General features: G+C 39.4%; 5 protein-coding genes, 1 long non-coding RNA gene, 1 other non-coding gene and 1 pseudogene across 12 annotated transcripts, besides 6 other annotated features; 6 read left to right on the top strand and 2 right to left on the bottom strand.

Annotated features, from left to right (window-relative positions):
* Positions 1–668: 668 nt before the first annotated feature.
* On the top strand, positions 669–7724 carry GPR75 (G protein-coupled receptor 75). Its single transcript, NM_006794.4, has 2 exons — positions 669–808; positions 5771–7724. Exon 2 carries the CDS (start codon positions 5880–5882, stop codon positions 7500–7502), a length of 1623 nt encoding a protein of 540 aa, NP_006785.1. The 5' UTR covers positions 669–808; positions 5771–5879; the 3' UTR covers positions 7503–7724.
* Positions 669–190343, top strand: GPR75-ASB3 (GPR75-ASB3 readthrough). Its single transcript, NM_001164165.2, has 10 exons — positions 669–808; positions 95051–95259; positions 109695–109853; positions 131066–131178; positions 131789–131924; positions 143893–144070; positions 146055–146252; positions 160108–160365; positions 166622–166752; positions 189946–190343. The coding sequence occupies exons 1-10, from the start codon at positions 708–710 to the stop codon at positions 190131–190133; spliced, it is 1671 nt and encodes a 556-aa protein (NP_001157637.1). The 5' UTR covers positions 669–707; the 3' UTR covers positions 190134–190343.
* On the top strand, positions 11431–11514 carry MIR3682 (microRNA 3682). Its single transcript, NR_037453.1, has one exon. It is a non-coding gene; the product is annotated as a microRNA 3682 (primary transcript).
* Positions 20807–20903, top strand: LOC124906183 (uncharacterized; annotated as a pseudogene).
* On the top strand, positions 22290–41902 carry LOC112268415 (uncharacterized). Its single transcript, XR_002959386.2, has 2 exons — positions 22290–22403; positions 40392–41902. It is a non-coding gene; the product is annotated as an uncharacterized LOC112268415 (long non-coding RNA).
* Positions 33710–34004: a silencer, noted in NCBI's record as "tiled region #2358; HepG2 Repressive DNase matched - State 5:Enh, and K562 Repressive non-DNase unmatched - State 23:Low". NCBI's record gives its function as "represses a minimal TATA promoter and a strong SV40 promoter by Sharpr-MPRA in HepG2 and K562 cells {active_cell/tissue: HepG2 | K562}" and the evidence as "EXISTENCE:reporter gene assay evidence [ECO:0000049][PMID:27701403]".
* Positions 41840–73592, bottom strand: ERLEC1 (endoplasmic reticulum lectin 1). Of its 3 annotated transcripts, NM_015701.5 has the most exons (14): positions 73264–73592; positions 66187–66291; positions 64623–64703; positions 63044–63121; positions 62841–62904; positions 61555–61589; positions 59016–59239; positions 58794–58923; positions 52176–52337; positions 51363–51422; positions 47563–47687; positions 46016–46093; positions 45701–45776; positions 41840–42738 (listed from the first exon to the last, which is right to left on the bottom strand). In NM_015701.5, exons 1-14 carry the CDS (start codon positions 73423–73425, stop codon positions 42667–42669), a joined length of 1452 nt encoding a protein of 483 aa, NP_056516.2. In that variant the 5' UTR covers positions 73426–73592; the 3' UTR covers positions 41840–42666. The 3 variants fall into 3 exon arrangements, with proteins under 3 accessions (NP_056516.2, NP_001120869.1, NP_001120870.1); NM_001127397.3 differs by lacking the exon at positions 46016–46093; NM_001127398.3 differs by lacking the exon at positions 52176–52337.
* Positions 68251–68465: a silencer, noted in NCBI's record as "fragment chr2:54019308-54019522 (GRCh37/hg19 assembly coordinates)". NCBI's record gives its function as "represses an EF-1alpha promoter that drives an FKBP-Casp9 reporter gene in an ReSE screen in K562 erythroleukemia cells {active_cell/tissue: K562}" and the evidence as "EXISTENCE:reporter gene assay evidence [ECO:0000049][PMID:32094911]".
* Positions 73535–74193: an enhancer, noted in NCBI's record as "NANOG-H3K27ac-H3K4me1 hESC enhancer chr2:54013580-54014238 (GRCh37/hg19 assembly coordinates)". NCBI's record gives its function as "activates a minimal SCP1, AML or CMV promoter by ChIP-STARR-seq in primed H9 embryonic stem cells {active_cell/tissue: H9 hESC(primed)}" and the evidence as "EXISTENCE:reporter gene assay evidence [ECO:0000049][PMID:30033119]".
* Positions 73600–74019: an enhancer, noted in NCBI's record as "active region_15755". NCBI's record gives its function as "activates an Ori minimal core promoter by ATAC-STARR-seq in GM12878 lymphoblastoid cells {active_cell/tissue: GM12878}" and the evidence as "EXISTENCE:reporter gene assay evidence [ECO:0000049][PMID:35858748]".
* ASB3 (ankyrin repeat and SOCS box containing 3) lies at positions 73683–190656 on the top strand. 3 transcript variants are annotated; one of them, NM_016115.5, is made up of 10 exons: positions 73683–73815; positions 95051–95259; positions 109695–109853; positions 131066–131178; positions 131789–131924; positions 143893–144070; positions 146055–146252; positions 160108–160365; positions 166622–166752; positions 189946–190656. In NM_016115.5, exons 2-10 carry the CDS (start codon positions 95064–95066, stop codon positions 190131–190133), a joined length of 1557 nt encoding a protein of 518 aa, NP_057199.1. In that variant the 5' UTR covers positions 73683–73815; positions 95051–95063; the 3' UTR covers positions 190134–190656. The 3 variants fall into 3 exon arrangements, with proteins under 3 accessions (NP_057199.1, NP_665862.1, NP_001188894.1); NM_145863.3 differs by lacking the exon at positions 95051–95259; NM_001201965.2 differs by lacking the exon at positions 95051–95259 and having other exon boundaries at positions 73683–74351.
* On the bottom strand, positions 85440–92853 carry CHAC2 (ChaC glutathione specific gamma-glutamylcyclotransferase 2). Of its 2 annotated transcripts, none has more exons than NM_001346127.1 (3): positions 92615–92853; positions 88689–88729; positions 85440–86494 (listed from the first exon to the last, which is right to left on the bottom strand). In NM_001346127.1, exons 2-3 carry the CDS (start codon positions 88689–88691, stop codon positions 86111–86113), a joined length of 387 nt encoding a protein of 128 aa, NP_001333056.1. In that variant the 5' UTR covers positions 88692–88729; positions 92615–92853; the 3' UTR covers positions 85440–86110. The 2 variants fall into 2 exon arrangements, with proteins under 2 accessions (NP_001333056.1, NP_001008708.1); NM_001008708.4 differs by having other exon boundaries at positions 88694–88729; positions 92615–92832.
* Positions 92301–92490: an enhancer, noted in NCBI's record as "active region_15754". NCBI's record gives its function as "activates an Ori minimal core promoter by ATAC-STARR-seq in GM12878 lymphoblastoid cells {active_cell/tissue: GM12878}" and the evidence as "EXISTENCE:reporter gene assay evidence [ECO:0000049][PMID:35858748]".
* Positions 92511–92860: an enhancer, noted in NCBI's record as "active region_15753". NCBI's record gives its function as "activates an Ori minimal core promoter by ATAC-STARR-seq in GM12878 lymphoblastoid cells {active_cell/tissue: GM12878}" and the evidence as "EXISTENCE:reporter gene assay evidence [ECO:0000049][PMID:35858748]".
* Positions 190657–243793: the final 53137 nt, after the last annotated feature.

Genomic DNA, 243793 nt, shown 5'->3' with positions numbered 1-243793 from the left:
ACATCAATATCCATGATTCCTGGGCTTGGTCGTTTTATTTGCATGGGTAGTTTCTTTATGCTTTGCATGTTTCCTGCCAATTAGTCCCCTTGCTGAGTTCCCTCAGTGAATTCACTAATACCTTAAGAGAGCTTAGGTAAGTTCAAATAGGTTTAATTTAAATTCTATTACAATGACTTGATTTGTAAATTCTAGGTCTCAAAGTTCCAAACTGGAAGCCGCCGCCAATTTAATTCATGAGGAAAAATATTAGCCGCAGCCTAAGTGAGGAGCTAGTTAGGACGTCTTAAAAGCGCGGGGAACGAGGAGGAGGTGGGCTGCGGGCAGGGTAAGCAGCCTAGGGAGGCCCGCAAAGACCTCCCTGGGTCCCTGCGTGCCATCAGTACCCCTATCTTTCCCTTCCTTCCTTACCACTCCACCTTGCTCTGCGTTTCAGGTTTTGGCTATTTCAGGGAGCTTGAGTTCCCCAAACAGCAAAACTGCGAGCCTGAAAAACCTGGCTCAAGCGCCCCTCGTGAGGCGGGCAGCGGGAGTGGCCGGGCTCTGGGCCCCAGGAGGCAGGCGACGGAGGCGCGGAGGGTGCGGGGCGCAGGCGGGACGCCAGGCCCGGGTGTCCGGCGGAGGGGGCGGTGCCCTCGGCGTCTCCGTGACTGCGCCTCTGCGCCCGCGTCTTGCCGCGGCTCCCGGGATGCGCGGAGGCGGTGGCGATGGCGATGATGCCTCTAGTCCTGCATCATCCAGAGCGGCAGGCGGAGCTGGGGTCCGGACTGCGAGATGGAGGAGGGGCGGCGCTGCGGCCACCCGGCAGGTGAGAGGCCGCGGGCCCCTGGAGGAGGACAACCCCACGATGCCGGAGACGGCTCCCGGAGGCTGGCGGGATAGCGAGGAGCGCGGCTGCGCTGGGCCAGGCCCGGCTCCGCGTACCTGTCTTCCTGGTGCGGCCTGCAGGGTAGCCTTCTCGCCCGTCCCTGCCGGTTCCCAGGCTCTGCTCGGCCGTGGAACCCCCCCCACCCACCCACCCACCGCCCCTACCCTGGCTGAGCCCTCCTAACCCACCACCCCTCTGCGGCATTCTTTTGCAAGCTTACCTGGCCCGGCCTAGGCCCTCCTTACCGTCACCTCACCCTTCTCCGGGAAGCCCCTACCCACCGCCAGCCCCTCACGGGGGGGTCGACCTTCCCTGCCCGCAGTTTCCCACTCTGTCCTCAGGCTGGGGGCTCCCTGGCCTCTTCATCCCTCCCATCAAATGACTCAGGTCTTCCCATCCCATTAGCTGCTCCGGGTTCAATGTAGTTCTACTGGATAGAAAGAGCAAGGGCTTTGAAATCAGATAATGACCTTGGGGAAGTTATCTAACCTCCCTGAGGTTTTCCTGATCGATAGAAATACAATGGGAATCACAATAATACAGAACCTTGCTCTCTGTGAGGATTAGGCTTTGAAAATGCTAACCTAAGACATTTTGGGGCGCGCGGGGAATGGGGTTGGAAGAATTCAGGTCGTGAGTTGATTTATGAAAGCCCCTATAGCATGTTTTAATGTTCACTAAAAATTTAAAACAGCACACTAGATATATCAGAGGCTGTTCACATATCTTAATGAAAAATCATTGCCACTCAAATTATACAATAAATTTTCATCCATATTCTTTGCTTGCTAGTTACTTCAGGATGTCTCATTTGTAAGAATATGCATGTGAATTCATTCTTACTGCAGCTAATATGCATGCTTAAGACTGGTGTTCCAGCTTAAAATCTTTCTGATTTTGTGACTTTAATCACATCTTCTATAACCTATTCTCCGTCCCAGAGATGAAGAGTAGCTTGTATGTTTGCATTGCAAATAACATGGGTAATCTTTATTGAATATTTATGAGTAGCAAAGCAGTATTAATTTATTCCCCTTCCAAAACCACTTTTATTTTCTGCCGTCATCATGTCATTCCAAATTATGGTCACAGCCTCCTTTTTCTTAAAGTCTCAGGAGTTACTACTAAGACCTGAGTTTACTTTCCCTCCATTTTCTTGATTTCTGTTATACTAAAGTTTTTCTGCAAACCTTTTCGTCTTTTCTGTCCTCTGCTTTTTCTCCCTTTTCTCTTCCCAGCCCATGATTCCTTTTTTTCTAATTATCTCAATAGGAGTGATTTATGATTACTTTATATGTGAACTACAGTTAGATACATAGAAGAATGTGTGTGTGTGTGTGTGTGTGTGTGTGTGTGTGTGTGTGTCTATCTGTATCTACATAGATGTAGATATAGCTATATAGGTGTATCAGAATTTCGGATTCCAGAAAGTTTCAGTGGGGAAGGGATTGCAATACCTATTCATAGGATTATTGTGAGAATGAAATAAAGCTTGATAATTTATGTAAAGCCTCTAGAATAGGTGCCTGGTGTGTAATAACCACTTAATACTTCTGACCTGGGGATGCCTCCCAAAAAGGTTTTTTTGTTGTTCGGGTTAGCATGGTGGTGAAGAGTGTGGAAGAGCAACTGCTTAGATTCAAATCCATGTTCCACCACTTTAGATAACCTCTCTTTGACTTGGTTTCCTCATCTGCAAAATGGAGATGTTATATCAAGTATTTCAGGGTTGTTATGAGGACTCAATAAGCTAATAGTGTGGAACATTGAGAAAAGTACCTGGCACATCATAAGCACTTGATAAAATTAATATACTAATAATGATGCTGATAATTATACTGCCATTGTTATTTCCTGACCTGGAATTCTTATTTTTTTTAATTTACTGAAGGCTGGGTACAGTGGCTCACACCTGTAATCTCAGCACTTTGGGAGGCCAAAGCAGGCAGATTGCTTGAGCCCAGAAGTTGGAGACCAGTGAGGGCAACATAGTGAGACTCCATCTCTATTAAAAATATATATATTGAAAAATTTAAAATTTGTTGAAAAAATGTAACTGTACAAAACGTGAAAGTTGCCTCTCCTCTACCCCAAATCACCTTTTTTCCTCCTGCCTCCTATTCTTGACTAATGTTAGTGCTTCATCATCTCATTTTTCTCCTAATCCCTTTTTCCAAATATCTCTTAGCCTGAGGTCTTCATAACTTCCATCATCCCGCTTCATTATTACCTAGTTACTTTTCATTTGTCTTAGCATCCTAATTCCAGACTCCTCATTCTTCTAATTTCCCCAGGCCAAATTCCTGCATCCCTCTTCACCCCTCTTCATCTCTCTACCTCCAAAGAGGAAACCCTTGGAGATAAGGGGGTTAGAGACACCAGTATCACCTCCCTGCTCTTCCTGCCTCCTCAAATTGTTTTCTCTTCTACTTCCCTTTTCATAAATTAGCTGTAATACTCCTGTTAGCAACTTTTAAAAACAGTAAAAAATTGTCTTTCTCGGCCGGGCGCGGTGGCTCACGCCTGTAATCCCAGCACTTTGGGAGGCCGAGGCGGGTGGATCATGAGGTCAGGAGATCGAGACCATCCTGGCTAACAAGGTGAAACCCCGTCTCTACTAAAAATACAAAAAAAAAATTAGCCGGGCACGGTGGCGGGCGCCTGTAGTCCCAGCTACTCGGGAGGCTGAGGCAGGAGAATGGCGTGAACCCGGGAAGCGGAGCTTGCAGTGAGCCGAGATTGCGCCACTGCAGTCCGCAGTCCCGCCTGGGCGACAGAGCGAGACTCCGTCTCAAAAAAAAAAAAAAAAAAAAAAAAAAAATTGTCTTTCTCATTATATAGGTATCAAAAGTGTTCAGAAACAAATATACAGCCTTTAAGTGGAAATAGAGCTATCTGGTACTATTTTTAAAAAATTCTAACCATCAAGAAACAAAAGTTCAGGATTTTCTTCTCTTATGGAACTTTTATTTGAAAGGAAAGTATAGAAAAGTTGGTCTCACTTTCCAGTGGACAAATTCACCATATCGTCCTGATCTGTACCATATGAATGTTAAGAATATAGATTAAGTTATCTTTTTCCTTGATTAAGGACACCAGTCAATTATATGGATTTCCCAGGACTGGTATATGTCTGATAGTCACTGGCATGGCTGTATCTGTTGTTAAATGTGGAGAGACTTCTGTATTGGGTAGTCCATAGCTGCTAATTGGAGCCCCAGGTAATCCCTGACTGACCTGGTTCATTCCGCTGTACCCCCTTGATCTGGCAACTAAAGGGTTAACAGCTGGAGGCTTCTGGGATCCAGCTTGAGCTGGTGGTTAAGTACACTGAACATCAGCCCTGGACCTCTGCAGTGCCACTTATTGTTCCTAAAATTCTAGATTAAGGCAAACCCTTTTTGGTTGTCAAGAACATAGTGCTGTCTCCAAGGAACAGCTTAGTCGGTCCCACCAGAAGCATCTGTTGGGAGCAGGTTGGGCACCAACCCTTGCAGGACTTTGGGATTTGGGACAATGTAGATTTGTGTGAGTGCACATTAAGTCTCATTGCAAAATAGAAAAAAAAAAGTTAGGAAAAAGGAGCAAGAAGTTATTCTTTTAAAGTAGAGACTGCCTTACTCATCGTAGCACCTAGCACCTGGCGTAATGCTGGCATATGGTATGCACATAATTAATATAAATTGAGCGAACGAATGCAGGAATGGGTGCATGCCTCCTGCTTCACCATCAGGATATTCTTGTTGGGATAATGGTAACTCACATTTATATAGCAGTTTAGACTTTACAATGTGGTGCTTTGCACCTTGTAAATTTCTAATATAATTCCAACATCCTTGGTTACTTCCAGTTTTCCGTCTCACATGTAGTCCTACACAAGGTTTTTTTCCAAAGGAGAATATGTAGTTAATTGGCCAAGAAATTGCAAGCTGGGGGAAAAATTATAAATACTGGGAAATAAAGGATTCTTCATAGGGAACGAAACAGGGTTTGTTAATGATTTATGGGAATTATGTGAAGGGCCACATTATGCATCAACAATACCCTCCAGCCTATATTTCAAGCACATGCAGTTTTTTGCCGCAGTGCTTCTGCTGCAAAGACCTACCCCCACTTCTCTTAGCCTGTCTGTCCCCACTCCATACCCCCGACCTTTCATCCAGCTGGCCTGTGCTTGCTAAAGCTCCCTTTATCCTTTCCCAGCTCCCTTTCCATGTTGGAGTAGGTTCCCCCCTTCCATGCTCTCATAGCACCCTGCAACCTTATTAGGCTGTAATTATTACATAGTTAGATTGATCTCCAACTAGATTGTCATCTCTTTGGTGGAGAGATTACGTTCTTGTGTATCTTCAGTGCCTGACACAGAAGTGTTTCTAAAAGTAACATCTGCACACCCCTCAAACAGAATCACAAGGGGCGAGGCCAAGAAATCTGCTCTCCAAGTGATAACTTAAACTTTTTAACATGCTCTTCAGGTGACACTTAAACTTGTTTGAAAACCTCTGTGTCATAAAACTAAATATTAGCTGGATGAATGTATTTGTATCTTTTTCTGTGTTGGCCTTTGTGAGGAGAAATGCTGTCTATGCACCAAATCAGAGCTGAAAAATTCTAGTGTTTTGTTAAAAAAAAAAAAGAGAGAGAGAGAGCTGGGTTTGGTGGTGCATGCCTGTAGTCCCAGCTACTTGGGAAGCTAAGCCAGGAGGACTGCTTGAGCACAGGAGTTCAAGTCCAGCCTGGGCAACATGGTAAGACCCCATTGCTAATAAATGAATAAATTTTTCTCTCAAGGTGAGAGATACTAGTACTAATACTACTACTAATAATGAGATCACTGTATGAATTCCTTTCTGTTTCTACATTAATCCCTTTCTGTTTCTGGGTGTGCATTTTTGTGTGTAGGCTTATCTGTCTTGGGCCTCTTTTGTCACATATTGCTCATCTGTGAGCTGAGGCCCTGACTCACTGAGTATTTTTGGGGAGCAGAAGAAGGAGACATTTCTCTCCGAAAATGAACTCAACAGGCCACCTTCAGGATGCCCCCAATGCCACCTCGCTCCATGTGCCTCACTCACAGGAAGGAAACAGCACCTCTCTCCAGGAGGGTCTTCAGGATCTCATCCACACAGCCACCTTGGTGACCTGTACTTTTCTACTGGCGGTCATCTTCTGCCTGGGTTCCTATGGCAACTTCATTGTCTTCTTGTCCTTCTTCGATCCAGCCTTCAGGAAATTCAGAACCAACTTTGATTTCATGATCCTGAACCTGTCCTTCTGTGACCTCTTCATTTGTGGAGTGACAGCCCCCATGTTCACCTTTGTGTTATTCTTCAGCTCAGCCAGTAGTATCCCGGATGCTTTCTGCTTCACTTTCCATCTCACCAGTTCAGGCTTCATCATCATGTCTCTGAAGACAGTGGCAGTGATCGCCCTGCACCGGCTCCGGATGGTGTTGGGGAAACAGCCTAATCGCACGGCCTCCTTTCCCTGCACCGTACTCCTCACCCTGCTTCTCTGGGCCACCAGTTTCACCCTTGCCACCTTGGCTACCTTGAAAACCAGCAAGTCCCACCTCTGTCTTCCCATGTCCAGTCTGATTGCTGGAAAAGGGAAAGCCATTTTGTCTCTCTATGTGGTCGACTTCACCTTCTGTGTTGCTGTGGTCTCTGTCTCTTACATCATGATTGCTCAGACCCTGCGGAAGAACGCTCAAGTCAGAAAGTGCCCCCCTGTAATCACAGTCGATGCTTCCAGACCACAGCCTTTCATGGGGGTCCCTGTGCAGGGAGGTGGAGATCCCATCCAGTGTGCCATGCCGGCTCTGTATAGGAACCAGAATTACAACAAACTGCAGCACGTTCAGACCCGTGGATATACCAAGAGTCCCAACCAACTGGTCACCCCTGCAGCAAGCCGACTCCAGCTCGTATCAGCCATCAACCTCTCCACTGCCAAGGATTCCAAAGCCGTGGTCACCTGTGTGATCATTGTGCTGTCAGTCCTGGTGTGCTGTCTTCCACTGGGGATTTCCTTGGTACAGGTGGTTCTCTCCAGCAATGGGAGCTTCATTCTTTACCAGTTTGAATTGTTTGGATTTACTCTTATATTTTTCAAGTCAGGATTAAACCCTTTTATATATTCTCGGAACAGTGCAGGGCTGAGAAGGAAAGTGCTCTGGTGCCTCCAATACATAGGCCTGGGTTTTTTCTGCTGCAAACAAAAGACTCGACTTCGAGCCATGGGAAAAGGGAACCTCGAAGTCAACAGAAACAAATCCTCCCATCATGAAACAAACTCTGCCTACATGTTATCTCCAAAGCCACAGAAGAAATTTGTGGACCAGGCTTGTGGCCCAAGTCATTCAAAAGAAAGTATGGTGAGTCCCAAGATCTCTGCTGGACATCAACACTGTGGTCAGAGCAGCTCGACCCCCATCAACACTCGGATTGAACCTTACTACAGCATCTATAACAGCAGCCCTTCCCAGGAGGAGAGCAGCCCATGTAACTTACAGCCAGTAAACTCTTTTGGATTTGCCAATTCATATATTGCCATGCATTATCACACCACTAATGACTTAGTGCAGGAATATGACAGCACTTCAGCCAAGCAGATTCCAGTCCCCTCCGTTTAAAGTCATGGAGGCTATAGGATCTTATGTAAACAGTTTTTGTTTCTGATAGTAATGGACTTTATTCTAACTTGAGATCAGTGGCGGATCAAAACCTACAAGATTCAACTGAAAAGTTGGCAGTTATGGTTTTCTTTCATCTGATGTGTCAGTATCTGTTGATTTGCTTTGTAGTTTGTTGACATCTTAAGATTTGATGTGAAAGTTTTAGATTTTTTACCCTGCTCTTTGCCTCAGTCTTTTGTACCGAGCCTTTAAATAGATGCCAGGAATGAAGCTACTGTGTTAAAGTAGAAAGTCAACCGATTATCATGATTTGAGTCAGTGTTATGTGACTTCAAAATAAGGTATTGACTGGATTTTTTTTAAAGAATGTGAAAATATGATTTTTGCTGAGGTGTTATTTTTATTAATTGAATTGTAAATTTTGATTTTTTGAAGTGTTGAAATCGGGAACACTACACCTTGTTGGTAGCAGGTTGATTTGAATAAATAATATATTGTTAGCTGGGTGCAGTGGCATGCACCTGTAGTCCTAGCTACTTGGGAGGCTGAGGCAGGAGGATCACTTGAGCCCGGGATTATGAGTCCAGCCTGGGCAACACAGCAAGACCCTGTCTCTAAAGGAAATGTATATATTCTTTTTTTTTTTTTTTTTTTTTTTTTTTTTTTGAGACGGAGTTTCACTCTTGTTGCCCAGGCTGGAGTGCAATGGCATGACCTCGGCTCACCGCAACCTCCACCTCCCGGGTTCAAGTGATTCTCCTGTCTCAGCCTCCCAAGTAGCTGGGATTACAGGCGCATGCCACCATGCCCGGCTAATTTTTGTATTTTTATTAGAGACAGGGTTTCTCTGTGTTGGTCAGGCTGGTCTTCAACTCCTGACCTTAGGTGATCCGCCTGCCTCGGCCTCCCAAAGTGCTGGGATTACAGGCATGAGCCACTGTGCTTAGCCAGAAATATATATATTCTTAAGGCAGAAAAGGTGATAACTCTGTCTTTACCAAAAACACTCACACAGGTATTAGGTACTTTTCTTTCATAGGACAGTCAACTAAGAATATAGTATTATGATTATTGCCATTTCTTATTATAGACATGTTTTATGTCAGTTGAGTAGGTTTACAATTCTTTTGAAAAGAAATATATTTGGGCCGGGCATGGTGGCTCACACCTGTAATCCCAGCACTTTGGGAGGCTGAGGCGGGTGGATCACCTGAGGGTCAGGAGTTCGAGACCAGCCTGGCCAACATGATGAAACCCCGTCTCTACTAAAAACACAAAAATTAGCAAGGCATGGTGGCAAGCACCTGTAATCCCAGCTACTCGGGAGGTTGAGGCAAGAGAATCGCTTGAACCTGGGAGACAGGTTGCAGTGAGCTGAGATCGTGCCATTGCACTCCAGCCTGGGTGACAAGAGCGAGATGTCATCTCAAAAAAATGAAAAAAAGAGAAAGAAAGAAAGAAAAGAAATATATTTTTGCTTGTTAAAAGTGAATTATTTATTTATTTATTTTTTTCCTGAGAGGGAGTCTTGCTCTGTTGCCCAGGCTGGAGTGCAGTGGCATGATCTCTGCTCACTGCAACCTGCGCCTCCCGGGCTCAAGTGATTCTCCTGCCTCAGCCTCCTGAGTAGCTGGGATTACAGGCGTGTGCCACCATGCCCAGCTCATTTTTGTATTTTTTAGTAGAGACAGGTCTTGAACTTGTCTTGAACTCCTGACCTCAGGTGATCTGCCTGCCTCGGCCTCCCGAAGTGCTGGGATTACAGGCATGAGCCACCCCAACTGGCCCAAAAGTGAATTGTTTCTGAATGATCTTATTCAAGAAGCCTAGTGAAGAGGACTGCATCTATGGTAGAGGTGCACTGTTCCCAGGAGAGAAGGCACTGCGGTAATCATCTCGGTGTTCTGTGGAAAACAGTGTGGACTCCTGTCATGCATTGGGCAATATTTATTATTGCTTAACAAGGTTTACAGATAAGACTGGGAATGTTTTGATTTATGTTTTCCTTCTGTGTGAGAAGAGTTTACTAACCACCTGACAGTATTCAAGTAACTATTTAGAAATGACTTCTTTTTTGTCTTTATTTATTATTATGGTAGAAAAATTCTCAAGATAATCTATTTTCAAACTAATCATTTTATTTCTCTCCCATTAATCTTAAAGTGGAAATGGGCAGAAAGAAAAAATAGATTTAAGTATTTCTATACCTGAAACTAATTTTACTATATGCTCTGAGATTCCTAGCATAACAACTGTGAACTCATATTTTATTGTAAAAATATTTTCAGTATACAGTTAGTATTTGAACTCACTAGGTTTTTAAATGTTAGACACACAAGATGAGCATCAATATACAACACCTATCTTTATAAATTGTTATATTCAAGAGTTATTATTGCAGATTGGAAGGTACTTTGTTCCTTTGCGTAAAAGTCTTTTTTTTTTTTTGTAGAAACAGAGTCTTACTCTGTCACCCAGGCTAAAGTGCAGTGGCATGATCTCAGATCGCTGCAACCTCCGCTTCCCGGGTTCAAGCGATTGTCTTGCCTCAGCCTCCAGAGTAGCTGGGATTACAGGTGCCCGCCACCACTCCTGGCTAATTTTTGTATTTTTGGTAGAGACAGGGTTTCACCATGATAGCCAGGCTGGTCTTGAATTCCTGGCCTCAAGTAATCCACCCACCTCGGCCTCCCAAAGTGCTAGGATTACAGGCATGAGAAACCACATCCAGCTGAAAGGCATTTAATTTATAGTTTCCTCCCTCAGCTCTCCCCAAATACAGGGGTCATGAGAGGTATAGAGAAGACAGAATAGATATTCAATTAGAACTCTGCTCAACCTTATCTTATAACTGTTACCTTTCAGTATTGATCAGTTATTTCTATTTTTGAGATTTAAATAGGCATAGATTTTCTTTTGTTTTCTTTTTCTTCTAAATTTTTTTCTTGCCACACCCAGGGGCAGCCTCGAATTATTTTGTTTTTAAGTTCACCTTTTAGACTGATTTGCCTACCTACTCCCTCCTTCTTTCCCTTTCTCCCTCCCTCCTTCCCTTTTTCCCTTTTCTTTTTTTTAAGATGGAGTCTCATGCTTGTTGCCCAGGATGGAGTGCGGTGGCACAATCTCGGCTCACTGCAACCTCCGCCTCCCAGGTTCAAGCGATTCTCCTGTGTCAGCCTCCCGAGTAGCTGGGACTACAGGCACGCACCACCACTCCCAGCTAATTTTTGTATTTTTAATAGAGACAAGGTTTCACCAAGTTAGCCAGGCTGGTCTCAAACTTCTGACCTTGTGATCCACCCACCTCGGCCTACCTAAGTACTGGGATTACAGGCGTGAGCCAGTGCACTGGCCTATTATCTCTTTTTAACAAAGAATTAAGAAATCTAATATTCTTTCCCAAGATCGTACAAAGAATTGTGGCAAATTAGGAATTAGATTTTTGTCTTAATTCAAAACCTGGTATTTACCCCAGTGTGCCAAACAGCTTTATAATGAAGACAACATTAATCAAGCATCACATTTTTAAAGGCATATATCTATTTTTTTGGCTATGCAAAAAACCTTGTCTCTATTAAAAATACAAAAATTGGCTAGGCATTTCAAATGTGATACAATAAAATATTAACACAAAAGTAATTTCTATTTATAAAATTTAAAATGGCAGGTTTTCTGTGTGACGTTTGAGTTTGAGATGATTTGACTGGCATGAGGCCCATCATTGGGAGGTAAAAATTACAGCACAAAGAAAACTAAGCAGGTGCATATGAGGTATTGTCTCTTTATGCTCATCAAAAAATAATCTCCAAAAGAAAAGTTAAAAAAATTATTGTTATAAATTGCATGAAATACATAGTGGGCTCGATTCATAGCCCCCGTCCGTATCTATATCTCTATATCTATAGAGACATAACTTCTTTCTTCGTAAGTTATATATGTCTACTTCTACCTGTGTTATCATAATAAAGGTGTCATGATGATACAGGTGGAGGTAGAAATATATAACTTATCTCTTCATAAGGGCTAAAATGAGAACTAAAAGTAATGAGAATTCAGTTGAATATGATTAATTATCAGGATATGTTAATTAGTTCTCTTGATGCTTACTGTGATGCAAAGTATGTGACGTATTTTAAACATTTTATAATAATTGTTCGTATGTTAACCATTAGGCAAGATTTGTATTTCTAATGCTTTTAATGTTCTTTTAAAATAATGTTTGGAAAATAAAAATACTGAAAATCCTAACATTTCTGAACACCAGTTTGCAATATAATGAATTTCCTGTCTGATCATTTTAAAACTATCAGAGCATGGCAATGATCATTTTTGCCCAATGGATAACAATGTGTTGAACCACAGACAGAGAGCTCTTTGCCTTAAGAGATGAAATAACTTGTTTGACTATATATAAATTTTTTTTTTTTTTTGTAGAGACGGGGTCTCCCTATGTTGCCCAGGTTGGTCTCCAACTCATGGGCTCAAGCGATCCTCCCGCCTCAGCCTTCCAAAGTGCTGGGAATAGAGGCGTTACATTTTGTATCATATATGCTCAGACTAATCAAGGATAGTTAATGCCAAAGACTATTTACAAAACTAAGTTTCTTACTCAGTGAAAAGAGGCTAAATGAACATTTGAGCAACTCATTTAAATGAAATTTAGCTGGAAAAAGAAAAATTTTGAATTTTTGGTTTATCGATCAGGGTCTGGATTTAAGAATCAAAAAACATTAACATAAGCAGGAAAGCATTTAATATAGGAAACTAGATGTCTACAGAATGGTTAGATAGGGCTCTATGATGAGTCTCCAGGAAAGATTGCACCATAAACATGACCAGCCGGACCAGCCATAAATGCTACTACTTCTGCTCCAACCAAGAAGAGAGGAAGTCAGGAAGCCTACCTTGGACTTTTGACTTCAAGAACACACTGTTAAAGTTGTTGTCCACCAGTGAGGAAGTTGCTGCCACTACTATTTCCACAAAAAACTCTCTTGACACCTACAAAGCAAGTGGCTGAACAACAAGACACTGCTATAGAAAAAATCTGGCACCATGCAGTTAGATGGAGAAACTAAGTTTGCATCTAGAACCCTAGCTTCAGGGAAATCTGGAAAGTGTACTAACACAAAAGTATACTCAAAGGAGATGCAGAGTTCTAATCTGTTCTGTCCACAGAGGTTCACCTTGGTAGTCAACATTTGTTTTTTTTTTTGAGATGGGTTCTCACTCTGTTGCCCAAGCTGGAGTGTAGTGGTGCAATCTCGGCTCACTGCAACCTCCACCTCCTGGGTTCAAGCGATTTTCCTGCCTCAGCCTCCTGAGTAGCTGGGATTACAGGCATGCGCCAACACGCCCAGCTAATTTTTGTAGCAGAGACGGGGTTTCACCATGTTGGCCAGGCTGGTCTTGAACTCCTGACCTCAGGTGATCCACCCACCTCACCCTCCCAAAGTGCTGTGATTATAGGCGTGAGCCACTGCATCCGGCCAGTAGTCAACATTTTTTATACATACCTCTAGCCATACTCCCAAACAACAGCAGTAGCTATACCACCATTCTCCCTCTTGAAATAATGCAGCTTCTCTCATTTAAACAAAAATATGTACTTTGCTAGGCGCTGCATAGCAATCTCAGCACTTTGGGAGGCTGAAGTGGGAGGATCGCTTGAGCCCAGGAGTTTGAGACCCACCTGGGCAACGTGACAAAACCCCGTTTCTACAGAAAAGTTACTTGGGCATGGTGGCAGGTACCTGTAGTCCCAGCTACTGGGGAGGCTGAGGTGGGAAGATCGCCTGAGTGAGTCCAGGAGGCCTAGGCTGCAGTGAGCCAAGATCACACCAGTGCAATCCAGCCTGCAGTGAGATCCTGTCACAAAACAAAACAAAATAAAAAATGCATACTCTCCTCCAGAGGGAAGATGCTAAGTCTGATCAATCTCTGGGTTTCTCAGTGATGTTCATTATTCTTCTAGTTCAGTCAAAAATCTCAACGTGATATTCTGTAACCTAAGGACCAAATTATAAAATTTACCACCAACAAACAAATTTAATCATCAAGAGTAAAAAGAAGAAATTGGTTGAAAATGTTTCATAGACACACACACACACACACCAGGATAAAGAATAAATGGGGATTAGTACAGACTTTGCTTGCTTCCGTTGGTCAAGAAGCTGTGATTGGTATTTTATAATGTCCTCCACTTCCCATTTCCTATCCCTTTGCCATTAGCTAGCATGTCATGTAGTCTGAGAAAGTAAGTTTTATCAAATAGCAGAGGGAATGAAATACTAAGAAAACAAAATTTATAAAACATAATGTAGGATTACAGAAATAACTGGATAAATGGAAATGCTTAATATCATATATAAAAGAATTTATATATATGCTTAATATCATATATAATATCATATATAAAAGACAATTCGAATTAAAAAACAACATGAAGGCCAGGCGCGGTGGCTTGCGCCTGTAATCCCAGCACTTTGGGAGGCCGAGGTGAGCGGATCATTTGAGGTCAGGAGTTCAAGGCAAGTCTGGCCAACATGGTGAAACCCCATCTCTACCACAAATAAAAAAATTATCTGGGCATGGTGGCAGGTGCCTGTAATCCCAGCTACTCAGGAAGCTGAAGCAGAAGAATTGCTTGAACCAGGGAGGCGGAGGTTGCAGTGAGCTGAGATCACGCCACTGCCCTCCAGCCTGGGTGACAGAGCGAGACTCCGTCTCAAAAAAAATAAAAAATAAATAAAAACAACATGAAAATATATGCAACATTTGCTGCTTGGAATAGAGAAACACAAACTGAGAGTAAAAATTAAGATACAGGCAAAAGTAGACAAGCCTTCATGAACAAAAAATGATGGTGACAGTATTAATATCAAAGTAGAACTGAAAGCAAAACCACATTCTAGAAGATAACTAATATTGATAAGAGGAACAACCAAATAATAAAGCAATACGTTTCATTCATTCAGCAGATATTTGTTGAATACTGTGTACCAGCTTGAGATACATTGGTGAACACAACAATGAAGTTTCTACCCCCATAACACATTATACTGAAGATAATAAATACGTAATTTTCAAGCACAGGATCCCACAGTAATCCATGGGGAATATGTTCCAAGACCCCCAGTGGATATCTGAAACCCGGGATAGTGCCAAACCCGATATATTCCATGCTTTTTCCTTTACACACATACCTGTGATAAAGCCTAATTTATAAGGCACGGTAAGAGATTAACAATAATGAATATTGTAATAAAAGTTATGTGAATGTGGTCTCTCTCAAAATATGCCACAGGAAGCTGAAACCAAGGATAAGGGGGGACTATGGCAGTGATACATTGAATGAAGATGATAAAATAGTAAAAGCAGAGAAAGTATGGGGGGTGGTGGGGATGTGATTTTGACACAGGGAGACTAGAGATAGTCTTTCTTAGGAGATATTTGAGCAGCATCTTGAATGAAGTCTTAGGGATTGAGCCAGGAAAATAGTTGGGACAAGAGCTTTCCAGGCTCCAGGAGTAGCCACTAAAGGCCCAAAATAGGCATGTGTTTGGCATGTTTAAGAAAATTGGAGGTGGGGCGCAGTGGCTCATACCTGTAATCCCAGGACTTTGGGAGGCCAAGGCGGGCAGATCACTTGAGGTCAGGAGTTTAAGACCAGCCTGGCCAACATGGCGAAACCCCATCTCTACTGAAAATACACAAATTAGCCAGGCATTGTGGCGTACGCTTGTAGTCCCAGCTCCTTGGGAGGCTGAGGCAGGAGAGTCGCTTGAACCCAGGAGGTGAAGATGGCAGTGAGCCAAGATCATGCCACTGCACTCCAGCCTGGGCGACAGGGTGAGACTGTCTCAACAAAAATAAATAAATAAATTGGCAGAAAGAATGGCAGGAAATGAGGTAGCCAGGAACCAGATCATATAGGCTTTTTGTAGGACTTGACAAGTGTTTTAGATTTTTATTCCACATATAATGGAAAATCATTGCAAGATTGAGAGCAGAGGCTTAATAAAACCAGATTTGTCAAAAACAACAAAGTGCACAAAGCAAAATCTGTTAGAATACAAGAAGAAATGGACAGAAACATGAACAAAGTAGGAGATTTTAATACTTCACTAAGTCTAGGATGGACCAAGAAGACAAGAATGGTAAGAACATAGAACAGTTTACAAATATATAATTAGAAAATAGAATTAATATTGAGGTGTACACACATAATTTTATATACCTCACAGCAAATAAGCTTTCTTTTACATGTTAGCAGAAATAAACAACTGATTAATAGACCAAAAGAAAACGCTCAATGAAATAGAAATGCTGAGTCCCAGTGTCATAAACTAACAGTGCTACACACAATTTAAGTTCTATTTAGCTCCATTCAACTTTTGTTATTTTTGCCATTTTTAATTCTCATCTGTTTTTATTTTGAACCTGACGACATTACAGTTATAATGTGGTCAATTTTTTTTTTTTTGAGACAGAGTCTCTCACTCTGGAGTGCAGTGGCATGATCTCTGCTCACTGCAACGTCCACCTCCACCTCCCCGAATTAAGCAATCCTCCCACCTCAGGCTCCTGAGTAGCTGGAACTAGCAGCACAGGCCACCATGTCCAGCAAATTTTTGTTGTTTTTGTTTTTGTTTTTGTAGAGGCAAGGTTTCACCATGTTGCCCAGGGCTCAATTCCTGGGCTCAAGTGGTCCTCCCACCTCAGCCTCCCAAAGTGCTGAGATTATATGTGTGAGCCATCACACTTGGCCTATTCATTGATATTTACCATATATTATCACATTACTTAAAATTTTTTTTTTTTTAGACAGGTCACTCTGTCGCCCAGGTTGGAGTGCTGTGGCACGATGATGGCTCACTGCAGCCTCATCCTCCTGGGCTGAAGCGATTTTCCTGCCTCAGCCTCCCAAGTAGCTGGGACTATAGGCATGCCCCACCATGCCTTGGCTAATTTTTTTTTTTTTTTTTTTTTTTTTTTTTTTTTTGTAGAGATGGGGTCTCCCTGTGTTGCCCAGGTTTGTCTCAAACTCCTGGTCTCAAGCAATCCCATCTTGGCCTCACAAATGCAGAGATTACAGCCATGAGCCATCATGCTCGGCCCTTAAAATTTTTAAATAAATTTTTAATTAATTGTTTTGATTCAGCAGATAAGTTTTACATACTCCTTAGTGGATTCTGACTTCTGACTTCCACGACCCCCATCTAGCTTATTTATCTCCCTCTCTTCCTTCCTTCCTTCCTTCCTTCCTTCCTTCCTCTCTTTCTCTCTTTCTTCTTTTCAAAGAGATAAGGTCTTGCTCTGTCACCAGACTGGGGTGCTGTGGCACAATCTTGGCTCACTGCAGCCTCCACCTCCTGGGCTCAAGTGATCCTCCCTCCTGAGTAGCAGGGACTACAGGAGTATACCACCATGCTTGGCTAATCTTTGTAGAGACATAGTTTCTCTATGTTGCCCAGGCTGATCTCGAACTCCTAGGCTCAAGCAGTCCTCCCACCTCAGCCTCCCAAAATGCTGGCATTATAGGCATTAGCCAAAGTGCCTGACTTATCATATTTCTTCCTCACTATTCCTTCTTGCGTCTCAGACCTTTCATTTGATTCTATTTCCTTCTGCCTTAATGTATCATTTAGAATTTCCTTTAATGTTTCTTTTCTGTTAGTGAATGATCTCTGTTTGTTTTCTGGAAACATTTTTATTTTGCCATCATTCTTTATTTTTTATTTTTTTTGAGACAGGGTCTTGCTCTGGCATCCTGGAGTGCAGGGGTGCAATCACAGCTCACTGCAGCCTCAACCTCCCATTGCCTTCATTCTTACAAGAATTTTTTTCTGAGTAAAGACTTTGTATTTTATCTTTTAGTGTAGTAGTGTATTCCCTGCTTCTTGGTTAGTGCTTTGTAAAAAACAAAACAAAACAAAACAAAAAAGGAAAGTATTATTCCTTTGTCTTCTGACTTCCACTGTTGCTATTAAAAACTCAGCTGTTTGGCTGGGCACGGTGGCTCATGCCTGTAATCCCAGCACTTTGGGAAGCCAAGGCAGGTGAATCATCTGAGGTCAGGTGTTTGAGACTAGCCTTGCCAACATGGAGAAACCCCGTCTCTTCTAAAAATAAAAAAAATTAGCCAGGCATGGTGACGAGTGCCTGTAATCCCAGCTACTTAGGAGGCTGAGGCAGGAGAATTGCTTGAACCCAGGAGGCAGAGGTTGCAGTGAGCCAAGATCGCGCCACTGCACCCCAGCCTGGGTGATAGAGTAAGACTCCGTCTCAAAAAAAAAAAAAAAAATTAGCTGTTTGCACGCTGCTTATTTGAATATATTCTCCCTACTCCATTCCATATCCCACCTCCTGGCTGCTTTTATTATATTTATGTCTTTGGTGTTCTGCAGTTTTAATAGATGTGTATTTTTAAATTTATCTTGGGATTTGTTGGACTTCTCAAATTTATGGCTTGGTGTCTTTCATCAGCTGTGGACAATTCTCAGCCATTAATCTCTTCAAATATTGCATCTGTCCCATTCTCTCTACCCTCTCCTTAACGTGGCTTTCATTTTTTTCATCTCTTGCTTTTTTTTTTTTTTTTTTTTTTTTGATGGAGTCTCACTCTGTTGCCCAGGCTGGAGTGCAGTGGCGCTATTTCAACTCACTGCAAGCTCCGCCTCCGGGGTTCACGCCATTCTCCTGCCTCAGCCTCCCGAGTAGCTGTGTCTACAGGCGCCTGCCACCACGCCCGGCTAATTTTTTGTATTTTTAGTAGAGACGGGGATTCACCGTGTTAGCCAGGATGGTCTTGATCTCCTGACTTTGTGATCCACCTGCCTTGGCCTCCCAAAGTGCTGGGATTACAGGCGTGAGCCACCGTGCCCAGCACGTCTCTTGCTTTCTTTGTTGTAGTTTGAATAACTTCGTCCACCCTATCTTCTAGTTCATTAATTCTCTCTTCTTCTGAATCTATTCTGTTAAAATTGATTATCAAATTATCAACTTTAATTATGATTACTGTATTTTTCATTTTGAGAAATTTTCTAATGTTAAAAAAAAACCTGTTGGCCAGGTGCAGTGGCTCACACCTATAATTCCAACACTTTGGGAAGCCAAGGCTGACTAACATGGTGAAACCCCATCTTTACTAAAAATGCTACATTAGCCAAGCATGGTGGCGCATGCCTGTAATCCCAGCTACTTGGAACGCTGAGGCAGAAGAATCACTTGATCTTGGGAGGCGGAGGTTGCAGTAAGCCAGGATTGCGCCACTGCACTCCAGACTGGGCAACAGAGTGAGACTCTGTCTCAAAAAAAAAAGAAAAAGAAGAAACACCTGTTAGCTTACATTTTTAGAGTTTCCAGTTTCTACATATAATTAAAAGTGCATCGCTGGGCGCAGTGGCTCATGCCTATAATCCCAGCACTTTGGGAGGCTGAGGCGGGTGGGTCACCTGATGTCAGGAGTTTGACACCAGCCTGACCAACATGGAGAGAAACCCCATCTCTACTAAAAATACAAAATTAGCCGGGCATGGTGCCGAATGCCTGTAATCCCAGCTACTCGGGAGGCTGAGGCAGGAGAAATCACTTGAACCCCAGAGGCGGAGGTTGCAGTGAGCCGAGATTGCGCCATTGCACTCCAGCCTGGGTAAAAGGAGCAAAGCTCCATCTCAAAAAAAAAAAAAAAAAGAAAAGAAAAGAAAAAAATGGATCATTTATTTCTCAGTGTAAGGATAGTTTTCTAAAATGACTGATAATCCTATTATAATATTTGATTTTCAAAAAATAGGTCTTTTGTCAATTATTTTTGCTGATACTCCTTCATTGTGCCTTGTTTCCTTCACTCTGTATTTACTTTTACTGTGAGTTGCTAATTTTCCTTGAAATTTTTTGGTGAAAATTTTCACCCTGGTTGATAGCACTGCCTTAGGTGAAGGTACATTCCTCCAGAAAGAACTTGCATTTGCTTCTTCTAGGTGCCTAAATGTATTACCAGTTCAGGACCACTTTAAGCTGAACTTGAAGTTTTTTTGAACTACTTAGGTGATGTGGGTATATAGGTTACAATCTATAAGGCACTAAGTTTGCAATTATAACCTCGAAGAGATAATTTTTTCCGTTTCTCTGTTTATATCAAGGACAACTTTTCTTGAGGTTCCCTGGACATGAGGTAGAGTGGAGTGGGATGGATTTATTTCTTCTTTACCATTACCTTGAGGATGTAGCACTTTAGAGTCTTAGTTTTAAGGAAAGTGGGTTTCCTTTTAAGAAGCTTCAGTCATCTAAACTGAAGCACAATTTCTCTAAGGTTGGCAAATGCCTTCAGGGCAAAGGTGTCTATCGTCCTTCACTTACCTCTTAGAGTCCTCTCCTCTCCTCTCCTCTCCTCTCCTCTCCTCTCCTCTCCTCTCCTCTCCTCTCCTCTCCTCCCCTCCCCTCCCCCTCCCCTCCCCCTCCCCTCCCCTCCCCCCTCCACTCCCCTCCCCTCCCCTCCCCCCTCCACTCCCTCCCCTCCCCCTCCCCTCCCCTCCCCCCTCCCCTCTCCCCTCCCCTCCCCTCCTCCCTCCCCTCCCCTCCCCTCTTCTCTCTCCTTTCCTTTCTCCTTCTCCTTTTCTTTCCTTTTTCCTTTCTTCTCCTTTCCTTTCTTCCCCTTTCTTTTCCTTTCCTTTCCTTTCTTCCCCCTCCCCTCCCCTTCCCTCCCCTCCCCTCCCCTCCCCTTCCCTTTCCTTCCTTTCCCCTTTCCCTTTTGTTTGAGACAGAGTCTCACTCTGTCACCCAGGCTGGAGTGCAGTGGTGTGATCCTGGCTCAAGTGATCCTCCCACCTCGGCCTCTCAAGTAGTTGTTACCACAGATGTGCGCCACCATGGCCAGCTAATTTTTCATATGTTTTGTAGAGACGGGGTTTCACCATGTTGCCCAGGCTTATATTTTTGTCTTGTAATTTTTCACTCTTTTATCAGCTCTTTGATGTTTTTAAGACGTTTTATGTATTGGAGTATATTGTGAAGTTGAAATATTTATTGTTAACCAAATGAGAGCATTGTTATTATCATCAACATCTCACCCAAACGGCTCAATTTAATAATAATAATATCATCTACATTGTGAACACTTCTTGCTTATGTTTCCAAACCTACTCTATGTATGTGCCCATGTATATGTAGAGAAACCCAACAAAATAATGCAAGGTATAAAGTAAATGCTATAGGCTGCTACTGGAGTGCAAAGCAGGGAACAGTTTATTCAGAGTGAGAAAAAGGTAAGGCTTGATTAAGAAGATAAGGGAGATGGGGAGATCCTTTTGTAGTTCGTAAGTGTGATGATTGGGTTTGCACACGCATGTTTGAGATGTGCCTCCCTCAAACCTGTATTAGTCCATTTTCACACAGCTATAAAGAACTACCTGGATAATTTATGAAGACAAGTGGTTTAATTGACTCACAGTTCTGCAGGCTTAACAGGAGAATGACTGGGAGGCCTCAGGAAGCTTACCATCATGGCAGAAGGGGAAGGGGAAGAAGCACCTTCTTCACGTGGTGGCAGGAGAGAGAGAGACAGGAAGCAAGGAGGGAAGTGCCACACACTTTTAAACCATCAGATCTCACAAGAACTCACTCATTATCACGAGAACAGAATGGGGAAATTGCCCCCATAATCCAATCACCTCCCACCGGGTTCCTCCGCCAACACTGGGAATTATGATTCAACATGAGATTTCGGTGGGGACACAGAGCCAAACCGCATCAAACCTTGTTACAACGTGGGCACATTACCCATCTGACATGAATAAATAAGTAATAAAAATTAAGAGGGGGAAAAGGGAATTGATGGATGGAACACACACAAAATGCCTGCACAGCATTGAGGTTAAGAATGACAGCCCACAGACTGCATTTCCGGAGTTTGAATGTTAGCTTGGGTGACTCTGGACAAATTTAACTGCTATAAGTTTCAGATTCTTATACATAAAATTGAAATAATAATTGTATCTTATATAATCTCTTTGCAATTTACTGAAGAAATACTTCTCACCACAAAACCTAAGTAAGTGAAGTGATGGATATATTAATTAGCCTGATTAATCATTCCATATTTTGTATGTATATCAAAACATCCCACTGTACCCAATAAGTGTATACAATTATGATTTGCCCTTCAAAAATAATTTAAACAGAAATGCTTCTCTCTCGAGCTCACTAAAATGTCCCCCCTTTTTTTTTTTTTTTGAGACGGAGTTTTGCTTTGTCATCCAGGCTGGACTCCAGTGGCACCATCATTGCTCACTGCAACCTCTGCCTCCCAGGTTCAAGCGATTCTCTTGCCTCAGCCTCCCAAGTAGCTAGGATTACAGGTGTGTACCACCACACCTGGCTAATTTTGTATTTTTACTAGGGACGGGGTTTCGCCATGTTGGCCAGGCTGGTCTCGAACACCTGACCGCAAGTGATCTGCCCACCTCAGCTTTCCAAAGTGCTGGGATTACAGGTGAGCCACTGTGCCCTGCCAATTATTTCTTTTCTTAAGTTATTGTTTGTTTTTTGATGAGGCATAGAAGTGCAATAATTTATGTAAATCAATTTTATATCTAGCCACTTGACTAAACTCTCTTATTTTTAATAATTTATCTAACACATATTTTGGGGTTATTATGTAGATAAAAATGTTATCTACTTGACAGAGGAAACTGTTTTGTAAAATTTTCTAAAAATGTCATCTACAAATAATAATGTTTTGGTTTTGGTTGTTTTTTGTTTTTGTTTTTGTTTTTGTTTTTTGAGACAGAGTCTTGCTTCGTTGCCCAGGCTGGAGTGCAGTGATGCAATCTCGGCTCCCTACAACCTAAGCCTCAAGTGATCCTTCCATCTCAGCCTCCTGAGTAGCTGGGACTACAGGTGGGCACCTCCACACCCTCCTAATTTTTGTATTTTTTGTAGAGACGGGGTTTCACCACATTGTCCAGGCTGGTCTCTAACTCCTAAACTCAAAGGATCCGCCCACCTTGGCATCCCAGTGTTGGGATTACAGGTGTGAGGCACTGCATTTGGCAATAATGGTTTTGTTTCTTCCATTCTAAGCCTTACACCTTCACCTTTTCTTGTCTTACATGGTTAGCTAGAAATTCAGTACAAGGTTGAACAGAAGTGTTAATAGTAGGCATCCATTCTGGTTGTCCATTTGAAATTTTCATCAACTCTGAGAGTGTTGTAGGTTTTTGTTAGATACCCTTTATCAGTTTAAAAAGTTTCTCTTCTGTTCCTCGTTTATTAAGAGTTTTTATTATAGAAGAGGGTTCAATTTTATTGAGTGACTTTTCTTTTTCTTTTTTTGAGACGGAGTCTTGCTCTTTTGCTCAGACTGGAGTGCAGTGGCGCGATCTCGGCTCACTGCAAGCTCTATCTCCCGGGTTCACGCCATTGTCCTGCCTCAGCTTCCCGAGTAGCTGGGACTACAGGCGCACGCCACCACGCCCGGCTAATTTTTTCTATTTTTTAGTAGAGCCGGGGTTTCACCGTGTTAGGAAGGATGATCTCGATCTCCTGACCTCGTGATCCACCCGCCTCAGCTTCCCAAAGTGCTGGGATTACAGGCGTGAGCCACAGCGCCCAGCCTTGAGTGACTTTTCTGAATCTGTTGAGATAATCATATGATTTGTCTCATTTTGGCCATGATGGTTTTTTTTAAACACTACTAAATCAGGACTGGGCACGGTGGCTCACTCCTGTAATCCCAGCATTTTGGGAGCCTGAAGTGGGAACATGGTTTAAGCCTGAGTTTGTGGCACCCCGTCTCTTAAAAAAAAAAAACAGGCATGGTGGCACACATATGTAGTCCTAGTTGCTCAGGAGGCTGAGGTGGGAGGATTGCTGAGCCCCAGAAGTCAAGGCTGTAGTGAGCTGTGACTGCACCACTGCACTCTTAGCTTGAGTGACAAAGTGAGACCCTGTCAAAAAAAAAAATACTAGGTCAATTTGCTAATATTCTAAGATTTTTGCATCTGTTCATAAAGAAATAACCCTGCAATTTTCACTTCTCATAATTCTCTTGTCTGTTTATCCTGGTTTCATATAATGGGTGAGCAATGTAACTTCCTTTTCTATGTTATGGAGTAGTTTGCTTAAAATTGGAATTTATTTTTCCCTTTAATGTTTGATAGAACGCTCCTGTGAAACAATCTGTGCTGCTGTTTACTTGGAGGAAAGTTTTTATCTCTTGATTCAATTACTATAATGGTTGTACAATTTATCTAGTTTTTAAATTATTATAATAGTATTAGTATTATTATATGCAATGTAATACAGTAATATTTTCTAAGAATTTTTCCCCATTTTGTATATATTTCAAACTTCTTGGCATAAAGTTATTCACAATAATCTATAATATCTGTTAATTCTGTGCAGAATCTGAGTTTTGTCACCTTTTTCATTCTTTTTATTATCTTTGTATGCCTTCTCTTTTTTATTTATTATTTATTTATTTATTTATTTTTTGAGACGGAGTCTCGCTCAGTTGCCCAAGCTGGAGTGCAGTGGCACGATCTTGGCTCACTGCAACCTCCACCTCCTAGGTTCAAGCAATTCTCCTGCCTTGGCCTCCCGAGTAGCTAAGATTACAGGTGCATGCCACCACACCCGGCTATTTTTTGTATTTTTAGTAGAGATGGAGTTTCACCATGTTGGCCAAGCTGGTCTTGAACTCCTGACCTCAGGCGACCCACCCACCTCAGCCTCCCAATATGCTGGGATTACAGGTGTAAGCCACCGTGCCCAGCCCTCTTTTTTCTTTTCTTGGCCCACCTTACCAAATATATTTATGGTATATGTATTAGTCCATTCTTGCATTGCTATACAAAATACCTGAGGCTGGGTAATTTATAAGGAAAATAGGTTTAATTGGCTCACGGTTCTGCAGGCTGTACAGGAAGAATGGCACTGGCATCTGCTCTGCTTCTGGTGAGGCCCAAGGAAGTTTCAATCATGGCAGAAGGCAAGTGGGGAGCCGGTGTATCACATGGAGACAGTGAGAGCAAGAGAGAGATGGGGGAGGTCCCAGAAACAACCAGATCTCACATGACCTCATAAAGCAGGAACTCACTCATTACTGCCAGGATGGCACTAAGCATTCATGAGGGATCCACCTCTCTTACCCAAACATGTCCCACCAGGCCCCACCTCCAACACTGGGAATCACATGCAACATGAAATTTGGAGGGGACATACATCCAAACCATGTTAGTGTACAACATGATGTTTTGAGGCCGGGCGTGGTGGCTCACGCCTGTAATCCCAGCACTTTGGGAGGCCAAGGTGGGCGGATCACGAGGTCAGGAGATCGAGACCATCCTGGCTAACACGGTGAAACCCCATCTCTACTAAAAATACAAAAAATTAGCCGGGCGTGGTGGTGGGTGCCTGTAGTCCCAGCTACTCAGGAGGCTGAGGCAAGAGAATGGCGTGAACCCAGGAGGCAGAGCTTGCAGTGAGCCAAGATAGCGCCACTGCACTCCAGTCTGGGCGACAGAGTGAGACACCGTCTCAAAAAAAAAAAAAACAACCACATGATGTTTCGATATATGTATTCATCATGGAATGGCTAAATCAAGCCAATGAACATATGCATTACCTCACATACCATTTTTTTGTGGTGAGAAAACTTAACATCTACTTTCTTAGCAATTTTTGAGTATGAATACCTTGTTATTCACTAGAATCACCATGTTGTGCAATGGATCTCTTGAACTTATTCTTCCTAACTGAAATTTTGTATTCTTTGATCAGCATCCCCCAATGCCACACCACTCATTAACCCTGGTAACTGCCATTCTAGTCTGCTTCTATGAGTTAATCTTTTTCAGACTCCACATGTAAGTGGTATCAGGAGGTATTTGTCTTTCTGTGCCTGGCTTATTTCATTTAACATAATGTCCTCCAGGCTCATCTGTGGTGTTGCAAATAATAGGATTTTCTCCTTTTTTAAGGCTGAGTAGTATTCCATTGTGTATATACACATTTTCTTTATCCATTCATCCATTCATGAATACTTAGGTTGATTCCATATCTTGGGTATTGTGAATAATGCTGCAGTAGACATAGGATGCAGATATCTCTTCAACATACTGATTTCATTTCCTTTGGATATATACCCAATAGTGGGATCATTGCGTTATATAGTAGTTCTATTTTTAATTTTTTGAGAAACTTCCATACTGTTCCCCATAATGGCTGTACTAGTTTACCTTCACACCAACAGTGTTCCAGGGTTCCCTCTTCTCTACATCCTTGCCAACACTTTGTTGTCTTTGGTCTTTTTGGTAATAGCCATTCTCACAAGGATAAGGTAATATCTCATTGTGGTTTTAATTTGCCTTTTCCTAATGATTAGTGATGCTGATTTTTTTTTTCTTTTGAGACAGAGTCTTGCTCAGTCGCCCAGGCTGGAGTGCAGAGGCGCGATCTCGGGATCTCGGCTCACTGCAAGCTCCGCCTCCCGGGTTCACGCCATTCTCCTGCCTCAGCCTCCCGAGTAGCTGGGACTACAAGCGCCCGCCACTACGCTTGGCTTTTTTTTTTTTTTTTTTTTTTTGTATTTTTAGTAGAGACGGGGTTTCACCGTGTTAGCCAGGATGGTCTTGATCTCCTGACCTCGTGATCCACCCATCTTGGCCTCCCAAAGTCCTGGGATTACAGGCGTGGGCCACCGCCCGGCCGATGCTGACCTTTTTTTATATACCTGTTGGCCATTTGTATGTTTTCTTTTGAGACATGTCTATTTAGTTCCTTTGCCCATTGTAAAATCTGGTTAATTTTTTCTTGCTATTGAGGTGTGTGAATTCCTTATATATTTTGGATATTAACTCCTTATCAGATACATAGTTTACAAATATTTTCTTCCATTCCATAGGTTGTCTTTTTCACACTGTTGATTGTTCCCTCTTTTGTGCAGAAGCTTTTTAGTTTAATGTAATCTCATTTATCTACTTTTGCTTTTGTTGCCTATGCTTTTGGGGTCATATTCAAAACAATTATTGCCCAAACCAATGTCATGGAACTTTTCCCCTTTGTTTTTTTCTAGTAGTTTCACAGTTTCAGGTCTTACATTTAAATCTTACTCCATTTTCAGTGGATTGTTTTATATGGAGTGAGATAAAGGCCCAGTGACATTCTTCTGCATGTGGATATACTGTTTATCAACAGTATTGAAGAGACTGTTGCTTCCCCATTGTGTGTTATTGGCATCTTTGTTGAAAATCAATTGACCAGAAATATGTAGATTTATTTCTGGGCTTTCTATTCTGTTTTGTTGGTCTACAGATCTGTTTTTATGTCAATAGCATGCTGCTTTGATTATGGCTTGTAGTAGATTTTGATATCAGGTAGTGTGATGCCTCTTGCATTGTTCTTTTTGCTATTTGGGGGTCTTTGGGGGTACTTTGGCTATTTGGGGGTCTTTTATGGTTTCATATGAATTTTAGGATAGTGTTTCCTATTTTTGTGAAACAGGTCATTGGAATTTTAATAGATTGCATTGAATCCTTTGAGTAGTAGATTGATTTGGGTAGTATGGACATTTTAACAATCTTATTCTTCCAATCCATGAAGACAGGATATCTTTCTTTTTATTTATGACTTCTTTAATTTCTTATAAATGCTTTATAGTTTTTGGTTTATAGATTTTTCACCTTCTTTGTTAAATTTATTCCTAAATATTATTTTTGTGGCTACTGTAAATTGGATTGTTTTCTTTTTCTTTTATTTTCTTTTTTGAGACAGGGTCTTGCTCTATTGCTTAGGCTGGAGTGCCGTGGCACAGTCATGCAGCCTTGACCTCCTGGGCTTAAGCAATCTTCCCACCTCGGCCTCCAAAGTGGCTGGGACTACAGGTACACACCACCATGCCCAGCTAATTTTTATTTTTTATTTTGTAGAGATGGAGTCTCACTGTGTTGCCCAGGCTGGACTTGAACTTTCAGGCTCAAGTAATTCTCCCACCTCAGCCTCCCAAAGTGTTGGGATTACAGGCGTGAGCCCTTGCTCCTGGCCTAGATTGTTTTCTTAATTTCTTTTTGGAATAATTTGTTAGTGTATAGAAATGCCATTGGTTTTTCTATGTTGGGTTTTGTGTCCTATAACTTTACTGAATTCATTTATTAGTTTTGAAAATTTTTGATGGAGTCTTTAGCATTTTCCATATAAGATCATGTTGTCTGCAAACAGACAATTTAACTTCTTATTTTCCTATTTGCATCCCTTTTATTTCTTTCCGTTGCCTAATTTCTCTGGCTAGGACTTTCAGTACTATTGCAACCAGACGTTTTTATAGATATTTGTATCAGTTAGCTGTGGCTAAGTTGTGCTGTGGTAATAAGCAATTTCAAACCAATTTCAGTGGCTTGCCACAACAAAAATTTCTTTCTTACATATTGACTATGAATTGACTGTGACTCTGCCCCATTCTGGGATCCACACTGAAGACATAGTTTTCTGTGCCATGCCCATCTAGGGCAGAAAGAAAAAGTAGTGGCTCTTACAGACTTATGGTCAAAAGTGGCACATATCAATCCACTCACATTTCACTGAACAAAGCAAGTCAAATGGCCAAGCATGATTTCAGTGTGTGGGAAATAGAAATCTTCTCATAGTGTGGACACTGAAAGAATACAGCAATGGGTTGGAATGTATAATTCTTTTTTTTTTTTTTGAGACAGTCTTGCTCTGTCACCCAGGCTAGAGTGCAGTGGCGCGATCTCGGCTCACTGCAACCTCCACCTCCTGGGTTCAAGTGATTCTCCTATCTCAGCCTCCCGAGTAGCTGGGATTACAGGCATGTGCCACCACACCTGGCTAATTTTTGTATTTTTAGTAGAGATGGGGTTTCACTATGTTGGCCAGGCTGGTCTCAAAACTCCTGACCTCAGGTGATCCACCGGCCTTGGCCTCCAAAAGTGCTGGGATTACAGGCTTGAGCCACTGCACCCGGCCTGGAATCTATAATTCTTTCACAGGGTAGAGCAGAAACTATTTGGAACAATAATACAATTTACTGCAGTATGATCTCATCATTCAGTTCTAAGTATTCTCTAATTTGCATCATATTTTTTTCCATTGGATCCATAAATTATTTAGAAGTGATTCTCTTAATTTCTGAAAGAGTATCTTTCACTTATTGATTTCCAAGGTAATGAGATTATGGCCAGACAGTGAGATCTGTATGATTCCAATCCTTGAAAATTACTTGAGATTTGCTTTATGCTTCAGTATATGGACAGTTTGTGCAAGTGATCTGAATGTGCTTGAGAAAAACATGCTATTTTCTAATTATTGGCTAAAATGTTCTCTGTATGTCATGTAGTTCAATCCTATTGATTGTGTAATTCTTTTTTGGAGGGTTGAGGGATGGTAGCAAAGAACCTATTGGTTTTGTGCCCCACCCACTGATTGTATAATTCAAATATATATTATTACTGATATATTTTTTGTCTCATTGATAAGCTGTCAATTCCTGAGAGAGAGAGAGAGAGAGCAGCAAAAGTGCTTATGTGTAGAAAGTAGTCTACTTGCATGCAGTGTGCAAAGCCTTATGTAGAAGAGTCTACAGAGAGAGGAGAGAACCTCAGTGAACTGCTGGATTGTTAAAGCAGAGATCTGTTAGGGAGTATCTAAGGCAGCATTGTTTAAAATTTTTAAACAAGGAAGATTGTTGGTCAGACGCAGTTACTCACACCTGTGATCCCAACACTTTGGGAGGCCAACGTGGGAGGATGGCTTGAGCCCAGGAGTTCGAGACTAGTCTGGGCAATATGGTAAGACCCTGTCTCTCCAGAGGAAAAAAAAAAAAAGAAGCCAAGCATGGTGGTGCACACCTGTGGTCCCAGCTACTTGGGAGGCTGAGGTGGGAAGATGGCTTGAGCCCAGAGAGTTGAGGCTGCAGTGAGCTGTGATTGTACCAGTGCACTCCAATGTGGGTGATAGAGCTAGACCCTGCAGCAAAAAGAAAAAAAAAAACAAGATTGTTGTTACTTAAAATTTATTCCTGAACTTTATTACCGTATAAACGTGCATGTGTACACTGTTGTAATCAGAACGTACATATATTACTGTCTCTTCTGTTGAAATCACATCATCTAACTTTTGAAGAGCAGATTCATTTTATGAATACAATTCTAATTACTCCCCAACCTCTGTCTGTTCAAGGAAAGTAATGTGGTTGGAGACTCCATCAAGGCAACCTAGCAAATTAGAAACGGAGCTGCGGCTGAGCGCAGTGGCTCACACTTATAATTCCAGCTCTTTGACAGGCCAAGGCTGGAGAATCACTTGAGCCTGGGCAACATAGTGAGACCCCATCTCTAAAAAAAAAAAATTATAAAATAAAAAGAAACAGGGCCAGGTGCCATGGCTCACACCTGTAATACCAGCACTTTAGGAGGCTGAGGAGGGCGGATCACCTGAGGTCAGGAGTTGGAGACCAGCCTGGTCAACATGGCAAAACCCCGTCTCTACTAAAAGCCCCTGCTTTCAAGGCCACCATTGTCATTCACAGATCAGTGGCAACATAGAAAGTAATATGGATGAAAGCTGTAATAGGATCTTTCAAGCTCTCAGACAGACACACACTTTTTCTCCTATATTCACTAAAAGCAGTTTTTTTTTTCCATTAATGCAAGATGACCATGGTTCTCTTAAAAGAGACTTGTCTCATTGTTCTCCTACCACAGTTGAGGACAAAATCCAAGTCAATGAAGACATTAAGGCCTTGGCCGGGTGCGGTGGCTCACACCTGTAATCCCAGCACTTTGGGAGGCCCAGGCAGGTGGATCACCTGAGGTCAGGAGTTAAGAGACCAGCCTGGCCAACATGGTGAAACCCCATCTGTACTAAAAATACAAAAATCAGCCGGTGTGGTGGTGTGCCTGTAATCCCAGCTACTCAGGAGGCTGAGGCAGGAGAATCACTTGAACCTGGGAGGTGCGGGTTGCAGTGAGCCAAGATCGCACCACTGCCCTCCAGCCTGGGCAACAGGGCAAGACTCTGTCTCGAAAACAACAACAAAAAACAAACAAAAAAGACATTAAGGCCCTGTGGAATGGTGAGAGGAGTGGCAGGCAAGCTCCTGGGAAAAGACTTGCCTTTGTCAGGGGTCCAGGCTTTAGAGAGGTCAGGCCTAGACTTAGTTTGGAACCATGGGCAAAGCAGCCAAGCTCCAGCACTGGGAAGACTCTGCCTTAGCAGATGACCAGAGCATGTGCTCCCACGTGCACCAGTCCAGCTGCACCGGCCCAAATGCGGTGAAGGGCAGGAGAGGCAAAGTCACTTCCAGGAATAGCAGACAGTGACCACTTGAAGCTGGATGGGGTAATCTCGAGGGGGTAGAGAAGGGAAAGGTGGAACAGAAAGATTGAAAAATAGCTTTTCATTCACTCCTGCATCCCTAGAGAAAGAGCTGTAAATTGAGAAGCAGGTGCTGGCAGTAATTACGATAATATTCAGCCTTCTGCTTTCAACTTTGTTTAAATGCTAATGACACTCACTTTTCTATTTCCAGTCCTGATCTTTCCCTTCACTCCATGCTGGTCTATCAAGTTCCCTATTTAACATTTCCACTTGTGTGTCTAATAGGCATCCCGAAATGTAACATGTGCAAAACAACCCTTGACTCAACTCTGTTCTCTACCACACGAACTCCTCCTACCGTTTTATCATCTCAGTAAACAGCACTGCAGTAACCCAGCTGCACAGCTCAATTTGGCGTCCTTGACTCTTTTCTTTCTCTTGCACACCATATCCAACCTATTGACAAATCCTGAATTATTTTAAAAATAGACTCTAAATCCAACGATTTCTCACCTCTTCCGTCCCCACCCCACTAGCCCATGTCCCCATCATCTTTTACCTGGAAAATTAAACCAACCTCATCGTTTTCCCACTTCCAGTCCTCTCCTACAGTCTCTTTCCCCTGTAATAGTGATCCTTTTAAGGTAAATCCTATATGTCACTGTCCTGCTTATAGACTTCCAGTAGCTTTCTATCCCACTTAGAACAAAATCTGAAGTCCTTGCCATGGCCTGTGTAGCCGGAAAGAACTGGTCCCTGGTTTCTTCTCTGTCTCTGTTTACTTTCATTCATACCCTGCCCAATGTGCCCAGGCTGCAGAGACTTCCTGGCTGTTTCTCACATGCCCCATTTTTGTCCCCATGTCAGAGAATTCCCCCAGAAATATTTCCATCTGGAATGGTCTTCCCCGGTGGCCTTTCCTGGTCCCCATACTCAGTGCCACTTTCCATTCCGCCACTGCCTATCTATCTATCCCTCTACCTTACATGATTTCCTTCATAGTTCTGATCACTTCCTAATATTATGTTATTGATTAGTCTGCTCAGGTGGGCGTAACACAGTAATACCACACACTGTATGGCTTAAACAACGGAAATCAATTTTCTCATGGTTCTGTAAGTTGGAATTCCAAGGTGCTGTCAGGTTTGGTTTCTGGTGAGGGACTCTCTGGCTTTTAGATGGCCACCTTCTTTCTGTGTCCTTACATGGCAGAGAGGAAGAGAGGAAGCCAGCTCTTTGGTGTCTTTTCTTATAAAGGGCACAAATCCCATCATAAGGGCCTCACTCTTATGACCTCATTTAACCTTGATTACTTCCTGGAAGGACTCTATCTTCAAATATAGTCACGGTTGCATTTAGGGCTTCGCTGTATGAATTTGGAGGGGGACACAGTTCAGTCTACAAGTTACATTTTACTGTTTACTGGCTGTCTCCCCACTAGAATACAGCTCGAATGGAGCAAAGACTGTTTTGTTTAGCACCATACCCCAGTACCTACCAGTCCTCGTCCCTTGTTGGCTTTCTGTGAATAGTTGTTGAATAAATGGATCAATAAATGAATGGATGGATGAAGTGATCCATGGAAGTGATGTCAACCGAAATCAGTATCTGGCTGGCTTATAATTTCCTCATGTTTATTTTTTGTATGACTCTCTATTTTCCCAGGATGATTTTTAGCAGGACTTTAATGAAAGGGGATCTGGGTCCTGACTTAGGACTGCAAGGCCCTCTTCCTGACTGTTTACTCAGTTAAGGGAACCATCATCCAGCTCAGAAGGCATCTTTTCCCAGGGACAACCCTGGCTGCCCAGGAGCTGCCAGACAACCTGCATTCATTATCATTGGAATTCCTTGGCTCATTATACTGCCTGAAGTCATTGAAGGCTAAATAAAACTCTTCAGCAACCACAAAAGAATTAAGGGAAAAAAGGGACAACTAGTTCTTGCAAAGAGAGGAGAGGGGGTACCAATTATTTTAAGGCATAGGACAATTTGAATAAAGGTGGATATTGAGGGAAATGTTACTTTCCACAAGAGATAATTTAATAGACAATCGCTTTAGGTCTAATGCCTTTGAGATTATTTTTATTTTTATTTTTTGAGACAGAATCTCAGTCTGTTGCCTAGGCTGGAATTCAGTGGCATGATCCCAGTTCACTGCAGCCTCGACCTCTGGGGCTCAAGCAAACCTTCTGGCTCAGACTCCCAAGTAGCTGGGACCACAGATGTGTACCACCACCTCTGGCTGATTTTTGTATTTTTTTGTAGAGATGGAGTTCTGCCATGTTGCTCAGACTGGTCTCGAACTCCTGAGCTCAAGTCATCTGTCCACCTTGGCCTCCCAAAGTGCTGGGATTGCAGGCAGGAGCCACTGCATCTGGCTGCCTTTGCAATTAATTTTACCAAGGAAAAATATCACTTAGTTGCATGTAGACAAATTAGTGAATTTTCCTTCTTCTCATCCCAATAAACACATTTTTTTTTCATACTTACAGTTGGCTGATGCCAAGTTAAGTTCAGTTTGTTTCTCTGAGTTCTGTTTATGTGAAGGTTTGCCCTTTTGACATCTTCCTGATCTTTCAGCGGCCTTGTAGCATGCTAATGAGTGGGAGATCTCTCAATGGACTCTCAGTGTGGGAATCTGAATTTTCATGCAGAGCCTGATGTTTTGCAAAATGTTGCTTGTTCAGGTGCCAGATAGACCTTACAAAGCTAAGCAGTTCACAAAGAGTGCTTTATGCCTGTCTTCTGAGGCCAATGTACTAGGACAAGTTTCATAACCTGTGTAAATGCCTCAGAGTTATGTCACATTAGCAAGGGCTTGTGAAAGCTTGTTGATCATTTGTTTGGCTTTAGCAACAATGTTTGTCAAAGAAATTTTAAAAACTAGTTTTATTAATATTACTTGAAAGAGAAGACAGAATTACACTTTGCGAAGAGGCCATGAAAATAGCCACTTTTTATGGAAGAGTTCAGAGTGCCTCAGAATTGGAATGCTTTCAGTTCATGGAGCGGGGTGGATATGCCACAGAGGAGGGAGACACAGACACTGTACTCACATTGTTAGTTTGGAGAAGCAACATATGAGACTGTGAGCAATCAGTGCAAGGCAGCAAAAAATTGATTACATGATGCCATGTGGAATCCAAGAGAAAAGGAACACAGATGAAACAAAACAATAAAAATGCTCCTTTTTCTTTCCCAACTATTGTAAAACTGAAGAACATATTTTGTTTTCCCCTCAAAGCACCAAACACTGAAAAATAAGGAGTGTTGAGAGTGAACAGAGGGATTAGTTTAAAAAAAAAAGTAATAGGGAAAATTGGAGTAGTTGAGAAAGATTTTATAAGGTGTGGGTTAAGAGAAGATGAGGGTTCATTCATTTATTCAGCAAATGTTTGTTGAGAGTCCCTTTTATTCATAGTCTGAGGAGAAACAAAAATAAAATGCATTCTTTACTCCAAAACAGAAAGCCATACATAAAAGATGAAGGAATTCTCATTCTGTCACTTAAATGATAAACATGATCTGGATCTAGATAATTGGCATTGTGCTTGCATTGTTTACCAACACCAAAAGATTATCAAAGAAGAGAGGGTTTGGCATGTAACCTAGCCAGAATTCCCAAGGTGACATTTTAATCTTACTAATGAAATATTCGCCAGATTTTTGAATTGCATTAGCATAATAAAAATAACATATGGGAAAAATGAGTGTCATATGTTGCCAGGAAAAAATTAATTGCTGTACTCATTTTACAGAGAATTTTGCTGAGCCCTTCTATGTGTTCTCTCAGGTGGGAGATGACAGTAGAGAATGGTGCATGAGGCAGAAGACATTTCTGTGAAGCAAAAGCAGTATGGCACTCATTTATATTTGATCTTAGCCGAAAGGCCGAGAAGCGATATGGCATACATTTATAAACATAGACTCTGAATTGGTTCAAATGCTGACTCAGCCACATGGAGTACTTAATTCAACTTTTTTTTTTTTTGAGACAGTCTTGCTCTGTCACCCAGGCTGGAGTGCAGTGGCACGATCTTGGCTCACTGCAATTTCCGCCTCCCGGGTTCAAGCGATTCTCCTGCCTCAGCCTCCTGAACAGCTGGGACTATAGGCACCCGCCACCATGCCTGGCTAATTTTTGTATTTTTAGTAGAGACGGGGTTTCACCAGGTTGGCCAGGATGGTCTGGATCTCTTGACCTCCTGATCCGCCCGCCTCTGCCTCCCAAAGTGCTGGGATTACAGGCGTGAGCCAATGCGCCCGGCCTCAAATTTTTTTTTTTTTTTTAGAGACAGGTTCTTACTCTGTCACCTAGGCTGGAGTGCAGTGGCACAATCCTGGCTCACTGCAGCCTCTAACTCCTGGGTTTAAGCAATCCTGTAGCCTCAGGCTCCAGAGGAACTGCCACCACAGGTGCACACCACCACACGCAGCTAATTTTGTAATCTTTGTAGCGATGGGGTCTTGCTATGTTGGCCAGGCTGTTTTTGAACTCCTGGGCTCAAGCAATCCTCCTGCATGGGCCTCCTAAAATGCTAGGATTACAGGCGTGAGCCACCACAGCCGGCCACACTGCTGGACTTTTAAGTAAATTTATTTTTTAATATATATTTATAAAATAAAAGTTATGTTTGTACTTGAGGAAAATATATAGGAAGCTATGTTGTATTTTTTCTTAAATTCAAGACAAAGCACAATTCTTTCTATCAAAAGGTCCTAGAAGGCTGGGCACCTGCAATCCTACCACTTTGGGAGGCTGAGGCAGGAGGATTGCTTGAGGCCAGGAGTTCAAAACTAACCTGACCAACATAGCAAGACTCCCTCTCTATAAAAAACATTTAAAAAGTATCTATTTCAAGGATACTAGCAAAAAGGTTAAACGACATGCAAAGATTATTATTTAGTGTGGCATTGTCTGTAGTGGCAAAGGATTGAAAAAAAATTAAAATAGATTTGAAACACATAATGTAGTATGTGATTAGATGTGAGCTCTTTAGCACTATTTTAGTTTTACAAACATCTTTGGTAATTGAGTTGGTTGCTGTTTCCAAAAGTCCTGCTTGATTTACTTGCTTTTGGTGAACATTTTTTGTTTCAAGTGTAAAAAATACTAAAATGCTTAAAAATTTACAAATAGCGGCCGGACGCGGTGGCTCACGCCTGTAATCCTAGCACTTTGGGAGGCAGGGGTAGGCAGATCACGTGAGGTCAGGAGTTTGAGACCAGCCTGACTAACATGACAAAACCCGTCTCTACTAAAAATACAAAATTAGCCTGGCGTGGTGGCGCATGCCTGTAATCCCAGCTACTCCAGAGGCTGAGGCAGGAGAATCACTTGAACCCGGGAGGCAGAGTTTGCGGCAAGCCGAGATGGGGCCATTGCACTCCAGCCTGGGCAAAAAGAGCAAAACTCCGTCTCAAAAAAAACAAAACAAAACAAAAAAAACCCCAAAATTACAAATAGTTGTGGATGCAAGATACTTCAAGCTCTGTATTTTATTTGTTAATAATTTTGCTTTTCTTTCCACTTTAATTTTGAGACTGTCAGGCTTGCCTTTATTTTCTCCACGTATTAAAAAGTGGAATTCTAGTAGTCTTCAAACTGTAGGCTCTAATGGCTGCTAACCAGGAAAACATGCCATTCTTTCCCATAACTGTAAAAAAGACATTACTGTGTTATTTCTTTTTCTTTCTTTTTTTTTTTTTGAGATGGAGTTTCGCTCTTGTTGCCCAGGCTGGAGTGCAATGGCCCGATCTCGGCTTGCCGCAACCTCTGCCTCCCGGGTTCAAGTGATTCTCCTGCCTCAGCCTCCTGAGTAGCTGGGATTATAGGCATGCACCACCATGCCTGGCTAATTTTTTATTTTTAGTAGAGATGGAGTTTCACCATGTTGGTCAGGCCGGTCTCGAACTCCCGACCTCAGGTGATCTGCCTGCCTCGGCCTCCCAAAGTGCCTCGGCTCCCAAAGTGGTGTGAGCCACTGTGCCCAGCAGAGGGCATTACTGTATTATTTCTAAAAAAGAAGTCTTGCACGATCTAAGAACCTCAGTGATTAGAACCATGGCTGGTGAAAGTCACCTTTTAACCTCCACATCATAATTCTGATTGGTTATCTACCTGATCAGGTAAAATCTTTTTTTTCTTTTTTTTTTTGGAGATGGAGTCTTGCTCTGTCGCCCAGGCTGGAGTGCAGTGGCGTGATCTCAGCTCACTGCAAGCTCTGCCTCCCAGGTTCAAGTGTTTCTCCTGCCTCAGTCCCCCGAGTAGCTGGGACTACAGGCGTGCGCCACCATGCCTGGCTAATTTTTGTATTTTTAGTAGAGACGGGGTTTCACTATGTTGGCCAGGCAGGTCTCGAACTCATAACCTCAAGTGATCGGCCTGCCTTGGCCTCCCAAAGTGCTGGGATTACAGGCGTGAGCCACCGTGCCCGGACAAGATATGATCTTAAGGCTTACATTTAGATTAACAATTCCATTTTCTGAAAGGTAATTAATTTAGTCTATGATCCTGTAACAGGATAAAAGTGAAAAATAAAGAAGGGTATCCCCATCATCTCCTCCAAATGTGTATCACCGACTCTTAGGATGCTTTATGACATAAGACTTTCTCATTTATGAATTATTGTGTGTACCACATATTATATATTAGTGAGGCTTAACATCTTTCACAGATGAAAAATAGAATTTCTAATATGTTCTTCCTACAACCCAATGCATCATCTTGCCTGCTTGCTGAAACCACGTTTGAGACTATCAGCATATGAGATAAAACATGCTCTTGAGTGTGCAGTGGGTTCCTTACCTCCCCTGCTAAACAAGTGAGAAAAAGAGAGCCAGCATGGTGATGCCCATCTTGAGTTCCCAAGAGGCTGCAGCTGGAGGATGGCTTGAGCCCACAAGTTCTGGGCCTTAGTGTGCTATGGCAATGGGGAGCCAGGGACCACCAGATTGCTCAAGAAGGGTGAATCAGCCCAGGTCAGAAAGGAAGCAGGTCAACAAAAACAACAACAACAAAAGAAAAAAAGAAAAAGAAATGGATTTTCTTCTAAGCCATGCCACCATGGCAAGCACTGGTAATAAAATCGCCCAACACTAGGAAGAGTTTGAAATCATTCTAGGAGGCCAGCGTGGTGGTGCATGCCTGCAGTCCCAACTACTTGGGAAGCTGAGGGTGGAAGATTGCTTGAGCACAGGAGTTTGAGGCTGCAGTGAGCTGGGATTGCACCACTGCACTCCAGCGTGTGCAAAAGAGTGAGACACTGCCTCTAAAAAAATCATTCTAGGGTAGCTGATATGTATTTTCATTTGAAGCTCTGATTCCAAAACCTAATTATTCAAAATTTAGTCTTAACTTTATTTTCTTGTTTAGCTTAAGTCCTTTAATGCTAGATCTTTGGTGCTGCTGGGTCAATAATTTGGTCTGATTATGTACTAGGTTTAGGTACATAAACCTTACGTACTTAAGTATTGTCAGAAACCAGGTTAGGTCTTTGGGTAGCAGACTGATTGAAAAGGATAGTTCATAGGGGATAGTACACAAAACATAACTATTCAATTTTGAGAAAGTTTGTTGCCAGTGTCCCTTTAATCAAGGATTATAAACTAGGGGCCAGTGCAGTGGCTCGCCCCTGTAATCCCAGCACTTTGGGAGGCAAAGGCAGGAGGATCGCTTAAGCCCAAAAGTTCAAGACCAGCCTGGGCAACGTAGGGAGACCTTGTCTCTACAAAAATTTAAAAATTAGCCAAGTGTGGTGGTGCATGCCTGTAGTCCCACCTACTCAGGAGGCAGAGGCAGGAGGATCCCTTGAGGCCAAGAGGTCGAGGCTGCAGTGAGCCATGACCGTGCCACTGCATTCCAGCCTGGGCAACAGAGTGAGACCGTCTCTCAAATAAGTAAATAAACAAACAAACAAACTAGGGCTGGGCTACAAGCCCCACCTAGTAGCCTCTCAAAGAAAAGAGGTAAAATTTTAAAAAGCAGAAAAAAAACAAAAACAAAACCCCAACAAAAGTTTCCATGTCACAACCTTCTTGTAAAGATGAACTACTAATTATTTCCCTGAAACCCTCACCTGGAGACAGGAGGGCTAGTAGTTAGTGAAGTCCCCATCAGCAATTCTCAATCACTAGAGAATTTATTTAACAAAGAGAATCACTTGCTATGTTTATTTAAAATACAGATTCTTAGGCCCTGTCTTAAGAACCTGGTTGGCCGGGAGCAGTGGCTCATGCCTGTAATCCCAGCACTTTGGGAGGCCGAGGTGGGCGGATCACAAGGTCAGGAGTTCGAGACCAGCCTGACCAACATGGTGAAACCCTGTCTCTACTAAAAATACAAAAATTAGCTGGACGTGGCGGCACATGCCTTAATCCCAGCTACTCAGGAGCCTGAAGCAGGAAAATTGTTTGAACCTGGGAAGCGGAGGTTGCAGTGAGCTGAGATTGTGCCACTGTACTCCAGCCTGGGTGACAAAGTGAGACTCCATCTCAAAAAAAAAAAGAATCTGGTTTAGGTATGGGATAGCACCGGCTTCAATAGACACGAGATAGACTTCTCAAAATGCATCGCCATATTATAGCTGAGCCATTTCCCTTCCCTGTTAGCAATTCAGCCTGCTTATACAGAATGATTGTATCACAGAGTTAGCAGCAAGTAAGCTGGAGAGCAAATGAGACTTCACAGACTACTGATAGGGGACTCAAGATTTAAAACAGATATGGAGATACCTGGACTAGCCCCTACCCTCAAAGAAGTTTGATCTATGTTAGTCAAGACAGAGAACTATTTTTTTGTTGAGACTGGGTCTCGCCATGTCGCCCAGTCTGGAATGCAGTGGCTATTCACAGGTGACATAGTGCACTACAGCCTCAAACTCCTGGGCTCAAGCCATCTTCCAGCGTCAGCCTGAGTAGCTAGGTGTGTACTCAACTAGAAGGCTGACTCGTTCTTATAAAATCTTTTTTATTTTGAAATAATGAATTCTGTTTTTAACAATCTTCCCTAGTAGACTATTCTAGTACAGTTTTTAAAAGATCATTTTTCCCCCTCTTCTAAGAGAGAGTTTGTTCTAAATATTATCAACGTATCTTCTGGCACTGACCTAATTTTTAACTCCCTCCCCTATCACCTATACTAAATATGAGGGTAATTATGTTATTTTAACTCATTGATATAATAAATATGATTCTTTAATTCATTAAAGAAATGAATTTTGGCCTGGTGTGATGGCTTATGCCTGTAATCCCAGCACTTATGGGAGGCCAAGGAAAGCAGATTACTTGAGGTCAGGGGTTTGAGACCAGCCTGGCCAACATGGCGAAACTCCATCTATACAAAAATACAAAAACTAGCCGGGCATGGTGGCATACGCCTGTAATCCCAGCTACTCAGGAGGCCGAGACAAGAGAATCGCTTGAACCCAGGAGGCAGAGGTTGTGGTGAGCTGAGATTGCACCACTGCACCCCAGCCTGGTTGTCAGAGCGAGACTCCACCTCAAAAAAAAAAGTATTTTAATGGCTTTGATCTTTGATCTTCTTAACAGGAGACAGACGCAATAAAAGGAAGTTAACATACTGGTATCAAGTATTGGACAAGACTTTTTACACACAGTAAAATTCATTCACTGATACAACCATTTTATGAAGTAAGTATTCTCTCCACAAAAGAGGAAGAGAGGCTCAAAGACGTTCGCTGACATGTCTAGGATCACACAGCTAGTATGCGGTATAGTAAGAAATTTCGTGTTTGTCTCAGGTTCTTGACACAGGGTTCCTAAAACCTTAGGAACTTCCCAGGTAATGGGAGTGTCTTGTTACTTTTAAGGAGCCCTTTTTGATCACCCTATCTCTATCTGCATATAATTTATGCTGGATAGAGTTTATGCTAATGAGGTTACTGAGGTGGAGCCCCTAGATAGCCTCAGGATGGGGCTGCTCACTACAAAGACCAAGTGATTGATAGCTGGTTGGAACTTTCAGCCCCACCTACTGACCTCGGGGAAAGAAAGGGGGAGGGGGATCTGAAAATCAAACTCTATAAACTCTCTTGGGATCTGATGAGCTTCTAGGTTCCCGAACCTAGTGCTGGGAGAGTGGCACGCCCAGAGGAAGCCTAGAAGGTCTGCAGGCACCCCCTTGCCTCCCACCCCCGCCATACCTTGCCTTATGCAGCTCTTCCATCTGGCCATTCCTGAGTTGTATCCTTTATGATAAACTGGTAAACATAAGTAAAGTGTTTCCTTTAATTCTGTGAGGCATTCCAGCAAATTATTAAACCCAAGAAGGGAGTCATGGAACCCCTGATTTATAGCTGGTTGGTCAAAAGTACTAGATGCCCAGACTTGCAATTGGCATCTGAAGTAAGTGGAAGCAGTGTTGTGCAACTGAGCCCTTTACTTGTGGGGTCTGCTGTCAACTCCAAGTAGACGAGTATCAGAATTGAACTGAATTGTAGGACACCCAGCTGGTGTCAGAAAATTGGCTGGCGTGAGGAAGAAAAACCACACATTTTGGTGACCTCGTGTTCTGTGCTGTATTGGGTATAAGTGTTTGGTTTTTCCTATCTTGTACACAGTAAGTTAAAGACAGGATTTTGCACTGGTCTTGTTGGTGTGTGCCTGGTAGTCCCAGCTATTTGGGAGGCTGAGGTGGGAAAACTGCTTGAGCCCAGGGGTTCAGAGCAGCCTGAGCAGCCCCATCTCTGGGTAGAGAGAGAGAGAGAAAAAAAAAGGATTTTGACCTAGGTCTGAATTCAAAGTTCATGCTCTTTCTCTATGTGCTGCTTCCTACTAAAATCTATAAATAACCCTAAAAGAGTCAATTATATTAGCCTTTTCTTAAACTGTCTTTGGCCAGAACTACTAAAAAGGAGGAAAAGACTTTTATGGCCCTTTTCTGTTCTTGTTCAGATATGTATGTTTAAAATGTGTACAACAGGATAATGAAAAAAATAAAGAAATTTAATAATCTGCCATTGACTACATGACAACACTGCTTGTGGACATTTTATTCACTTTAAAATAAATATTGTGCTGTAAACTGTTCAGAAGTGAAATCCATATTACAGTAGGCAAGTACAAGGGATAGACAGCACAGTGTTTTGTTAGAGTAAACCATTCTGAGTCTCAGAAGCATCACCAACTGTCTACATCAGATAGATACTCTGAGAGTAAACATACTCATAAGAAGAAAAAAGTAATAGATAAAAGTTCTGAGAGAGAAGCAACCTATTATAAATAAGAGTTTCTTGAGATTAACAAGGGTGAGGACAACTCCCATGTGAGCCTCTACCATGTGCCCAGTTTCTAGTTTAACTACTTGCAGAGAGCAGTTGCTATATAAAAATCTGTTGAAAGGATTTCAGGTACTAGAATTTACATATTTTACATGGTCTCTCATTTACACCTATCAATTTCTTTCTTCATGATCTTTACTTCATTAGCTACTTACATATACTATAATTTACATAATAAATCTATTATTTAAAAACTTTCAATAGGTACAACAATTATGACATTTGATTAGGCTGGACTCTAACTTGCTTGGATGAGATTTATTTTGGAATCACAGTATCCAAGCAAAGAAAAACAGTCAGTTTATAAGACACAACAAAAATGAAAAAAAGCGAGACAAATGTCTGCCTCAGAAGTTTATCAATAACCTCTTATATACACATATGTATTCACAAAGTGGTTGAGAGTCATTTTATACCATCCTTTAGAAGAGGTCCAATGGCTGAGAACTCTATAATGAGACACAGTGGGACAGAAATTATCATGACTTTCAATGATCTTTTCTTTCCCCTAACTTTAATATCCTTTAGTTGGGGAGAGAAAGAAGTCCATTTTCATCTGCTGTATCTAAGATTTTACAGATCACTGGAGATTCAACCTAAAGAAGAACAACAAAGCCATTAAAAAGTTGCTAAGCTGAATACTTTTCAGTACTATTCTGCTGAATGGATACATGTAGTTATATTTGCTAGAAGCATGAGTCCTTGTTTTAGATAAACATCCAACATTATTTCTACAAATTAAGCTTCTTGAAAAACAACTTTTAGTCATCCATACAGAATATGAGATAGGTGGAGAAAATATTTTTAAACAAGCGGGGGAGGGAAAAGGAACAAAGGACAGGAGTAAGAGAGGAACACATAGCTCTTATACAACAAAAATGATAGAACATTATGGCAAAATAATTAAGTGTATTTAAAATGAAAGGTAAAGAAAAATGTAACCCAAAGATGGAACAGATGTTGAAATTATCAAATGTTATAATAATTATACTAAACATGATGAAGAAAACATGTATGACCAGATAGGAAATTTCAGTAGAGATAAAAAAGAACCAAGTGGAGGCTGGGCACGATGGCTCATGCCTGTAATCCCAGCACTCTGGGAGGCCGAGACGGGCGGATCGTGAGGGCAGAAGATCGAGACCATTCTGGCTAACATAGTGAAACCCCGTCTCTACTAAAAATACAAAAAATTAGCCAGGCGTGGTGGGACATGCCTGTAGTCCCAGCTACTGGGGAGGCTGAGGCAGGAGAATAACTTGAACCCGGGAGGTGGAGGTTGCAATGAGCCAAGATTGCGCTACTGCACTCCAGCCTGGGTGACAGAGCGAGACTCTGTCTCAAAAAAAAAAAAATAAGTAAATAAAAAACAACAACAACAAAAAGAACCAAGTGGAAATGTTAAGAGATAAAAAATACATCAGTGATAAATTCATTCAATGGACTGGGCACAGCAGAGAAATTAACAAGTTTGAAGACAGCTTAACAGAAATGACCCAAATCGAAACAAAGGAAAAAAAGTGGGAATAAAGCAGTGTCTGAGATTCTGGAACAATTTTATACTAACATGTCTTATTGGAGTATCAGAAATAGAGGAGAAAAAGAATGGAGCAGAATAAATCTTTGAGGAGATAATGTCCAAAAATTTCCCCAAATTGATAAAATATATCAACCCACAAATCCAAGAAGCTTAGTGAACTCCAAGCAAGATAAATACAGAGAAAACCACATTTAGGCATTAGATAATCAAAGGTAGAACCATAAAGTCTTTAGAAGGAAATATAGGAGAATATTTTCATGATTTTGGGGTAGAAAAATTTCTTAGAACACAAAAAGCGTTAGCTATTAAAGAGGAATAAATGATAAATTGAATTTCATGAAATAAAAATTTTTCATTCACCAAAAGACATTAATAAGAAAATGGGGCTGGGTGCGGGTGGCTCACACCTATAATCCCAGCAATTTGGGAGGCCGAGGCGGGCAGATTACTTGAGGTCAGGAGTTCGAGACTAGGCTAGCCAACAAGGTGAAACACTGTCTCTACTAAAAATACAAAAATTAGCCGGACGTGGTACCATATATGCCTGTAATACCAGCTACTCGGGAGGCTGAGGCAGGACAATCGCTTGAACCCAGGAGGCGGAGGTTGCAGTGAGCCGAGATCATGCCACTGCACTCCAGCCTGGGTGACAGAGTGAGACTCCATTTCAAAAAAAAAAAAAAAAAAACCAACCAAAACCCAAAAATCAGCCAGGCACGGTGGTGCATGCTTGTAGTCCCAGCTACTTGGAAGGCTGAGGCACAAGAATTGCTTAAACTTGGGAGGCAGAGGCTGCAGTGAGCCAAGATTGCGCCACTGCATTCCAGCCTGTGTAGTGGCCGATGCCTATAATCCCTGCACTTTGGGAGGCAAAGGTGGGAGGATTGCTTGAGTCCAGGAGTTTGAGACCAGCATGGCCAATATGGTGAGACCCTATCTCTATTAAAAAAAAGAAAGAAAGAAAAATGAATAGGCAAGCCACAGACAGAGAAAAAAATATGTGCAATACAAATACAAAGAGTTAATGTCCAGACCTCTGTTAAGATGTGTTGAGAAGTGAGGACCTGAAATGTTCTCAACACATAGAAACAATAAATGCTTATGGTGATGAATATTCTGAATACCCTGACTGGATCACTACATATTCTATGGATGTAACAAAGTATCATATGTAACCTGTAAACATATACAAATACTATGTATCAATAGAAAAAAAATCAACTAAACAAAACACCACCAAAAAAAAGTGTTACACTGAGTCAGAGTTCAGGTACAGAAATATTATACACTATATGATTCCATTCATGTGGAATCCAAAAAAGAGACAAAACTAATCTACAATGTCATAAATCAGAAATGGGTATCTTTGAGCAAGGCTAAGGGGTATTTACTGGAAGGGAGTATGATAGAACTTTCTGCAGTGACATATCTTGTTTTGGGTGATAGTTACATGGGTGTATATAACTGTCAAAACTTATCAAGCTCAACACTTAAGATCTGTGGATTTTATTTCATGTAAATTATATCTCAATAAAAAATGTCAAGAAAAACCATGTCAACTATTACATGAGTGGTATGTGGGCCATATTAAGCCTTGGAGACTACTGAAGGTCCTTCCTAAACTTAATGCAAAAAATTAAAACATGGCAGCCGGGCGTGGTGGCTCACACCTGTAATCCCAGCACTTTGGGAGGCTGAGGTGGGTGGATCACCTGAGGTCAGGAGTTTGAGACCAGCCTGGCCAACATGGTGGAACCCCGTCTCTACTAAAAATACAAAAATTAGCTGGGTGTGGTGGTGTGCGCCTGTAATCCCAGTTACTCGGGAGGCTGAGGCAGAAGAATTGCTTGAACCTGGGAGGCAGAGGTTGCAGTGAGCCAAGATTATGCCACGGCACTCTGCCTGAGCCACAGAGCAAGACTCCGTCTCAAAAAAACAAAAAAAAAAAAAAAAAAAAAGAAAAAAAAATTAAAACATGGCTCAAAATGGAATTTTTGATTATTTTCTTTTTAACTTACCCCAAGAATATATTGACAGGAGTGAGGCTCTAGCATATATACAGTAACAGCATGAGGTGAATCTGATTCTTTGCACCTAAAACAGAGAGCACTTTAAGGTACTGTCCAAATCATTTAAAGTAAGATCACTGTTAATAACTGTACTCTTAAAAATCCCACTCAAGTGGACCCTGTATGATTTAATATAATTTTATCAATAATTTAAATGGTATACTTTCATAATTATTCATAATTATACTGTTTACATAAAACTTTTGTCCATAGGAAGCAGTTAAAAGACAAAGGCATACAGCATGATTTGATGGTCTAACTTACTTTAGTTTTACAGTCACCTGTCTTGGTTTGTCAGTTATATCACAAATATCTCCATTTCCATAAAAATGTGACACCATCCTGAATCAGAGAAACACACAAGTTTTATTAAACTAAAATCTCACTAATAGAATAATTGTAATGGGTAGGGTGAGAAGATGGTTAGAGGGATCAGTTTTGCATTAGTTAAAAAAAAACCTGACTATAAAATATTCTTTAAAAAAATATTTTTAGGGTTATCTCACAGAGGCATTCTCTTGGATTCTATAAAGAGAATATAAGAGATACTTCATACTGGCTTAGTTAATAATTATTTTCAACTTGCATATTATTTATTTGTATACAAATAATTTTGGTTAGATTCCTTTAAAAAAATTGTTTTAAAGTTATCAATTTCCCTAGCCCACTATATTGTTTTGTAAAACAGTTCTTTGCTTCCGTCCTCCATCAAGCTACTCCCATTAAAATACTGTTCGTTAGGCACTGTAGTATAGAAGACAAAGCCTAGGCCAAACTGTCAATCTCAAATGAGCAGGATCCAAAGAAAAGCTTCATTTTACCAGTCTAACACTCATTCTTCAACATATATTGTACATGATACCACAAACTGTTTTCACATAAAACATATACCTACAAGGATAAGAAAAATCAATTTGTTTAGTACAATAATTAAATGTCTGTGGGAGGGGGGAAGATAGCTTTAGGAGATATACCTAATGCTAAATGATGAGTTAATGGGTGCAGCACACCAGCATGGCACATGTATACATATGTAACTAACCTGCACATTGTGCACATGTACCCTAAAACTTAAAGTATTAAAAAAAAAAAAGTCTATGTTTTAATTTGGCTGACTTTGACTTTTATCAGCCCGAAAAGTCAGTACACTCTGAAAACAATCCAAATCATCTGTTTTAGGAAGGAAAAGGTAATACCCAAGAAGGAACAAGAAGGAATAATTGAAAACATACTGAGTTAAGAGTCTGCAAGAAAAGCTAATGCGTAGTTATTCTTGGGAAATGAGATTAACTTACTGGTGTTTTGACAAGGTATACTCATATATCCTAAAAGAGATGTGAGGTAGTTTTTAAAAAACACCCTCAGTTCTGACAGAATTGAGCCAGTTACTAACACCACTGCCACTCTCATTAATGTTATCACCCCCACTGTTATGGGTGGCAGCCCAGGTTTATTGCATGCTATTGCCAGGCATTCTCCTTTACATAAATTACCTCTTAAATGACACAATAATCATATGAGGCAAATACCATTACACAACAAAAGTGAGAGATAAAAAAGATGATGTAATTTCTCCAAGGTAGGAAGTGATGAGCCAGCATTTGAATCCAGGTAGTCTGACTCCAGGGACTGTGCTCTGAACTATTACACTGTGTTGCTTCCCTAAGAAAAGAAAACTAACCTAAAAGATATCCCTTGAAAAAAACTAAACAGGGATTTTACTTAAATGTTTGAATTTTTATGTTTTTCAATATTTTGAGTTTTAGAAATTGTAGTAATTAGCTCCAAAGGCAAGTAAAGTGAATCTTTACCTGACTGTCTGGGTACCATCGTCTTGAAGATGATAAGCTCTAGCAGTATTCTTCTTAGCCCATTCAATATGCTCTTCTTGGTTCCATGTCCCGACAACCACAGAGGTTTTCCCACTATCCTTGTCCTAATATGGGAAAAAAATTTGTGATAATGCGTGCTTGATATCATCAAGTAGATATTTATGCTGATGACCTGACCTTCTTGTAAGCTAGTCTTTATCTGCACAGTGGATATCTATATTTAGGTGTAATGATGTCAGTCAAATTCAATGAGTGGAAATTTAAGCACATTATCTTCTTTATTCCTTGTTTCTCTGAATAACATAACTAATTTTTAGTAAGGCTAGCTCTAAATGTAGTTATTTTCGGCTCTTCTATCTCTTTTTCTCTTCTACAGGTAAGTCCCATCAGTTCTTTCCTGGATATTTTTCAGCTTTAGACTCTTCCTCTACTTTTTCACTGCCAGCAACTCACCCCACAACCAAGAGTTTAATCTCTCATACCTAGATAATACTATCACATACTACTGCAATTCTTAATTGCATCTTTGGCCTCTATCTCTTCCACTGCAGCCTGACTTCATCCTACGCAATGTTATACTGATCTTTACACTATTCATTTGGTACCATACTTATTTCTCTATTGGAACTGTCTGTCCAGAAACCCCTTTTCCCATTCTGCTTTTATTATTTTTTAAACACTAACTATATACTGTCTTATATGTGGAAATCCTTCCTTCTTTCTTCTTCCTTATCCTTCCTACCTCCTTGCATTCCTTTGGTTTCTTTCTTCATAGTGTATGCCAGACAACCATGCTGGGCACTAATAGATATCTGGTTAGTAGAATTAAAAACCCCTGGCTGGGGCGCGGAGGCTCACACTTGTAATCCCACCATTTTGGGAGGCTGAGGTGGGCGAAATCACCTGAGGTCGGGAGTTCGAGACCGGCCTGACCAACATGTAGAAACTACTCTACTAAAAATACAAAATTAGCCGGGCGTGCTGGCGCATGCCTGTAACCCCAGCTACTTGGGAGGCTGAGGCAGGAGAATCACTTGAACCTGGGAGGCAGAGGTTGCAGTGAGCCAAGATTGCGCCATTGCACTCCAGCCTGAGCAATAAGAGGAAAACTCTGTCTCAAACAAAACAAAACAAAAAAAACCCCTATGGTGGCAAAGGAAACAAGCAGGGCCAATGCCCAGTGGAGCTTAGTGCCTAATGTAAGAGATAGCTAACAACATTTGTTTTTAGCAACTAGATTAAGTTCCTGGATAGGCAGAAATTAGAGCAGCAAAGTGAAGTGTTTTAAGAGGTTGGATATGGAGCCAGACTGCCTCGGTTGGAATTCCAGTTTCCCCAGTTACTACCTATTTGACTTTAGGCAAGTTATTGAACCTTTGTTTCTATTTCCTCATCTTGGAATAACAATAACCACTTCTTAAGGTTGTTATGAATATTAAAAGAATTAATACGTGTAAAGTACATAGTGCCTAGCATACAGTAAGCACCCTTTTTGCTAATTACTATTATTTTTAGTATCTCTCTAAACACCTAACAGAGTTCCCTAGAAAGTTCCAGGTTATGCAACCTTGGCTAAAATACGTTTGGTAAAACCTAGTGTTGGCAAGTGTATAGGAATGTAGCCACTGTTTATGGGAGTGTAAACTGGTCTAACTCTGGAAGGCAATTTTCCAGTATGCAGATACTTTGACCAAGGAAGTATGTTAATAGAAATGTCCCTTATGAATATACTTACAAAAGTATACCAACAGAACTATTTAAAAATGTTCACTAAAACATATCACAGCAAAAACTGGAAACAACTTAAAGGTCCATTAGCAGAGGTCTGGTCTGGTTAAATACACTGTGGTACAGACATAATCCTCTGTATCTGCTGAAAAGAATGAAATCGATTGTTGCTGACGTGGAGCAATCTCCAAGATACTAAGTGAAAAGAACAAGTGGCAGAGCAGTGCATGATACCTTCCCTATAAATAAAAAAGTTATACCAAGATCTATATATATGCATTTTTTTTCTTGTGGCAGGCTATGAAAATGTTAACAGTAGTTAAACTTTTTTGAGAAGTGGTATGATGGCAGAGGAGACAGATACTTCTCATTTAAAATTTCTGGCATACATTTCTTTAATTAAGAAACTCATCAGGTATTATAAGGGTTGTAGTTCAATGGTACTTTATCCTTTTTCTGTATTGTTATTAAAAAAACAAACATCTGCAAAGTAGCAGGAATAAATGGAAAGAATACTTAAATGAAACCTCTCAGGTTTAAGTGAAAAACAAAACAAAACAAAACAAAAAAACCGAACACATCCTAGTCTATGGATGCCTCATTCATTTTGGAAGATTTAAATGTGGAAGGTGAATTGACAGTCTGTCCCAGTATGATCTATCTTGGAATCTGAGATCAGTTCAAAACATTATGAGTGGGCAAATATACACTTTTCTATTTTGGGTATTATTTTCTTTTTTAGATAACGAAAATGGCCTTTTAAAGCAGCTAGGTCCATATTCATTAATTAAAGCTTGTCTTCAATACCTAGCAGCTTACTTTACTAAACAAAGTATAAGTAGGACAAATAACAGAATTGGAACTTGAACCTCAGAATTTAAGCAGGCTGGCTCAAGTATGGGAGAATACGGTGAGTTATAAAATTATAAATAAAAGAACTCAAAAAGTATAATCTTAAAACTTATTTTAAACTTAGATGATATGGTATTTTCTTTTTTTAAAATTTTTAAAATTTTTTGTAGAGATGGGGTTTTGCTATGTTGCCCAGGCTGCTCTTGAACTCCTGGCCTCAAGTGATCCTCCTGCCTTGGCCCCCCAAAGTGTTTGGATTACAGGCATGAGCCACTATGCCTGGCCCAGGGTGTCTTATTCTTTTGGCTGAGAAACTTGCTGTATTTACCCAATTTTTGTAACCCTAGTGATAATGTATGATCTTATCATTTATTTTCGTTCTTTTTTTGTTTGTTTGGTTTTTTGAGGAGTCTCGCTTTTTTGAGACAGAGTCTCGCTCTGTTGCTCAAGCTGGAATGCAGTGGCGTGATCTCGGCTCACTGCAACCTCTGCCTCCCAGGTTCCAGTGATTCTCCTGCCTCAGCCTCCTGAGTAGATGGAATTATAGGCATGCACCTGGCTAATTTTTGTATTTTTAGTAGTAGAGACGGGTTTTCACCATGTTGGCCAGGCTGGTCTCGAACTCCTGACCTCAGGTGATCCGCCCACCTTGGCCTCCCAAAGTGCTGGGAATACAGGCGTGAGCCACTGTGCCCGGCCTCATTTTCTTAATTATTTTTTGAGATGGAGTCTCACTCTGTTACCCTGGCTGGAGTGCTGTGTTGTGATCTTGGCTCACTGCAACCTCCTCCGCCTCCCGAGCTCAAATGATCCTGCCACCTTAGCCTCCTGAGTAGCTAGGATTCCAGGCATGCGGCACCACTCCCGGCTAATTCATTTTCTTAATTTAAGGATAAGTTGTAAGAATGATTAATTTCTTGATCAAAGCAAAAGAGGTATAGCCACAACAGCTCATTATTCTACTAGGCTCATAGTAATAGAAGCATATGAGTAATTAATAAGCAATATCACTTTAAGGTTACCGATTTGGTTAATGCCAAATGTTCCATTTTCCAAAATTTGGAGATACTTTGATTATACTAATCATATTAAAATCATCTCATAATTAAAAGTTATACCATTCCCCCTTTTTTTCTACAACAGATTCTTAAACTTTAAACCATCTAGTGGTAGAATGATATATAAATGCTATTCTATACCTCATGGTATTGATGTACATGTTTGCCATAGCAGAATTCATATTTCCACCAACCGACACCCTAAAAAAAAAGAAAACATATTAGATCAAGTTAAGAACTGGGCCTTTCTCAATAATGCCACATGACAGTAATGGAAATACATGTTATTTTTAAAACCTGTAAAAGCAATAGTATGGTTGAATATTAAAAGAAAACATTACTGAGAAATTAAAGACAAATACAGAGAATATGCACTGTCTTGGTAAAATTTTAAATACAATAAAACAAAAATTCCACTAGTAACTGTATTTCCCACTAGTACTAAGAGTCAGGGTCAAAATTTTTAACTTTGTAAAGGGAGATGTTGGCCAGGTGCGGTGGCTCACGCCTGTAATCCCAGCACTTTGGGAGGCTGAGGCAGGATGATTGCTTGAGCCCAGGAGTTTGAGATCAGCCTGGGTAACACAGTGAGACCCTGTCTCTAACTTTTTTTTTAAAGGGAGATGTTAATTCCAGTTTGAAATGTGATTGCTACATAACCAAAATGTGGGATATACAATCACATGCTCATTCTAGCAATCAACCAGAATCACATATGATTGCCAGACAAAAGGTCAAATTTTTACCTTGTGAAATAAACAGAACATAAAAGCTATGGATTAGATTACAGAAACGTGGGGGTATGAGACTGCAAAAAGAAAATGTTCTTTGGGGATGAAAGGATCCTGTCATTTCTCTAGAGAAAAATTCTTTTCAGTGCTGCTGATGCCCACTGACCATACCTGGCAGGTAAAGTTGTAAAATAAATATTTAAACTGAAGATTTACTTCTCACCCCACGAAAGCAGTAAGAACCACTAAGAAACTCTTTTATGAGTTGGTCATCTGTCAATTTGGATATGTGGGTTGTCCCAACAGTGAGCACTGGCTGAGAGCCAATAGCAATCGACTTGTGGATCGCTGGAAATCTCTCTTCTTTAGTTGATTGCAAATCTTCCTAAAATTAAACACACACGTTTAAGGGTTTCCATGCCAAACTTAATTTCTTTTTTCAGTTATGGCTTAAGTTATTATTTTTAAACTGCAGAAAATTTGAAAAATAAATTGTCCACTTGCTTTTAATACACTTTAAGATAATGGACTTTGCAGCACTTAGCATAGAGAAAGCTCCAGACAAATGTTAGTTCCATCTATCAGTTACGACCATCCTAAACATGAAGGGTTAATTTCCATTTCATATACTTTGTCTCATTATTCTTTTTTTTTTTTTTGAGATGGAGTCTTGCTCTGTCGCCCAGGCTGGAGTGCGCTGGTGCGGTCTCAGCTCACCACAACCTCCGCTTCCTGGGTTAAAGCAATTCTCCTGCCTCAGCCTCCAAAGTAGCTAGGATTATAGGAGCCTGCCACCACGCCTGGCATTTTTTGTTGTTGTTGTTGTTGTTGTTGTTGTTTTCAGTACAGATGGGCTTTCACCATGTTGGCCAGGCTGTTCTCATACTGACCTCAAGTAATCTACCCACCTCGGACTCCCAAAGTGCTGGGATTACAGGCCTAAGCCACCATGCCCAACCTTGTCTCATTATTCTTAATAAGTACTTTGCTACTTGCTAAGCTCTGTGTCCCTACATTTGGTTTTGGAAAATGTGGTCACTAAGGGTAAAGAAAGAATAACAAACAGGGTAAAGAGAGCTGGGTTCAAATAAATATGAATATTAGTTACAATTATTAAAATGTAACAGGAGCATGCCTGTAATCCCAGCTACTCGGGAGGTTGAGGCATGATAATCTCTTGAACCTGGGAGGTGGAGGTTGCAGTGAGCTGAGATCACGCCACTACACTCCAGCTTGGGTGACAGAGTGAGACTCTGTCTCAAAGAAAAAAAAGGCAGTAAGGGCACAGAGGACAGTAGACTCACAGAGGAAGAGGTGGCTCAAATAGGCTTTGACCAAGAACTGAAATATGAAGACTTCACAAAGAGAAAAACTCTTAATCAATTCTTGAAACAAGAATAATAATTTGTGATTTATGTGTTTATCTGTGTGTTCTGTGACTATGTGTGTATATATGCATATAGACTTGAGGAAGAGGTAAAACCAAAGATGTGGGGGTATGATATTTAAATCTAAAGAGAGAAGCAGGTGCTATATGGTAGAAAACTAAATGCTGAGAGGTTTGGACATCATTTTATAGGATTTAGGCAAAGATGTGCTGTGATGATATTTTTAAGTATTACTTCAGCAGTGGCAAGGAAGAAGGAATAGCAGGGACAAATCTAGAGGAAGAGAGTCAAGTTAGGAGTTACAGTAACCCAGGTGAGAGATGAAGAGAATCTAAAGTAAGGGAGTGACAGGGTTGGATGTAGAGAAAAGGGTAATTATTATTAAAGAGGTTAAAAAATTAGGATCTGGTGGTTAAATGGGTATTGACTGGCAAAGAAATGAATGTAGACCTGAATTTAAAAAGTGAGTGCACCGATTATAAATGAATGAATGATTTATAAAAATTAGACAGTATATGGGTTTCCAATAAATATATGGTGGATACTATGTCCCCTTTTTCACTTGCTGCAGTTACCGTTAACCAGCTATGGTTCTTTTGCTTCTACTTCAGCTTGTATGAGTCACTGGACGGTTACTCCAGAAAGCAATGACCTTATTCTCTCTTCCTCCCAATATTAGGAAGAACAAGGACTGTCAAGATGCTGTCTTATTTTTTGAAAAGTCTCTGAACTTTATTGTATACCTTTTTCCACACACAGAGCCTACTATATTTTGGCATTACTTTAGGTGCTGCGTATTAAAAATGAGGCAAATATAGCCATTACTTCAAAGGAGTGAAGGTCTAACAGACTAAACTAATAACCTGGGAATACATGAGACCTCTATTAAGGTTAATGAAGAAAAACAATAATGCTGCATAGTGAAACCTGCAGCTGAGATAAGGGGAAGAGGTGGCAAGAATAGAAGCATGACCCTTTATTACTACTTCTTCTGGACAGAACATCCATTTTCATTTTTAAGGAAAATTATTCTAATAAAAATAGGATGGTAGTTTATATAGTAGAGTAGAAAATTCATTACATGGACTCCTAATAGTCCAGTAATCTCTAAATTAACATAACAGGCAGAACATCAAACCAAAACTCTGATAGCCAGATTTATATTTTTGTTTATAAAAGAAAAAAAGTGTTTATCTGTATGGGAAAGGCTGACCCACACTAAAGAGGCAAACCATATGCTAAATGTACATTTTCAAAAGAAAAGTTACGTTTAACAGATTTATGAAAAAGTGATTCTGAAATAAAGATTATCAGTTTTAACTAACTACTCATCCTACAGTATCACCTAAGATTTTCATATGGCACATGTACCCTAAAGATACTAAGTATCAACATCATTGATCATCAGAGAAAAGCAAATCAAAACTACAATGAGATATCATCTGACCCCAGTTAAAACGGCTTTTATCCAAAAGACAGGCAATAAGAAATGCTGGCAAGGATGTGTGGAAAGGTAACCCTTGTATACTGTTGGTGGGAATGTAAATTAGTACAAACACTATACAGAACAGTCTGGAGCTTTCTCAAAAAACTAGAAATAGAATTATTATAAGATCCAGCAATCCCACTGCTGGGTCTATACCCAAAAGAAAGGAAATCAGTATATTGAAGAGATATCTGCACTTCCATGTTTGTTGCAGCACTGTTCACAACAGCCAACATTTGGAAACAACCTAAGTGTCCATCAACAGATGAATGGATAAAGAAAATGTAGGGTCGTCCAGCTGCAGTGGTTCACACCTGTAATCCTAGCACTTTGGGAGGCCAAGGCAGGAGGAATGCTTGAGCTCAGGAGTTCGAAACCAGCCCGGGCAACATAGCAAGACCCTTTCTCTACTAAAAAAAATTAATTAAAAAAAGGGTACATATACACAATGGAGTACTATTCAGCAATAAATAAGAATAAGATCCTGTAGCTGGGTGCGGTGGCTCATGTCTGTAATCCCGTACTTTGGGAGGCTGAGGTGGGTGGATCATCTGAGGTCAGGAGTTCGAGACCAGCTTGCCCAAGATGGTGAAACCCCATCTCTACTAAAAATACAAAAATTAGCCGGGCATGGTGGTGGGTGCCTGTAATCCCAGCTACTCAGGAGGCTGAGGCAGGAGAATCACTTGAAACCAGGAGTTGGAGGAGAATCACTTGAAACCAGGAGTTGGAGGTTGGAGTGAGCAGAGATTGCACCACTGCACTCCAGCCTGGGCAACAGAGTGAGACTCCATCTCAAAAAAAAAAAAAAAAAAAAAAAGAGATCCTGTCATTTGCAACAACGTGGATGGAATTGGAGATCATTATGTTAAGTGAAATAAGCCATGCACGGAAAAACAAACATCCCATGTTCTCACTTATTTACGGGATCTAAAAATCAAAACAATTGAATGCATGGAGATAGAGAGTAGAAGGATGGTTACTATAGGCTGGGAAGGGTAGTGGGAGGTTGTGAAGGAGGTGGGGATGGTTAATGGGTACAAAAAAAACCTCTTAGAATGAACAAGACCTACTACTTGATAGAACAACAGGGTGACTATAGTCAATAATACTAAAAGAGTCTCATTGGATTGTTTGTAACACAAAGGACAAATGCTTGAGGGGATGGCTACCTCATTCTCCAAGATGTGATTATTATGCACTGCATATCTGTATCAAAATATCTCATGTACCCGGCCACACGTGGTGGCTCATGCCTGTAATCCCAGCACTGTGGAAGGCCGAGGTAAGCAGATCACTTGAGGCCAGGAGTTCGAGACCCGCCTGGGCAACATGGCAAAACCCTGTCTCTACTAAAAAAATATAAGAATTAGCTGGGCATGGTGACACGTGCCTATAGTCCCAGCTACTCAGGAGGCCAAGGCACAAGAACCACTTGAACCCAGGAGATGGAGGTTGCAGTGAGCCAAGATTGCGCCACAGTGAGCCAAGATTGCACCACAGCACTCCAGCTTAGGGGAAAGAGTGAAACTCTGTCTCAAAAACAACAACAACAACAAAAGAGTATATGTAAAATATCTCATGTACTCCATAAATATATACACCTGCTATGTACCCACAAAAATTAGAAATTAAAAAAAATGCTGAGTATTTTTATTTTTTTATTTTCATTTTTTGTTGAGGTGGAGTCTCGCTTTGTCGCCCAGGCTGGAGTGCAGTGGTGCAATCTTGGCTAACTGCAAGCTCCGCTGCCCAGGTTCGAGCCATTCTTGTGCCTCATCCTCCCGAGTAGCTGGGACTGCAGGTGTGTATCACCGTGCCTGGCTAATTTTTTTGTATTTTTAGTAGAGATGGGGTTTTGCCAGGTTGGCCAGGCTGGTCTTGAACTCCTGACCTCAAGTGATCTGACTGCCTCGGCCTCCCAAAGTGCTGGAATTATAGGCGTGGGCCATGTGCCTGGCCTATGCTAAATATTTTTAAAGCATTATCATCTGTAGCTTTAAAAAATTCAATTTTTCTTGACTGGCAGATTAAACCTATTATTTAATTAATTAATTTTGAGATAGGGTCTCACTCTTTTTACCCAGGTTGAGTGCAACCTTGAATTCCTGGGCTCAAGTGATCCTCCTACTTCAGCCTGCTGTGTAGCTGGGACTACAGCTATATGCTAGCACGACTTTTATATCACTGGCTGAATTTTTTTTTTTTTTTTTGTAGAGACAGGGTTTTAGTTGTCTAGTCTGGTATTGAACTCCTGGCTTCAAGCAATCCTCCTGCCTCGGCCTCCCAAAGTGTTGGGATTATAGGCATGAGCCACCATGCCCAGACTAAACACATTATTTAAAGAGAAGTAAACTGGCATCTTTTCCTTGAAGAGTAACGAAAGCTGGGATTTATGAAGCATTTTGATTGAGCTAACTTTTAAGTATGTGCCAGTATACTTCACTATCAAAACGAAGACCAGAAGAGAATTCTAGCCCAAATCTTTTAATATAGCATTTCAAATTAAACTGTGGAATTAATCACATTTTCCTCCTATCAGAATGACAGTGTTGGTCACAACATGCACAAAGAGTCCAGTAATATTTTTGCAGAAGTACTCAAGAGGAAGCAAAGAAACAAGCCTTGCAGCCAAGTATGTTTCTTCTGCCTTCTGGTTTAATGAAACATCCATAGGTAAAACAATCAGTCTTAGCCATGTAAGTGCTATGATGGAGGTCTGAATGAAATACAAGACCACAGAAGAGGAAGTAGTTATCTCTTCCTGGGTTAATCCACTGGAAGTTTTGGCTCATTTCCAAAGGAAGTAACATTGGAATCACATCTTCAAGCCTAAGTAGAAGTTCATGAGCAGAAGGGGTGGGAGGGGACAACGCAAGAGAAGAAGAAAACAATATACTGAAGGTCAAGTAGGGCTGGGTGAGGTGGTGCACGCTTGTAATCCCAGCACTTTGAAAGGCTGAGGCAGGAGAATTGCTTGAACTAGGGAGGCGGAGACTGCAGTAAGCCGAGATCATGCCACTGCACTCCAGCCTGGGTGAGAGAGCAAAACTCCGCGGTACTTTTAAGAAACTCTAAGCTGTTCAAAACAGCTGGGATGAAGGGAATGGTGATGAAAGATGAGGCTGAAATCAGACCACAAAGGGGTTTGTATTACACGAGTGATGATTCTATCCTGAGATGTAGTATGTGTTAACTACCAAGAGATTAAACACATAATCAAAGGGTGATTTCAGAAAGAGCATTTTATCAGCTGTGTGGGAAGAATTAGAAAGGGGATGTGTTAAGAGACCAGTTTCTGGTTCCAAGAAATAATGAAGTCCTGAACTAATGACAGGATGGATTTAAAAAGCCTTTAGAAGATAACACTGATACCTTTTAGTGGATGATTAGAGTTAGAGATAAATGAAGAGATACAGGTAAGAAAAAAGACTTAGGTTTCTAATTGGTCAATTGGGTAGAACACAGGAGAAGGCAAGAAAAGGGTCAGTATGAAAGAGAAAAAAATGATGAGTGTGAGATTATTAAAAATGTATATATGGCTATGCCCAGTAGGCAGATGAAAATGGAAGACAATATATTAAAATGGGGAGGCAGTGTAGAGAAGTGGTTAAAAGGGCAGCAATGAGCTGAAGAATTAATAATGTATCAGGAGACAGAGATAGGGTTTTAGTCTATTTTTCAAGAGGGTTAGCTGGGACAAATACCTAAAAATTAAATTATAATGAGTAGGATGTCAAACTTTAAAATATTATGAAATTATGAATATAAGAGAATATTAAAATAGTTTGAGTAGTACTAGAATAAGGAAAAGGATTAAAATCAATGAAAAGAAATGAAATTCAAAAGGTTGGGCCAGTAAAATAAATTACTACCATTATACTACAGAAATCATTAAAATATTGACATATGCTCTGAAATTTTAAAAATGAAGCACCAAAAAGCTATCATTAGACAATTCTCATACCTCTTTATTTCTCCTAAAAGGCACCCTTAGTATTTCTTCCTGCTGCTCCAGCTGCCTCAGGGTGAGGGGCTTAAATGGAGATCCTGGCAGTGATTGACAAAATATGTCATTCACAGGAGATGCTCTGAACCTGTTCAGTAGGAACAAAGCATTAAAGCTATGCACAGAACACTTTAAAGCATGTGTGCATTTTATGTTTAAAATATTAAATGCACATCCTACCTATATTTAGGATGACTGCACAAGAGTGGTGTCAAAATGACAACTTCATATTCACAAGTTGTAACTTCAGCTACTGAAAGAATTTCATGCTTAGATTCAGGATGACATATGTACATCACAGTACTTGATCTGGGCCGGTTCTGTTTCAAACTACAAGGTGTACCATTTCCCATTCCCACAGGATAGTATGGTGTCATCTGACCTTCGATATTTTTAGTGGGAATCTTAAAAAAAAAGAGTATAAGACAGACTTTTCATTAGACATGGAGATGGGACTGGGGGTGGGAGAGGAACTTATTATTCTGAAAGGAAGAAAACTACATTTTACTAATTAACTGAAAGGTAACACTTCTATATTTTAAGTTCTCCCTCTAATATTATTTTGATTCGTAAGTTTTTATTTGAGCAAATATGTATTTTCAGAGCTAGTTTAATACAGCAAAAAGATTATTTAGTGCCAAAATTAACATGTTAAGTAAATGTACATTTATATAAAGGGCTACAAAATAATGATTAATATGAATTATTCTCAACAGTTCTAAAGAAAGAGACTAAGATAAAATATAGAAACTTACTATACTGGGCTGCTCAGAGCTTTCTTCTCTAAACTCTCGGTAAATGGCTATATTAGAGTTTAGATTTGATAGGTCTGAAGGCTGATTTGCCAAAAAATAGGGTTGTATAGTAAAACACACTATTCTAAAACAGAAGTTTAAATACAGTACTGACTGGTTCATCAATCTACTTACTCTTCTTCCCCGTTTTTAATATTAACAGCAATACTATCCAGCATGTAAACTCCTATATAAATATACTCAAGGCCAGCAAAAGACAAATTAAAAATTTTTCATGGAATGAAGGAATAAAGGATAGAACCTGAGAAGACAAAGATCACTAAGAAGTTAGCTCCTACACTTTTCTCTACATAAACACAAGAAAAATCCACTCTAAGAACTTTAAAAAGGCACTGTTAATAATATCTCCAAACAAGCTCTTTGGAGGCAGGGATCTCATCTTCTATCACTTTAGTACCCTATCAGCACTATGTCCGAAACCAGAATAAATAATGTTTTCAGGAAAAAATGTTTTGAGATTTCCTTATATGTATGTGATTTTTAAGCTAGTGTCTGAAATTAGAAAATCCTGGGTTCAAATCCAAGCTTTAAATTTACTAGATTTATGGCTTTGAATAAATTTCAGTTTTTATCATTTGTAAAAGCAGAATAATAATATACAGTCATGCACTGCATAATGATGTTTTGGTCAACAATGGACCTTATATAAGACAATGGCCCCATAAGATTGTAATGGAGCATATATCAGAAATCTGATATATCGTATTTGATATTGGCATTGCGGTAGCAGAAATGACTGATATTCTGTAATGGTACTGCGAACTTGGTTTTCTATGGGGAAAAAATATAAATAAAAATACACATACCACGTAGGTTTGTGTAAGTACACTCTATTATGTTTGCACAATGATAAAATCACGTAACCACATAATTCTCATAATGCACCTCCACTGCTAAGCGATTCATGACTGTGTATTAAAAGGTTTTTGGGAGAATTAAACATTAGCTTTTGTTAAATGTCTGGCAGTGTCTGGCTTATAAACTGGGGCTCAAAAAATAGTTTTCTTCCCTTACCATTTTCTTCCTCTTCCTTTATCATTTTACACTTTGAATTCCATCTTTTGCTGTCTTTCAGAGTCACAGTAAATAACTATTTTAATCTCAAAGGTAGTCTATAAAATTAAAATCTTTTAAAATAGCAATGCTATGTGTGTCTCTGCTTAGCTTATCAAGTCTCTCCAAAGCTACCCTTTAAAGTTATAGGCATCACTTTTAAGTAATTTTCAAAGACTTTGCCATTTTACTTTACTTCTAAAAAAAGTATCAGTATGATATTAAGCCATTTATGGAAATATCCTCTATTAATAAGTTATTTTTAAAAACTCTATAAAAATTTTTGGGATTTAAAAATTGTGATTAGATTTCCTGAGGAATTATTCTTTTTAAACGTCCCTATGTTACAGAAATCATTTATCCATTCTTTCTATTAACATTTATGAAGTGCCTATAATATGTCTGACACTCTGCTTTGTACTGTGGGGTAAAGAGATAAAAGACTGTCCCTGCTTTTAACATGCTTGCAGTTTGGTAGCTTGTTATTTACATTATAGTTTACCTGTTTTGCCCACAGGAAATGGGGACCAAAACTCTTAATAGTTTCCAGTGTTATATAGAGGGAACCACTGCTAAGCACGTAAGTGATATAATGCTATTACAGAATCTTCCCCAGATACATCAGTGATAGATTTATTTTTGTATAATCTTAAGAGTAAATAGAAAGACCACAGTGTAACTTTTCTCGGAAAAAAGGAATATACTGCAAAGATTCTTTGACCCAGTCCTTCAAGGTATTTGATAGATGAAGAATAAGAACATAAAGATATATTCTGTCACTTGGGTTATATAAATTCATACCTCACTAACAATAAGTGTTAAGAGGAAAAAAATCAACATCTGTCACTTGCCTCATTTGATTTTTCCTTTTCTTCTGCTTCTCGTTCTGTGGAATAATAAGGTAAGTGTAAAGAATGAGCAGTGACATATGTGGTACAAATGAGTAAGTTTTCAACCACCTTTGTAACCTTAATCTTCTTTCTAAAGAAGGTCCAAAACACATATGATTTTTATCTTACTACTTTAAAGCTAGTTTCCTTGAAATGGTTTTGTATGAAAGGAAGTCATATTTAATCTTTACCCAGGAAATACTCTATTTCAGGTAGAAAACTGGCCACAACAATTTTCTTTCGAGGTATTTTTATCTCAGTGAAAAATTTAATATTAAATTAACTGACCAATCTGAATATAGAATAAACATATTTCACAATTTGAGAGATATATCTATTTCTACATATAATAACTTTGCTTAAGCCAAGCAGAAGACTAACACTTATATATAACACTAACATGCACCTGGCATTGTTTTCACTATTTTCTGCTTTGATAAACATGTTTTTTTCTTACTTATTTTAGTAAAGCTTTTAGGCTGTGCATGGTGGCTCATCCTCATGCATACGATCCCAGGACTTTGGGAGGTTTGGGTAGGGGGATCGCCTGAGCCAGGAGTTTGAGACCAGCCTGGGCAACATGGCGAAATTCCATCTCTACAACAAATACGAAAATTAGTGGGCATGGTGGCATGTGCCTGTGGTCCCAGCTACTTGGGAGGCTGAGGCAGGAGGATCACTTGAGCCCAGGAGGTCAAGGCTGCAATGAGCTGTGGTTGTGCCACCGCACTCCGGCCTGGGTGACAAAGAGAGAATCTGTCTAAAAAAAAAAAGGTGAAAACAAAGACTTCTTTGAAAGTTTTGTAAGGGACAGTTCAGAAGCCCATTTCAGTATTTTATTTTATTTTGAAATGGAGTCTCACTCTGTTGCCCAGGCTGGAGTGCAGTGGTGCCATCTCGGCTCACTGCAAGCTCCGCCTCCTGTGTTCATGCCATGCTCCTGCCTCAGCCTCCCAAGTAGCTGGGACTACAGGCGTCTGCCACCACGCCCGGCTAATTTTTGTATTTTTAATAGAGACGGGGTTTCACCGTGTTAGCCAGGATGGTCTCAATCTCCCGACCTTGTGATCCTCCTGCCTTGGCCTCCCAAAGTGCTGGGATTACACGCGTCAGCCACCGCGCCCAGCCTATTTCAGTATTTTAAAATTCACACAATGTCCAAAAAAAAAATCTCGTAAATTCCATTTTGAACATATATTTTAAACCAAATTCCAGCATTACTGTCAAATCACTGGGTAGACACCAACCTTTTTCAAATAGAAGGTTCTTGGCCAACATATTCCCAAGGTAGTACTCGTGAATATTTATTTTCTACATTGAAAAGTAAAATAAAAATATACTAAGTATTTTGCAAAGACATTTTTAAGGATACAACTTTAAAACTATCAATCTCATTATTAAAGTTCTCATCTTATAATGTTTCATAATAATATTTTGAAGAAAAACACACCTGACCAGTTTCTTTCTCTTCATGGTACTGCCGAATGTGTTTTCCATGACATACTTCGTAAGTCCAATAAGACTCAATCTAAAAAAGATGGATATATTTCAATGCACAAAAGCCACATAACTCAGCTGAATTACTTTCTGATATTTGAAGCAGCTGAGACTTCCCCTAAGATTTCAGAGTAAGCTTTCATTAAATGACACTTATAATTATGCCTCAAAAAAATGTGAAATTTCTGAAGTCTATTCATTATTTTCACTAGCTCTATGTGAGAATTCTGTGAAGGAAATAGGTCTAGAATACACTTGGGGTCTGTAATAATTACCTGGCTTAGGGACAATTTTCTACATAGCTTAAAAAATAACAATTAGCAATTTAAATTAAAATTCTATTATATACTCGGCCGGGTGTACTGGCTTACGCCTGTAATCCCAGCACTTTGGGAGGCCAAGGTGGGCAGATCACTTGAGACCAGGAGTTCGAGACCAGCTTGGCCAACATGGCAAAACCCCATCTCTACTAAAAAATACAAAAAAATTAGCGGGATGTGGTAGCGCGTGTGTGTAACCCTAGCTACTTGGGAGGCTGAGGCAGAAGAAGCGCTTGAACCTGGCAGGCGGAGGTTGCAGTGAGCTGAGATCGTGCCACTGCACTCCAGCCTGGGTGACGGAGTGAAACTCTGTCTCAAAAAAAAAAAAAAAAAAAAGAAAAAGAAAACTTTATTTTGAACTGAAAAACATTCAAAACAGCTTGGTAAGTGATATGATTTGTTATTGGTATTATTGGGTATCTGCTGCATACACTAGACAGGAATTTAAATGAATAAGATATTATTAAGAAATAACTAGCTGGGCACAGTCGCTCACGCCTGTAATTCTAGCACTTTAAAAGGCTGAGGCGGGTGGATGGCTTGAGTTCAGGAGTCTGAGACTAGTCTGGGCAACACTGTGAAAAACCTCATTTTTATAAAAAATACAAAAATTAGCAGGGCATGGTGGTGCTCAGCTACTGGGGAGTCTGAGGTGGGAGAACAGCTTGAGCATGGGACGTTGGGGCTGCAGTGAATCGTGATCATGCCACTATACTCTAGCCTGGGTGACAGAATGAGACCTTTTCTCAAAAAGAAAAAAGCAAAGAAAGAAAAAAAAAGAAATAATTTATATTTATACCTAACTTAACATCTGATACAATAGGAACAGAGAACCAAATACTGTATGTTCTCATTTATATAAATGGGAGCTAAAAAATGAGAACACATGGACACAAAGAGGGGAATAACAGACTTAGGGCCTTCTTGAAGGTAAAGAATGGGAGGAGGGAGAGGATTAAAAGAAAAAAAAAAAAAAAAACCAACCCATCAGGTACTATATTCATTATCTAGGTGACTAAATAATCTGTACACCAAACCCCGGTGACATGCAGTTTACCTATATAACAATCCTGCACAGGTAACCCTAAACCTAAAATAATAGTTAAAAAAAAAAACCTGACACAACATAATAAAGAAGAAACGGTATTTTCAAAGGTCTGTTGGCTGTTGGTAATCTATTTTCTAGTCATCAAGTAAACATAAAATACATACTCTGTAGGAACAACTGCTTTGTTTAAATAGTGGCTCCAAAAGCTCTCTTGGATTAGGGCCTTTATAATCCTTTTCTTCTTCCTAAGAAAGAATTGGAGTTTAATACTTACAGTTTTTCTAGAATTTCACCCAACTTTGCTGTTTGGATATTAACTCATTACTCAAATCACAAATGCTTAGAAATAAAAGAGAAAAAAAAGTCAAAATGTTTAACAAGACCCTACGGTACGCCATTGCTTTCAAATAACTGAAGTATAAAATATGGAGCCGTAAAATAATCTTCACAGAGTTCATGCTTTCTTAAAAAAAGGTTTTTTTAAAATGTATTTTTGCTTTTCACAAGGCAAGAATGGAGGGAAAAAAGGTTTTTAAGTATCAGTTTCCTGAACAATTCTTATAAACCTATTTCAGAATTTTTAAATGCTTGTACCCAAACAAATTCTTAGCTATGAAAGCCCTTAGAATAGTTGAATCTTATAGGATATATTGGAAAGTTTTAAGGCACTTTTCAGTTTTTTATGTATTTTTACATTTCAGATTTGAATGCCGTGTGCGTGTGTGTGTGTGTCTCAAGGAGACTTAAAACAGTGGTCTTTGATTTCAAATCTGAACAAAACCCAATAAAGCACTGAGTTTAATATTTCTATTTTCCAGATCATGAAAATATTACTGAATTGGCTTAATAAATTTATTGAGTGGAGGAAGTCAGTTTCAAATTTGTTCAAGGTTCCACAGCTAGCTATAGCCTATACCTCAGCCTCCTGGCTCCTAGGCCGGTGTCCTTCCCATTTTACCATGCTGCCTCTCCTGTTTCATCTTGAAAGAAGTCATTGCCTTGAAGGATGGATAAGAGGCAATTAGGGCATTTTAGGAGGAAGAAAAGGGCATGGGCTAAGATAATGAGAAAGCATGGGGTACCTACAGACTTATTTATAAACAATCATTTATTTAAAAAGTCACATATACATTTAAAAATTGTTATCTTGTTTTAAAACCCTAATTTCTATAAAGAAAGCAAGTGTGGAGTTAGATTTTCATTCAAAACGTTAATAATTGGTTGCGGCCGGGCATGGTGTCTCATGCCTGTAATCCCAGCACTTTGGGAGGCCGAGGTGGGCAGATCATGAGGTCAAGAAATCGAGACCATCCTGGCCAACATGGTAAAACCCCGTCTCTACTAAAAATACAAAAATTAGCTGGGTGTGGTGGTGTGTGCCTGTAATCCCAGCTACTTGGGAGGCTGAGACAGGAGAATTTCTTGAACCCGGGAGTCGGAGGTTGCAGTGAGCCAAGATCGTGCCACTGCCCTCCAGCCTGGCGATAGAGTGAGACTTCGTCTCAAAATAAATAAATAAATAAAATAAAAAAAAATTGATTGCTAATTTTTCCCAAGATAAACTGCAAAATCAAAGAATTCAGGGATATTAAAAGTGATTACTATTTTTATGCTAAAAGAGCGTTATTGAGAAATCTGTTATTCAATTTTACTTCAAAGTATGTAGTTACAATGTTTTACATAAATATTTTTGGTGACAGGATTATCAATATATTTATAAAAACTTACCTCATCCCCACTTGTCACAAGGGGAAGTATGCATTTATATTTTTCTTTATGTGCAGTTGTCATGATGACATAATTATCTTCTTTATATAAAACTCCAGTTGTGGGCTGCAAATAGAAGAAAAAACATACATTATGTTCTCCGTGAAATTGTATCACACTGAATAACTTTAGTCTTAGCTGGAAAAAAGATTCTTTAAACTAATTTAACATTTCAACAGATGATTATTTTAAAGGGAGGGAAAATATGCTACAAACATTAACAAAAATTTTAGATTCGGGGGGTACATGTGCAGGTTTGTTACATGGATATATTGCATGATGATGAAGTCTGAGCTTCTAATATCCCTGTCACCCAAGTATTGAACATAGTATCCTAATACTTCATAGGTAGTTTGTCACCCCTCCCTCTCTCCTGTCTTTTGGAATCTCCAGTGTTTATTGTTCTCGTCTTTGAGTGTGTATTCAACACTTAGCCTCCACTTATAAATGAAAACATACGGTATTTGGTTTTCAGTTTCTGTCTTAATTCACTTAAGATAATGACCTCCAAGCTGCATCCATGTGGTTGCAAAGGACATGCTTTCATTCTTTTTGGTGGTTTTATCAACATATTTATTAATTACAAAATGAAGATAAACTTTATCCTGTGTCATAATAGGAAAATAAATGAACAAAATAATGTTTGGAGTATAAAGAAAAAAGGAGGAATGCAACAGATTGAAGTTAAAATAGTGATTATACTTGGGAGGTTGAGGTGGGAGGACTACTTTAGCCCAGGAGTTCAAGATCAGCCTGAGCAACATAGCAAGACCCTGTTACAAAAAAAAAAGAAAAAAAGAAAAAAAGGCACTAAGAGGTGGCAATGAATGTTCATAGATACACCATCACTGAGCACTTATTAAACTTTTGTAAAGGGCCAGAGAGTAAATATTTAGGCTTTGTGAGCCATATGGTCTCTGTTGCGCCTCTGCCACTGTAGCAACAAAAGTACACAATATGTAAACAAATACGGATGATGATGTACTAATAGAACCTTATTTATAAAAATATGTGGTGGGACAGCGCAATGGCTGTAGTTTGCTGACTTCTGGCATATATTGACAAAATTATCCTTAAAGCTTTCTACACTATGAAACCAAACAAATTCACATTGGTTAATATGAGTCAACAGAATTCAAATAAACACTTCAATTAATACAACAGATATTATTTTAGTAAAAACAAATCTCTGCTTCCTGATAGCAAATGTGATACTCATTTTACTAAGGCAGAGATTTTTGTGTTTTATGACACATGTTCTAAGATAATTCAATTCTCTCTTCACTTTCCTCTTATGGTACTGTGCAACTATGGTACTATTTGGCTATTCCTGGCAAGGAGAACCTCTTCTTATTAAGGACCTTTGTTCTATTCTCAATTTAACAATAACTTTTTTTTTTTTTTTGAGACAGGGTCTTTCACTAACCCAGGCTGAGTGCAGTGACATGATCACAGCTCACTGCAGCCTGACCTCCTGGACTCAGGTGATCCTCCCGCCTTAGCCTCCCTAGTAGCTGGGACTACAGGTACATGCCACCATGCCCCGGTAATTTTTCTGTAGAGAAGGGGTTTTATCCTCTTGCCCAGGTGGGTCTCAAACTCCTAGGCTCAAGCCATCCGTCAGCCTCTGTCTCCCAAAGTGTTGGGATTACAGGCGTGAGCCACTGCCCTGGCCTAACAACTGTTTAACTATAATAAAACCAGTACTACTTGGCACCACTGTAATCCTAAACACAAAAGCAAATTACAGCATTTTCCCTAAGACAAAAAAAACAAAACAAAGCAGTAAGTACTAGCTGTATTAGTTCTAGGACAGTACTGTTTTAAGTGTTTTACATTCATTAACTCATTAATCCTCAAAACAAGTATGATGCTCATTTTTACGGAAACAGACACTAACGCCCAGGGCTTCAACCATTTGTCCAAGGTTAAAAAACCTAGAAGTAGCAGAGGCCAGAGAATTCAAACAGATTGGCTCCATATTCTGTGAGCTTTTAAATATTTTAACATATTTGAATCAGCTTTCACAAACTTCTCCTAGATTACTATGCAGACTTGAATTATGGCCAAGGATACTTGTTTAAAAAGCCACTGTAAGTAAGATGTGCACCTGTAATCTCAGCTACTCAGGAGGCTGAGGCGGGAGAACTGCTTGACCCCAGCCTGGGCAACTTATTAAAAAAAAAAAAAAAAAGGCCTGGCGCGGTGGCTCACGCCGGTAATCCCAGCACTTTGGGAGGCCGAAACGGGCGGATCAGATAGAGGGCAGGAGATCCAGACTATCCTGGCTAAGACGGTGAAACCCTGTCTCTACTAAAAATACAAAAAAAATTTAGCCGGCCGTGGTGGCGGGCGCCTGTACTCCCAGCTACTCGGGAGGCTGAGGCAGGTGAATGGCGTGAACCCGGGAGGCGGAGCTTGCAGAGAGCTGAGACCTCGCCACTGCACTCTAGCCTGGGCGAAAGAGCGAGGCTCCGTCTTTTTTTTTTTTTTTTTTTTTTTTTAAAAGAGCATTATAGATGATGAGGGAATCAAAGAGATTTGAAAGTAACAGTTGCAAAGCTAAACTTATGATAAAGAATTTCTTAGAAACATTTATTCAATTGTGCCAACGATTTGCTATGAGACATAACATTTGTAATTCCTTTCAAAATGGTCTCCAAAATGCTTCAAATGTAAAAAGAAACTGCTTGTTTGGAACCACAGCAAAAAAGGGAAGACAATTCTTGATGCAAATAATAGTCTTTCATTAGTTTAGGAAAGGCTGCTTTCCCAATAAAATAAGCCAAATAGCAATTCTATCTGAAAACTCTGCTGAAATAGTGAGTCACTTATTGGGACCACAAAATATATTTTTAGCAAACTTTACTTTTTGGTAACAGGAATTACGGAGAAAAAGTTTATCTTTTATAATTTTTCTAAAAATTCGGATCCACTAAAATCAGGATTCTGATTGTATAAAACAGGTTTTACTTTAAGAAAACAAAATATAATAAATTCTGAATGTACAGAATTAGATAGTATAAAAAACTTACTTTACATAACAAGGTATTTTCAGTGGAAGAGGAAATTAGCGATTTGACACAAAGTCAAATTTTATTAGAGATCTGACAAAGTCAAATTTTATTAGAGATTTGACATAAAGTCAAATTTTAATATAGTGAAACTAATCAGAGGTGCTGGGGTACTTTAAAAGTTAAGGAACTTAAAAAATATCTTGGCATGAGAGGAACTCCTAATGTTTGACGTGGGTCTGGAGGAATTAGGTTGGTTAGAGGATGAGAGAACTTCTATTCTGGTAGAGGCTATAAAATACACTTGTTGGTAGAACCTGTCAATGTATATGACATGCTATAAACCATGGAGTTGGTCAAATAGTAGTGCTTGGGAAAATCTGAGTAAAATATATTCTACATCAACAACAGAAGTAGACAGAAAATTAGACTGATTTGTGGTTTAATTTGGTGAAATCTCTGAACTCTATAAAGTAATGAATAATTAAACATAACGACAGAGGTGATACTTCAGAAGGAAAATATTAACACAAAAACAAAACTGAGTGCTAAACATCAATAAGCAAAGAATATCATAATTATTAACTCTAGTTAATGTACACATCAAAAATACACAAATTTTTTGGCCAGGTGAGGTGGCTCATGCCTATAATCCCAGCGCTTTAAGAGGCTGAGACCAGAGGATAGTTTTGACCAGGAGTTTGAAACCAGCATGAGCAACATAGGGAAACTATCTCTACCAAAACACACAAACAACCCCCATTTTACAGTTTTGGTGCTTAATACTTTTTCTAAGCAAATCTGAAAGCAAGATTGTAAATAATTATATATTGTTTTGATATATCTGAATGGGAAGACAATTTAAAGCAGACAATTTTAAAGCTTAAAAAATTCAGATCTTCTAATCCAGTCTCTTCCAATTTCAGTTAGTAAACAGACAAAGGACCTTATCCTATTTCATACAGCTGCATATTAGTTAGATACAAATGTCCAACCCGCGGCCAGGCACGGTGGCTCATGCCTGTAATCCCAGCACTTTGGGAGGCCGAGGTGGGCGGATCACTTGAGTTCAGGAGTTTGAGACCAGCCTGGCCAAAATGGTGAAACCTCATCTCTACTAAAAATACAAAAAAAAATTAGCCAGGTGTGGTAGCGCACGCTTACAATCCCAGCTACTGGGGAGGCTGGGCAACAAGAATCGCTTGAACCCGGGAGGCAGAAGTTGCAGTAAGCTGAGATGGCGCCATTGTACTCTAGCCTGGGTGACAGAGCGAGACTCTGTCACAAACACAAATGTCCAACCAACTGGCCCATTAAAAAAAATGGCAGCGCCAGGTGAGGAGAGTAGTGGTTTCTTTTCTTTTCTTTTTTTTTTTTTTTTGAGACAGACTCCTCTGTCGCCCAGGATGGAGTGCAGTGGCATGATCTCGGATCACTGCAACTTCTGCCTCCAAGGTTCAAGCGATTCTCCTGCCTCAGCCTCCCAAGTAGCTGGAACTACAGACATGTGCCACCATGCCCGGCTAATTTTTTTATTTTTAGTAGAGACAAGGTTTCGCCATGTTGCCTAGGCTAGTCTCAAACTCCTGGGCTCAAGTAATCCACCCAGCTCGGCCTCCCAAAATGTTGGGATTATAGGCGTCAGCCACTGTGCCCAGCCAGTAATTTCAGTTAAATGCAAAGGGAAGCCTTAAGGTTATAGAAGTATTAAAAAAAATCAAAAGACCAATGATAATGACTATTGTGGCTTATTTTTACATAAAGGACATAGGCCTTGTGACAATTCACAGAACACTCTAGATTTTTCTCAAAGTAGCACAGACTTAAAGAAAAAAAAGCCAGATGCAATGGTGACCACCTGTAGTCCTCGCTGTTCAGGAGGCTGAGGCAGAAGGATGGCTTGAGCCCAGGAGTTTGAGGCTGTAGTGAGCATAATCATGCCTATAAATACCTACTGCACTCCAGCTTCTAAAAAAAGAATTTTTTTTTTTTTTTTTTTTTTTGAGACAGAGTCTCACTCTGTCACCCAGGCTGGAGTGCAGTGGTGCAATCTTGGCTCAGTGCAACCTCCACCTCCCGGGTTTAAGCGATTCTCCTGCCTCGGCCTCCCAAGTAGCTGGGAGCACTGGTGTGCACCACCACGCCCAGCTAATTTTTGTGTTTTTAGTAGAGATGGGGTTTCACCACGTTGGTCAGGCTTGTCTTGAATTCCTGACCTCATAATCCGCCTGCCTCTGCCTCCCAAAGTGCTGGGATTACAGATGTGAGCCGCCGCACATGGCCAAAGCATTTTTTTTTTGAAATAAAATTGTTAGATACGTGAAAAGTTGGTGTAGCAAATGCTAAGACTGAAAGAAAATGGAATGACAATTTGGTAGTGACCTCTAAAAATGCTAGTTTTAGTCGCTCGCTTATAGTAAGTTTTCAGGGCTGCATATCAGCAAGTTTTTTTAAATTAAAAAAAACACAGGTGCCAAGAGTAAAAAATTTTAATGACATAATTCTTCAAACATCTGCCATATTCACTCCAAGTGTGCTCTTTGGATACAACAACAGGTATTAAAGTATTCTCTTCCAAGCCTGCTAAAGTTATATCTGATTCATAACAAAATTTTACATAGGTATTTCAATGTATCAATATTTTGTGGCATTAATACAAAGAGAAATTTGACGTCCCAGAAAAATATTTACCTAGATAAATTCAGAACATTTGGTTCACACATGTAATCCCAGTATTCTGGGAGGCTCAGGCACGAGGATTGCTTGAGCCCAGGAGTTCGAGACCAGCCTAGGCAACATAGTGAGACCCTGCCTCTAGAAAAAAAAAAAAAAATTAGCCAGGAGTGGTGGGATTTCCCTATAGTCCCAGCTACTGGGAAGCTGAGGAGATCTCTTGAGCCCAGGAGGTCGAGGCTGCAGCCAGTGGTGACCGTACCACTGCACTTCAGAATGGGCAACAGACTGAGACCCTGTCTCAAAAAACAAACAAAAACAGAAAAACCCAAACCAAACCAAACCAAACCAAAAAACCCCTAACACTTGCAAATAGAAAGCTATGTGGTAATAACATCCATTAACTTGACACATCTTGTTTTGACATCATAGTGTCACTTACTGTTTCAATGAAATGGTAATGAAAGAATATAATAAAGTATTGCAAGTTGAATGCTTGAAGGTAATTGGAATAAAAAGTTTAAAAAAATTTTGCTTTTTCCGGGACTTCAATTTGAAGTAAATGAGTTAATTACTACATGGTAAGTGTCATAAGAGTACAATATTTATTAGCCTGCAGTAGGTACACGTGGACAGGAAGACTTTTCAGCGGTCCACTCCCCCAAGAGGGAATTTTCATTTCCGCGAGGTTACAAATGTTCTTCACTACAGGAAAACTCAACATAGAAGCTCATGTTCTGGGGACTCAAATAACAGTCGTAATACATGAAAACTGTAAAGGATATTCTGCATAAAGGGTCGTTAACATCTCACAGGCCAAATAGCCCTCTCAGAAACAACTAGGAAAGGAAAAAGTTCCCTTGGAGCTGTGCGTTTGCGTATGTCCGTGTGTGTATACAACTGAGGGAGAACGAATACGAGAGAGGGAACTCGAGTCTGAAGTACTGTGGTGTGGGCAGGGTGACATGTAATACTGAAGGAAAGAAGTCTGCTGGTGAAGTAAGAGCCACAGTTAATTTTCCGAAAGGAAGATGAGTAAGTGCACCTGACGTTATTCTACGAAAGCTGCTTCTGCAGGGTGGGAATGTTGGGAAGCAAGGTCTAGTGCGACAGAATTGAAAAGGTGGAGAGCAGGTGATTGCTGGATCCCTAATGCTCAGCAAGGGGGACGCATCCACATAACGTGAGAACGAACGAATGAATGAACGCTGCATAAAAGCAGCTTTGGCTTGGGGAAGGTAAGAGTCTGCAGAGAAGGTCTTGGGGAGAAAAAGCAAAGAAAACCGAGGGAAGAGGCCGAACCCTTAGTGTCAGGAGGAGGGGTGGCTGCGGGGTTAGTGAGGGCACTGACCAGAGAGAACTCGGTGCCGGGCCAGTTGACTCGGAAAGGGATGTCATCGCTGAGTTGAGGAAGGGCTCGGCCGCCGCCGGACGCCTCCAGGAGGCCGCAGAGGACCAGTAACACCGGCCCGCCCGGGACCAGACTCCGTACGCCGCCGCCTCCTTCCTCCATCCTCCGCCGCCGCTTTCTCCAGCCACCGCCACAACCTCCTCTGCTCCAGGAGGAGAGGAGGAGGAGGAGGAGGTGGAGGAGGAGGCGGCGGGACTATAAAGCGCCCGGGTATCACCGGCCCAACCGCCGCCACGTCTCCTTCCGGAGAGCCCGGCAACGCCGCCTCCGCCCCCTTGAGCCTCCTGTCACCGTTTCCGGGGCAGACGACATATCAACATCCGGGGGTCGCGGAGCCGTCCGCCTACGGGGGCCGGGACGTCGCCTGCGCGTCTCTCGTTTTCGGACGGCTGCAGCATCGCGGTGGGGATCGAAAGCGGGGGCTTCTGGGACGCAGCTCTGGAGACGCGGCCTCGGACCAGCCATTTCGGTGTAGAAGTGGCAGCACGGCAGGTCGGTGAGTCTCGGAGGCGGCAGCCGCTTCCTGAAGCCATTCCCGCTGCTCTCCAGTGGGCAGGCAGAGGTTTGACCCACACGGAGTGATAGCGGGAAGAAGACAGTGTGAACCGTGCGGGTGCGGGTCCTTAGATGAGAAAATTCGAAGTAGCGATGAGATGTGAGAAATGGCGGTGTTCCTGACTGACCTGCCTTCTTGCAGCTTTTCTTCTTTTTCTCCGCATTTGGCATTTGTACACTTCATTTTTCCCGCTTGAGGCTTATCTCCATCTCTTCTGCTGTGGACCGTGGCCATCTCGTTACTTAACAGCTTCTGACTAACGCAGGGCAGTTTGTTCAGCGACTGCAACTCTGTGTTAGGGGAAACCTGGGGTGAGGTAGCCCGCCATCTCCCCGTAGGTGAATACCGCAAGCCTCCGAATTTGGCGTGGTGGGCGACTCTCGTGGAATGGGCAGCTAGACATCACAACCCTACATTTTTACCCTCCATCTCTAGATTGAAGTGTTGGGGTGTTGTTTTATCAAGGAAGCTGGTAAGGTTCCTTATGTGAGGTTTAGCGCCAGATGAATGTGTGTGTTTATGAACTAAGTCACGTCTGACTGCATCCCCAAATTAGACAAAAAGTTTTGTTTTTCCCTCCCCCTCTTTAGAAAAAATGCCATTGTCTGTTTTGATCTCCAATATAATGGACATAGAGTGTTGGCTTTAGAGAAATTACCATTCCCTAAAGCTCGACAGTCTTGCTAGATCTGTTAAAGACTGGTCGCCCCCACTTCCTCAGATTTGAACCAAATCAAAAAGCAGGAAGGACAGTCCCATATTCTATCTTAAAAATTTTTTTTTAACATCAGGAATCCATAGTATCAAAGAAGATAACTTTCTTCAGAATTGTTATTCGCTAATTATATTCAGCACTTCTTATTAATGCTTAATGTGATCCAGACTCCTGGGATTTTTGTTGTTGTTGTTTGTTTTGAGACAAAGTCTCGCTCTGTCACCCAGGCTGGAGTGCAGAGGCATAATCTTGGCTCACTGCAACCTCCGCCTCTGGAGTTCAAGGGATTCTCCTTTTTCTCAGCCTTCCGAGTAGTTGGGATTACAGGCGCGCGCCGCTACACCCTAATTTTTGTATTTTTAGTAGAGGCAGGGTTTCACCACGTTGGCCAGGCTGGTCTCGAACTCCTGACCTCGGGTGATCCGCCCTCCTCGGCCTTCCAAAGTGCTGGGATTACAGGCCTGAGCCACTGTGCCTGGCCCCCCTGGGCTTGGTAAAATGCCAAATAAATGGGTTTCTGTCTTTGGTCACACAGTCTAGGCAGGGAGATTGTACAAACAAATAATTGCAAACTATTATAGTAGTAATAGTCAATTTTTTTTTTTTTTAGCATTTATTCTGTGCTAAGCACTAGTCTTAAGTCATGAAGGAAAAGAGATGTATTTGACGGAATAAAAATGAAAACTGTCTGTGAGGTCCTGTTTTAGCATTTAGGGCTATAGTGATTGAATCTGTGTTCAATAGAGCTGATGTTCAAGTAAGAGGGGAACTTAAATAAGTAAAATAATTTCTAGTATTGGTAAGTGCTGCAAAGAAACTAAGGTTATGTGAAAGACAATACCTGTAGGATGTGTTGCTTTTAGTACGTAAGTCAGAGGAGACTTCTGTGAGGAAGTGACATTTGAATTGTGACTTGAATGATGAAAAGAAGGGAGCCAGACAAATTTCTAGGCAGAGGCCCTGAGGCAGGAATGAGCTTGATGTGTTGGAGTGATAGAAAGAAGGCCAGTGTGGCTGGAGTGTAAGAGGAAAGTGGTAGAAGAAGTTTGAGAAGCAGAAAGAGGCCAGGGAGACAGCTCTGTAGGCAGGAGAGTGGACAGGACCCGATGTACATTTGTGAAGATCATTGTGGCTGCTGTGTGGAAAATTGATTGTAGGGGGTGTTGTGGGTTGAATTGTGTTCCCCAAAAAGACATGTTTAAGTCCTATCCCCTAGAACCTGTGAGTGTGAACTACTTGGGATAGGGTCTTTGCAAATATAATTCAAGTAAGGATGAGGTCATACTGAATCAAAGGGGGCCCTAATCTGGTGACTGGTATCTTTATAAGAAGAGGGAAATTTGGATACACATGGACACACAGGGAGAATGCCATGCCAGGAAGGAGGAGGCAGCAAGATTGCAGTATGTGTCTATAAGACAAGGAATGCTAAAGATTGCCAGTAATCACCACAAGCTAGGAAGAGGCAAGGAAGAATCCTTCTTTAGAGCTTTCAGAGAGAGAGAATAGCCCTGCTGACATCTTGATTTCTGACCTCTAGTTTCTAGAATTGTGAGACAATCAATTTATGCTGTCTAAGCTGCTCAGTTTGTGGTCATTTGTTACAGCAGCCTCAGGAAGGTAATAGAGGATGAAAACCAAAAAGTAGTTGAGACAAGTCTCAACCAGTTTAGAAGTTTATTTTGCCAAGGTTAAGGACGTGTCACAGACAGCCTCAGGAGGTCCTGACAGCATGTGCCCAAAGTGGTCGGGCTACACTTGGGTTTTACACATTTTAAGGAGCCACAGGACATCAATCAGTACAAGTCTTTTATGCTTTATTTATAGGTTGATTCTTAAACATTGAAAACTTATCAACTATTTACCATATTGTAATTATACAATCATCATTCGCTATAAAACTATTAAGTATGATTGCATCTGCAGAGAAAAAATGTAATTCTACCTCTGCCAATTAAGGTATCCTATTAGCTTCCTAATAATGGCACCATGTTTGCTAAAATAAACTCATTTTGCTCCTGAAGCTGTATTTCCAGCTCTCACACATGTAATTTAGACTAGTTGCTTTACAAGTCAGTTGCATACCTGTTTACTGAGATTTTTTTGTATCATGCCTGGGTTAGGTCTACTGCTTTATGTATTCCATGTCCTCATTTGTCATAGATTTTTTTCCCACCTTGTAGGGGTATAACTAATTTCAAGCAATTTTTTTCAGGAAGGATTAAACAGGTAATTTAATTTCCACAGACTTCATATGTCTGAAAATGCCTTTACCTTGCCTGCTCATTTAATGATAGCTTGGGAATAGACTTAGTCCACAATCATTTTGTTTTCTTCAAAACTCTGAAGACATTCTCTTGCTTTTTGTGTCTAGTGTATCTGATGACAAGTCTAATGCCAGTCTCTTTCTTTTGCAGGTATCATACTTTTTTCTCTGGAAGATTTTATTAGACTGTTTTCTTTATCATTGGTTCTGTGATATTTTATCAGTGTTTCTAGGTGGTGAATCTTTTTTCATTCATCCTTCTTGGCACTCTATGAATCCTATTTTTCACTTCTGGGAAATTTTCTTCAATTATTTCTTTAATTATGTTCTTGACATTTTCTCTGTTCTATTCAGAATTTAGATAGGTTCTTCCAAATACATTTAGATAGATTCTTCCAAATACAGAGGAAAAATATAAAAAGAAAAAATACATAATACGAAGGATCAATCCAAGAGGTCCATTTCCTTGATTTTCAGTTCTTTTCACTTTCTTTTTTCAGTGGTTTTTTCCCCACAGTTTCTAGTCATCTAGTTATTTTTAATGGATGCATTGTTCTCATGACATGAATTTCTTTGAGGATAACACTTATAACTTTTAAATATTTATGTCCCATTCCCGGAAATAGCTCTGCTTCTTTCAGGTCAGTTGTTTATTTTCATCCTTTCTGTCTGTTGTGCTTTTACTTCAAAAAAAAAAATTCTTGGCGGGGCATAGTGGCTCACACCGGTAATTCCAGCACTTTGAGAGATCACCTGAGGTCTGGAAGGTCAAGACCAGCCTGGCCAACATGGTGAAACCCTGTCTCTCCGAAAATAAAAAAATTAGCCGGAAGTCTTGGCAGGCTTCTGTAATCCCAGCTACTCAAGAGGCTGGGGCAGGAGAATCACTTAAACCTGGGAGGCGGAGGTTGCAGTGAGCCGAGATTGCGCCATTGCACTCCAGCCTGGATGACAAAAGTGAAACTTCATCTAAAAAAAAAAAAATTATTGAGCTCTTTTGTAAGTGAGCAGGGTACTAGCTGTTGGGTCTAACTTTAGGGTCCTTGAGTGAAGTGCAAGAAACGAGTTGCCTCTTTCCTCCTCTCCTTCCACCCTGTACCCAAATAAGGAATGCTTTGTTATGGAACATGAAGATGCTCAAAGGCTTCCAGGGTAGACTGTTAAATTAAAAAGAGCAATAACAACAAAATAGATGTGGTTTTAGCCAGAAACAAATACTGTTGCTGCCAGGCGTTTTGTGTGTAAAGGGCTGTGGTAAAAAGTTTGGCTTGCTGTTTCATATAAATATTATAATAATTCTGATTTTAGTCCTACGTCCTTCCTCTGCTTGTTTCTAAGATTGGTACCTCTCCAGGCTCTGCTGGCAAGAATGTCTTCTACATTGCTATAGCCTTCTCATGTATGCATGTGTGTGTGTTCTGGACTGCAGTTTTCTCTGCACTGGCTTAATCCTCAGCATAATCCTACCTGCTTTCTCTTCCAGAATGAATGAGTGCATTTCAGTGCGATTTTGTTAGGAAGCGGAGGAAAATGTATGTGCTTAGTTTGCCTTGCATAGAGTGAGTAATCCATTGTTTTTTTGTTTGTTTGTTTGTTTTTGAGACAGGGTCTCGCTTTGTCACCCGGGCTAGAGTGCAGTTGCATGATCACTGCTCACTGCCATCCCAACCTCTGGGGCTCAAGCGATCCTCCCATCACCTCAGCCTCCTGAGTAGCTGGGACTACAGGTGTGCACCAGCCTGCCTAGCTAATTTTTTTATTTTTTGAATTCTTGGTTTCCCAGAGTGTTGGGATTACAGATGTGAGCCATGGCACCCAGCCAGTACTTGTTGAATAAATCAATGCTGTTGAAAAAATTGGGCAAGGCATACTGTTGTTTAAAAAGAAAATTATGGCTGTAGGAGATAAGTAATTAGGTGAATCTTTTAAATCCTGTTTTAAAAAGTCCTATTTTATTTTGTCCTAATTAAAAAAGAATCTCCGCCGGGCGTGGTGGCTCACGCCTGTAATCCCAGCACTTTGGGAGGCTGAGGCAGGCGGATCACCTGAGGTTGGGAATTCAAGACCAGCCTGACCAACCTGGAGAAACCCTGTCTCTCCTGAAAATAGAAAATTAGACAGGCGTGGTGGCTCATGCCTGTAATCTCAGCTACTCTGGAGGCTGAAGCAGGAGAATCACTTGAACCTGGGAGGCAGACATTGTGGTGAGCCAAGATGGCGCCATTGTACTCCAGACTGGGCAACAAGAGTGAAACTCTGTCTCAAAAGAAAAAAAAAATGGAAAGAATCTCAAAGGGGTTAAGCCCTACCAATGGAGGTACAAAATGAGATAACTACCATCTCTCACTTTTTTTTTTTTTTTTGGAGACAGAGTCTCACTTTGTTGCCTAGACTAGAGTGCAATGGCATGGTTTTGGCTCATTGTAGCCTCAACCTCCTGGGCTAAAGTGATCCTCCCACCTCAGCCTTCTCAGTAGCTGGAACTACAGGTGTGCACCACCACGCCTGGCTAATTTTTTTTGTATTTTTTGTAAGAGATAGGGTTTTGCCATGTTGCCCAGGCTGGTCTTGAACTCCTGGGCTCAAGTGATTTGCCCCCTCAAGCCTCCCAAAGTGCTGGGATTACAGGTGTGAGCCACTTGCCCGGCTTCCTTTTTTGTTCTTTTTAAAATTGTAGGCCTTAATTTCATTTTGTTCCTGTTCAGTGCTTAGCACAGTTCCTGGCATGTTGTAAATGTTCAATAAATGATACTACATTTGTTTTACTTAAGCAATTTTCATCATCGTAGAAAATAAGGATTAAATGAGTTAATATACATAAAGCACTTGGAATAGAATCTAGCATATAGTTAGTGCTACATAAGTGTTAACCATTATTCTCTGACACATGAACACCTTTTTGTTTTTTCTATGAAGCTTTCTCTGATTCTGCTACTTTGAATTGGTAATTTGCCTTTCTGTATTCTGGTTGTATTTTATTTATTTGTTATTAGTTTTAGAGACAGAGTATTGCTGTGTTGTTCAGGCTGAAGTGTAGGGGCCTTATGATAGCTCACTGCAGCCTTGAACTTCTGGGCTCAAGAGATCCTTCTGCTTTATCCTCCAGAGTGGCTAGGACTGCAGACATGTGCCACTATGCCCAGCTAATTTTTACATTTTTGTAGAGACATGGTCTCACTATATTGCCCAGGCTGGTCTCAAACTACTGACTTCAAGTGATCCCCTTGCTTTGGCCTCCCAAATTGCTGAGATTACAGGCACGAGCACCATACCCACCCCTCTGCTTGTATTTTATATCACATCTTTTATATTAAATAACATAGATTTGTTTGCTTGTGTGTTTCTCCACCAAATATGATTCTTGATAGCCGGGGACTATCTTATTTATTTTGGTGGTCTCAGTGCATAGTCATTGCTTGCCACATAACATTAGTTCGCTCATTTGAGCTAGGTCTTAAAGAATGAGGAGGGTGGTGTGATTGGAGCATGAGGGGCAGGGGAGTACGTCAGTGGGAAGTGAAATTTGACAAATACACTGATACCAGATTGACCAGATGGTAAGTAGTTGAATGCCAGATTAAAGGATTTGAATTTATTTTATATGCAGCAGGAAGACATTTTGATTACTGACCTCAGTTTCATATTTTAGGTAAGTAATTCTGAGTGCACAGTAGAGCGTGTATTGGAAAGAGGAAAAGAGATTGGAAACAAGAAGAATATGTAAGAAACTCTGGCTCTTGATGTATGATAAGGCTCTTTAGTTGAGAATCTTTCAGCATGTAACCTTTTACTATCATGTAATCTTTTAAGCCTTATCACAAAAAGCCTTCAGGGCTTCCTTGGTAACTTCATTTTGACTTTGTTAAAAGAAAAACTTTAGACGAAATCAATTTATCAGAATTTGTTTTTGTGTTAAAGGATTAATGAATTTGGCAGCACCCAAAATTAGAAGTAGTTCAGGGAGCTCTTGTTTTAACAGAGTAAGCGGCAGACCTTTGCAGGCTGAATGTGGAAGCGAAGTAAAGAAATTACTTGATTGGACTGGGCATAGTGGCTCATACCTGTAATCCCATCATTTTGGGAGGCTGAGGTAGGTGGATCACTTGAGCTCAGGAGTTCAAGACCAGCCTGGGCAACATGGTGAAACTCCATCTCTACAAAAAATGCAAAAATTAGCCAGGCATGGTGGCACATGCCAGTAGTCCCAGCTACTTGGGAGGCTGAGGTGGGAGGATTGCTTGAGCCTGGGAGGTTGAGGCTGCAGTGAGTTGTGATTGTGCCACTGCACTCCAGCCTGGGCAACAGAGCGAGACCCTGTCTTGAAAAAAAAAAAATTACTTGATTGTCATAGCTACTTGTTTGTCTTATTTGGGTACAATCTGGCAGAAAGTTGCTTGTTAGAGAATAGTTGTTGGTTTCTGATTAAAATTAAGTTGTGACATCCTATGGATTGGGAGGAAATATTTGCAAGCCATACATGAGATAAGGGATTAAAATTCAGAATATAAAAGGAACTCAAATAACTCTATAGAAAGAATACAAATAATCCAGTTAAAAAATGGGCAAGGAACCTGTATAGACATTTCTCAAAAGAAGACATACAAATGGCCAACAGATACATGAAAAAATGTTCAACATTACTAATCATCAGGGAAATGCAAATTAAAACCACTATGAGATATCACCCCAATATGTGTCAGAATGGCTACTATCAAACAGATGAAAGATAAGTGTTGGCAAGGCATGTGGAGAAAGGGGAACCTCTGTACACTGTTAATGGCAATGTAAATTAGTACAACCGTTATGGAAAACAGTGGCAGTTCCTCAAAAAACTAAAAATAGAATTACCATATGATCCAGCAATCCAACTTCTGGGTATTTACCTAAAAGATTGGAAATCAGTATGTTGAAGAGATATCTGCACTCCCATGTTCATTGCAGCATTAATCACAATAGCCAAGATACGGAATCAACCTAAGGGTCCTTAGACAGATGAATGGATAAAGAAAAATCTGGTGTACATACGTAGTGGAATACTATTCAGCCTTAAAAATGAAAGAAACTTTGTCATTTGTGACGACATGGATGGATTGGAGAACATTAAGCTAAATGAGATAAGCCAAGTACAAGCAGACAAACAACATATGTGCTTACTTATATATTTAATCTAAAACCGTTGAACTAAAAGAAGCAGAGAGTAGAACAGTGGTTACCAGGGTTGGAGGGAAGGCATGGGGGAATGGGGAGATGATAGTCAAAGGGGAGGAATTTTTTTCTTTGAGATATGTTGCACAGTATGGTGAATATAGTGACTAATAATGTACTTTATACTTGCTAAGAGTAACTTTTAAAAGTTTTCACTACAAAAAAAATTTGAGGTCATGGATATGTTAACTAGATTTAATTATTCCACATTGTATTCATAAATCATCACTTTGTACCTCATAAATATATAACTATAGTCAGTTTATAATTAAAAAATAAAAAGCAAAGATTAAGTTTTGTTTCACTGTTTACATTGGGCTTCAGTTTGCTTACATAGGAACCCAGAGTCCTAGGACCATCTTAGCCAAATGGCCTCCAATTAAAGATTGCTTACACTCTTTTTTTTTTTTTTTTTTTTTTTGAGACAAGAATCCTGCTCTGTTGCGCAGGCTGGAGTGCAGTGGCGCCATCTTGGCTCACTGCAACCTCTGCCTCCTGGGTTCAAGCAATTCTCCTGGCTTAGCCTCCCAAGTAGCTGGGACTACAGGTGCCCGCCACCACACCTGGCTAATTTTTTTGTATTTTTGGTAGAGACGGGGTTTCACCATATTGGTCAGGCAGGTCTCGAACTCCTGACTTCAGGCGATCCACCCGCCTTGGTCTCCCAAAGTGCTGGGATTACAGGCGTTAGCTACCACACCTGGCCAAGATTGCTTACACTTTTTAAAAAATGTTATATTGTTTTTAGTAAAACAAAGGGTAAAATTTAATAAAAAGGCACAAACACATTTTGTGTATATTGTGAAAATACCATCTATTTCCTCCAAAAGCTTATAAATTGATATGAGTATCATAAACCTGTTTATTTTTCTCCTGGACTAAGTATTGTTCAACGTTTAATGTGTATTATGTACAGGGAGGTAATGTGGGACCAGATTTTCTGGTTGGGAAAGGAGATGAGTACTGGTTTTAGTACAATAAGTTTCCATGCTTGTGTAGCACAACTGGAGATGCCTTCATGTAACAGACATATGAAGAGGTTGAGAGAGTAGGCTGGAGATTGGAAGCTATCCAAGTAAAATTGAAGCCTAGGATTTGATGAGTTTGTGTATTTGATAAAGAATAGTGTAAGAGTTGTAACTGGAAACACAATGAAATGTTTTTGTCTTTGGCTTTAGTGACATGGGATGCTTGATCACTAGTGTCTGATGCACCAGAGAAGCATGAAAATTGCAATCTTTGGGTTCAGTGAGGAAGTGGTCATTGGAGACTTGATACTATAATGATTGGGTGGTATGGCAGAGTAAAGTTGAATTGGAAAGGGATTAAGACGAGTTGATAAGGAAGTGAAGCACTGTGTAGTTAAAAAATTTCTGTGAAGAATAAGAAAGCTGGAAGAACACAAGAAACTGTAGGATTAGTGGTGGTTTTTCCAGTTACAGTGTGTGTACATGTGTGGGCGAACCATTTATAAAGAGAAGGAGGCTCAGTACAATTAAGTAAAACAACCAAGAAAATGAAACTGAAATATAGTATTTTAGAAAGGTAAAATGAACCATAGGAATGAAAAGTCCCTGAAATCCAATAAAGCTAATTTTCATCATATAAATTTGACATACAGAAGAAAAATTTTGGTATTTTAATTGTCTTTGGAAGAGTTAAAATTCTTCAACATAGTAGCCACAGGATTACAAAATCTTTGAGTCTGTAATATATGCTTAGAGTGAATTCAAGGTTTTATTTTAGTTTTTTGAGACAGGGTCTTGCTCTGTTGCCCAGCCTGGAGTGCAGTGGTGTGATCATGGCTCACTGCAGCCTCGAACTCCTGGGTTCAGGCAATAGTTCTGCCTCAGCTTCCTGAGTAGCTGGGCCTACAGGTGCATGCCACTACACCTGGCTAATTTTTAAATTTTTTATAGAGATGGTGCTCTTCTGTTGCTCTGGCTGGTCTCTAGCTCCTAACCTGAAGTGATCCTCCCTTCACAGCATCCCATCACAGCACTCCAGAGTACTATGATGACAGGTGTGAGCCACTACACTGGCCAAATTCAAGGTTTTAGAAATCCATAAAAATAGATTGCCAAAAGCTGAATAAATTAATAGACAATACAGTCAGTATTTTTGCTGAAAAAAGATAGGCATAACAGGAACATTTGATAGGTAACTTTTAGCGTGATGTGATGAAGAGAATTTTAAAGCACATTTATCATCTAATTGCCTGGAAAGAAAGAACCAGGGATGGTAAATTAGAAATTTAATAAATTTATCACCCTTTCTGTTTTACAGGACAAGTGAAATGCCGTCTGGAAAACTAATATTTAAAATGTTGGAAGATATTTAAAGTAGATATGTAGCTGAGTAAATTACTAAGATGTTAATAAATAGGAAAACATGAAAAGGACATGTAGGACAGCTTTATGTGAAAAACTTCTGTACTAATTATTAGTCATGCCTGAGTTTAAGGAGCTTTTAGTAAGTATATTGTGTTTAGTTTTATACTGAAGTTCTTATGGTGAAAGATTCTAGAGAGATTATATGTCCTCTTGAGAAAGAAATAACCTATAATCAGGAATAACCTGAATGGTTTGAATCAAAGTTAATTCTATGTGAGTTAATAACTTGTTTCCTAGTTGAGTAGCAGCATACACCCAATTGATACTCTTCTTTAGGTGACAAAATAAAGAAAAAAGTTACGTACAAATAATCAGGTAATGCCACTTCTTAAAAAAATACAATCTATGCAGGTAACAAAATGGCACTTGTAGCCCATAAATTTGTACAAATAAAAAATTATAGGCCGGGCATGGTGGCTCACACCTGTAATCCTAGCACTTTGGGAGGCTGAGGCTGGTGGATCACCTGAGGTCAGGAGATCGAGACCAGCTTGGCCAACATGGTGAAACCCCGTCTCTACTAAAAATACAAAAATTAGCCGGGCGTGGTGGCACATGCCTGTAATCCCAGCTACGCGGGAGGCTGAGGCAGGAGAATTCCTTGAACCTGGGAGGTGAAGGCTGCAGTGAGCTGAGGTTGGCACCACTGCACTCCAGCCTAGGCAACAGAGCGATACTCCGTCTCAAAAAACAAAACAAAATTATAATTCCAGGAGGTGCCTGTTCTTGGCTTCTGCCAGAGGTTACACTTTCCAGCCTGTGGGATGGCCAGACGCAGGCTGCAAAGAAAAAAAAAATTTTATATGTATATATATGTATATACACACACACACACACAAATTGAGATAGTGACAGACAAAGAATTCCAAAAGCTGTTTTAAAAACTAAATTTTCATTATATGTGCCATTAATTTGTAGTATCAGCCCATCTTTTTCAGTTTTGGTATAAGATTAATACAAAGTGAATGACAGACTACATCATTAGTGATCATGATTTGTATAATGTAATTTATGCTTTAGTGAGTTATTTTCCATATAGTAAAATGCCTTTATTTAAAAAAGAAGAGGTACAGTACATTATAATTCCAAGGAAATTTTCGTATTTTAAAAATGCCAATTTTTGGCTAAAAACTCAAAAGATTTCATTTAATACTTGAATAACAAGGAAATTCACAATTAAGGCTGAAATACTGTTCATATTATTGTGTATTTCTAAGCATGTTATTTTAAGCTTGTGTATTTTAAACCATGGTTACAGAATTGTATAGGAATATATTGAAGGCATAACCTTATATTTATTGGAATTTTGGTTTAATTGTTTAGAATTTCAAAATAGTATTGGGATGTGAAACAGGATGATTATCACTCTGATAAAAACAAGACTGAACTGAGTCCTTCACTGTATTTTTCTAAAGAACTCACTTCTAGTGAGTAAGTGTTCAATAACATAAAGTTAGGAAATCTTTATGTTATTAAAATTTGAATTTTTCTTTCACTGTATCCCAATATTTTAAATATGTGTTTCAGGACATTTCCAGTTAAAATAAAAGTTTAAATAATATCCTCACTACATTAAAAATAAGATCTTTAAGTAAACGTATTTCCAAATCATATTGTCATTGTGCACTGAAGTTAATTCTCTGAAGACTAAATTATATGCAATTGAGGTTCTGTTTCCCTTCTAAACGTTCCTTTACTAATTTTTCCAAAGCGAAAAGATGCTCATCTGCTTCTTCTGGCACAAGGTTCCTAATAGAATTTGCAAGTTCAAAAAGATATTCTGTATTTCTTCCACTTGGACCAGCTGCATTAAAAATTTGTTCAGCAATGTCTTCCAGAGGTGCAGGACCAAGATAATCAGGATTATCACATGTTCCAATATATAGCAATACACTGAATGGTTTTGTTGTGGGATCTTTTGGATAAAAAATGACTGTTGTGGTTCTGTAGCCTCCTTTTTCTCTGAAGTCAAGGTATGCTTTTACTTCTTCTTCCTTTCCTACTGGCAATCTGTAAGCAACACCCCATACACATCCCTGTTGAAAAATGAAAAGAATACACTGGTATTATAAGGCTAATTAAAATAGGTGAAGAAAGGTTGTGATCTAAGGGAGTATCTCATATATTCTTTTCTGTTTGTTTTTGAGATGAAGTCTTGTCTGTTGCCCAGGCTGTGGTGCAGTGGCACGATCGTGGCCTACTGCAACCTCAGCCTCCCGGGTTCAAGCTATTCTCCTGCCTCAGCCTCTCAAGTGACTGGGATTACAGGAATGCACCACCATGCCCAGCTAATTTTTGTATTTTTAGTAGAGAAGGGGTTTTGTCACGTTGGCCAGGCTGGTCTCAAACTCCTGACCTCAAGTGATCCACCTGCCTCGGCCTCCCAGTGTGCTGGGATTACAGGTGTGAACCACCATGCCTGCCTGTATCTTGTATATTTTTAAAAGTGGGCCAGGAGCGGTGGCTCACGCCTGTAATACCAGCACTTTGGGAGGCCGAGGTGAGTGGATCACGAGGTCAGGAGTGGAAGACCAGCCTGGCCAAGATGGTGAAACCCCGTCTTTACTAAAAATACAAAAATTAGTCAGGCACAGTGGCAGGCACTTGTAATCCCAGCTACTCAGGAGGCTGAGGCAGGAGCATTGCTTGAACCCGGGTGGCAGAGGTGGCAGTGAGCCGAGATCATGCCACTGAACTCAAGCCTGGGTTATAGAGTGAGACTGTCTCAAAAAAATAAAAAATAAATAAAAGTCAATACAGTTTTTCTTCACTTAAAGTGCACAGAAGAACATACTAAACAATAAAGGAAATAAGCACTTTAAAATCTCCATTGTGAATAATTTCTTTGTATCATAGGCACAGCAAGATATTTTATCTTAAAAAAATTTTTTTTTAATTTGGTCTTTTTCTTTAATAACGGGACTGAAATGAAAAATATGAGCCTTTCACTTGGTCATTAAAAAATTCTAGAAACAAAGTGCCATTTGTTTATTAACTGTTTAATTAGGAGTTATAAGTTACCAATTTGAAGATCTTTTTTATAAATGCTTTTCGTAGTATCAATTATGAAAGCATTTCCTAATCCACACCATTATTTATCTGCCATTACTAACTGCTTGATTTTTGTTTATTAAAGTCCTTTCCAAAGTTAAACATTTAATTTCACAATATAAAATTCTGAATCTGTACCCCAATAAAATGACTGAAAATATTTAAGAAACTGAGGATTGTTGGTTAAATAAAACTTTCTGGTGCTCCAAACCAGTTTTAAAATCACAGGTTCTACTGGGGTCTACGGGAGGGTGGAGGGTGGGAGGAGGGAGAGGATCTAGAAAAATAACTAATTGATACTAGGCTTAATGTTAATACCTGGGTGATGAAATAATCTGTACAACAAACCCCCATGACACATGTTTACCTATGTAACAAACTTGCACATCCTGCACATGTACTCCTGAACTTAAAAACAAAAACACAAAACACAACACACAGGTGCTATTGATACAATTAAGCAATAAAGAAAATAAGAATTCCTCACTTAGATTTCTGCTGAAAATGAGACTGGTAGCAAAAGTGAAGAGAGCTTTTAAGGGTTCCATTTAATTCTCGGTGGTAGTCTGGCTGTCGGGGGCAGGTATTTCCGTTAATGTCAAAGGGGACCACAAAATTCTTAGTTAATAAACTTGTTTTTAAAAAAATCCCACGGCTGGGCGCGGTGGCTCATGCCTGTAATCCCAGCACTTTGGGAGGCCAAGGCGGGCGGATCACGAGGTCGGGAGATTGAGACCATCCTGGCTAACACGGTGAAACCTCGTCTCTACTAAAAATACAAAAAATTAGCCAGACATGGTGGCGGGCGCCTGTAGTCCCAGCTACTTGGGAGGCTGAGGCAGGAGAATGGCGTGAACCCGGGAGGCGGAGCTTGCAGTGAGCCGAGATCGCGCCACTGCACTCCAGCCTGGGCGACAGAGCTAGACTCTGTCTCAAAAAACCCCACAAAAACGAAAACTACATGCTATTTGTCTGTACGTTGTTGTCTACCTTGCACTCTGCATTCTAACTTTTCTTATTGGCCTCAGTTTTCACAAACACAAAAAAAACCCACAAATACAGAGAAGAATTCTAAATTTAGGGTAGTTCAAATTGTCTGTGATGATTGTTAATCAAATTGAAACAGAAACATCGCAACATTTTATAAAATTAAAATTATACAAAAAAGAATATTTATACCATACCGCAGGATCTTCAACAAGAGTCACAACTCTTCCAGGCTGTTTTAAAAAGGTAAAAAAAAATTTTTCTGAATTAATAAAGTTCATTAAGTAGCTGAGCATTAGCAACATTTTTGACATGGAATATTTGAATTATATTTGCTCATAAGAAGCACTATTTCTTAAGCATAGTTATTTTTTATGATAAAGCTTAAGTGAATTAAGAGAACCTACCTTATCTAGAGACTGTGTTGGCCTTTCTAAAAGATTTCCATCAATTTATACGTATTAGGTATATTATATTCACTTTACATGGATATATTGGAAAACATACCAGTAACTAAAGGTCATCTAAAATGAAAGGCAAATGGAAGCAGTAATTATAAATATTCTGGTTTTTCCCTTAAGGAAAAAAGAATGTTATAGTTTTATTTATTTATTTATTTATTTTTTGAGACGGAGTTTTGCTCAACAAGCCCAGGCTGGAGTGCAGTGGTGCGATCTTGGCTCACTGCAACCTCCAACTCTCGGGCTCAAGCAATTCTCTCACCTCAGCCTCCTGAGTAGTTGGGATTACAGGTGCCCGCCAAGACACCCAGCTAATTTTTGTATTTTTAGTAGAGACGGGTTTACCATGTTGGCCAGGCTGGTATGGAACTCCTGACCTTAGGTAATCCACCCGTCTCGGCCTCCCAAAGTGCTGGGATTACAGGCGTGAGCCACCGCACCCGGCCTATAGTTTTATTAGGGGAAAAAAAATATGACATAAAGGGTGCTTTCCTATATATAGGGAAGTGACTTTCAAATTTAGTGGATCAAAATGACCTAGAGGGCTTGACAAAGACATTGTTAGGCCACACCTCCAGAGTTTTTGATTCTGTAGGTCTGGAGCTGTCTAAGAATTTGCATTTGTAACAACTTTCCTGCTGATTTCAGAAATTGTTCTGGGGCTCATACTTTAAGAACCACTGCTACCAGGGGATATTAAGAGGTTTTAAGTGAGAGAGAATGAGTGATTTACACTTCTGAGTTATGAAGTGTTCTTACCTTTCTGTATATGGTAATGGTGCTTCAAGGTAGGCATTTCTTTTACATTCATAAATGAACTTTACTTTGCCCTATTTAAAGGTCAGTATTAGAACTGGCCTATTCGTGTAGTTCTTATATGGGACAATCAGACCACTTGTGTTCTAGGCAATTTTATTTTCCCATTTTGGTTTTAACACAGGTCAGTTAACAATATTATGGAAAGCTTCACTTTTTACTATTCAACTTGAGGTTGAAATGATATATTATGAAGCCAAAACAAGTTTTATTTGTTCTCCCATTTCAAAGACTGATAAAACAGTCTTTGCTTATAAATGGAAAGCCTTAGAGAAAGTCCAGACTTGGAATGTTCCATAATTTAAGGCACAAAGGTGACACCTATCAGTGCCTGCAAGCTTTTTTTTTTTTTTTTTTTTTTTTTAAATAAACTTCGTCCACGGAGTACCAAAGGCTGTATGTGTACTGATACCTTAACATCATTCATGGGAATGCTGAGTCATAAGCCACAATTTTACCTACTTGTATGCCCAATGTCTGGCACATAGCGAGCCTAAATCATCCAGGCATTTGTGTCATCTTTGTTGCTATTTCCTTTTAGTCTTCATCTGTTCGTATAGATAATTTGTAATCATGGAACACATGGGATTTTGGATTATGATTTCTCATTTAATTTTCCTGTTAGTCTTCTCATACATTTTAATAGTTGCATAATATTGTGTCATTGATGAACTATAAACGTTCCTGTGTTCTTGGACATTTAGATTTCTGACTTGTTTTCTTTTTAAGATGATGCTACAATGAGGATATATATATATTGGTGAGGGTCAAGTAGATAATGCCATATTATTTTCAATTTCAAAGTGAATTAGAAGTTATTTATGCATAGCTACTGTGTGCTGTGGAGAAGATGAAATCTTGATTCTTGGTTCCAGTAGCTTATATTGTCATTCTAGAATGCAAACTAACATGTGAAATAAATAGAGCTAAGATATGGGCTAAGATGTATGGTATTAAGTGCAGTTAGAATTCTGAGTCTTAGGTGATCAGAAAGACACCTTTTTTTAGCTCTTTTTTTTTGAGACGGAATTTCACTCTTGTTGCTCAGGCTGGAGTGCAGTGGCGCAATCTCAGCTCACCGCAACGTCTGCCTCCCAAGCGATTCTCCTGCCTCAGCCTCCAGAGTAGCTGGGACTCTACTGGCGTGCGCCACCACGCCCAGCTAATTTTGTATTTTTAGTAGACAGGGGGTTTCTCCATGTTGGTCAGGCTGGTGTTGAACTCCCGACCTCAGGTGATCCACCCGCCTAGGCCTCCTAAAGTGCTGGGATTATAGGCGGGAACCACCACGCCTGGCCAGCCCCTTTCTCCTTTTAAAGAATCACGGACTGTTGTGTTGACTAGGCAATTTCTAATCATCAGTCTATTCTGACAGCATACATATCTCAATGTGTTTTGTAACACACTGTACATTTTCGTCAAGACTAGTAAAGTATGTTGTTATAGCCACATACATAAATATTTAATACTTGGTCATTATAATTGGAGCCTGGGCTAAAGGTTTTCTTTTCGGAATGGCAATTTTAAATATTCATATCAAAACTGACAACTCTCAAACTCCTGGCCTCAAGCAGTCCTCCTGGCTCAAACTTCCGAAGTGTTGGGATCAGAGGCGTGAGCTACCGGGCCCAGCCAAAACTGACAACTCAGAAGCCATTTAATTTAGCTTAGTTCTTTAATGTCTTGAATATTGTTCTAGAACATTCTTGGAGATACTTTGGCCATGACATTTCTGTTGATCTGTAAATGTGCATTTATCCTAAGCCATTGCCCCTTTTCAGGTCACTGTGTCCAACATCCCAATAGGCCAGTATAGTCTACTTAAAAGCCAAGTTCTTAACTGACCAACTCTAGTTGAGATAGAATGGTTTCTAATTCAGGTTCTTTTCGTGATTTTAATCCCATGTCTCTCTTATGAGCAGGTGCAAACTACTTTAGCGCCTTGATCTTTTCCACTTTCCATTGACCAATTTCCAAATTATTAGTTACCTCAATCTTAGTTTTCTTTATGGATTAGTTGTTTTGTAGCCAGTACAAAGCTGATTTGCATAAGCAGTGAGCTGCTGCTAATTCTCTATACATATATTGAGATTAATGTCTTTGTAGGACTGACTGAAAAGTGAATCAATGAACTTACATTTCATATTATAATTATGAGAACCATCAAGAAAGTAACATTAAAATAATGCTGGATATAGTAATGAGTTTGGTACTATGTTATTCATATAACCAGAACTTCATTTAACTTCACTAGTACTGAAAACCAAAGTGAGTTCCTTAATAACCAGCGAAAATTTTGGAAACTCATTCTGCAATCCTGTGTGTCAGAAAATAAAACTTTTGAAAGATGTAAAGAAATCCTAGAAGTAACATGCACGTTTAATCGCAAGCTCATGAAAGTCGGCTAGAATGCAGAAATGCCAACAAATTTAATTGCTAAAAAGCTGAATTTGCAACTTGATTTACTATTTCAACTCTGTGGTGACATGAGCATTCATCTTCCCGCCAATGGGACTTTTTTTCTTTTGGCAGAGGTTGCAGAGAGATGGAGTCCCCATCTCCGCACTCAGCCTGGTGCGAGCTCGTGCGCCTGTGCCCGCGCTTCTCGCCGTCTCTAGAGACTAACCACCGGCATCTTAAGCAGCTTCGGAAGGAGTGCCCGGGCTGGGTTAGAGATGGCGGGCAGGTGGCAGGGAAAATCTACAGAAATGTTACCCCAAGCCATGTGCTTTGGCCCCATGAAGCGCTAAGGTGTGGTTCTCTAGGGTGTGGGTGCTGTGTGTGGAGTTGGGGAGCAGGGGTCAGGGGGCAGTAAGTGTGGGGAGCTGACCGGCGCCTCACCTTGCCGGGGACCCCGCGGTGGTCCGTGCTGCCCTGCCAGAAGCGCCTGCTGTAGTTGGTGATGTATCCGACCAGCTTGTCCTGATAGGGGAAATCCACCTTCCAGATCAGGGACCCGTAACCAAAAACCCACATCTTCTCGCGGCTCCTCTGCCCCAGTGGCCGTGAACCCTAGCTGTCGCCGCGCCGCCGGGGACTGAAGCCTCCGGTAAGCGAGTAACCGGCCGCGCGGGGCGCAGGCGCGATGGCCACTTGGGGCGCAAAGCGCACTGGGAGTTTAGATCCAGAAAGATTTTCCGAGCGGATCTCAGTCAGCTTTATTTTATTTCCTTGATTAGGGTGTCAAGAGGCATTGACCTTCGGTGTAGTAAGCAATGGATTCTTTTGCAGCATCCGTAAATCACCCTAACCTACCTTTAGTGCCCGTGTGCAGAAAACTACAATACCCACAATGCTTTTTGGAGCTATTTGGCTCTGAAATTGGAACTGGGCTTATTTCTAACGGGGCCGAGGAAGGAGAAAAGAGCAGGAGTCGTCACTCGTGTCCAGATACGGAGGCGGTGTACCAGCACCGCAGGTAGCAAAGCACCTAGAAACACGTTTTGTTCTGCTTTGGAAATTAGATTTTTGCCTATATAACAGCAGCCAGAGGAATGTAATTCATATTTGATTTTATGTCCTGAAAAAAAAGTCTTTTGCCTTTCAAATAAAAGCAGAAAGTTTACAATAGAAGTTTACGCTTGTGAAAGAGTAGCTGTCATTTCAATGGGAATTGTTTATATATTTAAATTTTACACAAATTTATTCATCTTTAGTATTATCATTGGCTTGTTCACAAAAGAGCAGGCAAATGTTCTTAACTTGGGGCCCCTGTAAAGGCTTTGGAAACGAGCTGGGGAACCTGAATTTGTATACAAAATTTGGGGTGTACACTTTTCTAGGGGGAAACTACAGCTTTCATGAGTTTCTCCAAGGGGTCAAGGATCCTAAAATTTTTTGAAGATCTGCTCATTAGAGCTCTTGCTGCAAAATATTGTTTAGGAAATTCGCTTGGACTATCATGGCTGTGTCTCTGTGTGTGAAAACAGAAACCTTACCAAGTGATTGTTCTTTCTTGAAGATTTTTATACCATGATCTTGAATGCTAAAACACTCAGATTCAAGGGGTATTATTTGTTTTCTTATAAAGAAATCAGCAGGAAGCTGCTACCAGACAAACAAACAAAAAAAAAAGCAAGTCTTTTCCTATTTTCTCTAAGTTGTGGTTTCAAATTGCCTGATATGGTTGCTAACCCTTCTTTTTTGAAAAATTTTGAATACACAGAAAACTCAGATAAAAAGAGTGTAATGACCAATACCTTTCATCTAGATCCAGTAATTACCATTTTGCACAGTTGCTGTACTTCCTTTTTACTTTATTTATACTTTTAAATGGAGAACATTTGAAGTTGCTTGTGTTATGACATTTTACTGCCACATACTCTACATGTGTCTCATAAGAATAAGGACATTCATCCTAGAACAAGTTCCCTAAAAAAAAAGAATAAGGGCATTCTCCTAATAACTGTGATGCCATTATCACATCTGAGAAAATTAACAATAGTTATGTAATCAAATAAGTATTCCATATCCAAACTGCTTCATAGAGTCACTAACAAGAAATTGTGTCTTCGAGAGAGTCACATGAGAGCTATACTGGACTCTGACTGGAGGGGAACTTGAAGTGAGCATTGGAGGGAGGTGATGATGTGGGCAAGAACTCTGTTAAGAACTTTCTGGGCTATGTAGGAAAACCGGGCTCATCTCTTCATGGTGTTCTCTGTTGGTTTCAGTATGCTCAGTCAGTGGGTCTATTTGGTCAAGCATAGAGAATCTGAGTGTTTAACCTCTTCTGGAAAGGACAAGCAGGTGCAGGAAGACTAGAATGACACCTATCTTTCACTGCTTTTCTGGCCTCTTTGGGTTTAGTTGTTTCCTATAGAGGGCTGTATATTGAGGCTGAGCATTGCTGGTAGTTGAATGGCCATCTCTGCATAATGTAGTGTACACTGGGGATTAAGCAGAGGTGCTCTTATCAATGGAGCACCAAAGAGGGTGCTCTTATCAATGGAGCACCAAAGAATGCGTTGTGGTGGGGTATGAACAGGAGCAGAAGCCTACTCCTCAAACATTTCCAGAGGAGGAAAGATAGAACACTTAAAAGTCCCTTCATGTTTTTAGTGGGAACCTTCCAAGGAATTCCAATCTGCCAAACAGAGAAACTTCCTGCTTTAGGCACCAGCAGAGACTGTGGCATGGCAGTCACTTTCTGTATTGTGGGCCCTTCTTCGTCAGTCATGTGAGAGATACTAGACAGGCCCACCGTGATTTGCTGACCTCTAGGAGTGAAGTGTTGTTTTATTGACTATAGTATTATCCTTCTACCTTGTTTTGTAGACTGGTCAAACAAATGGATTTTACAGAGGCTTACGCGGACACGTGCTCTACAGTTGGACTTGCTGCCAGGGAAGGCAATGTTAAAGTCTTAAGGAAACTGCTCAAAAAGGGCCGAAGTGTCGATGTTGCTGATAACAGGGGATGGATGCCAATTCATGAAGCAGCTTATCACAACTCTGTAGAATGTTTGCAAATGTTAATTAATGCAGGTAAAGTAAATTCAAGGTATGGAGGCTTTGCCTACAAGCTGGATTAATAAAACATAAAAAAGTATAATACATAACTTATTAACAGTAGTATTTGTTTCCCTTTCTATAGTCATAAAATAACTGCCTGAATTTATTTATTAAGGATAGTAAGATTGCCTGCCTTGGATTCAATTAGTATGATACTCTAGTTGGACATCTTATACGGAAGTGCCTCTGTCTGGCCTCTTTTTATTGACTGAGCTAGGTGATATGGGAGAAGTAGTCTGCTGTTTGAATTTAAGCATTTGGTAGTTACTGGTCATGTTTATTCTTTCTTCCTTTACCAAACAGAAAGAGCAATTGTACTGAAATTGAGGATGTGTTTTGATTGAATTAGTCTTTTTCTTTTTAAACACTTTTTAATACTTTTGGGAATTTTTACAACTACTTAGCATGAAACAAGATGCCTGCCTTCCTGATGCTTTTTCTTGTCAGAGGAAACAGATGACAAATATCTAAATAATTAAACAAGATAATTTAAAAAGGTAAAAGTGTTATGAAGAAAATAAAACAAAGTAGAGATAATAAAACAGATGGGATAGACAAAAATGGTGTGCTACTGCACATCTCTTTACATCTCTGCATTCAGTGACTTCATGCTTGGGATCGGCCATGGTAGGAGTATTTACACCACAGAAACAAGCCAGTGCTACAAACCAGTGCTATAAACTGGGCTTTCTTCCCTCTGGACAGCTAGTTATTAAATGTTAACCAGCACACTACTGAGTGAAGGTCATTGACTAAAGGCGAGATTCTGACATTTAGTATAGAGGGGGTAGGAAGAAAACAAATGGTGACTGAGCATTGCTTTGTGATAGTCATTGTGCCACATGCTCAATTTATCTTCTTTATCTAATATTTATAAAAATGGTGTTAGAGGCAGTATTATCCTCATTTTATTGGTGAAAAGACCAAGGCTCAGAGAAGTTGACTTGTAAAAGGTTACATAATAAACTAGGGTATTTGATTTGAACCCATTTCTCTGACTCTAAAGCCCTTTTTTTTCCTCTCATACCAAGCTTCTAACATTTAATTGAATGAATTTATAGCATTCAGTTAAAATGAGGTTGACTATAATACTCTGCATTGTAACACTCAGAACCAATTTCATTTCATTGATCGTGGAAATTCAGACCCTCTTTCCTGCATACTTGTCATCACCAGGTATAGGTCCTTAAAATATAAACTTCTGGGTCCATAGCCCATCAGAACTACTAATTTGTTACCTGCTGGACGGGAAAGGAAATAATCTTTACATTGTTTTTGGTAGTGGTAGGTGTTTTTTTTGTTGTTGTTGTTTTGTTTTTTTCTTTTTTTTGTCTTAACAGGTAAGAGATGGTAAGGCTAAACTTCCTAAATCATAATGCAGGAAATTTGTCATGATTGTTTTTAAAATCACATGTTCAAGTGTCTAGTGTCTATTATAGTTGAGTGTTTGAAGATAGTGGAAAAATAGATGTTATTCCTCTAATTTCAAACGCTTAAGATATGTTTTCAGAATCTGTTTGAAGTTAACTATAAAGCTTGAGTTCCCAAACTATTTTTAGTAACAAAGACATGAGTTTGAATATCCTTTTCTAGGCAAAAAGCTCATTTCCAATATACTGTTACATCTCTTCTTCATATCGGAATAGTGTAGTTTATGTTACAGATTTTTTTCATCTGCTGAGTAAACTTGGGCATGCTTTTGACTAAAGGCATTTGAACTGGCTGTTAAATTCATCTCTACAGTTGTCCTGCCATATCCACAGGGAATTGGTCCCAAAATGTCCACGGACACCAAAATTCATGGATGCTCCTCAAGTTCGGCAGTCTGCCCTGAAGATAGGAAAACGTCCTATACACACATACAAAAGGTCAGCCGTCTGTATCTGTGGGTTCCACATCCTACAAATGCTATTATCTTCCATCCCAGTTGGTTGAATCTGCAGGTGCAAAACCCGTGGATACAGAAGCCCGACTGTATTTCCTTTTTTTCTGAGACAGAGTCTTGCTCTGTTGCCCAGGTGGGAGTGCAGTGGTGCGACCTCAGCTCACCACCACCTCCACCTCCCAGATTCAAGCGGTTCTCCTGCCTCAGTCTCCCAAGTAGCTGGGACTACAGGTGCACACCACCAATGCCTGGCTAACTGTCTCACTTTGTTGCCGAGGCTGGTCTCAAACCCTTGGCTCAAGTGATCCTCCTGCCTTGGCTTCCCAAAGTGCTGGGATTACAGGTGTGATGCATCACACCTGCTGTCTTTTATTATATAATTTTCCTACCTCCCTGAGGTTTATCTAATATTAATACACTGTCAGAGATTCCTAAAAGATAATTAGTGCACCCAAATAAGAAGGTATGTAGGCCTACACAAATAAAATGGAAATATCTAAAATGATTAGAAGAGTTTTGCTTCACTGTCTCTTCAATTTAGATTTGGAATCCATTCTGAGTACCATACATGGTCTTCTGACTCAAGTTGGAGAAGAGCATTCAAGTGTGGTGTAGATTACATAGAAGTTTAATATGCATACATATTTTTGTATTTCTTATGTATCTCATTTTAGTTTTCTGTTTAACATATTAGCACAGATAACAAATTTGCTTGTCTTCTCTCCTGTATTGGAGGTTGGGTGTAATGGGTGTTGAGATTTTATGAAGCTTGTCATCCTGGAGGGCAGTAATGATCTTCACTGACAATTAATGCCATTCAATAATAAGTCATTTGCTGACTAAAAGTCCCTTAAAAATCTTATAATTATTAAGCATATAGCTAAAAAATACTTTTATTTGGCTAATAAATGATCTAGCTCATAGTATTTTTTATTAGTTCATGTTAAATAAGAAAATACGCACTAATACTGGGCACAGTAACAGATGCAGAAGTTCCTTAGACAAATAAATCATTGTAGCACAGCGATTAAGAGTTACGGTCAGATGGACCTGAATTCTAGTGACTCTACCATTTTATTGGTGTGACTTTGGACAGGTTTTTTAACCTCTAAGTGGTTTAGTTTTTTCATCTGTTAGATAGAAATATTCCATTGTTCCAGCTCAGGCCAGAAACTCTGGGCCATCATTAATTCCTTTCTTTTTCTCATATTTCTCATCTAGTCAGTCAGCAAATTTGTGTATGTGTATGTCTATATTTGTGTGTATGTATACACACACACACACACACACACAGTTAGATCACTTCTCACTACCATTAATACCTTGTCTGCGTTGCTATAATAGCATCTTAACAGATCTTCTCTATCTGCCATTGCTCCTTCTGCATCCTATGACAGACCACCCTCAATATATTAGAGGGATCATTTTAAAATGCAACAGACCAAGTCACTCTTCTGCTCTCTTGAGTGAAAACACTTTTGTGTAGTATTTCATGGTAGAGATGTAATGTAATTTATGTAACCATTCTTCTATTGATAGATATTTTGTTTGTTTCCTAAAGTTTTGCTGTTATAACTAGTGATTCAGTGAACATCCTTATGTATATATCTTTGTCTACATGGTTAACCATTTCTGTAGGATGGAGTTTTAGAAGTGCAATTACTGTTTGATAAGTTAGAGTTTCCTGGAGAAATAGAACCAATAGAATATATATAGATAGACAAGAGGGGATTTACTATGGGAATTGGCTAATGTAATTATGGGAGCTGAGAAGTCCCATCATATGCTCTCTGTAAGATGGAGAACCAGGAAAGCTGGTGGTGTAACTCACCCTAAGTCTGAAGGCCTGAGAACCAGGGGAAGTGATAGTGTAACTCTCAGTCTGAGGCCAAAGGACTGAGAACTGGGGTGTGGGAGGCCACTGGTATGAGTCCTGGAGTTTGAAGGCCTGAGGATCAGGATCTCCAGTATCCAAGGGCAGGAGAAGATGCATGTCCTAGTTCAAGAGAGAATGAATTCTCCTTCTGCCTTTTTTTTTTCATTTGCAGGATTAATAGAGTGAAAACAGAGCCCCCATACAACGGGAGGGGACCCAAAGGGGGTTGCTGCTCCCTGCTCGAATGCCTGAGTTTATATCCTGATCATTGTCCCTCCCTCTGTGCTCTCAGGCGATATATGATTTGACTATTTCTTTACCTCATGCTGTAGCCTAATTTGTATTTTAGTGAGCCCTCTTTACTACCTGATTGGTCAGGTGTGAGCTGAGTTACAAGCCCGGTGTTTAAAGGTAGGTGCGGTCACCTTTCCCAGCTAGGCTTAGGAATTCTTAGTCTGCCTAGGAAATCCAGCTAGTCCTGTCTCTCAGTCCCCCCTCTCAACAGTAAAACCCAAGTGCTGTTGGGGAGGTTGGCCGACGACTGCTCTTAAGTGCTTCCTGCTGTATTGGGGCATAGTAGGGGTCGTGCAGTTTAGATTTCATCAGGAGGAGTGCCTTCAATGTCATTAACATCGGAGCATGGGCTAGCAGGCTGTTCCAGGGGTCCACGGTAGATCTTAGTCATGGACTGCATCTGGGGTTCTATTTGAAGAACAATTTGTAATTTTACAGCTTTGATTCTGGAAGAGACAAACTTAACAAGGAGGTTAAAGATACAGGGATTGAAATGTAGGCCTGAAGTGCCAGGGATTATTTCTTCGGCACACTTCACAGATCCTGACTATCTGCTTGATAGTTTTGAAAAGGCCTGGTCTAGTAAATAATGATTTGGCCATCTGATGGGTGCTATCAATGCCTAAGTGAAAGGTCTAGTGAAGGGTTTTAAGTAATTTCCATTGGTTAGCTGCAGGCAAAAGTATTTTTCCTTCTTCAGTGGCTAGCCATCCTGAGGGGAAGAAGCTATGTACTCTTGAGGTTCCCCATTCTATTTCTTCTGCTGAGTACTGGGCCTTGGTTTCCTGGAGGGGATTACCCCATACTAGGGGTCCTTCTGTAAGCATTTCTAATGGAGGGTCCTACCTTGCAACTCTTTTGGCTTCAATATCTGCTTGGCGGTTCCCTTCTACTTCTTTTCTTTTCTTTCTGGTGACCCTGGCAGTGTAAAACTGCCACCTCTTTAGGTTTCTGTAGAGCCAAAAATAATCTCCTAATGTCTTCCTGATGTTTGATAGGTATTCCCTCGGAAGTTAGGAATTCCCTTTCTCTCCATATTGTTGCATGGGCATGGAGAGTTAGGTAAGCATACTTAGAGTCTTTATATATATTTACCCTTTTTCCTTCTCCTAATTCTAGTGTATAACGGCCCCTGCTTTTCCTAGGATGTCTCTCCCTAACAAAGGAGTGGGGCTTTCAGGCATAATTAGAAAGACATGTGAAAAGAGTAAAGTTCGCCAGTCACAACTTAGTGGCTGGGAGAAGTATATAGTGACTGCCTGTCCTAGGATCCCCTCAGATAGTGACAGATCTGGAGGACAGTTGTCCAGGACAGGAGAGTAAGACTGAGACAGCTGCGCCAGTGTCCAGGAGACAGTTAACCTCCTGGCCCTCAATGATCAAGCATACCCGGGGCTCTGTGAGGGTGATGGCGTGGGCTGGTGCTTGCCCCGGACACCCTCAGTCCTGCTGCTGTATCATCTGGTTAGTGGCTTCTGACTCAGAGGACCTTCGTCCCCTGGGGCAGTGGGCCTTCCAATGATTCCCTTGACATAAGGGGCATGGACGAGGGGGAGGCTTATTTCTATTCGGACAATCTTTTTTAAAGTGTCCTTGTAAACCATACTGGAAGCAATCCCTGTTAGGCATTCGATTTGCCCAGCCTTTCCCTGTTCCAGAGCCTTCAAAGTCCATTTGCCTGAAGACCATGACTAAAGTGGTGGCCTTTTTCTTATCCCGTTTATCCCGTTCTGCCTGCTCCTCCTGATCTTTATTATAAAAAACTGAGGTTGCCAAGTTCAGTAGGGTTTCTAAGTTTTGCTCCGGGCCTAAGGCGGACTTTTGAAGTTTTGTTCTAATGTCTGCAGCTGACTGAGTGATAAACTTATCCTTTAAGATTAGTTGGCCCTCAATAGAGTCATGCGACAGAGAGGTATGCTTTCTCAAAGCCTCCCTTAGTGTCTCCAGAAAGGCGGTAGGATTTTTCTTCCTTTTCCTGTGTTATAGTGGACATCATTGAATAATTCATAGTCTTCCTCCTAGTTTTCCTTAGCCTTCTTGCACGCAAGTTAGCAAATGTCTGCGGCACCAATCTCCATGTTCTGATTTTGCGTCCCAGTGAGGGTCTACACTGGGAACTGCCTCCTGGCCTGTGGAGAATTGTTCTCTTTCTTCTGTTGTCATCCTATCATTGACCTGACTGAGATACCAGAGATTGCCAAACTCTCTGGCTGCAGTTATGGTGGCACTTCTCTCTTTTGTGGTTAGCGTCTGATCTAGCAGCAACATTATATCTGTCTATGTCCGATAAAAGCATTGTTCTAACCCTTGTAAAACATCAATATAGCCATCAGGGTTATCTGATAATTTACCTAGGTCTATTTTAATTTGCTTCAAGTCTGACAGGGAAAAAGGTACATACACTCTGGGCCGAATTCTCCAGAATATATCTTAGGGGCGTTTTTGCCTTGTGGGGAACATGTCCCATCTGAAAAAAGAACATAGGGATGCCAGCACCTCTAGTCATTTTCCAATGAGCATTATCCCAGAGGACTAGAGCGTCCTCTGTGGTCCTAGTGCTTATTCCTTTCCAGGGTGTACAACTACCCATGGACCTCTGCTTATCGGATTAGTTACACTCACCAATGTAGCAGTCCTGCACCCCTTTTCCCACCTTTCTTGACCACAAAGAAAGGGGTCCGGGCTGCTGGATTCTAGTGGTCCTTTACCAGCATGCCCAATATTGCCTTTGCGCTCAAGGGTGAGTTCTAGAGCTGGGCTGGGTTCCTGAGTATTTTATAACAACCCAGCTGCCCCATCAAGATGCGTTCCCATAAACAACAGTTCTTATGCAAATTCTTTTCAGAGAGGGTGTAGGTAACCTTTTGAGTTAGGATTGAGGTAGAGTTTTTGCCCACTAGGGCCTTTGTCCTTTTCCCTTGTAGGAATACGCCCTAATTATCAATCTTAAACTTTTTGTTGCCCCGGATTAAGTCCTTGCCGGTATGAAATTTGAGAGATGGATCCTGTTTATCCCATGTGCCTTTTTCCGTGGGTTACTGGGTTAAGGATTTTTGATAGGAAGGCTATGTGTTGTCAGTGGTCTCAGTGTTTTCAGGCTACGCCCTTGTTTACACTGACAACAAGGTAGTATTGGAGTGTTATAGGGTCACAGAGAAGACCTTCAGTTATCAATTATAGGTTTTAAATTTACCCTGGCTTTTAAAGGAATAGGGTGCACTGTTTTTTCTTTACTACTTCTATCTCTCTTTTTCTCTCTCTCCCTCTCTTTTCTCTCTCTCTCTGTCTCTTCTCTCCTTGAGTTACTTAATTCGCTTTCATCCTGATCTATTATGTTGTCATAGACCCAGTTCCAGTTGTTAAAGTACTGGGTCATGAGTTTCAAGGCCCTGGCCAAGGAGCCAAGGCTTGGAGATTGTATTGCAGAGGGATAAGCTGGGTAAAAATCAGGGGAGGAGAGCATCTTACATGATGAGAGAGCAATCCTCCTAGCCATTTACAAACTTGGGGCCCTGGCAAGGGTGGTGGGGAATGGGTCCCACATAACTGCCCATGTTGAGAGCTGTATATCTAAACTGGGACACCAGGGACAAGATTCCCTGGGTTCATAGCCTAGGTACCTAAGGACACAGCATAGAACTTCCTTAGATCCCTTTGGAGATACAACTTGCTCTAATACTTGGGAGAGGAAATGAAGTCTGAACCATTAGTACCTAGGAGGCAGGGATCGGAGGAAGTAGATTCAGAAGTAAGGAGAATTTTGGGCTACACTTTCAAGAAAGTCATGGTCGGGACCCAGGAGGTATGGGTCAGAAGGAAAGGTAGGGGTGCATGCACGGGCGACTGTTGAGTAGAGACTTCGGCTGCGCCATGATCTCAACCAGCTAACGCCGGGAGTTCGGGACGACAGCTTTCTGCCTCTAGTCGGCCCTCGGCCTCCCCAGGAAAATTGAAAGCAGAAGCTGGTTCCAGGCAGACCAACGCTCCCAACCCAGAAGGGTTGGACGTTGTTAGAAAGCCCTTTCCCAGATAGCCTCACACCTGAGTCTTAAGTCTGGCAGCCACACTAATTATTTTTAACTGGCTGACAGGTGCCCGGTATTTTCCTCCAATTCTAAGGAAGGATAGGACAGAATAGCAAGTGAAAGTGGTCCAATATTACTCACCGCTTTTGAGGTCCCTTTGTGGTCACCAAAATGTTACTGGGGGGTCCTTGTTCTTAGAGCTCCTAAGATGGTGGTAGGCTGCTTCCAAGATGGTGGCAAGCCTCTTGTTCTCTGACCTCGGGTTCTTGACCTCACGGATTCCAAGGAATGGAATCTTGGGTCATGCGGTGAGTGTTACAGCTCTGTTCAGCTCGATTAGGATGAACCCCAGGCACTTAGCCTGTGCAGGAACAATGGTGAGCCTCTAGCCCGACTGGGAGTGGCAATGGGCGCCGCCTCGCTGGATCAGAAGTGCAGTGGACACCCTGCCAGATCGGAGGGGTAGAAGTCAACAGCGGGTCTGCGACGACGGTGATCAGCAGTGGTGGACGGTGAGTGAAAGCTCAGTTTGAACTGGAACAAACACGGACCAGAGAGTGTGCAGTTGCAAGATTTAATAGAGTGAAAACAGAGCTCCCATACAATGGGAGGGGACCCAAAGGGGGTTCCCTGCCTTTTTTTTCTTTTAGGTCCTTGAAGGATTACATGATGCCTGCCCACATTGGTGAGGGCAAGTCTTGTTTATTCAGTCTGCTGATTCAAATGGTAATGTCTTCCTGAAACATCTTCATGGATATACCCAGAAATGTTTTAGCAGCTATCTGGGCATCCCTTAACCCAGTCAAGTTGACATGTAAAATTAACCATCACCATGCCAAGTTAAAATATTTATAGATACTGCTAAATTGTATGCTATGTTAATCAGGATTCTTTCAGTACTGAGTGAAAGAAACCTAGTTCAAACTAGCTTAAGCAAAGAAAGGGAATATAGTAGCTCAAGTAAATGTAAATCTGAGTGATGGGTCTCTTCAGAGACTGCTGGATTCTACTATTAGAATGATGTCGTTAGACAGGCAGGATTTCCCTTTGGAAGTTCTAGACTTACCTTATTTTTATTTTTTTAATTAAAAAAATTTTTTTAAAGAGATGGGGTCTTACTCTGTTGCTCAAGCTGGAGTACAGTGGTGTGATCATGGCTCATTGCAGCCTCCAACTCTTGGGCTCAAGTGATCCTCCCATCTCAGTCTCTGGAATAACTGGGACCGCAGACATATGCCATCACATCAGGCTAATTTTTTTATTTTCTATATTTTGTAGAGGTGGGGGGGGGGTCTTACTATTTTGTCCAGGTTGGTCTCAAAACTCCTGGCCTCAAGTGATACTCCTTCCTTGGCCTCCCAAAGTGCTGGGATTACAGGCATGAGCCACTGCATTAGGCCTTGCCTTATCTTTAAAGAGCTCTTTATGTATTCTGGATATTAATCCTTCGGTGTTATATGTGTTTCGGGTATTTTCTCGTCACTTTTCTTAACAGTGTCTACTTTCTTTGTAATGCCTTTCAACCTCTTCCTCTTCACTGACTTCTTCCATGCATCTTGTGTGCATTATGAAGTCTCTGCTGAGGGTTGTCTGAGAAGTTTGCACATAATACAATTCCTTGCATTGTGGAAATTATTTTATATATAACCTTTTCTTATAATACCTAAATAAAACATAGTAAGATGATATAAATTGTGTAAATGGTGTGGCGATATAATCTTGACATTTATTACACTTGTGATTGGCACATAGTAAATTTGTCATCAAATTCTGGCTCAGCTGTTGAGAAATATTCTGGTCTTAATACTTAACCTATCTCCTCTACTGAAAACCTTGTGGTTTGACTTTCCCTGTTAGAGTTTGCAGAAAACAAAAAGAACGGTCTATCACCCATTACTACCACTTTTATAAGAAGTAATAGACAAGTTTATTATTCATAAGTAAAAAGACACTTTGTGTCAGTAAACATAGGGTGTGGTTCCATTGGCAGTGTTTGGGCCAACTCTTGTCATTGCTACACAGGCGTCAGTGGCTGGCATTGGTTCAGCTGAGGTGGCTCTAATTCTCCAAGTATTCCCAGGAAATAACTCACAAGTTGTGAAAGACCTGAAGTGCTCATTGTGTTTGTCCATTAAGAATGTCTTTAATACCCACACCATTTAAAGTTTCAATAAGTTGAGAAGGAGAAGCCACTTTGCCTTCCTTTGAGGGTAAGGAGAGATTAAAGCATTAAAAACAGTGAATAGGATGAGCCATTTCTTTTTCAAGAAGCACCCCTGTAGAGAAGGGAAGAGAGTGAGAAGGTGGTGGTTGATGGTCCAGTACAAGGTAGATAAGATCCCTTTGCTAAAACTCATGTATCAGTTTAAGGAAAGCAGTTTATCTTTGGAACTTTCAAAACTAATTTATAGTGGGTGGTGAAAATTTTCTTAAAATGATACTTTGGAGACTTTACCAAATGTGTAACAACTTTGACAGTACTTAAATTGCATATCTATCTGCATTTGTATTTTACAAAAATTCAGACTATATACCTAATTCTATTGAACCCTATTGAGAGTTGGTCCAGCTAATTTATCCTCGTTTCACTGTTATGGAACCTGAGCCTCAGAGAGGTTTAAGTAATTGGCCCGAAGTATAACCCATATTATTTCTAGCAGAGTCAAAGTTGCAGCCTCAATCCAACTTCAAATGTTATCTTCCTGGTCCAGTGATTTTAAAGTTAGCTTAATATATTTTTTTCTATAGGTAAAATATTTCAAGATCTCAAGTTAGTAGTAAATTGACTTCAGTATTTCTCACCTGTGTGAGAAGTGCCTTTTATTTTCTTTACTTCATATATAATCACACAGGAGATTTTATTTCCTTTTCCCAAGATGAGTGTGTATGCAAGTCACTAAGGGTGGCTTGCACTCCAGAAGTGGGAATTAAACTCTACTTCCTTGATGGAGTAGTCTTTACATAAATTATTTGGAATTCTTCTACATGGGAGATTTATCTCTTCTCTCCCGTTAATTTATATATTTAGTCATTTATATCTGCATGAACTCATTGTTACTTATTTTATACCTGTACTTTAGGTTACAATCCAATACAATGTAATTTATTTTGTTGCTCATATTGTTTTGGTCATAGGATGCCCTTTCAGAGTGGCTCCTATTGTCTCTTTTGCATGCCCCCATTGTTTGTTTTTTGAGCACGTTTTACTTTTTGGACCTACAGTGTGCTCCGACTCTTTGTATGTTTCCCACCTCAGCCTTAGAATCAGCCATTTTCATAAGAGTGCTGGTTTCTTTTACGGGAGAATGATAGTGAAAACCAAGATGTAAGGCCAGGCATGGTGGCTCACGCCTGTAATCTCAGCACTTTGGGAGGCCAAGTCGGGCAGATCACCTGAGGCCAGGAGTTTGAGACCAGCCTGGCCAACATGGCAAAAACATGTCTCTACTAAAAAAAAAATACAAAAAATTACCCAGGTGTGGTGGTGCGCCTATAATCCCAGCTACTCGGGAGGCTGAAGCAGGAGAATCGCTTGAACCTGGGAGGTGGAGGTTGCAGTGAGCTGAGATCACGCCACTGCACTCCATCCTGGGCAACACTGTCTCAAAAAAAAAAAACAGAAAGAAAGAGAGAAAACCAAGATCTGAGGACTGGGTGTGCTTGTTGCTACTGGACTGTCATTGATTTTAAGCCCTTTCAGCAGACAGATCTAGAACATATATTTATATATTATAACCCATGTATATATACATCTATAGTTGTTTCCGTGTCTAGCCATCTGTATCTATATTAAGCTAAACATGAATTCATACTGATGTCTGGACTCTACTCCAGAACACATGGTTCATTCTAGCCTTCCCTCTTTCCTTATATGTAACCTTCCTCTCCAACAGTAAGAAACCTGGCCCCCAGATCTGCCATCTGTTTATTTATTTGTTTGTTCTTAGTATTCATGTAGAGTGGTTTCAGAATTGTTAATCTCTACTCCTAGAAACAACTTTACCAACTAGACTATAGTGTTTATGTGCAGTTCTTTTTGTCTTTAGTCTTACAGTTTTCAGTCATAGCATCATTTATCAAAGTTATGTAGACCAGTGTCTTTTTTCTCTATCTCTCAGTGTGGTTATGACATATATTTGTAATTCAATTAGATTCTTTTGTCACAGTCTGCATGCTATCCTAGGATCACCCTTCCTTTTACCTCCTGGTTGATTTTTTTTTTTTAAATTGCGTACATTAAGGTTCACTCTTTCTGCTGTAAGGCATAATATTTAAATGGTCAGGATTAAACTTTATGTCTTTTTTTTCTTTTTAAGTGGAGGAGAACATCTTTTCTACTTTACAAGAGAAAGTTCCTTGGCTTCTGTAATGTAACATCGGTCTAGGTCTCTGACCTTTTAGTGACCATCTTTCTTAGTCTCTTACTGCTTCTGTTGATTCCTTTCCCTGATGGGTACCTTCCTTTCTGCATTTGTACCAGGAGCACATTACTTCACTTTTTCTAACTTTAAGACATGGTTTAATATATAGTAAGTCTAGGCACGCTTCAATGCTTGTGTTGTTCATTTTTCTAAATTATTTGTTACTCTTACCTGCCCTACTGATAGAGAGAGGAGACAGCCAAATGCTGCCCAGGTCATTGTGCACAGGGGGCTTGCCTAAACATGCCCATGGGGGCGAAAAATTCCGTGCCTTAACACGTGCACAGAAAGGGAAATAAATCAATGTGGAGTGGCTCAGAATAAGGGGCTGCCTGTGCACTGGAAGAATGGGGTGAAGCCACTGGGAATTCTCACCTTATGCAGTGGGGAGGAGCCTGGCCTCTTCAGCTCATGTGTGGTGGTCTGGTATTCAATCTGTGGGGTGGGAACCTGTTGGCAGGACCCCCTTTTTTAGCTGGGAGCTTTCCTTTAATAAATTCTGCTCTCCTCACCTTTCAATGTGTCCACATGCCTAATTTGTCCTGGTGGTGACACAAGAACCCGGATTTTAGCTGAACTAAGGAGCAAAAAATCCTGCATCACTACCCTAGACTTATCAACTTGAGTTACTTTATCAAGTATAAAACAAGCAAATAGCTCTACTGGCATTTTTATTAGAAGTGTATTAAGTTTATTAATTATTTTGGGAAGAATCAGCATCTTTATAATATTGAAATTTTCCATTTAGGAGCCAATCTACTGATGTCTATTATCTATATATGTCTTTGTGTTCCTAGGTTTTCATGTCATTTGTATTCACAAAACTGTCAGGTTAATACATGAAATAAGGGTCATGTCTGACTAATCTCCGACTAATCTCAATAAACTACTTTGAATAAGAGTCAACTTCTGACTAATCTCTGAAACCCTATTTCTGTGATATGTCCTTTTAAAATATGACTACTCTATCTTGCCCTTTAGTTGTGCATCTGTGAAGTTTGAGACTGTTTTCTTTGAATATATGTACTTAGAAGCTGTTACTGGGATATCATGGCTTAATCTACTTGTTTCATCAGTGAGTTACAATGACAAGAATTACTTAAAATAGATAACTAGTTAGGAGCATTTGTTTCAATTCTGACACTTCAAGAAAATGTTTAAGTTTTTTTTTTTATTTTCTGTTTAGTTTATTCCAGCTCTCAGAAATGTCTTCACCCTTCACTTTAGAGCCCATCTTTCTATAATGGGCATAGAATTTTATTGTGTAAATATCATTTGTATAATTTGAGTGTTACCAGAACCTTGACGTTTTCATGACAAATACATTTCGGAAACTTTAACTCATAAATTCCTTATTATATGTCACTGGTTGTGTTAGAGTGCATTTTATTCTTTTAGAACTGCAGTTTTCATTAACAATTAAACCATAGTCTTAAGTTAGAAAAGGAGTATTTAAAACTGCCTCATGGTATTAGTTGACTACAAGGAAGTAATGGTAAGAGATCAGACCATTTCCCTTATAGAAATTTAAAAATAAAAAAATAAAATTGATGAATATTTCGATAAATTCTGTTTAAGCAAATATTTAGTGCTGCATCCTCCTCAGACTATTGCTTTTGTTACCTTTCAATTTCTGCCACTCCTCTTCCCTTATTCACCAAAAATTAGAGAAGAGAAAATGGGAGCTAGTGGACAGGATTTGTGTATTAAGAATACCAAAGAGCTGTTCACAGTGGGATCTCTGTAGAACTTTTTCTTGATTTTCTATAGTTTTAAATGGTGAAACCTGTCATTTATACATTACTTACATTTTAATAGTTCATTAAATTCCTCTTGGAATCTTTGCTTTTTAAAACCAGGAAATAGAAGTAATACCTTCTAGTTGATGGGCTTTGATTCTTCCACAGATTCATCTGAAAACTACATTAAGATGAAGACCTTTGAAGGTTTCTGTGCTTTGCATCTCGCTGCAAGTCAAGGACATTGGAAAATCGTACAGATTCTTTTAGAAGCTGGGGCAGATCCTAATGCAACTACTTTAGAAGAAACGACACCATTGTTTTTAGGTAAGTATGCTATTTGTGGTGCAGATGCAATTTTTCATCATTATTATTTTTTTGTTAAACTAAGCTTAATTTTTCCTTCAGCTGTTGTGCTTATAGTATGTTCTTTTGGCAACTATCATACCACTACTTCCTTGATTTTTGAAACTGAAAAGATATTTTTAAAGGTTTTGCTCTTGTTTTCTATTCTTGGGTGGTAGCTTCTGGGACTTTGTTTATTTAAAGTTGCAAAATCTGTTTCGAATTGTAGGCACCATCATTGTTCTCACTGTAGTTCTGAAGACCAGGTATCACTTAAATTGTAGCAGTAGTTGCAAGGTTACCTGTGAATGCTTTATGTTTGCTTTTGCCTTTTCTTAACATTAAAAAATTAAGAAGCTTTTATGGAAGAAATCACCAGCTAATACTTTAATGCCAGTTAATGTGTTGCCTGTATGGATCTGTTTTTTAATTCAGACCTCTTCTGTTACAGACTGTTTTTTAATTCCTTAAGGACGACAGCCAAATTCTAAATGGCTTTCTTCCAATAACTGTCTTTTTTCTTCTTTTCCTCCTTTTTTCTATTCGATTCTATTTGTCTTCAGGGACATTGTGTCCCATAAAGTTTAGTGGAACATGAGAAAATTGAGTCAATGAAGCGTTTGGAATAGAATCAGTGCATCTGGACTATAGTTTTGGTCCTGCCACATGTAATTTGTATATTTATTTATTTACTATATGTTTCAGTATCCTCACTTATAAAATGAGAGTAATAGTACCTATCTAGTCTTTGTTATTGGTCTGAGAATGAAATGAGTTGTCTGTGAAAGTACTTTTTTTCCTTGTGGACTTAAAAATATTACTTAAATTTATGTACTTTAGTAAAATTCATTCTTTTTAATATAACAGTTCTGTGAGTTTTGATGTATTCATAAAATTCTGTAATGACAACAATCAAGATATAGAACCATTCCATCACTCCTCAAAATTCCATCATGCTGCCAATTTTTAATCAATATTTTCTTCCCTCTCCCCAGCTCCACCCCTGACAGTGACTGATCTGTTCATATATATGAATTAATATACACCATATAGCCTTTGAGACTGGCTTCCTTTAGCTGTCATGATACTTTTGAGATTCATCCATATTGTTGCATGTATCAATAATCCATTTCTTTTTGTTAGCTGAATCGTATTCTATTAAATAGATGTGATTAAATAGATGTGATACAGTTTATCCATTTATCAGTTGGATATTTGAGTTGTTTTCACTGTTTAGTGGTTACGACTAAATCTCCTATAAACATTTGCAGACAGGTTTTGTATCAATATAAGTTTTTATTTCTCTTGGGTTAATACTTAGGATTGGTATGACATATGGTAAATATATGTTTAACTTTGGGAAACAAGTTGGAAGTTTTTTTCTACTGGTTTGCATTTCGTTCAGTAATGTTTGAGACTTTTAGTTGCCCCATATCCTTGCCAACATTTGCTATTGCCAGCTTTTTCTTTTTCTCCCTTACATCTTAGTAATTCTAATGGAGGTTTAGTAGTATCTCACTGTGGTTTTTATTTGCATTTTCCTAATTGCCAATGATGTTGAGCATCTATTCATATGATTATTTTCCATCTTTCCTTTTTCCTCATTACTTTTGTATTTAGACGTTTTGTTTTGAAATAATTTCAGACTTATGGAAGTAGTCAATAACAGTACAAAGGGTTCCTTATATACTTTTCACCCAGATTTTCTTCTTTTGCCAGGTTTGTCATTTAATTTCCTTCTTTGTATTTTTTTTAATCCTTTTGAGATTAAGTGGTAGACATCACGCTCCTTTACTTCTACTTCAGTGTGAACTCCTAAAAGCAATAAAATTCTGACTACCATATGATGATCATAATCTTATCAGGAAGTTAACATGGATAGAATAGTATTATTTGGTCTACAGCCCTCATTCAATTTTTTCGTGAATGTCTTTTATAGCAACAGAAAAAAAGATTTTGGTCCGTGATGAATCCAAGATCACTTGTTATATTTAGTTGTTATGTCTCTTTGGCTTCCTTTAATTTGGAACAGTTTTTTAGTCTTTTATGATTTTAACTTTTTTAAGAGTTCAGGTCATTGATTTTGTATAATATCCTTCGATTTGGGTTTGTCTGATGTTTCTTCCTGATAAGGTTCAGGGTTTGTGTTTCTGGCAGGAATACCACAGAAGTGCCATGGTATCTTAGTGCATCTTACCAGGAATAATATGACACATTACTAGTAATGTTAATTTATGAAAGTACTTTGAATATGCGAAAAGTATTTTACACGTTTCATGGAAGCTTTGGTTTAATGTAGCTTGGGTTTCCTAGAGGAGTGATTGCTTTTTTATATTAAGTTTCTTTTTTCCCCTGCACCTGCATTTAACCTACTTTGGATATTCTGTACAACTACAGAGGAAGCATTTATTGAGGCTCAGCTATACGCAATCTCCATTCTAGCCGCTTTCCTCAAGAAATCGTCTACGTGGAGGAGTAAAAAAGGTGATTTTACAAGTTTGAGATTTTAAAAGGGAGAATAATTAGTCACCCTTGAATGACAGAAGACTTCATGTGCAGAGTGCTGTATTAACAGTAACAATAACATTTATTAAGCAGAGTGTATACTAAGCCTTGTGTGGGTGTTTTACATGAAGCAGATAATTGGATCTTCACTGTGATTCTGAGACATGTACTATTATTATTCCCACTTTTACAGGTGAGGAAACTTTAAAAAGACTGGATTTAGGAAGAGAAGAGCTATCTTTGAATCTTGATCTTGCTGTTGTCTGTGTTTTGGGTAGAAAACTGATTCAGTGAACTATTAAAAACATGTTTATTGACAAAAGGTTTCCTAATCACATACATTTGCGAAACACTATGTGCTATATCCCCCAGTGTAGAAAAACATGAAGACATTACATATGTGACTTATTGTGCCCACCCTGTCTGAAGTATCCACTGATCTCTTTATGCATTCTCTTTTAGTGTCTTCATCACTGACTCCAGTTAATTATTACTCCCTTGTTTATTTACTGCCCCCTTAACTAGAAAGAGTGTTCCATTAAGGCAGGGATTTTATTCATCTTGTTCACTGTTGTAACTCCCAAACTCAGTTTAGTGCCTGGTATATGGTAGGTATTCAGTAAATTATTTGTTAAATAAAAGAATGAAGGATTCTGAGAAGACCTCTCTTAAACAACATTTGTTTATCGCAGAGCTTTGAAACGTATTTGACTGTACTGTTCTTTCAGTCTCGTTGTCCAGCCTGGAGTGCAATGGCACAATCTCGGCTCACTGCAACCTCTGCCTCCCGGGTTCAAGTGTTTCTCCTGCCTCAGCCTCCCGAGTAGCTGGGATTACAAGCCCCCGCCACCACGCCTGGCTAATTTTTATATTTTTAGTAGAGATGGGGTTTCACCATGTTGGCCAGGCTAATCTGGAACTCCTGACCTCAGGCGATCTGCCTGCCTCAGCCTCTCTAAGTGCTGGGATTACAGGCATGAGCCACTGTGCCCAGCTGTATTCTTTTTCTTTATGGAACATTTAGGAATACCTCCAGAAACATTGATATTCCATGGGACTATTTGAGAAATGCTATTCTGGCCACATAGTTTACAGTTTCAAATTATTATTATTATTATTAGAGTCCCATTTATGAAATTCAGTATTGTGCCTACTTTTATTAGTATTTGGAGAAAATTAGAGATGCATAGTTTTTAGGGGTTTATATTTCAACATGTAGTTAACTTGTACTTTTTTATGTTAATGAAGCAAGGGATGGGAGATAATTCAAACCAGTAAATAACTTTAAATCACTTATTTTTAGTAGTAGGATTTATTTTGTTTCTGTGGCAGTGAATTTACCATTTTGTAAATGGTAAATTTGTATTGACTAAGAAATAAATCTTTTGTATTGACTAATACAAAATACCGTGCCTGGCCAATATAGTATTTAAAAAAAGGAAAGTAGAGCCTTAGTGTTTGTAAAAACATAATGTGGAAGGGCCAGGTGTGGTAGCTCACATTTGTAATCTCAGCACTTTGGGAGGCCGAGGCGGGCGGATCACCTGAGGTCAGGGGTTCGAGACCAGCCTGGCTAACATGGTGAAACCTCGTTTCTACTAAAAATACAAAAAATTAGCTGGGTGTGGTGGCACATGCCTGTAATCTGAGCTACTTGGGAGGCTGAGGCTGGAGAATCACTTGAATCCGGGAGGGCGGACATTGCAGTAAGCCAAGATTGCGCCATTGCACTCCAGCTTGGACAACAATAACTCTGTCTCAAAAAAAAAAAAAAGAAAAAACCCCCCAAAAAACAGTGTGTGGAAGAATGGGCATGTATACATCAGTGTTGTGTATGGAAAAAATAGGAATGGACATATAACTCTTTAGTTAGATAATATGGGTGTCAGTGTCTTCTCTGCATCATGAATAATAGGACAAACTTTAGCACTCTGCCTTGCTCACCTTTACCTTTTTTTATTTTTTGATGTAGGGTCTTGCTCTTTTGCCGAGGCTGGAGTGCAGTGGCAAAATCATAGCTCACTACAGCCTCAAACTATTGGGCTCAAGTTATCCTCCTGCCTCAGCCTCTTGAGTAGCTGGGACCACAAGCACCGCCACCACACCCAGCTAATTTTTTTTTAATGTTTAATTTTTGTAGAGTTGGGGTCTTGCTATGTTGCCCAGGCTTGTCTTCAAGCGATCCTCCTCCCTTAGTTTCCCAAAGTGCTAGGATTACAGGCATGAGCCACTGCACTTGGACAATCTTTTTATCTTTTAAATAACCATATAGTGATTCCTGCTTCAGTCTATAATGGAAGAGTTTTAAAATTAAAACAAAATCCAAAATAATTCAAGGTTTGTATCAAACTACAAATAATTTCTAGATGAGGAAGAGTAGCTGGACTAGTTGGACTTAAAGTGAGAAAGGAAGGTTAACCTGTCTAGAATAGCTTCCTTTCCCATCTGTAGAGTTAGCTTCCAAAACTGAAAATTTGGAATATGTTGTTTGAGGTATTTTGTTTCTCTCCCTCAAGGGAAGCTATACTCTATTACATGTTATAGGACCTGTCCTGATGGCCCAGTTAGCACTAGCCTATTGCTAGAGGCTATAGAATATAAACCCAGAGGATCTAGGGGTAGAAAGTGAATATGGAACTATGGAAATCTCCCAGGTGACCGGAAAAGTTGTTGACATGAGAGGTGTGTTGGATCTGATTATGACTGAACATAAAGCTAAATGGAGGGACTCTGGAAAGTCGACTGCTCCACTGTTTGTAATGGGACTATCTTCTTTACACAGAGCTCACCAACATTTTAATAAAGATGAGCTTTAAAAGGGAACTCTTCAACTTAATGGCAGTAGGAATCAAAATGAGAAAACCTCACGAGAAAGGGGAAATTCAGGGAACATCTCATCTTTCTACATGAATATTGTCCTTCCAGAACATCTTTTTGCTAGCACACAGGTTAGAGTTTATTTTTTAACAAGGAGTCTTGCTGCCTTATTTCTTTTCTCTACCCTTGTCTTGTCCTTCCCCTGCTCTCTTTCCCTTCCCCTTGCTCCATATACACATAATAAATATTCTAAGGGTAGGTAAAACTGCTTTGGAAATAAAGATATTCTTGTTGATAGCTATAATAAATTCTAAGTGAAAAATCCAGCTAATATTTAGGAAATAGATTTCCTTTTTATTTTGTTATATTTAGAAAACATTGCTAAATTGGAGGCTCAAATCCAAACTAGTGTGATTTCATAGGACACTCCATGGGAACTGCATGGCATGCGCTTTTGGCTTTTGATGGATGGTTTTTCATTTTTTGTTTTTCTGAGTTTGCTTATTCTGTGTAATATTTAATAAGAACAGAATGTTTTATAAATAGTGTTGGGTGAGGCTGCCTATTTCAATATTTAACTGTAAAATGTGTCATACTTCAGCTCACATAGCATATGCTTTAACTTTGACTCTGCTGACATATTCTAAAATTGAACAAACCACCATGTGATTCACTTTTCATTAGTGTCTTCATGGATAAGTGATCATTCATAAGGCTATTTTTTGATGTGCTATGAATTTTGTGGTTTCACATTCATATCTCTTTATATATTATGTTAATAAAACTTTGCTTTGGAGGTTTTTTTTTAGATTTTTCAACTGGAAGATTAATCTTCAGTGATTGTCATGTAAGCATTTTTACTTGAGGACATGTTCTTTAAAATACGGGTTTGAGTTTTCTTAGATTGAAAGTATGGAGTTTACTAAAAGTTACATTTAAAAAGTGTTAATTTCATGTTCTGGTTTTACTTTTGTTTGTTTTTTTAGTTTTATGGTTCTTGATACAACTTTATATTACACCTATGTTTTATTTTTTTTAATTTTTTTATTTATTTTTTTGAGACAGAGTCTCGCTCTGTCTGCCCAGGCTGGAGTGCAGTGGCACTATCTCGGCTCACTGCAAGCTCTGCGTCCCGGGTTCATGCCATTCTCCTGCCTCAGCCTCTCAAGTAGCTGGGATTACAGGCGCCTGTGACCACGCCTGGCTAATTTTTTTTTTTTTTGTATTTTTAGTAGAGATGAGGTTTCACCGTGTTAGCCAGGATGGTCTAGATCTCCTGACCTCGCAGTCCACCTGCCTCGGCTTCCCAAAGTGCTGGGATTACAGGCGTGAGCCACTGCGCCCAGCCACCTTTCTATGTTTTAACACAATGTCTTTTAATTACTTTTTTTTTTTTTTTTGAGACAGAGTCTCACTCTGTCACCCAGGCTGGAGTGCAGTGGTGCGATCTCTGCCTACTGCAACTTCCACCTCCAGGGTTCAAGGGATTCTTGTGCCTTAGCCTCCCGAGTAGCTGAGCTTACAGGTGCCTGCCACCATGCCAGGCTAATTTTTGTACATTTAGTGGCGATGAGGTTTCACCATGTTGGCCAGGCTGGTCTCAAAATCCTGACCTGAAGTGATCCGCCTGCCTCGGCCTCCCGAAGAACTGGGATTACAGGAGTGAGGCACTGCACCTGGCTTTTAATTCTTTAATGTAAGCAATTATGAAACTAGGATACTTATTATCTTTCTGGTTTTACCTTCATATAATTAAATGTATTTATATAATGTGTTATTTTATTAGTCACATTTGATTAATAGATTTAAACCTCCAGCTTTTAAAGATGAGGAAATCAGTATCCTTATATTGTTCTTACATAACTCTCTTTCTCCCCCCGCTTTTCCAACTTTTGTCAGTTATATTTGCATTGTTAGTGGGAATAACATTTTGCATTTTGTTCTGGCATCTTAAATGCATCATTTAACTTTATTCTTAGTTCCACGGTTAAATAGCTTAGAAGTTTATCACCAGTTATTTTGGCATGTTTTTTCCAGCCTTGTTTGGTTAGCTAAATAATTCCTTTAACACAGTCCTTTAACAGGACCTATGGCAGTACTATTCCCTGAGTTTTTACATGTTCAAAATTGAATAATTTGGCTGGGCGCTGTTGCTCACGCGTGTATTCCCAGCACTTTGGGAAGCTGAGGTGAGAGGATCACTTGAGGCCAGGAGTTCGAGACCAGCCTGGGCAACAGAGTGAGACCACCCCATCTCTGCAAAAAAAAAAAAAAAAAAGGTAAAAAAATTGAATCACTTAAATTGAATAATGATTCAAACTTGAACAGCAGTTTGATCAGGTACAAAATCCTTGAATTACATCCCTTTCCTTGAGAACTTTAAAAATGATGATCCATTCTGTTCTAGAGTTGAAGTCTGAAGCTAGCCTAATTTTCTTCTCTTTTTGTGACAATACTTTTGCTTGTCCATTCCTTATCAGTTTTCTCTGACACAGTGTGTGTCCTTTCAATATGTAGACTTGGATATTTTAAATTTTAGTTAATCTTTCTGGAATTATATCTTTAAATATTTGTCTGTTCTGTTATTATGGTGGTGTTCTTGGGCCAGCGTGTTTACATGTTGGTATCTTATCTGTTTTCAATGTCTATTGTTTTTTCTCTATTTTTCTTTCTCTGTGTTTTTGTTTTACTTTTCCTGTTTTTTTTTTAAGCCTCTATGTTCCTCTTCAGAAATGTCTATTCTGTCTAGTGTTTCTTTCAATTTCAATTGGATTTTTTATGATTGTTTTTGCTTTTCCCAGGTATTTTCTGAATTCAGTTTAAATTATATCATTTCCTGTCAGCCATTTTTTTACTGAGCACTTGTATTTCAGTGTTGGTGCTGTTTTCACAGAGACAATTGCTTCCTTAACTTCTTTTTTAAAATTTACAGTTGTAGATTTAGCTACAATTTTCCTTTGGTTTGTGGTAATATTTTTCAGATGAGAGGTTTTTGCTTTCTTTTGTTGTTGGTCTATTGTTTTTCTATAACTTTTCTTCCTTTATTCTTGTATCTTTGTATGGATTTGTGCTGGTACCTTTGTGATAATTCATCTTGGGAATATGTGAGTTTTTGCTCAATTAGCTGCTTTCAGGAGGTTTATAATAGGAAGGAGGTAGAGGCACATTCCATATTATGGAGTTTTCCTTTAGACTCAGGATTTTTGGACATGAATTCATTTAGCTAGTATCTTTCACTAGCCATTGGGGGTTGGCAGCTGTGGGATTTTTGCAATACAGTTTCCCATTTGTGGTAGCAGAGATAGACCACTTTGTGTGATTCTTTTTTTGGATCCAGTCCCTCTGATTTTCGGATTTCAACTGGTCCAGAGAAGTTCCTGCTGCTAGCCTGTGCATTTTTTCCTGGTACTTAGTTTTGTTCCTCAGAGGGAGCCCCTGACCTTTGAGAAGTGTTCTTTGCTAGCTTTTTCTTAGATGTGCAGCTGACACATCTGTCCTCTTTCTCCCACAAGTACCCAGGATTGATCGTCATTCTTTTGGAGCCCCTTTTACAAATTTTGATCTGGAGTTCAAAAATCTAAAACTAGAATTATAGTTTTACTAAAAATGGAGAGTGTGTTTTTATTTTATTTTTCTTGCTGATGTTGGATTAATTGCTTTTGGATGATTTCTAAGAAAAGTAAAGGGAAATGCCTATATTGTGCTACAATATTAAAATTGGAAGTCCATATTCATTTTTAAAGTAAAACAGAAATTCTCGATTTCAGTATTTTTGTAATAATTTGAATTCTAGTATATGGTAGCAGTGAATAGACCTAGATAAAATCTCCCTCAACCCCAGTCCATACAATACAATCTCTGTTCTAGTTAGGTACCGTAGAGCAGTGCCACTCAAAATGTCAGTCGATTTATATAAGAAGCTTGAACCATTATATAAATCAATATATTGGTTTCTTCATCAAGGAAGTCCTGTCTCAAGGAAAATGTCAGCTAAAATAAAGTGTGCTTAGAGACATAGTTGTTTATATTCTGTTCAAAACTTCTTACCTTGTTGAGGACTGATAACAATTTGCACATTGACAGCCAGTTTGTGACAATGTTGAGTAGCCCTGCTGTACAGCATGCCATGCCTTTGTGGCTATCAAACTGGATTGTTACATGGTTAATGCAATTGTCTCTTCATTCTTCATGATTACTAATGCCATTGGCCAACTAATGATATGTGATTATCATTGGTTAGTATGGCTAAAATGGAAATGTTGCTCCTACATAAATAGGACTCTTTGGGATTAAGGATAGTCTGTCCATACACTTTTTCTTTGATAGGGAACTCCCAGAATATTTTGTTTCTCTAAGCCTTAGTATGGGTCATTCTTACAAGGTGGATCTAGTAAGGAGAATACTGCTGTATGAATGCTTCAAAAAGTTGAATAATTTCTGAAAGTAGTAGAATTACAGTGTTATAGCCCTAGAAGAAGGTGTAAGTTTAGGGATGTGTTATCTAAATCAAATGTTTCTTGACTCTGCTGCTGGGGAGACATACGGAAAAATAAACAATATATAATAGGATAGTGGAATTTTAGCTTTTTGTCTTTTAATACTTTCATTTGATTGAAGGATGTATTTTTCTGGATATGGTCTCTGATGTCTAATTGGCCATTAGACTTCTCCCTGTCTGTTAGAAACCATGAGAAATGTCAGTGATAACGTGGATGATTGGATTGGGATATTCGCCACAACGTTTTTGTTATATCCCTAACATAATGAGTTTTGCCCAGAAGATCATGGTTTTTCCCATCAGTATGCATCTTTAAGATTGTTAGCCACTGGGCAGACATGAAGAAATTTATAAAACAGAAATATAACTTTTTAGTATAATTTTTAAAAAATTCTGTATATCAATAAAATACTACATTTCAGACTAAAGATTTTAATAATTGTTCTGCTGCCTTGGGTATAAGTAAAGTGCTGGAAAAACATAAACTTGAGGATACATAGAATAAATGGACAACACTGGAAAAAAAAATTCCTTTGTCATAGCAATAATGGAGTTTCTTTTCTAGTGCCACCAGATGTCAGTATGAACACAGGACCAGAGAAATACTGCAGGAGATAAATGTTCTTACAAATGTTCCTTTTTTGGTTCATGAAAGAGGTGGGGGAAAAAAGTTTTACATAAACTAGCTATACAATGAAAAAATAATTTTACTGTTCAATTGTATAGAAAAATGAAATGCATAATGGAGAACAGAGTACATGTAGAACTCAAAAAAGTAGAGATACCATTAAAAATTCATATATAATTCAAATGTAAAATTGAATATATAGATGATTTCTGCATAGCCAGCCAGCCTGCTGCTATAACTGGAGGAGATGGACAGCCTGTGGTTAAACTTTTCGTTACAGACTTACTGACCATGTCATTTTTTAGAATTATTGTCAAAATCTGAGCCTCAAAATGAAAGACTAGGCTGGGTGTGGTGGCTTATGCCTATAATCTCAACATTTTGGGAGGCTGAAGTGGGAGGATCACTTGAGCCCATGAGTTCAAGACCAGCCTAGGCAACATAGCAAGACCTTGTCTCTACAAAAAATGGAAAATGAGCTGTGTGGGTGGTGCATGCCTGTAATCCCAGCTACTCATGAGGTTGAGGTGGGAGCATCGCTTGAGCCCAGGAAGTTGAGGCTGCAGTGAGCCGTGAATGTGCCACTGTCCTCCATCGTGGGTAACAGAGCCAGACCCTATCTTAAGAACAAAACAAAACAAACAAAAAAATGAAACAGTATATTTTCTAGCTAATAGAGATAAAACTCACTGTAATTTTCATTTGGTACAAAATTGTGTTTATAATTGTAATTTGTACAGAATTGTTATGGTAATTCCCTAGAACTCATAGTCACATTAAGCATTTTTCTAAAAGAGCATTCACTAAGATAATTACATTTAAAAAATGTCCCTTAAAAAAGCTTTTTCTTTAATGAATGCTATATTAAACAATGATCATTATTTACTATTTCTAGTTAGATTTAGTACTTACATGTATGTATAGGTCTACCATATTTCTCCCAGATGAGAGTCCCGTTTTGAGTTCTTGCTTTCATGAAATCTTCACATGGGGCTTTGCTTGTAACTGTACTCAATATGTTGCATGCCACAACTGAGTTGATTTTGGTCAAAAGTTTTGTGTGGGTCAAAGGCTGCTTCTAGTTTCTCAATTTCCTGTTTTCAAAAATATTTTGTTACCTAAGATATGTTTTTCCAGATTGCTTCATTTTTCCTCTAATTTAGGAAATGGAAAAAGGTGTTTTTTCAAAACCAGAAAATGTCTCCCTAGAAATTATTGCAGGATATGTTCTCATGCCATTTTTGCTTTCTTAAGCATTTACAATTAGAGATTTCTTCCATACTATGTTATATGATCCATTGTGGGAAAAGCAGTGTTCCTACCCTCAGAGGTTCTGGCTTTTCTCTTCTACCTGTTTGGAGTCTTACCTGTTTGGATTGAAGAGGGGAAAGTCTTTCTCCCATATCTCTGTGTACTCCAGACACTTGGAGCTCTGCCTTCTGAAATGCGGTCTTTTATTTCATCCTTAATCTTTTTCCTTGGTCTCTGGTCCCTATTGGATACCATTTTTTAATACCAGATACTATGATTCTGCTTTCTTTTTCTTTCTAGGAACCCACAGTACTTTTCTAGCTTCTAGAATTACACCTTATCTTTCTGTCTTTGACACTTACTCCAAGACCTGCAGCTGATCGCCTGGCTCTCTGTTTCCAATGCTAAATGGGTATCTTGAAGACAGGTATACCTAGTATTCTAGGTTAAATTTCAATTCAATTCAATTCTAATCTCTAGACCAGTCCTACCCAATAGAACTTGGAATTGTCCTATATCTACATTGTCCCTTATGATGGTCACTAGCCACATGGGGCTCTTGAACACTTGAAGTTTGTCTGGTTTGATTGAAGAACTCAAATTTTAATTTTATTCCATTTTAATTAATTAAAATTAAAATTTAAACAGCCAAATGAAGCTTCTGTCTTCTATATTGGAGAACAGTTCTAGAGAGCAACAGAATGAGTGCAGTTCTTCATACATCCTTAACTGAACAGTAGTCCTGTTTTATTTTTGAAATATTTATCTCCTTTGCCCTAACATGTGGTCCTAGATGGGTCTCACATAAAAAGGCGAAGGAGCAAAGAAACACCAGCTTAGCCAACTAGTTTTGCTTATCAATAGGATGGTAAAAGTCACAACTGAATTTTTCTCATTATCCTCCATTGATTAGGTGATTATCAGGCCTCTACACTATCAGGCTTAGTTCCTGATATCATGGGCTTACAATTTAATTGAGGATATTATAATAACCAGAATTCAAGATAGGCTGTAATAAATACCATAAGAGGTACACAGTATATGAAGCTTAGTTCTGTCCTAATTACTGTGTTGTTATTCTGCTGTGGATTTATCTATTTCTTGTCTCTTCTCTCTCCCTGTTTCTTTAGGTTTTAAATCATTTTTCAATTAATATACACTTTAGTATTATTGAGTAAATAGGACAGTGTTCAGTTTGATTTTTATTCTGATGTGTTTTAAAAAATTCAGGGTATACTATATGCACATTAGGAATATTTTAGATATTCAAAGTGTTCTCGAAATTTTCGTTTTGAAATTCCCTTCAGAATTTGTGGCAGTCTTTTTTTTTTTTTTTTTTTTCCTTTTTTAAAACGTCCTGGACAATTTCACATACACAAAAGCTTGGAGACATCCTTCCCCTTCCTCTCACAAGTACCCAGGATTGATCTCCATTCTTTTGGAATAGTATGGTCTCATCACTCTGACTTAGCCAGAAGTCTTAGGAGTTCCATGGCCCCTCAGTAGTGTTTGACTTCTAATTATTTCTGTTCCATTCTTGACCCTTAAGCAGTTTTTATTTGCCTTACCTTGTACATGTGCAACCTACGCTTGAACCAAGGACCCTTGGGCAACTTCCACACAGAGGCCTCCTGTCTGCACAATTCACTCTTCTCTAGGGCCTTACCTGCAGATTTCAACCACTTAAATTCTAATCTCTGTCTCCTCAGTTTACTACTGCACTTGAGCCTCTTTCCTCTGGTTGGAGTACACCTTTCCCAACCTTACTGTTGCTCTACTTGGACTTCAGCTCACTGTACCGTAACGGGGAAATGTCCCCAGGTACAGAGCTGGGGTGATCATGGGCTCATCTCTTGTGTTTCACTTCTCTCGGGAATCACAGTTGTCTGCCTGTTGATTAATACCCGAGTAAGTTACCTTATATATTTTGTCCACTCTTATGATTGTTTTGGATGGATGGCTAGTTTAGTACCAGTTATACTGTCATATCCCAAAGTATAATTCTGAAGCTTATTCAATTTGGCGAGGGAATCTTAAAAAGAGAAATCAATATCTTCTTTTAGACATATTTTTTTCTTTTTTGAGACAGAGTCTTGCTCTGTTGCCTAGGCTGGAGTGCTGTTGCATGATCTCGGCTCACTGCAACCTCCGCTTCCTGGGTTGAAGTGATTCTTGTGCCTCAGTGTACTTGGGACTACAGGCATGCACCACCACACCTGGCTAATTTTGTATTTTAATAGAGACTGGGTTTAAACATGTTGGTCAGGAATTCCTGACCTCAGGTGATCTGCTCACCTTGGTCTCCCAAAGTGCTGGGGTTACAGGTATGAGCCACTGTGCCCTACTCAATTTTTTTTTTTTTTTTCTGAGATGGAATCTCACTCTGTCGCCCAGGCTGGAGTGTAGTGGCGCGATTTCGGCTCACTGCAAGCTCCGCCTCCTGGGTTCACACCATTCTCCTGCCTCGGCCTCCCAAGTAGTTGGGACTACAGGCGCCCGCCAACATGCCTGGCTAATATTTTTGTATTTTTAGTAGAGACAGGGTTTCACCGTGTTAGCCAGGATGGTCTCGATTTCCTGACCTCGCGATCCGCCTGCCTCGGCCTCCCAAAGTGCTGGGATTACAGGCGTGAGCCACCGCACCTGGCCTCCAATTTTAAGGTTATTAATTTATGTCACCACCACCTGGATATGATAGTTCCACTTTTACCACATCCCTGCCGGATACTTACTCTGTGTTTCATTTTAAATATTCTGGTGGGTGGTGTTGTGGGTGCTCACTGAGGTTTTCATTTGCATTTCCCTAATGGAATGACAAGAAGGTGAGTACTTTTCCATGTATTTTATTAGCTATTTGCATATCCTCCTTTGTGAAGTTCCTGCACAAATTTTCTCATGTTTTAAAAATAATTTATCTTTTTATTGATTTAAGGAGTTCTTAATTTTAACGTGGTCCAATTTATCACTATTTACCTTTATGTTTATTGCTTTTAATATGAAGATTAAAAATTATTTTTCTATTCCAAGATCAGTTTGTAGATTTTTCCTTTCTTTTTTTTTTTTTTTTAGAAGGTTTGTTGTTTCTAAATCCAATCTGGAATTTAATTCGCAATCCATCTGAAATTGGGTATTGTGTGGGACAGGGGTGAAGATTTTTTTCCCCATATGGATATTCAGTGGACCCAAAACCATTGTCACCTTTGTCATAAAAGTGACCATTTGTTGAAGGTATCTGTTTCTGCAGTTTCAGTTGTTTTATTAGTCTCTTTCTCTATCCTGTGCCAATACCATGCTACCTTAATTATTCCAGCTTTATTAGTTTTGATAGCTGCTTGTATGAGTCCTCTGGCTTTATTCTACATGATTTTTTTGGCTTTATTTGGCCCTTTACATTCCCATCTGTATGAATCAGTTTTTGTTTTTTTTTTTCCAACTATTAAGACAATACCTGTAGCACCTTTGGGTATTTTGATTGGGCTCACATTGAATCGTTAGATTGTTTTGGGGAGAATTGATATTTTTAAAATAGTGAATCTTTATATCTATGAACATGGTGTATTCTACTTTTTTTTTTTTTTTTAGATCTTTGCTTTTCTCAGTAGTATTTTGTAGTTTACAGTTTAGAGGTTTTGCATGTTTTATTAAATTTATGCCTCCAGGTCTGTGTTAGGCATGTTGATTTTAAGGGGCTGATAGAATGTCTGGATGGAAATACTTGGCAGGTATTTGGAAATTTGGTTCTGGACCATGAGGGAAAGTTCAGTTAGGAGCAATCATTCGCCTAGAGATGAATTTGCTCAGTAACGTTTCAGAATTGAACAAATTCACTAATAGAGAACATGTATAGGCCGGGCGTGGTGGCTCATGTGTGTAATCCCAGCACTTTGGGAGGCCGAGGCAGGCTAGTCACTGGAGGTCAGGAGTTTAAGACCAGCCTAACTAACATGGTGAAACACCATCTCTACTAAAAGTACAAAAATTATCTGGGCATGGAGGTGTACGTCTATAATCCTAGCTACTAGGGAGGCTGAGGCAGGAGATTCGCTTCAACCTGGGAGGTGGAGGTTGTAGTGAGCCAAGATCGCACCACTGCACTCCAGCCTGGGCAACAGAGCAAGACTCCATCTCAAAAAAAAAAAAAAAAAAACTTGTATAAAGTAAAGGAATAAAAAAATAAATAGAGATTGAAGACAGAATCCTGGTGAGTCATCACATTTCTGAAATAGTAGGATAGAACAACTAAACTAAGAAGAATGAGTTGTTAGAGAAAGTTGTAACACCACAACAGTGCTGTTGACATGGAGAAAAAAGTTTATGTTAGAGAAATATGGGGAATTTAATGCCAGAGGCAGTAGGAACTGAATAGGAGGTTCAAGGCTGAGAAAAGGCCATTGAATTTGATGATGATTTTCAAGGGAATAGCTTTACATGAATTATGGCAGTAGAATTTGCATGATAGTTATTGATTAAGTGATTAAAAGGTCCATGGAGGCAGGTATTTTTGTCTCTTGTTCACTTCTGTATCTCTAGTACCTGGAATATTACCTGGTACATAATAGGCACTAAGTAGACATTTGTTGAATGAATGAATGAGTGATTTGTGGGAAAATGGGATCACTGAATGTAGACTCAAGAAGAGTAGTCTTTGGGGGTAGTTCAGTGGTAAAAAAAGAAAGTGAGAGAAAACAGTAGATTGGAAGATATTTTGTTTGTTTGTTTTATTTTTAGGGAAAGGAAAACCTAAACTAGTCTGCAGGTTGAACAGTGGAGCCCAGTAGAGAAGGAATGATGAGAAAAAACTGGAGAAGAGACAATATGAGGAACAAACTGCGAAGTGGAGTGTTGGGAACAGGCCCCCCAAAATGTGGCCATAAACTGGCCCGAAAACTGGCCATAAACAAAATCTCTGCAGCACTGTGACATGTTTGTGATGGCCATAACGCCCACGCTGGAAGGATGTGGGTTTACCGGAATGAGGGCAAGGGACACCTGGCCCACCCAGGGCGGAAAACTGCTTAAAGGTGTTCTTAAACCACAAACAATAGCGTGACCGATCTGTGCCTTAAGGACATGCTCCTGCTGCAGATAACTAGCCAAACCCATCCCTTTATTTCCGCCCATCCCTTTGTTTCCCATAAGGAATACTTTTAGTTAATCTATAATCTGTAGAAACAATGCTTATCACTGGCTTGATCTTAATAAATACGTGGGTAAATCTCTGTTCAAGGCTTTCAGCTCCAAAGGCTGTGAGACCCCTGATTTCCCACTCCACACCTCTGTATTTCTCTGTGTGTGTCTTTAATTCCTCTAGCACCACTGGGTTAGGGTCTCCCCAACCGAGCTGGTCTCGGCATTGGAGGAGGTGGGAGGCCAAGGTGGGCGGATTATATGAGGTCAGGAGTTCAAGACCAGCCTGGCCAAAATGGAGAAACCCTGTCTCTACTAAAAATACAAAAATTAGGTGGGTGTGGTGTCACATGCTGGTAGTCCCAGCTACTCGGGAGGCTGACGCAGGAGAACCGCTTGAACCCAGGAGACAGAGGTTGCTGTGAGCCGAAATAGTGCTACTGCAGTCGAGCTTGGGCGACAGAGTGAGAATCCATCTTAAAAAAAAAAAAAAGGAAGTGGAGAAGGTATGGAATTGAGGGAAAGGACACAGATGAAATTCTAAAAAGGAGGAAGCCTGCTTCTTCTCATGAGATACGGAAAAAATAATAAGTAAATCAAGTTTCTACACAGAATATAATATAAAATGTCATTGTGTAGTTCATTCCTGTTAGCAACATTGTTTCAATTGGATAGAGTTAATTTGCTGTTGCTGACATGTATCATTCTCTCTACATCTAGATAGCTCTCAAGGCAGAAGCACTCTTTTTTATACTTTGATATCCTTCTCTATCCTTCCCATTTCATCTGTATTCCCACTATCTCCATGGAATTCACAGGTACTCAATGTTTATAGATACGTGAGTGGTTGACTCTGTTCTTAGAAAAGACTGTGAAGTCTGTTTTATTTGCTAGGTAGTTTCTAAACATGCTCTTATACTTGGTTTTCTCAGTAGGCTTGAGAAAGTATGTCTGTATAAAGTAATGACTGCCTTTTTGGAAGCAAACCATTCAGCACAGTTATGGGTCTCCTCTTCAGCCCATCCAATTTGATATTTCCATTTTAATAGATAAAGTGAATGCTCCTCTTCCAAAGCGGAGGCTTTGGTAGTAAATCTGAGCTCTAAATACACTTTTCTAAACCACGATTTCTCAATTAGTAACTATTAAATTTGCTTTATTTTGAAATAATTAACAAGGGCTGTGAAAATAATATTTTTCTGCTCATGTGTAAGTTTTACTTTTGTCATTGGGAAATGTTTTTAATAGTTGCAGATAGCAGATTTCTTAATATATTTATGATATTAAAAGTGAAAACATAACTTGCATCATAAGGTTAAAAAAATGAAAATTTTTCTGTCATCTATATTGTATTTAATAATCAAAACACATTTTTTGACTTTAATTTTTATAAGGTCAGCCTAACTTGTGGAAAACAAACTTACCTTCACTCTCCTTCATATATCACTGTTGACAACCTGATAATCTTCAAGTCATGGACTGGCTATAGAATGATTTTTGCTAACAGTCACTGATAATGATGTATGAATTTGATATGAAACAGATTTTTTTCCTTTTATGACCTCCACCCAAAATTATTACTATTATTTTCAGGCTTTTTTTTAATATGGTAATTTCATTTGTAATTTCTTTATTTTGCTTTTTTTAATTTTCAGTTATTTTTTTAAAGCTGTTGTGGGGCCAGGTGCAGTGGCTCATGCCTATAATCCCAGCACTTTGGGAGGCTGAGGCGGAGGTGGATCACCTGAGGCCAGGAGTTGGAGACCAGCTTGGCCAACATGGTGAAACCTTGTCTCTACTAAAAATACAAAAATTAGCCAGACATGGTGGTGCACACCTGTAATCCCAGCTACTCGGGAGGTTGAGGCAGAAGAATCGCATGAAACCCAGGACAGGGAGGTTGCAGTAAGCCGAGTTTGCGCCACTGCACTCCAGCCTGGGTGACAGAGTGAGACTCCATCTCAAAATAAAACAAACTGTTGTGGGGGCCAAGTGTGATGGCTCACGCCTGTAATCCCAGCACTTTGGGAGGCCGAGGCTGGTGGATCACCTGAGGTCAGGAGTTCAGGACCACCCTGGCCAACATGGTGAGACGCTATCTCTACAAAAATACCAAAAAGTAGCCGAGCATGATTGCGGGTGCCTGTAATCCCAGCGACTTGGGAGGCTGAGGCAGGAGAATTGCTTGAACCTGGGAGGCAGAGGTTGTAGTGAGCTGAGATCACGCCATTGCATTCCAGCCTGGGCGACAGAGCGAGGCTTGTCTCAAAAAAAGGAAAAAAGAAACTGTCGTGGATACTGTCAGTGTATATATTTATGTGGTACCTGAGAGCCACCCCAAATTAGATTGACTTTAGATCGTTTATACAAAAATAGCTTGAAGAACTGTTTTTTCCATGGTAAATGCTTTTGAATATTAACTTAGTTATGTTAGATTCCTACCTCAGTGGTACTGTCACAGCCATTGGTTACATTTCTGAAACCCTTCAGAGTAAGAGTTTTGGTTTTTTGTTTTGTTTTGTTTTGTTTTTTGAGATGGAGTCTTGCTCTGTCGCCCAGGCTGGAGTGCAGTGCAGCAACCCAGGTGGAGTGCAGTGCAACCTCCACCTCCCAGGTTTAAGCGATTCTCCTGCCTCAGCCTCTCAAGTAGCTAGGATTACAGGTGCGTGCCACCATGCCCAGCTAATTTTTTTGTATTTTTAGTAGAGACGGGGTTTCACCATGTTAGCCAGGATGGTCTCGATCTCCTGAACTCGTGGTCCACCCGCCTTAGCCTCCCAAAGTGCTGGGATTACAGGCGGGAGCCACCACACTCGGTGGAGAATTTTTTATTAAAGAACTTCTGAGTGTCTTATAGGGGAAATAAGCTTTGGTATAAATTCAATATATAAAACTAGTACAATATCAATGGCATGTTACTTGTCTTCAGTAATAAGCACGCTTATCATTTCTTGTTTTACACTTTTAAGGATTTTTATATTCCCATTGTTTCATGTGTATTAGTGTTTTCTAATGTGACTCATTATCCAAATGTGCCTTTCTAATTTTGTGACTGAGAAGTGTTGATTCCCACTTCCTGCCTCCTACTATAGTGGGAGATACAGAATAACTGTATGATTGAAATGAAAAAAAAATCTTATTCTTCAAATCTTTTTTCTTACTAATCAAAACCACGATGAGATACCATCTCACAGCAGTAAGAATGGCTGGTATTAAAAAGTAAAAAAATAACAGGTGCTGGCGAGGTTGAGGAGAAAAAGGAACATGTATACACAGTTGATGGGAGTGTACATTAATTCAACCATTGTGGAAAGCGGTATGGTGATTCCTCAGAGAGCTAAACACAACTGCCATTTGACCCAGCAATCCCGTTACTGGGTATATACCCAGAGGAATAGAAATCATTCTACTGTAAAGATGGATGCACACGTATGTTCCTTGCAGCACCATTCACAATCACCAAGACATGAAATCAACTTAAATCTTCTTTCTTACATCCAAGCACGTTAGCCAGACCTTCTTATACATGTCTTACCTTCCTTTCTTATAAATACTACTATTTCTCCATTTTAAGTTTCTGAACTTAAAATTTAAAGAAGTCACTCAGTAGCCTCACACCTAACAACATTCACAGTATACCTAATTTGCTAATGGTGTGTGTGTGTGTTTGTACTTATTTTATAAAGCACTTTGTAATTCTATTCTGGCATTCTGTTTTTCATTAACTTCGTGCTTAAATTCCTCCATAATTAGTGCCACCTTCATAGCAAAGTTTTGTGCAAAATAATCTGCATCTCTTTAACAACATTTTTTATTTTTTCTGGAATCCGCTTTTAGTTCACATAAGTAAGAACGTTTACATTTTCATTGATGGATATAAGAACATTTTGACAATGCTTATGATTTATAGTGGTAAAAAAAATCTAAGATGAAGAAGTTGCTTTTTCATTTTGTCAGTTACTCTTTTTATTTGTGATCAAATGTAGTAATAGCAAACCTTTCAGTCCTTTTGAGATTGCTTTTCCAGACTGGTACTGTTGATTCTGAATTGTCCACCTTATATCCTCCCAGTTTCATTTTAACAAACTAGAGCTAGGCTGTTTCCATTTTCAGAGAGAATAAATGTTTGCTTCTTGGTTCCAGTTCCTCTGTGTCTTTTAACATGCTATTGAAAATCATTTTGCATGTGTTCAGAAACAATTAGATATATGTTAATGGATTTGGGCTAAGACAATTGTGATAACTGTTTAGGAATAATCAGAGCATTGTGGTTCTGAGGTGAGTAAGTGATGAGAACATCACCAAAGTGTCCAGTCCTACAAACATGCCTTTTTGCTGACATTAATTTTTCTAACTGCTGTATTACAGCTGTTGAAAATGGACAGATAGATGTGTTAAGGCTGTTGCTTCAACACGGAGCAAATGTTAATGGATCCCATTCTATGTGTGGATGGAACTCCTTGCACCAGGCTTCTTTTCAGGTAACCTCTGAATTTATTATTTCATTTCCATGTAAATTGTGTGTTTTACCCTCTTAAAATGACAGTCCTATGCAGTTTTTGCTTTCTGCTTGCCTGTGATTTATGATGGTTAGTGCAGTACAGAAAAGGCAGTCTAAATGCTAATGATGATTCTGAATCAGCCAACTTCTGTAGTAGCTGTGGAAGCTTTGGGCTATAGGGATTATCTACATTTTAAAAATGTAGATGGCATATTTAAGAAACCATCAGTTATTTGAGATATAAATTGATAAAGAGCAATGGGTTATTTTATTTACAATAATGTGCTTAGAAATTGTGATGGCTCCTTAGTGCTTTGGTTAGCAAGCTAATTTTTCAGGATTCTATAAGGTTTATAATTCCTAGAGATCAGTGTTTCATGTTTACATTTATTGGGTTAACTAGAAATATAGGATAATCTGATCGTTTGGCCAATTTCTTTCCAACTAATACAGCAGTATACTGTTTTGTTTTTTCCTTCAAGTTATCCTTTAGTGAGAGGATAAAAAAGAAAAAAAAAACACAGTAAGAAGAAAGATACCTTCTATTTTCTTTGTTTTTTTCTTATTTAAAATGTGAATCTGTGCTTTAGGAAAATGCTGAGATCATAAAATTGCTTCTTAGAAAAGGAGCAAACAAGGAATGCCAGGATGACTTTGGAATCACACCTTTATTTGTGGCTGCTCAGTATGGCAAGCTAGAAAGCTTGAGCATACTTATTTCATCGGGTAAGATTATCCATTAGCCTTTGTACTGTTAAGATCATGAGCTTTAAACTATATTTCCTAGAGGAATAATTCTTGTCTCAAATATAAATCAGGTTGTGAAATTTATGGTTTTATGTAAGTGGTAAATAAGAGTAAATACAAATTGATTTATAAACCTGGTTATTAAGTATCTATTACTAACAATGCAGTGCACAGCTACTAATTTATCTGAGTAGGAACATAATGATCTATCACTAAAGCAGGTTTATTGGCAAGTTGAATGATGGGGCTGTCCTTTCCTGTAGGGACTTGAGCAGTTTCAACTTTCTAGGGTGTAAGACTAGTTTAGGCTTAATTACCTTATTAGATGGCTATTTTGTTTATTAAGGCTCTGAGGGGTATGTTAATTTTGTGATTATGTAAATAGGTTTATTTCAAAGCAGGTTTACACTTTGTTATGTTAATAGTAACATAACCTGCTAAAGGTTTCTCTGTGACAACCCTTCCACATTCAGCATTGCCAGGGAAGTTGGTGTGTTCAGGTGGCATTCTTACTCTAAGTGACAATTTTGTGACCAGAAATGTTTATTTTACAGGGGCTTTTAAATCTCTCCCAAACACCAGATATGCTCTTCACAGTGCTAACTTGATGAAGCGTGAATCACAGTAGGCTAGGCAATTAAAAAAAAAATACCTAGGCTTTTTTTGGCCAGGCACGGTTGCTCATGCCTGTAATCCCAGCACTTTGGGAGGCCAAGGTGGGCAGATCACTTGAGATCAGGAGTTTGAGACCAGCCTGGCCAACATGGCGAAACCCCATCTCTACTGAAAATACAAAAATTAGCTGGGCATGGTGGCATGTGCCTGTAATCCCAACTACTAGGGAAGCTGAGACATGAGAATTGCTTGAACCTGGGAGGCAGAGGTTGCAGTGAGCTGAGATCGTACCACTGCACTCCAGCCTGGGCAACAGAGGGAGACTCTGTCTCCAAAAAAAGAAAGAAAGAAAGAAAGAAAACCCAGGCTTTTTATAAACTTCCTTTAAATAGAAAATAGATCATACAAAGTTTGTTTGTTTGCTTGTTTATTGATTGATTGAGGCCAGGCCTTGCTCCATCACCCAGGCTAGAGTATAGTGGTATGATCACAGCTCATTGTAACCTTAAACTCCTGACCTCCAGCGATTTTGCCCCTTTAGCCTACCAAATAGCTGCGATTACAGGTGCATTTCACCATGCCCAGCTAATTAAAAAACCTTTTTTTTTTAAGACATGTGGTCTCAATCTCCCAACCTCAAGTGATCCTCCTGCCTCAGCCTCCCAAAGTGCTGGGATTACACTGTAAGTCGCTGTGCCTGCCCAATAATCCAGTTTATTTAAACAGCAGGGCACATCTTTTCTTATTTTTGCTTTCTTTTAGAAACCTTCAAACACTTAAGTCAGAGTAGGAAGTAAAAGAAACAAACATTCATTAAGTGCCAATTGAAGGCATCTGTTATAAATAATGAGTCTGTAAATCTTACAGTTAAGAGGAATCCCCAAAATTATCTGTTCAAACATAATCGTTTTTAGATTAAGAGTCCAGACTGTGAATGTTTAAGTGCCTTGTCAAAGATCTAGACTCGTTTCCTGGCAGAATCAGGGCTTGGACCCAGGCCTTCTGACTTCTGATCTTCCTTCTACTACATCATACCTTCCGGAGGACTATCCTAATTCAGTTAATGACTTGCAGTCCCATAAGTTTCAATTATTAGTGTTTAGCCTGGGTCAGTGGCTCATGTCTAATCCCAGCGCTTTGGGAGGCCTGAGGTCAGGAGCTTGAGACCAGCCCAGCCAACATGGTGAAACCCTGTCTCTACTGAAAATACAAAAATTAGCCCGGTGTGGTGGCACGCACCTGTCCGAGCTACTGGGGAGGCTGAGGCAGGAGAATCTCTTGAACCCATGAGGCAGAGGTTGTAGTGAGCTAAGATCGCACCACCGCACTCCAGTCTGGGCAACAAGAGTGAGACTCTGTCTCAAAAACAAAACAAAACAAAACTATATATATATATGTGTATATATATATGTGTGTGTATATATATGTGTGTATATATATGTGTATATATATATGTGTGTATATATATGTGTGTGTGTATATATATATATGTTTAATTAATATTTAGATTAAATAGGCCAGGTGCAGTGCCTCATGCCTGTAATCCCAACACTTTGGGAGGCCAAGGTGGGCAGATTGCCTGAGCTCAGGAGTTTGCAACCAGCCTGGACAACATGGTGAAACCCCGTCTCTATTAAAATACAAAAAATTAGCCAGGCATAGTGGTGTGCGCCTGTAGTCCCAGCTACTCAGGAGGCTGAGGCAGGAGAATTGCTTAAACCCAGGAGGTAGAGGTTGCAGTGAGCCTAGATCGCGCCTCTGCACTCCAGCCTGGGTGACAGAGTGGGACTCCGTCTCCCAAAAAAAAAAAAAAAAAAATTTAGATTAAATAGATTAAACTGCACCTTAATGTCTCTCCTCATGTCAGGTGTGTTTTCTTGTCGCCTGGAGCTCTGAGCTCCTGTTTTGGTTTGCTTTGTTCTTTTTATTTCTTCTCTCTGAATTGTTTTGAATAATCAGTTGAAAAGGTATGTAGGTATGTTTATCATGTAACTATACATGTTTCCAACCCCTATTACTTTCGTTTCAGTGAGTTGTCTGTAATTTTTCCAACTTTTTCACCAGTAGTCTTTAAAGAAATTGGTTCCTTATTCTTTGTGATACTTTGAAATTGTCACTCAAAATAACGCATTAAAAAAAAAGTTAAGGTTTCTTTCTTGACTTAGTCTCTTTTCAGTTATAGTGTTTACTTCTTTCTGAAACTGACAGTGGGTGAAACATCTACCCTATAGAAATCATGAAGTTTCTAGTTTCTATCATGAGAAATTTCTGAAGGATCTATAGACTCTTTAATTTACCATTTGTGTTCTGTGTAGTTTTTGCGTACATAAAACTTTGGTTTATTCAAGGTGCATTTATGGAATATTCTTTTAAATAGAAGACAGCCTTTTCCGTCTTGATGATGATCTTTCCACCGAAATGTATTCTAGAAATTTAAAAAACTCTCATGGTCATGTAACAACATCATATGTAGCATATTTAATACATTATTTGCCAACAAGAAAAGTTTGGAGATGACTGCTATTTTCAAAATCTTCACAAAAAGTGAGGTTAGCTTTTAAAAATCTTTATACAATGGCGTATATATAATTTAATTAGATTTGTGATTTTATTTTATTTTTTATAATTTCAACTTTTATTTCAGATTCAGAGGGTATGCATGCAGGTTTGTTACATAGGTGTATTGCATGATGCTGAGGTTTGGGATATGAATGACCTCATCACTTAGACAGTGGGCATAGTACTCAACAGTTCGCTTTTCAGCCCTTGCCCTGTTCCCTGCCTCCCCTCTCTATTAGTCCCCAGTATCTGTTGTTGCTATCTTTATGTCCTTGAGTACCCAGTGTTTAGCCTCCACTTATAAGTAAGAACATGCAGTATTTGGTTTTTGTTAATTTGTTAATTCACTTAGAATAATGGCCTCCAGCTGCATCCATGTTGCTGAAAGGACATGATTTTATTCTTTTCTATGGCTGCGTAGTATTCCATGGTGTACATCTACTGTGTTTTCTTTATCTGATCCACCAGGTATCCATTGATGGGCACCTAGGTTGATTCCATGTCTTTGCTATTGTGAATGGTGCCGTGATGAACATGCAAGTGCATGTATATTTTTGTTGAATGATTTATTTTCTTTTGGATATATACCCAGTGATGGAATTGCTGGGTTGAATGGTAGTTTTAAGTTCTTTGAGAAATTTCCAAACTGCTTTCCACTGTGGCTGAACTAATTTACATTCCCACCAAGAATGTATAAGCGTTCCCCTTTGTCTGCAACCTCTCTAGCATCTGTTGTTTTTTGACTTTTTAGTAATAGCCTTTCTGAGTGGTATAAGATTATATCTCATTGTGGTTTTGATTTGCATTTCTGTGGTGATTGGTGATGTTGAGCAATTCTTCATGTGTTTGTTGGCTGCTTCTATGTCTTCTTTTGAGAAGTATCTTTTCATGTCTTTTGCCCAATTTTTTTTTTTTTTTGAAATGGAGTCTTGCTATGTTGCCCAGGATGGCGTACAGTGGCACTATCTCTGCTCACTGCAACCTCTGCCTCCTGGGTTCAAGTGATTCTCCTGCCTCAGCCTCCCAAGTAGCTGGGACTACAGGCACGTGCCACCATGCCTGGCTAATTTTTTGTATTTTTAGTAGAGATGGGGTTTTCACCGTGTTAGCCAGGATGGTCTTGATCTCCTCACCTCGTGATCCACCCGCCTTGGCCTCCAAAGTGCTGAGATTACAGGCGTGAGCCAATGTGCCCAGTCCTTTTGCCCAGTTCTTAATGGGGTTGTTTTTTGCTTGTTGAATTGTTTAAGTTCCTTATAGATTCTAGATATTGGACAAAGTTAAGATAAAGACCTTTGTGTAATATCCAGAATCTATAAAGATACCTAGTTAGCAAATATTTTCTCCTATTCTGTGGGTTGTCTGTGGATTCTTCTGTTTTACAGAAGCTAAAGAGCTTAATTAATCTAAAGAGATTAATTAGGTCCCACTTACCAATTTTTGTTTTTGTTGCAATTGCTTTTGAGAACTTAGTCATAAATTCTTTCTCAGGGCCGATGTCCAGAACAGTGTTTTCTCATTTTTTTTTCTAACTAGGATTTTTATAGTTTGAGGTCTTACATTTAAACTTTTAATCCATCTTGAGTTGATTTTTGTATATAGTGAAAGATAGGGTTCCAGTTTCATTCTTCTACATGTAGCTAGCCAGCTATACTAGCACCGTTTATTGAATAAGGAGTCTCTAACTCATTGCTTATTTTTGTCAACTTTGTCAAAGATCAGATGGCTGTAGGTGCATGGCTGTATTTCTGGATTCTCTATTCTATTCCATTGGTCTTTGTGTCTGTTTTTGTACCAGGACCATGCTGTTTTGGTTACTGTAGCCTTAAAGTAGAGTTTGAAATTGGGTAATGTGATACCTCCAGCTTTATTCTTTTTGCTTGGTATTGCTTTGGCTATTTGTGCCCTTTTTTGGTTCCATATGAATTTAAGAAATTTTTTTTCTAATTCTGTAAAAAATGGTGTCGGTAGTTTGATAGGAATAGCATTGAAGCATAAAAATGACACTTCAGGGACTCAGGGAAAGGATGGGAAGGGGGTGAGGGATAAAAGATCACAAATTGGGTGCAGTGTATACTGCTTGGGTGATGAGTGCACCAGAATCTCACAAATCACCACTAAAGAACTTTCTCATGTAACCAAACACTACCTGTTCCCCAATAACTTATGAAAATCAAAAACAAAAAACTCTGACATTTAACAGGGGAAAAAATAAAAAAAGGAATAGTGTTGAATCTATAGATTGCTTTGGGCAGTATGGGTATTTTTTAAAATGATATTGATTTTTGCAATCCGTGAGCAGCGTTTTCCGTTTGTTTGTGTCATCTATGATTTTTTTTCAGTAGTATTTTGTAGTTCTCCTTGTAGAGATCTTTCACCTCCTTGGTAAGATGTATTCCCAGGTTTAAAATTTTTTTTTGGTGGCTGTTATAAATGGAGTTGTGTTCTTGATTTGGCTGTCAGCTTGAACATTGTTGATGTATAGAAATGCTGCTGATTTTATACATTGATTTTGTAACCTGAAATTTTACTGAAGTTGTTTATCAGCTTCAGGAGCCTTTTTGTGGAGTCTGCAGGGTTTTCTTGGTATAGAATCATATTGTCAGAGAAGAGAGATTGTTTGACTTCTTCTTTTCCTATTTGGATGCCTTTTATTTCTTTCTCTTGCCTGATTGTTCTGGCAAGGACTTTCAGTACTATGTTGAATAGGAGTGGTAAGAGTGGGTATCCTTGTCTTCTTCCATTTCTCTAGGAGAATGCTTCCAGCTTTTGCCTGTTCAGTATGATGTTGGCTGTGGGTTGGTCATAGATGATTCTTATTAAGATACATTCCTTCAATGCCTAGTTTGTTGAGGGTTTTGTTTTGTTTGTTTTGTTTTTATCATGAAGGGATGTTGGGTTTTATGAAGGCTTTTCTCACATCTGTTGAGATGATCATATAGTTTTGGTTTTTAATTTTCTTTACGTGGTGAATCCCAATTATTCATTTGCATATATGGAACCAACCTTGTTTCTCAACAATGAAGCCTACTTGATCATGATGCATTAACTTTTTGATGTGTTGCTGGATTTAATTTGCTAATATTTTGTTGAGAATTTTTGTATCTATGTTCGTCAGCACTATTGGCCTGTACTTTTCTTTCTTCATTGTGTCTTTGCCAGATTTTTGTATTAGGGTGATGCTGGCTTTGTAGAACAAGTTAGGGAGGAGTCTCTCCTCCTTGATTTTTGGGAATGGTTTCAGTAGAATTGGTACTGGTTTTTCTTTGTATGTCTGGTAGAATTCGGCTGTGAATTCATGTGGTCCAGGACTTTTGGTTGGTAGGTTTTTTTTTTTTTTATTATGGATTCAGTTTTGGAACTTGATATTGGTCTATTTCAATTTCTTTCTGATTCAGTCTTGAGAGATTGTGTGATTTATCCATTTCCTCTAGATTTTCTCATTTGCGTGCATTGAGGTGTTCGTAATAGTCTCAGAGGATCTTGTGTATTTTTGTAGAATCTATTGTAATGTCAACTTTGTTGTTTCAGATTGTGCTTATTTGGACCTTCGCTCTTTTTTTTATCTAGCTAGCAGTCTGTCAATTTTGTTTATCCTTTCAAAGAACCAACTTTTGGTTTCATTGATCCTTTGTATGGATTTTTGGGTCTCAATTTCATTCAGTTCCACTCTGATTTTAATTATTTTTTTTCTTCTAATAGCTTTGGGGTTAGTTTGTTCTGTTTTTTCTTATTCCTCGAAGTGTGATATTGGATCATTAATTTGAGATCTTTCTTTCTGAGCTAGATGTTTAGCATTATAAACTTCTTAACACTTTTTGCTGCATTTTAATATGTTCTGTGTCTGTTTTTATTTATTTCAAAGAATTTTTTGATTTCTGCCATAATTTTATTGTTTACTTAAAAGTTATCCAAGAGCAAGTTTGTTTGTTTGTTTGTTTGATTTTGAGACAGAGTCTCACTCTATCGCCAGGCTGGAGTGCAGTGGCACCATCTAGGCTCACCGCAACCTCCGCCTCCCAGGTTCAAGCAATTCTCCTGCCTCAGTCTCCTGAGTAGCTGGGACTATAGGCACACACCACTATGTCTGGCTAATTTTTTTTTTTTTTTTTTTTTTTGTAGTTTAGTAGAGATGGGGTTTCACCACATTTCCAGGCTGGTCTCGAACTCTTGAGCTCAGGCAATCTGCCTGCCTTGGCCTCCCAAAATGCTAGGATTACAGGCGTGAACCACTGTGCCCAGCCAAGAGCAAGTTAATTTCTATGTAATTGTGTGGTTTTGGAAGATCTTCTTGGTATTGATTTCTATTTTTATTCTACTGTGGTCTGAGAGTATGGTTGGTATTAATTCAGTTTATTTATTTATTTATTTATTTATTTATTTATTTATTTATATTTCTGGAGACAGGGTCTTGCTCTGTACCCAGACTGGAGTGCAGTGGCATGATCTTGGCTCACTGCAACCTCCCCCTCCTGGTTCAAGCAATTCTCCTGCCTCAGCCTCCTGAGTACCTGGGATTACAGGCGCGCACCCCTGTGGCCAGCTAATTTTTTTGTATTTTTAGTAGAGATGGGGTTTCATCGTGTTGGCCAATTTGGTCTCAAACTCCTGACCTTCAAGTGATCTGCCCATCTCGGCCTCACAAGTGAATCAGTTTTTTAAATTTATTGAGATGTGCTTTTTGGCCGAGCATGTGGTCTGTCTTGGAGTATGTTATATGTGCTGTTGAGAAGAATATATATTCTGTGGTTGATGAGTGGAGTGTTCTTTAGATGTGTATTAGGTCCAATTGGTCAAATGTTGAATTTACACCCAGAATTTGTTTTTTAATTTTCTGCCTCAGTGATCTGTCTAATGCTGTCAATGGGATTTGACATCTCCCAACATTATTGCTATCTCTATAGATCTCTAAGAGCTTGTTTTATGAAACTGGATGCTTCAATGTTGGGTGTGTGTATATTTAGGATAGTTAAGTCTTCTCATTGAATTGAACCCTTTATCATTATGTAATTACCTTCTTTGTCCTTTTGTACTGTTGTTGGTTTTTTTATATATAATTTTTTCTTGAATAGAAATGGGGTCTCACTGTGTTGCTGTGAACCCCAAATATCTGAGAGAGATCTCAGTCAATTTAGGAAGTTTATTTTGCCAACATTAAGGGCATGTGCCTGTGACACAGCCTCAGGAGGTCCTGGCAACATATGCCCAAAGTGGTTGGGGCACAACTTGGTTTTATACGTTTTATACATGAGACATCAATCAACATATATAAGATATACATTGGTTCTGTCTGGAAAAGCGGGACAACTCAAAGTGGGGAGAGTATGTCCAGGTCATAGGTAGGTAGGAGACAAATGGTTGCCTTTTTTTTTTTTTTTGAGTTTCTGATTAGCCTTTCCAAAGGAGGCACTCAGATATGCACTTATCCCAGTGAGCAGAGGGATGACTTTGAGTTTGAGTTCTGTCTGTCCTTCGTCCACAGGGAAATTCCTTGTGAGGGAGGTACGTAACTTTTTCTAATCTTAGTAGCTATTTTTTAGGAATAGAATAGGAGGCAGGGTTGCGCTAAGCAGTTCCCAGCTTGACTTTTCCCTTTGGCTTAGTGATTGTGGGGGTCCCAAGATTTATTTTCCTTTCACATTGCCCTGGCTGGTCTTGAACTCCTGAGCTCAAGCGATCCTCCCCCCTTGTAAGAGTTAAAGAAAGAGGAAAGAAACACAAAAGATGGGTTGGCAGTTAAAGACAGGTTTACTTTAGATAAAACCTGAGAAGGGTTTCTGGCTGATTTCGATCAGGAGCACTTTCTCTTACAGGCTAAGTACATGAGTATATATTGGTTTTAGGGTGAGGGGGCTTATCACAAGCTTGGAGTGTTTATGTGTGGGGGAGAAGTTTATGGTGAGGTTGGAATGTCTCTGGGTGAAGGGGGGATTATCTTGGGGCTGACGTCTTTCTAGAAGGAAGGGAGTTATCTCGGGGCTGGCATCTTCCCAGCCAGAGCAGGGCAGCTAGCATGTCTCTGGTCGCAGAGGAGTTTGGCATGTTCCTGGTCGGAGATGCTTTTTTTGTTTATGATCATGCTGATCTTAGCCATTTAGGCTGATGCGCTTTGGATTTAGGAAGTTTTTGATTAAGGTGAATTGGAAAATAACAGTGCTTGTGCAAGATGGTGATACTCCTGCTCTGTCATACTTCGGCCTCTCAAAGCTCTGGGCTTATAGGCGTGAGCCACTGTGCCTGGCTCTGTTGTCTGATTTAAAGTCTGTTTTATCTGATATAAGAATATTGACCCCTGGTTGGGCGTGGTGGCTCACGCCTGTAATCCCAGCACTTTGGGAGGCCGAGGTGGGTGGATCACGAGGTCAAGAGATCAAGACCATCCTGGCCAACATGGTGAAACCCCGTCTCTATCTGCTAAAAATACAAAAATCAGCTGGGCGTGGTAGTGCATGCCTGTAGTCCCAGCTACTCGGGAGGCTGAGGCAGGAGAATTGCTTGAACCCAGGAGGCAGAGGTTGCAGTAAGCCGAGATCGCACCATTGCACTCCAGCCTGGCGACACGGCGAGACTCAGTCTCAAAAATAAAATAAAATAAAATAAAAAACTAGTGACCCCTGACCTTTTTTGTTTTCCATTTGGTTGATAAATCTTTTTTCAACCCTTTACTTTGAGCCTATGGGTGTTGTTACATGTGAGACGTGTCTCTTGAAGGCAGCAGATGGATGGGTCTTTTTTCTTTCTTTTTTTTTTTTTAATCCAAATTGCAGCTGTGTGCCTTTTAGGCAGGATGTTTCGTAAAAGGCGAAAGATTTGTATGATCTGAAGAGACCCTTTACATTCAAGGTTAATATTGATATGTGAGGTTTTGATCCTATTATTAAGTTGGTAGATGGTTGCTTTGCAGTTTCTATTGTATGATTGTATTATGGGGTCTTTGGGCTATGTACTTCAGTGTGTTTTTGTGGTATCAGTGTTGTTCTTTCATTTCCATGTTTAAAAGTCCCTTAAGGATCTCTGCTAAGACTGGTCTAGTGGTAACAAATTGTCTTATCGCTTGCTTGTCTGTAAAATATTTTATTTCTCCTTCGTTTGTGAAGCTTAGTTTGGTGGAATATGAAATTCTTGGTTGTAGTGTCCTCTCTTTAAGAATGCTGAAAATAGACCCCCAATCTCTCTTGCCTTGTAAGGTTTCTGCTGAGAAGTCCACTGTTCCTTTTGTATGTGATCTGACGTTTTTCTCTAGCTGCCTGTAAGATTTTTTCTTTAGTGTTAACCTTCAACAGTCTGGTGACTGTATGCCATGGTGATATTCACGTTCACAGAGAGTTCTCTGTATTGCTTCTATCTGGATGTCTTCCTCTCTGGCAAGATTAGGGAAATTTTCTTAAATTATGTCCTCAAATATGTTTTCCAGGTCATTTACTTTTTCTCCTTCTCTCTCAGGAATACCAATAATTCATAGATTTGGTTGCTTTACATTATCAAATATTTCTCAAAGCCTTTTTCATTAAAAATTTTTTATTTTTATTTTTATCTGACTGGGTTAGTTTGAAAGACTGATCTTCAAGCTCCAAAATTCTTCCTTCTGCTTGGCCTAGTCTATTAATAAAACTTGCAGTTATATTTTGAAATTCCTTAAGTGAGTTTTTCAATTCCAGAAGCTCTGATTGATTCCTTTTTAAGATGTTTATCTTAAGATGCCTTCATTTCCTGAATTGCTTTAGAAGTTTCTTTGTGTTTATTTTCAACCTTGTCTGGATCTTGTTGAGCTTCCTTGCAATCCTTGCTTTGAATTCTTTATCTGTCATTTCTGAGTTTCCATTTGGGTCAGGAACCATTGCGGGAACACGACTGTGATCCTTCAGTGGTGTCACTATATTTAGATTTTTCACAAATCCAAAATTCTTGGGGTAGTTCCTTTTCATCTGGAGATGTTCACACTTCTAATTTTTGTAATTATTTTCATGCAGGTGGGATTTTTTTCTTTTTCTTTCTTTCACTATAATATTATTGTTTTTCCCTTTCACATTTATGATTTTAAATATCAACTCAGAAACCTGTTGAAAGAGACCCTTTTTCTCTGATTGTAGGCATTATTTATCATGCAGTGGTTATGAAGAAAGAGATGTAATAGAGAGTATAGTCAATATTAGTTTTAAGGCGTGGCTCCCATATATGTCATATCTACTGATAATTTTTCATAAATCTTAGCCTGAATCAATTAGTGGCATAATTTGGATTTTATCTTTTTCAGCAGTTATCAGAAATATTATCCATGTTTGATAGTTTGCATTTTTCTTTTTAAATGTTTACTTATTGGGCCCCAGAATGCTTGTTGGAGGAGGGATTGGAATGAAATGTATCCTTCATTGAATAGGATTTTTGTTTTAGCTTAAAAATGAATTCTAAGATATGAATCACTTGTTTTCTTGCTGACGTAGAGGCAAGACCTTTTTATTTTTGATAGAGACAGGGTCTCACTATGTTGCCCAGGCTGGTCTCAAACACGTGGCCTCAAGCAATCCTCTGGCCACAGCTTCCTAAATTGCTGGGATTCCAGGCATGAGCTACCCTGTCAGTTTAGCGAAGACAATTTAAATGATTACCAAGAAGTTAGCAAAGTAAATATGTTTATATAACAACATCCAACATTCAGTGAAGAGGGAAAAGCTTACCGTGCTACGAAACCCTTTTATGGTAGTTCCTTTGAAATTTGTGTTGATTTTTTTAAGTATTAGGGTTATCTGTTAAATGTTTTATTTTGTACCCTTAGGTGCAAATGTCAATTGTCAAGCCTTGGACAAAGCTACACCCTTGTTCATTGCTGCTCAAGAGGGACACACAAAATGTGTGGAGCTTTTGCTCTCCAGTGGGGCAGATCCTGATCTTTACTGTAATGAGGACAGTTGGCAGTTACCTATTCATGCAGCTGCACAAATGGGCCATACAAAGTAAGTGTTAAAAACAGAAAATAAACATGGTCTCTTAATCAAAAGCTAATAAAGAATAAATCTGGGCTAGACCCTTCACCTCTAGGCAAAGTCTTTGATATTCTCTTCCCTACCAATCTGCTGGGTGAACAGATCTACCCCTAATCTGTCCTTCATGCTGTCTTTTGCTCCTACTATTCCTGCACTTTCATATTGTGAGGCAGAATTGCTACAGACTGGGTAGGCTCAGGGACTTTCTCGGGGTGTTGACTCTTCCCATTGATTTCTCTAGTTATGGCTGTATCCGCCGCCTCCTCCTCCCTAGTTTTATCCCAGGCATCTTTAAGCATCAATCTGATGAGGCCATCCATGTTACCTCTCTGACCCCAGAAAGCTTTTGAGTTTGTGATGCCTGTTGGAGTGTGTGCTAAGTAGTCCTCCCTGTCTTAAACCCTTTGACTGAACTTTTCTTGATCTAACCTCAAATTGGAGAGAGAGTAAATGGGGGTTCCAGGAATCTTAGAAGCTAGTAACTTGGTTATACCTGTGAGAATATGGCTACCTATCATAAATTGGCAGTCAATGATTTTTAGAAATATATGTGAGAATATGGCTACCTATCATAAATTGGCAGTCAATAATTTTTAGAAATACATGTTTAGAATCTTTAGAGCCATAATTCTATAATAGCACTTTTTATAGCTGCTATTAGTATTATTTAATTTAAAAAGTAATAGTAAAATATTCATTACTTAATTTAGTTTGTTTACATAGTAGGAAAACAGATTCTGCAATTTGGTCATTATGCCACTAGGTGACACAGTACTTTACTATTTCATTAATGATATTTGTAAGCATGTTTATGTCTTGTGGGAGAGTATAATTTTTCCCACCTACTTAAAAAAATTAAACACATTTATTAAAGTTAAGAGACATTAGACTATTTTAACAAAATACTTAGATTTAAAAATTTGATATTTTCCCCAATTCTTGATCATTTATTTAAACATAAGTGTTAGATATTGTACTCTGAACTTTAAATGGTACCAAAACTCTCCTGGGCATTTGTTCTCAATTTTGAGAATTCTCATTGTCACTGATGATTTTCTTTATAGCCTACTTCAAAGGTAACCCCTTTTGTGAGTGTAAGTTCTACTTAAATGTTATCTTAGACATACATTACATGAGGAAAAGTCACAAAGAGAAATGTAATACTATGAAAATACTTCAGAGTAGCCCTGTCTGTCTTTTCCCAGAAAGAAGGAATTTCCTGGCTTTAACTATACAGTTTTATTTTTAATTTTAGAAGGGTAGAATAGTCCTTTTTTCTTTCCAGTTGACTGCTAGAGGTAAGTTTACAAATAACCTAAGAACTTTTGTTTTAATTATTTTCTTAGAACTTTCTCTACCTAGGAGCCAGCTTCTTTATAAATCTGCCTCCATATTTAATGAGCTCACTTTTTTTTCAGATAATAGAATATTTTAGCACAAATTATAATTTCTTCCTGATGAAAACATTAGTCTTAATTTCATGCCAGTTATCATCTTTAAAAATTTTTACTAATTGGAAAAGAAAAACTAGTTGGTACTTTAAGAAGGAAAATAGTGCATTTTCTTGATGCCAGTTTATACTTAGTAGAATGATGTTTTAAATAATTTATTAAACCCTAAAATATCTAACATAAAATTTGAATTTTGGGGGTTAAGGTGGTGCTAGTAAGGTAATAAAATTAAAAGAGCACCTTTTCTGTTTACATATAGGAACATTAATTTTGTTTCAAATGTATTTAAAGACCTTTTTATTAAGCAATAATAAGTGTAACATTCTGGAGTAAATATATAGCATGTAATAGTTTAATGTTGTTGGTAGAAGGTACACCCTAGACAGAAATATTTCTTTAAATGAATCAGTTGGTAATTCTGAAAAAAATTGTGCTATAGAAATGTTGCCTACATTTATGCACATATACAAACACTAAATTCTCCTGAATTTGTGTATTTATAGAATCTTGGACTTGTTAATACCACTTACTAACCGGGCCTGTGACACTGGGCTAAACAAAGTAAGCCCTGTTTACTCAGCAGTGTTTGGGGGACATGAAGATTGCCTAGAAATATTACTCCGGAATGGCTACAGCCCAGACGCCCAGGCGTGCCTTGTTTTTGGATTCAGTTCTCCTGTGTGCATGGCTTTCCAAAAGGAGTATGTATATTTGCTATGTTTTTATTTTTTATTCTTTTTTGCTGTATGGAGATGTGTTTTGAAGTGACTTTCTTTCACGATGAAACTTAGTATCTCTGTTAGTGCTAAATTGCTATCTTGGAACACAAATAGGAAAAAAACTATGATGTTTCAGTCAAGCTGAAGCAGAAATGAGGTGATAATATCACATTGTTTTCCTTCCTTCTTTGGATCTGGATTATATTTTTAGTGTAGCAATCTTAGGGAATACGTACAATTTAAGTAGACGCAGAAATTTGCTGATATTTTTGGTCTTCAAAACAATTCAAGAATTAAAAATGGGGCTTTATCAAGTAAGGCAGTGACTGCTTCAGGTCATTTACCGTTTCAAATTTATAAGATATAAGCCTAAAAATTAAACTTTAGTTTTATAGATATTATTGTGTTTTTAATGTATTTGGTGGATAGCATTAAAAAAAATTTTTTTTTTTTGAGACAGGGTCTCACTCTGTGGCCCGGGCTGGAGTGCAGTGGCACCATCTTGACTCATTGCAACTTCTGCATCCCAGGCTCAGGTGATCCTCCCACCTCAGCCTCCAGAGTAGCTGGGTCTACAGGTGTACACCACCACTCCCAGCTAATGTTTTTATTTTTAGTAGAGATGGGGTTTCTCCATGTTGCCCAGGCTGGTCTTGAACTCCTGGGCTCAAGCAGTTCCCTTGCCTCGGCCTCCCAAAATGCTGGGATGTCAGGCATGAGCCACGATGCCTGGCTTTATATTATTTTTGGATGTGAGTCTAAATAATTAAGTTTTTAAACGCCCCCAAATTAATTATTTTTCTAATCTGTCATAATTCTGTGAAATAGACTAAGTGAAGAATTACTGCTGCCTTGTTAGTGTCTGGCCAGTAACTTTGTCTATAACACTCTTACAGTTTTAAAACACTAAGAATAAAGCTGTGTGTAAGAACAGCCATATTGAGTAATATCTGGTCATCCAATAATGGAATAAGTTATGAAGATAGATGCTATTGTGTTTAATGACACAGAAGAGGTTGCAGGCATACCTCAAATTGTATTGGCCTTCTTGAATTCACTATTATGAATCTCTATTTAATTTGAGTAGTTATCAAGAAATTATTTACTAAGCTTTTCAGCCTTTACTATCTCTTAACATTTGCCATGTAAAATTAGTAGTTCACTATAATTTGTTTCAAGTTTAAGCTTACACGTTTTAGTAGAGATAGGGTTTCACCAGCCTGGTCTCGAACTCCTGGCCTCAAGTGATCTGTCTGCCTCCAGCCTCCAAAAGTGATGGGATTATAGGTGTGAGCCACCCCATCCGGCCTCTTAAACTTATACATTTTAGTTTGAATATTTGGGTTTTGGTTAATCTGAGTATCTGGGGCCCACTTTATGTATAACTTTCATGATTTCATAGGATTTTCTTGTGTACCCCGTTAAGTTTTGTCTTTTTAAACAGAAGAGCCCTAATTACTTTAGTTGACCTTCAGTGAGGTTGCACTGATAACTTTTAGTTGCCTTTCTCTATCCCAAATCTTAAGTCCGTTACAGAACTGAACATTTCTTATTAGACCAGAATATAATGATTTTGGATTGCGCGCGCGCGCGCGCCTGTGTGTGTGTGTGTGTGTGTGTTCAATATGATGATGGTCTTTTTTGGCCTTCATCTTATCTTTTGGATGAACAATGTTTTTGGTCCTTCTGGTCACAGCAGCTAAGCTCACGCCTCATCACCTTATAAGTGTAGTTTGAATTAAGCCATATAATGTAGTACCCCTGTTAACTCTGAAACACCTTAAAATTAATGATATTCCTTGGGAGCTGGGCAGTATGTTTCATGCCTTCTGTAGATTCGGATAAATGAAATTAGGTGGGAAAGATCTTAAATAGGTTTCTGGATTTTCCAAGATTAGTTGAAATTTTAGGGGGCAGACCCTTTTTTCTCCTTTGATTTCTACAAAATCAGTCAGTAACACTAATTGACCATTTTGTTATGTAGAGAGCACTAAATAGATCCTGTTAAACTTACTGAGGAAGCTGAAACATACACACGATCCTTTAGGAATTTAAAACCTAATGGGAAAAACAGTATTTAGTGGCATTTACTTCACTATCTTCTGCTGTCTTTGGCAAAGAAGCGTTTTTAATGTATTTTTTTTTTTTTGTATTTTTTTATAGAGACTCATGGAAGGGAAGGTTCCTATTTTTTTCTGCTGTGTCTGGGATAACTGCAAATAGGAGCTATTATCTCATTCTTGAATAGTGATATAAATGATTTTTTTTCTTTTCCTTTCACAAGTACTCCAAAGTTGTATTTTTAAGGAACTCCACAGTTTGGTTTGCTTTTTATGTCTCAGTTACTCTGTAGAATTTTTTTCTGTGTAAACTTCAGTGATGCTAAGAAGTTCTTAACATGCAGTGGAGTAATTCCACTACAGCCTCTCTCTTTCTCTCTAATGACTACAAAAAACTGTGGTCAAAATTCAAAAAGAAACTACCTGAGGACTCTCAAAGGAACAAAAGCAGATAGATTATGAAAGAGAGTGGTAACTTGGTGAAGTGACCCACATGAAAACGAATTTTCCCATTTCTTTTTCCTTTTTTTTTTTGAGACTGTCTCGCTGTGTTGCCCAGACTGGAGTACAGTGGCGCGATCTGGGCTTACTGCAACCTCCATCTCCCGAGTTCAAGTGATTCTCTTGTCTCAGCCACCCAAGTAGCTGGGATTGTAGGCATGTGCCACCATGCTCAGCTACTTTTTGTATTTTAAAAGAGATGGGATTTCACCATGTTGGCCAGGGTGGTCTCAAACTTCTGACCTCAAGTGATCTGCCTGCCTCGGACTCCCAAAGTGCTGGCATGAGTCACCGCGCCTGGCCTTCTTTTTCTTCTGCTGTGTTGCCCTGAGGGCCAACCCTGATCTGGAGCTGAGTAGCACCAGTGGCACCAGCAGCTAATATCAGTCAGTAACATTAATTGACCAGTTGTTTAATATAGAGAGCACTAAATAGATCCTGTTAAACTTACTGAGGAAGCTGAAACATAGACACAATAGAAAGCCTGTTTTTCTGGTCAGAGGAATCAGGTAAATGGAACCCTGTGGGCCAGAGAATGGTAGGGAATCTTGGAGAAGAGAGAGCTTGGAGAAGCGGATACCCTAATTGTGCATATGAATTTGCATATTCCTGACTTACCCCAAGCTTTAAATGCACAAGATAGACCCAAATTGTTTTTTATTTTGTTTTGTTTTTGAGACAGGATCTCATTCTGTTGCCCACACAGAGTGCAGTGATATGATCATGACTCACTGCAGCCTCGACTTCCCTGGGCTCAGGCAATTATCCTGCCTCAGCCTCTTGAGTAGCTGGGACTACGGTTGTGCGCCACCATGCCTGGAATTTTTTTTTTTTGTATTTTTTGTAGAGACAGGGTTTGCCGTGTTGCCTAGGCTGGTCTTGAACTCCGAGCTCAGGTGATCTCCCTGCCTTGGCCTCTCAAAGTGCTGGGATTACAGGCGTGAGCCACAGCACCCAGCCAACCCAAAATGTTGAAAGTAAGATTTGAACTATCATCAGAGTCTCAGGCTAGACCCTGAGTGGCACATTCATGGGTCCAAGCTTAAAGCAGGAAAGTCAAGGCTTTTGAGAACTGAGCTGACGTTGGAACCACTGTATAAGGTAAAACAGAAATTGCAGTTTGAACCTAACTAGGTTATATGCTTGCTGAAATAAACAAACCAAAAAGCTAGTGTTCTTCAAAGGATTATAACAAGACCCAGGACTCAGAATTTATACAGCATAACATTCACAATGTCCAGGAGACAACCTAAAATTATTTGACATATGAAGAACTGATAAAACATTACTAAATCTCATGGGAAAAAGCAATTAATAGATGCCAGTCCTGAGATGGTCCAGATATTAGAAATATCAGATAATTGAAAGCAGCTCTTATAATGGTGCTTCATGAGGCTAACACACTGGAAAAAATGAAAAGGTAGAAATTCTCAGCTGAGTAGTAGAAACTATAAAAAAGACGGAAAAATACAATAATCTGCAATGAAAAATTTACTACATGGACTCCATAGCCAAATGAAAGATATAGGAAAGAGTAAATTAACTTGAAAGTAAACCATTAGAAATTATTAACAAAGGGGAAGACATGCTGTCTGGCAGCTGGAGCGTGCAGACTGGCGTGGCACAGCCATGCAGCTTCTGGAGTTTCTGTTGGTTAGAGATTCAGGAGTAGCTTGGTGGGCAGTTCAGGCTTGGAGGTTTCTCTTATAGTTGCATTAAATATCAGATGAAGCTACAGTCATTAGCAAGCTTGACAGGAGCCAGGGGATCAACTTCCACAGAGGCTCACTGACATGGATCACTCATATGGCTGGGTGTTGGCAGGAAACCTCGGTTTCTCTCTATAAAAGCCTCCCCACAGGACGGCTGCAGTATCCTCATGGCATGGTAGCTGATTCCCTCAGAGGAAGAGGTCTAAGAGAGAACAAGACGGAAGTCACAGTGACCTGGTTCATTGAAATTATGGCTGTCACCTCCGCAGATCACATACACAAGCCCTGATTCAATATGGAAAGACTGTACAAAAGCACAAATAGGAGGAGGAAAGGATGATTGGGGGCCATCTTGGAGGCTAGCTGTCTCACACATTATCTCTGAAATTGCTGTTTTTTAATTTTGAAATTTTCAAACATATGTAAATGTAAAGAAATTGGTACAGTGAACTCCCATAGACCCATCATTCATATTCAGTAATGATCAAGGAAATGCCATCATTTTATTTTGTACAAATATCCCTGAGAAACATGCTCTTTCCACCTCCAGCCTTCATCTAAACATCTTATACTAACTTTCTTTAGATTTCAGTGTTCCAGGCTCTCTCCTTCCCTCCTCTTTCTGGTATGTTTATGGGGTAGAGGCAAGACCAATGCAAAGAAAGAAGGCCCTTTATGCTGGGCATCTAGGCTTTTTCAGACATCCTCTGAAACCTAGGCAGAGTCTCCCAAACCTCAACTCTTAAATTCTGTGCACCCACAGGGTTAACACCATGACCATGTGGAAGCCACCATTGTGACTTGTACCCTCTGAAACAGTGGCCTGAGCTGTACCTGGGCCCCTTTGAGCCATAGCAGGAGTGGCTAGGATGCAGGGACTAGTGTCCCAAGGCTGTGGAGGACAGTGGGGCACTGGGCCTGGCCCATGAAACCATTCAGTCCTCCTAGGCCTCTGGGCCTGTGATGGGTAAGGCTGCTGGGAAGGTCTCTGAAATGCCTTTGAGGCCTTCCACCACCCCCTGGTGGTTTTGGCTATTAGCACTTGCCTCCTTTTTACTTAATGCAAATTTCTGAAGTCTGCTTGAATTCCTTCCCTGAAAATAGGCTTTTCTTTTCTACCATTTGCCAGGCTGCAAATTTTCCAAACTTTTATACTCTGCTTCTCCTTTAAATGTAAGTTCCAACATTAGGTCCTGTCTTTGCTCATGCATATGAGCATAGGCTCTTACAAGCAGACAGGCTGCTTTGCTGCTTAGAAGTTTCTTCCACCAGGTACCCTAAATCATCACTCTCAAGTTCAAAGTTCTACAGGTCCCCAGAGCAGGGGCACAGTGCATTCAGGTTCTTTGCTAAGGCATAACAAAAGTGACCTTTGCTCACTTCCCAGTAAGTTCTGCTTTTCCATCTGAGACCTTGTCAGCCCAGCCTTTACTTTTATTCACTATCAGCACTTTGGTGACAACCATTTAACCAGTCTTCAGGGAGTTCCAAACTTTCCCTCATCTTTCTGTCTTCTTCAGAGCCCTCCAAACTCTTCCACTCTCTGCCATTACCAAGTTCCCAAGTTGCTTCCACATTTTTAGGTATCTTTATAGCAATGCCCCACTCTTCAGTGCCAATTTTCTGTATTAGTTCGTTCTTGCATTGCTATAAAGAAATACCTGAGACTGGGTAATTTATAAAGAAAAAGGTTTAATTGGCCCATAGTTCCACAGGTTGTACAGGAACCATGATGTTGGTGTCTGCTCAGCTTTTGGAGACACTTCAGGAAACATAATCATGGCAGAAGGCGAAGTGAGAGCAGGCTGCTTCTTACATGGCAGGAGCAGGAGCAAGAGAGTGAGTGTGGGAGGTGCCACACACTTTTAAACAACTAGCTCTCACAAGAACTCCCTACTGTGAGGACACTACCGAGGGGGATGGTGCTAAACCATTTATGAGAAACCCATCCCCATGATCCAGTCACCTCCCACCAAGCCCCACCTTCAACACTGGGGATTACAATTCATCATGAGATTTGGGTGGGGACACAGATCCAAACCACATCAGTAGATCTAGGGTGGGGACTGATATTCTGCATTTCTTTCTTTTTCTTTTCTTTTCTTTCTTTCTTTCTTTTTTTTTTTTTTTTGAGACAGAGTCTGACTCTATCACCCAGGCTGGAGGGCAGTGACACCATCTCGGCTCACTGCAACCACCACCTCCCGAGTTTATGCAATTCTCGTGCGTCAGCCTCCTGAATAGCTGGGATTACAGGTATGTGACACCATACCCGGCTAATTTTTGTATTTTTAGTAGAGATGGGGTTTCACCATGTTGGCCAAGCTGGTCTATAACTCGTAAGCTCAAGTGATCTGCCCCCCTTCACCTCCCAAAAGTGTTGGGATTACAGGCGTGAGCCACTGTGCCCGGCATACTCTGCATTTCTTTCTTTTTTTTTTTTTTTGAGACGGAGTCTCGCTGTGTCGCCCAGGCTGGAGTGCAGTGGTGCGATCTCAGCTCACTGCAAGCTCTGCCTCCTGGGTTCATGCCATTCTCCACCTCAGCCTCCCGAGTAGCTGGGACTACAGGTGCCCGCCATCACGCGCAGATAATTTTGTTTTTGTATTTTTAGTAGAGATGGGGTTTCACCATGTTAGCTAGGATGGTCTCCAACTCCTGAGCTCCAGTGATCTGCCCGCCTCAGCCTCCCAAAAGTGCTGGGATTACAGGCGTGAGCCACCACACCTGGCCCATACTCTGCATTTCTAACAAGCTAACAAGATGGTGCCAATGCTGCTGATCCACAGACCACACTAAGTAGCAAGAGTCTAGAGCTGTGCTGCCCAAATTGGTAGCCACCAGCCACATGTGGCTATTTAAATTAATGAAAATTAAGTAGCGTTATAAATTACTTCTTCAGTTTCCCTAGCCACCCTTCAAATGCTCAAGAGTCATGTGTGGCTAGCTACCCTACCGAATAGCACATCATCACAGAAAAGTCCGCTGCATGGCAGTGGTATAGAGAATTGACCCATAGTAACTCTCCTACAGCTGATTTTTAGACCAGAACAATTATTTATTCACAGCAAAAGAAGAGCTGGGCAGGGTAAACAGCAACAGGTTACTTATAGTATTTATTTCCTCTTTCTGGAACGGACAACCCAGTGTTCCTAAAGACAATATGGAAGGTTGTTTTGTTAGCTCAACACTTGAGCAAAAGAGGTTGGATATGTTTACCAGATTGTGAGAATGGATGAATTGCTTTTCTTCACACTAGAAGTATATTTCTCTTAGTAACTAGTATTGGGCATAAGAATCAGGGCTGAGAATGCTGGGGGAAGACTTCCTATTAAGAAACTGCGTTTTGGCTGGGTGCAGTGGCTCATGCCTATAATCCCAGCACCTTGGGAGGGCAAGGTGGGCGGATCACGAGGTCAGGAGATTGAGACCATCCTGGCTAACATGCTGAAACCCCGTCTCTCCTAAAAATACAAAAAATTAGTCAGGCGTGGCGGCACGTGCCTATAGTCCCAACTACTCAGGAGGCTGAAGCGGTAGAATGGCGTGAACCGGGGAGGCAGAGCTTGCAGTGAGCCAAGATCACGCCACTGCACTCCACTCCATCCTGGGCAACATAGCAGATTCAAAAAACAAAAAAAAAAAGAAGCTGCCTTTTGACTCCTTTTTAAAGACATAATATTTTGTCTGTTTACATACCTGCTTCTTCATTAGAATGTAAGCTCCTTGAGAGCAAGGATTTGCCCTTGATCTAACTCCTATTAGGCATTAAAAATATATTTGTGAATTAATGAATCAATAATTATATCAGATTAGCATATTTATTATATGTTAGTCTTCCTCAATGCCTTGTGGAGGGATAAGGATGGAGCATGATTCTTGGGCTTGGATGAGTCACAGATGTATAATGGCTGTGTGACTTTGGGTATTTCACTTCATTCTGCTAAATCTCATTCCATTATCTTTAAAATAGGGATAGTAATAACACCTAAGCTTGCTTTAGAAAATTATTTTGAGGATCAAATGAGCTAACAGTTGTGAAAATGCTTTGTAATTTGTAATTATTGTCTTAAAAAAACCCTAGTTTTTTGGGTGAGAGAGTCTTTGGTCTCAATGTCAATATATGTACAGATCACCTTGCCCGGATGTGTGCCTTGTACTTGCATTCTAGGATATTGCCTGTTTGGAACATCTACTCATATTTTCATACTGTCCCTCTCTGGGCAACTAGCTTTTGTAATTTACAAATATTTACAAATGTTTAACAAATTTAAAGGTTAAAAACAAATTTAAAGAAATTATCCACACAGAAGTACAAAAGAGAAAAAAGATGGAAGAAAAAAACAAGAGCGTCAGGGAACGAAGGGACAGTATCAACAGGTCTAACATTCATGTCATTAAAATCCAGAAGGAGAGGAGATTGGGCACAGAAAAAATATGTAAATTAATAATTGCCAAAAACTTCCTATTATTGGATAAAGATATAAATTTACAGATTTAAGAGGCCTGTTAAACCCAAACAGGATAAACTCACAGAAAGGCATGGTCAGAAAAATCAAAATGCTATAAAACAAATGTAAGGGAGACCTAGTCTCTCCCCGGATCAAAGAAGAAAAAGAAAAGTAAAGGTGAAGCAGTATGGTGTACAGTAGTCCTTGGTCACAGACATGAGTTAACAAACTTAGTTTTGTTTTTTTTGTGTGTTTTGTTTTTGCATCTCTTAGAAATTTTGCTCTTTGAAGTGGCCATGTGAGCATAATTACAATTTGTTTTTGTGCTATCGAAAGGGCATATGAGCGATTTTCTTTCATGTGAGACTTGTAATTGAACCAATATATTCTTAGGTAGATTTTCAGTAAGTAGTCATTGGAAAATGCTATATTTTTAGCCTTTAAAAATAAAGTCAAAACCTCAAAATATCTGTTTTAGGAGGGTGTATTCTCTTAGTCTTTTTATTTTTCATTCTAGAATTGGGCAACACCTTATTCTATAAAATAGAACATAGCAAACTTTAAGGTCAAAGAGACGTAGAATTTGATTGTGGGAATTTTGTCAAAAATATCAAGGTTCAAAAAACTTTACCAAAGTAGGATCACAGGTCAATGTGAAATAATAGTCACTTATCTCATCTAGAGTGATAATTAAATGGCTTCAAAAGGCAAATGCAGAAAGTTATATAGTTGTAGAAAAACCTGAGTTCTTTATTAGAGAGTTTTCATAAGTGATCAGATAGAATAAAGACAACATGAAGCACAGGGAATCATCTTGATAAAATGCAGAATCTTTGTTTTTTTAGACCAGTTACCTAATAGGTAAAGGAAAACCTTTCATTATTTCCAAGAAAACTAAATACCACATTTTTATTATCTAATGTCTGGCTGGTTGCTTATACATTTACTGTATATGTAATATGAGACTTATTCATTTTGAGTTTCTGTATGAAGCTTTTCCAATTAAGCAAGAAAATGATCATTTTCCCAGTAGGTTTTGCTTTGGTATGTCAAGAGGGTCATATAACCAGTGTCTGAGGGAAAAAAATTGAAGCTGAAAAATATGTTTTTGGTTATTTCTTTTGATAAGTAAGCATCTTAAAATTTGGATTGCCTACAATCACATGACTAAAATTAATTAAATTAATTACAGTCACCAATTATAAAGCAAGGACAATTGAATATAATCTTAATTTTAAAATAGCTATCATATGTTATTTTTTCCCTTTTTTTTTTTTTTTTTGAGACAGTCTCTCGCTCTGTGGCCCAGGCTGGAGTGCAGTGGCGTGATCTTGACTCACTGCAACCTCTGCCTTCTGGGTTGTGGCGTTTCTCATGCCTCAGCCTCCTGAGTAGCTGGGATTACAGGCATATGCCACCACGCCTGGCTAATTTTTGTATTTTTAGTAGAGATGGGTTTTCCCATGTTGGTCAGGCTGGTCTCAAACTCCTGGCCTCAAGTGATCTGTCCGCCTTGGCTTTTTGGTGTGGGATTACAGGTGTGAGCCACCACGCCTAGCCCTTCTTACTTTTCTTAATGAGTGATACACGAATTTCCTATATCACTTTTACCAGTTATAAGAATTCAAATTTGGTCACAATACTGGTACCAGGTAACTTAGAAGATTCAATTTTCCAAAATTAATTATTTGATATTCTAATTTTTAGGGATTTGGTAATAGATAGTAAGTTTAATGGTATAAGTTTAAAAATTTTATTTTTATAGCAACAATGTGTTATGATAGTGTTAATTTGGTATGATTGTTGTAATTAACACCTATCCGACTTCAGGTGTTAATGGCTAAAAGACTTCCCTTTTCTCATTTGTATATTTTCTAGTATTTCTCTGAAATCTATTAATTTACTATTTGTGGACTTTCTTGCACTATTGACCTGTTGTATTCTAATAAACTTTTATCTACTTTTATAAATAGTACAATTAACACCAAAAGGTGATGAAAATGATAAATAACAGCTTTGGATTTTCTTTATTCTTGTTGTTTTGAGATAGAATTTCACTCTGTTGCCCAGGCTGGAGTGCAGTAGTGCAATCATTGCTCACCGCAGCCTCAAACTTATGAGGTCAAGTGATCCTCCTGCCTTGGCCTCCTAAGGTGCCCCAGGTTTTAAGTTTTCTCTTCCTTATTATTTTTTCAGCTAATTCAACTTTTAAGCTCAGTATCAGTGTTCTGAAACATTTTTGGTAGGTATTCTTTGTGAGAATGACACTTAGCTCCTTTCACCACTCCCAGGGATGATGGAAAGGTGTCTCCTCCACTACTGTATAGATCCTGCAACAAAAGCAGTTTTTGTCCTTTGGAGCTAAAAAGTTAGCAGCTATATTGATATGAAGCCAGTCTTTCAAGAGTAATTGAGTAATCCATCTCGAATGAGGAAATATAAGAAAAAGATTCCTCCAAATGGAATGGGAAAGGAAGAGGGAAGTTGAGAAGTTTTAGGACTGTTTGAGCAAATATGAATGCCTTTTATATATGGCCACAGAAGTAGATTGTGGCTTAGCTCACCTGGTTTTGTCTGTTTTTCTAGTTGATACTAATCATTGTTATTACATTAGTTTCATAGAATTAATTGTGTCCATTCTAGCCACCATATCGTGTGGGCACATCTGACAAAACTGAATGTCTTCATCTTGTTTTCAGCTAATGGTCGAAAGCCATTCAGTAAAACTCACTATTTGGCCTGTTATAATTCACCTAATAAGTTGGTTGGATATTTTGTTTGCTAATTGAACATAAAATGCTGAAGATATTTGCCCATTTCTATTTGTTTAAAGTAAATTTTGTTTTCATGTTGAATTTTCTCTTACTGTGCTTCTTTTATGTGTGAGCACTGTTTTTCTGCATAGTTTTGAACTTCAAGGAGCGGAGTGGTAGAAAATGTGCAAACCCCCAAAATAAGGTCTAGACATTGGATTTTAATTTTTAAATCTCTCCTCTCAGTATCTGATGTTGTTCACTTCTTATATAATGTACAGTCCCTCTATGTCACAATTAATTCTTGATATTTATGTTAAACAAGATAGACTTTTGTTTAAATCTCGGGTACTTGAAGAGTTTTCTCAATTTGATATTAGGGCTACAGAGAGAATTTGTTGAAGTGTTAAGAGAAATACATACTAATTTATATTTTAACCAGAGGTTATCCATGCTCAAGGATTTATTGTGTGCTTAGTGACATGTAATAATCAAGGTCATATAGAGCCCTGAAGTTGAAGTTGCTTGTGTTTCTGTAGTGTGCACATGTATTTGAGACCTTCTTTAATAACCTTCCCAGAAGCTCAGGGCATGCTGACAAAACTCTATGCTTCTCCAGTTTATTTTGTGTTTATTTTATTCTTCAAACAAATGGTAGTTTTTTTGGGAAATGGTCTATATTGTAGCACTGTGCAGTTTTATAAGCCTTTTGGGATTTACTCTTGCCCCTTCTAATACAAGGCAATGTGAATAATTGGAAGAGGTTTAGAGCTGATTTTCTAAAGTGTGTTTTGGTAGAATACTAATTCTGTAGATTGTTAATAGATATTATATGGGATTAAAGGGGTTGTATTGTTAAATAAGTTTGGGAAGTACAGGATTAAATAATATTGAATATGTTTCTTTTGTAGAGGGCTTTTGAGAATTTTTCTTATTGTAGTGTGCTTTGTGAATTCCTAAAAGAGGAATGGATCTACAAAGATTTGAAAAGTCCAGAAACATAGGATAGAACTTATATTTAAGTATATATACCATTGTTCTTGTGTTTACAGAATTTTGGGCATTTTATACTTTTGTTTGCTTTTTTCAGATTAATGATTGGACCCATTGTTAATTTTAAAGGTACCTCTTCTGAAAAGTATCTGAAAGTTGAATAAAAACATTGAGCATATATTTGGAAATGTAACTAACACATTGTTTAAAAATACATTCATCCTATCTTTCTCAGGCTCACTGTATACTGTATAAGGAGGTTTCTCAGTTTTTTTCACTGGAGAGTATTTTTCATATGGATCATTTTCAGGAACTAAAGTTCTGTGTAACCTACTTTGGAAAACATAGATCTGGCTCTAAAATATTCTTCAATTTGGCTATATCATGAAGTGTTCAGTTTTCATAATAGAGAAGAGATATTGCAGAAATTTGCTATGTCATATTCACTGTTAGATTTTGGTTTGATATCATTATCCCAGTTCTGCCAATTACTAGCTCTGTGACTCAGCTTCAGTTTTTGCATCTACAATGGAGATAATAATAGAAGTTAATTAATTTTAAGATGTAGTATTGTAAATTAAATTTGTGTTAATTAAAAAAGTTTTTAAATTTTTTTTAATACCATTATAAATGTAAGGCCAGTCACGGTGGCATACCTTTTGGGAGACCAAAGCGGGAGGATTCATTGAGGCCAGGAGTTTGAGACCAGCCTGGGCAACATAGTGAGACTCTGTCTCTACAAAAAAATTTAAAAATTAGCCAGGCATGGTGGCATGTAGCTGTAGTCCCACCTACTCAGGAGGCTGAAGTGGGCGGATCACTGGAGCCCAGGAGTTCAGTTACAGTGAGCCTTGATTGTGCCACTGCACGTCAGCCTGGGCCACAGAGCAAGACCCTGTATCTAGAAAAATAAATAAGTTTAAAGTGGGAGGGAAATTGGCTAAGGTTATTGCTAAGGAAAATGATATCTTAGAGATTCCTAGAATCATTTAGTTTTAAGGATTGATCACGTTGTTTATTGATTTTGTTAAGCAAAGTATTTTGTAGTAAAGATACTCATTTGTACAAAATATCACAATTTGAGTTTTCTGTCAATGATAATTTTTTTTAAAATGACATTTAAGATGAATGTTTTAAATTATAATAATACCTGTTCACAGTTGAAAATTAAAAACCATGCAGGAGGGTGTAAAAAGCAAAAGCCCCACCACATTCTCTAATCTCAATCCACTAGATGTGTAGAAACCATCCACTATTTAATCTGCCATACTTATTCCCCAGCTGTAACTACTATTAACTGTTTGTAAGAAGTATCTTATGTCAAAGTCTAACTTCTTCTTTTTTTGTTTTTATTTTTTATGGTGGAGCTGTGAGTTCTTTGGAATTGTGAACATTCTTTTGAAATATGGAGCCCAGATAAATGAACTTCATTTGGCATACTGCCTGAAGTACGAGAAGTTTTCGATATTTCGCTACTTTTTGAGGAAAGGTTGCTCATTGGGACCATGGAACCATATATATGAATTTGTAAATCATGCAATTAAAGCACAAGCAAAATATAAGGAGTGGTTGCCACATCTTCTGGTTGCTGGATTTGACCCACTGATTCTACTGTGCAATTCTTGGTAAGAAATTCTACCATAGTCGGGCTTACCCTTTTTGAGTGAATATACTACCTTTAATTTCCTTCAGTTGAGATCCCAGTGTTTGGAGAAGGGTATCTGTGTTTTGACTGTGATGGCTGAATTGGGGTGAAGGAGTTGGTGGCTGCTAATAATGAGATTGAATTTAAGCACAGAGTCCTGGGAAAAGATAAGAGGTGACTGGAAGGAGGTATGAGGGGATAGATGCCAGTGAGCTCTTCTAAGAGGGATATTTCTTCGACTTCTGGGCATTCCTCATGCTTCTCTTAAAATGCCTGTAACAGAAGAAAGAATGCTTGGAGCTGCTTTGGAGATTTCTGTTGTCTATCCCTCAGCCAACCAGACTGAATAGTCCTGCCGTACAGCATCCTGTGTATTTGAAACTTGTCACCCTTAATAAATACTGATTTCTGAAGTATCTGAGACTATAGTTTGTTTACTTCAGGTAGTTCCTCAGAAGGGCAACCCTCAGTGAGAGATTATACAAACGCCGAGTCAGAATTTTTTGGGGGGCAAGAAGAAGACTCTTTCTATTAACCTCCAGCCTTTGCAAAAATTGTTAGTGTCCTAACACAAGTAATTGTAGTAGCGAGAGGACTCTTGGCCTAATAATTCAAGTCAAATGAGAAAATAAAATGGAAGTCTTCAGGAAAATAGAGGACTTGTTATTTTATAGAATTTCAATAAAATATCTAGAAGTCTTCACTTTCGTGTTTCAATTCTTACCCCGTGTGATGTCTGTCCCTAAGGCACTAATTGTCTTCTTAGAAACACTCCTTGTGTTTTTCTACCAAAGCTATTAACTCTGATTCGATATGACTTGCCCAGTACTTTCAGCCTTCATGCTCCTTTCTGGTTTCTAATTTATTTATTTCTGTAACCAAAACATAGAAACTGTCTGATACCTACTGCTGTGGTTTGAATGTGTCTCAAATTTCAGGTGTTGGAAACAGTCCTCAAATTCATTTGTTGATGATATTTGGAGGTGAGATATTTGGGAGGTAATTAGGATTAGATAAGATCATCAAGATGGTGCCCCAGTGATGGGACTGGTGGGTGGCTTTATAAGAAGAGAGACTGGAGCTGATATGCTTTTGTTCTCTCACCGAGTGATGACCTCTGCCATGTTATGACACAGCAAGAAGGCCCTCATCAGATGGGCCCCTTGACTTTGGACTTCCCAGTCTCCAGAACTGTAAGAAATAAATGTACTTTCTTTATAAATTACCCAGTCTCAGGTATTGAGTTATAGCAACAGAGAATGGACTAAGACAGAAATTTGGTACTGAGAAGTGGGGCTGTTGCTCATAACGATTACCTAAGAATATAGAAGTAGCTTTCGAACTAGGTAATGGGTAGAGGCTGGTAAAGTTTGGAAGAACAGTCTAGAAAAAGCCTATATTTCCGTAAATGGAGTGTTAAGGGTGATTCTGGTGAGTGCTCATAAGATGAGAAGACTAGGAAAGTCTCAACCTTCTTAGAGATTATTTAAGTGGTTGTGACCAAAATGTTGATAGAAGTATGGATAGCAAAGGCCATTATGACAAGGTCTCAGATGACAATTAGCAATACCCTGTTGGAAAGTGGAGTAAAGGCCATCCTTGTTATTAATTAGTGAAGAACTGGGATGAACTGTGTCTATGCCTAAGGACTTTATGGAAGGCTGAATTTAAGAGTGATGAACTAGGCTATCTGGTGGGAGAAATAACTAAGTAGCAAAGCATTCAGGCTGCTGCATGGCTACTTGTGGCCACTTATAGAGAGATGTGAGGGCAAAGGAATGACTTAGGACATAATATAATTAGAAGGGAAGAAGAGTAGAAAATTTTGGAAAATTCTCAGCCTGGCTGTGTGGAAAAGAATGAAAGAGAATTTTCAGGAGAGGAACCCAACGTTGTGACTAGCAACCCTTTGCTGAGCAGATTTGTACAAATAGAAGATATCATCAAGACAATTAGAAAAAAACCTTGAAGGCATTCCAGAGATCTTTGAGGCTGTCCCTCCCATCACAGGCCCAGGGCTCTAGGAGGTCAGATTGGTTTTCAGGAGGGTTTGTGGGGTGGTACTAATTCTGTAGGCATGTAGAATGCAAGAGCTGTGGGGGCATGGATTCCTCCACCTAGATTCCAGAGGTTGTTGAAAACAGTCTGGGGGCTCAGGCAAGAGACCTGTCCCAGGAGAAGAGCCACTGCAGAGAGCCTTTCTAGAGCAATGCCCAGTAGAAATATAGGGTTAGAGCTGCCACAAAGTTTCTACCAGGGCAATGCCTAGAGGACCCATGGGAGCAGGGCTGCCATTGAGACCTCAGGACTGTAGAGCTACCAGCATGAAGTGCCATCTTGGGAGAGCTGAAGTCTGAGCAAAGCCATAGGGGCGCCATAGGGGTGGGACTGAGCCTAGCAAAGTCATAGGGGTGGAGCTTCCTGAGGTAGTGGAGGCTCAGCCTCCATCCCAGTTTATCCAGGAAGCCCTGAAGTGGAGTCAGGGAAGATTATCTTGGAGTCTCAAGGTAATCCTCTTGAATTTTGGACTTACTTGGGTCCTATTACTCTTTGCTTCTTGGATATGTCTCCCTTTTGGAATGGGAATGTTTGTCTTATGCCTGTCCCACCATTGAATTTTGGAAGTAGATAACTTGTTTGATTTCACAGGCTCACAGCTGGCAGGAATTTAAGGTAAATTATGCCTTGAGTCTCATCCCCCTCAGATACCAAAATCTATGTGTTACTGGAAAGGGGTCCCAATCTAGACCCAAGAGAGGGTTCTTGGATCTCGTGCAAGAAAGAATTCGGGGCAAGTCCATAGAGTAAAGTGAAATCATGTTTATTAACAAAGTAAGGGAACAAAAGAATGGCTATTTCATAGGCAGAGCAGCAGCACAGGCTGCTGAGCTGCTTATACTTATTGTTACTTCTTGATTACATGCTAAACAAGGGGTGAATTATTCATGAATGAATTTTCCAGGAAAGGGGTGGGCAAGTCCCAGGACTGAGGGTTTCCCCCTTTTTATACTATAGGGTAACTTCCTGAAGTTTCCATGGCATTGGTAAACTGTCATGGGGCTGGTGGGAGTGTCTTCTAGCATGCTAATGCGTTATAATTAGCATATAATGAACAATGAGGATGACCAGAGGTCACTTTCATCACCATCTTCGTTTTGATGGGGTTTGGCCAGCTTCTTTACCAAGTGCTGTTTCATCAGCAAGTTCTTTGTGACCTGTATCTTGTGCGGACCTCCTGTCTCATCCTGTGACTAAGAATGCCTTAATTTCCTGGGGATGTAGCCCAATAGGTCTCAGCCTTATTTTACCTAGCCCCTATTCAAGATGGAGTTGCTCTGGTTCATACACCTCTGACACATGGATGCTCAAGTCCCTTATATAAAATAGCATAGTATTTGTGTCTAGTCTATGCACTTCCTCCCATATACTTTGTCATCTCTAGATTACTTATAATACCTAATGCCTTATAAATGCTATGTAAATAGTTGTTGTACTGTATTTTAAATTTGTGTTATTTTTTATTGTTGTATTGTTATTTTTCATTATTGTTGTTAGTATTCTCAATCTACCATTGGTTGACTCTTAGGATGTGGAGGGCTATCTATAGTTCTATTACTCAATTTTAGTAATCCTTAATCCCTTGCCTAACCTGAGGGATTTGTGCCAATTTTTCTTGCTTCTTCCTGCTCCTAAATTAGGAAAAACCTAAGCAGGGGGAAAAAATCAAACATTGCCTATTTTCCTTTCCTCCCCAGCCAACTAAATGGACTACTTGGAGGCAGAAGGATTTATTTAGCTTTATTCTCTTAGAAGGCTTTGTAATTTATCCCCCCTTTCCCAATTCTGATACTGCTCCCCCATTTTCCCCCACTTGTGAACAGTTGAGAATTTTTGTCGCAATAAGCCATTGGGTGTGTGCTGTATTTATCGGATATGTGAAATAGAAAAGAATTAAGAACTAGTAAAGTAGAAACTATTTTGAAGTAAGTTGTGAAACTTTCGGTATTCTGAATGCAGAATGCCAATTACATGTTTTTTACTCCTGAGGAGTAACTTTGGTTACTTTATATTCATTAGAAAAAATACAGTGGAAAATTTAACTTTAGCAATGAAAATGCTTAACATGGTCAAATTTTTGTTCACTGATCTTTTTTATTGAATGGGTAAAGCCAATGTTTACACTGCATATGATAAATGTTTTGCTTTCTTTGATCAAATTTACATTCAAAGAGCTATTATAAGAAACATTCTATAAAAATTCCAATATGTTGTTAAAGTAGATTTTGATTGTTATTTATATCACATGTAGGTCTGTTGCTTAATCTTTGTCACGTAAATTATAAACATATTTTCTGGGTATTGCTTGTCTTAAACAGTCTTGAAAATGTATCTGGCTGAATAATTGCCTGTCACAATATTTAAATGCAAGACTAAGTATTCCTCTGCCTGCGCACCCCACCCCCATTTAATGGGATAATAGAACATAAATGTCATTTGTGCATTTAGTTGATTAAATGTCACTCGTTTATGATTGTACAACTGGTCTATACAATGTAATGGTCTCTGTAGTAAAGTAACAATACATTTTTAGTGGCATTATCAGTGTTGGTAAAATAAACTCACCGTTATATTAACTAAACTGTGCAAACAGATTTACTTGTCATGTATATGTTCAGATAACTGCATAAAAATGACTTTGTGTTTGGTCACAGTAAGACCTAAAGTGCATTAAGGCAGAAAAATGAAATCGTTAAAAAAAAAAATAAAGAACCAGAACCAAGTAACCTTTGGTTTGGGACCCCTAGAAAGTCAAGGAAATTGTTTGTCTTTGAATATATTGTATCATTTCATTTATCCTCAGTATTTCTGATAAGTTGTGATTTCACTGAGATATGCTGAGAAATAAAATGTTTTCCCAAGACATCTGTGCTGCCCTTTAAGTTCTTCCTTAGATGTTTGCTTATTGGAGAATTAAGAATTTGGGAAATAATTTTCATAATCTTTAGTCCATCATTTCAAAGATATTTTGACTCCAAATTACCAGAAGTGTCTTTGAGATGGTGAGCTTAGATTGTTATTCAGTTTATCTTCTTTCCTTGTATTTCCTTTCCTTCTTCAGTTGTTGTTGCTCCGTAATACCTCCAAAGAGGTGACCTTGAGAAGAATTTCTGTTTTGGTAGTAATTACTAGAAGCCCTAGTGACTTTTTTTTCTCCAACCATTGTGATGGTAGGGGGGGTCTAATTGAATACAGGATAAGTAATCTTGTTAGGATTTAGAGTTCTTTTAAAGGTTTGACTAAATTTTAAAGCTTCTAAAAATATAATACTGAAGTTTTCAAATCGTTTCTGGTAATACCAATTTTTCGTATAATACTTTATAGTTTTAAAAGTATGTTTACTATGTTATCTCATATTATTTTCACATATAGTTCCCTGAAATGGGCAGCTTATGTATTATTCTCATTTTAAAAAGCAGGAGCGAGAGTTTAAATAATTCAGGCAACCTGTTTATAAGTAGCAGAAGCAGTATTAAACATCAAGACTTTTCTTAAGCCAGTGCTCTTTCCATTAGGTTTCAAGTGCTTATAAATTTTGGGTTAGCCTCTTTTGAGTGGGTTGGTAGGGAATCTGACGTTATTTTGAAAGAACAGAGGAAGGCCTGTTTGGAACCCCTTCTTTCAGTCCTTAAAGACAAGTCTTATTCTGTTACATCGTTTAGGGCTGAATTTATAATGGGGGGAAGGTTCTTAGAGGAGAACAGCTGTGCATCCCTGGGAGTTGGGCAGAAACAAGCCATACTTGTACACTTGTACACTCAGTTTAGGGATAACTTGGGGTGTTTGGGCTTTATCCTTTTAGGATTATTAAATTATATGTCTGTAAGGATGGTCAATTTACATTTGGCAAGATAGTCCAAATGGGAGGAAATAATGGCAAATCCACTGATGTCATTGGTGCTGTCACCCATGAGAAGGAAAGTTCCTACTCTCTCTGAGGTTCCTCTTGTCATCTCTTAGACAGCTACATAGAAAGTCAATTCAGTTAATAGGAACCTGTAGATGATTGTTAATATCCTCTGATCTTGCCTCTAGTTACATAAATACTTAACATGCCCTGGTTTTCTGTCTGCCCTCCTCATTGAGATTTTGTAAGAATAGGTATGTGGTGTTTGTTTCAAGTACGAACCCTTGGCATGTTTTGTTTCTAATATTATATTAACATCTTGCTAACATAGGATTGACTCAGTCAGCATTGACACCCTTATCTTCACTTTGGAGTTTACTAATTGGAAGACACTTGCACCAGCTGTTGAAAGGATGCTCTCTGCTCGTGCCTCAAACGCTTGGATTCTACAGCAACATATTGGTAAGAAAGAATAACTTTTAAACACACTTCACTACTTTTCCTTCTCTTGCTTCTCTAGCTGTGTTGTAATTTTAAGTGATAAGATTCATCGGTGAACACAAATTAGACATAATTTGCATTTTCTTATGTGAGGAAAAGATGGGGTTGTTAGGGGATGGCTAGTAATTCCCTTCAGTAAAAATCATATTTGATTTTATAATCTTAGCCTAAGGAACATATAAAGAAAAGCAGATGTTTACTGATATTTTAATTTTATGATATCCTTTTATTTTTAATAAGGATTATATACACAAAAGTAGGTCCTAAAAATCTGCTTATTCTGTACTTTGTGGTCAGAAAAATGCTAAACTTAATTTTTCTCTTTGGAATGTCTGTGGAGTTATGTTCTCTGTGTAATATTTTATCATATCTAAAAGGAAATGTAACCATTCTTTATACCTATCCTTACTGAATGTGTATCAGTCTGTTGGTATGGTATAACTGTGGAGATAAGCTGAGTGCACATTCTGTGAACTGGTTGATATTTTAAAAGACTATTCTAGAACAAAATTTCAACTTACCTCACTTAAAAAAATTTTTAAGCTAGTTGAAAAAATGAAAGAAAACACAGTGGGGGAAGATTTTGCACAGGGAACAAGTTTAAACTGAACATAACATATGCAAAGTATCCCTATTTACTTTTTCAGATTTATTTTGCTTTGACTATATTTTGTTAACCATATTATATGTCTTAAGTTAGGAAAATTGTTTCTTCACTGCTATTTTTACATGAAATGTAACTCTTCATAAAACATTTTGAATAGGTTTTTAACAAGTGAACTTATTCATATGTAGAAATGTGTCTTCTAATTTTTGGAAAATTACATTTAAGTAAATTTTCTCAATCAAAAACAGACATTCAGGAAAATAGGCTTTTGAACTGAGGTGTATTCAAACTGTTAAGAGAGGTTTCTGTTAAAGAAAAAGAATTGATTTGGAGTCTTTCAGCCTTCTAGTATAGAATTTCTTTAATGATAATGTTGGAAAACTCACTCTGTGTAACTCTTAATGTTGAAAATTGCATCTGCTTTTACTAATTATGTATCTGCAGCAGTAGAGAACAAATATCTGTTCAGAACAGATAGACTATGGAACAATGGATTTGAGAACTAAGAGTCAAAAGAGGAAGCATATGCCAAATGGGAAAATTATTGCTACATATCGATTAGTAAGGATATATGAGAGTTTACCCTTAAGACCTTAACATATGGCAAGTTTGTCCAGATGAAGGTAAAAATTGTGCTTGAGTACTGCATTACCCTGCAGTAGACTAAATCCATCAAGGGCTTCTTGTTTAATTAAGTACTAGGTAGAGTTTGTGTAGGGTAATAATCATCATCTATTGAGAGATTTTTATTTTGGCTGAAGATTCAAGAAAACCTTTCTCAGAGGCTTTTTCTGAGCTAATGTAGCTAATGGTTTTCTGGTTTGTTTCTCTAGCCAAGCCCTCTTTTCTTGTTTCCAGTCTCATTTATCCCAACTATCTTTTGGACATCTCCATTTGCTATCTCACATCTTGACATATGCAAAATTGAACTTGTTATTTTTCCTACAAATTCTTCTGTTTTGTCTCTGTTTCCTGGTTCAGGAGATGAGGTGGTTTGGGAGTGCTGTTTACCAAGAGAGCGAGTTAACACTGGAAGCTGTTTGTTATTTCATCCATAGCATAGGGGTGATTTTTGCCCCCCCTGTAGACATTTGGCAATGTCTGCAGACATTTTTTTGGTTGTCACAATTGTTAGGGATGCTATTGCCATCTAAGGGGTAGAGGCCAGGGATGCTGCCAAGCATCCTACAATGCACAAGACAGCCTCCTACACTAAAGAATTATCTGGCTACAAATGTCAGTAGCGCCGAGGTTGAGAAATCTGGATCCACAGTGACTCTTGTGTTGTCCTATCGTGGAAAGGCTTTTTATCCCTCTCCTTGTTACAACCTGCTTGGGGAAAGCTTGTATTCTTCCTCCTGCTTACATTGGTCTCTCAGGGTATTCTTTGGTGCTTCCTCTTCTGCAGACAGTAGGTACCATTACAATGCTGGAATTTTAGTAAGACTGGGAGAAAAACTTAGTTGCCTGGCTTTCAGATGGGATTGTGACTCTCTTCCTTTCTATAATTCAGGTCTCTCTTGGGGGCACCCTTTACTCATCAGTTTTTAGGATACTCAATTTCTGTATGTTGGTCATCGGGACTCCCTCCTTTACCGGGATTTTGAGCTACAGGATCTCTAGTAAGCAGAAGCATGATCAGGGTTTTAATACTAATGGGCTCAAACCCAGCAGGACAACTCTTTGATTAACCTCTTTACAAAACTGACCTTCTTGCTTTTACCCCTCTTCCTCCAATAACTTATCATAATGTTAACAACCGCTGCCTTATCAATATATTTAAAAATTTTTTTTTGAAAAGATACTTCTTGCACCTCTGCCACTGTTAGTAAACTCTTAGATAATTCCTAGCTTCCTAGCTCCACTCAGTATTCAGTATGTATCTCTAGGGAAATATTTTTCTCCCATTTTTTATTTGAGCCCTTTTCAAGTCCTGGAGATGCCATGTACTTGGTCAAAATTATTCTTTCCTCCCCTTTTTCCTCCCTAAGTAAGTAGCAACTTGCCATGGTAGTTTATAAACAAAAGTAACAACGCATTTCTTGCTTCTCATCTTTTAATCATTGAGTCAGATTTGTCTTCAAAAAGTTTCTAGCATCAGAAAGGAAATGTATACCAGGTAAAATTTAGTGAGTGGTTGCAGTTTCAGTAACAATCTTTTAATCAAGTGCCTCTTACATACCTCTTAGAAACATCAGCCTAACCACATAGCAATAGATGTCTTACTCAAAAAATTTGCCAACTCCTGGTCAGGTCTAAGTAATTAAATTCTTATAGATAAAAGCACTTGGCTTTAGTTCGTCCTGAACCTTTAATGATTAGATATATATAATTCTATCCAGAGTGTTACAAATGGATCTGGATCCTAGAAGGGATCCTTTAAAGGACCCCAGGAAACTCTCTTGATCTTTTTATTTCTGTGTTTCCCTGCTTTGTTTTGAAAAGGATTTAAAACAGTTTATATAATACATATATATTATCACAAAACAGTAAAACAGAAATTAAAAGTAGAAGGAAAAGAAAAACGAAAAAAAAAAGGTAGGAGATGGATAAAAAATGGAGTCAGGGAAAGCGTAGCAATGGGAATTTGATACTTGTCTGTTGATAGGCTGTACATTTGGCTCTGAGCTCTGTTGTCAATGACACTAGGTGACTGGGTTCATAAGATAAAATAAACCCATTCCTCAGAATAGATTTTCTTGGATGCTGTTACAGCTTCCTAGACAATGTCTTGGTAGCTGTGGTTTCTTGGGACTTTCTTTTACATGGACTGTTGTTATCATACCAAAGTACAATTCAGTAAAAGCAGTTCCTACGTAGTCATTACAGTGTGGTTCAGGTACCTAGACTTCTGTTGCTATGACTTGACCAAGAGCTAGATTTTAGAATATCTGTAAATGGATGGCCTGTGTGCCTTTTGAGCAGTTCTCTCTAAATATTGTATGTCTCAACTCAGTTTTTAATTTAATTAATTAATTAATTAATTTATTTATTTATTTGGGGGGACAGGGTCTTGTTCTGTTGACCAGGCTGGAGTGCAGTGGCATGATCATGGCTCACTGCAGCCTCTACCTCCTGGGCTCAAGCAATCTTCCCACCTCAGCCTCCCGAGTAGCTGGGATCATAGCCATGTGGCACCATGCCCAGCTAATTTTTGTATTTTTTGTTGAGACAGGGTTTCGCCATGTTACCCGGGCTGCTCTTGAACTCCTCCTGGGCTCAAGTGATCCTTCCACCTCAGCCTCCCAAAGTGCTGGTATTATAGGCATGAGACACTGTGCCTAGCTTCAGCTTAGTTTTTAGTAGTAGTACATAGCAATGAGTTCAAAGTTATACTACCTAAGAAGTATCAGAGTGCAGATATTTTGTATTGCAAATTGGATTGAGAACATATGTTTAAGTAACAGTTGATCTTCAAAGTAGAAGCAAAAGAAAAATGAAAAATGAAGGTTGATCTGTGGTAGGGTAAGTACTCCAGGAACATTATGAGGATTCCTAGCTAAATATGGTGGGCTAAGCAAGTATCCAGTTTAAGCAAAAATTTCCCTTGAAACTTTGAGCAATGCCCTAGTTTTGAGCAATGTTCTTTTCTCACATGCCCTTCAAGATAAATCATCTGTGGTAAGTACACCAAGGTAACTACATATGATAATTTATTTTATGAGATTGTTAGATGCAGAAACAAAGCTTAGGGTTAGGAATCATTGGTCTGTAATCCTTTCTGATAATAATGAACTAGCATTCCAGTTGTCTGCTAAAGCCATTTCTAGTTTAGGATAATAAAACCTATTAGTTTTTAAAAGAATATTTGTTTTTCTGTTTTCTTTAGCAAGAACATGTATCTTGCTCAGTTTATAACATATCATTAAGTCACTTGTTAAAAGATGAGAGTTGGAACACAACCTTATTTTATGCCAAAGAAAAATTTTAACTTTTCTGCTGACTTCAACCTTATGGTAATGCTCTGGTGCAGGTTCTGCATGAACAGCAGACAGAATATAATGGTTAAAGGTTGAAGCTCTAGAATTAAATAGACATGCCTCCATCACTTTCTCTTTTTTTTTTCCTTTGACTACCCAAATTTATTCATTTTAAACTTGACATGATTTATCTTTTTTAACTCTTAATATAGCACTAGACCCTCTTTAAAATTTCATGGAAATAAAGGATTTATGACATATTTAAAATTTACTGGCTAAAATTTTAAAAAAAATTTAGATCAATTTATTTTAGGCCATTGTAATCTGGTTTATATGGTCCTAGAGGGATAATTGTGTACCACAAATCCTTTTTCTTTTTTTTTTCTTACACTTTAAGTTCTGGGATACATGTGCAGGACGTGCAGGTGTGTTATGTAGGTATACACGTGCTCTGGTGGTTTGCTGCACCCATCAACGCATCTTCTACATTAGGTATTTCTCCTAATGCTATCCCTCCCCTAGCCCCCCACCTCCCAACAGGCCCCAGTGTGTGATGTTCCCCTCCCTGTGTGCATGTGTTCTCATTGTTCAACTCCCACTTATGAGTGAGAAAATGCAGTGTTTGGTTTTCTGTTCCTGTGTTAGTTTGCTGAGAGCCTCCATCACTTTCTAGCTATGGAGAAGTTACTTATATCCCTGAGCTTTGGTTTCCTCAATTATAAGAAGAGATGGTAATAGTAGCTACCTCATATCATTTTCACAATAGATCTTGTCATTGTGGCAAAGACAGACCTCAGTTAACTGAGTTCCGTTTCATTTTTATCTTCCCTGGAACAAAGAAAGACTGGATTTTTCAGCTTTGATTGTTACATGATTGAGGCAAGTGGTCAAAGCATAAACCATTGCATGTAAGCACTCTTTGCTCTCCCTTTCCTTGCTGAAGCAATTTGAAAGCTCATGTTTGAGATGGTGGTTACACAGGATGGTTGACACCTGGGACACTCAAGTGTCATTTTAGGAGAATTGCCTGACCTGCAGAGGATTTTGCATGAGCAAGAAGTAAACCTGTGTTGTATTAAGACACTGGTTTTTCGGGTTTATTTGTTAGCATAGCATAACCTAGCCTATAGCCAAGTTAACTTACAACCAGATCCTATCCCAGAGTCAGTGACCAAGGAAAGGTCAATAAAAACAACAAATAGGCCAGGCGTGGTGGCTTACGCCTGTAATCCCACTTTGAGAGGCCGAGGTGGGAGGATTGCTTGAGGCCAGGAGTTCAAGACCAGTTGGGCAACATGGCAAGACCCCATCTCTACAAAATAAAATAAGAAAATTAGCCAGACATGGTGGTGAATGACTGTAGTCCCAGCTGCTTGGGGGAGGCATAGGCAGGAGGATCGCTTGAGCCCAGGAGATCAAGGCTGCAGTGAGCCGTGTTCATGCCATTGTACTCCAGCCTGGATGACAGAGCCTGATCCTGTCTCTTAAAAGATAAAAAAAGAGCTACAAATAATGGAGCAGTATATACTTGGTAAGAGTATTTATATGAGTGATCTATGGTGCAATAACTCACCACTTGCTCCTTATTTTAAACATTAATATGCAAAGCCCTAACTTACAGTTTTTAAAGGACATGTTCAATAAACTAAGTTTGGTGGGAAGTGGGGCAGTAGTGGGCCTTTTAAAATATATGGGTTAAACTGTGCAGTTTGTCTATCATGGGGGCCATGATCATAGAGTTAATAAAGCTAAATATTTAGTGAGAATCAGAGCCCATTCTTCACAGTAGTTCTTAACTCTAGATTCATTTCCTCTGGATGTTTTTCACCTGGGTGAGGCAGTATTACTAAGATCTCAATCAGTAATTGCCTGTTATCTTAAAAAACTGGACACATGACCTTTCATTTGTTGAGCTGGAAACTTTCAACCTCCCAGACACCAGCCATGTGTGGACCTTCACAAGTTTAGCAGATTCGTGCCTTGGTTAACATTGCCTACATTCTACCTTATTTCTAGATTTAAGAGCCAGACTGGGATTTTTGTTTTTGTTTTTGTTTTTTTTTTAGCGAGAAATTTATAGTTAAACTTGACATTTTAACAGGGTTCCAACTGCCCACTTACAATTTTAACTTCACATAGCCTCTTGTTAATCCAAGTTTTTTGGGTTTTGTTTTTGTGGGGAAATTCTTATTAAACTAGATACTAATGGGTTGTACTCACATTTGCTGGGACATTTTGCTGTTAAAACTATTTTAAAGTTATCAGCATGTCTGTTGGTACGTTAAGAAAGGAGCAATTGGCCAGGCGCCATGGCTCATGCCTGTAATCCCAGTACTTTGGGAGGCCAAGGCAGGCGGATCACCTGAGGTTGGGAGTTCGAGACCAGCCTGACAAACATGGAGAAACCTGTCTCTACTGAAAATACAAAATTAGCCGGGTGTGGTGGCAAGCGCCTGTAATCCCAGCTACTCGGGAGGCTGAGGCAGGAGAATCGCTTGATTCTCCTGCAGGAGGTGGAGGTTGCAGTGAGCCGAGATTGTGCCATTGCACTCCAGCCCGGGCAACAAGAATGAAACTCTGTCTCTCTCAGAAAATAAATAAATAAATAAATAAGGAGAAATTATGGCCTTAGAGTAAACAGAGGTGTTTTTTTTTACATGTTCTAAGTATGAGATCACCAGTATTGGTTTGAAAGCCCGTCCCACTCTTTCCACATAACTACTTTATTTATTCACTGTAGGATATTTACTAGGTTCCTGTCTAAAATAAGTATTATGAAAAAGCTAGTGTTAAATATCATCTAGCTTCTTAGGGAACTGAACAAGATTAGAAGGAAAGGTTTCTTGTAGCTGCTTAGATGACAGCTCCCTTGAACATGAAAAAATTAAAGGTGACCAATATATAAAAGGCACAAAACCGTGGCTCTGAGGAGGGTGTTGGGGGCAGTGGGTGAAAAATTGTTAAGGGGTTAATGCAGAGTTCATGGTCCTTGGTTTGAAAATGAGATATACTTTTATTTTCTCTATGATTTGTCTTTCATGGTTGGCCTGAATTACAGAATTTAGAACCTTAAAAATTAAAATAACCATCCAGAAGTAGAACTGACCCAATCACGAGAGCTCTCATTTTGCCCAAGTTTCCTGTTGGTTCTCAAGATGATCAAAGGAAGCTATAGAGAGTAGCACTTCAAGAGGCTTCTTCCATGATACTTCAGAAAGGGAAGGGGAGCAGAATCATGTGATAATAACGCGGCTTTAAAAAGGCTATTGTAAAGGTAGCACCAGAACCTCACTTCTGCATCCCTCTTGCCTCTTCTATCTGTCATGACCCTTTTTAAGGGAGTTCCCATGTGACAGTTCCATACAGGATCAGCCCAAGGCACTGGATGAAGCTTCTAAGAACAGATCATTTGTATCTATTGGAGATTGTGGAATTTTAAGACCCACCATTTCTTACATAAAGAAGGACTAGATTGTGTGAAATGTCAGCCAATGCCCTTTCTCCAGGTTAAATGTGTGATCTGCTCTAGAGTGTGTGATTTTGGGGAAAATTCTTTGTAACATGGTTCATGTTTTTTGGATAGAGATTCATAGTTGGTGCAGAATTCATCTGGAGGAGACAAAGAATTAGCAGATGCAGATCGAGAAAGAGTCACTTGCCATAATCCTCATCTTTTTATAAGGTAGTCTTTCCATACCACATATATTTCTTTGGACTTGCTTCTTAGTGGCTGTTAAGATAATGGGCCACAAAACTGTAGCAGGGAAGGTTAGGAGGTTAGAATATGCTAAGTTGGAAATAAAATTGAAACATAAAAAGACTGTCTTCTATGATGACATTTTTTATTTTCTCTGGTGGGGGAAAGGTGGACAAGTAGTTCCTTAGTTTGGTGATCCTGCGCAGCTGCTTTAATTGTAGATGAGAAAGTTCTTCCATTTCTGGAGAAACATTAGTTACAGTTGATAGGTTACCATATATGGTCAGTTCTACTTTGTAATTATCCTCCAAATCCATTCTTCTTATTCCATCTCTTCTTCTACTGCCTTTGTTGATTGCAATGATCATTTCTGACTTACTTGACTTCAGTATACTCCTGAGTGCTCAGCCTCTATTATTCTGAAAATCACTGTTAAATAAAATGTGTTTGAATATACCATGCCCCTTAAAAAAGAGAATGTAAAAGAACTCGATTTCTCCCAGAGTAAAGGACAAACTCTAGCAAGGCATATAAGGGCTCTTCATACTCTGGCCCTTTCCATGCCTCCCCGTGCTGTCCCACCATGAGTACTGCATATTAGTACTTGTTTTCCTAAATACTACACTTCACAGATGTGCCAACATTTTCTCCAAGACATTAAGATCCTCTAACATTCCTCCCCTGCTCCTTTTAACGTTATTGATTCATACTTGTAGTAATTCATCTCTAAATAATCTCCTCCTCAGCGTTATGTTTCCTGACACTCTTCTAACCATTTCCTCTCTCTTTTACATATTGGCTACATTAAGGGTCTCATTAGGTTTCCTAACACCTGGTACTTACCTCTCAAACTGCATTGCATTTGCAGATTTTTGAGAGTGCACCCTTTAAAAACAGAAGAGCATTTTTCACATTCTCCTCATCTGATCAGAAAAATATCTTCTCAGCTTAAGTCCATGAGATGTTTCCTATAAACTGGTGAGAAGACAGTGGGACTACCGAGGATAAACTGGCTAAATCCAAAAGTGTTTGAAGATTGGTTGATGGGAGGTCAGCTTCTGTCTAGTTGCTTCCATTGACAATACATTTTTAATGAAATGCTCTTTCTCATAATCAGTGAGAACCATGAGAATCATTATGGCTGATCCTAAAACTGTTCGTCTAAATCGAATTCTGGTAATCTCCTTTATTCATGAATTAGGAATTATTTACTATCAGGAATAGTAAAAGCAATAATAATGAACTTGGTTTGAAATGATTAGGTAGAGTGGCATAATTGAAGGTGGAAAGGTGGTTAGGACAGAAGCTTTAGCTTCTCATAGTCTGTCCATTTGAGAACTTCTAACCACTCTGTAGTGTTAGTTAGTGCCAAATGTGGACCACTGGCAGAAGTCTTCAGTGAAGAGAGGCTTTCATGGAAGTATATTTATTGGTAGGCATGTACGAATCTAGTTATTAATTCCTTAATTAGTGGATTCCTTGATTACATGTCAGCTGTGTATCAGACACTGGTTTAAAATTTGTAAATGATATAGCTAAAGCATCTACATTAAAAAAGTAGAAGAACTCCAAATAACCTAATGATGCATCTTAAAGAACTAGAAAAGCCAGAGCAAACCAAACGCAAAATTACTAGAAGAAAAGAAATAATAAAGATCAGAGCAGAAATAAATGAAATTGAAGCAAAGAAAACAATACCAAAGTTCAATGAAACAAACAGTTGGTTTCTTGAAAATATACACAAAACTAACGAACATTTAGCCAGACTAAGAAAAAAAGATCCAAATAAAATCAGAGAAGAAAAAGAAGACATTATAACCGATACCGTAGAAATTCAAAGGATCATTAGAAGCTACTATGCCAAGAAATGGGAAAACCTGGAAGAAACGGATAAATTCCTCGACACATACAATCTTCCAAGATTGAACAATGAAGAAGTCCAAAACCTGAGCAGACCAATAACAAGTAATAAGATTGAAGCTGTAATAAAAATTTCCCAGCAAAAAAAAAGTTCAGGACCTGATGGCTTCACTGCTGAATTTTACCAAATATTTAAAGAAGAACTAATACCAATCCTCCTGAAACTATTCTGAAAAATAGAGGAGGAAATATTTCCAAATGTACTGTATGAGGCCAGTATTACCCTGATACCCAAACCAGACAAAGACACATCAAAAACAAAACAAAACAAAACCAAAAAAAAAACACTACAGGCCAGTATCCCTGATGAATATTGATACTCAACAAAATACTAGCAAACCGAATTCTACAACACATTTAAAAGATCATTCGTCATGACCAAGTGGAATCTATCCCAGGGATGCAAGCGTGGTTCAACATATGCAGATCAATCAGTGTGGTACGTTATATCAACAAAGTGAAGGACAAAACCCATATGATCATTTCAATTGATGCTGAAAAAATATCGGATAAAATTCAACATCTCTTCATGACAAAACCCTCAAAAAACCGGGTATGCCTCAATTCAGTAAACACCGTTTATGACAGACCCACAGCTCATATCATAGTGAAAGGGGGAAATACTTGAAGCTTTTCCTCTAAGATCTGGAACATGACAAAGATGCCCACTTTCACCACTATGATTCAACACAGTAGTGGAAGTCCTAGTTAGAGCAGTCAGACAAGAGAAAGAAAGAAAGGGCATCCAAGTTGGAATGGAAGAAGTCAAAATGTCCTTGTTTGCAGATGATATGATTTTATATTTGGAAAAACCTAAAGACTCCACCAAAAACCTATTAGAACTGATGAACAGATTCAATAAGTTTTCAGGATACAAAATCAACATACAAAAATTGGCGCATTTATTTATGCCAGCAGTGAACAGGCTGGGCGCAGTGGCTCACACCTGTAATCCCAGCACTTTGGGAGGCCGAGGTGGGTGGATCACCTGAGGTCAGGAGTTCGAGACCAGCCTGGCCAATATGGTGAAACCCCATCTCTACTAAAAATACAAAAATTAGCCGGGCGTGGTGGTAGGCACCTGTAATCCCAGCTACTCAAGAGGTTGAGGCAGGAGAATCACTTGAACCCGAGAGGTGGAGGTTGCAGTGAGCCGAGATCGCACCACTGCACTCCAGCCTGGGTGACAGAGCAAGACTCCATCTCAAAATAAAAGCAAAAAGTGAACAATCTGAAAAAGAAATAAAAAATTAATCTCATTTACAATAGCAACAAATAAAATAAAATACCTAGGAATTAGTGTGACCAAAGAAGTGAGAGATCTCTACAATGAAAGCTGTAAAACACTGATGAAAGAAATTAAAGAGGATACATCAAAAGAGGAAATACATTCTGTGTTCATTGATTGAAAGAATCAATATTGTTAAAATGGCCATACTACTTAAAGCAATCTACAGATTCAATGCAATTCCTATCAAAATACCAATGACATTCTTCACAGAAATAGAAAAAGCAATCCTAATTTTTTTTTTTTTTTTTTTGAGACGGAGTCTCGTTTTGTCACCCAGGCTGAAGTGCAGTGGCATGATCTCGGCTCACTGCAACCTCTGCCTCCCGGATTCAAGCAATTCTCCTGCCTCAGCCTCCCAAGTAGCTGGGGTTACAGGCATGTGCCACCATGCCTGGCTAATTTTTTTGTACTTTTAGTAGAGACGAGGTTTCACCATATTGGCCAGGCTGGTCTCGAACTCCTGACTTTGTGATCCACCCACCTCACCCTCCCAAAGTGCTGGGATTACAGGCATGAGCCACCGCGCCCAGCCAGCAATCCTAAAATTTATATGGACCCACAAAAGACTCATAATAGCCAAAGCTATCCTGAGCAAAAAGAACAAAACTGGAGGAATCAGATTACCTTACTTCAAATTGTACTACAAAGCCATAGTAACTAAAACAGCCTGGTACTGGCATAAACACAGACACATAGACCAATGAAACAGAATAGAGAACCCAGAAACAAATACAGAAACCTACAGTGAACTCATTTTCAACAAAGGTGCCAAGAACATACATTGGGGAAAGGACAGTCTCTTTATTAAATGGTGCTGGGAAAACTGGATATCCATATGCAGAAGAATAAAACTAGACCCCTATCTCTGGCCATATACAAAAATCAAATAAAAATGCATTAAAGAGTTTAAGACCTCTAACTACTAAAAGAAAACATTGGGGAAACTCTCTAGTACATTGAACTGGGCAAAGGTTTCTTGAGAAATACCCCACAAGCACAGGCAACCAAAACAAAAATGGACATAGGGGATCACATCAAGTTTAAAAGTTTCTGATGCACAGCAAAGGAAACGGTCAACAAAGAGAAGAGACGGCCCACAGAAGGGGAGAAAGTATTTGGAGTTTCCTCAAAAAACTAAAAATAGACCTACCATATAATCCAGCAGTCCCACTGCTGGGTATATACCCAAAAGAGAGGAAATCAGTATATTGAAGAGAAAATGTTTATTGCAGCACTATTCACAGTAGCTAAGATTTAGAAGCAACTGGTGTCCATTAAAAGATCAATGGATAAAGAAACTGTGATACATATACACAACAGAGTACTATTCAACCATAAAAAAGAATGAGAGCCTGTCATTTGCAACAAAATGGATAGAACTGGAGGTCATTATAGTAAGTAAAATAAGCTAGGCACAGAAAGACAAACTTAGCATGTTCTCACTTTTTTACGGAGCTAAAAATTAAAGTGGTTGAATTCATGGAGATACAAAGTAGAAGTCTGGGAAAGGTAGTGGGGATGGGGGGTGAGAGGTGGGGATGGTTGGTGAGAGGTGGGGATGGTTAATGGATACAAAAATATAGTTAGAATGAATAAGATCTATTTGATATCACAATAGAGTGTCTAAGGTCAACAATTTATTGTACATTTTTCAACAAGTGAAAGAGTATAATTGGATAGTTTGTAACACAAAGAAAGGATAAATGCTTGAGGCAATGAATACCCCATTTACCCTGATATGATTATTATGCATTGCATGCCTGTATCAAAGTATCTCATGTACCCCATAAATATATACACCTACTATGTGCCCACACAATTTAAAAATAAAAAAGTTTTAAAAATAAAAATAAATTCTGTTTTAAAAAGAAGACACACATCCAGCCAACAATCATATGAAAAAAAGTTCGACATCACTGATCATTAGAGAAATCCAAATCAAAACCACAATGAGATACCATCTCATAGCAGTCAGAATGGTTATTACTAAAAGGTAGAAAATAATAGATGCTGGCGAGGTTGCATAGAAAAAGAAACACTTATACACTGTTGATGGAAGTGTAAACTACTTCAACCGTTGGGAAGACAGTGTGGCAATTCCTCAAAGACCTAAAAGCAGACATACTGTTCGATCCAGCAATCCCATAACTGGGTATATACCCTTAGGAATAGAAATCTTTCTGTCATAAAGACACATGTACACATATGTTCCTTGCAGTGCTATTCACAGTAACAAAGACATGGAATCAACCTAAATGCCCATCAGTGGTAGAGTGCATAAAGAAAATGTGGTACATACGCACCATGGATTAGAATGCAGCCATAAAAAAAGAATGAAATCATGTCCTTTGCAGGAACAGAGGTGGAGCTGGAGGCCATTATCCTTAGCAAACTAATGCAGGAACAGAAAACCATGTACTACATGTTCCCACTTATAAGTGGGAGCAAAATGATGAGAACCTAGGGACACGTAGAAGGGAACAACAGACACTGTGGCCTATGTTGTGGGTGGAAGGAAGGAGAGGACCAGGAAAAAATAACGAATGAGTACTAGGCTTAATACCTGGGTGACAAAATAATCTGTACAACAAGCCCCCATGAAACAAGTTTATCTACGTAATGAACTTACACATGTACCCCTGAACTTAAAAATTAAATTTAAAAAAATTATGTGAATGAAAAAATAAAGTGAACATAGTTCTTTGATTAGTACAGTGGCTAAAAGGGAAGGATTCAGGGTTGTGGCAGAGTTTTCTTTTTGAGATGGGAGGAGCTTGATCATGTTTTATAGATCAAGAGGGTCTCAGTTTATAAAACGACATCAAAGATTCAGAGATAAAAGGGATAATTTGTGTAATGAAATTTCGTGTAGGCCAGTTGGAGACGGGATTAGCCTCAGGTAGACCCATTTCTTTGAGATGGAGAAGAAAGATGAGGATGGGCTGGACAGAGATAAATTTGTAGCTTGGGGATTGGAAGCTCAGAAAAAAAAAGCCCATAAGACCAGTTTTTACTGTGAAGTTGGGAGTAAAGTCTTGCTGAGGAGGAGATTGAAGTGAGAATTGGGTAGGGGACTTGGTGTTTTGGAATGGTTGCTGTGGGAAACCAATTGAGAACCATTGAAAGATTTGCAGAGCAAAACCCTGCAGGTCTGGTAGAGGTTGGAAGTGGAACCAGTTCATGTAGTTGTATTTTCCAGCATTGCTTAGTTTTCTTTGTATTGGGGTGCAGAAGCAAAATGGTTAGATTGATCCTGGGTATTGTCAGAACAGGGATAAAGGAACTGAGGATAAAATAATTGAAGTGATGGGCCCATGGAATCCAGTCTAGATAGGAAAAGAAATGAGAAAGGATGGGACCTGAAGGATGAGATAGGGGAGGAGTTGGGACCTGAGGTCTCCATGATGTTAAAGATTGGGTGTGGCAATAAGGGAGAGCAAACTCTGGAAGAATAGAAACTGGTGTCTGTTGGAGTTTAAAGACAGAAGCGTGGATCTGAAGTGGTGCACAAGAAGTATAAGAATGCTAACATTGCCCCCCAGACCTTGCAACAGGTGTAGCAAGGCATGGAAAATGAGAAGATTGTATTTTCAAAATTGGCCAAGGAAGTAATTTCCTTGCAAGAATCAGGCTTTTGTGAGGAGAAGAGGGGGAGGCAGAATGTTCTATACAGAGTTCATGGTAGAATGGGGATTCCCGAGGACTTATCTCTCTTCCCATCCTCCACTTAGCATACATGGCCCAGTGCCTTGTACCTACATATCCGTAGGGGTTACATCAGGATTTCCCAAAGTCGGGTGCATGGGGTTGACTGTGCCACCACATTTGTGGTGTGCTATAGTGAATTTTTGTTCATATGTGATTGCTTAGTGCACCTATAATGATATTTTGTAGTTTTAATTTAACCACTTCTCACAAATTGGTCAAGTGGCTTAAAACGATTTCTGTAAAGAAGTAGTATTTTCTGTAGATAATATTAAAAGTGCAAGCACAAGTGAACCAACATAATCATCGTAGAGCTGCATTCTCTTGTTATTTACCAGGCATGTTATGTGATAAAAATGATGACCACCTGGGTTACCGGGTTGAAGGCGGGATGGTTGTGGGGAAATGAAAAGATGTAGGTCAAAGGGTATAAAGCTGCAGTTTTGTAGGATGAGGAAGTTCTAGAGATCATGAGAACTATAGTTAAAAATACTGTGTTGTGTACTGGTAATTTACCAAGATAGTAAATTTTAGGCACACACATGCACACACACACACACACACCAGCAAGGTAACTATATGAGATGATGGGTATATTAATGTTTGTTTGACTGTAGTAATCACTTCATTATGGTAGGTATATCAACATAAGCATACAAAACATCACATTGTACACTTTAAATATATACAATAAAATAATAAAAATTTTAAAAAGCTAAAAAGAGCTAAAATAAAAATGACTACCACCTAATTGCAACTGACAAATATAAAATTATCAAGAAAATATTTAAAATATAGTCTCACCTTTACTTTAACAGTGAGCCTTGTCCTTAACATGTAGTGTGCCTTGAGATAATTAGCTAATGGAAGAACCATACTCAGCAAGACACTCTAATCTACACATTCGGAACATGAGGGCAAACCCTGTGATTTTTTTTTCTCAATGTTTTAAGTCCTAGGATGCCCAGTGCATTATTTTTTACAAAATTTACTAAACATAATGATAAAGGCTTAGAACTCTTTTTGAGTTTTCTTATTCAATAGCAAAAGACAAAAAGTCACAGACCATTGGGGAAACTCATGTTCCTCCTGCCACAGTAAAACTGGCTGAAATAATATGAGGACAAAACAAAATGCATTCCTTATTAGCAAATGTTGTTAAAGGAGCATAGAAAACACTGCTAAAGCATTAAAGCAGAGTTTTTTTTTAAAAAAAACCTGCAGATAGAAAGTTTGGTGTACTAAGTTGGAAGGAGATTTGTGGTATTTATAACATGTTACAACTTAGGGTATTTGTTAAGATTCTCTTTCAGTGAGAGAATAGGCAATTTTTTAAGAGCTGCTAAAGGAAAAATGCACCAGAAAAGAGATACAGTGAGGTGTATTAACAACGGGGATACAGTCTGAGAAGTGCTTTGTTAGGCGATTTTGTCATTGTGCAAATATTATAAAGTATTCTTATATAAACTAGATGGTAGAGCCTACTACACACCTGAGGCTACATAGTATAGCCTATTGCTCCTAGGCCACAAACTTGTACAGCATGTTACTGTGCTGAATACTATAGGCAGTTGTAACACATTGGTAAGTATTTGTGTTTCTAAACATAGGAAAAGTACAGTAAAAATACAGTATAGGCCGGGCGCGGTGGCTCACACCTGTAATCCCAGCACTTTGGGAGGCTGAGGCGGGTGGATCACCTGAGGTCAGGAGTTTGAGACCAGCCTGGCCAACATGGCGAAATCCTGTCTCTACCAAAAATACAAAAATTAATCGGGCATGGTGGCAGGCGCCTGTAATCCCAGCAACTCGGGAGGCTGAGGCAGGAGAATTGCTTGAACCTGGGAGGCAAAGTTGCAGTGAGCTGAGATCGTGCCACTGCACTCCAGCCTGGTGACAGAGTGAGACTCCGTCTCAAAACAAAACAAAACGAACAAACAAAACAGCACAAAAGATGAAAAATGGTAGATCTGTATAGGGCACTTACTAGGAATGGAACTTGCAGGACTGGAAATTGCTCTGGGTGATATCAATGAGTGAGTGGAGAGTGAATGTGAAGGCCTCAGACATTACTGTATGCTACTGTATACTTTAACGCCATATACTTAGGCCACACTAAATTTATAAAAAAATTAGTTGATGTTATGACACCTGTGACATCACTAGATAATAATAATTTTTCAGCTCCATTATAATCTTGTGGGGCCACCATCGTATATGTGGTCCGTCGTTTACTAAAATATCCTTACGCAGTGTATGCCTGTATTGGCAACAGTAATGGCTTATTTAACAGAATGATGTGTTTTGGAAAAGGTGTGTAAGAATGACCATTGAAGGAGTGGTGGCTGCTTTTCTCCAAATGTAAGGTAATGGAGATAACATGAAATGAGTTTACTACATCATTCATAGGCTAGTATAGGAGAAGAGTTGAATCCAGAATTGCACGAAGTAGTATCACTGTGGATACTTTCCTAAAGCATGACCTTTAAAATATATTAGAGTCTTTGCAGTACTTTATAATGAGGTGGGAGTGACCATAGTTATTGTTTATACATCCATAGTTTTGCTCATTGTCTGTGATACAATATATAAAAGAACCCTTAAGCTCAAAGGTAAATTATGTGCTTTTCTTTTACAAAAATACAGCTTTTCCAATTTTCTTGAGCTTTTTCTTTCTTGGTGATAAATAGCTATGCAACCTACCATGTATTTTGTAAAAATTCTGTTGATTTAGGGAAGAGATGACATTTTAACTGAGTGAGAAGTAACTGCCTTCTGAAAGGAACTCCCCTCCATGCCCTGCAATGCAGGTTAAAGCCAAGCAATGAAAGAAACTTTTGCTATGTGGAGATGATTTTGAAAATAGGTACTAGGAAATATTTTTATTGTTACGTTATTTTCTTGTGAAAAGTAGTATATATCACCTGGAAAAACTCTTTCATTGACATACTTAAAACACTTGGAAATAGTTCCCCTTTGTTTTGAACTCCATTTAGTAAAAATGCAAAACTTTCTGATTAGCTTATAAACTGATTGATATCAGGAAAAAATAGAAATTTACCAGATGAATTTTGACAATAACTTTTTCATAATTGCTAGATAGGCTAGATAGAATCCTGATTTAGTTCAGCTAAGCCACAGTGTACTTCTCCCATTTAGACCTTATTTCAGCTACATCCATGTATCAGAATAAACTGGGCTTAGAACCAACTCTTTGAATTGCTAGATCACTAAGAATTACATTAATAAAGCCTAGTCAATCACCTTGTTCTTGTTAAAATATTAATATTTAAAGGAGTCTTATACCTTTAAAAATGAAATTATTTAAAGTATATATCTTATTTTATATTGGCTTATTTTATTTTATAGTACAAATAATGTTTGGTTAATAGTATACATGTAATTTATATGTAAAATATATATTGGATTCTGTGGTCAGAGACTTTACTAATTTAGTGTGTAATCAAAACATTTGGAGATCACTAGATTCTGTGGTGCCTGGGATTTGTGTGGTGTTTCACTTTATGAAATGCTTTTGCAAATGTGTTCCAACTTGAACATCATCAACAGCCTTTTGATGCAGGGAAGTGTCATTATGCCCATTTTGTAGATGAGGCATTATTCTCATTTTATGGAAAGGTAACTGAAAGTCAGAATATTTAGATGACTTGCCCAGGGTCACACAGCTAGTTAATAGTGGCACCTCAGCGCCAGCACAGGTGTTACTACTAGATGGTGCTTTTCCATTTAATCCATTCATTGCCTCTACTGGTCATTCCTTTATACTGGCCATTCCTATTGTTTTGACTTCATGTCCTAATCTATTACTTGTTTTTCAGAGTTCTCAGGTACTTGCTTTTTGTGTTTTTTCTAGCGGTTTTAGTTATAGTCAATGAGAGAGACAACACAAGTAAATTAAGAAAAACTGGGAACAAAAGGATGGATACCAACGAGAAAGACAATATATTAATGATGAAAATAAAAATGGTAGTAGGTGTCTCAGAAGTCAGATAAATGCATTTGATGTGCAAAACATTTCAAAGGAACCAGAGAAATGTAGTTCAGGCAGATAGGTTGTTTGAACATTGGCCTGAGGGAAGGCTAAAGATGAATGTAGAAAATATAGTGGGTGTGTATGATATAGATATAGTTTTGTGCTATAGTAAAGTTGGCATTTATAAGCATAATGAATTAAGAATTGTGACGTTTATTTTGATCATTGTGTGTGCTTTTGATTTTAACAAAACTTTGTATAACAACATGTAGTCTTCTATTTTGATTGTTCTGCCAGTACATATAACAAAATGAACAAAATAGAGGAATTCTGTATAGGAATTAAAAGTTAAATATTACTCATCTGCTAATAGATCTATGGATAAACTAAGTTTAACATATTGAATAAAAATGATTGGGTCAGAAAAGTGACTTAGAAGTGTAGCATGGTTTCAGACGTCATTTTCTAGGTTACAATCACTGCCATAATCCAAGAACATGGAGATGTATTTAACAAAACTAAAATATAGTTTTAATAGGTTTTCATGAAAGTATGTTTTACATACAGCTTCTGTGGCCTTTTTCGTATTATAAATTCAAGGCATGGCTTGATCTTCTAGCCTAGTGGCAACACGTCTGGAAATAACTATGCATCACTAAAACTTTCATAGGGATTTTGTGTGCTTTGAAATATTGCATATATGGTTATAAAATTCCCTTAGTATTTACTGGCATATTAAACAAAAATGGCACTGACAGGCATATTATTGTCTGTGTTAATAATCTACACATGAAACACTCCCTCAGTTCAGCTGAACATAGTTCTTACCTCTAATTGTTCATTAGGCCAGTGATCTGTTGTGCTCTTAGAAGGAAAACCAAAATGGTGCAATTAAAATTTGAACCAATACCTGAAGTAGCTATACTTTTCCTTTTTTATTATTAAATGGAAAGATATTCTGAAATTTATGATAGTTTCAGTGGTTTAGAAGATGTTGGAGAATTATATTGAGCTTATCATAGTTTAAAGAACCCTGGACTGGGAGTCAAATCATTGAGATCTAGTTAACAACAGCTATGTTGTTGATGTGCCACATCTCAGTGGGCAAGTCAGTTACGCTTCTCCTAACAAATGCGAACTGGTCTAGTGTGGCTTGATCACTAATGGTTAAGCTTCTACACATAATTAGCATAAACAAATGATTTATTAAGCTTTAAAGATAGACCTCCAGTGATGTAGTCACATAATCTAGAAAAGCTGGTCAGCACTACATTAAGTTTTAGGGTATCTGGAGGAATCTTCCCAGTCAGCCCATAGAATTTTAAGCCAGTGTAGTCTGTCCACTCTGAGAAGCTGGAGCATCATTAAGGATCCCTTATCTCCATGTGAGCAGCTCTCCTCCGGGTTGCACAGCCATCCTTTATCTTCCTTCTGGTTGTGTAGTAAGTATTCATGTTCCTAAGAATGTGCAGAATGAAGAGATTCAATTTAACAGATGCCTGTTAAACTCTAACTGAATATAAGTAGAAATTCTCTTTAAAAACACACACTGGATTAAACAGTCTTGTCATTTTCTCTTTCATTTCCATCTGACTATGTCCATTGGCATGCTCTGTGTTTGCAGCTGGCCAGCTACACTCTAGAATGCCAGTGTTCCTACCAGCAGAGGTGTGTGCTTACCAAACAGCAGTTATGCTTATTTCTGAAACTTTTTATTACGTTGTGCATATTATTGGAGTTAAATAATTCCAGATTGCACAAGCTAATGAATTATGAGTGTGAAAAGAGAATCATTGTTGCTGTTAAGGCAAAGTAGAATGCAAAAGACTTGATAAAGATAAGCACAGAACAGAAATAGATATTGAATTAGACGTGGCTACAACAACTGAAAGCAAAAAAACCTGTAAAAATATGGAAGGATTATGCACTCACCTTGTTTCATACATGCCTTTAAATCCATGCTGTAACTCAAAGAAAGTGAAACTGTGTCCTTATTTATATAGTGGTGAGTAAAAAATACATAAATAAACTGCAAGCCATAGATGTTGCATTCTAGATGTGTTCATGTATCCATTTTAAATTAGAATGTTTAAAGTATGTATGGTTGTTGTGGTCACCTGCTTTAAGGTGAGTTTCTATTAACTGACCAATTATTGTTCATGATCCTACTAAGAGGGCTTCCTTATACTTGATAGTTGAACATAGTCAATCTACTTAAACCTTTGGAAAACGGTGGTGTTTGCAGCTTGGGCCTGCTTTCCATATGTATTCCTGCAACTTCCTCCAGTGGCCCCTTTACCTGTGTCTTCCCATCTTTCATGTGAGAACCATCATTTCTCCTTTAAGTTTACAGAAAAGTGTCAAATTTAAGTAAGATATGGATATGAAAAAAGTTAGAAATAAATGTGCGTGCTATATACTATAGATACTGTAATCTTATTATTTATAATAGGGAATCTATGACTCATGATTTAAGAAAATGCCCAGCTTAGACTTAGGTTTTATGTACAAAATCGATAACTTTTGCTTTCTTATTTGGCATTTTGAAACACCAGTTTGAGTGATTTCTTTAATTCTGAATAAACTAAACTAAACCTAAACTAGTAAACTAAAAACGATGATGAGTTAACTTCTATGGCTTGGAAGATATTGAAGATGTTAGAGAATTAATTGGTCTCAAGCCCTATGGGTATTAGAGTTTAAAGAACCCTATACCTGGAATCAGACTAGCTGGTCTGGTATCAGCTGTGCTCTTGATAGTACTTGTCTTTGATGCTCTGATCCTGGTCTGTTCATCATTGTTAAATTTCACAGGGATTTATAAAAGATTTCTTGAATTAACAAAAGGCTTTGGTCCGATTCACATAAAAGCAGACATTAACTTCTTTATTTAACACTTTTCATCTTGGAAAATGAAACTGCTATCATATGATTCTTTTCTTTTTTTTTTTGAGAAGGAGTTTCCCTCTTGTTGCCCAGGCTGGAGTGCAGTGGCATGATCTCGGCTCACTGCAACCTCCGCCTCCCAGGTTCAAGCAATTATTTTGCCTCAGCCTCCCTAGTAGGTGGGATTACAGGCATGTGCCACCACGCCAAGCTAATTTTGTATTTTTAGTAGAGACGTTGTTTCACCATGTTGGTCAGGCTGGTTTTGAACTCCTGACGTCAGGTGATCTGCCCGCCTCAGCCTCCCAAAGTACTGGGATTACAGGCATGAGCCACCGCGCCTGGCCTATCATACAGTTCTTAATTATGTGCATTTGAATTGTCCTTTAATTGGTAGTTAGCTTTTGGCTGCACTGCCTTGCCAGATACACACACACACACACACACACACACACACACACACACACACACGCTTTGGGTTCAGATAGATCTGAGTTTGAATCCTGGCTCTGCTGCTTACTAGCTCTGTGACTTTGGAAAGTTGTTTTTTTAAATTTCTACAACAGCCTGATAATATATACTTCATGAAGTTAATGAAGATAAAAAGAGAATTTGAGTGAAGTACATGGGCTTATGGCATAGAAGGCACTCAGTAAATACTCCCTTTCTCTCAGAGTCAATTAAAAATTTTCATTTTATGTTATGGATAAAAAGGAAAACTTGCAAGCTGTACATCTATTCACTTGATGTGATAGGTCTGGAAACCATTTGTAATGAAATAGATTAAGAGGAAGGTAGCATTTGCTATTGTGAGCTTCCACCATTTCTAAAGTTGGTTCATCCATTTCTTAAGTGCAGGTATTAACAGATCTTTAGAATTTGAGCATTTAGTGTTTGCGGCCCTGGATACTGACTTTGAATGTGTGGCCAACAAACTGAAGGGAGAGGAGCCAGTTGAAGGCTGTAGAAAAGAATAAATAAGGTTTATTGTGGTCATACTGACTCAAAGTAGTCTTCTTTCAAGCAATATATCACTTTTATTACTAAGAGTTGGGGGAAAAAAAAATTTACCTTTATGTGCTATTACATCTTTCTGTTTAAAAAAGTTTCACCTTGCTTTTTTTGTTTCTCCAGCCACTGTTCCATCCCTGACCCATCTTTGTCGTTTGGAAATTCGGTCCAGTCTAAAATCAGAACGTCTACGGTCTGACAGTTATATTAGTCAGCTGCCACTTCCCAGAAGCCTACATAATTATTTGCTCTATGAAGACGTTCTGAGGATGTATGAAGTTCCAGAACTGGCAGCTATTCAAGATGGATAAATCAGTGAAACTACTTAACACAGCTAATTTTTTTCTCTGAAAAATCATCGAGACAAAAGAGCCACAGAGTACAAGTTTTTATGATTTTATAGTCAAAAGATGATTATTGATTGTGAGATAGGTTAGGTTTTGGGGGGCCAGTAGTTCAGTGAGAATGTTTATGTTTACAACTAGCCTTCCCAGTAAAAAAAAAAAAAAAAAAAAAAAAAATTGTAAACATCACTTATATTACTTTATTGCAGCTTCATCACCAGTACATTATATGTTGTAATATTTATTTACCTGATCATTTTGATCATTTTCTGCTTTATTTTGCTAATAAACTGTGATGTTACTTCTAGTGCTAAACATGGCATATTTCCACCTATGATTCGTGTTTACCTGGTATTAGGAGCTCAGAATGGAATGCATAAAGCTTCACTGGAAGTGTATACAACTGTGGTGTAGAATCTGTTATTATTATCATTATTATTTTATTTAGACTTGACTATCTCTTATGTTTATTAAAGAACATGTTTTCCTATTCAGTTGCTTTTTTTTTTTTTTTTTTTTTGGAGACAGAATCTTGCATTGTCACCGAGGCTGGAGTGCAGTGGTGCAATCTCGGCTCACTGCAACCTCTGCCCCAGGGTAATTCAGTCACTTTTATGAAGAATTGATACTCATTGCCGTTTCACATGTAAACTCACAGGAAAAAATTACTTTGAAAGAACATAGAAAATCAATCATATTGCTGGGTTTTCCCTTCCAGTTTCTTTTCATTCTTTGGCAAAACAAACAAACAAACAAAACCAACCAACCCAATTCTAATCTGCAAAGGCAAGAACAGCCCTAAACTCAAAGATGTGCTCAGCTGGGAAAAAAAATGGTTTCAGTTTTGAGATAAATGGGCATGTTAGCACAATTAGGATTTTAATCAGGAGACTGAGAGGGGCATGTCTGTGGCACCATCTTTAAAGAAAGAAAGGGGCCGGGCGTGGTGACTCACGCCCTTAATCCCAGCACTTTGGGAGGCCAAGGCAGGCGGATCACGAGGTCAGGAGATTGAGACCATCCTGGCTAACATGGTGAAACCCCATCTGTACTAAAAATACAAAAAAATTATCTGTGCATGGTGATGGGTGCCTGTAGTCCCAACTACCCTGGAGGCTGAGGCAGTAGAATGGCGTGAACCTGGGAGACGGAGCTTGCAGTGAGCCGAGATGGCGCCACTGCACTCCAGCCTGGGAGACAGAGTGAGACTCCGTCTCGAAAGAAAGAAAGGTAGGTATTACCGAGTTACTTAGTATTATATATAAAATTCAGGTTCCATTCAGCTCTAGAATCATTGAGCAGCTTTGTTCCTATGAAGCAGTAATAGCCAGTTCTACTAATATTATGGTGTTTTTCCTTCTTATTATCTAGATAAGCTGTCAAACAGTCCATGAAATAAAGACCTCAGAATCCTAGATTAATGAGGCGCCACCTCATGGGTTTTTACAATTGCTTGATCTAAATCTAGAGTCAGGAAGAACTAAACGCTGGATCAAGTGAGCCATGATAAGAGGCTATAGAGAGTGACCTTGAGAAAAAGGTTATGAGAGCATTACTGTCACAGTAGACTACCAGGAGGCAATGTCTTCTGTCCTGTTGGGATCCTGTGGCTTAAAATAGATGAGAGCGGGCCAGCTGTGCCTGTTTCTGATAGACGTTTGGTGTTTGGCAAAAGCAGTGATGAAGGTGGACCAAACAAGGATGACATCACTAAGACCCAAAGGGATGACTGAGCTGTTACCTCAGACTAGAACTGCCTGTGGGTTGGAGATAAGAGTTTGAATGTGGGTGTACAGGCAGAAATAAGGTTGCATATAGAAAACCAGGTGGACATTCTGATAATTTCATATGGAAATTCCAAAACTGTGTATATTGTATAGTATTTTTTAAATGTCATAATCTTTATTTTCTAAACCCTAAGTCTCTGATTTGTAAGATAGCACCCAGCTTTTTCTTGGGGGAAAATGTATGTAGAATGTTTAATTTTTTTTTTTAATTTTTATCTATTTCTATAGGTTGCTGGGGAACAGGTAGCATTTGGTTACATGAGTAAGTTCTTTAGTGGTGATGTGTGAGATTTTGGTGCACCCATCACCCAAGCAGTGTACACTGTACCCAATATGTAGTCTTTTTTTTTTTTTTTTAATAAGTAGACAGTTTATTTGGGTCAAGTTTAAGGATTATAACCTGGGAGCAAAGACTCAAGTTGCCTGGAATCTACACTTTGATTAGCAGCAGTTGCCAATGTGTAGTCTTTTATCCCTCACCCTCCTCTCACCCTTTCCCTGAGTCCCCAAAATCCCCTGTATTATTCTTACGCCTTTGCATCCTCATGGCTTAGCTCCCACTCATGACCGAGAACATACGATGTTTGATTTTCCATTTCTCAGTTACTTCACTTAGAATAATGGTCTCCAATTCCATCCAGGTTGCCGCAGATGTAATTATTTCACTTTTTTTTTTTTTTTTTTTTTTGAGATGGCGTTTCGGTCATTGCCCAGGCTGGAGTGCAATGGCGCGCTCTCGGCTCACCGCAGCTTCCACCTCCCGTGTTATAAAGCAATTTTCCTGAGTAGCCAGGATTACAGGCATGCGCCACCACGCCCGCCTAATTTTGTATTTTTAGTAGAGAAGAGGTTTCTCCATGTTGATCAGGCTGGTCTCAAACTCCTGACCTCAGGTGATCGGCCCGCCTCGGCCTCCCAAAGTGCTGGGATTACAGGTGTGAGCCACCACGCCCGGCCTGCTCTTTTTTTTTTTTTTTTTTTTTTTTAAACGATCTTTCTATTCTTTTTTTTTTTTTTTAGTACTTTAAATTCCAGGGTACATGTGCAGAACATGCCGGTTTGTTATGTAGGTATACATGTGCCATGGTGTTTTGCTGTGCCCATCAACCCATCATCTATATTAGGTATTTCTCCTAATGCTATCCCTCCCCTAGCCCCCAACCCCCTGACAGGCCCCGGTGTGTGATGTTCCCCTCCTGGTGTCCATGTGTTCTCATTGTTCAACTCCCACTTATGAGTGAGGACATGTGGTGTTTGGTTTTCTGTTCTTTTGTTAGTTTGCCGAGAATGATAGTTTCCAGCTTCATCCATGTCCCTACAAAGGACATGAACTCATCCTTTTTTATGGCTGCATAGTATTCCATGGTGTATATGTGTCACACTTTCTTTTTCCAGTCTATCATTGATGGGCATTTGGGTTGGTTCCAAGTCTTTGCTATTATGAACAGTGCCGCAATAAACATACGTGTGCATGTGTCTATGTGGTAGCATGATTTATAATCCTTTGGGTATATACCCAGTAATGGGATGGCTGGGTCAAACGGTATTTCTAGTTCTAGATCCTTGAGGAATCGCCACGCTGTCTTCCACAGTAGTTAAGCTAATTTACACTCTCACCAACAGTGTAAAAGTGTTTCTATTTCTCCACATCCTCTCCAGCATCTGTTGTTTCCTGACTTTTTAATGATAGCTGTTCTAACTGGCATGAGATGGCATCTCATTGTGGTTTTGATTCGCATTTCTCTGATGACCAGTGATGATGAGCATTTTTTCATATGTTTTTTGGCTGTATAAATGTCTTCTTTTTCAAAGTGTCTGTTCATATCCTTCACCCACTTTTTGATGGGGTTTTTTTCTTGTAAATCTGTTTAAATTCTTTGTAGATTCTTGATATTAGCCCTTTGTCAGATGGATAGATTGCAAAAATTTTCTCCCATTCTGTAGGTTGCCTATTCACTCTGACGATAGTTTATTTTGCTGTGCAGAAGCTTCTTAGTTTCATTAGATGCCATTTGTCAATTTTGGCTTTTGTTGCCATTGCTTTTGGTGTTTTAGTCATGAAGTGTTTGCCCATGCCTGCGTCCTGAATAATATTGCCTAGGTTTTCTTCTAGGGTTTTTATGGTTTTAGGTCTTATTTTTAAGTCGTTAATCCATCTTGAGTTAATTTTTGTATAAGGTGTAAGGAAGGATCCAATTTCAGCTTTTTGCATATGGCTAGCCAGTTTTCCCAACACCATTTATTAAATAAGGAATCCTTTCCCCATTTCTTGCTTTTGTCAGGTTTGTCAGAGATCAGATGGTTGTACATGTGTGGTGGTGTTATATCTGAGGCCTCTGTTCTGTTCCATTGGTCTATATATCTCTGTTGGGTACCAGTACCATGCTGTTTTGGTTACTGTAGCTTGTAGTATAGTTTGAAGTCAAGTAGAGTGAAGCCTCCAACTTTGTTCTTTTTGCTTAGGGTTGTCTTGGCTATGCGAGTCTTTTTTGGTTCCATATGAAATTTAAAGTAGTTTTTTCCAATTCTGTGAAGAAAGTCAATAGTAGCTTGATGGGGATAGCATTGAATCTATAAATTACTTTGGGCAGTATGGCCATTTTCACGATACTGATTCTCCCTATCCATAAGCATGGAATGTTCTTCCATTTGTTTGTGTCTTCTTTTATTTCCTTGAGCAGTGGTTTGTAGTTCTCTTTGAAGAGTTCCTTCACATCCCTTGTAAGTTGTATTCCTAGGTATTTTATTCTCTTTGTAGCAATAGTGAATGGGAGTTCACTCATGATTTGGCTCTGTCTGTCTGTTATTGGTATATAGGAATGCTTGTGATTTTTGCACATTGATTTTGTATCCTGAGACTTTGCTGAAGTTGCTTATCAACTTAAGGAGATTTAGGGCTGAGACGATGGGGTTTTCTAAATGTACAAGCATGCCATCTGCAAACAGAGACAATTTGACTTCCTCTTTTCCTAATTGAATACCCTTTATTTCTTTCTCTTGCCTGATTGCCCTGACCAGAACTTCCAACACTATGTTGAATAGGAGTGGTGAGAGAGGGCATCCGTGTCTTGTGCCGGTTTTCAAAGGGAATGCTTCCAGTTTTTGCCAATTCAGTATGATATTGGCTGTGGGTTTGTCATAAATAGCTCTTATTATTTTGAGAATACATTCCATCAATACCTAGTTTATTGAGAGTTTTTAGCATTAAGTGCTGTTGAATTTTGTCAAAGGCCTTTTCTGCATCTATTGAGATAATCGTGGTTTTTGCCATTAGTTTTGTTTATGTCTTGGATTATGTTTATTGATTTGCATATGTTGAATCAGCCTTGCATCCCAGGGATGAAGCCGACTTGATCGTGGTGGATAAGCTTTTTGATGTGCTGCTGGATTTATTTTGCTAGTATTTTATTGAGGATTTTCGCATCGATGTTCATCAGGGTTATTGGCTTAAAATTTTCTTTTTTTGTTGTGTCTCTGCCAGGTTTTGGTATCAGGATGCTGGCCTCATAAAATGAATTAGGGGGGATTCCCTCTCTTTCTATTGTTTGGAATAGTTTCAGAAGGAATGGTACCAGCTCCTCTTTGTACCTCTGGTAGAATTGGCTGTGAATCTGTCTGGTCCTGGAGTTTTTTTGGTTGGTAAGCTATTAAATACTGCCTCAATTTCAGAACTTGTGATTGATCTATTCAGGGATTTGACTTCTTCCTGGTTTAGCCTTAGGAGGGTGTATGTGTCCAGGAATTTATCTATTTCTTCTAGATTTTCTAGTTTATTTGCATATAGGTGTTTATAGTATTCTCTGATGGTAGTTTGTATTTCTTTGGGATGGGAGGTGAAATCCCCTTTATCATTTTTTATTGTGTCTATTTGATTCGTCTGTCTTTTCTTCTTTATTGGTCTGGCTAGCAGTCTGTCTATTTTGTTGATCTTTTCAGAAAACCATCTCCTGGATTCACTGATTTTTTTTGAAGGCTTTTCGGTCTCTAGCTCCTTCATTTTTGCTCTGATCTTGGTTATTATTTGTCTTCTGCTAGTTTTTGAATTTGTTTGCTCTTGCTTCTCTAGTTCTTCTAATTGTGGTGGTAGGGTGTCAATTTTAGATCTCTCCTGCTTTCTCTTGTGGGCATTTAGTGCTATACATTTCCCTCTACACCCTGCTTTAAATGTGTCCCAGAGATTCTGGTACATTGTGTCTTTGTTCTCATTGGTTTCAAAGAACATCTTTATTTCTGCGTTCATTTCATTATTTACCCACTAGTCATTCAGGAGCAGGTTGTTCAGTTTCCATGTAGTTGTGTGGTTTTGAGTGAGTTTCTTAGTCCTGAGTTCTAATTTGATTGCACTGTGATCAGACAGACTGTCTGTTATGATTTCTGTTCTTTTGCATTTGCTGAGGAGTGTTTTACTTCCAATGATGTGGTCAATTTTAGAATAAGGGCAATGTGGTGCTGAGAAGAATGTATATCCTGTTGATTTGGGGTGGAGAGTTCTATAGATGTCTATTAGGTCCACTTGGTCCAGAGTTGAGTTCAAGTCCTGGATATCCTTGTTAATTTTCTGTCTTGTTGATCTGTCTAGTGTTGACAGTGAAGTGTTAAAGTCTCCCGTTATTATTGTGTGGGAGTCTAAGTCTCTTTATAGGTCTCTAAGAACTTGCTTTACAATCTGGGTGCTCCTTTATTGGGTGCATATATATTTAGGATAGTTAGCTCTTCTTGTTGCATTGATCCCTTTACCATTATGTAATGGCCTTCTTTGTCTCTTTTGATCTTTGTTGGTTTAAAGTCTATTTTATCAGAGGCTAGGATCGCAACCCCTGCTTTTTTTTGCTTTCTGAATTTGCTTTTGAATATTCCTCCATCCCTTTATTTTGAGCCTGTGAGTGTCTTTACACGTGAGATGGGTCTCCTGAATACAGCACACCAATGGGTCTTGACTCTTTATCCAGTTTGCCAGTGTTTGTCTTTTAATTGGTGCATTTAGCCCATTTACATTTAAGGTTAATATTGTTAAGTTTGAATTTGATCCTGTCATTATGATGCTAGCTGGTTATTTTGCCCATTAGTTGATGCAGTTTCTTCATAGCATTGATGATCTTTACAATTTGGTATGTTTTTGCAGTGGCTGGTACTGGTTGTTCCTTTCCATGTGAAGTGCTTCCTTCAGGAGCTCTTGAAAGGCAGGTGTGGTTGTGGCAAAATATCTCAGCATTTGCTTGTATGTAAAGGATTTTATTTCTCCTTCGCTTATGAAGCTCAGTTTGGCTGGATATGAAATTCTGGGTTGAAAATTCTTTTCTTTAAGAATGTTGAATATTGGCCCCCACTCTCTTCTGGCTTGTAGGGTTTCTGCCAAGAGATTCCTTGTTAATCTGATGGGCTTCCCTTTGTGGGTAAAGTGACCTTTCTCTCTGGCTGCCCTTAACATTTTTTCCTTCATTTCAACCTTGGTGAGTCTGATGATTATGTGTCTTGGGGTTGCTCTTCTCAAGGAATATGTTTGTGGCATTCTCTGTATTTCCTGAATTTGAATGTTGGCCTGACTTGCTAGATTGGGGAAGTTCTTCTGGATAATATCCTGAAGAGTGTTTTCCAACTTGGTTCCATTCTCCCTGTCACTTTCAGGTACACCAATTAAATGTAGATTTGGCACTGTTCATGACTTCAGGTAAAGATGGCTCATATTTGACAGCTTACAGAATAACATGAGAGTGTTATAAACACACATTCCCCCCTCCCCACCTTTATCCTTCCTGAATTGCTTTACAAGCCGTTTAAGAACAATTTAATATTCCTGTGTGCAGCAGTTCAGTTTTCTTGTTTTGCTTTCTCTCATTTTTCTCTTTAAGGCTCAATTGTCTGTTTATTTTCATTTGTATTTATTATTGTTGTTAAGTGACAAATGGTCATTGAAACATAATACCTTACAGTAAGTAACCTCTTTTTTGTTCAGTACAATTCTATAGTTTTTGTGAGATAAGGAACTGATTCTGCTTACTATTTCTGTCACATTGGTAGAAAATGTATAGCCCCTATTTGCAACAACACGTGAATCATATTGAGAGGAGGCCAGTCTGAATTATATTTTTTATGGAAAAATACTTTGAAATAACTTAGGCACGAATTTTAAGTACATTTCTTCTGCAGTTGTTTTAGTGAATGTAATGTATTTAAATTTTAAATAAAGGACATTTATTAACCTGCCACTGTGCTGATAAATTTTTTTTTTAAATTCTCATATAGGGATAACAATAATAGCTCATTTTAAGTGTTTCATTTAAAAGGAAATATATGATATTCAAGAAACAATAAGCCAGGTACAGTGGCTCACGCCTGTAATCCCAGCACTTTGGGAGGCGGAGGTAGGAGAATTACTTGAGGTCAGGAGTTCAAGACCACCCTGGGCAACATAGTGAAACCCAGTCTGATACGGTTTGGATGTTTGTCCCCTCCAAATCTCAGGTCGAAATGTGATTCTCAGTGTTGGAGGTAGGGCCTGGTGGGAGGTGATTGGATCATGGGGGCAGATCCCTCATGAATGGTTCAGTACCATTCCCTCAGTGTTAAGTGAGTTCTCGCTTAGTTAGTTCACTGGAGATCTGGTTCTTTAAGAGTGTGTGGCACTCCCAACCTCTGTCTTGCTCTCACTTTTGTCATGTGACAGACTGGCTCTTTGTTACTTTCTGCCATGTTGTCAACTTCTTGAGGCCTCATCAGAGGCAGATGCCAGAACTATGCTTTCTTAAGGCCTGCAGAACCTTAAGACGATTAAACCTCATTTCTTTATAAATTACCCAGCCTCAGGTATTTCTTTATAGCAGCACAAAAGTGGCCTAATACACTGACTCTACAAAAAAATGAAAAAAAATTAGGCATGGTGGCACACATCTGGAGTCCTAGCTGCTTGGGAGGCTGGGGCAGGAGGATCCCTTGAGCCCAGGAGTTTGAGGCTGCAGTAAGCTAAGATTAAAAAAGAAAAAACAAAGAAGATATATATATTTTAAAATTCAGAAAAAAATAAGGGAGGAAGAGAGATGGAACTACAGTCTTATCCAGACCCATTATTAATGTTAACTTATGTGTTAGAATATTTTTTTCTCATTTAAAAAAAATCTGTACGCAAGTTTGACGGAGAATTTTTTTTTTCATAGTTAAACCACGTTTACAATTTTGTATTGCTGATCAATCCACCTTTTTATCATGTTAGTGATACCTGCAGCCAAGCTCAAGCCAAGAGTTATGACAAATTCTGAATTGGAAAGAATGAGAAATAATGAGGCATCTCCAGTTGATTATTTTCCTAAGACATCTGCATAGAGCAGTCTCTCCCTCCTATTGGTAAAGGAAAGAAGAGAACGGAGGTGAGACCTTTGTGAACTTGCCCCAATCTGATCTCAGCTCAGGGTAGTCATGTAATTGCCTGTCCTTTGTATTACTCTATTATAACTATGTGTGGTGTGTATTTTTAATGAAGGAATTTAAAATGCAATTGTTGCAGTAAAGATTTGTGTCTGCATGATTTTTCTGTCTCTTGGCTTCTTGTTCATGCGTAGCTCTTAATCGATGGAGTAGAACAGGTGGTAATTGCCACTGGCACACTGAGACTTGTGAATAGCATCTGTTTATGTCTCTTTTACCATTGAATGGTTAGGGTAACCTTCTCCTCACTGCTTTCCTATGTGGATGGTAAAAGTCTATCATGAGTCATTATAAGGTGCTAATTTACACTGTTTTTCTAACATGATGGAATAGGTGAAGAAGAAAGTCCATCTGGTGACTAAATATGATTATGATTTGAATTGAACAATTAAAAAGAAGGCATAATACTTCTGAGGTTATTATGGATTACCGGGTCAAATAATATGTGCCAAAAATACCAATTCCAATTCAGAGTATTTCCTTGAGTAGATGGAGTAATTAGTAATGTGGAGTCTGGAGTTTGGTTTTGACACTTAAAAATCATTATTTACTTTTAATTATATTAGATAATAAAACATTCAAACCCTTATAGTCTTCATCTTGTTTGTAATTAGTTTTGTTAAGCCCACTCTTAAATGTTGTGTGGTATTTGTTTATGTATGTTGATGTAACCAGCCCTGGATGTAGACGCTTGATCAGGTTCATATTTGATACTCATACACTTTTTTTCTTGAAGTAGTGCTTTATAGATGTTGGGTACTTCATCCCTCCTAGTGATGTTAGCAGCAGTTGGTGATAACTAGCTAAATCTATTAATTCATTATAGTTTCCTTTTTAAAAAATATTTACTGTGGAGAATTATGAAATGAACTATGTTCTCATCACTCAGCTTCAATAGTGATCAACTCATGGTTAATCTTATTTCCTTTTTCCCACCAATTCTCTCCCTTCCAGAGACATTTTGAAGAAAATTCTAGACATGTTATCTTTAAATATTTTAGTGTGTATCTCTAGAAGTCACGGACTTCCCTTTTAAAACATAACTATGGTACTATCATCATCCCCACCTCCCTAAAAGATCAGCAATAACTTCATAATACCATCAGATATCCAGTCAGTATTTGCATAGTTTTAATTGCCCTGTAACTGTTTTTTTAGTAGTTTGCTTGAATCCGGATCCAAAAAAGGTGCCTATGATGTGCTCTTTTTTCTTTGAAATGTTTTGGTTGAAGGTGTTAGGTGATTTTCCCACAGGATGGATTTTGTCTTTTTTTTTTTTTTTTTTTTTTAGATGGAGTCTCGCTCTGTTGCCCAGGCTGGAGTGCAGTGGCGCGATCTCGGCTCACTGCAAGCTCCGCCTCCCAGGTTCACGCCATTCTCCTGCCTCAGCCTCCCAAGTAGCTGGGACTACCGGCGCCTGCCACAACACTCAGCTAATTTTTTGTATTTTTAGTAGAGACGGGGTTTTACCGTGTTAGCTAGAATGGTTTCCATCTCCTGACCTCGTGGTCCGCCCGCCTCAGCCTCCCAAAGTGCTGGGATTACTGGTGTGAGCCACCATGCCTGGCCTGGATTTTGGTGATTGTAGTCCCACACTGTAAGTGAGCATGTTCCTTGTTTCTTCTTGTATTATATATTCCTGTGTAATGAATTTCCTCAAAACGTAGCAACTTAAAACAATAATTAACATTACCTCACAATTGCTGTGTGAAATTCAAAAGTGGCTTGGCCGAGTGGTTATCACTCAGGGTCTGTCATGAGGTTGCATTCAAACTGTAAGCTGGGGCTGCAGTGATCTAAAAGCTTGATCAGGGCAGAAGGAGCCACTCCAAGATGGCTCACTCACATGGCTGTTGGCTGGAGGCCTTGGTCCCTCACCACATGCACCTCTCCATACAACTGCTTGAGGCTCCTCTCATGTCAGCTCGCTTACTCCAGTGCAAGTGACCTTAGAGCAAGGTGGATGCCACAGTGTCTTATAATCTATTCTTGGAAGTCACACACCATCATTTCTAATCTGTTCAATTCATTTCAAGCAAATCACAAAGTACAGCCCATACTTAAGGAGAGAGGAACTAGGCTTTGCTTTTGGCAGGAAGGAGTATCAAAGAATTTGTGGACAGCTCTTTAAACTACAACACTTACTTCCTGTAAATTAGTAGTCAGATGTAGACATGAATGCAACATACTTTGGGCCCAGTGCAAAATGAAAATGTTGGACCTGTTGTTCAAATTTCCCTTCCTCCCCTCCCTTCCCCTCTTCTTCTCTTTCCTTTTTTTTTCTTTCTTGCTCTTTCTCTCTCCCTTCCTTTCTTTCTTGCCCTCCCCTCACTCCCTCCCTCCCTCACTCCCCCCTTCCCTCACTCCCCCCCCTCCCTCCTCACTCCCTCCCTCCCTTCCTTTCTTCCTCTCTCCCTCCTTCCATTGGTTTGGCTCTGTATCCCCACTCAAATTTCATCTCAAATTGTAATCCCCACATGTTGTGGGAGGGACCTGGTGGAAGGTGATTGGATCGTGGGAGCAGATATTCCCCATGCTGTTCTCATAAGTTCTTGCAAGCTCTGATGGTTTAAATAAATGTGGGACTTCCCCACTCGTGCTCGCTCTCTCCTGCCACCTTGTGAAGAAGATGCTTGCCTCTCCTTGCCTTCCACCATGATTGTAACTTTCCTGAGGCCTCCCCAGCCATGTGGAACTGTGAGTCAATTAAACCTCTTTTCTTTATAAATTACCCAGTCTCAGGTAGTTCTTTATAGCAGTGTAAAAACGAACTAATTCTTTTTCTTTCACACAGGGTCTTGTTCTGTCACTCAGGCTGGAGTGCAGGGGTATAATCATAGCTCACTGCACTCATGAGCTCTTGGGCTCAAGGGATCCTCCTGCCTCAGCCTCCCAAGTAGCTAGGACTACAGGCATGCACCAGCATGCCTGGCTGATTTTTGTATTTTTTGTAGATACAGGGTCTCGCTATGTTGCTCAGGATGGTCTCAAACTCCTGGCCTCAAGTGATCCTCCCACCTTGGCCTCCCAAAGTACTGGGATTGCAGGTGTGAGCCACCTTGGCTGGTCCAAACAGGGCAGCAGAACATAAAATGGGACCCTTCTGAGCTCAGAGCCCTGTGAAACTGAATAGATTACACCTATGAAACCAGTCCTAGATGTAGAGGCTTCCTCGGATTCAGATTCAATACTCATACACTTTCTGTCTTGCATACTGTTTCATAGATGTTGGTTACTTCATCTCTCCTAGTGATATTAGCAGCAATTGGTGATCACTAGCTGGATCTATTAATTCGTTATAGTTTTCTTTACATACTAGCTGTGATAATTTCAACAGAAGAATTTCCCTTGATAATTTGGTTACTCTGAGATCTGGTTTGTATAGAAAAAATAGTTATTTTCCTTTATTTGCCAGTTTTCAGAATAATGAATTAGTTCTCTAATATCCTTTAAAGATGGTCGATAGGCTTTTTGTTAACTTTTAAGTTCAGGGGTACATGCGCAGGTTTGTTACATAGGTAAACTTGTGTCATGGGAGTTTGTTATGCAGATTATTTCATCCACCCAGGTATTAAGTCTAGTACCCATTAGTTACTTTTCCTGATCCTCTCCCTTCTCCCACCCTCCTTCCTCCAATAGGCCACGGTGTGTGCTGTTCCCCTCAATGTGTCCATGTGTTCTCATCATTTAGTTTCCACTTACAAGTGAGAAAATGTGCTATTGGGTTTTCTATTCCTGCATTAGTTTGCTAAGGGTAATGGCCTCCAGCTTCATCTGTGTCCCTGCAAAGGACATGATCTCATTCTTTTTATGGCTGCATAGTATTGCACGGTGTATATATTCCACATTTTCTCCATCCAGTCATCATTGATGGGCATTTAGGTTGGTTCCATGTCATTGCTATTGTGAATAATGCTGCAATGAACATATGTGTGCATGTGTCTTTATACTAGAATGATTTATATTCCTTTGGGTATATACCCAGTGATGAGATTGCTGGGTCGAATGGTATTTCTGTCTTTAGATCTGTAAGGAATCGCCACACTGTCTTCCACAATGGTTGAACTAATTTACACTCCCACCAACAGTATATAAGTGTTTTTTTCTTCACAACCAGCATTAATATAATCATAGATTTTTGATGTTTTCTAATCTATTGCAGTTAATTACTCTTATTGATATTGATTGTCCTATCTTTAATTAGTGTTTAAGTATTCTTTGTTAGCTTTCTTGCGTTCTGGTAATAAGATAGTTCAGGTTTATGTTGTACATTTCCCTCCTCAGACCTGGAATCAGACCTATTTTTGCAAAGAATTTTGTTTGCTTTTTCAGAAATGTTATTATATGGACTGTAATACACATGACATGCATTGGGGAGCTCATTTCTACTGGTTTGATCATTAATCACTTAGTGGACAGAGCTAAGAAATACAGTCCTGCATCACATAACGATGTTTTGTTCGACAAACTGCATATATAATGGTGGTCCCATAAGATAGTACTGTACTTTTACTGTACTTTTTGTATGTTTATATATACAAATACTTACTCTTGTATTATAATTGCCTACAGTATTCAGTACAGTAACATCCTGTACAGGTTTGTAGCCTACAAGCCATAGACTACACCATACAGCTTAGATGTGTAGTAGGCTGGCTATACCATCTATGTTTGTTTAAGTACACTTTATGACATTCACGCAATGACTGAAATTGCCTAAGACACATTTCTCAGAATGTATTTTATTGTTAAGTGATGCGTGGCTGTCTGTGTATATTCATTCTGTTTATAATCTTTATACCAGTACTTCAAATTCAGTACTCTAATTTTTTTTTTTTTTTTTGAGATGGAGTTTCGCTCGTTGCTCAGGCTGGAGTGCAGTGGCGCAATCTTGGCTCACTGCAACCTCCGCCTCCCAGGTTCAGGAGATTCTCCTGCCTCAGCCTCCCGAGTAGCTGGGATTACAGGTACCCGCCCAGCTAATTTTTGTATTTTTGGTAGAGACAGGGTTTCACCATGTTGGCTAGGCTGGTCTCGAACTCCCAACCTCAGATGATCTGCCTGCTTCAGCCTCCCAAAGTGCTGGGATTACAGTCATGAGCCACCATGTGCAGCCAGTACTGTAAATTTTTTATTCAACTTCATGGATCTTATATCTGTGTATTTCCTGTCTTTTATGATGAAAATGCTACTTCTCAATGACACTAACAATTACTCATTTGTTTCATACAAGACTCACACACAATGGTCTCGGAATAACAGCTTCTACCCAGCCTTCAATCATTAAATAGTTTCTAATTCTTATTTCCCCTAAACAACCTTTTTTTTTTTTTTTGTCATATAAGTATAGCTCACTAGGGGTGTACACTCAGATTGCTGTGTTTTAAAGTCATTTGTATGCACAGGATTGTGTTTCATTTTTGTCTTTTAGGAATTTAAAATTTTATTTTTGCTTTATGATTGTGGGAAATATTTACATGGTTTCAAAGTCAAATTTACAGGAAAAAGTATATTCAAAGAAATGTAGCTTCTGTCTTCTATCCTCCTCATCCTATTTCTCCCTCTTCCAAAGGAAGCCTGTTCATAGTTTATTCTTTTATTTACTTTAAACATAAGCATATATTTTCAAAACCCTTCTTTTGATAAGCAGAAAAGTCATGTATACAATTTTATTCATCCTGCTTTTGTCACTAACATATATCCTGGAGATAATGCCGTAATAGTATATAGAGAGCTTATTGTTTTTTATAGCAACATATTACTTCACTGTGCAGATATTCCACAGTGTATTCAACTTTTCCCCTCTTGATAGGCATTTGAATTATTTCCAGTCTTTTGCTATTACAGATGGTGCTGCAATGAATAGCTTTGTGTTGTTTGTATTTTTACCAGTATAGCTTTGGGAGATTCCTAGAAGCAGGATTTCTTGCTCAAAAGGTAAATGCATTCTCAGGTTTGCTAGATATTACCAAATTCCCCTCTATGGAAAAATGGTGTATATTAGCAATGTATTAGAGTACCACTAGAGAAAACATTTTGGATATTGCCAACCTCTTAGGTGAGAAATGTACTTAAGTATAGTTTTGATTTGCATTTCTCTTATTATGAGCAAGATGGAGCATCTTTTCACATTGATGGGAGAAATTGATCCAATTTTAATTATTTCCATATGACTCTCTAGTTATCCCAACAATATTTATTAGAAAGCCCATCTTTTCCCTACCAATTGAGCTATTACCATTAATTGACACTAAATTTCTATATGCTCTTTTGTTTTCCATTAGCCTGTCCTGTAATTATGCACTTGTACCAAACTGCTTTAGTTATCAAAGATTTATAATATATTTGATGCTTGGCAAAACCATTTCCTCTTTATTGCTCCCTTAGAATTGTTCTGGCAATTTTTCCTTGTTTATTCTTCCAGGTAAACTTTAAATAGTTCTTCTCACTGCAGTAAAATGCTTTATTGTATTTTCATTGGGCTTGTGCTAAATTTATTACTTTAGAGACAACTAACATCTGTGTGATATGTCTTGCTATCCAAGAACATCATAAGCTTTTCCTGTTGTTCATATCTATTTTTGCATTTTAGTGACATCTAACCAATAGACTGTGTTAGAAGCAATGACTTAAGAGACTAGGTCACAAAAGGCAATACATCTTCTGCCCTTCTCACTCTCCACCTTTGGAACTTAGCTGTCATATTGTGAGGAAGTCCAGGCTACATGTAGGTGTTCTGGCCAATATCCCCAGCTAAGGTTCCAGCCAACAGCCAGTATCAACCAGCAGGCATATGACTTAGTGAGTCTTCAGATTATTACAAGTTTTAACTTTTAAACTACCCCAGCTGACACCAAGTGAAATAGTTTGGCGCTCTCCCTGCAAATTCCTGCCCAAATCACAGATGTTTTGGCAAAATAAATGTTTTAATCTACTAAGTTTGGGTGGTTTTTAAGCAACAATACCAAGTACCCATCACCCAATTCAATCCATAGTCAACCTTGTTTCACCTATATGCCCACCTATTTTCCCAATTATCTTGAAGCAGATTCCAGACTTCACATCATTTTTCCATATACATACATACATACATACATACACAACACTTTTTAAGCAGCATAACCACAATGCCCTTATCACATCTAACAGTTCTTTAATATTGTCAAGTACCCAGTCAATGTTCAACTTTTCATCATTGTCTCACAAATTTTTTCAACAACTTATTTGTCTGGATCAGGATTCAGTTAAATTCTGTGCATTGTAATCAGTTAATGTGTCTTTAAATCTCTTTTTAAAAATCTACACATCTCCCAATATTTTAAAGGGACTAATTTGTACAAGGCTTTAGGAAGTTTGTAAAGGAGGACGAATAGCCTGAAATTACTTAGTAGGAAAGAGCTGTGTGTACACAAAGACTATGAAACAAAGAATAATGTGATAGGCTTTGGATGAATAAAGTGTTGAGAGATTTGAGAAAAGGAAGCGAACCCTTTTCTCATTTTCAGGCCATAGCAGCTGTGGTGTCCAGAGAGGCCTATATAGTTATCTTAGTCAGTTGGGGCTGCTATAACGAAATACCATAAACTGAGTAGCTTAGACAACTGTTGGGTGCAGAAAATGATACCTCAAAATATGATGCTGATATAGCAGTTAGGAAGAAATTATTTAGGCAGATAGTGAGGGTAAGGAAGTCCTCAGGAAGGTTTTCCTGTTAATGAAAAGCAGCCCCCAAATCATTTTCTTTTCTAACAAAGAGCAGCCTGTGAAATCAATCTGGAGACATAGAAAAGAAGGCTAGAAGCTTGCATGGGTGAATGCCAGCAGCCGTGCCAGCAGGAAAGAGGCTAGCTGGGGATAGGCAGGCCCAACATGGTGGCTCCATCTTCCCTTCTCTTTGCCAGCCACGTGTACAGTAAGGAGTAGACAAGATGCCGCCGGCCAAGTGGAAAGCCTATTTACATAATAAAATTAGGGTGGGGTGGCCAGCTTCCCCTGCAAACTATGTAAAGGTCACACGTGGTCCAACCAATCTGTGGGCCCTATGTAAATCAGAAATCGCCCCCTCAAACCTGTCTATAAAATCTGGTGCACTCTGTGGTGGGCTGGAAGTCCCACTCCGGAGCCCCTCTTTCTCCCAGGAGAGAGAGCTATTCTTTCTCTTTCTTTTGCCTATTAAACCTCCACTCCTAAACCCACTTCTTGTGTCTGCATACTCCATTTCCTTGGTGTGAGATGAGGAACCCTGGGTGTTTACCCCACACAATGACGCTGTTTCAATGCTTTGTCATGCCGAATGCTTTGAAGTAAATAAAATTGAGTAGCCTCAGAAATAAGCCTCAGAGGCTGGACACGGTGGCGCTCGCCTATAATCCTAACACTTTTGGAGGCTGAGGCAGGTGGATCACCTGAGGTCAGGAGTTCAAGACCAGCTTGACCAACATGGTGAAACCTCGTCTCTACTAAAAATACAAAAATTAGCCAGCTGTGGTGGTGTGTGCCTGTAATCCCAGCTGCCTGGGAGGCTGAGGCAGAAGAATCGCTGGAACCTGGGAGGTGGCAGCTGCAGTGAGCCAAGATTGGGCCATTGCATGCCAGCCTGGGCAACAGAGTGAGACTCTGTCTAAAAAAAAAAAAAAAAAAAAAAAAGGAAAAAAAAAATAAGCCTCAGAACCAAAGTTTCTCTCTGACCCTCCCCTCCCCAAGTGCCCTCCCCCACCCCCACCCCATCTCCTTTCTTTCCTGAAGCACTGGAAGGGACTCCTTCTGGAATATTCTTATCTGAAAAAAAAAGCTTGTTTCCAAAAGAAAAGCAATTGTCTTAAGACCTCCTCCCTAGGACTCTCGTTAAGTAACCGCTGGAGAAGAGACATAACTGAGAGTTGCCACCACAAACAGACTTTTCATCTTTTCCCCTGAGGGCAGCTCTTGGAGATTACTTGGGAGGTTTCATCTACATAATAAGACATTTATTCACAAGAACTTCCACCCCTCACCTTTTTATCACCTTCCTCAGAGCTCAGAAGAACTTTGTTTCAGGCCATTGTTTTTTGGGCTCATTCATTTCCCTGAAAAGCATTTACTCCTACACCCATCATCTCCCCTTCCCCTGTGGAGGAGGATATATAAGCATCTGAACCTCATTGGGTTATTGGGTAATCACATTCCTGTGATTTTCCCCTGTGCATGTTAAATAAATTTTGTGTGCCTCTTTCTCTGATCAATCTCTCTTTTGTCAGTTCATTTTCAGCAAACCTTCAGTGGGCAGAGAGGAAGCTTTTCTTCTACCCTACACAAACAAACATTTATTTCTTACAGTTCTAGAGGCCGAGAAGTCCAAGATCAAGGTGTTGGTAGATTCAGTGTCTGGTGAGGGCCCTATTTCTGGTTTCCAGACAGGTGCCTTCTTTCTGTATTTTCACATAGGGGGAAGGAGGAGGTGGGGAGGCAGGGAGGGAGAGAGAGAGAGACAGAGAGAAACATGAGGTTTGTTGTCTCATGCCAAGAAAATTAAGGACATGGACACACACAAGGAGTGAGTTTAGGAGCAGAGGTTTAATAGGCAAAAGAAAGAGAAAGGAGAACAGCTGTCTGTCTTGTGTGAGAGAGGGGTGCCCAAGTGGGAATTCTCACCTGTGGTAGAGTGCACTGGATTTTATAGACAGGACTTGAGGAGGCCACGTCTGAGTTACATAGGGCCCACAGATTGGTTGGACCAATTGTGACGTTTACATAGCATGCAGGGAAGGCTGGTCACCCCACCCTAATCTTACTATACAAACGGGCTTTCCACTTGGCTGGTGCCATCTTGTCTGCTCCTTACTGTATGCATGGCTGGCAAAGAGAAGGGAACATGGAGCTGCAATTTTGAACATGCCTAGTCCCAGGTAGCCTTTTCGTATTGGCACAACTGCTGGCATTCACCCGTGCAAGCTTCCAGTTTGCTTGTCTCTGTCTGCAGCTTAATTTTACAGGCTGCCTTTTGTTAGAAAAGAAAAGGATTTTGGGGCTGCTTTTCATTAAAAGGAAAACCTTACCGAGGACTCCTGTACACTCAGTATCTGCCTAAATAATTTCTTCTTAACTTGTATATCCATATCTCATGTCTCTTCCTCTTCTTATAAGGACATTTATCTCATCATGAGAGCCCCATCCTTACAGTCTAATTATCTCCCAAAGGCCCCATCTCTAAATATCATCACAATTGGAGTTAAGGCTTCTATATATGAATTTTCTGGGGAACACAAACATTCAGGTCATAGGAGCATGGCAGAAAACAGACAGAAATAAAGAATGGAAACTTATACCACGTTCCCAAGGACTTCGTGGATGTTGAGACTAGGAAGCCAAAGAAGTAGAATATCCATTTCTTGTGACTTCCCTTAGAACAACTCCAGTTGAGATTATTATTGATCCTTGCACCCAGTATAAGCTTTCATTCTCAGTCTTTAGTTCTCCAGCTGCAAAAGCTCCTAAGATAGTCTGTATAACAAAGTTTTAGAATTACTGAGGAGTCCTTTAAAGTGGAGATTTTACGCTGTTGGAACTGGATGTGAGAGTAGTTTTACTATAATAAGAGCAATCATAAATATTTAAGTGTGATTCAGACTGAGGGGGGGAACCTCAGCAGAAGAACATTTTTGCCCATTCGTTATTAGTGGTACAGTTTTTTGGGCAATACACAATCAGAATTAAGCTTTATTAATTTATTGGTTTCCAAAAAAAATGCAGATGATACTGGCTTTGGCAATCTTTTGATTACATCTCCAGAATATTTATAAACCTAAATGAGATGCTTTTAACTAGTTCAGAGGGCAGTTTATTAATTTTGTCCTATTTTAATTCCCTAAAAACCTACTGTAAGAAATAGGGCTATTTATGACCTGTGACTAATACCTAGTAATCACGATGGACAAGGGCTTTTTTTTTTTTTTTTTTTTTTTTTCATTTAAGAGCTTCTTGAGGAAGGGGAAAGGCTTTCAATGGTCAGTAGGGCGGTTTTTAAAATCTAATAAACGGCTATTACTGCTTCAGTAATAAAAATGTAATGGCTTCTCAGACATAAAAGTTGCATGAAACTTATTTAAAGACAATTTTTGGGTCAAAATAGGAGATTTATGCATGTTATTATCCTGTTGATCAAGGTGAAAGTGCATAATTTGCTTATATAAAAAATGTAAGAGGGCATGCTTATTTTATTCTTTTATATGTAATGAGTCTTGGGAAGAGGTTAGATATTGGTGGTGGCTGCAGTTATGGAGTAATTATCCTGTAGTAATAGCTTTCCATTTTAAATGGGACGAGCTTTGGCGGGGAGATGGGGGGAAAGGGGGTGCAGAACTCTAAAGAGAACTGAGAATCAAATGATTGTTTCTTTTTAATCCTAGACAATAGCATATCTAGGCTATGGGGAAGTTTGAGTAGTCATATAATCACCTGATAGGTTCTTCTTGCTCACTGCACAGACAAAACCAATTCACTGAAAGTGTGGCATTGCAATAAAGAAAGGCTTTAATTGGCATGAGGCAAGTCACACCAAGCAGAAGGTGGAAGTATTACTCAAATCAATCTCCTTGAAAATTTGGAGTCTAGGCTTTTTCAAGGATCGTTTGGTGAGCAGGAGGCTAGGAGAATAGGTGCTGCTGACTGGTTGGGTATGCAATCACAGGGGTGTGGAAAATAGTCCTTGTGCACTGAGTCCACTTCTGAGTGGGTCCACAGGACTGGTTGAGCAGAGAATTGAGGGTTGGCATGGGGTCTTCCAGTAGTCAGAAATGCAGAAGCCTGAAAAGACATCTCAAAAGGCCAATACTATAGTGAACTGGAGAAATTGCAAATAGTGTGACCTCCAGAATAATGGCTGGTAATGGTTTATGCCTATGTCTTAGCAAAATTCAGGTCCTTTTTATCCTCCTAACCTAGTAGCCTTTCATTAGCTTTATAAAGGCAGTTTAGTTTTGGGGAAGATCTATTATCATTTAAACTATAAACTAAATTTTTCCCAAAGTTAGCTTGGCCTAAGTATAGGAATGAACAAGGGCAATTTGGAGGTTAAAGGCAAGATGGGAGTTAGATTAGGTCTCTTTCGCTGTCATAATTTTCTCATTGTTATACTTTTTGCAAAGGTGGTTTCAGTTAGAACTTCTTTCCAGAATATTCAAGTTTAGACATAAGCAGCTACGGAACCTGGGGCAACCCACACACTTGCTATCATCGTAATTTTGTCTAAAGGGCAAAATTCGACTCATTAATTTGTTCTGTTCACTTTTCTAACTATATCTACCATCTAAAAAATTAAAATTGCTTAGCCACTTAAAAGTTACTATTTTCTTCTTTATATATCATTCTAAATACTATATTTTAAAAAAGTTTTTTTAAATTAATATATATGCGTGTGTGTGTGTGTGTGTGTGTGTGTGTGTGTGTGTGTGTGTGTATATATATGTATGTATTTTTTTTGAGATGGAGTTTCACTCTTTGTTGCCCAGGCTGGAGTGCAGCAGCGTGATATAGGCTCACTGCATCCTCCGCCTCCTGAGTTCCAGCTGTTCTCCTGTCTCAGCCTCTAGAGTAGCTTGGATTACAGGTGCCTGCCACCACAGCCGGCTAATTTTTGTATTTTTAGTAGAGATGGGATTTCAGCATGCTGGTCAGGCTGGTCTCAAACTCCTGACCTCAGGTGATCCACTCACCTCGGCCTCCCAAACTGCTGGGATTACAGGCATGAGTCACCGCGCCCAGCCCAGTATTTTATATTTGTATCAGTTATCTATTGCTGCATAACAAATTACCACAGATATAGTGGCTTAAAGTACACAAACATTCATTTTCTCACACTTTCTGTGGATTGGGAATCTGGGTATGGATTAGTCAGATCTGCTTTGGGGTCTGTCATGAGTTTGCGATCAAGGTGCTGGCTAGGGCTAGGATCTCATCTGATGGCTTGACCAAAGAAAGACCTGCTTCCAAGTTCCTATGGTTGTTGGCAAGATTTAGTTCCTTGCGGCCTGTTGGACTGAGGGCCTCAGTTTCTTGCTGGCTGTTGGCTTTCAATCTTACTTAGCTGTTGGCCTGAGGTCACACTCCATTTCTTGCCACATAGTTGCCCCTAATGTGGCTGCTTGCTTTTTTAAAGCGCACAAGGTGAGAAAGCAATAGAGAGTCTGCTAGCAAGATGAAAGTCACTATTTTGTAATGTAATCATGGAAATAACAACCCGTCACCTTTGCCATATCCAATTATTGTTTAGAGCAAGTCAAAGGTCATGACTACACTCAAAGAGATGATATTACACAAGATGTGACTAGAAAGAGGTGAAGACAATTGGGGGCTATTTTAGACTCTGTCTGATACAACGCAATTTTATTAATATGAAACGATACGTTCTTTTAGAAAATGTAAGCAGTATGGTTGTTACCAAAAAAAATCCTGCAATCTCATCACCCAGAGATAAAAACTATTAATACTTTGTTGCATATACTTCATCTTTTTTCCTATTTTATATATTATTAAAAGTAATAAAATGTGGTCATAACTTGATACATTGTGGTATAATCTATTTCATTTAATTCATTAAACATTCTTGCAAAGTAGTAAATAATCTTCTATATAATTTTGAATGGCTACATTAATTTATGTTATGATTAGATCATGGTTTAATTAACCCAGAGTTTGGCAAACTTTTCATGTAAAGGTGAGATAGTGAATATGTTAGGCTTTGGGGACATACAAGCTGTTGCATCTACCCACCTCTGCTATTATATCTTGAAATCAGCCATAGACAATATGTCAATGAGTAGGAAGTGGCTGTGTTTCAGTAAAACTTTCTTTATGGACACTAAAATTTGAATTTCATATACTTCTCATGAGTAACAAAACTGTTTTCTTTTGATTTCTTTCAACCATTTAAAAATGTAGAAATGACTATTAGCTTGCAGGTTGAATGAAAAAAGGTGATGGGGTCAGGTTTGGTCTGTGGGCTGTAGTTTTGTTTATCCTATTAATACAGGAGTTATTAAGAAATATTTTTTAGGAAGCTAGAAAGTGTAAAGGTTCTCAGTGGAATTTTCCTTTAATAAAAAGCAACCCCCAAAACATTTCTTTTCTAACAGGAAGGTGGCTTGAAGAGCCAGGTTGGCAAGCTTTGATATGCAAATGCCAGTGATTAGAAACTGGGTCCATCCAACATGGCAATTCCTGCCCTCTTCTCCTTGTCACCACCTGTGCCAAGTGTCATGGCCACCTCCAGATAATACCATGTGTACAGGACATCATGGTGATCCGCATTTGCATATTAAAAGGCTAGGGTAGGAAGGCCAGGTTTTTCGCCAGCTATGTAAATGACACACTTGGTCAAACCAATCCCCTGGGCCCTATGCAAATCAGACACCACCTCCTCCAGCCTCCCAAAGTAACCAACTACTTTTCTGCTGCACACAGGGGTTTTCTCTCTCCACTTGGAGCCCCTCTCCCTCTGTCTTTGTACAGGGGAGCTTTTTTTCCTTCTTTCTTGCCGATTAAACTCTTCGCTCCTTAAAACCGCTCCACACGTGTTCGTGTCGTTTATCTAATTGTCGCGAGACCAAGGACCCTAGTGTTCCTCCAGTCATTGGAGCTGTATCACTATTATTTCTAGATAAATATTAGATAATTCCAAATGTTTGCTATTAGAATGAATGCTGAGATTAACATCCTGGTAGCTAAATCTATGGTCTATTTACAATTATTTACTGAGGAAAAATTCTTAAAAAGTAGAATTATTGGGCTAAATGTTATACACCTAAAAATCTTTAATACATATTAGTAAATTACCCTCTACAAAGGTGGTGTCAGAGTTTTATTATTAGTCCAATCAGTCTCCCTGAGCATTTGGGGAGCAGAGTTTTTAAGGACAACTTGGTGGATTGGGGAAGCCAGTGAGTAGGGAGTGCTGATAGGTCAGAGATGAAATCATAGGGAGTCAGAGCTGTCTTTTTGCACTTACTCAGTTCCTGGGTGGGGGCCACAAGATCAGACGAGCAAGTTTATTGATCTGGGTGGTGCCAGCTGATCCATCAAGTCCTGGGTCTGCAAAATATCTGAAGCACTCATCGTAGGAGCAGTTTAGGGAGGGTCAGAATCTTGTAGCCTCCAGCTACATGCCTCCTAAACTATAATTTCTAAACTTGTGGCTAATGTTACTCCTGTAAAGGCAATCTAGTTCCCAGGCAAGAAGGAGGTCTGCTTTGAGAAAAGGCTGTTATCTTCTTTGTTTTAAACTATAAACTATAAATTTCTCCCAAAGTTAGTTCAGCCTACACCCAGGAATGAACAAGGACAGCTTGGAGGTTAGAAGCAAGATGGAGTCATTTAAATTAGATCTCTTTTACTGTCTCAGTCATAATTTTGCAAAGGCAGTTTCAATCATTTCTCTGTGTCCTCTCCAATGCTGGGTATTATCTTGTTATAAATCTTTGCCAATTTGAGAGGTTAAAAAATGTCAAGGATTTCTCTTTATAAAAAACAGTTCATGTAATATTTTAAATTAACATTCTAAAAATTTATTTCAAATCTGTTTTTTTCCTTCAGACTATACATTTAGGTGTCCTAAGATAACTTTTCCAGCTGAAGTGACTTGCATTTCAAGGTTTGCACTGCAAATCAAGGCTGACAGCCACTTGACTATTAAGAATCTTTAATATTATGCTAATGCCTATTACAGGAGATTATTGATTAAAAGGCTGCCTGATAATGACTACCTAGTTGAGCTGTTGTCATTATATCATCAGAAAATACAAACTGGCAGTATACGCGTTTTGTAGTACTTAAGGTAAAGTGTTAATTATGTCCAAGAAGGAAGTGTGCTAATAGTTCTGTGCCATTTTGAGAGATGGACAAAATGGAAATTAAAAAATTTTAAATCTTTATTTCTATCCATATTTATATCTATCTAGATTTAATTTTTTGTTTCCTAAAGCTCAGATATGATCATGTCATTCCTGTTAACATAATCTTTTCTGACTCCTTTCTTGCCAACTGAAGTCCACATTTCTTAACATGGTATTCAAGATTCAATAAGATTGATCCTTAATGTATGTTTTTAATCTCATGTAGTGCTGCTTTCCCAAGGAAATAATAATAAGTCAATAATAGCAACTAATGTTTATTAAGCCTTAAACTATGTACCAAATATTGGGGGAAGTGCTTTGAATTTGGTGCTATAATTCTTACTATTTCAAAGGTGGGAAAATAGGTTTAGCAAATGTAAGTAGCTTGCCCAAGATCCTACAGTAAGTTGCGTTTACTTTTCTCCTCTCCTGATCTCACTATCCCAAACAATAAAATTAATTTATTCTTTGCTGGTTTAAGACCCTCAGTTGAGGGCTCTATCTAGCAGAGTCCATCAGGGTCTCAGAAAAAAAACATGTTCTCCTCTCTGCTTTGGAGGAGCTTTAAGAGTCTTACGGCCGGGCGCGGTGGCTCACGCCTGTAATCCCAGCACTTTGGGAGGCCGAGGTGGGCGGATCACGAGGTCAGGAGATCGAGACCATCCTGGCTAACACGGTGAAACCCCGTCTCTACTAAAAATACAAAAAATTAGCCGGGCGTGGTAGCGGGCGCCTGTAGTCCCAGCTACTCGGGAGGCTGAGGCAGGAGAATGGCGTGAACCCGGGAGGCGGAGCTTGCAGTGAGCCGAGATCGCGCCACTGCACTCCAGCCTGGGCGACAGAGCTAGACTCCGTCTCAAAAAAAAAAAAAAAAAAAAAAAAAAAAAAAAAAGAGTCTTACTTGGTCCAGCAGTGCAGTCTGTCTATTTCAAATAACCGTAATGCAGATGAGCTTTAGAACATGCTAATATCCCTCTTTTGGACACTTGGAGAATGCTGGAATGCCCAAGATGGGAAATACAGCTCCCTAGAGAATATTTCATTGGATAATAAAATTCTTGAACTGCTTACTTTGAGTTGATGATCTTTGGCAGTGTGTATATTATTTTTATATTCTATGTTAAAATATAGCAATAATAATTCAGGGCATAAGGGATAGTAATAGATTGTCAAATATTATTGCCTTTAATGAAATGAGAGTCTCATTGGAAAATGATGGGAAATTAATGACTTAAGCAATAAGCCCAAATCACTATACCCTGTGCAAAAGAAATGGCAGGAACATCTCCCTTCTCAATAGCTTTTCTCTCTGTGTCTTAGAGGAACTAATTTGGAAGCTGAAGAAAGGCCTAAGCTTATTAGGGGGAATATTGTGGGTATCCCAAGTGCTGGGAGTCCTGGGTCCCTGCTGTTGCATATGAAGTAAGCTATGAGCTCTGCTGAGGGTGTCAGTGGAGTGTACAAGGTTGCCAGTGACAATGCATGTCAGCTAAGGAACCACCCTAAGCTCATAAACTGGAGGTTCCTTATTAGGAAGCCCGAATTTAAATAACTGGTATAGCTTTGCTGGTCCCTTACTCCCCTCCTACCAGGCGGAAGACATTTCCTTAAAAGGAATCGCTTGAGGGGCCTTATCACTTTTGGTCATTTTCTTCCACTGTGGACCACATTAAGGATGTCCATCAAGAAGCTTGTACATGAATAATGTCAACCGTCTGAAATTCCACTTTCCACTTAGTCCAGGAGAACCTGGCAAAAGAACTGTGATGGAGTTTATTTTTCTTCCCCAATCCAACTAAGCAGAAGCATGTGAATTATTCATTATTATTTATTACAAAGTATAATATATAGAAGCAAGAAGTTAATTGTATCTAAGGTTTTGCCTTCTTTCCCTCTTTTCATCCCATTCAATGAGGGAAAATCATCCTGGTCAGGTTGGTGGCTTTCTTGGCTTCCTCTGTAGCTAAAGCTACTGGCACTGTGTAAAAAGGCACAGCAGTGGCTTTCTGAGGTGCAGATTTTTCCAGGCATGTTTCTCTGCACTGGACCCTTAGGACCTTAACTCTTAGATGGTCCCACTGCTTTGCATTCAGATGCTTTGGCTCCAGCCCTGGATGGTTGCTTGTGTGCATGCTCTGTTTGAGCTTTGGTTTGGCTCTTTCCCACAATGCTGCTGCCTCTGACAATATTAGTCTATGGGGAAGGGCTAGACCTCTAGGTGCCCAGGCTCCCAGGTCCTCCCACCTGGCCTGATCCTTGTCCCCTGCACCCTCACTTGTCTAGAAAGAAGGATTCATTAGACTGAATTCAAGGCAATATTAAATGGCAGAGGTGGTTGAGAGGGATAGCAAGAATTAGGAGACGATGTTCCCTGCTCTCCAGAAGATACAGTTCAGGAAGGATAGATGAGAGGCATACTTAAAATATAACTTATGATTTAGATAATATGATTCATAGGACATTATAGGATAGCTATGAAGATCATTCAAAAAATATTTACCGTGCATGTGCTTGCATAGCACATTTTTAGAAAACTGACTATGTAGTCTCATACATTATTATTGGGCCTGGTTGGGACAGAATATGTTCCGGTTAGTCCAACATTGGGTAAGCATATACTATATGAGGTATATTAGTAAAATTGACTAAAGTATGCTAAACTCTAAAGTCACAATTTTTAATTTTTATTTTTGTAATTTAATGTTTTAATATACCCTATAGATACCTATTGGAAAAAGCTCAAATTAACTGTTTGGATTTTTGTTTGTTGTATTGATTAGGCAATAAATTACACAATAATGAATATGCTTTAGTCTTAGATAATTCAGAAAGCATATTGTGGGCTGACACAGCCTCAGGGCAGATCAAATGAGGCTGTAGACAGATTGGAGTGTAGATGCATTATTCATAGTTAAGGGGATTTATGGTAAACATGGTATTGGATAGGAAGTGAAAGTATCTGGGAACATGGGATTACAAGATACAGAAGAATGAATTTTTCCAAAGCTTACCTTTACGTGAGAGAGGACAACACATGATCCAGTACAATTAGAAAAAAAATACAACTTGAAAAGTCCCAGAAAGGTACTAAATGTCCACTCTGAATTAAAGGCACTCGGCCCATTTGACAAGATGCATAGTAGGTCCTTCAAGAGGAGAGGAGTAACTGTTCAAGCATTTTCAAAGAAGTAAGACAGGCACCCAAGTTAAGCAGGATGCAAAGAAGTAACATTTGAGGGTGGTGGGAGGAGACCTGGGTATTGTGAACTGGAAAGCCTGAAGGTAGGAAAACTATCAGAAAGAAGGGAGCAATTTCAAATCAGTTGGCAAGGATGTCATCTTATTCTGGTTTTCATGAAACAAATATCTTTACTGGGCCATGCAGAGGTTAAATAAATTTATGTTCAAGGACTACGTGCTCCATTTGTTTTTCAAGTTCATAGCCATTTTAGAAAACAACATAGTGTGTTAAGTGTTCTGGAGCATAGGTCATGAAATGTCTTGTGTAGTTTGTGGCACGCTGAAAAGTTTGGGAGCCCAAGGTGAGGGGAGGCAGGTGGCAGCTTTCGATGGGTTTGTTCTTTCCTGCCCACGCAGCAAGCCCAGACTTTAGAGCCAGAGGGGACGAGATTCTAGCTCTGCTTCCACGATCACTAGCTCTGTGTCCTTGGGAAGGTCATCTCTGAACTATAAACTGGTGACAGTAAAAGAATCTGCCCACTGCTGTTGCTTTGCATCAAACCTGCCGTCTGATTCCTACTGGATTCGTGAAGATAAGCCAAAAAAAAGTCATTTGATCTGCAGCTCCCCATCCCCCAGTTCTCTCCATTGACATGTGTAAGTGAGAGGTGAATGTAGAACAAAGAAACAGAGAAGAGCGGTCCAGGAGTTGACAGGTTGCTTTTCTTTGGGTGCTTTATCCAAGTTTCAATTGTTCTTCCTTGGCTCTGTCAGGAAAAGGGAGGGGGGCGGTCTTCGTTCCATGTAGTGCCTCCTATTTGCCAGTGCAAGAGAGCGCTATCCCCGCCCCACCTCCACAGAAGCTAAAAGTTATCCTGTGTCCAATGTCTCCATCTTACAAAAACATTGCAGCAGAAGATAGAATTTTCACATCGAATCTGCGCTCCCAGCAAAAGCAACAACCCTCAGAGTCGCACAGCTGATCAAAGTTGTCTGAATATTCCACTGACAACTTCAATTTAAACATGTTGCTAGTGCAACCCTAACCATGTCCTGATACCACTAAATCTCCTTTGACTGTTTATTTTACCACCTCCCAACCTAGGTTAGTATTTTAGTATAAAATATACTGTATTTTCACAAAGTGTTTTTCCCTGGTAAAATCACTTTAATGTATTTTAAAATATACTATGTTGAAAAGTACTTGGATGTTTTTTCCAAGAACAATTTCTTTGTAAAAGTAGGGTGTATGTTATATATGTTTGCATCTGCTTATTCTGGCAAATAGGGTACCAGGGCGGGCAAAGAGCTGAGATTGAACTGGAAGAGTGCAAGTTGTGTATCTGAAGTTAGCTCATTCCCTCTGGTACTTTCTGCTCTGATGATCTGTGTTATCTTTCTATGTGTGTGTGTGTGAACTGACAAAAAGTAAAATTTTTCATGTGCCATTATTGAAAAGTGAGGCATCAGAGCCACTGATTTCTTTAATTCAACTAGGCCCTAAAGAAAATGAGTCAGACACACAGACTTGCGGCTCTTCCTACTAACAAAGGAATGAAGGAATTTTTCGTGACGGTATAGACACCAGATTGAATACAGTTTCCCATCACAACTAATTATCATATTTGAGATTAATGGTTACATTCCACAGGAGATAACATTAACATTTTGCAGTCTTGATGTCTTAAGGGGACATATTACAAATAATCTAGCAAGGACATGTTTCTTTTGGTTACAAAATACTAAGTTGGATGGTTACAAGATATGGAACAGGTGTAAATCTACCCAAGAGCCTATGTCAGACAGGTGGTTTGGATTCCTATCCTTATGAATGTTCCTAGCCTTTATCTTTAGCTAGTATGTTCTTCTAATGGTTATACTACCATAATCTTGTCTCCATGCTCATGTAATAACTACCACTGATTTTAGCAACTGTTTGTAAAAGGGTCCAGAGATTGAAGCAAGTCGCTAGAATTTTGAAAGTCCTTGTCCTAGCTATTTGTTAACATTGTTTTTGTAACCTTGAACATGTCACCCAATTCCTCATTCGTATTTGAGAAACCAGGTTCACAGGGTTTTTTTGAAAGCTTAATAATTTAAATTACATTAAAAAATGACATGTTAATAAATGATGTATATACATGGATGGATGTTTATTTTACAACTCAATCATATATGGTCATTGTCTTAGTCTGTTACAGTGGCTAGAACAAAATACCATAAACCGGTAACTCATAAACAACAGAAATTTATTTCTTGCAGTTCTAGAGGCTGGAAAGTCCAAGGTCAAGACACCAGCAGATTCAGTGTCTTGTGAGGGCCCACTTTCTGGTTCATAGATTGCACCTTTTTGCTGTGTCTGCACATGGTGGAAAGGACAAAGATTCTTTCTCAGGCCTCTTTTGTAAGGGCACTAATCCCATTCATGAGAGCTCTCCTCTCAAGACCCAATCATTTCCCAAAGGACCCACCTCCTGATACCCTCAGTTTGGGGGTTAGAATTTCAACATGCAAACTTTAGGGGCACACTAACATTATAATGGCCACAGTGGTCATTATTTTACAATCTGATTTTCGAGTGTTCTCTGGGCTACTTCTTTCCTTCTTTGTGAAAAAAGCTTCATGCCAGGTTTCTAAAATTCTTATTTTCCCCAATTAAAGTTTTGAAACTATATGTAGTTGACTTGAAGGCTAAAAAACAATGCATTTATTTTGAGTACTGATTTGATTGTGTGATTTACAGACATATTCTTAAATATGTAGGTCCTAAAATTGTCTATTAATCTACTCATTTGCCAAAATCCTTCATATTCAATATTCTAGGGCCCAAACATGGTAAGTTGCTGCCAGCTAAATCTGACTTTTCATCCCAAAATATTTATTTATTTATTTATGTATTTATTTATTGAGATGGAGCCTCACTCTGTCACCCAGGCTGTAGTGCAGTGGCACGATCTCGGCTCACTGCAACCTCTGCCTCTGGGGTTCAAGCAATTCTCCTGCTTCAGCCTCCCGAGTAGCTGGGACTACAGGCACCCACCACCACGCCTGGCTAATTTTTGTATTTTTAGTAGAGACAGGGTTTCACCATGTTGGCCAGGCTAGGCTGGAACTCCTGATTTTAGGCGGTTTGCCCACCTCGGCCTCCCAAAGTGCTGGAATTATAGGCGTGAGACACCGCACCCAGCCTCCAAAATACTCTTGAACTTCTCTTGACTTCCAATTGCTCTACAGTTTTAATTCTAGTCCAGTTGCGCTAAGTTACTTACAGCTCTCCATGGGTGTTTGGTACCTGTGGTCACCTTTTTCTCTTCCTTGGAATGTTTCCTGCTCTCCTTGACTATCTGAGGCCTTCCCATTCTGCCCAGACCACTCCCTCTCCAGATGTTCTCTTTCTCTCTTGAATCCCTACTCTTTCCTTCATTCATCTTCCTCTCCTCTTTGTTTTATCTTCAAAATAGATTGAGAGATCCATTACAGGTACAATTCTATTTTCTACTTCTTTGTATCTCCCCAGTTGCTAAACCTACATATAGTTAGTTGGTAGGTATTGTGGGAAAATTGCTTGATTCCATTCTATAATATTGGGAATAATATTTAATATTTATCTAATGAAAATATTTTCAAGTCATATACAGTTACCAAAGGATAACCAAAAGATAAGACAGATTAGTTTTGTTGTTGTTGTTTTGAGATGGAGTCTCACTCTGTCACCCAGGCTGGAGTGCAGTGGCGTGATATCGGCTCACTGCAACATCCGCCTCCTGGGTTCAAGCTATTCTCCCGTCTCAGCCTCCAGAGTAGCTGGGATTACAGGTGCCTGCCACCACGCCCGGTTAATTTTTGTATTTTTAGTAGAGACCAGATTTTACCATGTTGGTCAGGCTGGTCTCGAATACCTGACCTCAGGTGATCCACCTGTCTTGGCCTCCCAAAGTGCTGGGATTACAGGCATCAGTCACTGTGCCTGGGCTAGATTAGCTTCTTAAATGGCTATCACTAATGAAATTAATGTGTAATTTAAATTTTGAAATGCTCACTATAAAAGAGGCCACAAAATTGCATGTGTTTATTAGTAGTATAAATTTTCTCTTTAGTAGCGTCTTTAAGCAGATAAGAAACAAAAAATTGCTAACATAATGTAATTTTTAGTGCAATTTAAAAGTAGAAGTATAGCTATGAAAGGGGAAGATTCTATTTGGGCAGAAAGTTGTAACCTTAAACCTGAACTTCCCTTAAGCCATTTGCTTATTTATGAAAATATTTCTTCATGAATTTACCATTTCTTAAATATGTTATTTTATTCACTCATTTGTTTTGCACTCACTGAAGGCTAAAACAGATCACAACAAGTAACAAATTAATAAAATGATGATTCTACAGGCAATAAGCCGGGGGGCTGAGATGCCATGAGTTGGGGGAAGAACATTTTAAAGGAAAGGATTAGCAAGCACAAGGCCCTGGAGGTAGAAGAGCTTCAAGAATGGAAAGGAGACCAGTGTAATGGTCCATGGAGAGGGAGGGAGGGCAAGGGTAGAAAGAGGAGAGATTGAGGAAGGGGCCAGTGGCTGGATCAAGCAAGGCCTCTTGTGGCACAGAAGGAGTTTGGGTTTTATTTAAAGGGTAACAGATGCCTTTGAAAGGTCTGAAGCAGAGCAGTGATAGGATCTGATTGAGTTTTCAAAAAGATCTCTTAGCCTACTGTGGGAAGAATGAATTGGAGGGATCAAGAGAAGAAGAAAAGTAGGGAAGGGGAGATGAAGAGGAGTTCATTAACAGGTGCCAATATAGAGTTTGGTAGAAGAAATAAGACCTAGTGTTTGGTAGAGCAGTAGGGTGCTATAGTTCACAATAATCTATTATCTATTTCAAAGTAGCTTGAAGAGAATAATTTGAATAATAATTTGAATGTTTCTAGCATAAAGGACAAATATTTAAGAGGATGGATATCCCAACTACATGGATTTGATCTTTACAAATTATATGACTATATTGACTTATCACATATACCTTGAATATATGTACATCTATTATGTGTCAATAAAATAAAATAAAGAGCTGAGGGGAAAAGGCCAGTTAAGAGGTTAAGGTCACAGGAGCTTCGGCCAGGGTGTCAGCAGTGAACACGGAGAGAAGTGTATGGTTTTGAGATAAATTTGGAGATGAAACCTACAGAAGTTGATGATGAGTGGGGTGTGGGGATAAGGTAAGAGATGAATCAAGGATGAATCCCATGATTTTTCATCTCTATGTCCCCATTCCTCCAGTACATTTTTGCTTTTACTAAAAACTAGGTCTTTCAGATCCTAAGGAGAAAGAATAACAAAAGGAATATGGAAAAAAAATGCATTCATGGCTTTAAAAAATGTTGTGAATGTTACGCAGAATTTTGGTCTTACAGTGGCTTTTGGCCAAAAGCAATAAAATTATAATGTGCACATTGGGCGCATAGCTGGCCAGATTGTGGGATCCTTTAAAGGCATATACTGAAAAATGTTTCTGTCTCTCGAATCACTTCTGATAGTAATGTAAGTTCCACCAGTCGAACTAATTTTATATTCACAGAAAGCGATACAACTCCACGGAAAATATAAATTTTTCATTGACTAGTGGCCTGTAACTGCTTTGAGTGTAATTACACATTTTTCATTTAAGATCAATTTCACAAAATCGTTTTTATGACCTAAGGCTGCCTTCTTAATAATTGGGTGCAGCTAATTTATTAGGGTATGCACGTATTGGTATAGGTGTCATTCTTGCCTGGTTTTAATTTAGAAACAAGCTCCATGTGGGTATGGAAAGGACTCTCTGGTTTCATATTTTTTCCCTTATGCTGATCAGTGAGCCCTGCTTTGTTTCTCAGGATATACTGTTATGGAGAAAGCCTATGACAACCTGTTCTTAAAACAGCTCAGTTGACAAATGAGGATATTTTCCGTTTAATTCTAGGGAAGGTGCCCCGCTCAGAACATAAAAATTAAATCTGATCTCCCTCACTTGAAGTAGATGAATAATTCATGGAGTTTAGGCATAATGAGGTTTGGCTTTGAGAAATTTTTAGTTGATGTGCAAAGTTTATTATTTTTTTGTCACGAAAGGAAAAGAGCCTATGGAGCGTCTTCTATCCCAAGATTCAAGTACCATGGAGGCTCCAGTAAGGGAGCGTGGGGGTAGGGGACCATCACTTTATGTGGAAGGAAATGTGCTTGTATAGACACTTAATTCAATACCTTTATGTGAATTTGCATCTCCTCAGTGGCTTGTCTCCCTTCAGTAAATATGAGCCAGAGGCCTGACTTCTTTGAGTGGGTGGAGCCTAGCATGAAGGGGTGCATCCTAAAGCTCGGGCTCTTTTTGCTATGTGCACCATTAGTGTTACTGAAACCCAGGGTTTCACTCTAGGTCCTGTTGCTCACTGCACAGAAAGCCAATCACTGAGACAGGGAAGAAGGCTGTATTTTGGTGCTGCAGCCAAGGAGAACAGGAGATGAGTCTCAAATCCGTCTCTCCAACCAACTAAAATTAGGGGCTTATATAGAAGGAAATAAATGTAAGTACATGTGGAAAAACAGGAATTAGGGAGCAGTAGGGAAGAGGAGATTGTAAACAGGAATCATAATGGATGAGGGGTCTGGCATCTTGTTGTCTGGATGTGGTGATCTGGTGAGTTTCAGTTCCTTGATCCTATCTGGAAGGCCTGAGGGTGGAGTTCCTGAGGAAGGATCTCAGATAAGACAAATTTAAGTTTCAGGCTTACAGAGGATCAATTTCTCTGTTTAACCCCAAACCTTTTAGCACCAGTTCTATGGAACATTTGGGCTGGTTTCATTAGGAGGAGCCTGGCAGGTGGGATTTAGTTCTCTGGCTATGCTCAGCTAGAAGTCTTCCAGAAGTTGCTGGCAGGGTTGACCAAGGAAGCTCTGTGTGGACTCAGACCCCACCGTCTATTTCCTTTTAATAGTGATAGCCTGGATTCTTCGATCTTTCTGTGAGACTTACAGATATTCCTGTTTTCTCAAGGATGCCAACACGGCAACATTTTAGATGCTAAGTATGAAAATGATAACACCTGGCTCCTGCATTCAGAAAAAGGTTGCTATTTAAATAAAAGATGAGACAGCTTCATGTGAGAATCTCACCAGCAGGACAGCTGTCTGTAATGAGTGGGCCAGTGCAAAGCTGATGCTCTGGGAGGAAGAGATCACTTCATATTGATTGAAGCATGCAGGGAAGGCCTCTTGACAATAGTACTGTGGGTAGGTTTTGAGTGATTTAGGGATTCTGATGAATGTTGAGAAAGGGAGAAGAAATCTTAAAAGGCCCATGCTGGGAATGGACATGGCCTGTTGGGTAACAGTGAGGAAACTGGTTTGACAGCAAGGGGGTTTGTACTAGAGAAGTAAGCTTAGGGCCAGGTTATGGAGGCCTTCAACACTGGGTGAGGCTTCTAGGCTGAAGGCTGTGGGGAGCTTGAAGGCTTCTGGGTAGGGAGAGCAGTATGATCCCACTGGCATTTAGGAACATTAATCCAGTAGCAAGGCTTGCAGTTAACTGGTGATCTAAGATTGCAGGTGTCACACTTATCCATAGGAGAGATCTAAAGGACTTTGCGAAGCACACAGGAAGGAACAGGGAAAGCAGGATTAGCTCATGTGAAGGAGAAGCAGGCAGCTCTTGGTGACTGGTTGTCAGTGAGGGAAAGAGGTGGGCACAGGGGCACACTTGCACCCCTCTAGTCTATTTTACACATGGTTCTGCTTTCCTCTTCTTAGCGTTTAGACCTCTGATAAAAAGCAGTTTACCACAAGATGTTAGAGTCTTAATGTTTTTCTCTTAGGAAGATACAGATGTATATATATTTAGAGACCAAAAACAGTTGGCAGGCATGAATACCAATGCATCGGGTTACCAAGCATCAGCACAGGCAAGGGGTAGAGGTATGTTCATTTATTTATGTATATTTATGTATTATGTATATAAATATATATAACGTTATATATATTATATATAACGTTATATATATTATATAACGTTATATATATTATATATGAATATATATTTTATATATATATAAACATATATAATATATATATATAAACATATCCCATAACCCTTCAAACATACCACCTGGGTGGGCATCTCTGAGTAAGGGTTGCCTGGGATGCCTGCATGTTACCTGATGGACAACCCCACCACTTGGTCCTGCCACGTGCAAACTTAGAGTTAGATGACCAACACATTTAAGAAAAGTCATTGGTCTTTTCTCTTTGTGGATTCCAGTGATGCGCCCCAGTTTCTAAAGCTCTCAAAATGAGGAGCCACTTAGAGTAGCAGGTATATTGTCTTTGCGGCATTCCTCTTGAGACGCAAATGGCAGAACAGCATTTGTGGCAGAAATTTGGGCAGTGCTACTTTAGAATTGACTATAATTGCCTGTGCTTTTGTGCTCTTTGCTGTGGCATAATGGGGCCTGCCTCATGGAGCTTAAAGTCCAGTGAGCCTTTCTTATCTTTGATTGGCCCACATACCCATGTGATGACTTGGATATCCCTAGGCAATGGATATTTGGCGTTTTGCCCTGAAGCATCCAGGACACATGTGAAAGCTGGGGAAGCAACACAAATGTTGACAAATTAGGCAAGAGCTGCTCATCAGAGGACTGTGAACATCCTGATGGCATGAATTCATTCACTGTGCACATACATGGTATACATACAGTAGTGAATACTTGTCTTATACACTCATATTGGTGCAGAGTCTGACACACAGTAAATGCTTTAAAATGTTCGTTCAATGAATAAATGAATGTTGTTGAATGCCCTACTGATTCCTTGCAGATCCTCTGGCCCACTCAGATGCCTCTATTTCTCTACGTGAAATAGAAAGAGAGAGAGAGAGAAAGAAAGAGAGATAGAGAGATACCAAGACTGAGCCCCATCAGACCATATCCTCAAAGGAAAGTGCCTGGGAACACTGTGTGAATGGGGTCCTGCCAGTCACAGCAGGGAAAAAAGGCCACCTGGAAGACTGTGTGATCTAGCGTCACCGGGAAGGCAGCACTGGACTTGCTTCCTTGGTCTAGTCCATTGGGTCTTTTTGAGGAACCAACTGCAAGATGGACCTTATGATGGCTTTAAATAACTCCTTAACACAATTAAGGTTCCATTCATACTTTGTGGTCAGAGTGCTAGCTGTTCAGGAGAAGGTACTGACCATGATTATGTACCAAGCAAAGGATAGTGTGTCATCACCCAGGGCAGGGACCACACTTGATTGCAATCAAGCTATGTCCTGCATTTGTGGAGTCAGGAAAAGATCGAGATGAGGCTGGTGGTTTAGGTTTGGCTCTTATTGTGAAGAGCCTCATTTCCACAGGAACCTGGACTGTGTCCAAAGGTAACAGAGAGGGAGTCACTGCAAAATTTTTAAGCAGGAGAACTGAAATTCTCTGGTGTATGTTTTAGAAGCAAACCATGGCAGAAATGTGTATGGAATTGGAGGGGAAGAAAATTGAAAGCAGAGAAGCCAGTCAGAATGTCATTACCATGCCCAAGTGAGTAGCGCTACAGGCTACGGGTGATTTTTGAGGATTTTTCTATCTATTGTTGTGTTTATGGGGATGCAGTTGGGCTCATGATGCAGCTGAATGTTCAAAATGGTGAATTCTTCTGTATTTGCGTTATAGTTTAGTAAGTTATGAGATTAATTATGCCCGTTAATGAATCAGCAAATTAACATTCTGTGATTTTATGATCTGGCAGAATTTCATCTCCTTATATTTCATTCTTTGCCAAAGGAATATCTTGCTTTCCTTCTTGTAGAAGTTGAGTTGGAATCACATAAAAATATAGCAAAACATTATTTGCTGCGAAACGCTACTGGTGCCTTGAAGGAGTTGGTTTATTCATCAAAGCACCTAAACTGCACGCAGGGAGGAAGTTAGCTAGCAGAATTGGGGTCACTGTCATAGAGGATTATATACGTACAGGTTCTTGAGCTTTTGGCAGATGCAGTGCAAGCCTGTTTATTTGTTTAGTCTGTTAGAAAGAGATCCTTTCTTCCCCAGCACCTATCTTATATTATCACAGTTACTGGGATTGCTCAGGTATGATGTGAGTTTAATCAGGGCCAAGTGTGTAAAGTAGCTTTTTAAACATGGGCCTGGACTGAAGATTCTTAGAATTGTGTTCTTAGTAAGAGGAGGGGGAAGCCACCACCTCTCTTGTGTGGTTGTTTTCACTAATGAATCTCTGTTCTCTGTGGTGTCAGAGTTACAGCTTTTGGAAATGGAAAGAAGTACCTGGGTTTCAAACGGAAAGAAGAGTAGCTGGGTTTCAACATAATGGTGATTAGTTAATGGAACTTTCTTTTTGTTGGCCGAGGGATCAGCTACTAGCCTTGGCTTACTGCTAAAGTGGAGATACTACCTGTAAGAGAAATCTCACCAAGGGGTTTGGTCTAGGCCAGGGGTTAGCAAGCTTTTTCTGAATAGTGCCAGGTAGTAAACATTTTAGGATTTGTGGGCTGTATGGTCTCTGTTGCAACTACTCAACTCTGCCATTTTACTGAGGAAAGCAGCCACAGACAATACTGAAATGAATGAGCATGGCTGTGATCCAATAAAACTTTATTTACAAAATAGGTGGTGGCAAGATTTGGCCTGTGAGCTTTAGTTTGCTGAGTGTTGGTCTAGGGAATAACTAATGTTAGAGAAGTGGGTGGAGAGGATTGCATTAGTAAACTGTTATATTATATTCCCCTCCCTCTCACCTTTTCACCGTGTTTGCCTTTAGGCACCTTCCCACAAATATAACAGAAAATTATAGCACCATCCAAACCCTACAGTTTGTTTTATTTAAGAACTCAATGCCATGCCAAGGGGAATAAAGGAATTGCCAAAAGTCATCAAGAGTATGCCAGCAAATTTCATATTTGTTGATAGACTGGATTGACGCTAATCACAGGGTAGTGGATGATCACATAAAAATGAACATTTCATATGGTGGTGAACAATTTATATTTTTTATTCTTTTGGTGTACCCAAAAGAAGACTAGTTCTTTTTCACATGGTTGTGAACACTACAGTTTCTCTGTTTATGTCCCATTAACTTTCCAGCTCTGATTTTATCATTACCCAGAGGTTTTGATGCTACCCTCCAAACCATTAGGTGTTAGTCTGCTTTTCTATTTTTTTCCCAAAGCTTAGAAAACTCACTGTAGGGCCGGGTGCAGTGGCTCATGCCTGTAATCCCAACACTTTGGGAGACCGAGGCAGGCAGATCACCTGAGGTCAGGAGTTCAAGACCAGCCTGGCCAACATGGTGAAACCCCGTCTCCACTAAAAATACAAAAATTAGCTGGGCGTGTTGATGCATGCCTGTAGTCCCAGCTACTTGGGAGGCTGAGGCAGGAGAATTGCTTGAGCCCAGGAGACGGAGGTTGCAGTGAGCTGAGATCGTGCCATTGCACTCCAGCCCAGCTGACAGAGCAAGACTCTGTCTCAAAAAAAAAAAAAATAGAGAGAAAAATAAAACTCATTGTATCGGACACCTTTTGTGCACTTGTTCGCATTTTCTCAGCCTCACCTGTCTCTTGTTCCAACTTTGCAGAACCCTGAGCGAATTCCCCCAGGTACAACCTGACATCACCTTGTCCCTTGCCCTCTAATCAGCCTTCTTGCTTCCCACCCAGGGCTTTCTAGTTGCACTGCAGCAGGCACCGCAGCTCACTCCTCCATAGCCCACAAGAAGTGAACTTCTAACAAAGGAGAATGGGAGCCAGTGGATATATTCTTTACCTTTCTCCACCATGTGGTATAATCCTGAAATGCTGTTCTGCGATTTCTCAAGCAGTCACAGTTAGTGGTGGCCAGTTCAATGGCGCATCAATATGTTGGCCTCTACTTGTTCCTCACTTCTGCTCCCGGGGGTTGCACTATCTACTAACATGCTAGCATACAAATCCTGTGACTTGGGATCTTCTTTCTGGGAACCCAAGCTATGTCTGCTCTAGGGATAAATAGCTTACATACCAAAGGAATTGCGGGGTCCAAGGGCACGTGTGCAGGAAGGGAGCTTGTGGGTGTCTGACTGGGGAGTAGTGTGTGGAATAGCAGCCTGGATGGGAGGATTTACTAACATGGGGGCACTCACCTGAGACTCTGGACTTGATGTTTTGGCAATAATTTCTGGAATCAACACAGAAAGCCATGGGAACTGCCTCAGCTTCACTCCTCGTAGTACCTCTTCTCTCCATATTATTGCTGATTTCAGTATTGCCTGGGGGGCCCATTTTGCAGCCTGATGGTCTCACATTGCAGGGGTTTGCCCAGAATGCAAAGTAGCTGCTAGCTGGTATTTGCTCTGCCTTATTTTTCTGAGTCCACAGGAGGGAAGAATGCTGTACTCTGCTCTACATTTTCTAACACAGACTCCTTTCAGCCCCAGGAAAGATGCCTCGCTTCTCTGTGCACAGTCTTGGCCAGCAGCCTCAGGAGGCGTTGAGGATGTAACTCATGGAAAGTATAATGTGGTGCTGTCACAGAGGCTCAGGGTTTCCAGCTGGGTTTGCAGCATCCCAGAAGGTGGCAGGAATTCTGTTCCAAATCTGATCTCAGATTTCGAACCAGGTCGTAGAAATCCCTTTAGACCAAGCCACAGAAATGGGGGTGAGGAAAACTAAAGGAATGTCACAGCAAAGCAGCATGCCCTCTCCTTGCTCTGATGCCATCCACAGCTAACCCAGTCCTAGCTAAAGTTGGTGTGAATAATTATCACTTTCTTTCCAGTAACGGTCCTTCCAGCTCATTTACCCAGCAGTAGAGATTCAGATTCAGCATTGTCTTTTTTTTTTTTTTTAAATCAGCCTCTAGGATTTTTCTATTACTTTTCTTGATCGTATTAGTTTCATGCTTCAGCTGTTCATGCTTCTATAACTGCATGTGCATTTTCGTCTCCAGTCCCAGGCTGATCTCGCACAATATCATCATCGTTAGAGCATTAGAAGGAAAAAAGAAAAGCTCCAAGCAGATTGAGGGGCAGAAAAAGAATGAGACATGAGACAACATCTGGGCTCTCAAAAGGCCCTCTTGCTTAAACTTCCTGGCTTGCAAAGAAATTTACAGACCGAGCGTATTCACATGTTTTCATTTGCCTGTGTCCACTAGCTTCCTTCTTAGTTTTGAGACAACAAGAAAGATTTTTCCCAGCTTGGTGTTCTTCCCAATGGGCTCCCAGGAGCAGCTCTGACTTTCCTAGGACTTGTTGAAAAGGTATGACTTTTGCTACCTTGAAACCTAGCTGATGAAAAAAAATGAAGATGTGCTTAACCTCTCTTAGCAATTTTTCTATTGCTTTTATTCAGAGACTCAATCCTGAGAGGTAATCAGAAAATTCCACCAGAGAGGAGATAGACTACTACAGATGCCCTCTAGTCTCTAAGAACAATGGCCACATAATTGTTTTCACTGTACTTGATGATAATTCCTGAGAAAAAGGGAGGATTATGTAAGAGAAAAAAATATTCCTAATCCATAAACAAGCCAATGCAAGCAACGATAAAGTCTCCATTCTACCACATATTGACTGTGTTACACTGGGTAGATTGTTTAGCTCTCTGAGGTTTCTTCTGTCAGTTGCAAAACTTCGTTGCTCTGTCGCAAGGTTAGAGTTTGTTAAGTTGCTCGCACAGAGTGCATAGTAGGTACACAGTAAATGGTTGTTTTTATTAGGCAGCAAGGCACTTTGTGTATCTGTTGATGCTTTCCTGCTTAGTGTCTGCAAATTTGCAGTCTTGGATTGAATTGCTCAGTCCATCAAAATAGACTTGAAAAGACGGATAACAAATCCTTGAAGAGAAAGAATATGCATAAGTACCATTTGTTCCTATCAAACAAACTTTTTGACCTGCTAAGAAGATCACCTTCAGACAACATCATCAATTAATTGGGAAAATTACTAGATTAGGAGATACATCATCTAAACACAATCAACCTATTTGTCAATGATGACTATTACATGATACATAGAAGAGTAAGGACAGCTAACACTTATTGGTTACTGAGTATGTGCCAAGTGCTTGACCATCAATATTTTATCAAATTCTCACAGCCATTATAGTGGGCAGGCATTGCTGTTGCCCGTGGGCTCCTGGGGAGGACACTGAACTCAGAGAGGATGGCTTCCTTGCCTAAAGTCACATGGCGGGCAGTTTAGGAGGTAGGCCTTGGCCCTGGTCTCGACTCAGAGCTCTTGCCCACTGTGTCTTGCTGCCTCTCCCCGCTGCGTTTTACCATTGTCGCCAGTAACACAAGGGAAACGTTGTGCTTCCCTCACTGCAGTGTCCTCATGGCCACACTGGAGACTGAGGTGAGAGGAAAAATGTGCACCCTAGGGATACTGATCAGAATATCCTCTCATTTTTGAAACAAGTGGAAAAAGTTAATAAAAGCTCTACAATAACAACAAAAAAACCCCCAAACAGACTATATGTAAAGCCAAACATTGCCCAATTCTTTTTTTTTTTTTTTTTGAGGTGGAGTTTTGCTCTTATTGCCCAGGCTGGAGTGCAACCCCCCAGGTTCAAGCAATTCTCCTGCCTCAGCCTCCCAACTAGCTAGGATTACAGGCGCCCACCACCACGCCTGGCTAATTTTTTGTATTTTCAGTAGAGATGGGGTTTCACCATGTTGGCCAGGCTGGTCTCGAACTCCAGACCTCAGGTGGTCCACCCGCCTCGGCCTCCCAAAGTTCTGAGATTATAGGCGTGAGCCACTGCACCCGGCCACATTGCCCAATTCTTATACCATTGTTAACCTTCATAAACCTGGAGGGGTCAGTAGGGCAGGGGGAGGGGTGATAAAGGGGTCCCACGGCCCAGGAAGCTTGGGCTGATTGGGAATGACTGTTCCCATTGCAAAATAACACAGGGTGGTAAAACAAACAAACAGCATGGCCATCTTTATTTAAAATTTTGATTTTTTCCATCATGGATTTTTTTTTTTTTTTGGCATTAATTTTTATTTTTTAAAAGATTGCCCTTGACCAGGAACAGTGGCTCAGGCCTGTAATCTCAGCACTTTGGGAGGCTAAGGCTGGAGGATTTCTTGAGTCCAGGAGTTCAAGACCAACTTGGACAACATAGGGATATTCCGTCTCTACAACACATTTGAAAAGAAAAATTAGCCAGGTGTGGTGGCCTGTGACGGTGGTCCCAGCTACTCAGGAGGCTGAAGTGGGAGGATTGCGTGACAGAGTGAGGCCCTATCTCAAACAAACAAACCAACAAACAAGCAAAAGGACTGCATTAAAATTTTCTGTATCTTGATTTTAGAGTTTTTTGATGCTAAATTGTTAGGCCTGCAGTGAGAGCCTTCCATGTCTCACCTTAATCTTGGCTTTGCTTTGTTGCCATGCAAATTTGAGGAGAGAATGGTCTGTTTTAAAATATACTTGGCTGCAGTGAAGTGAGTGATGACACTATAAGGGAAGGAACACAAAAAATGATCACTAAACTGAACTGCAGGGCCAAAGAGAGGAATATGATTTTCTTTTCTTTTGAGACAGGGTCTTGCTCTGTCACTCAGGCTGTAATACAATGGTGCAATCATACCTCACTGTAGCCTTGAACTCCTGGGCTCAAGATATCCTCTCACCTCAGCCTCTCAAGTAGCTACGACTACAGGCACCCACCACCACACTCAGTTATTTATTTATTTTCACAGAGACAAGCTTTTGCTATGTTGCCCAGGGTGGTCTTGAACTCCTGGGCTCAAGTGATCCTCCTGCCTTGGCCTCCCAAAGTGCTGGGATTATAGGTGTGAGCCACTGCACCTGTTTTTTGTTTTTGTTTTTGTTTTTTTTCTCCTCTGAGAAGAAAAGGGTGAAGGAGAGAAGGAAGGATGGATTGGGAAACCAGGGCCACTGATCTGCAGAGAGGCTGTGCTGGGCAAGAAGGGGCTGAAACACTCCCTGGTCATGTCAGGGCCATAGAGGTTGTCATAATAATGTTACTTACCCTTCCATTTGAAGAGGTGTGTGTTTTTGGGGTATAAAACATCTTTGTCTCATTGAAATTTTCAGTTGAGGCCAGGAATAGCGGCTCACACCACACTACTAGGATTACACCTAGCACTTTGGGAGGCTGAGGTGAAAGGATTGCTTGAGCCCAGGAGTTCAAAACCCCTGTCTCTACAAAAAGTCAACAAATGAGGCAGGAAGATTGCCTGAGCCTGGGAGGTCGAGGGTGCAGTGAGCCATGATTGCGCCACTGCACTCCCACCTGGGTGATGGGTGTGAGACTCTGTCTCAAAAAATAAATAAGTAAGAAATCTTTAGTAGATTATGCTAAACCTGCATATGTTTTGGGTTGCAGAAATAAACAGGTGGTTGAGTTCAATGCTTAGTGGATGTTGCGAGGAACAGATCGAATTCAGCAGCAACCTGGAGGCAGAGGGTCCAAGATAACTTGACCTCCTAGGAGTTTATAGAAATCATGGGAAAGTGTTTAGATTTCCACAGAGCAAGTAAGAATGGGTTTGAGTCAGTCTCATCTAAATCTTGAGGGGCAGGAAAGGCCTCCCACATCTTCTGGTTTCCTGAAAAATCTTCTGGAAGAAATTCAGGAGATTAGGTTCTAGATAGGGTTGTGACTTGATTCTAGCAGTTGCTCCTGGAATTGCAGATTTAATAAATGTTTTTCCGTTTCTCTTTGTCGTCTTCAGGGGGCAGGATCACTGTCTTATTAATATGTTTCATGAGCTTGCAGAACGTAGTAAGTAGTCCTACCCTGCTTGCTCCTTTCTTCTTTTACACGACCTCCCTGCCAACTTGGATATGTCTACCTGGGCAGGCAGGAAGAATAGTGCTGCATGCTGTCTAGGCATTTGTGTGTGACTTGAGGGTATCAATGCCCCTCTGTCCTGTCCTGGAGAGTGCTCCTCCCTAACCTGGGCAAGGGAGGCGATCAGGGAACACAGCATTCTCAGGCATCCACCATTTCAATTGAAACTCCACTTGGAGTAGAAGGGAAAGATGGCCCTCCAGCCTGTCTCCAGTGGAGTTTGTGTCAGAGTGGAAGTGGGTAAGTCCTTCCCCTTCCTGGAGTCTGCCTGCTACTCTGGTCTCTGCTCCATAAACCTTACAAGACTATTAGACAAATTTATGAAATTTTTATTGACGAGATAGGGGATCTGAGAAAGGCAGTTTGGTGTGAGCTTTATCTTGCTTAAAGCTGCACAAAGATGGGGAGGTCTTTACATGCGCAGAACTTTGCTAGGAGAGTGTTCCCTGATCTATATCCCTCTTTCTCGCTGATCCCCAGTCCCAGATAGCACCACTGCTTCAGGTCCCCAAGTCAGGCACACTCATGAGCCACACTCCGTGGGGTTCAGGCAGCAATTCTGCTTACTGGGGGCTTCCTGCAGTTGCAGTAATGAACAATGTCTCAGAGCCTTTTGCAAGGCCCTGGGATGGCGGTGGGGTGGCCTCTGGTCCTTTGTGTGAAGTTCTGTGTGGATCTTTGGAATACAGTTCTGTCTTACTACCAAGAAGGTTCAGTGCCCGATTTTCTTACTCAGCTCCTCACCAACGTAAGCATTCATTTTTCTAAGAAACAACACAGTTCAGTCTCATAGGAGGAGGGACATTTCCTCCATTTAGCATGGCTTTGACTTTGCAGTTTTTAGAATAGGTCCAATTGTTATGGCCCTTTCCTGCTCTCCTGAGCCAGGCTTGTTTTAGAAAGAAACCATGTCTACTTTAAACAATATTATTATCAGTGAGGTATGGCATTAATTCTAATTACATTAATTCCACTTATCCCTTTGCCAGTGTACAAAACCTGCATGGTTTGGGAATGAAGAATATTTTACCGTCTTACATACTGTATTAGTCTTTTTTGGGCTGCTGTATGGGAATGCCATAGACTGGGTGGTTTATAAAAACAGAAATTTATTTCTCATGGTTCTAGAGGCTGGGAAGTCCAAGATCAAGGGGCTGGCAAATTTGGTGTTAGTTGAAGGCCTACTTCCTGGTTCATGGATAGATGTCTTCTTGCTGCATTCTCAAATGGTAGAAGGGATGAGGGTTCCCCAGGGCTTCTTTTATAAGGGCACTAATCCCATTTGCAAGTGCTCTACCATCGTGACTTCATCACCTCCCAAGTGCTTCACCTCCAAACACCATCACTTTGGGCACTAGGATTTAACCTATGAATTTCAGGAGGACACAAACCTTCAGTCTATAGCACACACCTTATCCAAAAAAAAAAGTATTTATAAGCACACAAATTTGGTCAACCACTATTTTGGACATGAGGTAGAAAACATAGCTCCAAGTTAATTATTTCTTCTTGGAGAAAATTAAACACACAACAGAATTATAATACAGCCTTGTCTTCCTCAATTGACCCTTTTGCACTTAATACACTTCTATCACACACCATACCCCACTGGGGATATGCTATGTCAGCCAAGACATTTTCCTTTTTGTTCCCCAGATGTGCTGTGTTTATTCCTTCACAGGTGAATAAAATCTCTGCTAACAGCAGAACCTACAAGCATATTTCCTTTACTATCCAGAGAAGATGTACTCCATCTCCCAAAATGATTGGTTTGAATTATGTTGCCTCTCTTGGCATTTACCAGACATTTCTAACTTCTACCTCAAGACCCCCATCCTTTCTTCTGTGAAGAGATGACCATGATAGAATAGCCATAGTAATAAAAACAGTGTTTTCAATGTGCCAGGTCTGGGAGGTGTCCTGGTTAAAAATAAAAGCTCTGGAGTCAGTCTAGTGTTTCAGTTTTGGCTCTGCCACTTACAAAGGTGACTTTGAGAAATAGCTTAAACTCTTTAGTTCACTCATCTGTAAAATGGGGATACTTACAGTATTCTCCTCATGGAGTTGATGTGAAGAGTAAGTGAGTTCGTGTATGGAAAGCATTTATCATGGAGGTACATAGTAGTTTCTCTGTACAAGTTAGCCATAGTATTATAAATAACCTACCTGAAATCACAGAGCTATGGGTTGGTGGAGAAGTCCTGGAAAGCCATAGTCACTGCTCAAAATGAAATGTAAGTCTTATTACTATTATTCATTGGAGGACCTTTCCTTTCTTAAATTTCCATTTGGAGGACACTTCATTAAATGCTCATTTTTTTTTGGTTGCCCCTTCCGCTCCAGACACACTTACACTCATTCCTTGCTGGAAGAGAGGGATGATTCATCTGGTTGCTAAGTTTTAATGAAGGAACTGAGCATGGTGGCTCATGTTCCTCCTGCCTCTGTTTTGTCACCTGGCTGCAGAGGATTTACATGCTCCTTAGCAGGCACCTGGGAGTCAGAGGGCGAACTCTAGGTGTCCAGGGCTGCCAGTGCCTGGGTTGATACATGTTCCTTTATCATATCTGGTATTAGTAAGCCCATGTGGCTACATGCCTGAGGCATATCCTTCTACATAGGCCTTATCAGTAATAAAGCTTATATTTTGATATTTATCTGCTTGACACCTATGTCTATCTATTAATTGGGTTCTGAACTCAGGCTTGGGAAAGGGAGGTACTATTTATTAACTCTTCAGACCCCACCAGTATCCTTCAAATAGACCATCAAGCTCTGTTGATTACCTGGTCTTGATTTCTCCTAAATTCAATTCTTCTCTCTGGCCTTTGTGTCATTGCCTTGGTGTAGAATCTTATCAGTATTGCAGTAGCTTTCTAACAGTTCTCATTGCTAATAAAGAATGAGTTATATAGAGAATAAAAAGTTTCTATTTCAGCCCATCCCTCTTCAACTCTGCACCTCTGTCTCAGCCCTAGAGTGCAGATATGACACTCCCCTACTCACAATTCTTAAATGTTTTTCTCTGACTACAGAACAATACATTCCTTAGTGCTGAATACAAGGGCTTCAAGGCCTGGCCACCCCTTACCCTTCTCAGTCATATGTATGCCTTAAGCAGCCTCTGTTCCAATTAATTTTAGCTAGTTGTTACATTATTAGACATATCAGGTTCTTCTTTACCTGCATGACTTTGCAGATACCATTTCCTCACTTTAGAATGCTGTTTCCCCCTTCTGTACCTGGCCACCATGAATTCTTAAACTATTAGCTTAAGGGCTGTCTTCTCTGGGAAGCCTTACTTTCCACTGAGTACATTCTACTTGTGGGCATCTATGGCACTTACCCCACAGAGGTGCAAATGTCTGCCTTCACCTGTCTGCTCTACTAGTTAATGAGCATCTTTAAACTGAGCACTTAGCTGCAATGTTTTGTCCTGAGGAGGAGCCATGCATCTTCTTGTATCTTCTTGGTTCAAGTTGATGAACAGACAAATCACAGAAGAGGAAAACTAGCAGTTAAATAAACGTATAAAAAGCAGCTCAACCTCAAGAGTGATTAGGAAAAATTCAAATTAAAACCACAACTGGATGCCATTTCATACTTTTAGGGTTGGCAAAACTTAAAAAGCGTGGTAAAACCAAGTGCTGACATAGATGCAGGCAACTGGTCCTGCCATGCACTGTTTATGGTAGTGGCAATTAGAACAATCACTCTGGTGTAATTTTACAACATCTAGTAAATTTGAAGATACAGGCATGCTATAACCCAACCATTGTACTTCTAGTTATGTCCTCTGAACAAATTCTGGCAGCAGAAAAGTACAAGTATGTTCATTGCAGCATTACTTGTAATTATGACAAGTCAAAGGTGTTTAAATATCCGTCTGCAGAAGAATGAATAATAAGTCATGGTGCATTTATGAAGTAGAATATTATATAGCAGATGACATAAATAAACTAGAGCTAAAGTTATCAACATGAATAAATTTCACCCACTCACCATGAAGAGTGAAAATGAAAATCGTAAAATGATACTTACAGTATACCATTTATTTAAAGTTTAAATAAGCAGCCAAAACAATATAATACATTCTTTAAGTATACACACATATGTAGTAAAAATATAAAGGAATGTTTAGGAACAATAAACACCAAGTTCATGTTCTGGGTTTTTCTGGGAGGGAGTGGAATGAACATAAGGGATCTTAACTGTGTTTGTAATGTTTATTCTCAAACCGAGTAGTGAGGTCATGCTCACTCTGTTATCCTCTGCTGCTTGATTATCTCTTGTATCTTGTTTTTCAAATGAGCAAAATCTTTTATCACCAAAAGAAAAATAAAAAACCCCATATTTTGGACTTGGATTTCAATTCAAATCCCTTTTCTTCTCTTTAGTAGAAAGGACAAGTATCATAACCCCTCTTGGCCTCAGTTTTCCCATCCATAAACTGAGAATAGTAATTCCTTATTCTGTTGGTTATGTTAGGATCAAATGAGAGATTGCAAGCCAAACAGCACAGTATCTGGTACACATATTGAACATCCAACTAATGTTAGAATTGATGATAATTCTAGAAGGTTCTTTATATATGCATGTTAAGTTTAAAGTGAAATAATGTCAGATGTCAATAGCAAATACATTATCAGTTCCCCTCCTGCCTATCCAACTCCCAAAACCTCAACCTGAAAGGTGGGTGATGCATTTAATTTTTCATGTTTCGAGTTTAATTAAGTCTTTCCCTTAGGTCATGACTGCATAGGTCAATATTGTTTTCAAGGCTGGGTTAATGTCCTTGACTTTTTAGATAATTTAGATAATTGAGATGCTTCAGGCAGAACCTGTCTAAATGCATAGTGTGTTGGACACAGAGGCGAGTCCTGACACATTAAATGTTCTCTCTCTCTCTCCCACACACACACACACACACACACACACACACACACACACGCGCACACACACTGCAGTCCATCCTGCACATTGCATTACTCTTCTTGCTTTAAACTATTTAAGTGGCTTTTGAGTTCATTGCAAACTGAATCCCCTGAACCCAGATCAGCTCTACTTCCTGGCTTCCTTTCTGGCCTATCTTTGCCCCAGCAAAACCAAGTGATGTGTCTTGTTCCACCTCCACACCTGTGCTGCAACATCACAGCCAAATGTAGAGCATCCTTGGAATGCGCAGGCCTCCTTGATAGTCTGACTTCCCATGGGCGAGATCAAGGAACCAAGGAACGAAGGAACAGTCCGCTATGCATGCTGCAGAAGAGAATAACGTAAAAAGCAGTGTGGTAGAAAGAAGGCACATATCAGAAAGCTGGGGCAGAGTCAGGCAATATGCTGGACTTTTGTAATACATTTTGTTAATAATTCCCTCCTGCCATAAAATTGAAGAATGGCTATAATATCAGTTCTGAATATCATGATTTAATGTTCTAATGAATTATTATAAAACTCCATGGGGGATCTAAAAGTCTAGTAAACAAATCTTTTTGCACTGCAAACCTTGCCCAAATATTCTGGAGCCAGAAATCCAGGTTTCGAATCTCAGCTTTCTGTCTACACAGAGAGGTTAAGTTACTTGTGACCTTTAGTAAATTACTTTACCTCTGTGACTCTTTAAGGTGAAGGAAATAATAGTGCCTATTTCACAGGTTTATTGTGAAGGTTAAATGAGTTAATATGTGAAATCAAATCGTGCCTAATAATAGAAAGTGTGAAAACTGTTAGCCATTCTTCCCTGCCTAATTTGGTTGGACTACAAAAGGTTCTTTGTATCTTAATATAAGTTGTTTGTATTTTAGAAGCGCAAGCATAATTTGACTGTTTTAACAGAATTACTGTTAAATAGGCTGATAGGGACCATGAAGAAGCAATAAGACCAGACAGTAGGCTTTTGAAGGAATCTAGGTGAGAGATGATGGTGGTTCACACAGGGTGCTGACAGGTGAGGTGATGAGAAGTCTATACAGCAAAATCTACTAAATAATCTCTCATCCCCCATTGCTTTGTGGTACCCATCTTTATCACAAATCAAGCACCTTTGCACGTACGTGTGAGTGCGTATTGTATGCATGCATATGTGTGTGATGTGTGTGCATGGATGTGTGTGTGTCTTTGAGCGCTACTCGATTCTTTGCATCTATCTATTCTGTGAGTACTATAAGATTTTTAATACAAAGACTTTGTGATATGTGTTAGTATCTAGTAGAGTGAGTCCTCCTTTTTTGTTCTTCTTTTTCAAAGTTAACATAGTTATGTTCTTTTATTCCACTGTATACATTTTTTGAGTGAATTTATCACATTCCTCAAAGGAGAAATTGTATTTGGAATGATACTAAGTCTGTAATTAATTTGAAGAGAAATGTCATCTTTACGATGTTGTTATCACTTCTATGCATTCATATCCTTTCCTTATGTCCCATAATTAAAATTTTAAATTAGTTCCCATAAAAATCCTTTATATTCTTTCTTAGGTTGATTCTTAAATGCTTTGCTGTAAAGAAAGAGTAGGTTATTTTCTATTTGATTAGGGCTGGAATAAAGAAATATTGATTTTCATAAATTGATCCTGTTCTAGTAACCTTGCTGAGGTTTCTCATTAGATCCCATAATTTATCTCTATTTTATTGGGTTTTTACATTTTCTGCAATTGATTATAGTTTGGAACTGAAGTTCATAGTTTACTGCCTGAAAGTTGAAATTCTAATTTTAATAAAAGTGCAAAATTCAAGATCCCTTCTTTTCTTAAGGATAAACAAAATGTACAATTCCAGGACCTTAGTGAAATGAGAGCTAGGGATAATCAAACTATTTTTCCAGTTATAATCACACCAAACCACATTCCCAAACACAGTATCTTTCCTAATGTTAGTGATGACATTAGCAGCAATAAAAATACGAATCGTTCAATTTACATATATTTTAGCATAATAATTCCGAACCATAAATGAATATCTCAACCTTTTACATGTTTAAGTTATTATACCACAAGTAAATGTTATGTTTTTATTTTTTCTTTCATTATACATACTTGTCTTTGCTTATAATATAAACATCAATGTCATATTGTTTTTCATTTCATTCACATATCATATACATTAATTTAACACAAGTCAGGATTTATAATTATATATTAATAGTAAAATTCACCAGATATTTAAATATTTAAATACAAGACTGAAAAAGGAATCTATTTTCAATTTTGTTTTATTTGCATATTTTTTCACATAAAGGAATTCAGGAATCCATCAGTTTTCAGCCAGTTTAGAATTATAACTTCAGGTTTAAGAAAAGGTCATTCATTTATATGGACTTACAGGTAAGAATAATTGTGAATTTCTATGAGCAACTCAAATAACAGTTTATGTAGTCACATCACTTTTTATTAAGTATAAATATTCAAATGGGATAGTAATTTAAAACATTTCTAACAGTAGAAACAATTTTTCAGCTTCATAAATTACCAAGGGATGCCATTTCTAGTTGAGGATAGTCCAGTGAAAACATTAGCATACAAGTTTGTTTTTAGACCATACATAAGAACACACAAAAATTAATTCACTGTGACATAATATTCTTCTGTTTAGGAGTTTGCAATATTCAAAGAAAAGGAACAAATTGTATTCCAAGGACATCTCATGAAAAATTAGAAGGAGTATAAGTAGTCAAAACTAAGGAAATAATTACAAAAACTACAGCATATCAACTATGGAATATTAGGCAGCCATTGAAATTTAAAAACTATATAGCATATTAAAAAGTATCTATGCTCTTGAGTAAAGAAAGAAAACTTATAAAAGCTGAATATAGCCAGGTGTGATGGTGCATGCCTGTACTCCCAGCTGCTTGGGAGGCTGAGGTGGGAGAATCCACTTGAACCTGGGAAGTTGAGGTGACAATGAGTCATGGTCACGCCACTGCACTCCAGAATCCACTTGAACCTGGGAAGTTGAGATGACAATGAGTCATGGTCACGCCACTGCACTCCAGCCTGGGTGACAAAGCAAGACCCTGTCTCAAAAAACAAAATAAAAACAAACAAGCAAAAAAGTAAAAAAAAAAAAATTGAACAAATGCAAGGATCTTAACTGTATGTTTAAAATACAGTTGTTGCCCAGGCGTGGTGGCTCACGCCTGTAATCCCAGCACTTTGGGAGGCCGAGGTGGGCAGATCACGAGGTCAGGAGATCGAGACCATCCTGGCTAACGTGGTGAAACCCCGTCTCTACTAAAAATACAGAAACAAACGTAGCCGGGCGTGGTGGCGGATGCCTGTAGTCCTAGCTACTTGGGAGGCTGAGGCGGGAGAATGGCGTGAACCCGGGAGGTGGAGCTTGCAGTGAGCCGAGATCACGCCACCGCACCCCAGCCTAGGTGACAGAGCGAGACTCCATCTAAAAAATAAAATAAATAAATAAATAAATAGAAGTGTCCTTGGCCAAGTAAAAAATGAAATTATTACTTATAGAGTGGTGAGATCCTTAGAGAATTCTTCATTCTCCAAATTTACGGGGGTAGTAATAATAACAGTCACAAA

The sequence above is a fragment of the Homo sapiens genome, chromosome 2 (assembly GCF_000001405.40).
Source record: "Homo sapiens chromosome 2, GRCh38.p14 Primary Assembly".
NCBI classification, from domain to species: domain Eukaryota; kingdom Metazoa; phylum Chordata; class Mammalia; order Primates; family Hominidae; genus Homo; species Homo sapiens.
The sequence above is the reverse complement of the archived record's forward strand: the minus strand, read 5'-3'. Positions and strand labels throughout refer to the sequence as shown.

Coding starts and splice junctions, on each gene's coding strand:
- GPR75-ASB3 (NM_001164165.2), top strand. CDS start 708: ATGGCGATGATGCCTCTAGTCCTGCATCATCCAGAGCGGCAGGCGGAG. Junction 809..95,050: donor GCGCTGCGGCCACCCGGCAG/GTGAGAGGCCGC, acceptor CTTGTTTTGTAG/ACTGGTCAAACAAATGGATT. Junction 166,753..189,945: donor GATTCTACAGCAACATATTG/GTAAGAAAGAAT, acceptor TTGTTTCTCCAG/CCACTGTTCCATCCCTGACC.
- GPR75 (NM_006794.4), top strand. CDS start 5,880: ATGAACTCAACAGGCCACCTTCAGGATGCCCCCAATGCCACCTCGCTC.
- ERLEC1 (NM_015701.5), bottom strand. CDS start 73,425: ATGGAGGAAGGAGGCGGCGGCGTACGGAGTCTGGTCCCGGGCGGGCCG. Junction 61,590..62,840: donor GAACCTTCTATTTGAAAAAG/GTTGGTGTCTAC, acceptor ATTATTCCACAG/AACGAGAAGCAGAAGAAAAG. Junction 42,739..45,700: donor CCTGTCAATATATTCTTGGG/GTAAGTTAAAAA, acceptor GTTCTTCTTTAG/GTTGAATCTCCAGTGATCTG.
- CHAC2 (NM_001008708.4), bottom strand. CDS start 92,749: ATGTGGGTTTTTGGTTACGGGTCCCTGATCTGGAAGGTGGATTTCCCC. Junction 88,730..92,614: donor ACCGCGGGGTCCCCGGCAAG/GTGAGGCGCCGG, acceptor TTTTTAAAACAG/CCTGGAAGAGTTGTGACTCT. Junction 86,495..88,693: donor CTCTTGTTGAAGATCCTGCG/GTATGGTATAAA, acceptor ATTTTTCAACAG/GGATGTGTATGGGGTGTTGC.
- ASB3 (NM_016115.5), top strand. CDS start 95,064: ATGGATTTTACAGAGGCTTACGCGGACACGTGCTCTACAGTTGGACTT. Junction 144,071..146,054: donor GCACAAATGGGCCATACAAA/GTAAGTGTTAAA, acceptor GTGTATTTATAG/AATCTTGGACTTGTTAATAC. Junction 146,253..160,107: donor TGCATGGCTTTCCAAAAGGA/GTATGTATATTT, acceptor TTTATGGTGGAG/CTGTGAGTTCTTTGGAATTG.